Raw genomic sequence first — 244,791 nt, 5'->3', positions numbered from 1 at the left:
CTCTGGGATGTATCTTTAAGCTAAGCCATAACCACTGGTCTGTCTCCAGCTTGACAGCAACAAACTGTGGCAGTGTGGCTGATAGGGAATCAGTGTGGTGACAAATTTCTCATTGTGTTGGTTTTATACCCACTGGCCTTGTCTATAATCTCTCCCCCAGAGGAGGGTCCATCCTGTCTCTTTAATCCACCTCTGACTGTGACAGACAGACACCAGCTCGGCCCCTGATCTTTTTTGTACACCCACTTGTCTTCTCTTTCTAAAAGATATTCAACCTGCAGCTTCTCCTCTGTACATTTTTATCATTTAGTCTCTTTATTCACACTGGCATATTTGTCTTTTTATTCTTTTTTTTCTAAACCCCCAGATATAAACGAGTGTTTGTCTGCACATGCCTGCCAGTTGAATGAGCGCTGTGTGAACAGTGCCGGGAGTTACATCTGTCAGAGACTGATCACCTGTCCCACCGGACACCAGATCAACAACGACATCTGTGAAGGTACACCGCACCTTATCAGCCTCAAACTATTAACTTCCGCACACAGTTGCAGGAGAGCCGTTGTATTACAGCATGTTCACAATGTAAGGAAAGCACATTGTTCAGGCAAACAATCACTTTTACCAGCCTGCAGAATAAGCATTGAAAATTACAGTATTTTGTTTGTATTCATTTTCCACATCAAGTGATCATCTAATTTCACATGTGAGCACACACACAAAGAGGGATAACAAGAAATGTAACTCTAGAGAGCTATTTTGCTGGTATTTGTTCGCTGTTAACTCTCAGTATGAAGAGCGGCCCGGCCTGCAGTGTGGGTGGTGTCCAACTTTTAGACGCAGTACTAAACCTCCCAATACGTCTCATTATTTCCATGCACCATAAATTGGGCCCTTGCAGAGGTCTCGTTTATAAAGCAGCAGCAGTGTTCAGGAAGAAGGACCCCCTAAGATGACTTTAGCTTGATGTGCTGTTAGCCGCTGCAGAATAATTTCTGTGGGCTCAGTAGAGGAGACCCAGCTAATGTGCAGCGGCTCCTGATCTTAAAGAATCTTCAATCAGGCTAAATGAGAATTTAACAAGAAAGTATCTTTGACAGTTAGCCTCAGACCAGAGACTGCTTAACACCATGTTGTGCTACCTATTTCTGCTCCATGGTTTACTAAAGAACTGTGAAAATGAAATCTTCCTTCCTCTCAAATGAAGCAAAGTCCCCAAACTAAGAGAAACTACATTGTATTCCATTTCCTTCTCTAAACACAATGCTCAGTCACAGCTTTATCATGCATTAATGATGCAAACTTGCATTGATATTCATTATCTTTCTTAAAAGCTTAAGAATCAGATTAATGGTATAGAATAAGTAAATGATTGTCTGATTAGGATAGTGCAACCATAAATTGAATTCAAATTGCATTCAAACACTGATGTAAAATATTTAGCTCATAGAAAAAACTTGAAATAGGGGCAAACAAGACCAAGATTCCACCACCATGCTGGCCTTTCTGAGGCTTTACTTAGGCATAGCAGTACTTGAATTGAATTGAATTGAAGGCTAACATTAGCAGAGCAACATGCAAACAATTATAATGCTAACTTGCTGATTCTTAGTAGAGTTCAGCTGCACTAAACATAGAGTACTTCCAAGAGAGATGGGGATAGTCTGTCTTAGGTTTGCAGGAGTTGGTCATAAAGTCAAGATTGGACACTGGAAAAACTCAAATCCTTGCAAGTCTGATGGTCTCATTTTTACTCAGTTAGGTTACACATGTAATAAGTGTAATGTATATCTCATTGCACTTAATATGGGCCACATTGACCTAACAAGTCTAGTAATAGGATAACATTTCTTACAATTTAGCCAGAACATTTTAAAATAAAATAAAGTGACACTCTGCACTCTTGCTGCATTGGCAGATTTTTCTACTTATTATAAGAAATTCAGGCATTTCCTTGTAGTATATCTTGAAATAAGATGTTTATCTGGACTTGTGAGGTGAGTGTGGCTTATATTCAGTATAATGAGTCAAATTTGTGACCCAGAGTTAGACAAAAAAGACATGCCTAAGATTTGTGTTTCTGCGGTGGATAGAACATTTGACTCGATGATAGTGTGCATTATTTGATGGAAAAACCACTTGTTGAGTTCTGTTTCACTAAAAAGTACAAATCTTGACCTCATGGTGTGCTGCACAGAAAAAGTCAACAAATCATTGTGAATAATCAGCTTGGATTCACAAATTCCTATAATTTATTATGAGTCATTGTTGAGTCATTTCTATCAGAAACAAATTGTTATAAGACCTGGAAATATAACAAAGAGTATCATGCTCCATAGAGCGATGACATCAGCATTGCTAAATGACCTAAAAATGCACAATTTCAATGGCATTTCTGCCAAATGTATCCTGGAAATTACAAGATGTAACAATATAATTTAGAATATGAAGTGTCAGTGAATTGTGGAAAAAGAAAAACCGGCACAGGGGTTCATTGGGTTAAACATACAGCAGGTGGACTCTTTGACCTTTGGAGGTTCCTTGAGCCAGTTGCCTTCACTGCTGATCTCTCATATATTCATCCTTCTTCCTGGCTTTCCTCTCTCTCTCTCTCTCTCTCTCTCTCTCTCTCTCTCTCTCTCTGACTCTGTTGGTGTCAAGCTCACTCAGCTCCTGCGACTCTGCCAGGCTTGTGTCAGGAGCAAGACTCTCAATCACTATCTGCTGTTTAGAGACCTATACATATCAGCAGGGCAGCCTGCCAGTGCTTGTTTAGGCTTCTACACAGCAATTACAGTAGTGATACTTTCATCCATTATGCTCACACACATACACATGCACTCATATGTGCACTGCATTTTGTGTGTTTTTGAGGTTGTGATTTCCCTCCAGCTTTGGTTCATACAACACAGCAGATGTGGAAGCCTGATTGACAGGAGGAAAATCCTTAAGTAGACAGGTGTTAGAGGACTCAGGGGGGGGGGGATATGTGGAAATGTTAATTCTCACACGGCACGAGAGGACTGCTGCATCGACTTCTGTGGCTTTGACTCATTAGATGTATTCATCAAGTTGAAATAATAATCTGTCATTCAGGCTGCTCTCATTAAAAAAGAGCAGAGATATAATTCCTCTGCTGTGAAACAATTGTTTTATTCCTGATGAACCTCTATGGAGGATTGACTGGAGAAGCTTTGTGATGGATAAATACCGCCAGTGAAAGTTAGTACCTGTGCAATCTGCCCTTTAACCACAGTGCCATCCAGTGGTAAAGGATGGCATTGCATGAATGTATTTTGTTATCTGCACTGTGAGCATGCACGGATGTTACAAGTTATTAGACTGATATTATTAAGGTTTGAGTTGTGCTTTATTTGCAATTAATAATTTTGAAGTCCTCATCAGCTCATTTTGTCTTCTTTTTTTCCTTCTTTAGACATCAATGAGTGCGTGCAACAGAGCCATAACTGTGGACCTGGCTTTGAGTGTGTGAATACCGAGGGTGCGTTCAGGTGCAACCCTAAACCTCAGTGTCCTGTGGGTTTTAACCGAGACACGCAGGGAATCTGTAAGGGTAAGAGAAATTAACTCTTGTACTAAAACAGAGACAGGATTTGAAATTGTTTCAAATGTAATCCGGTCACTTTTCTTCACCTTTCTTGTTTTATGCTGCATCTAGAAGAAATAATCAGATGAAATGTGTTTGGTGTTCAGTGAGCAATAAGCAAGAAAAGTCTCTCCTGCTTTCTTTTCATTAACAACAAGTATTATTTTATGAATTAAGAGATATCCAATCTTATTCAAAGCGCAAAGGGTGAACCAAATTTCCCCACTTCTGAATCATAGTCCATGTAGACGCACGGTTGAATGTACTGCAGGTGAATGAGCGCGGCTGCAGTGACAGAGGGGTTAAATGCCACACAGACAGGAGATCAGAGAGGCTTGCTGTTAGGGGCTGCAGAGGGGTGGATAAAAGCCAATCCTTCGTCCTCCTCCAGTACAAACTGATGCTGTGGAATTAGGCCCCAGGGGCAGGAACTGGGGCATGTCGAGGCAGCTGATGCTCCTGTAAAAAGAACTGTAAAAGAATTGCTCTGAGAAATGAGAAAATCGGGAAAATGTCAGACACACACACACAACAAAGTTATACAAGAGAATGTGAGTGTGTGATGTGTATTTGCTTTGATACCACAGTGTGGCTAAAGAGCTGCCCTAAGGTCTCTTATGCCCTGTGACTTTGGGTCTTATGTGTTCCTCAGTCCTCATCTCTCTCTCTGTCTCTCTCTGTTTCTCTGGAGCAGACATTGATGAGTGTGGCGCTTTGGCCCAGGCGTGCAGTCTGGGGTTTAACTGCATCAACACGGTGGGATCGTTCATGTGCCAAAGGAAGATCATATGCAGCCGTGGCTATCATGCCAGTCCTGATGGATCCAGATGTATTGGTATGATTTATAATTGTCAAGCATGAACAAGAGTGTCAAGTGATGAATTAACGTGCAGATGCAAAGATACGACCAAGCGGCAAACCTCTAGAGCTGGAAAAATGAAGGAAATGAGGAAGTGCAAAAAACTACACTTTCCAGAGTGTCCACTTGAGGCTGGCTGCATAATCGAAGGAGTCCCCGTAAGATCCAATTTAAAAATGCCCACAGATACATTTACAGCGTGGTGCAAAACACGGGATTGTCTAATAAGATTTTCATTGGTAAGAACTGAAAAGAGGATGTTTTATGTTATAATCCGATTACAGTTAAGAGTTCTGCATGCATTTGCATAATAAGGGGTGGGCTTGGTTAACTGACAGGTACTATAAGCACTTTGTAACTGTTTAACAGGAGGCCTAAGGCACACCTTAGCTTTACCTCTCTGCCTGTTTCTTGATTGATAAGATATATTGATTGGTTAGGTAGAGATAGCAATTTAAATATGGTGACCTCAATGGTTTGGCTTTAAAATCCTTCTTCAGAAACCAATGCTTGACGTCACTGAGACTACATCTATGTTTAATACTGTCTATGGTTATGACACTTGTGTTTGTATTTAAATGTATTTCAAATGTAATATTAGGGATAACATACTCAATAAATCTTTAAAAATAATTAAAATTGACAGGGTTAAATGTCACAGGGTTTCCTGCCCGATCTTTGGTTTATTGATCATTATTAACTTTATTCAATTCAGAAACTCCATGTAGGTTCCTCTGAAATGTATTTACTTTATTCAGATAGGACAGTTGATATAGTTGGAAACTGGGAAGAGAGAGAGAGAGAGAGAGAGAGTGTGGGAAATGAAATGTAGGAAAGGGGCCCCAGGTCGAACTTGAACCAGGGCCACCCACAGCCGAGGACTACAGCCTCTGTACATGGGGCGTGCAAACTTGACCACTGGTCCACCAGCATTCCAATCATTGTCAATGTATTTTTCTCTTTCTCAATCATGTGTGGTCCAGACGTGGACGAGTGTCAGAGCAGTCTGCATCGCTGTGGAGAGGGCCAGCTGTGCCACAATCTGCCTGGTTCCTATCGTTGTGAATGTCAGACTGGCTATCAGTACGATTCATTCAGGAGGATGTGTGTAGGTATGTGTGACATTATACACATTAGTTTTCAGACCAAAAAAGTGCAGCTGTTTATACACATGTGTATTAGTTTTCTGCTTATTCCTTCTCTGCCCTATATTTCTTTCTTTTGCTCCTTTGCACTACTGTACAGTCTCCCCTCTTCTCCGCTTGACTACTCTGCTGCTCCTGTTTATTATTCTGCGGCGGGAGAGCTGCTGCTGCTGCTGCTACTTCCCCGGCTTTGCTTTGCAGTAAATCCACTGGGCCGATCACGTCTCCTGCCGCAGAGGATTGGGCTCTGTCCCTGCTGCTGCTGCTGCTGCTGCTCCCTCTGTTTGTGATTCACTGTGTTGTGACTCTCATGATAATGGACTCCACTCAAGTGTTTAGACTATCAGCAGGCAGCTGGTCCCTTCACATCGCACTCTCCTTGACATGCACCAAGACACGCACAGGCATGCACACGTACACGACCCGCTCACGCCTGGTTGGTTGTACTTGCACACATGGGTGCAAACACATAAACGCAACACACACTTACACAGGGATGATGACACGGCTTCTTCTTCCTCTCAGATGTGAACGAGTGCTGGCGCTACCCAGGCCGCCTGTGTGCCCAGACCTGCGAGAACACCCCAGGCTCATATGAATGCACTTGTACCACTGGTTTCCGCTTATCCGGGGATGGCAAGAACTGCGAAGGTGTGTGTGTGTGTGTGTGTGTGTATTAATGGGTGTGAGAGTATGTGTGCATCCATGTGTACATGTTGGTGCATGTGCTTGTATGTTTTTTTGCGATTCTGGGGTGTGTTATGCCCGTGTGTGTCTGAGGAGTGGAGATTTCGAGACAAAGCTGATAATAACGTCCACCGTGCAGCATGTTGCAGAACAGGGTTTCTAGTTAGTATTAGTGCATTATAACTCTACGTCACCCAATGCCTTCCAGCACAAACCAGTAAAAACATAATTGGCTTAATAGCATCATCTTGTTTATATGTTCGGATAAAAACATCGAAAATCCTTTGATCAAGTAAAAGTGACAGTAATGAGCTCTAACCTCTAATCTGCAGACGTGGATGAATGCTTGGCCAGCCCATGCAGTCAGGAGTGTGCCAACATGTACGGTTCCTACCAGTGCTACTGCCGACAGGGCTACTACCTGAGGGAGGATGGGCACACCTGTGAGGGTGAGGCGCGCTCTATCACACATCACAAACAGCAATCTTATACCGCACTTATATTTGGGCAAATTTGAATGAATCAGTTTCACATGATTTACTCCCTCCATGCCACCCAGACATCGACGAGTGTTCCCAGAGCATCGGCCATCTTTGCACCTATAAGTGTGTGAATGTCCCCGGCAGCTACCAGTGTGCATGTCCTGAATATGGATATACAATGTCTCCAAATGGACGCTCTTGCAGAGGTAACCCCCCCACCCCCCCTCCACCCCCCCTCCACCCCCCTCAAATGAAAGACAGAAATAATTGTTCTGTAGCTGTTTCATTACAAGTGTGCCAAATTGAATACTGCTCTGAAATAGATTCTGTAAAATTATCTGCATCCATTGAGCTCTACATAAAGTGCAAAGTACTGGTTATGCTCAGATAAATATAATTGGTCCTTTTACAGAGGCTCAGTGATTACACAGGCGATAAAACTTTATTGGCTTAAAAATCTTGTCTTGCTAATTTGAATTTTTACTGGATCAGTTTCTCTCCCCTCCACAAGGACTACTTTTTTTTGTCTTACAAGTTCCAGCGATGAGGAGGTCTCCTGTGAATAACACATATTTCCTCAGCTCCAGGCAGTAAACCAGCCACTTGTGCATTAATGTGTGTTTTAGATGTTGACGAGTGCACCACGGGGGCCCATAACTGCTCTCTAGCTGAGACCTGCTACAACATCCAAGGAGGGTACCGCTGCCTTTCCCTCGACTGTCCTCCAAACTACCGCAAAGTGTCCGACACGTAAGTCATACGATCAGTGTCTGAATGTTCAAACATGATGCCTCACTGAGCTCTTGGCAAAGGCTGACTTGCTTTTGTGATTTTGGAAGTCATACAAAGTTGAATAGATCTATGAAGGAGTTTGCTTTTACACTTTTTTGAAGATACTTTATTTGATTATATTTAAGTCTCTCAGATTATCCTAATGAGACAATAAATCCTGTCTTAAAGCCTTTTACTTCTTATGTTAAGCACTTTGGGGCACAGGTTCATCTCAGCTGATAGGGTAGGCGCCCCATGTATAGAGGCTGTTGTCCTTAACGCAGCAGCCTCGGGCTAGACTGCAACCCCACGCCCTTTTCCTGCACGCTTACCCTATTCATCAGCTGTCATATCAGTAAAGACAGAAGGCCTAAATAATGTATTTTTTTGAAGAAGACCCTTTTAACATCAAATACATAAAATGATCTCGCCTTCCCTGTGTCCCCCCCGTACTGTAGTCGCTGTGAGCGGATCAGCTGTCCAGACCACATGGAATGTCAAAACTCTCCTCTGAGAATCACCTACTACTACCTCAGCTTTCAGTCCAACATCGTCATCCCTGCACAGATATTCCGTATTGGGCCTTCCCCCGCCTACTCAGGAGACAACGTCATCGTCAGCATCACGCAGGGAAACGAGGAGAACTACTTCAGCACCAGGAAGCTGAACACCTACACGGGCGCCGTTTACCTGCATCGACAGGTTGAGGGTTCGAGGGATTTCTTAATCAATGTGGAGATGAAGCTTTGGAGACAGGGGACGTTTACCACGTTCCAGGCCAGGATCTACGTCTTCATCACAGCCAGCTCACTCTAACAGTTAAGAGATGGACCTTTATCCAGTGGATGAGGATTTTTGATGTCACTATTTAACTGTGTCATAAAGTATACCACTGTCTGCAAGGATCTGTTTGAGTTGTTCATTTTGCTCGAGTTCTGTTTTAAGTCCATATAGAAACACAACAGTATGAGTGGTGGAATATTCAGAAGGAACCTGTTTTCAATGCAATTTCATGAAAACTCTACGATGTCAAACTTAATATACATGTTTCATCTCTGACTTGAATTACTAATGTATGTATCATTCATTTCATTGCTGCAAAAAATGGAAAAGCAAGAAGAAGAAGATCCGTCTTTTCAAAAACTCTTTAAAATCTGAATCCAAAGTATTGTCTTTGGAGATACAAAGATATTTATTATGCCTCCAGAATGAACAATTTACCATTGTTATGTTTTCTAAGAAGATGTGAGTGAAGCATAAAGATAGCCTGTAGCTTCTGCCCAGATTTTCTTTTCTCACTGAGGGCCTTGTATCCCACTCCTCTCCTAATATCATCCTGTTATCAGGTGATATGTAATTTGATCTCACTGTGGTGAAAGCAGAAGAAAATGCTATGTGGGACTCTCAATTATGGTGCCGGAACAACTTTGTTTCCTTTCCTCTATACTCTGCTGCTGGTCTTTTTTAGTCTATGAAGTATTTTGTATTATGTAATTATATACAGTATTACTCTATATGGGGTATTTTTTTGTATCAGATATGTTATGGATGGATGTATCATATTCTTTATACTAGACTCCTATGCTTTAAAATATTTTAGTAAAATATTTTTTAAAATCCCAATGAGTGTTTCCTTTATCACGAGAAGTGTGAGATGTGTGTGTTTCTTGTTTCTTAAGTGTTTCTTGTTTCTTAATCGTTCAACAAAAATGTCTACTTGTATAAATATGCCCCGATTATTGCTTTAATACAGTCAGTGGAAAGAAATATTCCCAAAGGAAGTTTTTAGTATACATAATCCCTTCCTGTCGAGGCATGTCACAGTAAATATCCATACAGATTTACATACCTGATCGCACCTCGCTAAAGGCTCAACATGTGCATCTTCCATCAACACAAACACACACTCACACACACATTTTAATGATGTCTAATAATAGTGTTTGATCTCTTTAATAATTGCTTATTATCTTGTTTTTACGCGTAGTGTTTTGAAAACTTTATTTTTCACCTCCTATCGGCAGTAGGTTGTATCATAGGGTTACACTCCCATCTATAGGATGAAAGCAGTACTACACCATGAGTGTCTTATACAACAGAACAGAAACACATTCCCTCATTTCCCATTATTTGAGAAGAAATTAAAATAAAATAGGTATATACTCATAAACATAGATGTTTAGATGAAAAATGTTCTGCTTAAATTTGAGCTGTAGGCTAAGGTAATCGTTTTCCTCTGGTCAGAGTTCAGTGAACTTCCTGGACCTGCTCTAATCATCGGAAAGGGTGTGTGCATCCCTGTGACAGCTTTATTAATGCATGCTGCACATCCCACCAGAGCTGCTTGCCAGTTTTTTTTCGATTCTCCAAGATGAGTGATAATGTCATAGTTCATTTTAACAAAAGAGACTGATATCTGCGATTCTGCTTGAGTTATACAAAAAAATAAGGGTTAGTCCCAAAAGATTCAAGGAAGCGTTCAATAAACCTTTCTCACCCTTCAAGTCGAAGTCGTTCCTCCTGACATAACTCATAATAATAGCTGTGTGTGTGTGTGTGACTGACTCAAACACACCCAGTGACTGAGATGCCACTGGTGGTATGTACAGTACATTACGAGCCCTGCAGCTGTGATTGATGTCTCTTTCCCCTAATTAGCTTTATCTGCTCTTCATGATTAGGTGGTGCTGAGTGTCAGGGACAGTGAATCACGCATGTCAGACAAGGGGAAGATACACACATCTATTATGGGTTAAAAGACACGAACAGGAAGTTTCCAAATCAACTGGACAAATGGAGAAAGACTGTAAGAGAACTGTCCTAAAGAGCCAAACAAATACACAATCTCATTCATCTCTATGATATTAGAGAGGCAACAGATATCTGGGGAAGTGGATGATGAACATTTTAATTTGCTATTTGAATGAACTCAAACGATAGAACAATAAACGCCTCAACCGTTTTCTGTATAACTACATAAGCTGCACTGACAGATATGTTTTATAGAATAATAACGATCATTATAATAGTGGTAGGGATGATGATTGTAGTTATGATGATGTCATACAAGTTTTAATTATCACTAAAAGGCTGCTTTTGGAGGGAAAACAAATACAATCTGGTGTGCGAGAGACAGTTCAGCAGCATGCATCTGAGTGGAGGTCGGAGCAGAGGCGGGGTGTGGATGAAGTGTGATGAGAGGGAGGGGGGGGGGGGGGTGAGAGGGGGGGAAGAGGGGGGAGGCTGCTGTTACAGACACGCTTGTCTTTGATAGCTCAGGTGGTCATCACCTGAGGGCGAAAATAGCGTTAATGGGCATTCTCAGCAGAAGACAAGCACAGGCTAGCGCTCTCTCTTCTCCGGCTGCCATAAACAGGGGGAAGTATGCATCATTAGATTAGACTGAGGCTAACTACCTGCAGTCAGGCCCACTTCATACAGTAGCTACCAGAGTGCAGAGAGCACAGAGTCAACCTCAGGATCCCCACTGCAATGTGTGATTGGCTGGGTCCTGGAATACAGTAGCGTGATTGGTCAATTTTTGGATTGATTGCCTGCACCACAAAAAGAGGTTTTATGTGAGATATGTTATTTTTTTTTACATTTGTATAATAAGCAGTTTTAATGATATAGAACGTAATAAATGACTTTTGATGGATCAACTTCACTATAGGAGACAATAGAAAAGCATATGAGAGCCCATCTGTTATCTTTAAAAACATTTCCATGATTGGGGTCGCAAACATTTTGCCTGGAGAATTGGGATGAAAAGAAAAGAAAAAAAAATGTTTTTCTTAACTCCATTGACAAAAGAAGAGAGCAAAGAAGAAGAGTTGAGAAACATAGACAGAATGATAGAGAGATAGGAATTTGCCTGAGAGGAGAATGAAGGAAGGTATGTAAGGTTGCTGTCACTCTGAGGCGCCTGATAGCTCAACTGAGGTGTCATCTCATCATACTTCACCCGACATTGCACCACATCCCCAATGATAAATCCACCTTATTGACTAAACTGCATCTGATTGTGTGCTCAGTTAGATCTAACAAGGCCTGTTAAACTACAATATTTCCAGTCTGACCAGTGAGAAGGCCAGTTTAAAGATCAACCTTAGTGTATGGGAATTCGCCAGAAATTGCAGAACCAAGAAATCAAAAGAGAGCAAGGCTCATCCAAGCAGGAGAGGATAGTCCTGAGGGGAAGATCTTCTCAAAGGCTCCCTGGGCGGGAAGATTTACTGGAGTCTTAATCACAGGTCGACACATTGAGTGCAAGTTCTCTGACCAATGGGAGAGGAGCCACAGATGATGCGCTGCCTTGTTAACTGCCATTTTTGACAGAGTGTAATGCCAGACATCTTTGGCATGTGTGACTTTTGACACCACAAACCATGTTTTGTTTTTTTTACCTTCTGGATGTGCAGTATGAGCTCAAACTAAATCAGGGTCACAATTGGATGACTGTATGCATACGAAAGCTTTCAGTACAGAAAAGTAAAACATATATATCTTTCGTAATGTGTTGCAAAGCTGATAGTAAATATTTGACATGCTTTGTTTAAAATATATCATTCTGTAATATTCTGCTACCAATAAATGAAAAAGGAAGTGGAGTTAAATCTAAAATGAATATTATTTAAAAAATATAAAATATATTATTAGGCTTAGGCTATATTTATGAATGAGGTAATGACATTCCAGTAAAGCAAGTGATGACTGATGATTCTGTACGGTTTCCAGTCTGTAAAAGCTCAAAACCAGCCTGATTGAATGTGTACACATAAACACAAGTTACTCTAACAGACTGTTGTCAATACATTACTATAAGTGTTTAATGTGATTAATCAAATCAAAGATTGTGTTGCCTTATTATTTCTCAGGGACCAGGACAATGGGCAGATGTTGGCTACGATACAGTAGAATGCCAGTTCAACAATTTAGGATGCTAAAGGCTGAAGTAGGGGAGGCATTGTGTCAAACATGGAGGACATTGAGGATGATGAGGTGGGCAGGGAAGAAAAAGACGATGTAAGAAATGTAGGTAAGCATTTTAGGTTGAAAATAAGCCCTCTTTTGTCATCTACTGTGGTTGATGGCTAATAATTGCTACAGCTAGCAGGTATCTGCTAGCCAGAGGTGGGAACAGCACAGTCATTAAAAATGTTTACATTGTTAGTCGTTAATACATTAACAAAGCTTTTAACTGTTAATAGTTAATCAGTAAATTCAGTATAATGAGTAATTCAATAATAAAATGAAGTTAATATTTATGTTAACCAGAATTATCAAAAAAACAACAAAAACATTGGCTTTTTGCTATGTCAATATATTTGTAGTTCTTAAGAGGTCATGATGACTTTAACCACTCATATCTACACACATGTATCTGTTTTTTACATTTGGGCCGAGTGAGACCTCAGCTGAATTTTTTTTTTTTATAAAAGATTGTTTGTTCAGAAATGTGCTATAATTGTCCTTTTATTGATGGGTATTTTAATTGTATTATTTTTTTTTATTTTGTCAAAAATCCTAAGCAAAGGTTTGTACAAGGAGCAAGAGGATGGATAGTGCAAACATTTTACAATATGAAAACGTTTTAAAATATTTAAAGAAGTTTAAAAAAAACCTGTGTTGATAATAGAATATAAAAAAAAGCACTGTAAAGTTTGTACAAGGTGGAAACTTTAGTTCAAACTTGTTGCCCCTCCAGATATTACTGTTTGAGCTGACCTCAACATCGATACAAGATAATAATATATTTATGATGTCTCTTTAGTGATGATGCTACAGATGAAGCTGATGAGGAATCAGAAGACCACTGTCTAACAGCAGATCATCAGCAAAGCAAAACATTAGTGTTTATCTAACCGTACCTCACATTACTTCAGGTGTGATAAAATAGGGGCCTCCCCAATTTAAGTGGTGAAATTTCACAATATTCAGTAAATGAATTTGCAAGATGCAACAGGTACTGCACTGCTTTCATGACTGTCTGCATACCAATGTGACCACAGTCTAACTATTACTCTCTTTATCTCGGGCCCCTCCGGCAGCAGGGTAGAAAGCCCTGTGTTCTCTTTCCAAAAAAAAGTCTTCTTTAAAACTTCTGTGGGATATGTGTACATTTGTTTGTGTTTACCCCTACAGCAAAGTCTGCTTCATGACAGTTCTGTCATTTATAAAAAGCAAAGAGAGTACAGAATTCTGATACAACACATTAACACAGTTCTTAATGGGACTAGATGTAAAACAGGAATATGAGGTGTTGTGCTTAAAACAACTTTCTCACTCTGTAGCCATCATTTGCAGCCCACATGTTATGTTAGACGGAGTGATGTGTGTGTGTGTGTGTGTGTGTGTGTGTGTGTGTGTGTGTGTGTGTGTGTGTTTGTCTGGTGTTAATTCTGTTGTATGTGGCACTTAGCAGCCTCATTGTGACTGACAGCTGCTCAATATTCTTATTCATAAACACAAGCAGCAATCAGCATAAATCATGTCATTCACTGCTCTTCATACGCTTCAAGAAAGGTTTTTTTTTTAACGACAGCTTGATTTGTTGTTATTTCTGTCTAATTGTCTAACTTGTCACTGATGCACACGCTTATGACTCACAAGCAACACGCCCACTTAATGGTCTTGTTGCAGTGGGAAATTTCCCTAACTCTTCACAATAACTTGTCATAAGCATGTATAGGGGGCTGTAAGGAGTGCCGTTTACTCACATCAGATATTTCCAGATCTACTCTGGAAAACAACTTCACCTGACATGTAGACATTTTTCTGAAATAAAACAAAAGCTGCAGAACCTCTGTTGAAAGTCTCATTATGCCGCTGATGTATCAGTGTAAAAGAAAGCGAATGACCTTAAGTTCTGCTAGATCTGCTTTTCTCCATGCAGGGTGCATGACACCAGAAGTTTTTTGTGATTACCACTGAATAAAAATGATGGCCAATGTAAACCACAAAACCATCAACGCACATATTCACCAAGCACCAACCCAAATAGAAGCATTTAGCCATGCAGTTTGCTTTGCTGTTATGTGGCAAGATTTTTACAAATCTGTCTTTTTCAACAACCACTAAATGTGCTTTCTTCGGCAGAAAACAGAAAGCATCAAACAGGTTAGATGTGAGATTGGAGATTGAGTTTTGTTGTTGAAGAGGAAAAGTGAGCTAGAATAACAAACTCTACAGCCATTACTGTGTTGTGTCAGCTGGATAATATTTCTAACCATATGGTGTTGCACCAGCTGAGATAGCTCCTACATAGGCATAAGTTATAACTTCAATCTTACACCTAGTTCCGGTGTAAAGTCCTCTGTAAAATACAGATCTATTTTGACCTCACTCAGACCATCATCGTTTGGTCTCACTGATCCATAGTTATGGACATAACTTACAGTATGTTGGCATGGTGAATTGTTTTGAAAGGTGGGATAACTTGAAGGAAGAGGAGGAGCAGAGGATTGTACAGGCTGTTTAGTGTCAGTCAGGTGTTCTCCCTGATAGAGTACATCCCTCAGAAATGTATGTTGACTTGGATTTGACATCTCGCATGACACACTCCGACTCAGATAAAGCCTATACCTACAACTCTATTTCAAAAATAGCCGACCAAACTATCCCGGTTTAAAAATGGCTTCCTTCAGCCTCCCCTCCTGATACCTATAAAGGTAACTCAGGCAGAAGAGATTAGTTCAACTCACCAAAACACAGCTAGTCTGATAAGACTGTTTTTATGGGAGACATTGGTCTATGGATTTTAATAAATTAAAGTTGTGACTGTTCTTACCTGTCTGTCTGTCTGTCTGTCTTTACTTCATTGCAGAAATAATGAGAATATTTATTTATTTGTCATGAATCAAACAATAAAAGAGGTTTTTATCAGACCTTGCAATGTTGCCAAAGGTAAATGTAAGAACACATCCAGAGATGATAACAGCACGGGCCAAGGATCCAACGGGACTAGTGTTGCAGTTTCAAGTGTGAGATGTTGTTTTGGTAAAACTAAGGGAAGACGTTGGGATGACGAACTACTGTGTAACTTAAAGTGGCTTTGCTGTTACCTTGTTTATTACAACACAAGAACTTGAATGGTAATGCTTTGGCCATTTCCCGGACAAATTATGACCATAATGGTTTAAAAAAAAGAAATAAATCTTTCCATTAGCTCAACATCTGACTTTTCTCAACTTTCAAACAAATACCGCATTGATGTGAAAATAACATAATTGCACCTGCTATTAAAACTCTAATGGTCCCATTATCAAAAAGCATGCCAATGAAGAGGCATCCTCACAAAGCATATACATGTTTGCACTTGAATAACAGGCCTTGGGACCATTGGGCAGGGTTAACTAAGTTGATGTCATTAAATGATGTAATCATAACATTAGATCTCTTCAATGTCATGGTAAACACAGAGAAGTGTACCCTCCATAGCAGATACATTTGAAAAAGAAAAATCTGCACTGTGAAAATGTACCGAATAAAAATAGGAGGGGGGAAAAAGGAGGGTAAAGTACTGCATTATTAAAGCAACATCGCATGAGAGGGAGTGATACTAGTGTGAAAATCAGCTCCGCTGTGATTTGGTCATAATCACATCACTCCATCTTGTGTGATATTGCTTTAATACAACAATTCACAATGCAGCGCTTATTTTTTAATTCCACCAACTCAACTAGTTTCACAGTTTAACTGAAACTAGACTGTTGCCAAGCAACCCAAACAAAGATAAACACTGTCAGTTGTAAATATATATTGAAAGATTCACCTCCTTGCTGAGGCGCAGTGATACATACTGTGAAAAGTCCCAGGGATGATGTTCTTCTAATGCCTCTTGTCCAATAAGTTGCTTGGTTTGTTATAACTTGTTTAATTTCAAATGTAAAGAAATGAGCCTTTCACACTCATATCAAATGAAACACAACTGTGTACATGACTACATGTATTTAAGGATGGATGCTACTGTAGATAAACTCGACCTCCACCTCAATGATGAGAATGAGGTCAACCTTTTTTTTTCCAGACAAAGCCTTCTAACAAAAGGCCCACTTTGGATAAGGTAGACACATTACGTATGAAAGGGGAAAAAAACTCAACAAATTCCTGAGATAAAAGTGGAAGAAAATGACATCTCATGAATGTGATCATTGTTTCCTTTCCTTTGGTGTTTCACATCATAAAGCTCTGGGAATGCAGCTGCATCAGCGTTTGAGCTTTGACTAAATCCATTCAGACTCTTTGTTGTGCAGTCACTCAGATCGCACAGGTACACACACACACACACGCGCGCGCGCGCACACACACACACACACACACACACACACAAAACCAGACACATACTTACACAACACTGCACCTCAGTTATCAGTCATCTACTATGGCTCTGATAACTATGATCAACACACAACACAAAGCAACCTACACCTCCATTCAGTGTCAGTGTCTGTGCCGAATTCTTTCACTGCTCTCTACTTTCTCTGTAATTTCCCACAATGCATAGAGAATACTATCAGCGAGAAGTGATCTGCAAGCTATCAGATGCCCTCACAGTAAAACTTCACGCCCTTTGCTGGCAGATGTAACGGTGACTTTGAGTAACACACTGCGGGGCAACAACATTGCTCCCATATCTACAACTGTGAGGTTTTCTGCCTTCTGAGAGAAAAATGGCGGCATTCAGAGGAAAGATTCAGCTGTGTTTATGGAAAAAGCCTGGAGTGCATTGGAGATGCGGTTTCTCCTTTGAGTTTGGATCAGACCTGCAGCTACGGTGCGACTAAGGAGCGCTGTTAGTCTGATCAAACAGCTGCCAATATGAAAGGACTGCCGTATCCTCTTGGCACCTGGGGCTGTGCGAAGTGAACACAGCCTCTCCGGTTTCCCTCTCGCAGGCTCCTCTTTGGGTTGGAAACATTTTTATATAATTACATTTAATTCTATGTTAGGTGTCCCCATGGTGCCACTGTTAAGGTTAATGCTAAGCTGGAGAAGCTTTTCAACCTTTGTCATTGAGGGCTTTCGCTCATTTAGAGGCAGTAGCATTGATCCGAGTCAAAGAACGCTGAAAAACACACAACATATTAAGTCGTATCCCTGTGATTTTCAGAGTTTCAACTATTCCCATGAATTTTAATTGACTTTATGTGTGCAACCTCCCTCTTTTTCTAAGTAGCTGATGAATCAGATGAGTTGGGAAATGGCTTATTTGAGTCATTGTTTCATTACAGTAGTCTTTCATTAGATGTTGTTTTTTGTCTGTGTGTGTGTGTGTGCGTGTGTGTGTGTGTGTGTGTGTGTGTGTGTGTGTGTGTGTGTGTGTGTGTGTGTGTGTGTGTGTACGCTCATTAAAACTGTGACAGGTTGCGTGCCTCCTCTGTTTCACTTACGGCTTTTGCAAGAGGAATCTATTGAAGTGTGAATGTTTTGGTTAGGGCTGAGTTCACCCAAAAAGGCTGTGTGAAGTATCTCAGTTATTATTATTTTGTGGGTATTCTTGGTGGGCAAGTGTTGTGGAGCTAAAGACAGAAAGAAAACCACACAGGAAATTAGACGAAGCACGACAGCAGGCCGGCATGTCGGAAAAGTTGGTGGAAGTGTACAGATGCACTCATGCCGCCACTTGCAGCCATGTGTTCTCACACACACACACCTTCAGACACACACACACACACACACACACACACACACACACACACAGACAGTCACACAGACACACACACACACACACACACACACACACCATAGGGGAATGACAGTGCTTCTTTTGACTTAAAAATTAAAGCACAGATTCATTATAGGATTATAAAGTCAGCTCTGGAAAAAAGAATGATTATTTTGTGAGATTAGTATAAAATCTTCATAAAGAATGACTAATTATGGGGTAATTTATGACAATAGTATTATAGCATTTGCAAAGTAAATTAACAGTTAAATATAGTGTCCTCTAAACCGCGTTTCAAGTTCACAGTTGGAAGACTAAGCAGGAGAAGTGTAAATAAGGAGAATCTGGTCTTTTCAGTCCTTTAATAGCACATTTCAAGTCCTTTTTTTAAAATGTGTTAATCAATTGTTCATGTTGCCATAAAAAAATCAACACTGGGTCAGATGATATGGAAGCCCCCAGTAGGTGCTATTAGTCTTCTTTTCTGTACTCCGAAAAACATGTTTGGTGTAGGCCAAGGCCCCAAGGCGAGCTGAGAGTAAATGTGCATTCCTTTCTGCCATATTTTATTTTGCACTTAGTTGATCAGAGATGAGCAGGAGGCATTCCTTGATCAAAATCACCACCATAAAAAGAAGGTAGAAGTCATGTGACCCTGCTGGAAATCTACCTTTAATGCTGACTTCTTGAAGTTCCTGATGCTCTAGGGAAAGCAAACGAGTGTTGAGAGATTGAAGATGAGAGATCATTTCAGGTGTACCCTCGGACTCAGCTCTCACTTCTCGAACACATCTCGAATGTTTGAAAATCTTATTCAGGACATGTTTGCGAAACAGAACATTGTGCAGTAATGCAAAATAAGTATGAAAGAAGTAAAAAAAAAAAAAAAAAAAAAAAGTACAAGTCTTCTTTTACTGACTAAGTTTTAAAGTCTTGGTGCAGGCAAGCAACTAACACACAAAGAGCCACACACATGCACGTAGAGACCCATGCACAAGCGCAGGTATGCACACAGAGGGCAGCTCTGAGCCAACAATTCAGTGAAAACAGAGCCCTGCACCAAGGCCAGGGCCTTCAGATGCATATCTACTCAGAACCCTGAAAACACCTGATGTACTCTGATTCAAATATTGAACATTTTAATTGGCCAGACAACAGATTGGATTCAATAGCAAAAGATAAAAAAAAAACAACACAGGAACGCTTTCCACAAGTGGCCGTGCCCAGCAAAGACATACTTCAGACAAAAATATGATGTGTTATTTATTGAGCGTGAGTATTGCTGGTAGACAGATTTTGTTACCTTTGTGTTGTTTCTGTGCTATATCTTCATATTTAACATACAGACATTAAGTGTCATCAATTTTCTCTTGTAACACTCATCAAGGATGCAAAATGCGAGTGTGAGTTTCAGCCTATAGTTCCGTGAGGGTGCTTTCCTTCTGAACACAGGACTTGTAGTCTTATTTACTTTGGCTTTGTGCTTATCTACCTTGATGACATTTGTTTGGTGAAATACACAGTTGGGTGGCCCAAGAAGGTTTCTGAGATTCAAAAACTGGAAATACAACCCTATCTATCGTCCGCTGATTCCAGGCTTTGATGTGGCAGTTCCGGAAACATTTTGTTTATTTTCTCGTGTTAAGTCCTAGCTTTTCAAATCAAGTGACCTTGTTGTGTGTGAGGTAAATCGTGATAGGATCGGATCTTTACTACTCAACGGTTCTGTAAGATGTATCACACCTGGCACAATAAGTTCTGTCTGGTCTGAATGAGTAAATGTTTTTCTGAAAAAAAAACGCTCAAGCCTGGTGGTTCAGTTGTGTTCAACGTGCAGTGACATAGACTCACACATGTGCGTTTTCTTCCTGTGCTCAGTTATTTAGCACCATAGCCTTCTCCCTTTTCGCACGGTAGTCTATTCAACCAGTTTCAAGCTTCCTCTGTACATAAAATTTTTACCTGCAGGGCTGTGTTTTCTGTGTTTTCACTCTACTCTGCCTCATTGACTCTAATATGGGCTTCCTGAATGTGTTATCTGCGGACTTGTTCCCACACGAGCTGATGACTCAAAATAATTTCAAAGATGCATGATGAGAATGCAGATCTTCGTGGTCTGAAACAACTGGATTTGTTGTGATTTCAAGACTACAAAACTTCAAAGACAGCCAAATGTTGCAAACATGGAACACAGATGCACTCAATTTAAGGACAGCTGTGTTTCACTCTTCTCAACTTTGAATAGAATTAAAAGCAACCAGGTCCTGAGGCAAGTGAGTTCCCCAGTCCACACCCAGACACTTTCCCTCCCCATCAGAAACAACAAAAACTTAAGAAGTTAACTAAATTAAATCCTCCGCTTGTATGTATCAGATACCTAAATGTAAGGCTCTTAAAATGTCATACTATACCTCAATGAATGTTGTTTTAGTAATGCTACCAGCATGGATTCGGTGAGGGTTCCTTTATTGGTCAGTCCACTACAATGACTATTTGTTGGGCTGCCTTGAAGTTGTAGATGTATTAATGGTCTCGAGAAGTAGCACAAGTACTGACCTAAGATTGCTGGATTGGTTTCGATTAAGTGTGTCACACTCACTCGTTTTCTTGTAGTCATCAGCTGTTCACGTCAGCTGGTCACATATATCCAGTAAGACTGCTCCACTCCCTCAGCCTATCATATTGCTGCTGTCTTTTTAAATATGGCTTCCACTTCCACCAGTTCATTCATGCCAACCTCCACCTCCTCATCACCACCAAGCCTTCACAGTTTCATCACCTTCTTCCTCCCATCAGCCTCAGATCACAGCATCAGCCATCCTATGGTCTACCCCAGTCTGTGCAATTTGGCAGACATTCAGCCTCAGACAACATCTTCAGCTGTTTCAGTCAACCCCATTCTTCAGTTAGTTAAGATGTTCATCCCATCAGCCTCAAACGACATAATCAACCATCTTCCCATAAACCCCAGTCTTCACAGTTCAATCAGCTTCTTCATCCCATACGCCAAGACGACATAGTTAGCAACGCCTCGAGTGGACAGATTTGCTGTCGCTCAGGCGAGACATCTTTGATTATACTATCTCCCTGTAGAGTTCAAAGTTCCAAAGATTCTCTGTCAATAATCCAACATCACATATGTAAATTCAATATTTATGTCTGATTCCTTCACTTGTCTCTCCTGATTGAATTGTTGTTAGATGAAAACCCGATGGGTCCCAGGATTGCATTATGGCTAATTGTGTCTGGCCCTCTTTTCTCTCCACACTGTTTTCCTGCATACTTCTAAAACCTTGTGAAACTCTAGTAGACAATGCTAGTTGGACTAACAAAAACCACAAAACTTACATCCACTGTTAATAAGATAAGATTAACTGAGAGCCAGCCTTGAATTGTTCACTTTTAACACAACTTAACAATAACCTGATGTTACCCAACGTAACGTAAAGTAACATTAACATGATGTTACACAATGTAGAGTTACGTAATGTTAACATAATAGTGCTGTACAATATAAAGATTTAAACAGCCAGACGTCAGCTTGTTAGCATTTTCACTGCGAGCATGCTAGCATGGTGAGATCAGCATTTAGCCCAAAGCACTGCTGCACCCAAGAACACAAGGGGCTCAGTCGAGTTCATGATAACATGCACATTAAAATGGATTTGTTAGTGTCCTTGAAAGACAGCACTAATTCATCTGCATGGTCCATTTGTAGTATTAAAAAAACACTGGACCAGAGATCTGATCAGCTTGTGAAAGTCATTCCTGTTCAAAAACAGCTTGGTCCTCACAGTTAACCAGCTATGGAATGCACACTATATAGACTATAGGGGATTTGAATGAGGCTCGTACATTTTCGGTTGCCGAGCAATGGGCCGAGCATAATGATGAAGTTGGAACATGCCTTGGAAAAATTATCATCAACCATGTAATGAGCTGGCAGAAGAAAGGAGTCTGCAGAAGAAAAGCCCAGCAACCAAAAATAGAACAGCTGGATAAAAAGTTGAAACACAATGTGATATGGGAAAGAGCTTCAGGTAGATATATCTTTATCTTCACATATATTTAAGGTTATATGAGTCCTATTAGAAATATAGGAAAATTCTGCATAATACATTTTGCACTGTGACCACCAATACATATCGCAATAGAAGAGTCCAGTTTGTTAAATTCTAGCCATTATAGTCCAGCATGATAAACTTCTAACCTGGCTAGTCAAGTAATTCACCCTCTGTTTGTTTACAACACCAGTTGTATTTTGGGTGCCTTTCAAGATTATGCATCAACTTTTAAGGCCTTGAACATATGCCCAATCCTTTTCTGGGGTTGAATAAGATGCATTGTGTCTAACCATGAATCCTTTAAAGTAAGGATGTTCCGACACACAAGAACAGGCAGGAATCCCCACTGTGTGGTGAAGTTATGACACGCACATGACAACAGGTATGCCTTAAACAAACTTGGGAACTCTGCTGATTTCACGACTGAGAAGAGGATACACAGTGATAAATTAACAAAAGTGTTTACCACATATTAATTACCAGTTGTGAATGTAATAAGTGGCTGCCATCTTTGAGTCTCCCACAGGGTGCAGGGGCGTTTATCCTTCCAATAAAGCAGAGCACAAGGCAACTTAGCTAACCCACCTGGGGCTATTTTAAAGCACCCTGCTGCATTGAGGCACGTCCCCTACACTATATGCCTGTGGACTCATTGGATTAAAGCATGTGACTCACTCCAGGGCTGTTTGTTCAATCAGAAACATGTAAAACAACATTAGCTTTTCACTTTGTTTACCTAGGCCAGAATTGTATCAAGTATCAAGTTGGCTGTTTTCCTTGCTTCTAACAGCTCCAAGCATCTGGAGTTTTGACGTTAAATCATTGTGTTCTTGGGTGTTAATGTTGGAGGATTAACCTGCCATCACAGCAGCCCTTTTATTGCAGGTCTCCTACACATGAAAAAAGGCTTCGATGTGCAAATACAGTTATGCAGGTTGGCACAGAACGCAGAAGGAATGTGCTGCTCTTTTTTTGATTATTTAATGCATAAATTCAGGAAGTCCAAACATTGGTCGACAGCGCTCACTACACCGGGAGGGTTCTCAGAAAGCATGTTACCAAACGCAAATGTGTGCAGTCAGTCAGTCCCACTCATCCATGCTGGGATGATAGCTCTGTCAGTGTGGCCCTCTCACATGGAATTACTGTCATAGTTGGCAGGATGGCTCTCTTCAGGTGATAAAAGAGGTGTTGATACAGAAGCATCTGGCAGGCCTCAGAGCTCCAGACAGATTCTGCTCGCACCCAAATTTATCAAACCATAGACAACATCTGTTTGGGCTGTAGATTAGCCTAGTTAGCTGATATTGTGCATTTCAATCAGGTTGTTTTTTGTGCAGAACAAAATATTGACTTTTTGACACAACTTAGATGAATCATGAGCTCACCCTGGAAAGGAGGGTTCTTGCACACCTAGAACTCCTTCAACATCTCCACCACCACACTGGAACAGCAGGGTTTTTCCTGAATATGTTGCCCAAGGCTTGTTTTTGAAAGGTCTTGATTGATCACCGGGATTTAGGGGAGGAATCTCGCACAATTTAACACAAATCATGAAAGACTTTTCGAATAAACTGCAAGGATGCTTGATGCCAATGACATTTAGAGTTTTACACAGTTTTAACCAGACTGCAAAAGGGCAGATGGTCTCATTGATGCTGACAGCTCCGTTAATTGAGACTGATGTCAGTTTATGAACTTGTGACTATGACTTTTTATTTCATTCAAGAGCTGATTGCCAATTTGATTTCTAAATTGGATTACACAGCTATACAGAAAAATTAGAAAGGAAATTAAAGATGACCATTGATAAATACACATGCTAACCCCTCAGTCTTTCTTTAGTGGTTTTCCTTTCTCACTCACAGATACACACACTCTCTCTCTCACACACACACACATACACACACACACACACACACACACACACACACACACACACACACACACACACAGACAAGCATGCAAAGACACTTCTTCTATCTCTATGTGGCCAAAACCCCGGAGGGACCAAAGCCATTTTTCATGTAATTACAAAAAACCTGCCTGACTGGCTCTGAGACAGCTTTTGAAAGGAGGGACCAATTCTTTCTTACACTGTACACTTCACCGAAACAGCAGTTACTTTTAGGAATAGGTAATTCCACTCGTTTCACTTTCAGTCAAAGGTCCCCTTGTGTTAGAATATCTAAGAGTTATTTCCTGGTTGAATCTTTGAAATCTCCCTGATCGAGCTGATAAAAGTTACTGATTTGCGCCTTTATTTCTCTCTTTTTTTTTTTGAGCATTTGATTTGCTAGGACTTTTTGGTACACTCTTTCATATGTAGATGAGAAATTAGTTTTAAATTACTTTCTCCGAGGCCAACACAGCGTGTAGATCATCATCTTAATCCGCACGTGTATCCAGTTGGAGCGCTCAACCTGGCTGCGCATGCACGTGTTCATGATGGTGGAATTTTTCCATTGAAGAAACACACAAATTTATCATCATATGACCCAACACTGACAACTTCAGTCTGCTACAGAGAGGGACAGTAGAAGAGAGGAATTTCCCTCAGGACAAATCAGTACAGACTCAGTGAACTGACGCTGTCTTCTGGCTGTGCGGTACGTCTGCAGCAGCAGCAGCAGAGGAGGAGGAGGAGGAGGAGGAGGAGGAGGCCGCTCTGAAGTAATGTTTGTCTCTGTCTCTCTACAAGATAAACCTGTCATTGGAGCACTGACGAACCTGTCACACTCTGACTATGACTACTCAGAGTAATAGCGCCTATCCTGGTGATAATAAAGGAACTTGTTGGGATCCAATTTTACACTCATCAGGACTCCTTTTGACACTCATCCCTGACTGTATAGGGGACGTCTGTTACTTTGCATTCTCTAATTATATATTTATATTTATATGTCCTGATTATCAATAAAAGTGAAATCCGTTTATTGACAAATACAACAGGAAATGTTGCTATTACATCAAGTCTAATTTAACCCAGATTTCATAACCTGAGTCAATTTTTCCTGAGATGTCGATGAATAAATGAGACATAGTTGTTTTAGCATGTTAGCTCCCCAAGGATGCCTCCTCTTCCTCACCTTAAAGAGTTTAATACTCCCCAGTGTAATAGATGATGTGTGTAAAACAGAGGCATGATAACTCCACTGTAAATCTTCTTGACCAACTCACCCTGTATGAGCTCATTACTGTACCATGACAGCATGCAGAGTGTCTATATGCTGCAGCACAGGGGTTTAATGTCTTAGCATGTCTCCCACTGCTGCATTTGAAGGCCTGCCACCTGCAACTAGGTTCCCCCTGACATAGGCTGCTCTGGTGTGGAGGTCTCCAACTTTCTCCTGCTAAGCTTCATCCTGCAAGAGTTGCAGCTTTCTTGCATCAGCATGTGCATCACCAGTTTGTTTTATCTTTAACAGGACCAACTCTGCCGTTCACTTTAAAGCTATACAGCTATAAGTGGGTTTTTTTGTTGCCTCTTTCAGCTCATTGTTTTGGTTTTCACAATATGCATCTATACTGTTTTGATTCACTGCACCTGCTTTTATAATTTAAGTGACAATCGTCAAGAAAATTCACAGAATGCAGACCCTCTAGTTCCAAAAAGGAGACTAGCTAGCTGCTAAAAATCAAGGAATTTTCCCTCAGAAGCAGAGGTGTCTGGTCAATAGAGGGTGCTAACCCCCCCTCAAGCTAACAATAATCTATATCCCTGTCCATCTGTTAGACGACCCTGAAGAGTAACCAGCAGCCACCTCTACTTGAAAGTAATATTCTATGCAACATTTTGACCAAAATAAAGAATAATATTATTCTAACAATGTTTCTAGTGTGCTCGATGTAGAAAATAGACAGTACAGTTTGGCAACAGTAAGCCAAATGATAACTTGTCACGGTGTTGTTTGCAACTGCCTAGATGTTGTAAAAAATAAATAAAAATTATTGTGATTTGGTTGTAAAATAAGATAACTAAACTCAACTTCCACTTAATTCGTCCCCGAAGGGCGATCGGTTTTGCAGCAAGGCAAAACAAGACAGTAAAAAGACAACAAAAAGTACACACGCAAAAACAAACAATCAGAAAACAAAGAAGCCAAACGTGACCTGCCGTCGGTCGCAGCACGAGCATGCGTCCTCAGGACTAATGAAGAACGTTGCAATAGGGAAATAAACTTGAAACTGCCGTATCTGTTTAAACAACTATGCATGTGTTCCTTTACTGGATTTATTTTGTAGTTTAAATCAACATGCATATATAAGCAAACACGCAAAATTAAAAGAAGTGGATTTTATTTGTTAACATAACTGTATGAAAATTTGAAATAGACAGGTAAATATTTTTATAAGGACTCCCAATGATCACATGAATATCATTGTTTAACTTTAGATCTGAAGAAGGCTTTTAAAGGGATGAATCCTAATTCTTGGGATTTGCTATGCTGGTTTTAAAAAAATAGGTTCAGGCAACTCTGAGGCACCACTTCCACTTCATCAGAGTTTTCTTTTGTCACAGCAGACACTGCTCCGTTCAACCCATTCATCCTGTCACCAGACACCTTTCCTTTTGAAGAGCCAAGATTTATGATGGAGGCGATCACTGTGGTATCAGTGCCAACTGACAGTGCTCCAACTGCTTTTGTTCTCGCTTCAGGAGTCGCCGGTGACATCAGATCAAAGTCCGGATCATATTTACACCTGCCCATTTACAGTAACTGTGATGATACACTTCTTCCAATGCAGTCCTCTCTACATTACCCACTAATATCACTGTCACTGCATGGAAGGGAGGGGATTTATTTTCTACTGCAAAAGAGCAAAGAATCTAAAAGCTTCCTGCCAGAAACCCTTCAGGGTGTTTGTCACTGTCTGGCACTGTATCAGGAGTCCCTACCCATCAGGCTTTCATTCTGGATTTAACTAGGCCAAGAGGAGACACTCAATAATGAATGGCCAGCAAAAAAAAAAAGCCATTTGTATTGTAAAACACAACAACAACCGCAATATAACATTACAGAAAACCATAAATCAGCAGACTGTAGGTATAAAGCCTTTGTGAAATCATTAAAGGCGAGTGAAAGTGAGATTCTCTCCCCTCTTCGCTCTCTTTATCCCGCTTCCCTTTTGTCATTCTTTATCTCATTACCATCACTGAAGCTGACCTCGGAGCGGCGCATCCAGCTGTGTTCTCCTGCCCTAGAGACAAACCTCTGACCCACGGCTGAACTGTAGGATCATCTAGCACTGTCGCTGCCTCATCTACCACTGTCACCCGATGACCTCCGTGACTCTGAGGGCGTTCGGTGCATTCGTTCCAATTCAGGTCTTTAAAGTGGATCCGGAACTTACTTGCTTATGCGAGGGGGAATAAGTGGGGAATGGAAAAACAAGGGATCTGTTTGGAGGAATGACCGGAGATACCACCTGTCACACGTCTCCACAGAGGCCTTTACCATGTTTACAGCAAACACCAGCTATTATTTACAGGGAGCCACAGACATAAAACTTCATACAAGCTGTTCTTACACTTCATGACATCAGTGACATGAACTGTGCAGGCTATTAACCACATGCTTTGTGACCCACACACACACACACACACACACACACACACACACACACACACACACAGTAATTGTGCAGAACAAGTATTTCCCTGTTGTTACAGAAACGTTTTTCAAAGTCTGTTCTGGGATGCGCATTTCAATCATGCAGCTATGAAGATAACATGATCGAAAAAAGGTCTATGGCACCGACTTCAAAACCCTTTTGTCGCCAGCATTGTGGGGTGGATATCAAAAGAAGAACTTTCCAGGTATCTCTTTACCTCTCTTGGGTTGAAGGTGAGGGTGTTTCCACGACTTGGCAGAGCATGAGTGGAGAGAGCGGGAAGATTAATGATATAATAGCTCTGACCACACGGTTTAGTTATTTAAACTGGCAGCATCAGCTCAAATTGTTTCATAGCTTTTCTGCAATGATACAATTTGGGGAGCATGTCTGGACAGGTTGCACGATGCTAGAGGAGAGAATTCATTGCAACTCCCTCTGAACTGTTCAGCCAAGAGACGGCAGCTTTGGAAGCTATGACACCATCAGAAAGAGACGCAGAATGTTTACTTCCCTGAAACGTGTTTGTGCACATTTACCTTGTTGATAATATGAGAAATGAAAATCTAGGCACCCACAACATTGACTTATTCATTGATTGCTTCATGTGCAGATGGAAGATATTCGTCTTGGCAGTTTCATTTTAGTGTTTTCTCTGGATGAGGTAAGTGCTTGTGAGACTGAACACTCACCAGATCATTGTTTGTAATGAAACCAGACTGAATCAAATCGAGGGTTGAATATGCCTGTTTCTCTTTCATAAGGGCAGGAAAGCGCTGACGAATCTGTCTGACTGATCAGTGATATTTCCCAAACGTTTCTGAGCCTTGTGGGGTTGTAGTGAGTTTGGTGTTTTTGTTCAAAACATCCCGTGTCAGGACGCCCGAGACGTCGGAGGATTACTGTAAGCTTGGCTCAGGTGACGTTTTCTGGAGGGAGGGACGGTGCAACGGTGGTAGGGGGGGAGGGGGGGGGAGGTGAGAGTAGGAGGACAGGTATGAGGGCCCTCCATAGCCCTGCTCCAAACCTCTCCAAAAAAAGACAAGAGAAAAAGTATCATATGGGGTGCTCAGATCATTTGAAGATATACCAAACACTATCAAAGGAAACGTTAAAAGGACTCACTCAAAGTTCTCATTACCCCATTTCTCAGATGCATTACTGTTACCATGATTACATATTTCCAAAGCTTTCAAAGGCGGGTTAAGTGGGCTGGTATGTTCTTTCAAATCTACCTAAATGGCTCCTTCAAAATCCCCCCAAAGAGCTCACCCAGCCTGTGCTCTTACCTTAATGCCGCCAAACAATACCTCGGAGCTATTTGACCACTGTGTTTACCTGTAAAATCAGATAGGCCATGGGAAGTCAGATAGACCCTGTGAGGGCCAAACAGTTGTGGATCTCTCTTGTGGGGAGTGGATATTGTCAGTTATCTCGGGCTTCCATCGGCGAGCGGTGGTTGTTAAGAGAGTGCATGAATGAGCTCTGCAACCCCGTACAGTATCTCTGGAATCACATAAAGACAACCTTGTGCTCTGCAATTTAGTGTGCAGCGCTCAGGTGCTTGTGCATGTCCCAACCAGAGGAAAAACAAAAGTATGACTGACATAATCATGTGTCAGAAGATTTATGGTCCAAGAGAGCGAAGGGGAGTGAAAAAAAAAAACTGGAGAGCACATTTTCTCGCTCCTCCTCTTCAAATTATTGTCTTTAGTGCTGTCCACTTGTTTGAGTGAAATGTTGGATGCTGTTGAAACAAAAACGTTCATAAAGACACTTACAAAGAGATCCTTTTGTTAATGAAAGCCCTGTTAAATGTCTGATTTAACTGCTCTTTTACTTTGAAATTGTGTGTCATTTCCGTCTACATTGGTGGTATATTTTCAGTTATCACCAAGGATATCATCAAGATTCTATGTTCCAAGTGGACTTTCTTATTCACATAAATGACCGAAACAGCCAAGGATAGATCACTAATTTTTCACATTTTGAGAAGGTAAGGTTCATTACATAAATTGGAAATAAATCTTGAACTCTTTTACTTCTGAAACAAAACGTCTGCGCCATAAATTAAGTTAAAAATCTGCCTTTAAATCACTAGTGCAGCCAATAGATCTAAAGATGAAACAGATAGCAGGATAGTTCTTGCCTAAATATGCTTTAATAGGTTCGTTATTGGCATGACGTTGAGCACTGGCTGGAGCTCGCGGCTGGGTCGTCCTGATGCAACAGGTCAAAGGAGCAGATAGGGAAGCGGTGGCAGATCTCCAGCAATAACACCGGGAGCGAGCCAGACTAGCAACCATAAATCTGCAGCTACCACCGATTTCCAACTACTGCAGGTGACGGGGTAAGAGTGTGTGTTTGTGTGTCTATGTGTAAGTGTGTGTGTGTTTTTTTATAAACAAAACTCCAAAGGGTAACGCAACCCCACTTCAGAGCAACATGGATATTACACCCCAGAACATCTTGGCACTGGCCTGGTCCTGTTTATGGGGAAACAGAGCTAAGAGTATAATTAGCATCTCGGTGATCCTGCAGGGTGTCTGACTTATAAGCTGCCATATCAAAGAAGGTGGTGTTTAGTGCTTGTGACTCAGTTTCTGTGGCCTCTGTGTGGTGGGGTTTTTGCACCTGACTGGAAAACACTGCAGGTGGATTATTTTAGCTATCTAACAGTAGCACAACTAACACCACTTTACAAAAAAAAAAAGAAGAAAGATACACTGTAGATTATTGCATCAAATGTCCAAAGTTTTAAACGTCATGCTTAATCCACATTTAAAGCACATATTGTTGTCTGAGAGTGTCCACACAAACAATACCCTTGCCCTTGTCATTCAAACGTAAAATGACTCAAGTGAAAGTAAATGAGTGAAACCTTTAATGGAGATAATGCTGTTCATGTCTAAAGACACAAAACCCCTAGTTTAGGTTTAACCAGAGCTTTTTCAAGCAGCTGTCTTTTCTTATGCGTGAGTCTTTTGTATCAATATTATGAAAGCTCAAAGCCTTTGTCAGACAGAGACAAGCCTCTGTCATTATCCCCTTCACGCCCTTTTCTCTTTATTCTGGGCAGATTATCACAGCCAAAGACACATGATACAGCTAATCTACTGTAAATTAAACCTGCATTCTCATGTGTTTCAGCTCTTTAACGTGGGAGGAGAGGGAGAGGGAGGAGTTTTACTATAGGAAAATGTCCATGTGGAAATGTTCTAAAATACAGCACAGGTGAAAACTTTACAGGCTACGTTTGTCAGTCTCGGGAGATCATTGGGAGCAGGTTTTCCATCAACACCTCGGGCCTGTCTCCCCGCCGCACTTCCCGGCCCATGAGAGTGGAATCTGTAACGACTGTGGGCTTTAGCATCGTTAACATTTCCCTGACACGTCGGCTGGCCTCTCTTGGAGACTGCCCTGCATTTTCTCCACCGCATCGCAGTTGTTGTAGCAACTAGCGGCCCAGGAGTGAATGAAGCAGATGTGCAAGTCATCTATCACTTGACAGCTCCCACTCCCCCGACTGAGCAAGTCATCTCAGTGACAGTCTGCCCGGCCAGTCTCATCAATTACATCGGTACCCTACCATTAGGAGCACAAACCCTTTTCTCCCGTGACACATTCAACGGCTTCCCAGTCAGCAGGATGGGCCCTCAATTAAGCCCGAGTAACTTTCCCCTCTCAATGGACGTCTCTTTTCTACGGCTGGCTGAGTATTGTACACATTATAGTGAAGAAAAAGCAAACTGATTTATCTCCATGGTGACCCTATGATATGTGACAAATTTATCCCTATTTCATGGCATTTCGATTGCCTCATGGTGATGCCAAACATAATGTAGCCACCACGATTAAAGATGTTTATGTACATTTGAAAAGAAAGAGATGACCCTAATGGTTAATTGATGCCCATATACTGTGCAATTTCATCACTTCATGTTGAAAAAAAGGTGGAAAACTGCACTTATAATGCAGATTGTATAAATAATGGACGTAGCCATTGTGACATCACCTGCTTGTTTCTTGACTGCATAAATTAATCCTCAAGTTCTGCATTTGGAGCAAAGAAATGTACAGACTTACAAAACTGGACTTTACAGAATTTTTCTCTCTGTTTTTTGGAGCTGGCCTCAAGTGGACACCCAAGGAACTGCATTTTTTTTTGCACTTCTGCGTTTGCTTCATTTTTAAAAACCACTTCTAAGCCATTGATTGCTACTCTGGTTTCATGGCAAGAAACTTTCAAGTTTATCTTCCTTTCTCCTCACTTTTCACTCGTTTTATAAAGTATCCCATTTTTTAAACCTTTATCTAGACATATTACAGCCTGTGTCAGTATATTTTATATTCCCATAACTAATAGGTTTTTTTCTTTATGTCGAGGAATTTCCTTTCTTTCTTCCGTAATGATCAGACAGAGACGTGATATATGAAGACGGAATAATGGCAGTCAAGTGTTGTTAGTGTTATTCCGTTGCTGTATTCCATCAGTAGTAGTCATGAAATGCAGTAAACACAGACGTTTGAACACAGACACATAGAAACAGTTCCTATCACTTACAATATACATCTATGGCAGTGACAGCAGGGGCCAACTTACATATATCAGCTTTTGTTCACAGGAGTTTAAAAACAGGTTGTCAGGGTCAGAACTTGACAATGAATATGCAAAAGATATAAATAAGACATTCATATAAAAATAGGCTTTTACAAAATATACTCTATTAACCATTATTTACCAAAAGTGGAAAATGTGCCCGTGTTTTTGATCAGTGAATAAGACCTGTTAAGCTAAGTCGGCCTAAAGTAAGCGATGCCGTTGAAGGCAGTCAGCAGAGCGTACAGCCTTCGACCTCAACAAGAGGGATTCTGGAGACTAGCAGCAAACAGAGGGAAGACAAACTCAGGAGAGGGTCAGGAGGTCAGTGTGAGTAGCCTACAGCAGTTTCATCTGGAACAACATTATTCTAAAGCCACGAGGCAGATTCAAATCCAGTGTGTTAACTGTGGACACTTTTGATCCCTTTAACAACCTAAAACCTCCCAACACTTAGTTATTTTGGATCCATAATGGACAAAATCAGTAGTTTTTTTTTTATAGAATAAATTAATATTAATTATTTTCATTCTCTAAATACAGTGTGTTAAATATTCCAAATGGATGTGTCGTGTCACCTGTGCACAGAGGGGGGACTACAGCAGTGTGTCCTGCCCAGCAATCACATCCACCATCATTCATTTGCATCAGCAAAATCCATTTCCTTAATGTCCCAACATGTGCGTGTAAGTCTCCACACTTCGCTTCAGTCCAACATGCCAGGACGCACCTTTTCCGTTTAGTCAGGCTTCTTTTTGAACATTTCATCCCACAGAAGACAACAGTCCGCGAGGAGTTTGAAGAGCTTTGTGTGCAAAAAAAAAAAAAAGGATTCTTGACGGACCATCTTCAGCTTAGTGTACACACAATACAGTAGTTCCACATTGTGTATGAAAAGACTGTAATAGCAGCCTTCCTGTAGAGTCGAACAGTTCCAGTTTGTCCATGAAAACACTAAGACATGAACCCACAGGCTTTCAGACATCACACACACACACACATACCGTCCAATAAATATCCTCATTTGCATGTGTACACCTCTGTCCTCTCACTGCACGTGTTGCATTTCACGTAGCAGCACCACAAGAACTTACAGTTGCATTGCCACACGCGCGAGTACTGGTGTGTGTTGTATCCTCGTCCGCAGCACATCAGGTCACAGCCGCTGATGTGCTGCATCATGGTCTTGTTACACACCCTGCCCTGCGTCCCCAGACTCCCTGTCACAGGGTCCACCTCGCAGTAGTTAGGCGACTTGTCTATGTACACCAGGTCCGTATCCATAGGCTTACGGTAAGAGTAAGGCTTCTTGATCTTGAGGAATTTGGGGCGCTTGTTGCGGCTGGCTTTGACCGGTTCCACGTGCACCGCATGGGCATACTTCTCCCTGAGAATGTAGCCGAGCTCGCGGAACTTGGGAAGTGTAGTCCAGCAGGTTTTGGTGGTGCAGGAGCCCGAGACGCCATGACACTTGCATTCCAGCCGCATGTTCTTCTCCAAGACCTAGATGCACACAAACAAATGAGTAACCCAGTTACAACCAGCAACTTTCAAACACAACAGTGATGAGTGACAATAATACTCTCATGCAGTTTACTACAATGATGATTTGAGTGTTTTCATTTTAAATTAAATTGATTTTTACAGTCGGCTCATGTAACGTCATCGTTCTGTTTAACAATGCTAGTTTTCAAACTGTCTCAATTTACATTTCTGCTCTTGCACTTCCAGGCAAATGGAAAAACATGCAACTTAATGACAATGTAATCGACCAATACAATACAGTTAGGGATTACATGGCTGTGTGATACCATACACACAGAAGCCAAAATAATGTATCAGGTTTCAGGCTGTGTGTGTGTAGTTACCACACACAACACACAAATGTCAAGAGTGACTGTACAAGGCGCCGAGTGACTGGGATTACTGCTAAACCCTCAACTGATGACAATGAGAAGTGCCAGTGACTCAAACTGTAATTTTCTTCAGCAACAAGTCGGTTGCGATTTCCTTTAGCTAAAATGCTCAGAGTTTGATACGCAACATAGTCTCCCAAAGCCTTTGACAAGATATTTATGCCTCGATGTTCTTGGCAAGTAAACTAAAACACTAAAACCCAAACACAGACGTGTGAACAACAACCCAAAAGAGAGAAGAAGAAAAAAAACAACTTTCCCTGAGCAAACCACTTCATAAAACCCTTGGCTTCAACTCCCTAATCCATCAGTTGTTCTGTGACCAACACTTGTGACAGCCTTTGTGTGGACGTCTCCGACCAGGGAGCTCCTTCTCAATGTCACTGATTTTGATTAGCATAAATAAAGAATAGGAGGGGGGCTAGTGATCAAAACAGAGAGGCCATTTATTGTCAGACAGAGGAGAAAATACAAAAACAGTGCAAAGTTTGAATCCACAAGTGCAGTGCTTTTCCCTGGGAGGCAATTTAGCTGTCCAGATAAGCCAGTTTTAAAACATTATCCTTAAACACACGTAGAAAATGATCTACTGGGTACATTTGTATACAAGGAGGCTTTTCAGTGTTGGGATGGGCGTGCTGTTTGTGGGAATCAGGCTTCTTTGGCACAGTGAGGCAGGTTGAGCGAGGGAGAAGGAACAGGAGACAAAGAGGGGATATGAGTTAACTTGGGCAAAGCTACTTCTTTATTCTTCACTAAGTCTAACCGTACTTTAGCTGTTTGGCACATCATGCCACTCAATCTCTGACCTCTAGACTTACTGGAGTCTCTTTGTCTCGTTGCAGGGTGCTGCAGCCGTGCATGCAGAAGAGCCTTTAAAATGAGGCAGGGCATTGCAACGTGGAAAGCATCCTTTGCTCCACAGATTGTGTTTTTGGATTGACATCTAAACACTGCTGTCGCCTATATGTTAATGTTGAAGTGGAAAGTGTTACTTCTTTGTCAATCAAAACAATCCCCACCCCTCCCCCGTTGTGGATGTACAAGTAGATGTCACCTGATGTGGGTTTATGATGTTAGAGAAGGAATATTGGGTGGGGTTTGTAAAAAGGTAACTGTATACTGTCCCAGTGGTGCAAAGCATGGAGGGACAGGGCTGATGCCTTTTTGTACAGTGCCAATCTGTTTTCAGTGCAGAGATCTGAGCTGTAATCAAACCCTGCCACTTAGTCAACTCTTCCTTTGAAAGAAACCTATTATTCTGCTGCTTGTTAAGTCTTGGCACAAATGCCACAAATGGTCAGATCTTTGGCAAGGTGCACCATCACCACATCATGCCAGGGACTGACCACCCAAATAAGTAAATATTCAAAGTAAATCTTTACTTTTATATCAAATGCGAAGTAGAGAGGGGAGGACATCTTTTGAAACAATTTATATGTTCTATAAAACGTAATCCTGTGCCACATCACTTACCTTGCGTCCCACCTCATTATTATGGAGGTTCATTAGTGTCCTTGCATTCTGTTTGACCTCCCGAGCGTCGATAAATACTTTGGAGAATCCCAAGCCGTAACTGATGTCCGCTGAGCAGCCTCCCCACTTCCAGCCCTGATCTTTGCTGTAGAAACCCTGCTTCTCCTTGTCACAGCTACAGTCACTCAGGTTTCCCTGAGTACAGGCCGCCGTGATGGCGTGGGCCACCCCGGCTGCAATAATGGCGTAGGTGAACGCAGCTTCTTTACTGCCTGGGGGAGCAGAAAAAGAAAAGGGGGATTAATAAAGGGAATTTAGGTGTTTTAAAATACAGAACATCATGGTGTATTTCTGAATAGGAAAAGAAGATTAATCATTAACAGCATGTGCTTGCATCGCAGTCTTTCTGACATATAGCTCAAGGGCTGCGGTGTTTTGAAACTTGACCTGGAAACTGTCCTGCCCGTGAACCAAAATGGCCACTGTCGGTATAGTCAACAAAGCAGGATGAATAAGAGGGTTGTCGTCAAGGAAGGGCTATTGATCCGCTCAGAAACTGTCACATTCTGTGTAAACTCATAAGGCAATGACATCACAATCTTCATCCTGCCGTTATCTCGCCAAAGTCTGGCTTACAAATCATTTACAGTCAAGGAAAAATATCGACGAATAACTAGTTAATCGGTAAAGGTAAATCGGACAGGATTCTTACAGACAGATCCCGAGTTCAAGTTCTAATAAGCACAAAGAGAAAGTCTCTTAAATCTTATTCAAAGCGTTAGACAATAATCAAATAGTCGTTTGGTAGTTTTTGTTTGTAATACAATATGAAACAGCCGTAAGGACATGAACATATTCATAAACATGATAAAAAAGCAGCATGTTTTTTTTTAATTTTCAGACCTGTGATTCGTTTCATGCAAACAGGAAACCCTCGGTTATACCATCCATCATATCTATGTGTAAATAAACTTCTAGTCTGTGTTTGTTCAAAACAAACATGACACCGTGTTTGTGCTTCCTCCTGCCACTCGGTTCACTATGTGAGGCTGCCGTGTTTTTTTGATAAACATCTTGGATGTGTGCCCATGCCATTGAAAAAAAAAAAAAACTCATATTGAGGCATCAATTATGTGGACATTTTTATAGACTCGATGGGCTCCGAGCCAAAAAAGAAGGTGTGTTGGTGCAGGCAGCCGGTTCAGACTGCACCGTTGTTAATTCTTCCCCCTGCAGATGTGAGTGCACGGGTTCATCACAAGAAGAGATGGTATGAATACTTCACAAGCGTGTAATGAGAGGTGGAAGATATTAAAAAGAGAGTAGACTGAATACCTAAATAACCTGTAAGCTGAACCAGAAGTGCCTGTTGGCTGCTTTCTTTCATCTCTGCAGAGTCATGCGTGAACCTCGTCTCATAAAGCTCCGTGTACAGAGCAAACACGGCTAAGGCCCAAAGTGGCTCATGCTTATGCACCGTGCATCAGCCAGAAGCATTATGTCAGTCATTCTTCCTTTGCTTTCAGAACAATCGCAAGCAACACAGCTCGCCTCAGCCTGGGCATCAACAATGGCGTTCATTTACAACCAACAGCCTCCTGTGTTAATCTGATCAGTGAAACCAATCTATTTGGTACGGCTGTCCAAGCTGTAGACTTAAACTCTTGCTTGGATACACAGAGCGAGACTCTTGATGAGCTAAAAGTGCTCATTCATAAAGGAACAGATTGTCAAACAGCACTGTTTTCACCTCAACAGCATGAAGAGAGATAATCCGTTCTTTCCAACAGCAGTAGGCCTCAAACAGCTGGTCCAGGCTTCTTTGTTACGTCTTTTTTTTTAATGTTTTTATCAAAATATCTTCACAAAGCTACCTCTGTGCTATCAACCCCCCCAACATATTATCAGACTAAATAGACTAAATCTTTCATTAAACCTGGGTAGGCCTTCCTGGCATTGATATCTTCCATATCTTCCAGTCTTTGATCCATCGTATCTGTTCAGAGCAGCCAACAAATAAGTACAGACGTAATTTCAGCATCCCTGAAGCTCATCCACTCTTCAGACGAGACTATTGTCTCAGCAGTAGGATCATTGATTTACGCCAATTTGTTTCTCTAATTTAGTACTTTCAGGCCTTGTTTTCCTCTTGGCTATGCCCCACACTGTAACTTATACCCGTGGTAAGAGCTATGTCTCTACAGTGGGAGCCACAGCACCCATCACTAGACAGGATAAAGACCAGTGAAAATGTGTCTCCAGAGACTCTGCCGGCCTGAAAAGAAAGGCTACAAACAGTCACAAGAGCTTTGTTACTGTTCTGGCTTCGGATGCCTTTTATACATGCTCAGAAAAGCCCAGTTCAATGAGAAGTCTGGAGTAAAAAGGCCTGAGGTAAATGACACTGCTGGCACCTTACGGGATGCTCCTCATGCTATGAATGCAGTACTACAAGAAAGATGATCATGTATGTTGTTTGTCTGCAGCACGTTAGAACTGAGGATCCTAAAATGTTTGGAAACATGTCAAGGACTAGAAATTGACTTTTTTTTCCCCCAATGCATCAGTTTATAATTGAACTCCTTGATCTTACTTATTCGTGCATTTCAATTGTAGTACTCAACATTTTTGAGAGAATTCACAAAGAGCCAGAAATAAAGTATCCGCGCATTTTACGCATTAGGCACAACAAATCCAAAATGACAATCTGAGTTTACAGTTGTATTACACACAAAAAAAACGTGTCAAATTATGAACAAGCATTAACAGACTGCAACATACCCACTTTCAACTCTTTTCCGAAGACTGTCCTCTCCCCCAGTGCAGAGCAGTTCCAGCGCCCGTTTTTGAACTGAAACTGACACTCGTTGATGCCCATTTGGGCTCCCTCTCCGATGACGATAATGGCATCGGGGCGACTCTGGCAGATAATCCGCTGTCTGGGGGCCAAACCGGGGATCTTGTTACAGATTATGCTCGCACCTAGGGCCACCACTGACGAGAAGCCACTGTGGATGGAAGATGGACATGACTGAGAATATACATTTACAGTTTATTTATTTGTATTGTAACATTGTCGGTTATTAATTTTAGGTTATTTAAGTTTTTTTTTTTTGTAACCTTCTAAAATCAAATATATTCCCACTGTTTGTTTTATTGAACACTAGCTGATGTTCATATTGGAATAATGATCACATCCCTGAGGGGAGAAAAAAAGGGAATTTTACAGAAACTATTGCATATAAGATTATAATATTTTTTACTTTTTTCGTTTTTTCTACTTTAAAAGGTGATTTTTGTTTGGCTTCTTGGCACAACTCGACGTATTCTGTGAATAAAGGCTAAAGAAACACTGTCTAAAAACTTCAATTATTACACCACTATGAGCTTGACCCATCTTTTCAATTAAAACCAAATTATGAATTATGTGATACAGACGCAGTTGTCATGAGTCTGACTGAGATAAGAAAATCTCTTTCCTTAGTGTTTTATATATCGCTCATAGAATCACAAACTATCTGATTTTCAGTAAATATGAGATACAATATGAGATTTTAAGGGATAAACATCAGATAAGTCTTGTAATACTAGTTATACTTCAAAGTATCCTTCAACTAACTAATGATAAGTCAAACAAGCGCAGCTCACCCAATTTTTAAATAAACAATTCCCAGACAAAGTAAAACTCTTAAAATCCAGCGTCTCGTTCTCCGACTCATTGCGGCCTGGCTCTCAGTTTCATGCACTGATCTGTGGAGCTGATGAGTAACTCGGCTCGCTTATTCTCCGATCGATCACAGCACAGGTAACTCCAAGGGAACTCCAAAATGACGACAAGCAAAAAAAAAAAAAAAAAAAAACAGTTAAAAGCTCAGGAACTTTTTTTTCTCTCTCTTTCAAATTGCCGGCTATGGTAAGGTATCCAAACTCCCTTTACGTGGTCCCCTTCCGCTGGGCCCTCTTGTCATTGCGAGGGTGTCACAGGTAACCCTTGGGGTGAACAAGTGCGGTTATCTCTTTCTCACAGTTCCTCTGCTACCCGCAGGTCTTGGCTATATATCTGGCTCATCTATCATGGGGCGTGTTCACAGGATGGGGCCCTGCTGAAGAATCCCGCCAGGGCTGAATCTCAACAGACACACACACACACACACACACACACACACACACACACACACACACACACACACACACACACACACACACAGATTCATGCACACATAGGCCTACACACACACACACACACACACACACACACACACACACACACACACACACTCCTGTGCTGTGGATTCACCTTGACTGATTGGAAAAGCTTGTATTTGGTTGTTAAGTGGGTCAGGGCGCGGAGATATGTCTCAATTGGCTTATTTTAACTCGGAAGTTTTTTTTGCTTCACTTAAATTAACAATATTTTGTGTCACTTGCCAAAGACAAGCATAGCCCAAAAAGCTTCTGAGATATTATTGAAAAAATTATAAATCAGATTATTTTTGTGACGAAGGCCTAGATGAGATTAAGAGGCTACCAGATAAATTAAAAAAAGAAGTTCATGATTCTCTCTCAACTTTGACATAATTTGTTTCGGACATGTAGCATAGAAATACTTGCATTTAAATAGCCTATATCTTTCTTTTTTAATTCAATTCAAAGTAGTCTATAATTACTTATATGGTAGCCTTTATAATAAAGTGTCTGTCTTCATACGTTATTGACGCTTTATACCTGTAGTGCGCCTCTGTCTCCAAAAAAATCAAGACGCCCTACCTTTTACAATGGCAACATCTAGTGGTGTAAGTAAGACATTGCAGGCCAAAAAGTAAACACACTTTTCCGTAGGGTCCCTGTGTTGTTCCCGTAGTTTGCCAAAACACTAACCTGCCGCAGCTCTGACGTCCTGTAATGTTCAGCTGGAGCAGTGAGGGGTAGATGATATGTCAGAATGGACCTTCAGCAGCCGTATCTGATCGGTGATTGCCTTATTCACATCTTTACATTCCTGACCGAGGAAGATTTAATCAGTGCCTCAAGTGTTTGTAAGGTAGGCCTTAAAGGAGGGAGTGTCCAACACGCGGAAGTAACTCGTGTATGTGTTTATTGTGATTTCCCAAACTGTTTTTGATTTGTGATCGCATTATGTTCCCCTCAGGATTGGCACGAAGCTGCAAAAACGCCTTGGTTATGGAGGTGAGCATTGTCTGAACTGTTATTACTTCCTTTTATTTTCCGTCGATAAGGTAAGAGGAAGATCCCGCGGTAAGGAAAAAAGCAATGGAAATGTATTCAAGTACTGTGCTAATGGTCTGATTAAAAAGACAAATCATACAATCATGTAAAATGTGAGGAATCGTTATGAATCAAGATGACACTCTTTGACCCCCTGGTTAATATCTACTTTTAAAGCCCATACAAAAAAAAATGCCCTACCTTTACAAGCTGCAACATGAAAGTGATGTACACATAATGCATACAGAGTCATCATCCAACTGGAGCCTATAATATAGATTTTTTCGCATTGCTATGCCAGATCATTAACTTATTTTTACACTAATTTTATTGTGTTGCTTAAACTTTTGTAGCTAGTGTAAGATAAGACATGCTGTGTTTTTCTTTTTGTATTTCCAGTATGTTCACACTACATGTAAGCTCAGCAAACACCAAATCAAGACGTACCATATGTTAGCGTTCATGTCTGCTTTCCCCTCAGGCGGATGTGTCTGCAGCGCTGGACTTTCTGCAACTTTTCTGTCTTCAGGAGTGAACAGGTGAATCACTCATGGAAGAGATACTTTCTTCGGCGCTGCCACTTAGAGGATAAGATGACCAAAGGCCGATCAGGAGGTTACACCTGCAAGAGCCTCAGAGGGCACACAGGTATGCTGCCTGTCAAGAATGGTCTCCCCATCACTTCGTTAGGCCTCTCATCTCATATTTGTATTGGACATGCTGTCTTGTCAGGCAGGGTGGTGGGGTTGGTGTACCTGCAGGGGAATTCAGATCAGCGTCCTGATCTCTGGAACAGCAGTGCCACAGTCTGCAGCGCCTCCACTGATGGTACAGTCCGATCATGGAACATCCAGAATGTCAGTTTGACAAAATCCGTATATTTCCATTTATTCACAGTGACATCACATTTAAATACAAGTACCAGTGCCTTATGTTGACTTTTTATGTGAGGCACACATATTGAGAAAATATTATTCTAGATTTTTTAAATTGTGGGTTGTTTTATGCACATGGATTGGATTGGATTGAGTTATATTGTATCTGACCTGATACATTTTATATTATATATTATTATATAGTATATTGATGATGGATAAAGACAAAAAAAACATGCAAAACTCTCAGTCACTAAACCAGTATTGTGTACTGCAATAACTTTCCAATTAAAACCTTGCAAGCTAATCAGTGCTAATCAATCATATCCAATCATTGGTATAAAATGTAATGCCACAGAAATAAAGCCCCCCACCCCCTGAGAGATGTATCTGATTTTGGACCTTTTCTTCTGCCAGGGTGACCTCCTGTGGTGCAGTCCTGTACAGAGTCCCTTGACAGCAATTATCACTGATGAGCAACATGAAGCCGTGATCACAGCAGACTCCACAGGGCTCATAAAGAGCTGGCAGGGTCAGACTGGAGAGGAGGTGGCCTCTTTCAATGCTGCATCTCCACACTGTACATTACTGCAGTACAATATAAACACCAGTTGGTTTCTGTCTGTGAGTAACAACTGCATTTTTGGGTTTGTATATCTAAAAAAAAACATTTACAGTACATTTTGGTAGTAAAGAATATGCAGCATATTATATTATCTTTCAGGTTGGAACCAGTCAAGGGTATGTTTGCACACTTGCAGATACAGCTTTGACCATAAAGTCCAGGGTAACGGTGTGCGACACCTTTAAAGTCAACACCCTGCTTGTGTCACCTGACAAGAAATGGGTCACAGCTGGAACCAAGGACAATGATGATTTAAGCCCAAAGGTATTTCTTGCTGTCTTTGTGTTTCCTGCTTTGCTCTGTTCTTGTCTGTTTTCTTTTACCACATTGCCTCTGTACAAATAATACAGTGGTTAAAAAAAAAAAGAGGTGTGTTAATATATATTCTGCAGAGCTCTGCTGTTTGGTTTGCTGGCAGGTAATTTCCACAGAGAGTCTGACCTCACCGACTGAGGACGAAGATCCTCTGTGCCAGTCGGTGCCAGTCACTGGGTGCCAGGCTGCTGTCTTCATACCCACCCAGCCTGCCAGACTGGCCATCATCCATCACAACCAGCGCCCAAACAACAAAGCCCTCACTGTGTTCGATGTCACCATAAAAAAGACTAAGTATAAGTCAGAGATCCAGGGTGAGAACCAAGATATGTGCAGATTGACTTTGTTATACAACCTCCTAATACTGGCCCTTACATAGATTGTTGGGTGATAAGTTAGGGAATCATTGTCAGTAATCCACTTTAAACTACAGATATTGTTATACTGCTAAAGCATATTTAGCTTTTTTTTTTTGATTTTTTCTTATTTCAAGTGGTTGCTGGTATGTCAATGCTGAATTTTTTTTCAGTAACACTACAATGGAATTTAGTATTGTAAAAATCTCGAAATTGTGACAGATGGTGAAATGCTCTTATATAAGAATTACTAAAGAGAAGATGGTGCCCAAGAATGTCGCATATGCCAGTTCCATCATCTCAGACTACATCCTGAAAACTACATAAATTATGTATTTCTGTTTTTATTTTTTTTAATACAGGCTGTATTTGGCCTGTGCTTGCTGTCCTAATTTTGCACCTCTTCTCATCACAGTCCAGCAGGTGGAGTCCTTTCCCCTGACTCTGAACACCAGGTCGTCAGAATTCCTTCTGGAGGCCAAGGACAGCAACTGCTTAGTGCTGGCAGCTGGCCAGGAGCTAATGGTCTACTCACTCAAAGGAGCGCTGGTTGCTAGCTTTAAAGACCACACTAGGCCAATCACTTCTATATGTGTGGTAGGCTGTTGATTTAGGTTTTTTTTCATACTGCACTGTAAGCCCTCACAGTGAAACGAGTCTTACAATGATCAATTTGTGCTTTGTTTTTTCACACCTATAGGATAGCTTTCGTGCCGTGACAGCATCTCAGGACCTCTCCTTACGAGTATTAACTTGGAGAAATGACAGAGACCGCTGTTTGAGTCTGGAGAGCAGATACCACTTACTGGGAGGCTCTCACACAATGTCCAGGTACTGACTGCTTAAGGTTGGGTTGGGTCTGCAGCTAAGTTTGCTGCACAATTTAATAGTAATGCTTTAGCCTGAATACAGGTGTGCAGTCACTTCCTAATCCTATTACTTTGTGCTGTGTGCCCTGTGTTCTAGAGGGTTCACCCACGTCATCAGTGACTACTCCAGCATTGTGGCCTCTGCAGAAGGGAATGATGGGAAAGATGTCTTAAAGGTGTATTCTTTCACCTCCTGAGCATCACTGCTCAACAAAAAGGTGCCTTCATGAAGTTTGTACAGCCAGATGGAAGGAGAAACATTTACTTTTATTATAAACTGTTCATCACATAAGCTTACAGTACATTGGGATATTCTTTGGTAACAGAAAGAGAATGAGACAATTTTTCACACTGTAGTTTTTTGGGGGGTTTTTTGTCTTTGTGTTTCCCTCTATCTCCTGTGCTCTCCAAGTTCTGCTCTCCTCCTTATGTAACGTGTGTTATTAAGCTCACCTGTGTCCAATTAACAATCAAGGCCAGAGAACAAAGAGCAGGGGAGAGGGCAGCCAATGCCAGTGGGCCATCCGGCTGAGTGCACTTAGTGACGTGCACTAGTGCTTAGTCCGGTGCTTAGTCCAGTGCTTAGTCCGGTGCTAAGTCCTGTGCTTAGGGTGTCTTTTTTTTCTGTGCTCTAGTGTTTCTCATTTGTTTATAATTTTGGGAAATAATAGTTTAACTGAGTGCTTGAAACAGCCTCTTTTAAATAAAGGCTTGTTTTTTTTAAGTGAATATATAATGTTTACCATTGTTAATTTCTCTCTCTATTTTCTCACTCACAGCTGCAAACTTTTTAGTTAACCATGAAGTATATGAAAAGTTTAGTTTCTACTATCTGATTAACTGTTGTCTCAGGAGAGTCTTCGTGCTACCCGACACAGTCGATCATACGATCTTGTCACGTTTAGAAAATGTGTATTGTTTAGGGGGAAAAATGCTGCACTCAATCAGTTTCAGTCCTGACTGGAAGATAGGACTTTGTCTGTCCACCTCGGTGATAACTCTTCTGAGATGGCCCCACTTACTAGAGGTGTCCCTCAGGGTTCTGTTTTGGACTCCATCCTATTTTCTTTAAATATTCTTTTCCTGGGTCTTTGTTGAAAAATATGATGTCTTGTTCCACTGTTTTGCAGATGGTGTAAAGGTTTACTTGCCATTGAAACCCGTGGCCGCCCACTTTGAGGACTAGCCTCCGAACGTGGGGCCCAGGACTTATATCTGGGATAAAAACCGTTCTCGTCATGAAAAATAGAGGGTTATCAATGTGTTATAAAGTTTAATTGTCCTTTTTTGTACCTTTAATTACTCCTTAAAGCACTTTGGTCAGCCTTGGTTGTTTTTAAATGTGATGTAAAAAATAAAGTAGACTTAGCTTTTACTTTGTTTCCTCCTTTTTTCCCTGGTTTGAATTGTTTCTTACTCTCTTCATCCCATCCCATAGCCATTTTCTGGGAATGTCTTAATTGTTTCATTCACCAAATAAGGTTTTTCTACACTTTGGACTTGATTGGTAAATTGAACACGGGTGTGCTTAATCACAGGGTAGCGAAGCACCTGGAGAGCATGAGACAGAAAGATAAAACACAACACAAAAGAGAGAAAATTGAGAGTTCCACAGCATGCATCAGACACTTATTACAGATAAAGAATACTATATTAGTAGAAAGGCAGGGATACACTGTATGTAAAACATGCTGGTTAAGAAAAGAGTCTGTATAGATATAACAATTCATAACTATACTTTTGTAGCTGAGGTATGTCTGTGATGACTCTTACTGATTTTAAGGCATACTGTTTTGTAAAATACTGTTAGATCAACTGTTCTTCAATATGTTACTTCCACTAGGTACTGAGGTAATATAATATGCAAATGTGTTAGATGTGTATTAGTGATAAAATATCAACATGATTAATTACAGCCAATAAAAATATAACATGAAATAGTTTTTTATAAGGCACAAAATAATTATTTTCTGTTTCATGGCCCCGCACAAGAGTTCAGACTTTTTCTTGTATAAAAAATGACTGATAGTTCCTATGTTAAAGAACAACTGGACATATTTGACTCATCTGCTTCAATGGCCATACACCGCAAGTCCCCAAGGACACAACGTAGGACAGTAGTCATGGACGCGTACACTTTTCTTCCATCTTCTGAGTCACTTTCCAACTGTTCAAAGGCAAACCACACTCAAGTTGTTGAAACAAAACACAGACTAGGAAATAAGTCAATTAAACCAAAACCACAGGTTTTTGTCTTACCCAGGTGAATGCTTTGATAGTACGATTCAGGAATGCATCTTCAACATCTTCTGATATGGTCAACATTTGAGCCATGCAGTCTAGTATGCACATTAATGTTTCTTTGTTGGCCTGGAAAAACATAAAAAGGAAAGTTACCTTTGGAGTTTGCCACATGTAAACTTGTGAGCTTAAATGTATATCCAGGTTATTCATTGCTGTATTCCTTTAGTTTTAAGTGTTAGTCAGTAAAGCGTGCACTGACCTGGTCGAGTGTGTTGAGGATGGTTTGAGAATCCGTGCTGTAAGGGTTCAGGGCTTTGGCTTTCTGGATGCTGATGACAGGCTCTTTAAGCTGCTCCAGCCATGACCACATGAGCCCAGTAAGGATAAAGGGATCCCGCTCGGAGCACAGTCTTTCCCAGCCACCACCTTGGTTTAGTTCTGCCTGCATACATTTGTACAGTCATGTTAGAAACTGTCTCCCTGTAGGACCCTTTGTGTGACTTAAGCAAGGCATTTACAATCTGCATTCTGCTTTTGTTAAATCTTAAAGTATCTTTGGAAATATGTAAGACATTAGGTGAGTGGGCGTGATTTTGAATCAAGGACTCAAGGATGTTAGAGCACAGTTACATTTAAATTGGTCATTTTTTATGCAATCGAATTATTCATCATTGTGTGTGGGTTTGGCTCCATTCCTTCCCTTTAAATATAAATATAGAATTTCATACCAGAAGGAAGCTATAAAAAGTCATGATGGAAAAAATGTAAGAATTTTTGAAGAACAGTTACAGTTGATGTTTTTTTTGGCCGTCAATTTCTGCAAATACCACCGCATCACTGGTGTGGATTAGTTACCTGCCACGCTAAGACTTTGCTCTTGTGCTCTTCTTCCCCATCGAGAAAAAGGTCCACTGCCAGGGCCTGTGCCACTAACAGCCTCTTGCTTTCCAGGGACAACTCTGTCTGCAGGGTGATGTATGGAACCTCTGAGTGTTCCTCTTGTCCTACATTAGGCTTCCTCCCGTTCATTTTTAACTCTTCCCTCTGCTCTGCCTTCCACCTAGCCAGCATGCTGCCCGTCTTGGTAGGTTCACTGTTCCCCACAGACTCACTTCGTTGGATGTTTGCCTGGGTCACTTTTCTCAGCAGAATGGAGCCATCTTTTTGGGTTTCTACATTTTTTAATTGCCACAGTGAGCCTGCTGAGACCTCAGACGGGTTGCTGTTCCAACGCTGAATCTCAGTTTGAGAGTGAGCTTTCTCCGAGGGGTAAACGGACGTATCGATAGCACTCTGTGACAAGGAGCCGAGTGGTTGTGTGGGGAGGTTGAGCTGGGGGCCCAGTCGTCTCAAATCGGACTCACTGTAGCTAAGACTTTTGCGATGGTAAAAGATGGGTGGCTCGTTGAAATGTCTGGGTAAGGTTGGTGTACCTGGTAAGCGGGGCTCCTTTGCAAACACATCTGGACCCATCTGCTCAATAATGCTGAGAGTCATCTCTAAGTCATGAATATCTGGGGCCTCCAGAATGTCTTCCTCAATCACCTGCCGATTCTCTGCAATGTCCAGCAGCAGCCTAGACACCAGCTGGACAATCTTTGGTAGATTCCATAGCTCCTTTCTTTCATAGCCATGTAGTATGTGTCTCTGGCGGTTTAGGTACTGGGATAGAGTCACTGAGTTAGATCGGGGCTCAGCACAGGAAAAGACACTCCGCAAAGGTGCAAGGAATTGAACAAACTCTCTGACACAGTGCAGCTGACCTCGTGTCTGGATGGAACTGGGGCGTTTAGCACGTACGTATAGAATAGCCTGGTTAGCAGTCATCCTGGTAGCATAGGCCAAGAAACATGCTAACAGCACACCTGGAGGGCGGAAACAATGCTTCATTTTATAACAAATTGATCAAACGACAAATCAGACTGCCCTGAAAAGTGAAAACACTTTATACAATGTTCTTAGCAAAGCTACCTGTTCGTCCGAGACCAGCGTGACAGTGGACCGCTATCTTTCCTTCCTGTAGAGCGAAGGCCATGACCTTCACCATGTCTAGCATGTGGGTGAGGTTGGCCACTCCGTAGTCATTCCAGCCAAAATTGTAGAAATAAACTGAAACATGAAGCAGCAACGTGAGCAGCAATACACACATATAAACAATTAAACAACAGTTAGCTAAGACCAAATATCTAATTGGGCAGGATGCATTACACGAGTACTGATATTGAGTGAGAACATCACTGGGACTTTTCACTATACGTATCACTCCACCTCAGCGTTCTCAATAGAGTTAATTCACGCCATGGAGGTACTTCTAAATCATACAGGCAGTCAAAGCCTGTTTCAACACACTCTTATTTCACTGGTTGTGTGATAATTGAGAATACAGATAAATGCACAAAGTAGCTGGTCTACTGATTTATGTAGAAACATACACACAAGCAAGAGTGCAGGCAAATGATTAGGTTTGATTACGGTCCAGCTCAAGTGAAGTTTTGGAACTAATTGTGTAAGAGCCGTATGGATGATGAAAGTAAAAAAAAAAAAACATATCTGTTTATGCTTATTACATTTCCTACTATATGTTACAGTTGTTTAAAGCGGCACTGCAGACTAAATCACTGCCATGCTTATATACAGTTCAACATAACTTACTCTTGTTTGCATAGAGCACTTACTGTCGTTTGCCATGAAGATCTCTGGGCGGTAAGAAAAGCCGCTCTCCGGCTCCAGAGGATTTCCGCAGCTGGCATGTTCACCAGGTATCTGTAGGTTGATCACTGTTTTAATACCATTCCTTGAAGCAAACACAGAGAGAGAGAGAGACATGAACACTTCTCATCTCCTCAGGTGTTGTGTCCTCTTGGTCGAGGAAGCTGGTGAAACACTGAGGAAAGAAGAACAACGTTATGTTTACCTTTTGAATTGATCAATGATTTTGTATTTCTCAATAGTTTCTGTTGACGGTCTGGACATAGCAAGAAGATAATCACTAACCCTAAAACAAGAGGAAAAAAAGAGAGTGGGGTTAATACTGTATCACACAGTAATCTACACCCATCTAAGTCTTATTAACATGGCTGAAGAGATTTCATAAACATGAACTCGATATATGTTTCATCATATCATTGCAACTACAAAGGTAGAAAAACCATGTGTACCATGATGAGTAGAGGCCTTTAATGGCCTGTTGGTCATCTTTCCAGTAACTTGGGTTGTCATACTTGCAGGATTGTCCTCCACAGCCCATTGAGCATTGCAAACCTGCAGGGATGACATGACGTATAGCTTCTCCAAATAGCGTATACTTTGCCCTGGGGGCTCTGACTGGAGTCATCGGGGGGGGGGGGGGGAGAGAAAATATTGTTTTTAAAATTTAGTTAGATGTTTTTATCATCATAGCAGTGTGTGTGTGTCTTAGCAGAGTCAATGTTTTAAACCCCTTCTTATTAGATGTCATATCAGAAGTTATTACATCCTCGTAAATTGTGGAGCAGCATCAAAGTTCAATCAAGTTTAAATTGTGCCGTAGCACCTTTATAATTGAGATCATCAAGTGCTCACTTAGAGGTGTCTAATCCTTATCTGCCATTGTAAATCTGTTATCAGATCATCACAGTAAAAATAGTCCTGTGTGGTGCATTTGAATGTAGAATTTTTGTGACATAACCACCAGTATATTACGTAGTTGATCCCTCGTCATTAACAGATAGGTGTTTAATGATAACTAAATGCTATTGTTACTTACTGTATTCCATCAGAGTTCCCCCTCTGGTATTTGCAATGCCTGCCATATGAACAGCGTCTCAGGCTGACATCCACAGTCATAGCAGGGCCTGCACACACAAATACCTACTTTGTTACACTACATACCACTTTATATCATGCATTCTGTAAATAGCTGATGCTGGAGGCCTTATCTTAATCCTAGATAGAGAAATATAACCAGTGTCCAAACAGAACCTGAGAGGGATCTCATAAGAAATCAGGGCTCTGGGGTTTATTATTCTGAACTGCAAAAAAAAAAACTCTCTGTCTGAGAGTGAGCGATCAGTTTATTGCCATTTGAAGCATCAAAAACCACATTGGAAAACATGTGCAAGAGGTAGACAGTACAATTGGACAAAGACACAGGACAGTAAGTTAAAGTTTGTAAACATGAATAAACAAGTTAAAGAGGAACACTAGTAAATACACATTTTTTTATCAAAGATCAGCGTCATCTATCACACTCAGTCACGTGTAAAGTAAACATAATCCATGAGGCGATATGCTCACCTTAGCTTTGCCTATGCGGCTCATTACATTAATAAATACATCTTCACTCCTCAAGACCAAAGTGCTAAATCAACAATTTGGAAATAGCTAACTTTGAGAAGAACTTTAACCAAATTAAAGAATAATAGAATAAAATGAAATAAGATACAAAATTAATAACCACTAACATCAACCTCCACAGCTCTGACGTTGTCGTTCCCTCCCCAGCTCTGTGGAAAGTCAATCCTGTGGTCTCACTTGACTTGATTGGTCTCAGATTATCTCTGTTGTGGCCAGGTGGGGCAGATCAAGCACCCGCAGGATCCTTTGCCATCCTTTGTAGAAAGCCATCTATCTCACCAGCATAACGGATCGAGTGTGGAAATAAAACAACCTCCAAATATTTGGAAAAGGAGCGGAGATTCTGTCCTCAGTAGCCTCCTCCATGCACAGGTTTCTTGTCAATGCCTGAAGAGGGGAGTGTAGGCTATTCTTGACTCCTCCTGGATTAGACTGCTAATCTTATTATGGGAGAGGAATAAATTAGAGCACCCACTACTCAACCAAAACTCATACTTAAGCCCCATTACTATTGCCTTTGACTAGTCTACTATTAGAAAGAGTGAACTGCATTATGTGAGCTATTGCACATTGTGTCATAACTAAACATGTAGCCAATGTCTACAATATAATAACTTATAGTTAGAGTTAGATTGTTTTTATGAAAGTGTTCCGAGGATTTCTGACATCAGCACTCTTAAATGCTCTCACCTTGCTATCATAGTGGGACTTTAGTGACATAGCCAGTAGATACAATCTGATTGGCTTACCTTGCAAATGGGTAAAGCTAATTACATTTAGGTTACTGGGAAGGGCTCAGTTTAGCATTTGGGCATACTCCAGAGTTAACAGGTGCTCTGTAACCCTTATTTCAAAGTTCCTGCACATACTATAGTGAAAACTATAAAGATTTCTTCCTTTGTTTTTGTTTCTACATCTAAATACTCATTTTAATGAGAGAGGAACCAGCTATTCATTCAACATTTTCATCACCTGTTTTATTTCAATCTCAAGAGTTCTATCTGCTCCAAACATTTTCTTACCTCCAAGTTCATGGTCATATAGCCACTAATCTCATTAATAATTTCAAATGTTAAGTATAAAGACAGTGTATATTTTCACTAAATGATATATCATTAACTCTTTTTAAAAAAAAATCTAATCAAGATATTTAAAGTTTTGATCATGTAGCTTATAGTATTCTGAGTAATATAAATACTCACAGCTTTGAAGATCTTTAATTGTGCTGTATGAATCCAAGAAATAGTCTCTGTCATCTAAATCCACAGGCAGCACCGCACTGTTGGGCTCCTAAGAGGAAAAAATGAGACCAGCATCATGAGAGATAAGGAAGAAGAGGGGCGAAGCAGTCTGGAGTACACAAAACTACCAAGCTAAATGAATGGCATGTAGTGTAAAGGGTCAGATAAAGACATGAGTAAATCACCGGCATGACTGATTCCAGGCATATCTCACCAGTCTGTGACAAATACATTATAGTGCAAAGCCAGGAGCTAACATGTGTAAGGACTCTTGAAATCTCCAACTTAAGTAAAAAAAAAAAATACTAAAACCAAAGTATGATATAGGCTAAAATGACAAATCAACTTGCAGCATTCAAATATAAAATAAGTGAAACTAGAAAAGTGGCCTTGAATTTGCAAAATAGGCTTACATAAAAATTAGGAAAGTAGCCTAGTGCAACTTGTAATAGGCCTACAGAAAAAGATAACACATATAAGCCTTGTATTAACTGTTAACAAACTTATTATACAGCCTAAATTAGTCCTGGATTGTTAATAAAATTATGTTTTAAAGATATCAACCTGATGTGGATTATCAACAAACAAACAAACAAGTTCACTTGATTGTAATGTAAAAAGGATATTAATATACTTTTCCAACAGATGGCAGCAGATATACACGTGACGGCTTCTGGAGCGTGGCTGTTGATGGTCTGTTCGTTCCATTGCTATGGCAACAAAAGGCTCGGAGAAGGATTTCCGTGCTCCACATAAGCAAATGAACAAAGGCTTAAGGGAAAATGAGTTCAATTCGTGGTGTTGGCAGACTCCTTTGGTTTGCTTCATGTACTGAAAGTACTACATTTCCCGGCATTCCTTGCCGCCTTGTAGCAGCTTACCCAGCTGATTGGGTAGATGTTACGCACTTGGTACGTTCAGCTGTTTCAAAAAAGCCGGTGTTGATGTCAAATATTCCTTCAAAATAAAAAACAGAGCGCTTTGACATGACAATAAATAATCAATGTGTCCTTACCAATTATAGTTTGTTTTTCCAAAATATTGTATTTTCATTTCAGTATACAAAAAGTGCAAAATAAACCCACAACCAAAGGTGGTTTGAGGACTATTTTGAGTTTTATTTTGAAACTAAGTACCGGAAGTCGATCGTTTTTTTTTTCTCCCTTTTGGCAGTTTTACTCCGGCTTCAGCTCTATCTCTCAAACAAGCCGGGGGAGAGGTGAAGGAAACGCAAGACCTCAACGATGGAGCAATTCTAGGAATAACGGCGAGCTCCCCCCGTAGGAGATACATCAACATCGTCATCTACATGACCAAAGAAAAAGGGCCGGCTACGAGACAAGCAACCGTAACAATCATGCAATTTAAATACAGACGAATTTAAGCAACCGCTTCAAGGTTACGCCGCCTGAAGACGCCCCATCATCCCCCTTGTCGCAGATCGGCTGGCGTAGGTTGGTTGGATCATCACCGGTAACCGACCATGTCCGTGGAAGAGCAGAGCTATCCCGACGCGATGGTGTTGCGTGAGGCAGGTCCGGAATGGATGCGGTCCGAGATCGAGCGTCTCGCCCGGGAGCTGGGTGAGACCACAAACGAGAAGATCCAGGCGGCGGAGTACGGGCTGGCGGTGCTGGAGGAGAAGCAGCAGCTCAAACAGCAGTACGATGACCTGGAGGTTGAGTACGAGGCCGTCAGGCAAGAGCTAGACCAACTGAAAGAGGTAGGCTTTATTTTTATTTCACAGAAAACCTCTGATGAATGATTATAATATCATTTTACATTGGACCTAGTGTTAACGTAAATCATAAATACACACCATACACTGTTTAACCATTTATCCATTAATGTGATTGGGGGGGGGAAACGTTTCTCTGTATCATCTTTTATTGGATTTGCTGTGTCATATATGCTGTGCTATAGCAGTAGGTTATGGGAATTGATTTACATTTGGGCAAGCATCAGAAATTACCTTTCATACCACAAGGTCAAAACAGCAAGATGAGGAGGGGATGCTTCCTCTGTAGCCTGCTCCACTCCCCACCCCCTCCTTCATCAGGGGGTTCCCCCATTGCATTTCTACCTTTCATTTATTTATGCAGCTCTTCCAAGCCCTACTTCAAGACATTCCTGTCTGACTCACAGCTAGTCAAGGCCTGGCATGTTTCAATCCAGTCTCGTAATGTCCTATACTCTTGAGTAGATTTGCAGTCTGTACAGATATGGCCATTATTGCAGGGCATGATCAGCAGTACTTTACAGTAGTTACTTGAAATGGGCAAAAGCTATATTAATCTATAAATTGGGTCCTGGTTTAAGCCGAAACTAGTGTAAACAGGCTTGATAAGATATTAATGTTCCTTGATAGTTGCATGCTAAGTTTACATTCAAAACCAACACCTTTATTTGTATGATGGACTTTAGATATCTTGTCACACTGTTACTGCTCAAACGGGCCCCTCCTCTGTGAGCAAGAATGACCAGTTTAGTTGGAAGGGGCGGGAGTAGGTTTGAATTTTGAAACTTCCCGCTCAGAGAGAGAGAGAGAGAGAGAGAGAGAGAGAGAGAGATGAAAACCAAAGAAGTCACAACCCTTTGGGAATGGAAGGAATGTCGAGTGACGGTTCAAGCTGGGCTGGAGAGTCAGATAAAGGATGTGTCTGTTTTTTTCTGAACAGTGGCCAGAGTTATTCTCTACTGCTTATCACACTGTGTTCGATTTTTCTCCGCTGGAGCAGAGCAGCAGTTTTTCACTGGCTTGTGATTTAGAAAGAGTAAAGTATGACCTTAAAGTGACACTAGGCACAAAGTTCAGTTATGAATGCCTGCAATACGGCAATATATTTTGCCCTCTTTTCACTGAGGATAGGCATGGCAGGTTTATTTATAGAGCAAGTTTCAAATACGGCAATTTCTATGGAAAGGCAACCAATGGCTGAGACAGTTGAGCTCATGGAAAACCCCCTTAGTTTGTGCTAGAAATCCACTCATCCCTCCGGTGAGTGTTTGTGCATTTCAGTAGGAAGTCTCAAAAGAGATTTTTTCAGCTCTCTCCTTCTCCATCCTCCCCGTCCATCTTCTAGTGGCCCCTCTCTTGTTGTTATTTTTGCTCAGAAGAGGAGGTCTCACGGCTGTCTAAGCAACTCCTGCTCAGTTTCCCATGCATGCTGTCTTTGGCAAGAAGGCAGAGTATACTTCTACAGAGGAATGACAGCAAAAAGCCCTGAATAGAAGAGACGGACTAGAGTTCTAAAAGAGTAACCATGGCTGCAAACCAAAGGGAGTGAACCCCAGTGGGGACATTTGGACATTTGCTGAGATTTTCTTTTTAATTTTGCCAGTTAAAGACGCTCTCATTGTGAGCGTTGGACTCCACACACACCTATTCGTGTCTTTGTTTCTGTCTGCTGATGGAACACAAACCTCCATCTGTGTGGGCAATAAACTCAGTTGTTTGCTCAAAGCTGCAGCAGAAGCTCGTACTCTTGCCTTAGGGTTGGTTTGTAATGGTTGTTGATCACTAGTCAGATGTTAACCCTTGAAAGAACAAGAGCTATTTTTCCTCTATCCCTCTCAACCCCCAAGTCATGCTCCGTTTAAAGGGAAGAAGTGATGTTATCACACATACAAACACAATTCCCCTGACATCCCTATCCACTTCCTCTTCATTATCAGTGGAAAAACAGCCCTGCGTGGGAAACAAACATAAGATAAGCTACTGTTAGAAGAGGGGCTAAATGTAGGCTCATCTCCCCCTCAGAATATGTATAGTTTAAGCAATCATTCTGACTGGAAACATGTAAATGTTGCAGCCTCACAATCTTCCTTTGTTGGTCTGAATTGTGCTTATGAAGCAGGCAGGTCAAATGGATTGGCGTGGCATTGTCTGTAGCTGTTATAAAAGCACATGCGGCAGTTATTCCTCCTGTCAGGTAAATGTCACGTTCTCTTTGGTGATGAATGACTGCTATTCACACACAAATGTTTGCGTGTCCCCGGCCTTCTTGAGGAGTTAGACAGAATAGGATAGATTGTGTGGAGAAGATTTGCACAGTACGCTGGCTCCTCTCCGGCGACCTTTAACCTCTTCTCACACCTTCGGCTCTGCACAAACACAACACAGTGGAAAGCAGCTCAAATTGATGTGTATTCACAGGGACTTAAGTGCACACATAGCACTTTCCCATTTTTTCTCCTGCTGGAGTGGTAGGACAGATCAGAAATCATCGTGACAGTGAGCAAATTCCCCACTTGCCTTTCAAGCAATCCTCACCATCTCACCTACCCTCGGACAAGGCACTAATGTCCATGCTCAAACACACCCCCACATACACGCTTCTCCCGAGGCAGGAAGATGGAGGAATTCTCTACACCACTGTTGCTTAGTAACGGCACAGCTCCGTGCCTTAATGTAAGCGGGCCGGATTGCTCTCCAAGCAGGTGCTGCTTTCTGGGTGAGTTTGCCGGCTGACTGCCGAGGGAGCATCGCACAACAACGTACAGCTAGCTACATATTCACATGCCCACTGGCTGAAGGAAGCCACCCAATGGTTCATGGTATTCATATGATGTTCAGATTATGCATTAATACATCCTTTTGGCATTTTTCTGCTGCTGGGGAAATGACAATCCCCCCCCCTTCCCCACTTTTTCTATTCAACTCTCTGCCCTTTAGCTTTACAGAAATCATTCTGTATCTATTATTTGCTTGGGCAATAGGGATAGACTGATTTGTGTGTGTTTAGATTTTCCTTTTTGCTGGTACTTTATGGTGAATTTGAGACACCGCCTATTGCCCCTGTGCTTTTTCTCCTAACACTGCAAAGACAAGATCCAATCATACACTGCTTTGTGAGTATGCAGATTTTCTTCAGTGGAGTGTTTGACACATTATATCTTTAATCAAAAGGAAAACGTCAGCTGCTCACTCTCTGCTGTGATGAAGGCAATCAATCACGTCAGACTGCTGTGAAGATTTTGAGAAAGCCGTGTGGACTTTTACCCTGTTATCACTCAGATAGCAGAGTACAGTCATAGTCACGAGTCGAAAGCAGCTATAATGACATTAAAGTTCAGTCTAGCAGAGTGAGAGCGTGTGGTGGTGGTGGTGGTGGGGCCTTAGCGGCTGTTGATAATCTTAAAGTAAGCCACTCACAGGTGACATCACATGCCATACCTCCAACTGTAAATGCACTTCTGAGGGACGTGCTATAGCTCAGTCTGTGCCTGTGTGGAGAACTAGATCAGCTTTCCTTATGTTTATGTTGAATGACATGAGATAGAACATAGTGGCTACGAATCATCATCGTCTTCATTAGGACAAGAGATTCATAGAACACTCATCAGTTCTTTTATTCATTTGTTTCTGATAGTGGTTCTTTCTTTTCTGAGAGCGGATACAATAGCCCCTTTTTTTTCCTGCTTTTTCCGCAAAACGGTCGTAACTAGACCATCATCACGTCCTTTAAAATTCACACTGATTCCGAGATAGCGTAGTACTGGTGAATTCACGTTTCGTTCTGGCTTTGCGGAAACATTGCGCCTCCCCCCGACTGGCTCAGCTGATACCGTCTCGTCTCCAAAGCGTGCAGCGTAATGCAACTCACAGAGGTGAGATCATTTCGTCCCACCATTACGCCTCTGCAACATTCAGATTGAAGGTGCAACACCACAGGGGCATAAATATCACGGCTTAAAACAGTAGTCTGAATCGGGGCTAATGGAACTTTACTCAAGGCCCATGGAGCTCTTTAGATCCCTGTTTCACTGCTGAGAATTTCAGCGACCCCTTTAAAGGCTTTCGTTTTCACCTGTTCCTCTGGCTACTGTCCTGTCACCGGCGCGGCAGCTGTGAACTGCTCTCTGGAATTCAACCAGACAATCACGAACCTAAATATTGTTAAGCTCGGTAAAACCTGGCCTCTGTGTGTTCTGCCCGCTGGCCCTTTGTGTGAATGAGCCAACTGGGGTTAACAGGTCTTGGGTGTCACAGACCAAGAGAGGTATAAATGGGAGCAGAACACAGTGTATGACAAAGGAGAGATTGAGAGAGGCGTCCCATTGTGGTTACCTTTTTGAAAGGATTGGTCACTTTTGTCCATTTTAAAATGGCAGATCACTAAAGGATATATCCCAATGTCCTTACACAAAGATATCTGGTGTGACTAAGCCCTTTCTTTGGTGGAAAATGGGTTGAATGCGGATTGGATGTCAGTAGAAAATACGAGGGGACATAAAAACCCATCTGGTCACTCATATGAAGAGTCATAAATAAAGTCGATCTTATATTTTTGGTTTGCTACACCATGCTACGTTTCGTCAACAGCTGCTGTTCTCTCACTGCCATCTTTGTTCTTTTTTGTTGCTCCCTTAGTTCAGCCATTCTCATGGCTTGTCACAAACTCCGAAACATAGCTCATTCAAGACACCATATTCAGTTATTAATTTATAAATTCACTTGGCTTTCAGACGGATTTTAGTTGTTGCCTCTATCTGTGACCCAGCATATGCTGAAGCTTTCAGCATTGTTTGGGGTCTTTCCATAATGTTTTTGCTGGACAGCAAGCCTGCAATTAAGGCGTAATCTTTTCTAAATGGCACTAAATAAAGTCCCAAATCCCCTACCCTCTGGGCGTAAGAGGATGAATCACAGTCGCTGTGCACAGAGCTTACGGAGGTCTGGGAGTCTGCCAGGCTCGGCCATACTTGGCCAGAGCCGGTGCGGGGTAGGCAGGACAAGACTTCCAAAAGGCTGCCAGGTGCTCTTGGGAAAATGACCTGACCTGCCCTGACCTGCCCTGTCCTGGCCCAGTAGCCCACAGTGGCTGCTGAATCGAGAAGTCTGTTTTCTGGATTCTGTCAGGCCTGCTACTCAATTTGATGACTCCTGTGCCTTAATGAGAATGCTCAATTAATGTTAAGTCCACCAACATAATCATTTTGTGAATAAAACTGCGTGGTCCATCCACAAAATCCCTCACAACGGCTAATGTTACCTTCTGTGTCACATACGGACGACCATATGGTATCGCAATGTAATGGGAGACTCATTCGTCCAGTTTTAGGTAGAATGCCTCCTGCTAATCCGGAATGATTTCAAGGGCTTTGTCCTTAAGTCTGATGAAAAAGCCACCAGCACTCGTCCACAGTTCAAGTACACGCCACATTTACTCTGGAGCCTTAGTATGAGGCTGTTTGAGTGATTCATTTGGCTCGGAATGCCTTTTGTCTCAAGTAAGATAGTTGATTATTTGACGCAGTTGTTAGTTCCTGCGTTAAGCAGAGCCAGGATGGAAAAGTGAAATGATTATAAATGCTAAGGTAGTCTCTTTTTTTTAATTTTTTTTTTAACTGCTCTGAATTCAACACCCATAAAGTTTCTCTCCACACTTTGCGAAATGTTTTGATGCTTTCTGATAGAGGACATTGTGACTGTTCATGGGAAGTTTATATCTCCTGCATTGTAAAACATACAATTAAAGTCATATAATTCAATGTATTTCATTTAACGTAAATGCAGTGTATATGGATATTAAAAATAAATATATCAGCTAAGGTTATAGCGCATATAGAAACTGTTGGGTAGCCTGGCCGGGTCATGATTCCAACCATTTTAATTGAATTACTTAAGGCCGGGGCCAGATCAGGCAGGCGTCCAGGCTAAAAACGGAGGATGAGGTCATAGTAATGCCTCTGACAAGACCAAATGCTTCATTCAGGTTAAAGGCCGTTCTCCAGTTTTTTTTCTCCCTTTAAAGACAACAAAGAAACCAGAGTGAATCTTCCTGGTGTGAGTGTAGTGTGTAAATATGTCAAATGTTTTACCCCCCCCCCCCCCCCCAATTAAAACACATTGTCACGTTTGCTCCATTAGCTGCTTTCCAGTAAAGTTGTCTAAAACTTGTCCAGTGTATGGTAGGGTCATGTGAATTTGTATTCCGAACAGGTTTCTTATACAAACTGATGAATCAGCAAGACATGTAAGTGTGTGTCTTTTAAACCTTTTATAGCTCTGTGTTTTGATGATAAATCTTGTCAATGGTTTCTGCTAACTATAAAGACCCTTGCTGAGTCCAAGCAAAGCTCTGCTCAATCAAATCATCCTCCTTTATTCTATTGAATTAAACCACCCCCCCCCCCCCCCCCACCCCCCCCCCCCCCCCTGTTCCCCCGCTCCATATCCTGTTTACTTGAGTTGAGTTTGCTTTTTATAGCAGATAGGAAGCAGATGAAATATGGTTCTGTTTGCTTCTGGGTGCCTTTTAGTGGATTGGAGGAAATGACCACGTGGAGTCCATCAGTAGAGTCACTTCCATCACCTGTCTTCAACAAGGAACAACAAGAAATACATCATGGCTTTCCAGATTTCTCATGAGAGGAATGTGCTTATCCTTCCCTTGTTATCATCACCACTCACAATGCTGCATTTCCTCACAATGTTCAAGCCAATGCCGTAGCAACAGAGACAGGAACTGACATTCAGTAGCTTTAGAGCCATGTGGTACTGTAGCAGTGAGATAGATGCAAACTGTGCATTAGAGGAAGCCCTCCAGTCTGCTGAGAGAGTTGCTCTCACCTGTGATGGGTGGAGTTCTACTGATAATTACTGCCTCAGCATGAATCAATATCAGAGGCTATCAATATTCCCTGTCAAATAGTGTTCCCAGTACAGAATGACTTTATAGCACCGCACTACCCACTCCATTTGCACTGTAATTAAAGGGGAACATGTTCTGATACTCTACAACAAAATCTTTCTTCAATATGGAGGTGTTGGTGGAATGTCAAGAACCCTGGGTTGTTGCTCTTCAGATGCTCTGATAGACACAGAGCTGCTTAGTAGCACATCTCGTTGCATAGATCCAATTTCCTGGACAGTGGACACCTTTTAGTAGTTACAGAAAACATGTTGAATATGACTGTAGCTGTTTCAGGTCAGTTATATATTACACAGGTTCGATAGACTCAAGCCCTACCAAATGTGTTTCATCTCAGTTTCGTCAACTGCAGTGAATAAATACCCTCAATCCTTCACTCTGCCCTTTTTTTAGGGCATTTTGTATTCTTCAGTTTATCAGATATTATGATGTAAAGTAAAACAATTGTCCTACAACATGTTGATATTGCAGAATCACTTTATAATGATGTATTTCAAATAGTATTGTATTGTAATGGGAGCTACCCTGTGATTCCCACCCCTACTTATTATATACCGTGAAGAGCAGGAATTCATTTGCAGTGACTAGAAGTGGACAGATGGTGGTTACCCCGACCTGATCCCTCTTTCTACACACACACACACACACACACACACACACACACACATGCACACATGCACACATATACGAAAGGGTATTACCACCCTTCAACTACAGGGAAGTTTTGTTGTGCAGTTCCTTCTCTGCAGGTTCTCTCGGGGCTGTCTGTGGTTTGCTTCAGTTCATGAAGAGATCACGGATGAGACGTGGACAGATAATGTTCTGTTTACATGAGCACATTGTGGCAACACCCCTCATGGTTCCTCTGAAACTTAACAGTCATTCAGGAAATAATTGTTGATGAGTTGAGTGGGTAGTGTTGATCATTTAGCCTACATTCATCAAACTGGAGGTTATATTTTGGGAACATCTGTATATCCTTGGTTGTATGGGCAATTTATCCAAACATAGGCAAACCCAATCTCAAAGGTTGTCCCTCGCAGCCATGGGGTAGGGGTGAGGGGTGTAGGGGTGAGGGGCGTTTTCAAATTCAACACCACAGTGCAATCAGAGAACAACAGTCTAGTCTCTCCCCACGCTCCATACCAACTCCCTGCCACCGTCCTTCTCGCCTCCTCCTTCCCCAGGCTCCCATTGTAAATAGGCTAGTGGGTCTGGGTCCCCCTGTCGCTCAGTGTGCCATACCCAATTCTCTTGGAACCCACGCTTTCAAACCCTCAGGCCTATTGAACAGGGGAGAGGAGAGGGAGGAGTGAGGAGTAGAAATTGTGTTAAAGGGACGGGAGATAATAAGACACAGCTGCAAAGTTTGGGGGGGGGGGGGGGGGGGTTGCCTTGCCTGTGTAGAAATAAAAAAAAAACATTGGAGTTTTGGGCTCAGAGGGAACCCGCAGAGGAGGGGTTTTAATTGGATGTGTGCCAGTGTCTCAGGGGTCCTTGAGGGATAGGGAAAGCAGCCAGAGAAGGGGAGCGAGGTTTGGATGGGAGGGGCCCGCGGGCAACGCTGGGTTTCCTGTGGGAACCAGCTCACCCTGTTATAGATGGGAGGAGAATTTTGGTTTCTTCATCAGCTGGCATCATGAGTTTTAAACTGCTGGAGCTTGAAATGGACAATAACAAGCTGTCTCAACGTGAACAAAACAACGCCTCTCAAAGCAGCAGGCTTGGTTCCAGCATTTTTTCTGCATTGACTTTTGGGTATTGTGTTTTGGCTTATCTTTCATCTTGAATTCATTATTCAATTTGAATGCTCTGTGGTTACAGAGATGTAAAGGTACTGTAGAGCTGATGGTTTGTTTTGGGTCATTAGTCTCTGTCTGGTCGGGAGGCAGGGCAGGACCTACCTGGGTTAGGGAGGGTGAATGGATGAAGAGGAGAGGGGTGATAACGGAGAATACATAGAAATGGATGGCGGGGGGGGGGGGGGGGGGGGGCTTTGTTGAACAATTCGACAGAAGTCATCAGGAGTAAGATCTCTGATGCGTTTCATTTCTGACATTTGAAGCAGCTTCGATTGAAAACCTCAGGAGAAGGCATATTGAGTTCCAGTCGCCCCCATATCCTGTCGATGCGTCATTCTGATTGATTAGTCATGTCTCAACCCTGATGGGGTCTTAGATGATGAGGGGAATTACATTAGAGTACCATAACAGTATTAATCTAACAAATGACTATTATTGGTGAGGTTAAATGGTAGCAGGCTACGGGGTTTGACTTGAAAACTGTCTATAAAACCATAAACAAATGGATTTAACTCCATCCCTCCCCCTTCTCCCTGTAACCATGGACTTTAGGAATCACTTGCATGTTGTGTGTGTCTGAGTTATGCATGTGTGTGTTTACGTGTGTGGCCCCAGCTGTGGCCCCAGCTGCTCCCCTCCTCTGTTTTATACGTCGGTTTGAGCAAGAGGCTGTTCCTGCAGTGGAGGTCACGTGTGGCGTCTCCTCGGGGAGCAGTAGTCTTTTGGGAAATATTCTGAAATGCGCACTAAAACAGAGACTCAATCTGATTCACTGCTCGTTCACCGTGATCTCGGCTCGGTCGTATAGCGAAGAGCAAAAACAAAACGACTTTCCAAAGCAACCTCAGACCAGCATGGCTCTATGTTCAAACAAATCTAAAATGTGAGTGGGATGGGAGGACGCTGTTGGGTGAGGACAGTTGCCCGAGAGAAATCGGGAGGGGGGCAATCTGTGCGAGGCTGGGCTTTGAAACAGCCATCTGTGTCAGTGGCATCCCCCTGCTCTGCCTCGACTGACCGCCCGCCTCTCCCTCACTGTAATTGGCATTGTAACCATAACAACGGCGGTTCCCCTGGGGTGCCGGCGCGTGGACCTGGGAGATCTCATTCAGGCGCAGAGTGTTAGGCGGAGAGGGGAAGGGACAGCATGGCTACAGGCAGGCACAGATAAGGCTGCCTTTGCATTGCAAATGTGAATGCCCTGTGCTGGTACGGAAAACCGCTGTGATATAAAGGATGATAAAGAACCCCAGTCTCCTAGCCTAGGCTGCTGATATGGAGGCGCGATATATCAGACCTATTGAATCCCCGCTCTCCCTTGAGAGGCAGGCTTTTTTCCTCTATTCTGTGGCAGATTTAGCAGTCAAACAATGGACCCAAATAAACAGCCGGGGATAAACAGATGCTTACTTATCATTAATCGACTGCTAAGATTGAAATTCTGAGGACAAAAGAATTTGAGTTTAAAGCCTTGTTGTTCTTCTCCCTCAATTTACAAGACATTGTTTATTTTTTCATTCGGTGTAAAAGAGAGAAACAAAAACAGTTACTCAAGGCAAAACAACCCATCTCAGAGAATATCACCCCACACAAATCTGCCATTTCTGTCGATGTTGATAGTGGAACATGGCTTGTTTTAAAGCTTCATCATGAGGGTTGGGAAAGTCATAGTTCCCCATCACACTGCCTGATTAGTGACACATGTACAAGCCGCCCTCATTTTTATATATCATAATTGAAGGCTAAATAAACCGTTTGGAGAGCCTTGCTTTTTAGCTGCCTGCCTGTTTCCACTTGTGTTAACACAGGAGCCCGTTGTTGAACACATATAGAGTCTAATGTGTAATGGAAGTGTGGGGCTTGACTGTCTTCCTTTTGCAGGTGTTTGACCTTTTATAGAGGGGATGATATATTTTCTCTGAAGTCCTGCCTGCGCACACGTAAGATGAATATAGATTAGGTGAACGTGAGCTCTGATCGGACCAAAGACTTCACACAGAATCTCTAATGCTGACTTCAGATTAGTGTCCTGTGTGAAGTGGGAATAAAATATGAAACACAGTTTCCCCAAGACACATCTGATGAAAGCTTTAACTAGCTCTTAATCATCACACACAGATTTATACTGGGAGAATTTGTGTAAAGTATCACTGATCTGCGGCAGCCCAATTAGGCGATTCTGATATTTTTTTACGCGTAAGGACTTCAGTGAGGCATGTAAAGGGCCTCATGAGTCTGATTAGTACATTGCCCCGTACTCAGAGAAGTCTGAGTGTGTGTGTGTGACTGTGTGTGCACACATACATGTTAGCTGTAAGTGCATATAGCGAACACCTTCTCCCAGTGGCTCCATCCCCACTGGTGTTTCTCTCTCTCTCTCCTCGCCTGAAGTTCAGGAGAACCACAACCTGGCACAGCTCTGTGCTTGTATTTTGCAGGTTTACGCCCTTCAAGAGAGAATCGTGTTCAGCCAGTTTACTTGAGGCTAAATCTAGGAAATATGTGTGTCTTCCAAGTCTCTGTGGGCATGTTCCTCTAGCCCCAGCATTTTTTTTTTTTTTTTTATATATTCTCTGTAGTGTATTCCTTGCCTTTGGCATGCAGTGCATCCCCCTGTATGTGTTGAAAACATGAGTCGCATGCAGAGTTGCCGGAACCCCTGCATGCCTTTGAACACGCCCCTCTTCCTCTATCTCATAGGGTGGAACAAGCCGAAACACGGCTGGAACACCAGTGTGCTGCAGTATGGCTCACTGCGGGGCACACTGTGAAAAATTTGGAACTGGGATGTGTGTTAAGTGTGAAATCGGCCAGGCCTGTGTATGAATACTAACCCAACGGCTCTATGCAGTAAATCAATGCGGCTCTGTGCCAGGCAACGGCTCAAATCTGTGCCTCCCCCATCCGCATTTCTCTCACCTTCTTCTTTCTCCTCTCTCATCTTTCTCCCTTGACGTATCACACTTTGTATTCATCTCACCAGGAAAAATGGCAGTTTTTTTCTGCATATTATGCTAAATTACTCCTTTTTTAAAAATAATTTTGCTGTAATTCTGGCTTTAAAGGTTTAAACTGTCAGTAAAACCAGGTGGATATATTTTAAAGTGCTGGAGAGTTAATCATAACCAACACCGATAGTTAAAGGCTTAAAACGCATCCCTGTATTTCTGCATGAATCAATCTCTTTCCCACTGAAGAGTAAATATTTTTCCTCTCTGTTACTCATTAAAAAAAAAAAGTGTCATTTGCTTCAGCTTTTTCACTTGCTCCAATCAGCAACACTGTCTCAGTAAATCGAGTCACCTAAAACAAGAAATCACTGCCACGTGACATGGGTTTGCATTCCTCACAAAACCATGTCGCACAGCCTTTTCAATAACACGGAGAGCTATAAAGTCTTAAAGAAATAAACAGTGTGCACTGAGGCTCTGAAGCAGAGAATAGTCAGCGGGTAAATGTGCCGTTCTAGGTCACACGCATGCGTGCTGCATGAAGCCACTGGTTCGTCAAATGCTTTTGAAAAAAAAAACATGCCCAAAGAGTTGATAGTGGACAGCTAAATATAGAGTGAACACACAGCTGAAGGCAAATCCAAGTCTCTGGCTGTGCTGTGGCCTGTGAACAGAGAGATGACGATGAAGAGAGGGAAAGGCATGATGTCTCTGTTTATCAGCGCTTAAAACTGAAGCTCCACGTGAGCAGTGTTTCACGAGGCCGGAGAATCTATTCTCTGTGGGGGTATTTTTTTTTTTTTTTTTCCTTCTTCTTCCAGCTCCACCTCTCCTCCTCCTCCTCCTCCACAGTCGCCTACAATGACTAACAGTGACTAGCCTTCTCTGTTGCTCAAACACTGCTTTGGCATTCAGGGCCGACCTCAACTCTCACACTAAAAGTCATCTGAATGACACAGCGTGATATTGTTCAGCGCTGGACACAGACCCTCTCGGGTCATAGCGCAGGAATGTAGATACCAACATCAGCCCACTCTGGTCCACAAGTCTCGCCTGATGTATTCTCAAATTTCAATCCTGCACTTGTGAGGTTGTGTAGTCTGGTGTTGCACAGACAGCGTGCCCTGATGTGCCCTATCTGGCATCGTGCAGACAGATTATCAAGTCAGCATTATGTCGCAAAATCAGGGTTAGGATGATAACGGATTTTAAACGTGCGGGCTTTCTCCTCAACAGTACGCTCTACGCAGCTGATTTTTTGTTTTTCATTTTTTTAAGGGCTATTGTTATCTTACTAGGTATCTCCACTTGAACACATTGTAGGCACAGCCTCACTCAATATGGCGCAACAGAAAGAAAAAAAAAAAAGCAGCTTTCTGCTCCTCTACTTTGTCTTTTTTCTGTTTCTCCCGTTAGTGTCTCCAGCAAGCTGTACCTTCCTATCAGATCCAGCCTGTGAGACCACAGGGGGGTTAATGGAAACTTGGAAACATGAGATGATTATAGCTGGACCAGAGATAAAAGAATCAGATCCAAATCCAAAGAGTTTTCTAATTGGGTTTTATTCCTAAGGCAGGGTTGTCTAATGGGACCTGCTTATATCGACTGAAATACTCCAGGCCCTTTTCTTTAATCCAGCCCTGTGTGTAGATTTTGTGTGTGTGTGTATGTGTGTGTGTGTGTGTGTGTGTGTGTGTGTGTTAGCTTGATGGTACCCATTGGGTTTATACTCCATTCCAGAGTGTCTTCAGTAATGATTTCTTTTGGAGACATTTCTCCCTTCCTCACTATTCTCACTACCAGCTCACCCATTCTCATGCCATAGAAACACACATAAAGACAGTTTTCTTCCTTTGAGACCGAAACTGAAAATCTAATTTTAGATGTACTTTACTCCAGCTCCACAGGGCCTCTGATGAGACGGGCAGTATCGATCTGTTTGTTACCTGTCAGAGACCCTAAGCCCCTTCTCCCCCGTGCTCTTGACTCACCAGATCAGAGAAACACACACAGGAGGATTCTGAGCAGAGAAAGCGCGAGTGAACTCTGTGACCTATGTTCTCTCTGCTTTACATTCCTGAACCATGTATAGTGTTGAACAGAAGCGGCAGAGGTCCCTCTCAAAACCCAGTGTTTAGCTTTTCCGCCCCTCTCTCACAGGAAAAACAGCGGATTGACTGCGTCCTCATTTGTCTCGCCTTCTAATCAGTAGACTTTGTGCCTTTGGTAAGATTAGAGGACAATGTAGTGATAACCCCCCAACATGCTTTGAACACAAACAACCAGGTTGACCGACCTGTCATGGACACGCTTGTTGTAGCAACTTTTGTTTTGCTTAGAGATCAACTATTTTAATTGACACCCCTGGTGTAAATTGAGCCTCATTGCCAGAGCAAACCAGGGTTTGAAAAAAAAAAAGGAGTTGTTGGTGTCCTTCCTCAAATTTGATGCATTCATGCACCCACACATAAAGTCTTTATTTAAACCTTTTGAGAGTTTCCATGTGTTAATCTCATGACTCGTGTTTGAAAATGAGCAATGTTTGGGGAAGTAATGAAATGAACCTGACATTTCAGAAAAGAAGAAGTGAGATCAGAGGTGACTCGTCTCATTATATCCGCTCCTCGGTCACATGGCGCTTTTTAACTCGGTGAATTTGTACTTTGATCTCTGCCTGGCTGCCTCAGGCATAAAGACCGGCTCAGCAGGGCATCTAACCTCAGCCCATAATGTGTGTACTCATCTGGAATCAGATATTTAGTTTTGTTGAGGGATAAATCCTGTGAATTATCGACTTTCCCTCATAGTGTCATAGAGCAAAATCTATGATGAAATCCAGTCCATACACCATGCTAATGACTAAAGACCTGCCTTTGATTAGCTTGACAAGAGATTCATAATCCATGCTCAACTGTCCAATGCTTTAAAAAAACAAAAAACAAAACGCAGCATATGGCAAGTTGAAGATGAATTATAAATTGGGCGGGCAGCTTACTGTGGGATTGTAGGCTTGGTCGCGTGTGTGCCCCCGCTTACCCTCCCTAAAAGTAGCCTAAACCCACGCGCGGGGAGTCCAGATTAAAGGCGTTGGGGGTCAGCGGGTTTTGTTTTAGGAGCTCTACTTTATGTTTGAAGGAAGGCCTCGTAGATTGGATTGATTGGAGCCCCCCTCAATATCCACAGTGCCCCCAGATTATAATGATGGGATCCCCCTGGTTTCTGATTGGGTTAATCCCGGCTTCTGTAATGATGTTCTCATTACCGTCTCCTGCTGATTGACCTTCAGTCTTGAAGAGGTGGGAAGGGGTTTGAGGAGAGATATTTAACACTAACTGAAACTTTGATTTAAAGTTACTGATATTAGATGTTTTTTTCTGAGAGATTGGCTTTCAGTTAACAGCCACGGGACTTTTGGTTAAAAAGATCACTGAAGCACCTCCCAATGGCTTACTGGCAGTGATCATTGCTTTTATTATTCAACTAGAAGATAACTTATTGTGTAACAGTTCTAAACTCTGCGCATGTGCACCAGTCAATGTTTGTTGTAGGCGAGCAACTTTTATTATTTTCATTTTATGAGAGTTCTGCAGAGCAGGATATCTGCCAGGAACACAGTAAAAAAAAAAAGTCGGTCAGAGTTTCCTTAAACACAGAGTGAAGTCTTCAGCAGTTCACAAGCTTAAAATAGACACACAATTAATAAATGTTTGCGCAAAAAAACTTCTTGGGTGATGCGTAAAGAAAGAGTTATTTCCTATCACTCAACTGATGCACTCATTTTATCTCGAGTGAGTTTGCTCAGTTGGTACTTCATCTTTGCCTTCTGAAAATCTAAATCTACACTCTACAAGCTTCTCATGTTACTGACATAAAGTAAGCAAGCACCATGTCAAACTGCTGTTGCTTCTAAATAAGGCATACCGTCTCTCAGCATGAGAGTGTATCTGTTCACCATCACTATCTCCCAGTCTGGGTCGTCATCTTTCCTGGAACGTGATAGATATTAAAGCCAGCCTGCACGAGACATGATGTCACACATTCCTGCAACCCATTAAACTAGTTTTTTACATATTCAACCAAGTCCTGCAAGTAGGTCAGTGCGACCACTGCAAATTTTCCAGATTTTCCTTTCTCTAAAGGAATTACTGGGATTAATACGGTACGCCGTCAAAGAGAGAAAATCCCGCAGCAGCCAGTCACGTGCAGATGGAAGGGGGTAGCAGGTCAGAGAGAAGGGAGAGTGCGCTGCAGCTGCAAACAAGGTCAGGTTCAGTGCCTCAGGTGATTTCAGATTACAGGCCTGCGCTCAAACTGTGAGGCGAGATGCGATTGGCTCGCTGGTCGTTACAGGATGGGAAATGAAATCTGTAAACACGGGGAGGATTTTTGAGCGATGGGAGATTGTAGACTAACCTAGATTCGGCTGCAGTTAAAGGACTGACTCTCTATCGCTCCATTTTGCTCTCTTTTTTTTTTTTTTGCAGGCCATTAAGAAATTAAGGTCAAATTAAGGCAGCACAATGAGCAGCACTATTAATTGTGAAACTGTTTTTACATCTCTCTGTCAAACCGCATAACTGTTCTCAGCATTTCAACAGAGAAAATCCCCCAAAAGAAGGCAGAAGTCTGGCCTGTATGGCTTCCATAATTATTTAATCTCCATAAACCTTATCCTTCTCAGGAAATCCATAAAATCAAATCATATCTGCTGACCTCCTCCAACTCTGCTATGATCCCCTGAAGTATTAAGAGCATTAGAAACACAGGCGTCTCATGATCTCAGACACTCACTCCATTTGCTCCACTTCTCCTGCTTGGTTTTTGCCATCTGTGGAGTCACTACTGAGCACGTGCGAGGGAGGCCAACATCCTGCAGGAAGGGGAGGGAGGAGGCGGACCAAGGGGGGAAGACAGGAATCAGGATGATGCAGCCCAGATGGAGCCTAACTGATTATCTCTACGGGGCAGTCCCCAGTTGAACCTCAGTAGTAATCACAGAGCAAACCTGTGCCTCTACTATTAAAATATCAAAAATGTAAAAAGCTATAAATCACTCCATTCCTTGATTAAAATATATCCATATTTTTGGTTTTAAAAAGGGGTTATGATTTTTTTTAAAACCAAACCTCCTATATGTTTCAATGCTAAAGCTCCAATATTAAAATCATGTTGCTCTTTTATTGTCTCTCCAGGCCTTCGGACAAGCCTACTCCAACCACAGGAAGGTGGCAGCTGATGGGGAGAGCCGCGAGGAGTCTCTGATCCAGGAGTCGGCCTGTAAGGAGGCCTACTACGAACAGAGGGTCCTCGAGCTGCAGAACGAACTCCGCCAGACACGCAACATCCTCACCAATACCCAGTCTGAGAATGAACGCCTGAACACCATCTCCCAAGAGATGAGAGAGGTAAGATTAGGGAATTCCCAAACCAGGAATAGTAATAGGAATAATATTAGCTTTTTTTTTTTCTTTCTTTTTTTAAGGTTTATTTTTGGGCGTTTAATGCCTTTATTTAGAGAGAGGATGGTGGATAAAGTCAGAAATCTGGATAAGAGAGAGAGAGAGAGAGAGAGAGGGAGTGGATTGACATGTGGAAAAGGAGCCACAGGTCGGATTCAAACCTCGGCCGCCCGCTTGAAGGACCAAAGCCTCTGTGCATGGGGAGTGCGCACTTTTAAAAGAGGGTTAAAAACTAATCTGCATTCACTTCTCATATTATGTTTGAGAAATGCCTGAGTAAAGTGTGAGTGTAACATCAGAGGACTGTTTGTTCTGTAATAGATATTTCCCTACGTCAATACTTAATGTATACTCTGAAGGTCTGAACTTTCTTGAAGCAGAGAGCTGTGTCTGCTCCTTTTTGCCTGCAGCTGTTCAGAACAATGGGTGGGTTTGTTTACATTATCGTCTCATGTAATTCATCCCTCTGAATCTGCAGAAATTCATCACTTTTCAATCTCTTTTTCTTCAATGCCGGGGGGCCCGGTGGGGGCAATGTGACGCTCGGCATTCCACTTTGAATGCGTCGTGTGATGTGCAAACAAAACAGCTAAACTATGAGGACATGAGTTCTCATCGATAACCAGTCAGCCAGGTGTACGGAAAGAAGAAGTGCTGCTTAATTAATGCACTGACATTCACTGGCTTGTGAGACTTTCAATACAGCTGTCCCAACCTGTATAACTTTAAGGTTTGATTAAAGATCCGACAGCTGTTGTGTCTTTTTGACATGCTAAGACAAGACTAATCATCGTGTAACTGCTGAAGGAGACACACCTGGCTGATAGACGCAACACCCTGCCTTCAAGCTTAAAGTGATGTCCTCCACCCTTGTTGTGAAGCAAGGTGGAGTTATAATTACAGACAACAGAAAAACACATGGGGCCAAGGGAAACATACACATGGTGCCAAGGGAAACATGCATGATCGTACTTGAATTATTAACCGATTTAATATCTCAAAATTCTTTGAACAGTTTGATGACAATAATACTGAACCTGTTGCTCAAACTGCGGCATAAGTGACATGCCACTTTGCAGCTCAAACAAGCCTTTTACTCAACCGAAACGTGACCATCACCATGTAGAATATGCCCTCCGCACATTCCAGCAGGCGTTTCCTTACACCTCTCTCTAAATCTCCCCTACTATCATAATGCCAACCTTTATAGTCTGCGCCCCACTTTAAACAATGTCTGACCTCTCCACTGCTTCTATTTGCATCTACAGTCACAGCTAGTTGACCTCATTAGGGGAGACAAGAGTGCCGTGCAGAGCGTGGGTTGAATGTCTGCCAATGGGCATGCCTGTGTGATGGAGCTGGTGATGAGGAGATTGAATTAACAGGAGAGCTCTACAGGCTGAGATCCCACTGACTGAGAGATGTGCAGAGCTTCCAGGAAGCCCTTTTGACACAGAGGCAGGGAGACAGAACGGGTGGAAGGGAGATGAACAGATACTGACAGGAGGCCAGAGGGAGCCCCTCGCTAGAATAATGAAGAGGGGGGGGGGGCTCTGAAGTTGCAACTAGTTTCAGGAGTTTGGTTTTATGAGGAGAGAAGCACCAGACTACTAATTGCTTGTTTTGACCCTTCCTGCATACCTCCGCCGTGCAGCCACCCTCTTCACTGTGCATTAACTCTTAGTCCTCCCATTTTCTCCTCTTCTTAATGCTTTTTAAATGATTGGTCAAAAGAAATCCAGTATTCCAAAGTCTTCCTGTGTTTATGCACAACAGATCCGGGCCTACCGCTGGTTTTCAGGTCAAGTTGGTGAGCGTTTTGAAAGAGGCTCCCCCCCCCGCCCCCTTTCCAGCGGGGGTCTAATGTCTTTGGCAGAAAATTACAGGACTCAGCTTGTTTTCCGTGTGTCACTGCTTGAAACAGATGTCGGCAGCATTTCTTACTGCGATTAGTGGAAACGACTTAAAAATGGCATGTCCACCACATCATCGACTTAAGTTCCAGAAAGCTCCGAATTCAGCTATAATTAGGTCAGCTGCTGCTCAGCTCTGCATCTCTGGTTTGTTTGGCATTATTGAAGCCAGATGTGCCTCAGTAGACATGTTTTGAATCCGAGCTCTCCTGTAGAACAGTGTGCTGCTCGCTGTGCAGGGTAAACATTTCTATATTGTCTTAAATGACCTCAGTTTTTTTTTACTTCTAAGAGCTTTATTTTACGTTCGTTAGTGAAAGCATTACTTTTTCTCCTGCACATATAATCTACAGAATTAGTGAGACTGGTGTTGCACTGGTGGAACTGACATGAATGTCTTTCTGAAGGTGCCATTCCTATAATAAACACCCTGATGCAGCGTCATGGGCCCCTGCCAGCTCTAATTGGCTGCATAAAAGGTCCGAGAGTGAAAATCGCCCCATGTATGGGATATAATGACACCCTTCTGATGGTAATTCTGTGGGTGCTAGGAGGAGTGTGTGTGGCAGGCAAATGGAGGGAGCCTGGGCTCTGAGGCTGGCATTGTCACCAGACTGACAAGACTGAAAGACGCTCCTTGTCTCCTGGGTTTTCAAATTAGCCCATAAGCTGAGGCAGGGAGGACCAGAGGGAGGGGGGGGGGGGTGGCTCTAAAGAAAGAGAAGGAGGCCTGAAATCCATGAGAGAGAAAGAAAAGGTCTTAATGAGAGCATATTCAGCAGAAGTGGTGAACGTTGCTGCTTTTCTGGGACAGCATGGCTAATCATATCGAGTCAGGAGTTTGAATGAATGACTCGGTTTCATCAACTGATTGTCAACTGATACTTGGGCAGCCCCTGTTGCCGTGTGTATTAGTGTGAAGGTGAGTTGTGAGATGCATTTAGGCTGAGAGCTTTCATGGCATGAACACAGCAGAAAGGAAGGGAAGGAGAAGTCGTGAAAGGCTTACAAAATGTAATTTCACTGCCTGTTGTTCACATATCAATGACTAGATAGTGTCATCCTCCACAGACCTGGAAGCTTCACTAAGTGTAAAACGGATTGAATGTCTGAACAGGCCAGTTCATTCACAACCGTTTAGTAACAGCATTTCATCTGGATGCTTCCGTCACATTTTCTTTTAAAAAAAAAAAAAACCTCCCAGGCAGGCTCTGATGCCAAAGACTCGAATGTTAGCCCCAAGCACTGATAAGACATATTTCACTGCTACGGTGTCGTCTACAGGATTAGACGTCCACAAAGAGCCAGTAACATTGTAAGGAGGCGCTCTCTAATAGGCATGACTTCATTAAATTCAATCTCTTGGCTGGAGGAGAACGAGCCCACAGTGATGGCTGCCATTATCCTCACAGAATGAAGATCCCCGTAGCCTGAGGAAATAATCGCGCACCGCTCAAGATAAAAAAAAGTGCTGAGAAATTGTTTTCAACGTAGTTCACTCTATCTGTACTCTCTTTATTCACACTCTTGGAATTGCTGGCAGCACTTCCTCTCTAAATATACATCACTTAAGATGCTGTGTTAAATGGTCCTATCCAGTCATTAAAGATCATCTTTCAAACTGAAATGATTCACCTATTTCCCCTCACCGACACGTTCATTATGATGCCGTGCTCTTTGTCAATCGCCTTAATGTGGAAGCCATTCAAATGGTAAACATGATTGCTTTTTCCACCTCATTGACGCGGTGGACGGAGCCGTCCAGACATCATACTCCCTCTTAAATTAAGTGCCGTTTGGTTCAGCTGGATTAAACACCTGAAAAAGGAGAGTGGAGGATTGAATGAGGGAGGTTTCTGCATTGATTGCGAGAGGTTTCAGAAGTGTGCGCTTGTTAAGAGAAGAACCATTGTCGCCGCAGTCACAGAAATTGGGACTAAGACGCTGTGAGTTTCTCGGGAACAGATGGAGCTTGGGAGCTGTCATGGCAGTGCTGAACCTTTACCGTAGGATTTTTGAAGGTCAGAGTTGCGTGGTAAAAAGATCAGAGGAGGGTTGCTCTTCGTTTCGTCTTATTATCTTCTGACATGAGGCAAATGTGAGAAGACTCCCAGAGCCCTTTTTGGTATCGATGTCGTCTGCACTATTATTTATTTTGACATCAATGCCAAGACAGATTGCGTCTGTCTAGTTAAAGCCAGAAGAAGAAGCGGGGGGGGGGGGGGGGGAGAGTATAGAAAGGGGAACAGAGAAAGAGCTGGAACATTGGGCTCTCTAGAGTCTAGAATAACTGTGCTGCAGAGGGATATGAGTAGATGTAGGGAGTTGGTTCTCCATTTCCATTTTTCACCAGCCATTTCTCCTTCTGAGTGGCCTACAACTTAAAAGCCTCTGGATGTTATCTGGGCTCTCTGGCCACAGCACCCAACATCACCCCGTCTTGCTGTCACTTCAGCCAACTGAGCTACATGTCTCACAAATTGATGTCTATTTTTAACCCATAGGAAGGGTCATCTAAAATGCATGTAGAAGACTTGCTATTGATCCGGGATAAGGTTTGTCTTTTGATATCAGCTTTTAGGAAGCTCTTAAAGTGTGTTGTTATTGATTTGCGTCCCTGGCATCACAGCACCATGGAGGCTTTCAACACCAGATCGATAGAGCCTAATAAATCAACAACACATACAAACAGGTCACACATTCACTCAGACTAATGATGTGTACACGCTCCCCGTGCACATTTCTCTTCTCTCAACCAAATGACCTGAAGAGCACAGATTCACAGTGAAGTGCATGCTGGCACACTGTGACCCTGTGGGCTCAGCATTCATACAGAGGGCATCAGCCACACACTCCAAAGGTTCCTTTCACTTTTTAGCTTTTAATTGTCTCATTTGAAAAGTGTGACCTTGAGTGTGTTTTTTTTTTTTCTCTCCTCCATAATGGAACCTGATAAGGCTGAATAGAAGGACAACAGCTCCCAGCACAGAGGAGGATGAAAGCAGATCTGCTTTCACCGACTTTGTCGACTCTTGACAGAAGCAATGGGCCCCTGAGCTTCATTATTCCTTTGCTCTGTCTAAAGCTATATCGGGGGGGGGTGGGCTGCACTGCATCTGTGATTCATGCCTCGTCTCTCCCGAAGGTAATCCCGTGATGAGCACGACTCTGTAGAGTTAGATTTAACTGGGGTTGTCATGACCTTGGCGTGCTGCAGAGTCTACAGGTATTATTCCATCAACAAGTCCAAAACTTTTCTGTGGAGCACAATTTTACATTTAAACAGAAGTGAACATGGCTGTCCCTTTCTACATCTCTTTAATTGATAGATACTTATGACGGAAATACAGCTCAGAACGAGGAATGAGTTTAATCGTGACTGGTGCATGGCTTCTGAAGCACTCTGACACCTTCACAGGGGAGAGGGGATGTGGGGTTGGAGGAAAAAAATGGCGCAAAAGAGGTCAGTGCATTAGAAAGAGAAGCAGTGGGAGGAATATCGACCTTCACTTGGTTTCGTCATGGCATCTGGGAATCTTCTGCACTGTGTTGGAACAGAAATAGGGGGAAAATCTAGTGCATGTGCATTTTACTGAAGTGCTAAGTGAGCAGGATGGAGGGTTACAGGGAGGTTAGTGGAGTGAGGGAAATAGTGGCTTGAAGGAAAAAAAAAACTATATATTTAATTTGAGCTTGTCTATACTAACATATCAATAATACAGGCATGTGCCATCTGGCTGTCTGGGCATTACTTTCAAGGGAGCCAAACCAGGGGATAAGTGCCAGTAAATATGGATTTTGTAAAAAAAAAAAAAAAAAAAAAAAGAAGCAAGCTGGACTCCCTGAAGTTTTGAAAAAAAAAAGAGCAGAGCCTTCAATAAAGTATTAAAACATTCCTAATCTACACTTGTGTTAAGCCTGAAACTTTGCTGCCGTGGCTTAGCCACCGAGTAGAGGTTATAGTCGCTCAGAAACACTGAGAAATTACTCCGAGCTTTAGTGAGATTTAAGCTGGCTCAGCCACACTGTGCTGTCAAAAGCAGTTTAACAGTGAAAAGAAAGCTTAAGAGTTGAAAGTGAGAGTTCATAAACATCACGGTACAGCGAGAAAGAGCTGACCATCACAAATGTGTGCTTCAGTGATATTTTGCGGTATTGCATGAACCAGAGCCAGAGGAGAAAACTTCATCCTCTCTATGTTTTTTAATCCATAACATATCAATCCTATCAGTCAGGTTTACGGTATGAAGGTTTGAACTGCCACCCACTTTGCATGGAAGTGACACATTTGTCTGTGTGTGTGTGTGTGTGTGGGTGGTGAGTGTGTGTTTTTAAGCAGCTGTCCAGACACTCCCTGTAGTGACAGCAGGCAGGGGGTCATTATGAGCCACACACAGGCCTGTGGTCATCAAAGGTTTCACAATGACTAGATCTCTTTTGGTGGCACCTCAGGTGGCCTTCGCCCTACAAACACACACACACACACACACACACACACACACACAATTAACACAAACATTACCATGAGACGTGTTCTACTCGTGTAATTAAATGCTGTGTCGTAGGTTCACAAAAAACCCTAATGAGTTACTCAAATCAACTTCCACCCCCCACCCCCCAGTCTCTGAGGGGTTCAGTGTAGCACAGGATGTGGAAGCAATGTGAAAGGTCAAAGCCGTGTTATGCATTGTAATCAGATTGGAGGCGGGTCTTAATCGGGTTCAGAGGTGGCCTGTATTCATCAGGACCAAGCAGCACTGACCCTCCAGCTGAGCCTCATAACCCCCAGACAGGAAGAGACCTGAACACCCAGCTGGTGCAGCTCTGTTGAGTTCAAAGTAAAAAAAAAAAGAAAAAAAAAGATGACTCCAGTGATGGCGTAATTATCATGAAAGTCTCTATAAAAATATTGTCTTTATGATGTTTGATACTCCAAAGCTGATGAGTAAAGTATCCGAATCTATTAATGGTTTAAGGTCTTTATTCATTTTTGCCTGTTTTTTTTTTTTTTTTTTTCATTTCTCTCTTAACATTCAGGCCCACTGTGTGGAGGCTTAGTATCAGGACTGATCAGTATTGTAAGCTCATGCATTATGCAGTAATGCACTAACATCGGCGCTCTTGCACGCCCACGCTCATTAGACATGTGCAAAGCTCTGCTGAATATTAATGCACCTTCAAACGTCAGCCAGCTCAAATCAGCTCTACACACAGCGATTTATTCTTATCATCAGAGAGAGGAAACGAGGAGCATGTACTCCTTATCGTTCTGGATTTAGCAACATAATTGCTATCAGTGGATCCCCTCTCAGTAAGCCAAACTAATAAACTCAAATTATAGAGATAGTAAGAAGTACAAATTGTTTTTTGTTATGCCCTCGTCTCCTGGGTAACAATAATTAGCTCTTTTGGTGAATGATTTGTAGTTTATTACGGGAGCTGTTTAACTGTGTAAATAAACCCTCTGTGCACAGGACTGAGGAGATCAATACAAGTGTCTTCTAGTTATTAAAAGGTGTTTAGAATACCTGTCATCACCATCATGTTACTCACTCTATTTCAATAATTATATACCTGAAGTATATTCAGTCTCAAGGCATTGTTGAGAGATTCTGCAAAGCGAAAGCCTCCCTGGATTGATTTCCTCTGGTCGCTGAAAGGATCATAGAGCAGGGATTGGGATGTGGCCCACATGGTGACAGCATGAGAGGAAGGGGCCACCTGGCAGGGGATTGGGACGCTAATTGTCCCTCTGGTTTAAGGTTATCTCCGCCAGCTCTCCTGGGAGAACGTCGCTCATCACTCAGAACACAAACGTGCAAATCCTGCAGACGGAGAGTGACGTGTAGATACAGAAACTCTCCTACATGTACATGTTTACACATTCAGCACATGTTCAACAACAGATAGCACCAACCGTGCGTTGAACCTTTGGCCTATAAGTCATGCATTAATCCTTGCGGCGCATGCGTGGAGCTTCAAGGTCAGTAGACAGTGTTTTCCTTTACGTACACACACGTGCACATTTCCTTATTTGGTTCACAAAGGGTGAGGCCCACCCTCCTTCAGCGAGTATCCCGTTACTTCGGAGCCATTATCTTTTTCTCTAGAAGCTGCCGGCTAACATGTACACCCTCCTTATCCATCTATCTTCTTCATGTCCTGTGGGGCTACTATGTTAGGGATGAGCCAAACAGCAGGGGTGGGAGGGCGGTGACAGAAATTTAGGAGGGCACAGAGCAGAGGTTTAAACAGGGTGATTTTCAAGGTAGTGAGAGACAGGTGGCCTAGCAGGGCTGATCGTTCAATCCTTCTGGCTTTCAGTTTGTTTCTATCTCCAGGTTGGGGGAGGAGCATCTCTCTTACAACTCTAACCTTTTACATGATTAATAATGCCTTTACAAATCAGCAAAATGTTAACATCATTTTTGGGAGTTTCATTTAGCTTCACACTCAACTTCTGACTTCCTCAGTCGTTCTCCTTGTTCATAGTAATGAGCGAAGTGTATTCACTCCTCTTCACAAAAAGAGACCATTACAGTTCTTCCCAGCCATTGAATGCCTGTCACCATTAGCACGATAAGTAGGCTCCAGTCTCTTTTGGTGCTATCGGAGCTGGCAGACCAGCACACTTGTGGCCCACTGCCCAGAGAGCCACCTGGTCCTTCCCTCTCAAACATGGACAAGCACACACACACACACGTACACACACACACTGGGTTTGGCCATATGGGAGCCCTCTCTTATCTCGCAGGATTTAGAGTGTTTAAGGGCCAACCTGACACAAACAGTTACACCAAAGCAACAATATCCAATCAATCGCGATCTCTCCCACACTCGCTCAAATGGGATTGTAAAAGTCAGCGTCACTGACTCCTCTTCCTCCTCTCTCCCTCTGTCCACCTGGTTTTGTCCCCACAGAACAGCCAGATGGTGGAGCTCCAGAGGAATCAGCTGCGCGATGACATCAAGGAGTACAAGTTCCTCGAGGCCCGTCTGCTGCAGGACTACACCGAGCTGGAGGAGGAGAACATCTCGCTGCAGAAGCAGGTGTCCGTGCTGAAGCAGAGCCAGGTGAGGTTTGCTGCAGCTCCGCAAGCATCGAGCATGAATAGATTTAACGGATAAGGAGTGATAGAGTTGCAGGCAGAAGTAAGATGGGATTGGTGAAAGGGAGGAGAATAACGGCAGAACATCATACATTACTCTTCTCTACTTATCCATATACAGTTGCCTTCATTTGGAGTAACTAAGCTGGTAGTTTTAGTTTAATTTAGTTGAAATACACTGTCTTACAACATCTTGGACCCTACAGACCCTTTCCATCCCACGCATCAGATGTCCCTCTACTTCTTTTCTGAATCCTTGGAGCGGCTGACTGGTTGTAGAAGTGTGTTACAGATTCTTAGACAGCCCTCATTCTTCACACCAGAGATTTTAACACTTGATTATTTAAAAAAAGGAAGGAAAAAAAAAAGGCTTAATGGGTTTAGTCAAATGAGTGACAGGGGAAGAAAAACCTTTGCACATAAAACAGAGCTGGATTGCTAAATAGAATTTGTACATTTGATGCTGGCTTTCATGCCTGAGCTGTTAATTCTCCATAGAGACCTTTGTCGTCTTGGATTTGGGTTTTTATATTTTTCAAAGGGGCATGAAATAAACAAAAGTCCCTTTCACATTTAGACATCCTCTTAAAAAAAGGGAATTTCCAAATCCAATTAACTTATTTAAGAATAAAAGTGAAAGGATTATGATTCTAATGAACATTGTATTAAGTAGCGTCATTCATTTTGATCCAGCTGGTTTGTTGAACATGAAGACATCAGACACACAGCTCAGTTTTGTTGAAGGTGCATGTAGTGGTACTCACTCCTCTGTAAATCCTAAATAAAGACGTTCCCTCTCCCCCCTTGCTCAGGTTGAGTTTGAGGGTCTGAAGCACGAGATCCGTCGTCTTGAGGAGGACACTCAGTTCCTAAACAGCCAGCTGGAGGATGCCATCCGTCTGAAGGAGATCTCTGAGCGTCAGCTGAGCGAGGCACTGGAGACCATCAAGACTGAGCGTGAGCTGAAAGCTTCCCTGAGGAAAGAGCTCTCCCACTACATGAACATCGGAGACAGTCTGTATCACAGGTAAAAGAACGTGAAGGTGCTCACAGGCTTCAGCATAGATACTCTATAAGAACAGTAAATGACACACCTTTCCCCCCCTCCCCCCCATTAGCCCTCTTAGCATTTCTCTGGATGGTCTCAAGTTCAGCGACGATGCCTCCACCGAGCCTAACAACGACGAGGCTCTGCAAGGTTACGAGAACGGCTTCACCAAACTGGCCAACGCCATCAACTATGACAACTGTGTATCCACGCCCAAGAAGGAAGACCTGTTTAATCCTGCACCCAGCCTGGTGGACGACCTGCTGAGCGAACTCAACATCTCAGAGATCCAGAAGCTCAAACAGCAGCTGATGCAGGTTTGTTGTTGTTGTCGTTGTTTCTTCTTGTACAGTTGAAAAAACATCTCTGACTTCTGCCAGTTTCAGTGAATGATAAACATTCTATAGACACGCAACTTTGTATATAAAAGTATATAGTAACCATGAGTGCTGAAGAGCAGGTTGCCCTTATAGATTGCCATGTCAACAGCTTTTTAGCACCGTGTATACACACTTCAGTTATTTCAATTTGCAACAAAAAGTCGAAACAGTAGGACTCTGTGTTTGAATAGTTTTGAGGTGCTTTTAAACGCACCTCAAAACTATTCACGTAAGAGAGAAGGTGATATGTTTGCACCCTGACCAAAGCCGCTGCAGGAATCTAAATGCTGTTCTAGCAAAGTTAATCCAGAGAGACGCGCACACCCTTCAGGCTCCGCTGGGCCGCGAGGCAGCGGGTGGTGGCACCAGTGGACTTGCCATCTGCTTGATCATCACCCCACGAGTCCAGGGCCACGCCTGATTGGGCACCATGGTTACCAGAAAGCTCTTGGAACCTGTGGATAATGATTGTTTTGAGGTCTAAGGGATTAAGGTTTCCCCCCCCCCCCCCCCCCCCCCAACCTTCATCAGTATAAACACAGTTTCTGGATTTACGAGGGATCTACAAATTACCTCAATGCCTTCATGCTCTAGTTACCAGTCAGGTGTCAAACAACACCAGTGTGGTGAATTCAAACAAGCTCTATGAATTCAACATTTATCTGACCTCCTCTTCCCTATCTTATTTCATTTTATTGATCTACTGATCTAGACCTTCATTTTTTGGGTTTAACTCTATTAGTCCCTGTCTATGACATCATCTTAATGTTTTGCAGGAGATGCATGCATGTGGGATAGCTGCTCACACGCCTTCGTCCAAATGAAGTTAATGATGACCGAGCCTTTCAAAGCTCCATCATCTTTTTTTTAAAACTCGCCATCATTATTTATTCCACACTAATAAAAAATGCATGCATGCATGCATGAGAGTGTGACTGTGAGACTTTCATGTTATTTACAGATCATCCTATGAAATAGCTCGGTGCTTAACTCAGCACAACTGTGTGCATGTGTGTAAGACGACCCACTCTGGATCTCCGCCAGCGCTGAGCTGAGTCCAATCCAGCAAACTGTCAAGGTCATCCCGACTCTGATGCTGCACTACTGGGCAATGAGCCTCACATACCGCCCGACACAAGCCTGATAGTGTGTCCAGTTACTACATGACAGTTAATCCACTGATTTAATTTGATCTGTTCCGCAGCACTCCTTCACTTCATCAAGTTACAAAGATATTCAAATGTGAGATGAGATGTGGGCCGTAAGGCAGGAGGACAGCAGATAGAGGCATACAGTATGATGTTCTCGCTTCTTATTGCTCTTTGCGTCTCTGCCTCTCCCCTCAGATGGAGCGTGAGAAGGTCAACCTGCTGTCCACCCTGCAGGACTCCCAGAAACAGCTAGAGCAGGCGAACGGTGCTCTGTCAGAGCACCAGGAGAAGGTCAACCGCCTCACAGAGAACCTCAACGCCATCCGCAAACTGCAGGCCAGCAAGGAGCGCCAGTCTGCCCTGGACAACGAGAAAGAGCGTGATAGCCATGAAGACGGAGACTACTACGAGGTGGATATCAACGGACCTGAGATTCTGGAGTGCAAGTACAAGGTACTGAAGTCATGCAGCTGAGGGTTGAAAAGACGATATGTAAATGTAATAGTCTCCATTTTTGAGTGGTGTTAAAATCAGTTCTCCTGGAATACATTTCTCTATACTTTGTATTTGTATGCTGAAACACACTTTTTTTTGTCCAGGTTGCTGTGTCTGAGGCAGGAGAGCTGAAGGAGGAACTGAAGACTCTGAAGACAGAATACCAGGCCTGTCAGTCACGCTACGAAGAGGAGCGCACCCGTCTAGAGATTGATGTCACAACGCTGGGAGCGAAGCTGTCTACTCTGGAGAGGACGAGTCACGCAGAGAGAGAAGCGAAGAACAAGCTTGAGAAGGAGCTGCGCAAGGTGAGATGTTGCTCCTGATGTATGTGGACAAAAAAAAAAAACCTTTGTAAATGTTGTAGGAAGAGGATGTGCCCCCATGACACTTTTTCTTTGTGTCCTCAGTTGAGCGATGTCGCAGGCGAGTCTCAGGGTAGTCTGAGCGTGGCGCAGGACGAGCTGGTCACCTTCAGTGAAGAACTGGCCACCCTCTACAACCACGTCTGCATGTGCAACAACGAGACACCTAACCGCGTCATGCTCGACTTCTACAAAGAGGGTAAGGGTGGCCGGAGCAGCCCAGAGGGCCGCGGCCGCCGCTCTCCCATTCTGCTCACCAAGGGCCTTTTCCCTGAGCCTGGTAGGACCGACCTGAGCGACGGTGCGCCTTCACCCGTCTCCTCTTTGCCTTCTCCCGTGTCCGGCCGCGAGCCCATGAACATCTACAACCTGGTGGCCATCATCAGAGACCAGATCAAGCACCTGCAGCTAGCTGTGGACCGCACCACAGAGCTGTCCCGCCAGAGAGTAGCCTCCCTGGAGTACGGCACCGTTGCTGACAAAGACAAAGAAGCCTGCATGGAGGAAATCCTTAAACTGAAATCCCTGCTCAGCACCAAGAGGGAACAGATCGCAACCCTGAGGACTGTCCTCAAGGCCAACAAGCAGGTGAGTTTTATCAGATTTATCTAAAGAATTTTTAGAGTGCATGTTTGAGTTGTTCAGCTTCACTCCGTAACATTTGTCAGTCTCTGCTGACAGACGTAAGCAGAAGAGAAGGGTGTGAGCTATTTCAGGTCTAGTCAGCTGTTCCAGCAAATGTGTTGCAGACTATAAGATTTCTCACAAACACTGGAGGAGACAGCGGCCTTATGATGCCAGCTGTCCTAAGTGTCAGTGTGCTTAGGATGAGAGAACAGCCTCCAAAGCAAAAGGACCCATAGCCCAGAGATACTCTGTGTGTGTGTGTGTGTGTGTGTGTACAGTTGCTGTTTCAGCCCCTTTCAAGCCTGTGTGTGGTAACCCTAGTGAACATTAGAACACAAACATGAAAGCCTCTCATAAACCACACACAGTAGCAACTTCAGTCTACAGGCCTACTTTAGTGACATGGGGGGTAAAAAAAAAAAAAAAAAAAAAGTCATATGCTCCTTATTAACAGACTTGTTGCGACACCCCCAATGCCATCCAGCCGCTCTGACCCTTTTGTTCTTGTCTTCCAAACCGCAGACAGCTGAGGTTGCTCTGGCCAATCTGAAGAGCAAGTACGAGAACGAAAAGGCCATGGTGACCGAGACCATGATGAAACTGAGGAATGAGCTCAAAGCCCTGAAAGAAGATGCTGCCACCTTTTCTTCCCTCAGAGCCATGTTCGCCACACGGTAAGAAACGAGCTGACCGTTCACCGAACCACGCTGGTATGTTATCTTCACAAAGATTAGTGTGACGAGTAACCCAGCAGACTTTGTGCTATTGTTGTAAATACTGCACATGCGCCATACAAAGACCATACACAATAAAAGCAAGGTCATCTTCAAACAAGATTATCATCATAATGTAATCCATGTTTACCACATGGGCTGTGCTTTGTCTCTGTGCTATTTTTGTAACATGACATGTTTAAAGAGGATATTGTTTGTTTTGGAGAATCAGTCAGAAAAGGATACCAGCAGTGATACCAGCTAAAGAGCACAGAAGGTATCTAATCTGGGTGTCAGAAATATGTCACTTCAGTCATGTTTTTAACCAGTGATTTAGTGTGTGTGTGTGTGTGTGTGTGTGTGTGTACGTACGTATCAGATGAGCTGACACGCTCGCTAATCTTTCCTGATTCCGAAGAGAAGCCGGTCAAAGGTTCTGTGCATAATCCCACCTCATCTTGGTCTGGATTACACATTTTACTCCATAACACATAGTGGACTAAGTGCTCACACACCCGGTGTTTACTTGTGTGTGTGCATGCATGTGGAAAACAAAGGAAATGATTGCAAGAACACTTGTGAAGGAACTTAAACATATTTTTCAGATAACAGTAGTGATTCCATGTGAGAACAAGTCACTTTTTGAGTTAGCTTTTCTTTATTTCAATTTTGGTGCAAACTTGTACCGTAAATATCAACTCTGGTCCAGATGGCTGCCCTGAGATGCTGAGACAGTCTTCCTTTCGGCAATTTTAGAATCCCCCACAATCCACAGCAGAACTCAAGCTGTGCAGAGTGAGGAGAGGTAGAAGAGAGGAGGGTCGGTACAACGATTATAGAACCAAGGTTACAGAGGCTGCAGGGAATGTGTGGGCAGCTCAGCTGCCCTCATCTTGCCCACACAGTAATTCAATAGCTATCCCTGAAGCGGGCATGCTGAAGTAACTTCATATACCCGCAGCCTCTAATCAATTAGTAACAGGAGGAAAACTCCTCTGTCTGCAGATATGAGAGAGTGTGTTGTCATGGTTTTTTTGGCGCAGTGCAGAGACAGATGGTAGGGGGACGTAGGTGTTATACTAAATTGGACCAAAGGGAACCAGGGCTAAGAGAGAACCAGATCATGATCCTAATAATGTCATTATTTTTACCTCCTAGGGCGCGTAAGTCATTTTTCTTTGTTACAGCAGAAGGCATGAGACCATATTTTCAGTAAAAAAAAGAAGTGGAGCCATCGTGAGGTGTATCTTTCTTAAATCCTCAGTTTCCTGCCACACATGACATGTGTGTTTTCTTCCTCTGATGACGATGTTTTTGAGACTTCCAAGCTCAGTAGTCTGTCCCTGTTTTGGTGTTCATGCATGATTTACATTCTGTCTGCTTTCTGGGATTCTTGCATTGGTATGTAAATTCAGTCCTACACGGCACAAAGTTGGGTCAGGGGACTCTTTGATGGGCTGGGGGACTCGGCTGAGCAAAGTTTCCCACACTCCCTCCCCCCTTTTGTAGCCCAGTCCCCCTTCCATCCTTCCTCACCGCCAAACACCCGGGTCTCTAGTCATCTGGAAAAGAAAGAGAGGAAGGGGGAAGGCTTTCAGTTAAAGCCCACTACAGGAGCCTAATTTGACAGACTTGTTTTTTTTTTCTTTCTTATGGTAATTAGCACTCTGACAAAGTCTGTAAAGGTGGACCTTTGATATGTGGAAACTCTCCGATAAAAATGTGCAGTCTTTGTCAACGAGGAAGAAAGATACGGTGGAATTAAAAGAATTTGCAGTTCTTTGTGTGATCTCCAGCTGAGGTCTCGTCGCCTCTAATAGACGAGAGCTTCTCCAGATTCTTAAAGTGTATTTCGTTCTGTGGGAATTTAATGGGAGAAACACATCCTTGAACACTTTCCAAGTGTCGGTACGTGCCTGTCTCTTTGTCTGTGTGTGTGTGTGTATCTTGCAGCTGCAGTCTCTGGTGTCATGTTAACAGTGGGCTCCTGCCTTTGACATTCCTGAGACATGCCTCAACATGCTCCTGCTCACACTGATCAACAGTCAAATCATAAGCCAGAGTCACGTTTTCTCCTCAAACACAGGCCCTCCATCATCCTGCTGTTCTCTCCTCAGTTGTATTCCCTCTCCATCACTCTTTCTTGCTGTGTGTTTACCACCACACCCCACCCCTATATGAAATCCCTCCCACCATGACCAATCAAGCTCCAGACAAGACAACAGCTGATTGTGTTTTTGTTTGAGATATAGTTATAGTTGATATGTGAACCATGTCTACATGAATGTTTTCAATGTCAGAGCGCTCCATAAGCAGCCAAAAATCTTTTAGGCTACTGTTAATAATTGCATCAAAAGGCAGATTATCGGTTTTGTAAATATGACTGTTCATCCTCTAAAGGCCAGCAGCAGCCGACCCCCATCAGCCATTGTGCCCTCACATCTCGTCAGCAGGCCGAAAAAAGCCCCCATTGTGTCCCTCCAGTCCCCAGAATAGACTCCTCTGTTTTTTCCCGGGAAAAATGCACGCCCCCTCACCCTCGCTCACAAGAGTGACTGAACTGTCTGAAGGCGCACCGGCCCCCCCCCCCTCGGTCCCTCCCGGGTCGTTCCCCCATCTCATACTGGCTTTAATGAAGCAGCACTGATCCCTTTTGTCTGCGTGTGTGTCCCACTGGGAATCAAACTGCATACACAATAGGGGAGGGTATAGTTTATGTTTGGATGGTGGTCTGGCAGGGCCAAAGTTCACGTGGTGCCTCTCCACGTGCAGCACCATACATATTAAAAACATCTGCAGTCGTCTGTGCTCTCTGGACTCTCTGATTTGGTCTCAGGGTCTTTGAATAAACACAGAAGAAATTACAATTAGAAAACTTTTTCCTATACTTAGTGCAGCTTCTGAAATTAGAGTCCTTGTCTAGAGATGAACAGTGAGTGCAACTATCGTTATCAACTGTCTCAAAACACTTTAGGATGTGCAAAATAATAATCAATTTATTTTTCAGAAAATATGATGACTGATAAAATAAAATAATTATTCACTTTGACGTATCTTTCTTACTGAAGGTAACTGATTGATGGAAATGAATGTTGTCAACAGTTTTCATACTTTGATACTTTTTGGTACCCTGTAATTTAAAACACAGGGTATACAATCTCTGTGATTCCAATGATCAGTAGTTTGGAAAAGTACCGCAGTTCACCGAAAAGAGAGAGAACACTGTCTAAATCGCACAAATACGTTTGCACAATGTGCGTTTTTTGTGCCATTTAGACAGTGTACAGGAATGTACCTGCAATTTTTGGGAATTAAAGTACTAATATTGGGTGCCTGGGACTTGTATTTTTGTTGCCATGGTATTGAACCAGTATCTTTTACTAGTATCATATCAGAGTTTAAAATTCTGGTGCTATGACTGCCCTAGAAGGGACACAGCAAAATGAGTAGAAATTCTGCTTTGTTGTTTGTAACCATCAACAAGAGTTTGTGCAGAGGTTTGTGTGTTCCCTTATAAGTTGATACTAAAATATCTGACAGTGAAAGGGACTATGGGGCGAGGCTGCCTCCCAGTTGAATTATGTCTGAACGGTTTTGATGTGGCATAGAAGGAGGGTGAGGCGCTGCTTACCAAAATAACCCCCCCCCCCCCCCCCTTCACAGAGGTGTGTCAGTCATTTCTGGAGAATGCCTCTCACATTGCTTTGTCAGCAACTCAGAAAGTAGGTTGGTAGACCAAGATGGGGAGAGAGAGAGAGAGAGAAAGAAAGTGACTGGTGCAGAAAGAGAGATGGGGAGAGTAGCCAGGAAGCAACAAGAGAGAGAGACAAGATAAGAGGCAGGAGGAGGAAGTGATTGAGAAGGAGATTAATGAGAGCAAAAAGGTTTGGTGAAGGAGAACGCTTGAAAATGGAGAGAAGGCCAAGGACAGCAGATGGAGAGTGCAGATATGGACAGCAGAATCTCGATGGTTGACCTAGTTTTTATACCTGTCCGGTCACACACACACACACACACACACACACACACACACACACACACACACACACACACAATGGTACAGAGAGAGAGAGAGAGGTGATAATGCCGCAGTGCAGTACCCACTGATATTGAGCAGCGGGTATGTGTTGTCATATTTTGTGCCGTACTTTGTACTCAGATGGGAGATGATGATAGGAAGGGACGGAGTTGATGCTCTCTCCCCCCCCCCCCCCCCCCCCCCCCCCCCCAAATGGAAAAGTGGAGATAAGGTGTCAATTGCTCCAGCTCTGCTTCCCCATCTTAATTTTTCTCACCTTCCTCAGTCTGTTCCTCATGTGACGCAGGAACGATCATCTCAGTGACCCTGAGGTTAACGCTCTCATCCTCTGTTTATGTGATCTATTCTTACCTTCGTCACACACATTCCACTTATCACTGGGAGTAGCTGTGAGCCACGCCCACGCTCACATGTCTCACCTGTTAATGAATGTTAATCACAGCAGGTTGCAGTGGCCATTTAATCCCTTACACATGCATTTGCATACAATTTGTAAAAAAAAAAAAAAAAAAAATACAGACATTTAGATTTTTTTTTTATAGGAATCGAGGGAATCTGTTTTAATGTAGATATTGAAATGTGAATGTATGTTTTAAGGAAGTAAGAAAAAAGATGACTGCTTCAGAACTCAGTTAAGTGGCGGTTGAGGACAGAGAGGTTGTTGCTGTCTTGTTGAAAAATATCTCCTTGAGATAAGCAGAGAATATTTCAGGGAAATAAAAAGGGCTGATGTAGTCAGAATTAAATAATTCAAGAGCACTGCTGCTGTTAGCTGAGCTGTGCCGTGTGGCTCACTGGCTCCACCTGGTGGTGACAAAAAAATCTGTGACTCCAGGTTAAAGTTCAAGTGCTTCGGTCTCAGTTCTTTTACTGACTTGGTGACTGTTGGTGTGATCATCTGGAATCTGCAGCTCAGCTGTGCACATGTTGTGAGTTATTTGCAGAACATTTCATGCAAGCATAAGAAAAAAAAAAACATTCTTTGATCATTTGAGGAAAAAAGATGTTTGATCTTATTGGAACAGCCAGTGCCCCCTAGTGGTATAACACAGGAAAGTTTAAATGGTCCTGCTGATATTCCTAAATACCAGCTGTACATGAATATACATAAAAATACACACCTGACTCTAACCTTGTCTCTCTTACAGGTGTGATGAGTACGTCACTCAGTTGGATGAGATGCAGAGGCAACTGGCTGCAGCAGAGGACGAGAAGAAGACCCTCAACTCCTTGCTGCGGATGGCCATCCAGCAGAAACTGGCCCTGACTCAGCGCCTTGAGGACCTGGAGTTCGACCACGAGCAGACCCGCCGGGGAGGCAGCGGCACCCGCAAGACCCGCAGCAAGGCCGCCAACGGCACCGCCAACAACCCCCACGTAAGTCAGAGTCTCACCTGCTCTGGCTCCGGCCGCCCGGAGCACATCAATGCCGTGCCCAACGGCATTCTTGGAGGCCCCGGGGTCTTTTGCAGCGAGAAGTACAAGATCTACTGCGACTGAGGCTGCTGAGAAGTGTACAAGGGACTGCTGTGTACAGAGGGGAGGGGGCCTTCAGGCCGAACCCTCCCTGCCTTAGTGTTTAAGAGCCCCACTTGCTCGCTTAGCTCCTTGGCTGGCCTGCGCTCCTCTAGGGACTGCTGTGTGACTAACCAGCTGCTCGTGTGTGCTAGTGTAAACGCTTAGGGGAATGCAGGTGTATGTACAGTGTGCACTAGACGTCCGGACTGTAGTAGACATACTTGGCATGTGGAGTATAGGGCCTGGCTATATTGGGGGTTTTGTGGATATTATGGAGTGTCTATTCTTTCCGCTGTCATAGTGCTGTACATGTAAAAGGTGGCATATTTTGTGCTTGTGTGTTCTGGCCCCCTGAGTGTATTGCCTGGTAACAGTAACACATTGTGGGCGTGGGGACTTTGTAAAGAGGATGTCAGTCTGACGGTCATGTGACCAAATATGACATCCTCTGCTCTCCAGCCTGTCTGTCGGCATCGGTGCTCCTTTAAAGACCCCAGGACTGACCTGTGTCCAGCAGCTATCTGTCCAATCGGGTCATCGTTTAGGAAAAAAAAAAAAAAAAAAGGATCTAAAATATGCAATCTCCCTCGGCTTTGTTGCCATGGGAGCACAGTGTGATTTTTACAAAGACGTACACAAAAACTCAAAAGTGGATCGGCTGCTATTTTTCTGAATGAAAAGTTCGGGCAGAAAAAAAGGAGCACCTGTGACCGCAGGTGGTTTATTTCAGGATCATTTTATAAGCTGTGATGCTAGCACACCAATACTATAGGGTCGGTAGAATCGCATGGCTTTGCAGCTGAAAACGCTTTTTTGAGCTTTGAAACCTGTGTTTCTTTTTTCTTTTTCTTTTCTTTCGTCAGGTGTGTGGTACAAGAGGATGTATAACAGGGCTCTACATTGTGTTAAGAGAAGTCATTTGGTGTCTGGTGAAACACAGGAGGGCTATTCCATGTGACCCATTAAGTCGCGATGGGATTCTTTCAGAGCCATATTCTAATCGAGAAAGAAAGTTCGACAAATCGATCTCCACACGCAAATTAAGTGCACTTCAGCAAAAGGTGCCTCAGGTTCCTCCTTCTCTTAAAATGGATACCACAATTACTACTGTGAACAGAGATACAATATAGTTTTGATCAAAGATGATAACACTTTTTTTTTTTTTTTTTTTTTTTTTTTATAAATATGGAGCAAATCCTAGAAGAGCACAAATCAAATCGGCACCCACATGTGTGGATTATTATTCTGCTCAAGAAACAAAACCGACCACTCGGCAAAAGTGCCTGTCGACCCAAACACTTGATATATGAATCTGTTGATGTAAAGCCCTGTCCTTGTGTCTCAACTTGATCTGTCTCTCATTTTATTCCTTCTACCCTCCATCCTCTATTTCTGAGAGATCTGAAATCTTTTTTCTTTTTTTCTGTGGTATTATGGATGAAAACCCTTTTCCTCATGTCTCTAATCTGTGTCTTGTCGCTCTGTTGCCACTACGACCTTCTCTCTTTTTTTTAGGTTGTCAGCAGCTTGCTCCCCCCAGCATCAACACTCACCCTTTAACTAGAAAGAGGAATTGTGGGGGAAATGCCCCCCCCCCACAAATATATATTTTTGTCAGGTAATGTCCTCACTTATGTTGTGCTCTTGGTATTTTTCTGTTTGTTTATGAGCGTTGAAATGAGCGGCCCTCATGTTTGTGTCATGTTATTAACATGGAGGGTCGCTGATTTTTGGATTATTTTTTTTTTGGTGTGTGAGGACAAAACCATGTACTGTAGTTTCCACAATAGCTTTAAACCCTTTGCAAACTAGTATTACGCAAATAGGAAAAGATAAGTGGGGCTTGTATTGATAAATCCATGTACGGCTTGTGGATCATAGACACACTAGCTTCATGATGCTAGAAGCAGGGTTGATGTGAGGAAATCCTGCAAGGTTTATTATGAAGTGATGCATTTTCTACTACTCCTAAACGATATATGAAACTATATTCTTGATATGATTATGTTCAGGTTATAATCTTGCAGGATGCTACTACAGTATTCCTTCCTCTCAAATGTAAAAGAGAGGGAGCTTAACGATTCCTCGAAAAAAGAAAAAAGGAACAATGTCAGCAGTCAACCCTGCTTGAGTGTGCATCCATAAGCCTCAGCACACAGCATGGAGACAACGCTATTGTACAAAGTAGAGCAAAAAAAAAAAAAAGAAAAGAAAAGCAACCTCCTTAGAGGTCAATCACTCTTAAGTTTGAGATTCACCTGACTTACTAGTGTGACATGTTCTGTTTCTATCAGTTAGCGCTGACTGAGGAAAAAAAGGGGGTTAGGGAGTAGAGGTGGGAGAACTACTCATGTTGTAAACCAGCTCATGAGAGATAAGAGACCCAGAGACACTGGTGAAGAGAAGAAAAAAAAAAACAGACGTCTGGCTAAGAGCTGACTCTGTAGAGAAAACGAGGCCGGGGGTTCCCTGTGGGAGAAACTCCGGTTTGTGTTGGAGGCAAAATGAACTATAAAAAAAAAGTGAAACCTGGCTGCCTGATCGACCAGAGGACATTGATTCAAATTAGTCGAGCTCCTTACCTTTTCTCTTGTATAGGCTCTGTGGACTCACTGAGCAGTAGGTAGACACCCAGGATGTGATCGTGACTCTAGATAGATGAATTCCCACTTTTGCTCCATCTACTTTGAAATCAATGTCGGACTTGCGTGGCGTCATAACAGCATGCCACCTAAAATACTCCTCCTACCTCTGCTTGCAGGCTCCTCCCACTACACCTTTAAGTTGAACTCCACTCGAGTCATCCAGTTTCTCATTTTATCGTAAGCCTGCATGTCAAAAACATGACCCATTTTTCATTCACTCGCATGGCATACATGAGAAACGCCGATCTCCTTTGACCTGGGTGGTGGTGGCACTCGGCTTTAACTCCGTCCTTGGTTCAAGTGAGTCACTGGCCTCCTAACAGCAGCAGCAACATCCGCCTCGTTGATAAGACCTAAAAATAACACTGGCTGTTTCAGGTTCTCCTAACATGGCTTCTGTTGCTTTGACTAACCTTCGGCCGCCTTCTGCTTCGTCTGTGTGGACTCAGCCGCTGATTAAACAACGGTCACTCTAAGTTGACAAATAATGCTAACGCTGATCATGTGTCTGTTTCTCCATTTTGCAGTAATTACAGTAGTTCTGCGCGGAAGACGAAGTACCAACACAAGGTCCATTCTCAATGCTGATTGAGCTCGCCGAATAAAAGATTAAGCATTAATATATGTCATTTGGACTTTAAGATAAAGGCTCAATGAAAACACTGATCTTAAGTCAATCCAACTGTCAGTTTAAACTCTATGCTTATCAGGATGACACTCGTTTCTTCGTGCTGCTGCTTTTGGAAGCAGGTTTCTCACTGGTCCAATGAACTGGATTTGTGATTGGCTAATATAACCCTCCAATGAGAAGCCAGGGGACAAGGAGTTATTTCTCAATGCAAATCAACAAGCTGTTTGGTCTGGTTTCATCTTTGTTTTTATTTTTTGTTAATTTGTGTTTTGTATCTGTGCACTTTCATTATATAGGATTATAATAGACTATTTTTAACATTGGAAAGCGTGGTAGTACTTTGGTTTGTGAGTAACTCAGTTTAGATTCTAAGATAATAGGATAATACGTCCTCCTGATTCATCTTAAGTAACAATATCTACTCTTGTAACTGCTCCACAAACCACAAACCTACTATAATGATCTCCACATTTTATCCATCAAATAATCATTCTTCGATTGTTTTGTTACATAATATGTTATGCTGTTGGTTTTCTTTTATGTTTGTTCTACTGCCATGTTCTATTCAAAAAAAAAAATCCAGGGTGATCAAATTCTGGGGTTTTTTCATGTATTTATTATTCCTAGGAATAGTTCAAAATAACACAATGAAACTTGACGACGCTCTGACTCAAATAGGTAAGTGGTGTTATGGGAAAACTTTGAGTGATATGATATGCTTTTTTTTTTCCCCTAACTTCTTACCGAGGGCGTTCCACTGAACGGGATCACTGGCTTACAGAATTCTCTGCAAGTGCGACAATTAAATTCCAAATTGGAATTGTTTCATTCTCTCTTTGTTTATCGTGCCATATCTTGGTACACCATTTAGGTTGAAAAGAATCGAGACTGGGAAATAAGACAAGCCGCCACTGACTGTGGCTGCCCGAGCTAGCGCCGGGGTTTTGTTTTTGGTTTGATTAATTCTTTGTTTCCGACCAGTAGTGCCTTTCATTGTTTCAAGGGAGAATCTTAGACTAGCATTTTATGTTTTCTTTTTTTTATATATATATATATATATAGGTGAGGACTTTGGGTTCAAAATGACTGTGAGCAGCAATAAATGCAAAGGGAAATGTCCCCTGTCTGCATGAGTGAGATGATAGTTTGAAAATTAGCTCAATAAAACTGAAATTGTTTTGAATTCTGCAGGTCAGTGATCCATTCAATAAATTCAGGGGTATTATAAAAAGGTTGTTTTTTTTATCAAACTTTGGGAACCAAAAGAAAATCCCTTTGGCCTCCTGTTATTGAACAAAATGCTCCAAACATCTGGAACGTGTTGGGGTGTTGGGGTGCATCAGTGTACTATTGGAAACATCGACGTATCTCTAACTTTGTTTGGTGAAGGTAATGTGATATCAATAGTATTGTTGAAAAATGTGCAGAGAGCGCATTTTATCTTTCTTTTGTCCAATTTGAGTTCTGTTTGTTGTTTTTTATATTCTTTTTTTTTTTTACTTCATCTTTAAGCATTGTGTTTTCAGTAAACAGAAAACAGAAATGAGCATCAACAAGCTTGAATAGTGCCATTAAAGCCAATGCTTGTTTGTTGAGGCGTTAAAGTTACAAATACGGATGAGAAGCTAAAAGACAAAAGTGCAATTCAGATGCTGTTTTACGTGAAAAAAAAAACCAAGGTTTTCTGTTTGCTGGAAGCTATAGCATTGTGATAATACAATTTAGCTGTGCAAACTTTATATTGTCATATTGTGTTCCAGTATTGATCCATAATGAGAGTTTGATATCTTTATATGAAATAACGACTTCACCTGTATGTTGGTATTTATTTGAATTGTAATGCAGTACTGTATTATCAATAATGTGCATTATGATTAGTGGCATATTGATTACGGCTAAATGTCATATGCATGTTCCTCAGTCATGGGACCTTTACACAGAATTGAAAAACAAACATGTTAACTTTTGTCAGGATGTTACAAATTATGGAGAGAAAAAAAAAGAAGAAGAAGAAGTTTGAGTCTGATGTATTACTGCTGAACTAATCCTAACAAAGTGTTTTGTTTGTTTTCCAGTAGAGAGGGGGGTTTCTCTGTGTAAAGGTAGTCATACTGGCTAAAATCAATAAATGTGACTTAAGTTCCAAATGCGTGTCAGTGTTTTCATTTATTTGGAGCTCCTTCACAGCCTCGGCAGATGAAGGGTTAACTAGGGAAGTGTACGGCCTTGTGTCTCCTCCAAACGATCCCAGCTCAAAGTAAACGGCAGGGGAACTTCCCAGCTGTCTGAGCAGCAGCTCCAGGACATGATCACATTTCACACAATGCACAAAAACACTTCCACCACCTACTCGCCCTCCACCCTAGCAGCCCCTCTCGCTCGCTCTCTCTCTCTCTCTCTCTCTTTCCTCTGTTGTCTCACTTAAACCTCCCTCCCTCTCTTCCTTCTAAGCATTTTCTCCTTTTCTGGTCCTCCCCACCCCTCTCTCTGCCTTCTGGAGATACACCCACACACTGATCACAGCCAGTTTTCTTCTGACCTCTTGGTACTCCCCTCACTTCCTGTCTAGGCTCTTGAGGCCAGCGCTCTCCCCAATTAATGCTGCATTGAGATTTTTGTATAGAGGAAAGATACTTTCAAGCTTTTTAAAAATAATCCATCCTGAATTCAAAAGAGATGCATAGATTTAAAATGCTGTTTACTTAAAAGTGAGTTAATACACATGTGGTCAAACTAATGATATCGTCTCCAGTTGAGTGAACGTCTTTAACATCATATATCTTTTCAATAAGTGTTTGATGCATTTGAGGGATCAACACAATGAATCTATATCTTCTCTACAGATTGAAAAAAATGGATCTCAAAAAGATATCGGTCAATATATCGGTATCTGATTTTTTTTCTCTCCCTAATATCAATATCCGTATTGGCCCCAAAATCCAATATCGGTAGGGCCCTACAAATAATCACCCAGACATCTTTTATAGTCCCAGCTATATTCAATTTAAGTTTTGGTTATGCATTTGTATGTAGAATTTTCTCATGCAGAGAACACACACCAACACTTACAGTAGCCTTTAGGTTTAAAAGTATTTTGATTTTTGAATCCTGGATGCTTAAAAAGATGACAAATGATGTGACTGTCAAAATGATCAATGGATGCCTCGACGTGGGATCAAGCCCCCCCGCCCCCCCCCCCCCCCCCCCCCCCCGTCATCAACATGACTCACTGTGTGTCATCAAACTGTCATTTCAGACCTACGTATGTTACTTTCTGGTGTGAATATATAATCTTGATTCAAATATTGAAACAAAATTCAGCTGAATTGCTCTTAAAGTTCCTAACATTTCTCTTTTGAAGAAAGAAAAGTGTTATTCTGAGTCCAACATTTCAACAGTGTGTAGCTTATTAAAGAAACGGTGTGACTTAGTCCTCAACCTGAACACCACCAGCTGTGAGTCCCAAAGGTTTCCAAGGGTAAGAATTCTGATCGAGTATAATGCACCTTTGGAAAGATTGAATAGAGACTTGCATGAAAAATAAAGCAAACAAATTGAGCAGCTTTCATCTTTGTTGAGCTTTATCAGTGAAATGGCAAGACGCATGCACTTGTTTATTTCACTCCAATAAAGCTGGAGGGGAATTAGCTACACGTAGCAAATAAAGAAAGGAAGGTCAAAATGGATGCAGTAGACTTAGAATTGGAAAACCTGATTTATCCCCTAGGGCAGTTCAGTTCCACAGTCCACCCAGACCAAGCATACATTAACAAATAAAAACAGATGGAGAATGTCAGAGATAACAAACCAGTCCGTAGAGGTTGAGACCGTGTTGTCAGGCTCCATAACAATACGGTTACAACATTTTCAATAATCCAATAAAAGGTAGGGTGTATTTTTTTGTGTGAAAGTTTTACAGTTCTCTCCAGAGGCAGAGAAGACCCAGGCACTAGTACTCCCATCAAAGAGTAAAAATCCAAAAGCTTTTTTGTAGGTGAAAGTCAAGTAAAAAAAAACCTCATCCATGAAAAAGTGTTTCAGATGTTTTAACACGTGGTACAGATTAATTTTTCCGTTCTTTAAACGCCTTCAAGCCCAAAATAACATCCTATCAATAGCATTAATTACTATGACACCCACTCACAGAATGCTGTTTTTTATCTAAATGAAACCAGTCACAGTCATTAACCATCTGCCTCTCTGAATTCAAATGACAGAGTCTTTTAATGGGAGCCAGAGGGGAGAGGTCATCTCAGTGACATCACTGTAGTAACAGTGGAGCCTTTGTTGGTGCCCGTCTCCTCTTATAGCCTCGGCACAGGGCTCATGTGGCAGAGGAAATGTGGGTCAGTGGGCCCCGTTCCATCAGAGCTGCTTTATTAATATGCAGGTGCTGTGATTAAACAGCAGAACAGATGTTTCACGTCTAAGCTGGTGCACTGCTAAATTCAACCACTTGGGGTCACTATAATACAGCTCATGAGCAGCCTTGAATCCTAAAAAAAAAAAAAAAAAAGTAATTTGAAGGTCTGCTGCAGGCCATGAAAGAGAGTTAGAGTTGTGTGTTTGCACGTACAAAGACCCTTCTCTCTGTGTATCAGGCCGAGCTGTCATGTGATGAGTCCATGTGGAGCCTGAAGGGACTCAAAGACGGGATCAGATGATTTAACAACACATACCTCACATGGCTTTGCGTCAAAGACGTACACAAATACACAAGTTACCAAAAAAAAAAGAAGTTTCCACTAAAACAGGAATAATTACCACAGAGGATGGTAAGAAATGTATGACCTGTGGAGTGTGAGCTCTGCCTGATGATGCGCTCAAACATTCCTGAGTACTGACACTGGACGCAGGGTGTGAGTGTCCTCCCTCCTGTGTGTGACTCATGTAGTGTCTCCCTGAAACTGTTGGTGTGGTCCTTCAAAAAGGCAGGCTGCAGCGGTATCGTCTGCGTCAACACATGAGGTGATAATTCAATCAGTGTGAGGCTTTAATTTGCACCTGAAAAGGAGGCTAGGATGAAGACTGGCACCCTTTTCTAGAGTCTGATGAGTCATGATTGGAGCATTTACACTGTGAGAGTTTTTGAAGCTCATCTCACACTTGTCTGTGTCAACTCTCACACCTTTACTTCAGCTCGGATGCTAACCTGACACTCTCTTAATTGTCTTTCCTCGCATATCCCCCCCCACCCCCACCCCCTTCTTCCTTAAATCCCTCCTTCTCTTCTTTTTCCCTCCTTCCTTCCTCTCTTTGAATGCTTGTTTCACAGTTTTTCTGTGCCCATGAGTGGAGAGAGACCCCAGGGAGGCCGAGTAGAGGATGTATCCCAGGGGGCTGTTTGGTGTTCTGCTTTCTGTGGACCAGCATGCTCCCAGACGGGCTGACAGGCAGCTCCATGCACTTGGAGGCACTAACAGGGGCTCCGGGGGCCCTGGTCTATTCAGAACATGAGTTCAGTCATCCAAAAAGAACTTGGCTTTTCAAACTCTGAACAGTATTATTCTGTTAAGCAAAGAAATGAAAAATCTAGCAAAATGGAGGGGCGTTTTTATTATTTTTGGTTAATTTTTACATCTGCAAAATCAAAGTAATGTTTGTTAGTTTATGTGATTAATGCACAGCTGATATAAGTAAGGGAGGAGGTGATTGATAGACGTGGTTTATTAGAGAGCAGCACAGGTCACTGAGGTGGCCGGCAGCCAACACAGGGAGCCATTATCATCAGAGACCCTGCTGTTGTCTGTGTTGGTCTGGGACAGATGAAAAGCGTGCAGCCACAAAAGGGGTTAATGATGTGTGGCTGAGTCGACACGTGTTTCAAAAAAATGGGGGAGGGCAAAGAGACACAATGCACAGAGAGTGGTAAGGAGGATTGGACACAACCACACAGTCATGCTCCTGGAGATGGATTGTAATGACATAATCAAGGAAATAAATCGACATAAGCAATGCTGAAATCCTACCCATCCCACACAAAGAAATCCTCAAAAAGTTCTACATTCAAAACTTTGAATACTGAAGGGGTTTGGCACATTTTTTGGGGGCGCTACCCACAGGTTTAGCTCTGTTGCTCATTCCACGAATGCACGATCCTTATAAGTTATACCTCGTTGTAAAGGTGACTAGTCAGGCTTTCCAACAATTAATAATACAACACCAATTCAAATTATTAAAGGGGCAAAATAATTGACCGAAATAACTTTTCCAAACTTTTTTTTGAGGAGTTTACAGTATATGGCATCCGACTGTTACTGATGGATCATTTTGAAGAATGTTACTATCTTAGCTGTATGGCTGAGTAAGAGATTGTCAGGTCATTTAGTTCAGTGCTTCCCAGCCAGTGAATGGGTCTAATATTAAGAGATAAGATAAATCTGTGATGTCATAAGATGATTAATCAAGGGTTGGAAGGCATACAAACAAAATGATGCTACACACTTTTGTGGTCATGTGGTCTTCTCTCTAATCTGGGTGATTGTGGTAATATTTGGATAATTTGGCTCACCGAGTATCAAATGCATATTTTTAATGAAGTATAGCGAAGTCTGAATTTGAAGGGAAAATCACATTTTGGTGGTTTTCGAAATCTCAAGCTTGTATAGCGCTTATCTCGTCTTCTAACTACTCAAGTGCTTTTACACTGCAGGTCACATCTACCCATTCACACGCAGAGGCTGCTATGTAAAGTGTCCATCAGTATTAGCTAAATCCCATTCATACACATGTATACGCCACCTAGAAGCAAGCATGAGCAACTTGGGGTTAAGTGTCGTCATGCCCAAGGACCCATTGGACATGTGCCTGCCAGAGCTGGGGATCGAACACCCAACATTCCGATTGAAAGACAACCAACTCTACCGCCAAGCCACCGGCGCTCAAACAGTGCAAGGGGCTCAAACTGCATTTTCTTGTTGAGTTATTAACCAGAAAGATTAGAAATAACTTTATTCTATAATGATACAATACAATTAAGAAACCTACTATCTGCTTTAAATGTAAAATAATAACCTGAGAAGTATGTTACCCATTGAAACACAGTTAATATAACTATATGCCTCAATGAAATGTAAAATGGTATTTAAAAAAACTAACAACACACATTTTTGTGGTTCATTTTGTATGTGTGTACATTTTTCATTCTTGCCACCACTGCAGACAAGAAAGTTTAAAGATCAAACACTTGACCACAATGGCTGCAGCATGTGAAATAGAAACTATACTGCATACAAAGAGAAATTTGATATAGCCTACTAATATAATATCAGACTTTGGATGAGCAGAACATGCACAAACAAAAGAAGCTGCATTTTATGACTCGACCAATCTGCAAATCCAAGACCTGTTTTCCCAATCTGCCTGGTCCTTATTGCTGTTTACAATGATTCACAGAGGCAGCTGACAGCAGCTGACTTAAGACTCAAGATAATCAATCAAAAGTCTGAGCGCTTACATGGAAACGCAGTGTGCCAATAGTCTTCCTTTTCCACACTAATAGGCAGCTGTGGAGTTTTCAAAGCAGAGAGATGTCTTAAAATAGACCTCATCCTTTTCCATGGCCACACGTGACAATCCGTGTCATGCCAGTGTGCCGAGAGGCATGTCATGGCTGAAAATGCAACTTCACTGACAAACAGTGAACTAAAGCAAAAGTAGGAAACATAAAGTTAAATACACCTGTGTTAAAGTCAAGCAGTGAGCCACAGGATAGATTAAACCGGTTATAATCTTTCTATCTGGCATTCACGCTCAATGAATGGGGCTCTCGTGCGCGCGCCTCGTGGCAGGAGCGCGCGTTTTCTTTTCTTCCAGCGGCTCAGACAGAGAGAGGAAAGAGTTTGTGAAGAGGGAGTAGTAAGAGAGGAGGTCTACATGACCGACTACACTGCCTTTATTCAGCCCATTAAAATGACCCGGGTTGAAAACTCTCGCGCCCTTTAGGAAACCATGAAGTTTCTTTAAGCGTCTCTTTATTTTTCTTGTTGCCTAACGGGGGAGAAAATGAGGCTGTGAAGAAGTAGTGGAGTATTAACCGACGTTGTTGCCAGTTTCTCCCGAGGAAAGGACGGACTCAGCGGAGAAAGACCGGGGAAGAAGTTTGTGCAAGATGCAGGGGGTTTCAGCTACTGGTGAGTGAATCTCTCTCAGAAACGAAGCCTTCATAGTCGTCTCTCTGTCTTCTTTATATTTGCGGTTTTCCTCAAGTGGTTTTCAAACGGCCACGGTTTGCATTGCGTACAGGAGTTGCATTCCAAAACGCTTCAGCCAGCTGTCAACAGGACAGCTGCAGGACGGGCCTGCATCAACTCCAAAACAAGGGGAAGAGTTATTTGCTTTCTGCTTGTTGAGGCTGCTCCACACAAAAACACACTGAGAGGAGCATTAATGGTCTGTTTGGGAGGCTTGAGCTGACACGGCAAGAATAGGAGCCAAGCCGTGCCAAACCCGGAGAGAGAGAGAGAGAGGGAGAGGGAGAGGGAGAGGGAGAGCTGTGACCTCACAATTGCCCCAATCTGACGCAGGCCCCCTCTCACACACACACACACACACACACACACACACACACACACACACACACACTAAAACACACTAAAACACACACACATTGTTGTAAGTACATGACTGGAAATCAAACAGTAACTAAAAAAAGAATGCGAATTGTGATAATCAGGAATGGGAGATGTGGTTTTTAAATGTCCCTGTGTGGTATTGTGTTTCAGAGCAGGAGAGTGTGTGTGTGATGCAGAGCTCATGAGATTACAGATGTATTGAAAGTGTCTGTGTGTGTGTCCATCTGTCTGCCAGGATCTAGGTGTTTGAAGAAGAGTGTGTGTGTGTGTGTGTGTGTGTCTCTGTGTGGTTTCCTCTTGCAGAGATATTTTTAATCGTGAGATGCATTTCTTGACTACAGTTTTTTTTTTTTTCAACCACAGTCACAAAGGAGGGGCTCTTCTTGTTTTCTTTCTTTTTTAATCCCACTATGCATTCCTTATTAGCCATGTCCACATTATTGTTCCTGTGTTGTGTGTTTGAGGAGATGACAGATCTGGGGCGTTCGGCTTAATAGTCCTTCCATTAATAACCATAATGAGTTGCAGTGTGAACCAAACTCCATTGAAAAAACGTCTTAGGTTCTGGACGTCTTTTACAGCTGAGGCCCGTGGAATAAAGTACTATAGCATGCAGACAAAGAAGGGGGAGGGGGGTTGTTATACGTAGAGTTATAGAGATGGAGTGCTGATGGGACGATATCAGGCTGCAGCAGAGGTGAGCTATGCAGGGAGAAGAGAAAAAAAAAGGGGGAGAGAGAGAGAGAGTGTTTGTTGTGAGACTCGGGGGAGGAATTGATCTACCGTTCTTCTGGCTGGGTTTCCTTTTCCGGCAGTCCAGCGGTGTATAGTTTCTCCCCCCCCCCCCCCCCCCCCCACACACACACACATTCGTTCCCAAGGCCTTGCTCTTATTTTGCAGTTCTCTCTTTTTCTCCCACACTGTCCACGATCAATCTCTGCCCCCTCCCAAACACACACAGACACACACACACACACACACACACACACACACACACACACACACACACACATACGGCTCTAGTGCTCCCTGCAACTGCCATCAGATGAAATATAAATGTCTTTTCCCCATTTCTGAACTCTATTCCTTCCACGTGGGAATCCAAGCAGCCCTCTGTGCGCTCTAGTGCTTATTTTGGTGTTTATGATGGGAGGGTCGAAAAGGGTTTAATGCAGCTTACATCCAATCATTGGAGGATCTATTAAAAACAAACCACATCACAAATAAACTGGGTTGGACTAGATGGCATTCCTCTTAAGTTTGAATTCCACCTCAATCCTCATAATTTGTTTCCAAACTCTGTGAACCATCTCTGTGACCTGAAGTGGGTGAATGTGTCCTAGGAGAACAATGGTGGTCCACGCGTGCCAACTCCATGCTCCAGTATGGACGTCCTTGCGGGCTGTTTAGGTTATTTATTATTAACAAAAGCTATTGGGCCTGTCTGTGTTTAACCAGGCCAATGTAAACATCTCCCCTCGGTGTTAGATAAACACAGAGCCTGGGGAGTCAGGGAGGAGGACGGGGAGAATGTTATCTGCCCGGCTCCCCTCGTTCCCACTCTTTTGAGCTGCTGTTACTCTCTCTCTCGTTTTTATGAACAATTTTGACTGCCATAGTCTCATTTGTCAGTTTACCTGTCACCTAGTGAGGGGCGAAATATGAAAAGTGTCCTTTATAATGCAGACCCCATGCTGCTCTGTGTTAACTGTTGGCTTGGTGGGAAATATTAGGTGCACATAATGTATAAATTTAGGTTAACCTCAATCATCTGAATCATGAAATAGTTAGCGTTATCCTACCCTAAGGTAAATCCAGTTCTAGTTAAATATATCCTTAAGTGAGTGATACGATATTTGTCATGGTGATGCACCGATCAGGTACTGATATCCAGTGTTAATCTGATTCTATATACTAGATCAGGTATTATTGACAGTTTGGCTAATCTTGGGTCGTTTTTTTTCCCCCAACTCAAATAGTTTAGTCGATATTTGTATGCTAAGATCTGAGGCTGTCGGAAATCACCCACTACTGACTTTATAGTACACTTACTACTGAAATCACATCATGTAGTGGTGTCCGAGTTATAAGTGACAATTATTATCACACAATGGGGTGCAAAGTGAAACTGCAGAGCGACGAGGGGGTTCAACTACGTGACAGCAAGGACATCATAAGCGCCAGGCAAGACGGCGAGTAGTGTCCGACAGTGGTTTTTTTGCCGATCATCTCACTGTAATATACTAGGTCATGTGTAAATGACTTGACCAGCGGCCATGTTGCTTTGGGACTTCTTGCTTGCTATGCCAACAAGTTCAACCATTATTTAATATCTCCACAGTTTCTAAGTTTTGTTTTACAAAGTTAGAAGAGAAATGTAAAGTCTGTTGTTACCTTACACATGAAAGAATAATCATTAAGGCTTACAGTTTATAATTAAAACACTGGTATTGTTTCTCTATGGGCTGATACCTCAAGCCTGAGTGTCTGTATGTGGACTAAAAAAAGATATCGATACATCTCAGATTACCAATGCTGTTGTTGTTGTATTGGTTCCATACAGAAATAAGCTTGGGGGCTTAGTATTTCAGTATGTAAGCAAATTTTTGGTGTACATCTTCAGGCTTTTGAAAACTATTTCTGTGGCATGACAACAGCTAAATGTAATGACTGTGCACGGCATGTTAAAGCCTTGTGGTCACAGTCTTGATGCTTTCATTTGTTTGGTGCTCATGGAGAGTGTCTTCCTGTACTGCAGTCAGAGCTGTGCGCTCAGTGAGACTTCAACACTGCTGTTTGTATAAAAAAAAAAAAAGCTCCAATATACCCTAATATACAATCACAAAGTGTCTTTTTTGCACAGGTTAAAACATGAAATATAATGAATTAAGTCTTCATGCTAAGCCTCGATAAACATGTCTCCAGACAATGATCCTGCAACAGTATCATTCTAATCCCCAGACTTAGAGTTTGATGTTTACTTTCTCAAGGTGACCAACAGACAAGTCACCCAACATCTTGAGTATTCCTGTAAGCACCCATCTCTAACATCCCGTACATCTCTCTCCTCCTGCATCGCTCCGTCTCATCCTGTTACTCTGCCTGTGTGTGTGTGTGTGTGTGTGTGTGTGTGTGTGTGTGTGTGAGAGAGACAGCATGACTCAGTTCCAGGCCATTCAGGAGCTTCAGGCTTGTTCCCGGCCTGCCAGAGTGTCACATTGATTTTCCTAATGGTGGTCATGTGTGGGTCCTGCTGCTGCGAAGGCTTCAGCTAAGGCGGCACTGCAGTTGTGTGTGTCTGTGTGTAGATGTGTGTAACATGACTGTGATGTGATTGACCCCCTTTACTGTCGGGCCAAGTTTTGTGTCTTTTTCTTCACTTTCAGGCCTGAAGAAACTCGATCATAAAGTCTTTATCTGAGCGCTGTAAGAGATTGTAAAAGTCACTTATCATCAAGTGTTTGTGTTAAATGACTTCAAGTCTACCTTTGCAGTAGATAAGATCGTGTTTTATTAGCTTAGCTTGTTTAACTCAACACTGCAGCAGCCCAGAAATCACACATGAGACATGCATATAGGACGATGTGTTGACACAGCGTTGCATTTAACCGTCACTGTGTGGAATAAGAAAATGTGTTGTTATACTAACACTCCTGCTTAACAGGTTTTTGAGTCACTTGCAGGCACGTTGCTCTATGAGGTGTGTTTTGAAGTGTGCTGTACAGTTGTTGTTCCATCAGAATGCAATTGTAAAGCAATTGTTAATGCTTACTACATGAAACTGAGAAATCATTTTGTCACACTGAGAGTACGTATCACCACACCTTAATGTTTCCATCCAGTAGAAACTAGACAGATGGTCCTGACCTTTTCTAGTTTTGACTCCTACATATGAAGTTAGAGTTGTTTTCACTTACGCACTCCTGAAAATGTATTTTTAAAAATTTCACACTTTTTTTAATGTATTTTGGATCTTTTGTCATTTATTTAGATAGGACAGTGGATAGAGTAGGGAAACAGGGAGAGAGAGTGGGGAAAGGGAGAGAGCAGCCACAGGCTGAGCCTGAACCCAGGCTGCGGCTCCCCGAGGACCATGACCTCCACAGGGTGCGACCTAACCACCAGGCCATCTGCGACCCCGATCTTTTACAACTTAAGTGTGGAAAAGTTCAATTGAGTGGTAGTTTATTTCAGAAGGCCAAAGTAGATTTCACAAATTACAGATAGTTCATCTCAGTTTTTGACACAGCATGTATAACTAAGGATCTCTCAATCAAAACAATAACACAAGTTGTATTTTAATGATGTTATGAAATGGTTTCATGGGAGTTGTTGTCTTCATTATTCAATAACCATCGTCAAACCCGACATGACTGAGATGAAAATAATGTTCATGGATGAGATCATGAATTTCACATGAAGTGTTTTTTAATCATGTTCCCTGAATTGTCATTTCATTCTAAGGAAATGCCACAAACTATTGTAAGCGAACTAAACTGTTGCAGACTTCCCTCTTCCTCTGATGTATCATCAGGTTTCCTGTATTATCCAGGAAGATATGAGTGCAAATGTACACATGTTGACCTCAATATAACTATGGATTTCTCTTAAATTGAGCATTCTTGGATACATTCGGGATCATGTGTAAATACACAGCTAAGGTTACTCATACTCAGTCTGTCTGCGTACTGTTTGATAGACTGGCTGAGTGTGAATTCCATCACACTGAGGCTAAGAGGAAAGGGGACGTGATGGATGAAGCAAGAAAAGAAAATTAAAGAAAATTAGTCAGAACAGATTTAGTGTCATTGTAGTCTCATGTTCAGCAGCTTTACCGGCGCAGATTCTCATCAAACTAATTTATGTCTCAGGATTGCATACAAATATATCAATAAATCCATCTGCATAGACACTAGCAGGGACATATTTGCGCAAAATACGGTAATATACTGTATCTTGTCAATCAGCATGGTTCCTCGGCTTCTCTCAACACCACACTCTGCTTGTTATCAAACGCCTGTTGTCCTGTTCTTTGAGGGGGAGGTGTAACAGCACTGTCACTGTGTGTGTGTTTTACAGCAGTGAAGTTTCACTCAGAGACCTTCTGTGGCTGTCAAAGTGCCCCAAACTGATCTAAAAAGTATGCAATTACATTGTTTGATATTGAGATAATGATAAGAAGCACAAGAGTGTAAACATTAAAGAGTGCATATATTAGCTATTGCTTTGTTTGTGTCCATCGCCTGTGTTTGCAATATGTTTCTGCAAATACCTTTTTTTTTTTTTTTTCACTGCTAAATTGTTGACAATAGATATGAGGTTAGCTGATAGTTAGCATGTCTAGTTTCATCTGACTGCATCAGAATGGAGTGAAAGCATGTCTAATGTACCCAGGCCTCCATTCAATGGGCAGATAGTAAGGACCTTCATCTAGTTTCCACATACGAGTTTGTAGTTTATATTGTTTATTTCCTCAACACAGGACTCATAAATGATCTTTATTGCCATCTGTATGAAATCAAAGCCACAGTTGGGTGGACTTCTAATAGCTGTGCATGAATTCCTGTGATGCAACGAACAAGTTGGCATTCATAACAACTAATTCACAGATCAACAGCAGCTGACTTTGACACCTCTCACAGAACAGTCCGACTCGTGGAGCTGAGCTGAATATGCTATGAGGAAAAGATATGAACACATGAATTTAAATTTGTAAACTGGCGCGTGAAAGCAAAGATATCTGAAGAGTAAAACACTGCTTAATTTTAGGATGTTTCTATTGAGAGTAGCAGTCCTTCCTGCACAATTTGTTTATATTGGAGGTCTTTTGGCTTATAGTAGGGTCTGGCTGACACACACACAAACATACTTACACACACACACAGAAGGCGGAAATGACCTAGTTTTTCTAAATGGTACCAACTGTTGAGGACTTCAAGAAATGGACAGAATTACTTTCGTGTCCCCCAATGCACGACTGACTAGTTCGATTTTAAGCATTACCCCCGAGACTAAATTAATATCATCCCCTTTGCAAGCAGTATGTGAGCCAGATGCTAGTCTGGAGAACTTGAAAGTTTCTGAGAGTGGGAGTTCTCATTGAGGATCTTTGACTCTGTAGGCTGTCCAAAAGAAAAAAAAAAAAAAAAAAAAACGGGGGAAAAAAGTTTCAAATCAGAAAAGTTGGCCTAGTTCAGATGCCTTTCACACCCTAAAAGTCTTTGTTTGTGTCTCAGGTCAGTTTCTCCGCAGCCGTGTGTGTGTGTGTGTGTGTGTGTGTGTGTGTGTGTTACTGTATCTGCGTCTCTTCTCCGCTCTGCTGTCTGTCTGGATCGGACCTACCCTGATGAGGGGGATTTTCCTGGGAAAGTCATATGGAAAGAAAAAAACTGAGCCTTAATAGTAAAAGCATGTTCCATTCTATTTCTCTCCCTTTGTGTGTGTGTGTGTGTGTGTGTGTGTGTGTGTGTGTGTGTGTGTGTGTGTGTGTGTGTGTGTGTGTGTGTGTGTGTGTGTGTGTGTGTGTGTGTGTGTGTGTGTGTGTGTGTGTGTGTGTGTGTGTGTCTGTGTCTGTGTGTCTGTGTGTGCATTTTATTAGTGGAGCTCTTTTCTAGCACACTGAAGGCATTGTGTTTTTCCTCTCTGTTCATCAGAGGAGCAGGATCGCTGGAATCACAGCTTCCTGTACACACTGGGGTGAGGCAGGGGGAATCTGGGAAGGGGAGACGAGGATGGAGGAGGAAGAGGGGGAGGGGGAGGGGGGGCCAGGTAGAGGTCACCTCTAGGTTAGACGTGAGCGTCGGCACTCTGGTTCACAGCTTTAATGGCCAACACTGAATGTGAAGTTTTACCCTCAAAAGAAAGTTTAACTTAAGTGTCGACTAGTGCAAAATGAAGGGATCGTGTAGAAACTGTGTTTTTTAAATATCCTGCCCTGTTAGTGTCTTATATAAACAAATATAAAAGGACCAATCCAGTGGTAGATATTTCCCCATTGTCATCAAATCCTGTGAACAAAAAACAAATCTAGTATTGTCTGTACATCCAAAACCTGATATTATATATATTTATTTGCCTTAGACCTCCATTGTTGTCTTAAGCATCAATAAGGCGACACTATTGTAATGGATGGTGTGCTCATTTATAACAAAGAACATTGTCACTGTAGTTTATTGTTACTCAGCTTCTCTTAATATTCTCTTTTGCACTAAATCTTCAGCTGAAAACAGACCCAATCAAATACACTATTTCCCCTGCTATATATGTGTTTACTTAAATCAACAGTGCCCAGCTTAAAGTTCCTTTTCTTTTATATCATTCTTTAATCAATTTAGGATTTTTGAGGTCACCTTGCGGAAAAATATCTGCGTTACAAAAAAACATAAACAGTCTACATGAACAATGCTTTGCACCAAAAAGCTATTTTTTTAAACACTTCCTTCTCAATTTTCCGGTTATATTTAATCAATAGGCATCTATTTGAATGCTCAGTAATGATAAACATTCTGAAAAGATAGATGTTCCTACTTTTAAAATGTTATGAGACCGTTCAGTAAGTTATTCCAAAGCAGAGAATTAAAAAGGGAGAAAGAAAACAGGAAACTACTCAGTATGAAAGACACAAACTCATGTCCGGGCTAATACTTATATACATGCAAACGTTCATGCTCCCACACATATTTGCTTGGAGGACCAGCAACTCAATCTTTAGACAGTATAAAGCTGTGGTTGAAATTAGTTCATGCCCTTCAAGATTGACTTCTTGGATTTGATCAAACTTGTGCAGATTAAACATTATCACCGGCCTTTAAAGGGTCACCAATGATCACCAAGTGTGCATATGCTTCTAAGTTTGTAAGTAACCCGGTCATAATCTGAACTAGAAACATCGTCAAGAATCTAAAAGCAGTCTGAATGGTTACAGGGCATGCCACATGGCCACATGGTCACAACTGTTCAACTCCAGATGGTAACCTTTGTCATATGTCCCCCCCCTCTTGACTCTCCCATCCTGTTTCCTGTCTGCCTCTTCCCTGTCCCTTTCCATTAATGGGAAAAAAAATAATAATATATTGCCTCAAAAATCCTGAATGAGTCTATAGGGTTGAATTTATCCCACAGTATATAGGATGTTCTTAGATGTATTATTTATTTGGTCCCAGACAGTCACTATAGATTTCTCGGTGGTAGCAAAATCTTCCGGAAAACACTTATTATTTTCTGTCAAGGTTGCATTAATCAATCTGGCCTTTTGTTTATGAGCAGAAGCTGATACAAGGACAGAGACTTTCAAGGACAGACACTCATCTGAGATTTGAGAGTCGGCTGCTGAGGATGGACAAGCCTGCCAATAACCAAACACTGCCACTTTGAAATGATGGTTTCTGTGTGTCAATCAAAGCGCCCTTGAACACACCAGCAGTGCTAGTTGAAAAATCTGTCCTCGCTTGCAGCTGTGTTTCCACATGCTGGTGATGTAACTCTGATAATCAAATCGATTAGCCATGTCAAATTCCTAGAATAGAATATGCTACCAGCGTGAAATGAAACCAGCCACTGCCCGGAATGTAAAAAAAAAATCAATCTTAACATCTGATCCTGTCAGTATGATCAGGGCCAGCACTAGTCTGCATGCTTTTTTAATTTTTTATGTTCCTTTTAAACTTTTCATCCTGGACCTCTCTCAGCTATATTTAGCCTCTCTCTCCCCCTTCCTGCCCTCCTCACCACCACACCACACCACACACACACACACACCCCTCCTTCGTTCACATTCACTCACCTGATGAAGCCATAAACCAGGTTGTAAATGTCTTCCTAGTCTGGCTGATTGCAGCTAACAAAGGCAGCCTGTGTTGAATTCTCCATGCTCTCCCTCCCCTGGGTGCTCTCACACACCCCCGACCTCACCTCCTCCTCCCCTCTGCTTCACCCTTTCTGTTGTCTTGACCATTGTCTCTCATATTGCTCTCTTTAAGTCTCTTAATTATTGACAAGAATGCATTTACACAGAGCACTTAATGCTGCTACTGAAACACAACAGCCTATATGGCCTGCGGAACATTTTAAGCATTCTTCTTTTAGACTTCTACTCTTCATGGTGGGTTAAACACAGACTCTGGGTCTGTCGGTCAGCAGGAAACCTTTCCTTTTTTCTATTCTCCTCAGCTCTATCATCACACTGTCCGTCTTAGCCCGACACAGATTAGCCCCGCGGCTGGTTGAACACTCATTCATAAAGCAGTAACAAAGAGGAAACTCACTCTGTGTGCAGCTTTTTCTGTATTTACTGCATGCTATTCATAGTCCCCAAGTCCCCTCTGCTGTAAGTATGTTTTTCGTTGTTGCTTAGCCTGAGTTAGCATGTGGTATTACTTCTGTAATATGACACATGCTGCTGTCAGTGGAAAAAATCTTTGTGTTCTGATTTATACTGACTGCAGACTTCTCTCTGCTTCAGCCTCATCCTGTCATCTTAAATCTCAGCTCTTTTTATAGTCACTCATAAAAAGCTGACTCATGAAATAAAGCAAGAGAAACAGCTTTCTCTACACTGCCCATCTTTGATTTATTGTTAAGATAGGATTTAATAATGTCAGTGATTTTTTTTATTGCCCATGTATTTTCCTAGAACTCTCCACACTTAGCTGCTGCTATGCAGAGTGTGACGTCATTATTCCACCACTAGATGGCACTGTTATGCTTTGTAGTTCCTAATTTCAAGCCAACCGAGACAAGAAACTGTAACCTTGTCTTGTCTTTTGTGTGTTAAAAAAAAAAAGATTTATAGTAGGAGTGAAATTTAAATCAGTTGTTTCTTTTCTTGGGTTTGCATAGTAAATCTAAAGTGGCTGTAAAAAGAATATGAGATTCAAAAGCAGGGGAAATGTATTTCTGCAACAGAGGATTATGTGTATTTTACCTTCCCCTTGGATTATTTAACCTCTTGTAGGCCTTGAACGAGTCCTCAAAATATCATGAAAAGGAAAACCATTTCTATTTGGTTTACATGGTGAAGTATTGTGCTGAAATGATAGGTCAAGAGCATTGTTGAAGTAGTCAAAAGCCACATGTTTATCTTCCATACAACTTATTTCAAATGTCTGAAGAATAATGTTATTTTTATTTTGAGATCACATCATTCTTATCGCACTCTATGTCTGCTTAAAGCCTCGCTATCTCTGTGCTCCCAGACATATCAGGCCGAGCTGCTCTCATTCTGGGTGACATCGGGGTGCTTCACACTGAAGGTCACCCTGGCAACAGCAGGCTGACTCTCCACTGTCTCCTCTCCTTTCTCCCATTATAGCCTGCACCATTGAATGTCGCTCGTTTATCATGCTATGCTGCTCTGTCTCTGTAACGACTCTGTGAAACAGGATAGCACATTTTTATGGGAGCGAGATGTCTGCCTCTGACTTAGAGCTTTAATAGCTGCAGAGCAAACAACACAATAAGATGACTTGCATTTTTGACAGAAGTTGATGTTGAGATCATTCACTCAGGAATTAGAACTTTTACAAAGTCTCTTTGCACGTTTTGCCCTCTCCCACCATGCCTTGCGGCCACCCCCAGCTCTCATCACAGGACAGTCATAACGCCCTGTGCCTAATGAGGAGATGAGAGCTACATCCAAACAGATGGATCCTGTTCCTGTGGCCCCGTTGTGGATTATCTTCCCCAAACATTTATCTCGGGCTTTCAGCTTTTTCATTCCTTCCCGCCGAGGACTTAAGCCACTAACAAGCACTTCATTAGATTTACATCGATCCTGAAAGGTCAGAATGTAATAAAACAACAAACTGCCTTCGGCCACTTGGCATCTGTGTTTGAGTGCATGCATGTGTGTGTGCGTTCTGTTTGTGTGTGCGCACACAAGCGTGTCGGCTGAGTGCATGAAAAGCTTGCTCACTGTTTGCTTCTTTAAATGCCTGAAGCTAAGTCGTTGTTTCCAAAATCATCATTGAAAGAAATATGGAACACATGTTGCGCAGGGTGTTAAACTGCCATCAATCACAGGGCAGCTCTTCAAGGCTGAATGATGAGTCTCATTAAGCTGGAACACAAACACACACAAGCACACACACACACACACACACACACACACACACACACACACACACACACACACACACACACACACACACATACACAAGCTGTCCTTCTTCTACAGCATGACTCTGCTGCAATGTCTGTTTGTATTCAGTGATGACAAACAAAAACAAGAAAGCTAGACGAGCATCATCCTCCTCTAATCTATTTGACAGCTGGGAGAGTTTCCAGCAATACACTTATAGGTAAATCACTCATACCCACAACAAGCTTCCATGCTTTTACCATAAGTAGCCTGTGGGCTTTCTTCTCTAAACGACGCTCAGTGATGGATTGCATTATTGTTGTGTCCTATGGAAGAAATATGAGTGGAGAAAGTAGTTTCAGTCTGACGTCGAGTGTTTGTGTTTGGCGGCAGTAGCTCAGTCTGTAGGGACTTGGGTTGGGAACCGCAGGGTCGCTGATTTGAGTCCCGGTGCGGACCAAATATGGAAGTTGGTCTGGTAGCTGGAGAGGTGCCAGATCACCTCCTGAGCACTGCCGAGGTGCCCTTGAGCAAGGCACCAAACCCCCTCCCCACCATCAGCTCAGGAGCGCCCGCTGTGGGCCGCTCCGTCACTCTGACATCTCTCCCTTAGTGCATGTCCATAGGATCCTGTTTGTGTGCATGTGTGTATATACTTCAGCCTATGTGTGTGTTGCATGACTACAGAGTGTAAAAACTGAAATTTCCCCTTGCGGGGATCAATAAAGGTTAATCTCTCTAATCTCTTTGCCAAGCTGTCGGAGGTATCAATGTGTTGACTCGTTCTCAACTTCGAGCTTAGGGTGTTTGACATTCTTTCCATTTCTCCTTTGTTGTTTTTTTGTGTGTGTAAATCTAGAGATGCTCTGAAAGCATATTTTTCCTTTCCAATACTGATTGTGATTAAAGTTGTCCAGAAACGATAAGCAGTATCTGTATCATCCTCTGATACCAGTGTTTCCCCTAGGTTTACATAAGGTATACCAATACAGATAAAGATTCTGATATTTCTTTTCATGATAATTTATATTGTACTGGTTGATTTCTGTATTATGTGTAAGGATACACATAGCGTTAGTAAACACATTTCTTATTCAGAGAATAAAATACAATTTTATAATGTAAAATTATTCCAACAAATTGTATTTGAACCCTGTGCCTGCTGCACAGACAAACAGGAAGCAGCAACAACTGCCAGGTTTTCAAATTAAATGTTTTAAACCGACTTGTAAGAATTGCACTTTTGATCATATAGCAGTTGTTCCATGTTGTCTGAACGTCGTCATGGAGATGATTTGTGGGCACTTTTTACAGTTCCGTCTGTACGTCTTCAAAGCAAGACTGGGCGAGCGGAGAATGTTTAAAGTGCCCAATGATCTATCTTGATCGGTGACGTTGATCAGCGCCGTCAGTCCGATATCCGATCTGTAAATTACGTCAATGTCAGACCCGATAGTACTGATATTAGATCGGTCCCATCTCTATTTTTAATTGCACCATAGCATCAGATAAGTATTTGGTATCAGACATTACTCAGGTCTGTTGGGTGCAATATTGAGAAGGAATGTACTGTAATAAAACAAACCGAATTCTGATACCAGACAGCTTGAGGCTAAATGGCAAACCCCTGTTTGTAAGAAACATGATTGATATCATTGTTGTAGCTCCTGGGTTGGTACACTGAAGGAATCCTGAACTCGAACTGCAATGGATTAGAAAACAATGTGCTCACATTTGTTGGATTCGACAAGATTCACTTTTAGCTAGCAGTGTCTGTTCTTCGGGTCATAAACAGTAGCTATAAAAGGGGCAGCCATTCCATGTTTTTGTTAAGGATACTATGGAGAAGAAGAAACAAGTCGTTATGGAGGGCAATAAATGTTATCTGATCAGGGCTTTGACTAGCATTCTTGTTAATTGCCCTGTACCTGATATGAGGCAATATTGGAAGCGTTTTAAATGCTGTTATGGGAACAACATAATTAAAATCACAAGTAGGTCACTGCTCTGCCCTTACAGATGACTGCAGTACAGATGAAAGTAGGCAAAGAAAGAACATGTTGCCACATTTTTCAATAATTAACCAGTGCTACATCGTGTACATTTAGGCGTTTGAACTATACAATTCAAACTGATTTTAAATCAGTCATCCATCCAGAGACAGCCCTGCTAGTAAACTCATTGAGAGCTAACTGGTGTTGGTTCAGTAAAGCGCTGCTCATTTTTCACGATGCTCTTTTGGGTGTGCTGTTAGTGCGATCCATCATGTCACAACGCTGCTGGTGACAAATGCCCTCGTGTGTATTCCTTGCAAGACACACACACACACACACACACACACACACACACACACACACACTCAAACCCAGGCAGACCATCCATCATCTGCTAACCCCTGCACACCTTCTTAATCATGACACAACACATTTAACCTGAGTTTATTATTTTGCTTGTTCAGCATCTAAGCTTAAGTTTGAAGAAAAAAAAAGAAATGATATGCAGTAGAGGTTTTTAATGTTTCTTTGCAGATGAACATGTTAAGAAGGTTTCTCTGTGAGTGGATGCTGCTAACTCAGGTGAAGCTATCATCTCACTCTTATTTCTTTGACCCCACATACCTCCTGTTTCCATGTCATTCTGTGACAACTTTTCCTCATCTGAACTATTTATTTTTACTCTCTGTTTCTCTTTCTATCTCTCTGCACAGTAATCTCTACTGAGCTGTGTGTAATCACAGGCCATCTGGGCGCTGTAGGGAGAGATGAGCATGCAGCTCATCAGATGACTGAACCCTCCGTGGGTGGACACATACTCACACTCACACTCACACTCACACATATATATATACACACACAATATACACGCAGTCACACCTTCTATAGTAAACCATCATGGGGATGATCACTACCATCACACCTTCCAAGCCCAAACTCAAAGATGTGAACCCCATCCAAGCAGAGAACCATGCAGTAGTACGGTGGGGATAAACTGTACACATTTAGACACATATAATACCTCTGCACTCAGCTGGTCCAGCACATAAGTGCTGCATCAAATAAACCCAGTCTCTAAACCTAAAAAATGTAATGTGCAGGGTTTATCATTTTAGCATCTTCCATTCAATCTCTGCTTTACACACAATATTGTAATCTGTCCCCATTGCAGGGATAAAATCCAAATAACATGCCCAGCGTATTGTCTGCTGTTTTTTTAATATTTCTTCACTGTCGGCTGAACTCCCTGCTTGCTCATCCTGCCACAGAGCTCATAGAGTCCATTACTGAAGTGCTGACTGCAGATTCATTCTGAAGCATTCCCCTCTGGTCTTATAGACACAGCAATGTGAGAAACACATCCTACAGTGGAGAGATGTTTGAGACCCTTATAATTGTATTAGAAATATTCTGCTGAGTTTTATTTATTTTTTGAGCTGAAGGACATCATGGAAGCCACTTTCTGGGAGGATGTAATGAAATAAAAAAAAAAGTTTATTGTCAAATATGAGCAGCGTAAGCAGCATCCACAGCATCAAATCTGCAGTATTGTTAGTGGTCTGTTGGATATCCTCGTTGTTTTGAGTATTGGACAGATTGAGGAAAAGTATGTGTTACCCTGGTAATCTGAATAGAAAAAACCTTCGCTCATCTACTTCACAAGACAGGTGTGTAGTAGAGCAATGTGTCCATCAAAAACACAAAAGATTAACTCCCGCACACTTTCTAACTTGCAAACAAATATTTAATGGCAACGTTTTGTTACTAGACCTTCATCAGGCAAACCGGACATCAGTCAGCTTCTATTATTTTTGGCAGCTATAGCCACTACATTGTTTGTCATACTTGACTTTTAAAGGACCAACTGGACTTGCTGGGATCATTCGATAATGACAAAATCCTCCTCAAGGATATCTACAATTTTATGTTCAAAAAGCAAAGAAGCAAAAAAATTGAAGTGAGATTTAAATTCAGATGACTTATCACTTATCTGCCAATAAAGTAGTAATGTTGACAGAGTATAGATCTTATTGATGTTATTATTAAAAAGAATGCCCTTGCCTTTGCTCCTTTCTCCTTGCCTCATTTTCTCCTCCCCAACTTAATCTCTCGTCCTTCTCCTCTCTGCGGTGCCCCTGGGCCAGGCACCGTCAGACAGCATGGGATCAGATCAGTGTAGAAACACAATTTCCAGATCAAACCAGCAGCAACCAACACTCATCTAAACGAGTGGGAGAGCAGATGTAGAGCATCTCTTTTCTATTGCTTGTGTGTGAGGGGGTGGGTGGGTGTGGGTTGGGGGGGGGGGGGGTAACATAGATACATGGATTATGCTCGACTCCAGCCTCTTTGTAATTCAGATAAGACCTCAGCAGATAGGTTTAAATATTAATAATGAATTAAAAGATTCTCCTCTGGGTGAAATATTAATGACTCTATCTTTAAAGAGAGGCTTTGACTCGTGAGAGAGGAAGGACGGCAGTGGGCTTGTTAGAGGAATTTAAATCGTCTCTTTGATTTTTAGCAGCCGAATGTGTGAGGACTTCTGGTAAAGGTGGATGTCAGGGTCAATATTTGAGCAGCATGATTTTTGGGTATGGCCATTAAAGAAACTTTTCTGCAAGAACAAAAGAGTCAAAGCAATTATATCTGACACATGAGCTCACCTGTCCTCATTCATAACTGTAATCTTACCTTATTTCCGTCTGAAAGCTCTAATTGATCCCTCTATTGAATCTCTGAGAGTGCAATTCCCCGCAGAGAAAGCTGATCTGCGGGCTCAGTGAGTCAACATTAATGTGTGTCAGTAACAGTGGAAAACTACAGCTGCGTTCAGTGCGTCCTTCCTCGACCTCTGTGTGCGGAGGTTTTGTCTGGATGTTGTGTCTCGGTGGTACTCCGGGACCTTCAGAAGCGTTCATTTTCTCAGCTCAGGCTTTTTATTTATGTGTGTGCATGTGTTAATGTGTTAAAGTATATGTGTGTGTGTGTGTGTGTGTGTGTGTGTGTGTGTGTGTGTGTGTGTGTGTGTGTGTGTGTGTGTGTGTGTGTGTGTGTGTGTGTGTGTGTGTGTGTGTGTGTGTCTGTAAGCCCCCAGCGCTAGCCAGTGAGTAGCTTTATTTATATGCATGCATGCCTTGGGTTGTCTTTCTGTGTGAGGGCTTTTTGTAAAAATCCTGGAGTTGGGTCAACATGCTGAGGAATGTGGATTGTCTCCATGAAAACAGCACAGTGTCCTCCTTCCGGCTTTATTTCCAGGGTGCACAGAGGCAGCCAAAACCAAGTGTGCCATGGCATCAGAAGCCTGCTGATTGATCTAAATAAAACGTATTAATCTATGCAGACTTCTGTAGCAAGTCCCCTCTGATGCTAACTGGGCTAAGTCCTCAGTGTCCAGGAACACACATGTCATGTATAACTTTCTGTGTGAGAGCACATCAAATTTGGCACAAGCCTGTTGGAAGAAATTTGGCAGGAAACGGCTTTGATGTAGAGATTTGCATAGTGTTAACACATTTTTTTTGGTGGCATTTGTTAATTTCTTCACTTTAAATCCATAATCACAACAGTTAGCAACATTTAATAAATGTCTGTCCTGTCCCCTTTTCCTGAATTTCTGCACTAAACGTGCGCCGATGACTTGTCATTTCCAAACCCCTTGTGTACGTCTGAGTTGCACGTGGATGGAATTGTGTGGGTGTGTGTGGTTGGTGATCCCATCAGGCAGATGTGTGACAGATGCCCGCCTGAGGTCAGTAGAGCGAGAATGATTTAGACCAAGTGTTAGTCGTCAATATTGCCTTGGAGGTTGTGTGTGAGGGACTCTGGGAATAATCGCACAAAGTTTCCTCTGTGTGGACAGATGGACGGAGATCATTCTTGTAATTAGAGAGAGTGATCAAGGGTGACAGAAGGGCAGAAAAACTGTGCCAGCGTGGAGCATTTTCCTTTCTTCTCTGTCAGTGAATGTATCTCTATCTTTTGGTCTTGTTTTAGGCTGTACCGCTTAATCTTACAGAAACACATTTTCAACCAGATTTTGAGCAGTGTTGTCAACCTAATGTAAGCTCAGAAGAGGTGAAAAAGTTGGTGAGAGATTTTTACATTCCTCTCTGACGCACAGCTCACATTCCTCCCTTTAGTGTGAAGAGGGGGCATGAGCACCATGGCTCATTAGATAACTCACAAAGGCGAAGTTCTTTACCGATCCTGAAATTGCTTTTCCCCCTCTTTTGGATTGCCCTGCAGGGATGCTGCAGCGCTGAATTTTCCTCTTCGTCCTCCCTTGATGTACGAATATTTCCCCCCAGCAGGTCTGATGGCTTGCTTGAGCAGCCAGATTTATTGCCTTGGAGAGAGGCACCTGTTCCCCTCGTCCAGTGTGATGCATAATTCACTGTGTTGACACTGACAATGGGGTCAGAAGGAGGTGGCCTACAAAGATCTGCTGGAGGTGGACTTTGCTGTTAAATGTAAAGACAAGAGGATCGAAAGAGGCCCATTTTTAACCAGCTCCCAACTCCTCCAAATTTAAAGCTCCTGCGTTTCCTGAATCTAAATCAAAACACCAGCACCCATCCCCCCCTTTACATTCTCCCTCTCTTCCGCTCCTCTCCTCACACCCAGCTTTAAAGCCTCGTTTCCTTTAGGAATCGAGGATATTCCTGCAGCGTTTCCATGGTTATCAGTGGCATTCATTTTTGGTTTCAGAGATGGTGTCGGGCAATGTCACCGTGTCTTTCAGGCTGATGTCAGTCCAACTATAGAGTTGAAACAGGGGGGGCACAGAAAGATATGAAGAAAGAAGGGGGGTCTGTTGTAATTATATGTGCATATGAAGAGGGTCTGAACAGCTTGGGCGCGTCATGCTGCAGCTTTTGTGATCCAAATGTCTGTGGGGGGAAGTGGCACAGAGACACGGATGTACTCCACGGAGACTTGTAGTAATGTGGCTCACCCAAGGGAAACATCAACATGTATTATTCACTCTGTAGAAATACAAATTATTTTTATTTCATCTAAAGGTGAATGATGAATGGAGACCAACATTGACAGAAATAATTGAGCAGCAATTCAGTGCAAACAAACATTTTTGAGTAATCTAATCCATCAACAAAATACCAATAATTTGCCATTTTGGAATAAAAAAATCAATCATTCATTTTATTTTGAAAATGGACCATTTATGCTATACTGTACTTAAATGTATTGTACTAGATGTATCTTAAAGGTAACCACAGTTCCAACCGCAAATACCGTTATTATAACATCATAAATCCCTTTTTTTTGTTTTTTAAAGGAAAACTATTTGGACACATTTGGTTAAAAACTGACAATCAATTGAAAAATGACAAAAAAATAATTAAATAAAGTCATTTAAAAGAAAATAAATCTGAAAATTTGCTTGTTTCAGCTTCCTTCTGTTAATGTTTGATCATTTTCTGTCTTAAATCAGTCTTGGTTACAACATTTTTTGAAATTTGGATTTGTGTCTTGACCAGAAGATCAAATCAAATTGAAGGAAATTGGAGCTTGTTAAAATTATTTATACATGTATTTTTTTTAAACAAATTTGAGATGTTTTTCCAACCAGACAACTATTGAACTATCAGAAAATCTTGTAAAAGGGCTTAAATAGACTACTTTATCTTAAAAGTGTGCCATGTTCTAATGAATACTTGAAGAATTTACTCAAGTCCCCCCTCTATACTTCAATCATATCCTCTCTCCCTCTCTCTCTCCCTCCCTCTCTCTCTTTCTATCTCTCTCTCTCTGTCTGTCTCATGCACACACACACAAACACACACACACACACACACACACACACACACACACACACACACACACACACACACACATGCAACAACTGTGCAGGCACACTCACTGATCCTTACACACTTCCCCCATCTTTCATTCAGCCTTCTCTATCCCTCCTCCTCTCTTCTCTCTCTCTCTCCCACTTAACTCTCCCCTCCCTCTCCATCTCCCAATTTTTTACTCCCCCCCCCCCCCAAACTGGTCGTCATTAGTTTCCATGGTGACAGTTGGAGCGGCATTATTGCCGGCTGAGAACTGCTCCTGGGTTCCTTTCAGAGCAGCGGCGACAGAGGCATTGTTTAGTCGGCTGCTCTGAATGGTGCGGGGATCAGGACGGGGAGAGAGAGCCGACGAGGAGGAGCTCTCCCTTTTTTTTTGGGGCAGGGAGAGTGCGTTTGTAGAGGGTGAGGGGAGGAGGAAGAGGAGGAGGGAGGAGAGTGAGAGAGGGAAACAGCGTGGTTAGAGAGAGTCGATGAGGGAACAGGAGTAGTAGCAGAAGCATGCCGTCTCTCTGCGAGCGCTGCTAAGACATGGACTAGATCAGACTATTTTTATTTTTCCTGCCAGAGACGAAGGATCTACACACATTTCAGGCAGAGAGTGAAAACACTGAAGGCAGATGGCAGACTGAGTTTAGCTGGTGAGTTACAAATGGCGCTAAATCCATCATAAATCATTGATGTAAATGCATTATGAATGTGGAAATTCAAATGGGAACATTAAATCCCTGCAAAAAAAAAATGTGTTCTACCTTTATTACTGTGTATTTGTATGTTGTGTAAATTAGTCTGAAGCAGGTGCTGCTGCTTTACAAAATGAATGTGTTTTCAACTGAACCAAACCTCTGTCTGGGTTATGTTTGGGTGTGTGGGCTCGCAGCTGTCTGCTGAATGTGGGCTAATTCTCGATGCCCGTTGAAATATACATGTCTGTCTGCATGTTTTATAAAGCACGTACATTGGGGGTGATGTTCTGCTGCCTTCAATCGTGCATTCCCTGTGGTGTTTTTTCAGGGAATCTCTAAAGCGGGGATAGCGAACGTCTGTGTTGGTTCTAGTTTGTTTAGTTTTTCTCTTTCATCTTTACTACAGTTGGTAATTAGGAGTGAGAGCTGAGCCCCTCTGGCTTCTTGAACAAGTGATGTGTGGTGAGTGATTTGGAGAGCAGTGAACAGTGCCGGTGTTTCTTTTTTTTCCAGTTCATTGCTTCTGTGCTGTTTGATTAAGAAAACAGCGCTCAGGCTGTTTTACTCTGACAATGTTACAACTTTGGATCGATACACACTGAGAGGAGCAGCTGAAGTGGTATTAAACATCAGTGACACATTGATGACCAGTTCAAGCTCAATGAAGTCACTACATGATGATGGAATCCAGGATGAGTTAAAGTTAAACAGATGGCAAAAAACACTACTTTTCTCATTCGTCATTACCAAGTACTTGTGTGTTTCTGTTTGTATTCGGTCTCTTAGGATTTTTTTCAGCACACTATAATTTAGCTGACTCGGGAGTTGTCTCAACGAGCGGGGAGTCTGAGTGTTTCCATGACGACCAGCAGCAGCTGTGTGAGCCGAGCTGAAGCTGAGTGTGTGGCAGACACTGTGGCATTGCCTAGAGACTGCAAGACCCGGACTAATCAACGACCTTTTGACCCGGATCAATGTGATGGTGCTGAGCCAAGCAGCCATGGGGTCCGCCTGACACATATACTGTAGTACGACGCCCGTGTGGTGCAGCTGCACAGCTGCTTACATTTCCTGGATCATGCAGGCTTCACTGGCGTCAGAGCGGCCTGATCCTCTTAGATTGGTGGGAGTATTAGTGTAGAAACAGGCTTCTCAAATATCCACGTAATCATGACCATTAGATGGATTTATTTTAAGTGTAATTAAAGTCTGACCTCTGAAAATCCAAGCGTTTGCTGGTACTGGATACCTAATCTTGCTGTCCTTGAAGTGGGGTAATTTTACAGAGAAATACGATGGACACATCAAGGGCAACCACATGAAATAGAACAAATAGCCAGTACTCAAATGACTGATGCTTATCAACAAGGACAACATTTGTACTTTTAGTAAAGGTGAACAGACCTAAAATAGACAATTACATCAATAAAGAAGTGAAATCTTTAAATGATCCAGAACCTCTGTGGCAGTCTCCACAAAACCAGTTCATTGTGAGCTGTCATTCAAGAAATAAACACCATAGTCTGGTATTTATGCTAAAGCTAACATAAAAACCACCTAGCCCAAGGCCAACACAAAGACTCACACTGTAACCTCGTGTGAAAGGCAAAAATCCTAGAACCCCTGGGCAGTGGAAAAAAGTAGTGAGTCATGTTTCACCCTATTTTCCAAAGTCTGGACAGGTTTCCTTTCAGAGAAAAACCAAAGGAAAGGATGTCTTTAAGCCACAGTGTCCACAAGTATTTAATAGAGGGGTGTGTCTGTGAGGGTGAGGGTGGCAGTTCTCTGCGAATCATTAGTTTAACATTGGGCACTTCCTTTAAACAAGAGACTATTACCATTATATTTCTATTACTCTGTCCACCTCCTGTATTTGCGTCCTCATCAAAGTCCTGCTTGTGGTTTTCTCTTCATTCCTCGGTTGAATCAAGAGGAAGTAAGTGCTCTATATCGGATAGAGATGATGGAGAACTTGCGGTGACGCTGACCAAGCCACACACTTACAGTAAAACACACACACACAAATATGCAGATACCATGTTTAACAGTCACCCCAATTAATGCTCTCCGTCGCCGGGGTAATTATATCGAATACTGCCTCTTTACTCAGGGCTCCTGGGGTCTTCCTCCACTTTAAGCTGGCATTATAAGGAATAAGCTGAAATTAAAATGTCAAGTGATTAGATAGAGATGGAGGAGGAGACACAGCTGCCAGCGGAAGAGACGGTGTGTGTGTTTTTGTTTCTTATCTCACAGTCGTCTAAATACAGCACACGTTCTGTCTGACATTACACTTCTGGTTTGAACTTTTGCTGGCTTTGTTCAGGTCGGGGCGATTAGAGGACGCAAGTGTGTTGTTTTCTGGTGTCATCATGTTTGTGTTTGCGTGCATAGGCCTGTGTTTGTGTGTGTGCGTGTGTCCTTTAACTTCCCCATTCGCTCTGTGCATGCAGTCGGAAAGTGTTAAGCGCTCTCTTGTCTCCAGTGAAGCATGTGTGTTGTCTTTGTAAGAGACTTTGGCACCAGACAGGAGGAATAGAAGGATGGCACGCATATGCACGTTCACAAACAACTCTTCCCCTCCTGGCAAATTCAAACCAGAGTAACATTTTACATATTTTTCATTGGACCTCCTTCAGGTCCTACTAGTTGTCGTCTCCTGCTTTAAAAACCGCTGCTCACTTCAAAAGCTTACAAGGTTTCAGTGTGAAGGCTGCTAGTGTCTTTGTAGTTGTGTCCTACCGCTCTGGAGAGGATGAGGGATGGTTTCCAGAGGCCAGTAACAAGGTATTTAATGAATTTCTGCTGGAGGACATAGTGTGAGTGCATGTGTGGTGTGTGCATGTTTTATGTCTCTGTGCTTGTTTGCATGCATTTGTTCATGTGAGCGAACAGACATTTTTTTTAGAAATATATTTTCCTGCAGTGATGTTTGACTGGATAATCCTTTATTGACACTTTCACTTCAGGGGAGAACTTTCATGTCTCCTCGTAAAGAGGGACGTTAGTACCTTTGCACACATTGAGCTGCTTGCAGTGACTGGGGAGCTACCATAAATGGTCAATTTCAGGACAGAGAGCTGTGCTTTGTGATCTTCCTGTTATAGTTCACAATGCTACACTGGTTTTTCTGAGAAACATGGAAAAGGGAGGGATAATTTTTTGGTATTTCAGTGTTGTTTCTCGTACTGAAATCAATCTCACTGGGGCTCATCAGCACTCTAAAGAAGTGTGTTTGATGCACCACATATCTTCGCCTATGTATAGAAACAGCTCTCGCCGGAGGCTGTTTCTGTAAATCCCTGGTGGATCCTTGATGCTGACCAAGTAGCAGCAATATCAGCAGACGTGTAATTGGGCCCTCTTCCATAATTCCCTGCCTCGCCCTTGAGAGACAAGCTGTTGCAGGTAGCTCAGGTGATAGATGACAGGTGGGCAGAACTGCCTGCTGCAGGCAATTGTAGGTCTCTGAAGCTCATTGTATACAAAAATCAACCAGGGCTTTGATTTAGCTGTTCTCTCTAAAACAGTATGGCTGCCACAAGTGTAAATTACTCTATTAATTTCATAACAGATTTGTGTTCTTGTTGTTGTTCTATGGCTTTTTTTGTCATTTCCCTGGAATCTGGAAATAGCCAATCACACAGCGGCTATTTCCCTGTGACAGGGCAGCTATTTCAAATCTGCTGTCACAGGATAATGTTATGATACTGTTTTCTAAGTTGCAAATGATACATTCTATTGTAGGCTATGTTTTTTTTATAGCAGTAAAGACTTAGATAACATTGTCATTATGTTACATGACTCCTTGCTAATGTTAACGTTAGCCAACACAAACATTGGCATTGGCTAACTCCTAGCTAAAGTTTAAGTTAGCTAGTGAGTGGCTAAAAGCTAATGTTAGCTTTTTTGACTTATGGAAAGGTCTACAGCGATAGCTTAAATGCAGTGGTTAAGTTAGATGAATTGGTATTGATAAGGACTTTGTCTTATAGGTTAGGTATGAGTTAGGCTATTATTGGTAGCCATGTAATGTTAACTTAGTCACTGACTAAAGTTAGCTACCTGGTGACTGAAGATCTTAAGGACGGTATTATTTTCCTGTTGCTTGTTGATGTTGTACCAAAAAAAATCTGTCATAGATTTATGGATCAAATGGATTCTTTTTTTTTTTTTTTTGCATTTCTAATTGAATCTACCATTGGCTTAATACTGACCTATTGACAATACAAAATAATCTTTTTTGTCTTGTGGGAGCCTGAGATGCATTTTGAAGTTTATAATGGGTTTTAATATTTGCAGATTTAATCCCTAGAGAGAAAATCTGTTTTATGTAAATTGATGTAGACTTAGAGGGTCAATAGGATAATAGCCCAGCCATGGGTCTTCAGTAAATACTTAAGCTCTGAAGACAGTTTGCATTCATCAGTAGTTTGGCATCTCTGTTAAAGGTTTGGATGCAGCGAACGGCTTCCTAACTTATGTCTTGAGAAAAACGCTGGTGCTGGGCAGTCTCCTGTGGTTACGCGAACATGTCTCCGAGTACTGCGCTGAGCTGCTGTAAGGGGAAATGCTGGAGCCATTAGAGAGGAAATAGGAGCCTTTATTAGTCTGTCTAGTGTACACCTGGCTTTTATAACCAACCTCTCCTTGTACAGTGATGAGTGTGTGTTTTCATGGGTCCTGGTATATCTTGGCGTCTTGCTCTCATGTCTTAGCTAATTGTGCCATCCGCAAACCTCAGCTTGAAAAGTTTTCAGTGATTTTATTTTTCCGTTAAAGTTTCTTTCTGCTCAAAATATATATTAAGGTTTCTCTGTCATATGGGCACTGAAAGGGATTCTTAGCTTTTAAGCCGAAGTGACTCATTTTGTAGCCCAGTAGATGAATGTCAAACATTTTGGGGATAAACTTTGACACACTGACAGGAGCTGCTCAGATGCTCCTTGCTGGAGAGCTCCAATTGCTGACACTGCCATTCAGGAGCCAAGTGACATTTTGAAAATTATTCTGACGTCAAAGAAAACTTGTCGGCGTTGAGTGCACAGTGACCTTTTTGTCTGAGTGTGTATGTCGGTGTGGGTTCTGTGTGTATTAGCACGCAGAAGAGCAGCGACAGGACAGGAGACTCCCCTGGTTCCTCAACCTTTGCTTTTCACCAACCTGACCCTTGAAATCCACACACCCTCTCTGGATTAGACCAACCTAGCTGGACTGAACTGGACTGGGCTGCATGTTGACCCAGTGAGGCAGGACTGTCTCGCTGTGGGACACATTAACTGTCAGCAGCCTCTTATAGACACTCCCCTCCACATGCTGACATCCATCCTGCCTGGAAAACAGATGCAGGGGTGTGATGGGCACACTGTCACTTACCTTGTTAATACCACACACCTCGAGAATAGAGAGGCTACAGGACAGAAAAAAAGATTGTGTCATACTGTGGATCAAGTATTTTAAAAAAGTTAATTCATGTGGTGCAAGGTGTAGAGAAGATCACAGAGCATCGTGGTTTGACATTCAGTAATTTTTAACTCAAAATACAATAAATAGATAATAAAATGACATACTCAAATATAGATAGAAACTGATAATTTTCTGATAATTTGTAAAGTCAAGATGGTCACCAACACAATTGATAACCACTTCTTTCTATACCTGTTTTTAAAGAGTGTAGCTTTGCATGATTACATGTAAGCCTCTTTTTTCAATATGTCGACATTAATTGGAGTCCTCCTGATTTCCCCAAAACAATATTGTATCATTGCTATTAGTGACCTATATTTACAATAGGGCGCTGTAAAGGCAAGTATACAGCCATATAATATGGATCATGATATAGGTGTTACAACTTAATGTAAAACCTAAGTCCTACAAAACCTTATTTTGATTCTCAAATGCATCAATATTGACTTTCATCCCTAATTTACAAGGATGTCCACATAATACTGTAAAAATATAATTTAAGCAGTGTTAACATTGTAAATTACAGGATGCTTCATATTTTGCGAAAGACAAGATAATTATTCGTTGTATCGCCTACACACACACACACACACACACACACATTCACTCAAACTAAGCTTACATTAAGTAAAACCTACACTCCCTCCAATTTTCCTATTTTTCTCTAATGGCAAAAACGCCCCATTTTCCAATAAAACACATGTGTACTCTGGAAAAGCTGGATCCAGTAACCATACTCTGCACGAACCACTTCCTTTTGTTGTTCTGTTGGGGGAGGCTGGCTGTTCCAGAGGTGTAATTCTGTGGCTGTGAGAGGTGTGATTTGGTGTGTCTGTGAAATGTTCCCTTAGTATGGGTTGCTTTTTTATTTGGGAAAGGCAATAATTTGGTCGGCAGTGTTTTATGGTAGCTGCTCAATGTTTTTCTTTACCATGATCATAGCGGTATGGTTACAGTGTTGACATGAGTCAAGTGTAAAAGTAATACTGTGGTGTGTACTGCAGATGGGTTACTGTAAAGTTAAGTGGCAGAGCAATGCATGCATATTGTTTATGTGCATGCACAAGTTATGCATGTGGAGGTTAGGGGTATGTTAAACACCTGAAAACACTGTAACCACCATATCTTCATGTCTAGTCATCAATCAGTCTGCAATATATCAATCATGCTGTCTTCAGCATGACTGGTTTTTAACTGGTCCTGTCCTCCACAGTATGGATTAACTAATCCCACCAGTCAATATATGGTAAAGTGATCAATACATTCACACCTCGGAGACCCTTAGTCAGAACCAAGAGTGATCAGGCCTTTATCCAGGAGATTGAATTGTGCACAGGCCTTGTTACAATACAGCCTACTTAGGAAGGGAATGATCTATATTAGTTTTGAAAATGCTATTTCAGCCTTCGGGTGCCTGTGACTCATGGAGCAGTCGACCTGTGTTTGTTTGGATCTCCCCCACAGCCAGTGGGAATGGAAAGAGGTGGAGTTTTCTTTTTCCCAGCACCAACAGTTAGAAATCCCTTTGCTGGTGATGGTGTGTTTAGTAAAAGTGGACTGAGAGGAAATATAGGCTCTCCTGCTCTGCTTTAGCCCTGATTGATGTGCAAAAACTGGCCAGTTGGGTTTTAACGTTGCACAGTGAAGGCAGCCATTGAAAGCTGCTACAGTCAGCCTCAGTAGTTTCTGGGACACATGGGCAGTCATCTGCACAGGCAGGTTTGTAAACCCCCTTGTTCTCCTCTATGTGTGTGTGTGTGTGTGTGTGTGTGTGTGTGTGTGTGTGTGTGTGTGTGTGTGTGTGTGTGTTGCCCTAATTGCCAATCTGCGGCTGCTTCTTTTACAGTGAGTAATGCTCTGGGCTACTGTGCTGCACTGCATCCACACAGAACAGAGGCTTGTTTGTCTGCGCTGTGCCTCATAAAAATCTTCTTGAAGCGTCTGTGTCGATAGAGGGAGGATGTGAATTAGAGAGGCCTGTGTACAGCTATCCAACCACGTGTCTGATGACGAAGTACACATTTTAATCATCCCCTTGTCATGTCCTCACATCATTGTGTTACTTACTGTAAATTCTGAGTGTTGTTTTTGAGCAATGGCCTTGAGTCACACTGCTAGAAAGGTTTTAGGTTTTTTCATGTGTCAAAACTAACCCAGTTTCTATTTTTCTGGGAAAATGTGTTTTTATAGCTGCTACTGTAGAACTATGTCATCTGCTTGTTCCCAGTATATTTCATGTTGCTTGAATATGAAATGCTGCATTTTGTTTCTTATTCCACACATTAAAGACAACAGCCAGGATGGTTTCTGATTTATTAATACTAAGACATTAGTAAGTCTGTTTTTGTCCGAAATGTGCATCTACTGATAGAAGATGCAGCTCTTTATAGCTCACTGTGACCTATATTAGCAGTATAGATCATTGCTGTTGCCATAGCAATAGCCTCTTCTTTGGTTCTCTCAGGGCACAGGGAAAAATACATTTCTCAAGGACTTGATTCAGTTAAGGACTCCACACGGATGATTCCACTCCGATATGAACTCGTCAGTCTTTGTTTATGTTTAGCTCTCTGCACTTGTTGACAGTCCAAGTGTGTCATTTCAGGAACTGAAAGCACATGTGTCTGTGTCATTTTTGCACTATAGCTCAGCCCACTATTCTTCAGCCTGTCGTGCCTCAGACTTTCTAGTAAAATCACTCAACTGTACTTATCCCATTCACCCATTCGTTCTAACTTGCATCCCCTGTGTCATGCTTCTACGAGAGCCAGAAATCTCTTTATTTGACAACTGATGGCAATCTGTTGCCTCCTTATTGTCTGTTAGTGCCTCCTCTCAGTGTCTCCCTTGAGTTATCTCCCATTAAATTGTGTGGCTTCACTTATAGCTCAACCGATATATCTATCAGCCAAGATATTATTGGCTGATAATGGCCAATCATGTGTAGATAAAAGGCCCATTTGGAGTCATTATTTTTAAAGGAGCAGAAGACTGTGCTGTGGGTGGTTTAGAAATACTGTACAGTATTCTTGTTAATTGTCCAGCAATGTTGATAGTTTATTCTCAGCACTGACTCTGGTGGTCTTTGATAATCCCACAGGTTTTTAGCTGTTTACAAAGCAGTCTGATGAGTACGTTTGCATGGCAATATCTGTGCATAATAGTTGCAAAATCCATGTGGAAAGACCCTTTTCATTCTAGAGAAAATACTCTGTATAGCTGCCACATCTGCAATCAGTGAATTCTCCTCAAAAGTCTGAATCAGTATGTGTTTAAACATACCATGTCTGTCTGGCTCTAGTCTTCATCTGTGAGAGTTGATCAAATCCTCCCACTTAGTTTGGGAGACATGTCAGTGAGCATGCTGTGCCCACTGACCTGATTTACAGGGAGAGGACAGGCCCTAACAAGATGACTTGCCTCTACCTCCTCTTGCCCTGTTAAATTATGCTTGTAAAACTTCAGGAACCATTCAATCCTTAAACAAGGCAACAAACAGTCTACAGAAAGTCACACACTAATAGTTTGACAATGTAAACAGGACTTGATGTCATGTGTTTAGTTAAAGATGTGTATAAATTTATAATCTGGGGCCAGATGCTACTGTACTGGATTGTATTGCTGTTGATCCTTCTACATATGTGTTTGTACAAGATTACAAAGTGAGTGTTAATAAAGCCGGTGGGAGTTAGAGCCTCGGCCCCCTATGAGGGAAATCTGATTGTCAGAGATCGAGGATCATTTCTACTGTATAGATTCTGGAGAAGCTGCTGTTGAACTGATAACAGACTTCCTTTTATGACTCCCCTTCATCACCATGATGTAGGATAGATTCTCTTAAAGTGGAGCTCCCCTGTAACCCAAATTCTGTTTATTCTTATTTATCAGATTTTCAAACACACACCCCTGTTGGTCAGAATTGGAGTTCTTGTAAGGCACTATTATTGGTGGGACAAAAGTACCATACATTTACAGAAACTTTTCAAACTATTTTTTAACCAATCAGATTTGTTCAATGAAAAACGGTGCGGTTTGGACCTCAGAGGGTACAAAAAGTGACAGAACAAAGACCTAAAAAATAGACAAACATGTTTTAAAGGCGCTGACAAGACTTTTTGGCACAATATTTTTTCCAGGCGAACATTCACGATCCACTGGAAATGACTCCGCGACCCATTTTTGGGTTTCGACCCACCAGTTGAGAAACACTGCTTTATTTCAGGGTTAAAGGTCACCGTATCCAGTTCAATATGGTTCTGTGTGGAGATACTGTGAAGGACACAGACAGAAATAGAGGAGCAGAGTAGGCATAACATGGCAGAGACATTGTTAAATCGTGGTGGTGATGTAGGAATAATGAGATGCCATCCTCAGAAAGAGTGTCGCTGGGATTCAGCGAGATCTTGGTGGTTGAAGTGTTGGATGCAGGGTTGTCATCTCAGCATCACCGGAGGTCGGATAAGGGGTAGGAGACCTGATTGACTGGCTGTCTGAGTGTGGAGACCCTGCTGAATCAAAGTGATCTGTCTCCCAGACAGCACTGGGGCATGAGGAGTGTACCCAAGGGATGATGGGTAATAAATGACTGTGAGGAGGTCGCCTGAGGGCCGACAGTGACTGACAGCCACCTGGCTGTGTGCCTTTTTTTTGTTTAGTTGTGTGTTTAAATCTGTGTGTAGCTTAGGTGTTTTGGTCATATGAAATGTGGAGAACCTGTTCAAAAAGGAGAATTTTCCTTTTTTACATTTTTTTTATTTCATAATCGCTTTAATTGAGATATTTCTCAAATTTGTTCAGCAATCAATTTTCCAAAATGGCCTGCCAGGAATCCTATGTTCGATTAGTTGCACTTTGCTATAAGTCTGGCTAGTCATCAAAGTGAATAACTGTTTAAATTCTGGAATTTTTGCTTTGCCTTAAACAAATGAATTGACGTATACTGAAAGCTAGCATTGATTATTTTTGTGTACAGGTAAGATGATCAGGTTAACCTGATTATAATCAGTGTTTAGAAAATGGACATTTTATTAAGTAAAGATTCTTGAGAAGTTGATTGTTTTTGTATTATCTAAAATCTTTTGTTTATTAAATTAAAAAAGCAAGGCTAAGAAGGCACCAATTTTACCCAAGTAAAGCACACTGACAATGAAAATGCTAACATGGTTGCTATGGTTGCGAACATGGCCATAGATGCTATGGTTTAACATGTATGGTCTGATATAAATTGAGCTAGCTTCCTTAGCTTAGCATATTACTTTGCTAGCATTTCCCTGCACAAGCGGGCTGATGCTTGTGGAAGTTTTGTGACAAATGGCAATGTTTATAGTAAGGTTTCTCGAAATTGAATTACATTTGAAGTTCTTCCTGGGGTGTGAGAGGGGCTCTTTAAAGGTGCAGTTCAACAAATGTCCTAATCCTTAAAGTAGGGTGTAGAAAAAACAACTGTTTTGGTATTTGTGCTGAAACTCAGGTGTGGCATCAGCATCTGAAAAATGTGAATGATACCTGGCCCAACAGGGAAGAAATTATGTTGGTAATGTTGTCGTCCCATAAAAAGTTGTTTTCAGGGAAGATATTTCTGTTACCAGGTGGAAACAGTGAAATGAGGCTCAAACGTTCCTGATAAATGTGACATAAGAGGGACAATGACAATTGTGACAGCATCACAGCTACATAGATGTTTGTTCATGCCATGTGCTTTTCACTCTGACAGAGTGAGAGAGAGAGAGTGTACGTATAGAGATTCTTCTATGAGTTAGGCACGCAGAATCTCTTCACTATGTTCAGAAATTCACTGTAATGCAGTCTTTCAGGTTACCTGGCAACAAAACAGTTCTCTGTGAGTATGTTACATCACGGCCATGAACTTACAGGAAAGGCTATTTATTACCTGGTTTAATTAAAGCGATGTATAGTGACTAATAGTGTCTCAGCTGTTTCAACAGTAAATGGTAGCTGATTATTGTAAGCCTTGTGATAATGCCCTCGGACGTGTAATTCCTGTTTAATTGTCCCATTCACTCGCCCCACAGTAACTGGAACTGAGGAGAGGAAATTAATGAGCTCAGATCAGTGCTCTCATGTGTGTGTTTTTTAACAAAAGCCTTTTTCTTTTAAAATTACACAAAGACAATATTTTCTGCTCATCTCCTCGATCCCTCAGAGTCCAAATCAATTACAGGCTTGTTACCAACGCTTTGAAGCAAGCGTGTAAAAAAAAAAAAAATGGAGGAACAGAGTAAAATGAGTCATGTGTTGTCTGCAGAGTTATATCCTGTGGCGTTGTAAAAGTAACACCAGGATCACCTAGCCCTACAGTGACACACACACACGCCGTCACTTTGGCCCCAGGAGGAGGTGCTTGGATCAGGTTTGGCAGGTGAAAAAGACAGGTGCAGCTCCTCAAACACACCTGGGAAAGGAGCGATGAATGCGTGTTAGTGTGGCTATAATGCAGGGCTGAGCTTTGAAGGATCTTTTTGTGTAAGTGTATGTTTTATTACAACAAAGACTCGGTTTCTCCACATGCGCATTTTGGCAAACTGGGAGGGCAGGATTTGTTTTGATATGAACTGGGTTGTGTGGGAGATTTTTTTCTGTTCAGTTGCTCTTTGGACTTTGGATATGTGAAACTGAACAGTTGGAGGCAAGGTAAAGCTCTTTAACCCACTCGTTTCTTTGAATAAAATGTTCAACTGACATGTTTAATTTATGTTTTTTTATTTTAATGCCTACTTTTGATTAGAAACCCTGTACAGACCGCTGTGCTGTTTTATGCTTGGTCAGTGAGATTTTAATTAAGAAAAACTGGAAGTGTCAGCTCCGCTCTCTGCTGTGTCGACAAGTCTCTGTTTGGTGTGAGGCCGTTTCATATGGGGGCCTCTTTTTGCTCTCAGGTAACCATGACTGCACAGAGTTTCCATAGGTACCACCAGCCCCTATATTGTCTCCCTCTTCCACCCCTGTTTGTTTTTCCCAGGAATGACCCGGCCAGTCTTGGGTCAAGGAGTTCTCCACTCGGCAGTCATTTGGCTAAAAGATGTGCCAGCTCAGTTTATCATAGCTCACGCTTTTCCTCAGTCATCTCCGATTTAGAGATTGTATTAGCAGAAACCCAGCAGCCATAATATCTGTTGCCAGGGACCAGAATTCAAACCCAAACTACTGCAGAATTTTTGACTCCTGACGGGATGACATCATTTAAAAAAAATGTCATTTTCAGAGCTGCTTTTTGCTCTTATTCTTCTGTGGTGCAGAGATGGTGGGAAAGCTTGCAGTGTGCCACATGGGGCACACAGCTGAACAGGACTCATTACTGGTTCTCCTCTCGCTGCCTGCAGCATGGCTGAAAAAAACACCAAATTAGATGTTCCAGGGCTCAGTGCAATTTCAGGCTGTAATGCAGTTTAGCATTACAGCCTGAGAGTTGGGATGGCTGGAGTTCAATTCATGAGCCTGAAGGGAGAGATATGTGTTGTTGCATTTTGCATATTTATTCACATAATCTAGTCAGGGATGACGCTGTCTTTTAAGAAAGACACGCTTCAGATAAGAAGTATAACTACAGAAACACTGGCTGCCACGGGTCTGTGGTTCTGCGGCACATACAGCAGACAAAAACAGCCACACTCAAACACAAAGTATTGATATTGTTGCAAAAGATTGGTTTCCTTTCCATTCCCTGGACTTTAAAGTTGTACTGAAAGACATTCAGTTACTACCTTCTGCATTTTGTGTCTCTGTGTTTATGATAGTTGGCTGTGTAAACCGTAGAAGTTATCGTTTTCACTTTTGGTTACTCCCATAAAAAACTTGGTATTCATCGGTGATAACTTCACACATAAAACTGGTTGGCAATGAAGAAGAATGCCTATCAGCTGCTTTTGAACTGCTTGTGCTGTTTCATACTTTAGATCATTTTTGATGCATATAAACAGCAGCACCTCATTTTCTGACCACTTTCTCATCACTTCCTCTGGTCGAGCTCGGCTCATCACATTTAGGTGCATGGGAGACATAAACCACTATTGAAAACCAGCAAACTCTAAGTATAGAGCTGGTAATACATCGTAATTTCCTACTACACATGAATAAGCTTGTTCTTTATACAGCTTGTTTACTTCCACGTACCTCTAATGTTTTGGAGAAGAAATTCCCTGTATTAACATAAAAATGGGCACTGTACATTACATGATTACATTAATCACAGTTTGAGTTACTAAATATTACCTTACTATATGCTAAATTTGGCCTTCTTAAATTACTGCGATATAGATTTATCTATCTATGGCCAGTGTCCAGAGAAGATGAGCTGTAGATGATCAGATATAAATGTACCTATCACAGAACAATACACAGCCTCTGTAGCTCTCTGCCTGCTGCCTCAGGCCTTGAATTTCACTTTATTCTGCAGAGGGGTTTTGTCCTCCTCTCTGGTCATCCTGCTCTCTGGCTGAGGGTGACATCCTGGAACACACACTGAGCTCAAGGTCATTCACCTACATCACTGCACACCGCTGCATCCCTGTTGCAGGATTACTCTGTATTTATGGAGGTGTCTTTTAGATGAATATTATTAAATACTATACTAAATACAGTCTTTTCTTCGTGTCTCTGTCTTGCAGATCTCCCTGCCTCCACTCTGCAGTACCAGTGTGGATCAGTGGACTATCTGTGTTCCCCACGGCTGGTGAAGAAAATCCCGACCCCTAGACAATGTCACGACAGGCCCGCCATCAAACCCCGACCCCAGCCCTCCACCTCACCCAGACCTCCGACTGCACAGAAACCACAAGGTAAAAAAATCGGGTGTGGCCCCTTTAAGGCTGTTATGGACTTTGAGCCTGTCATTGTAATTGAAAGGTGCAGCAGGATCAAAACCCTGCCATTTAACTGCCATTTCTTCTTCACTGACAAGCCGTCCTCTATGACTTGCTGTGTGTCAGCTGTGCGGCCTCACTCTGTCACTCACAGCTGAGTGGGTCACTTGTGCAGGAGCTGCTGCTGTAAAGAGGGCCAGTGGTTCCCCTGAGTTCATGTCTGGGCATCATTTGAAGAGTGCGACATATAAATAACGTGCTCTGATAGTGGCTCACAACTGTTCATGTTTCAGAGCATGAATGATAAGCTTATGATTTTGGTTCAGTATTCAGAAACATTATTATTTGATAAAGATCAGCATATTAACATATAGTTGAGGAGGTAACATGTTAAAGTAAAAAATAAAAAATGCTCCAAGCTAGATTTGATTGATGGACAGTTTATAACCCAAATGCATTCAGTTTAAAACATAGTACAAATTAAATCATCACATCGGAAAGAGAATGTTTGAACATTTTTCCTTGAAAAACCCTGAAACAGTTAACAGAATGTCAAAATGCTTTATGAATAATCAACCCATTGTTTCATCCCTAGATAACATAATGTCTTACCAAACCATTTTCTCATGCCTGGTATCAGATGACAATCTTATCTTATCTTTTCTACTTGTTTATTCAGACTTTTGTCCTATGATTCATCTCTCGTCTCTCGTTTTAATGACTGTAATGTCCATTGTTCGTATCAGATAGGTCCAGAGGTAATAAAATTTTGGTCGCCCTCCTGTCCAGTAGAGAAAAAGTTCTCTTTCCAAAACTCTGATGACACGACCAGCAGAAAACCTATCCTTTTAAAAATGAAAATGAAAGCTGTCAAGCAGGAACTAGCTTTACAAAAATAAACAACTGGTAGTAATAATAAGTAACTGCCAACAAGGAAACTCCTTATCCAACGTGTTTACAGTATGAGCTAAGCATAAGCACAATCTTATGATGGCAGTATTCTTTAAAACGTGTTTCTCACCTGATGAAAGTCTCTTTAATACCTTTCTGTTCCTCGTGTTGCTCATCATTTATCTTACAGCATGGATTACTCAAATTTAACCAAATATTAAATTAAAGTATTCCTTTTCTATACATTTTAATATTGTACTTTTTTTATTGTTGGACTTTTAAGTCTATTTTTTCAGATGGAAATGTTGTTTCCATGGAGACTTAAGAGTTAGTCAACTAATCAATACCTGTGTGAAGCACCACTTACTTTGCTCCTCTCTATTCAACTAGGAATAGACATGCTAAGACTTTCTTAATGGAACCACTGAAAATAAGTCTTGCTGATTATAATATATTTTAAACAAAGAAATTATTATTAAAAGATGAAGGTGATTTTCGTTTTTATTTCTGTACAGTCAAAATTGATTATATAAATGTGCAAGTTATACATTAAATCCTGACCATTACCCTTACTGCCCGTATGCTATATAATGTATAAGAAAAATGTAATATGGTTCTAACACAACCCTGACACAGAATCTCAATTAAATAACTGAGGAAATTTAATAAAGCTAAACTTTTCTCCCCTCTCTCATTCTCAGGAGTAAATGTGACCAGTCTAAAAAACGTGCTGACAGTAGTCCACTGACTGCTCAAATCTATTTCTATAAGTGACACACACACACAGACAGAGGAACTGCTTAAATTAACTGTGCTGTATTTCATTTCTTGCTTTCAGACATTTGGGTTTCTGCAAATGAGATAAATGCAAATGTACAGGCTTGACTGTGAAAGAATCGTTACGCCATACAGTGCACGCATGTGTGAGTTGCCGGCTGCATTTACGAGATGAGCTTGGTGATTTCTCTGTCTGTGCTTCTTTGTTTTTGTTTTTTTTATCTAACTGTAACTGTGGTGACATGCGCACACACTCATCTCAGCATCCTGTTCTGAAATAAGGAAGTAGCTGATAAGTGAGGCTCAGTGTCGGTCTCACTCTGCACCTCTACTACATGTTTTTATCTTCTTGTATTTTTCTTCTCTTTGGAGTCTTGTCTTGAACTTGTTTTTCACAAGGATACTAGATCTTCAAACATGGTCTTAACAATGGAGGTTTTCTCACTTGGATTTATACATGGCACCTGAAGGTTTTTTTTTTTTTTTCAATCCGCCACCTCATGCTTTATTTTGCTCTGCTGATTTTGCCTTGTCTGGATTTCTGCATCGGTAGTGCCCCCTAAACCTACACACCTGCTCGCCCTCGGGCAAGATAAGAAACCGAAGAGGATCCCTCCGGCGCCGTCCAGACCTCTGCCAGCTCCCCCTCCTCCACCCAAACCAAAGCCCAGCGTGACTCCTCCTGGCCTGGTCACACAGCCACAGAGAGAGGCCCAGAAGGTGGGGCTGCTCATCGAGAGGTTCGAGAATTCAAGGTAAAGCCTTTGGAGTGATTGTCGTGGTATTAGATCTGTGTTCTCGTGTTCTAGTTGTGTGACATTGTTTTTTTATTTTCCCAGGGTGCCCATCATAGGGGTGCTCCCACGCTCCCAGCTGCACCTTTGTCTGAGAATGGACACTGCATCTGACATCACGTCCTCCTGCGGCCAGGACACCAACACGGCGAGGGTCGCAGGAGACTGCTCCCCTGTGGACAAACTTGCACTTGGCACCTCGGAACGGACTGACGAGGTATCTGAACTTTCCCACCTGGCCTCTGTGCACCTTGACGGCACAGATGACGCCCCGCTGAACGACTCCGCGGAGTTTGACATCACGCACGACAGCATAAGTTGCCTTGACGTTGTGGAGCGGGAGGAGGGCTCCTCCCGCGAGCTCTTGGACAATCCGGACTCCTCGGAGCAAAACGGGAAGATTCCTAACCGGGACAGTGGCATCGACAGCCCGTCCTGCACCGCAGAGGGCGAGGTGTTCCCCAACGAGGATGCCATCGACGAGGAGGATCATTACGACAGCGTCACAGAAACTGAGAGTGTGTCCTGCTGTGTTACCCTGAGCAACAAGAGAGACTCAACACAGGATGAGGACAGTGACTTGGATGAGGGCAGTAGTGGAGAAATACACTCTCTGACGGATACACAGACTGGCTATCTGACAGACCCACAACCGGAGGTGCACAAAGTGAGTACCTTGCATGCTTCGGCCTCATCATGTCGTAAAACTGACAGTCATAATTTAAATCTTAATTGGGCTTCACTGTTTAAAGCACTCTGGCACTTTTTAATTAATTTAAAATGTTACATCAGGATTTGTCAGGAATGTGAAACTGAGCATAACCTGCCAAGTTAAAAGCTTAATCTCAGAGAGTCAGTCTGCTTTTCATGATGTGGAAAAAAGTAGCTTGTGTCTATTATTATCTCAGGCTGAGTGAACAGTTTCAAAGAACGCTTCTACTTGAAACGTTAGACTCTGTTACAGTCTCAGTCACAAGTGAATGACTTTATCTACAACCACTTCTGCTGTTACATAAAAGGACAAATACCTGCTTAAAAGCTGTAACAGGAGCTTGTGCTGGCTGTTAGATAAAAGCATCCAGAGACTGATATCTTCCCTACAGCTGAGCTCACGTTTCACTTTCCTCTCGTCCTTCAATTCGACCCTTGATTGTAAACAACACTGATTACTTAAAAAAGTAGACAAAATCTTTCTGATGGCCTTTATGTGCTGTCAGTGATTCCTTAGGAAAGGTAATGTTTCTGAAAAGCACGAGGGCTTAATCTTGAAATGTTTTGGCTTACAACATAAAGAAGAACTCTGGAGGTCATGACAGAAAGATGAAAAAGTGTTGAAAAGAATTTCAAGTAGGAGGGAATCTGAATACATAATGTTAGACATCAGAAACTCAAGGCAGTTGCGAGTTATATAAAAATCAACCTGTGATGGAGCTTTAATGCTACTACACACATCCAAATGTCACATCAGTACTCAAAGTGCAAACTACCGCGGCCTCTTCTGACCGCACACACCCACAGTCTTCTGGGTAAAGGTATCAGTTCTCTGCAGTGTTTCCTGATCCAGACGCTGGCGTGCAGAGGAAGGGTGTGAAATGTGTTTTGTGACTGCTTCTATGAATGTGAATATTGGTGACACAGCTGACGTGTTGATGGCTAAATGATGACATTTTTATCACTGAGGATGTGGATTTTCAGTGATGTGCACTGCAAGAGGATAAGAGAGTGAACTTTCTGTGTTTGTGCTGACTTTATCTGTCATCCACTTTGCAAACAATGGAAAATCTTTGAGTTCCACCTTTGTTAGCATGCTAAGATTTGGTAATGCTAGCTTTTTGGTGTAAGTACAAAAATATGTGGTGTGTGTGCGTGCTTGCCTGTGATGAGAGACAACTCTTGTGAAACCAACATTGTTGCAATAGCCTTCATGTTTAGTGATTCTGATGTGTTCTGTGTTTTTTAACTTCACCATTATTATTTGATATTTAACTTCACATGTTTTTTAACCATAGCTCACAAAAAGCAAACAAAAAAAACATCTTAATTTCCACCTCGTCAGTTTTAACCCTTCTCAGCAATTTCACAAGTGACTACTGCTGCTGAACTAAACCAGTGACTAATGAACATCTTGGTGAAAGTCAGTTTAGTCTGCACAGATGCTGAACTTGCCGTCTTAGTCAGCAGCTTCTGTTGTTTGATTCAGCTGTCAAAACTGCTTATTCTTTATATTTATCTCTTTGTCTTTCTTCTTCAAAAAATCTATTTATTCTTCTTGTCCCAAGTATTGTCTTTGTAGCTAAAATCTGACAGCATATTTCTCTACACCTCCGAGCTTTATTTAGCAATAAATATAAAAAACGTATCAGTGACTCACACAGTTCTGCTGGATGACTTCTACCTTCATAACAATGACCCTTAAGAAATAACTGGGTGACACACCGTAGCTGCTTTTATTTTTTGTTCATTTTCAAGGATTGGTTGACAACAACAAAAAATATATTTTATATTTCCAGCCTTATCTGAAAACTTCTGGCAGTATAGCATTGTTCATCCATCAGAAAATGAAGTTTTTGTAGCGTATGAATGTCAAAAAAAACCTTCACAAGTATTACCTGGAGACATGATCAAAGTGACCGTTTAATAATCAGTTTATTTTAATCCATACCATATAAAAAGTATTAGCAGTACAAGCATCAATGTTGACAGAGGGAATAAAACATGTACATTTATATAACATATAATCTCTTTGTTTAGAATATGTAATGTATTTGTCAAGATAAGCAAATCATAATTGCAGTTGGTGCTTTTTCAAACAAATACATACTGTAGGTGTCAGTGTTAAGTGCAAATGATTCCAGGATCAATACTGTGAAGAAAAAAAAACAAGCAAAACAGAAAACTGTTACAGAAATATAAGAAGAAGAAAATAACAACATATTGTTTTGCACTCAGAACAAACAGGTCCCCACAAATGACTTCATAAATACATTTATATATCATCTCTGTCATCCATTATGGGATCTTTACTTGAAGGCACATCATGACCTTCTTAAGAGGGCAGCCTTCCAGCCAATGAGGATTAATAGTTGAGCTAACAACAAAAACAACAGCTATAGCATTTGACCGATATGGAGTGTTGTTTTGCACAAATATGTCTATAAATAGATTCCACACAACAGCTTTGAAATAGGCCACAGCATACACAGGCTGTGCAGCTGAAAGAAATATATGTTAAAAGAATGTCTACGAGACAAGCTATAACGTATATACATTTTTTTTTACCCTGATCACAGTTGACTAGTAAGATGAACTTTTTTGTCTTAAGGATATTGTTTTTTCAAGGAGTGATTTGTGGCTATCATCAATAAAACTTGTCTGCCTTGATATCCTTGCATGCAGAAAAAAATCCCATTCCTTTGTAATATGATGGAGTGTCTGTTTACATGTTTAATTACATGTTATTATATGCATTAGCAAATTCTTGACGTCTGTCTGTTTCCCTCAGTGCTCAGAGGCTCAGAGGCTCCTCAACATCTCCAAAGAGCTTCTCCAGACTGAAGAGGCCTATGTAAAAAGACTCAACCTCCTCGACCAGGTAACATTTTTCAAATCTCTGTTTTTACTTTTTGAGAGTGTGACACTGTGTTTGAATGACTCAGGGTCCAATTTCAATCTGATATGTGTGCCAGTGGTCTTAGTGATTAAGATCAGGGCTGAGCTGGATTTAAAGTGTGGCTCTGTTATCTACCGGACAACGAGCTTCCTCCGTCGACAGGATTACTCAGAAAAGTGTGAGGGAGTGTGCCGGTGCATTTTAGATTCATACACAAAGAGAATACACACAGCTTTGTCTGCAGCACATATTAATGAGTGTCTGTGTGTGTGTGTGTGTGTGTGTGTGTGTGTGTGTGTGTGTGTGTGTGTGTGTGTGTGTGTGTGTGTGTCTCATGGCCTCACAGTTAAACTACTTGTATATAAATCCTGTGGATTAAAGATCTGTGTGTTTTCTCTCAGCTGGGTTTATAATTAGAACGCTCTCTCCGGGCTCAATGATGCGCCCTCTTCTCCTCATAGATCCTGCATCATACATTCAAAGCATACTATAACCAATATACTAATCAAAGACAAGATTCTTAGAGTTATTAATCATTTATAAAATATGAAGAAATATTCTTTGTTTAGTGAGAAGAACGGTGAAAAACCCAAAGATATTCATTAAGTATAAAATAAAGAGAATTTATTTTCAAAATGGATTCAAAAATGTTCTTGATTATCAAACTGTTCTGCATTTGCATTGCTGTACGAATAGATTAACCAGTTTAACTCATCTCTTGATAATGCGTTACACCCTGATTGAGCTCTCACTTCCTAACCTTTTCCTCTATCCTGCTTAGTCGGCTGATTATCTCTTTTATGTAAATGGGTTATTGTCGTTATTTCAGTCCGTCCCTTTGTTCACTTGTGTCTGAGATGAGAATTGACTCCTGCTGGTTCAGTCGTATCCTTCTTTGTTAAGATTGTGTGGTATATGAAAGATGCAGAGCTGCCCTATCACAAAGCAGCTATGGTTTATATGCTACAAAAGCCTAAAAACCCTCACAGCTCACTTCCTGTTTTTGTTTCACCGTTCTCGCACGATATGGGTTACCTTGGAAACAATCGTGCCAGTCTGTTGCAGTGACTGACAGAAAGCCAGAGATAAAAGAAGTGATGAGTGAAGCAAGTTATTACAGAAGTTATGACGCAGTATTGATGTCAAAGCTGAACCATGTCAGTGTTAATATCATAATATCAGATTAAATACAATTCCCCATTCTTACTTACTTGTGAGTTCTGACTAAAAAAGCTGGTGTAAGTGAAATGTTTGTTTCCATGTAATTTTCTGTGTTCATGTTTACTTGCCTGCATCATGAATTAGACAAACATTTTTGAGGGGTTTTGGAAACAGAGTCAGGATTTTATTTGTCTAAAGATATTCTGGTTTTTCTCTGCAGGTATTTTGCACTAAGCTCACAGAAGCTGGAATCCCTCAGGACGTCATTACAGGGATCTTCTCCAACATCTCCTCCATCTACTGCTTCCACGACAAGTTTCTGCTCCCTGAGCTCAAGACGCGAATTACTGGAGAATGGTGAGAAACAAACACTCTGCAGCTGAACAGTTTACCAAAGCATCAGTGTGACGTCATTACAGAGATGGTTTGAGGTCTGTTGGTGGTGGCTGTAAGGCTGAGAAAGCAAAGTGACATTGGAGTAGATTATTTTCTGTTTTCAGAGTTTGTGAACTTGTTTTACCCACATCAGCCACCATTGGTGCAATAACTCATCTAGAGATGTGTTTTGGTAAATCACCTGTCATAAAATTGTTAGACATTTTTTTGCAAATATTATAAAAACCTTCAACGTGTATTTGCTGGGGTAGAAAGACTATAAACAGGTCCACACGCAAAACGTGAAGTTCATTGCATTTGGGACTTAATTACTTTATCTTACTCCATGGGTTTTGTTTTACATTTGTTTTTTTTTTAGCTCCAGAACTAAAACAACTTTATGCATGACATCACAAAATGTTTTTAAAGAGCCGTCTCCATAAAACAACAAACACTGTACACAGTCAAATAGTTATACATGACGTACATGTCATAATAATGGAGGATTTAAAAGCATCATACATTTCAGCTACAGTTATAAAATGCAACACATGAGCCAATTATGTACAAGACACTGGTTTTTCTTTTATTGATTTAAGATAAAAATTTAAGATTTAAATTAAAGTTACATCCTTAAGTGCTTCAAGTGCTCCTATCCAAAAAGTGACTAAACTTAAAATTCTGCTACCTCCATCATTTGTTACTAGTTCCTTACTTGCTTTCCTTAATTTGTTATCACACACAGCTCATACCTTAGGTAACATTACTAGCATTGTTTTTCACGGCTAACGACAAAGAGAGACTCTTCCTGCCAAATATTGTGAAGCAGTCCCTTAAGGCCATCAACATAAAACCAAAACAAACTGTTATAATCATACTTTTGTCACATACCTGATTTTGACCTCTGCCTCAGAGAAACTCACCATCACAATGGTGGACTGCCAGATTCTCGTTTGCACAAGGGTGCATGCGCTCACAGCTAAAGCAGAGGAGGGTTGAGGAGTGAGCACCACGCTGGCCTTTATCACATATCACCCAACCTGATATTCTTACTAAACCAAATACAGTTGAACTGTTCGGCAGGCCAGGTTGTGTGCAAAATTGAAAGTATCTATTCAAAAAAAGGGGGAGAACTTTCTCTGAAGAGGGTAAAATGGCAGGTGCTTAAACCCCTTTTTTGTGTGCAGTTGCCTGGCCCAAAGATTACTTTGTTTCATCAGTGAATATTGGTCCTCAACAAATAGTCCCTAAGTTATGAGTACTTTTTTCTTAGAAGGTTTTGTGAATTGGGCCGTTTGTATTAATCTGTTTGTTTTGTGTGTGTGTTCGTGTAGGGACTCGACCCCTCGTATTGGAGACATCCTCCAGAAACTGGCTCCGTTTATGAAGATGTATGGAGAATATGTGAAGAACTTTGACCGAGCCATGGACTTGGTCAACACCTGGACACAGCGGTCGTCACAGTTTAAGAGTGTCGTTCAGAATATACAGGTGCATCTTTAACTGTGTTTTAATGCTCCACAGCTTTACTACTTTCATACTAAAAAAAATCTCATCACATGCATTCAATGACTGATTACTCCTTGTTTACTCTGATACAATACCATTTGAAATGCAGGTTTTCCATCAAGTTTATGCACTCTCTAAACTTGACACTACAGAAACTGTTCTTTAATCTTTGTTTTTTTGTGTTTGCACCAACAGAAACAGGATGTTTGTGGGAACCTGACGTTGCAGCACCACATGCTTGAGCCGGTCCAAAGGATTCCTCGCTATGAGCTGTTGCTCAAAGACTACCTGAAGAAGCTGCCTGAAGACGCTCTGGACCGAAAAGATGCAGAGAGTGAGACATTAACCCAGTTCTTAATTTCTGCTGTTACACTCAAACACTGTATATTCACAGCAGGCTCACTTCAGGTTCAAATTAAATCTGCAGTTACACTGCTTCCTTCTTGCTTCCTGTCGACCTGTTTATACTTCTGCTTCCCCCATGCCTCTCAACTTTCACCTGTCATGAGTTTGATCACGAAGGTGCTCGCAGTATTTTGCACTGTTCAGTACGGAGTTAATGGTTTTATGCACTTAGAGAGAATATCATTTATGTCATCATTTGGTTTTACAAGTCTGTTGCCATTTATGTCGAACTAAAACAGGTTTTAAAAATGCTAAGATGACAGCTCCTTAATGTCTGAACCTGGGTTGACTAAATTTCCATTACAAAGGTGAGTGCTACCAACAATGAAACCCTGAAAGGGGGTAAGATTGTACAGACTCACATTCTTTAAAGGTCTGGCTATGCAAAGACAGGCCGCATCAAATTGATAACACACAAATTCACACCCAAGTTCCATATCTCCATGACCTACAAAAACAGGAGGAGAGGAAGTGACAAGAAGCAAATCTTTAGATAAATGGTGTAACTGGAGCACTGGGTAACCTTTCAAAACTGACTTTCTGTGCTGTTGCACACACTGCACAAACATCCATTTATGAAGGCTGGATGTGAGTTGCCAAAAGGCACAAGTGGAAAACCACGGCAAAGGTTAGAAGGAGCTAAAAAAAAAAGACATTTTACCTTGTTGAATGAAAACACATTTGCTCGAAAACACTTAGCTTCTGTGGGTTTGGCTTCTTGCTGCTCTTTACTTTTACATGACACAGCTAAAATCTCATTCCGGTCCAGGTTGATGTGATTTATGCCACATGATACCGTGATTCTTTACCTCTAGGATGCTTTGTCAGATTTTAGAATTTGTGAAGGTTCGTAAAACACAATGTCATTTCACACTTGAATACTATTAAGAGAAACTTCACATACTTGTAAAGAGAGAAGAGATGGGATACCAGAAACCAATTTTCTTACAATGGCTTTAATTTCATAATGCTTGGTAGGTTATTAGGCCATTAGCTGGATTCTACTCGACAGAAGATTTAACAAAATGTCATGTGAGGAGTCAGGGAGAGTGGGGAACAAACAGCTGTTCATTCTCGGCAGTGCTGTGTGTGTGATCGGGGGCTTAGCTGACCTTTAAAATCCAGGGAGCTTTATACAAGCTAATGAATGTGTTTTTGGGCCAAATATACCTGTACTGTTGAAAAGAAAAGACCTTAAATGACATAATACACCTTACAGAATCTATAGCTTTATATACAGAGATGATTCATTTTTTAAAAACAGAATTTCTTCAGACAATCTTGTGGGGAGACTTTTTTCCCCCTTTAGTTTGGTCCCAACTAGGATAACCAGTTTAGGAAATCTGTTACTGGTATAATGGCAGGACTTTCAGCAGCTCCAGGACGTCTTGTTATACAGTTGTTGGTATGCCACCCTCATATTACTGCTGCCTTGTTGAGGCAGATAGCACACTTGACTTCAGTGCATGAGTCTTCAGGACCACATATTAAATTTTACATGATGATCATTTCCTCCCACTTCCTTGTGTCCGTTTCCTGGAGATTGTAACCTCACCACACTGTGTTGTTGGGGTCCATGGGAGGACTTTCTCTCCTCCCTTTCCAGCTGACATGCAGTTAATCACAGTTATTTTGACCTCATTTCCTGTGGCTGTGTGTCTCTTCTGTTTATGTAGGTCATGATTAAGATGGCTGACTCAGGTGCTCCCAGGCATTAGTACAAGACTCAATTGGCTAGCAGCCAGCCTAATGCAGTCAGTGTGCTCAATGATGAGACAGTGCATTTTTGTATATTTGTATCATACAGCTTGTGTTAAAATCTTGGAAATGTTCCTATGTGTAAAAGAAAGAAAGATTAACACAAGTATACAGTCTGACTCTGATATTACAATACAATGCTATAGGATAACATATGATACACTTTATTGTAAAATCATAGTCAGGCTGAAGTCCTGTTTCACTCAAACTTGATGTTCAGCTAAAATGTTAACATTTATATTTTTGAATTCTTTTTACAGAGGCACTGGAACTCATTTCTACTGCAGCTAACCATTCCAACGCAGCAATCAGGAAAATGGTAAGACCTAACAAGATTAAAAATGTAATTCACTCATCCATTTTTTTAATTTTTGTCGTCACCTCTTTCCGACACTCTTTTTCTTTCTCACCAAGCTGTACAAGAAGTGGCTAATGCATTACCCAATAAAAGAGTTTGTGATGCAGTTCTGTCAGTCAGCAACATTGCAAAAGTTTGTCTGAAGGAGTTGACATGTTGAATTAGTACAGACAGGATGTTGCTGTTTCCTGCCTTGGGTTTCGCAGCTTGAGGAAGCCTGACTGACTCTTTTTTAACAATCATCCTCTACATCTCTTTCCTGTGTCTGGCCATGCTACTTGCATTTCTCACAACCTTGAAACAACATTAGCAGACAAATGTGTTTCTGAATCAATGACGAAAGATGATATCTGCTCTCTCCCTTGGTTGAAAACCTATGGCTGGATGAATGAGTGGCTTAAGAAGCCGATAATAAAACCACCACCTCTAATGGAGTTTGGTTCCTAGCCTCATCTTTTTAGTGTATTTTCTCATATTTTCTACGTCTTGTTTTCTCATCTGTCTGTTGTGCGTTTGTGTGCAGGAGAAGATGCACAAACTGCTGGAGGTTTATGAGAGGCTCGGAGGAGAAGAAGACATTGTAAACCCAGCAAATGAGCTCATCAAAGAAGGCCATATCAAGAAGATGTCAGCCAAAAACGGAACAGCACAAGACCGATACCTCTACTTGGTAAGAGCATGAAGGTGTTCAATTAGCTAATTACAAGATCACTCTTCTGGAGGGGATTTTTATGTGTGATAATATTTTGTTTCTGTCTTTGATCTAGTTCAACAATATGGTGCTATACTGTGTGCCTAAACTCAGACTGATGGGACAGAAGTTCAGTGTAAGAGAGAGGATTGACATCGCCGGCATGGAGGTACACATCTGCTTCTCCTTTCGTTCTTTTGTTGACTCCTCTGCCTTCTTTATTGTTGGGTACACATGTACAATTCTCTGTTTCTTGACCTTAGGTGCAGGAAAATGTGAAGCAGAACCTTCCTCACACGTTTGCCATCATTGGCAAGCAGCGTTCCCTGGAGCTGCAGGCTAGGTAAATACCTTTAAATGAAATGACAGGGGAAATTTGACAACTATTGTGTATATTAAGCTAGTTTTTAATGATTTCAGTAATAAGTAAATAAATAGGTTGAAATAGCCATAGAATTGATAAAATGTGTTGGGAAATTGCTTAAGGAATCAAGCTAAGTAGCCTATAGGCTAATTAATGTTGTAACTTTTTTCAAAGTAGATTTTTTTCTTATTCAAGAAATGTTTTTATCCTTGATAAACATTTTTTTTATTGTAACTTTTGGCAGTGATATTTTAATTTTAAGTTACATGTTCTTAAACAAGGTAATTTTCCTTCACAGACACTGCAAGCTAGCCAATGAACTAGCAAAGACATAACTACTTACTAGCTCCAGTTAGCTAGTGACACTGCAGCGTATTTGTGCTCTTCACAGGTGTCTGTCTTTCCACATATCTGGAAATGTGCACACTGTACAAATTACTCTTAATACAACAAAGTATACACAACCATTAACCAGCACTTAAGAAAAAGCTTAGCTTGCTAGCTTGTTAGATTCTGAGCATGTCAGGCAAACAACTGCTATCACAGCAAGCTTGCTCCTGTTAGCTATTACACATTTTGATGTGATTATTTGAAACTATTTTATTTATTTATTTATTTGTTAATATTGTACTTAAGGTAACAATTCATGTAACATAATAGTTTTTTATGTGTGGCTGTTTTACAGGACGGCTGAGGAGAAGGAAGACTGGATACAGGCAAGTACTAAGCACCGACACACACATACACACACAAACATGCAGTCACCTTCTCTCGAGCATGCAGCATTATTAGCCTGAGCCTTTGGTAGTTCTGCTTCATCAGAAAATTAAATTAACAAAGATTTCCTCCCCACATTCATTCAGAGTGTTTGGGAATTAAATTCTCTAATAAAGCCCCTCATTATTGCTCATTTAGTCCATTACAGCAGAGAAAAGCTGATTAAAACATTTTGCAGGATTGAGAAGAGGGTGGGGCGGTGTTTGGTAGGTGTTATGTTTGTGTTTTGACACTATAAGCGTGAGGGAAGGGCTGAATTGAAAAAAAAGGCAGCATTAAAAAGAAGCAAAGGGACAGGTCTACAGCTATAAAACTTTCACCTCGGTTTAATTTTAGCAATTTTATTCTTTGAAGCTAAGTAACAGACTCTGGATAACACAAGAGGAGATCGTTTAAAATCAGGCTGTAAGAATGCAGTGTAGAATCAAAACAAAAAATAATAAATGTATTTAAATGCTGATGTGTCTAATCAATAATCGATCTATTTCGTTCTGTTTGTCCCTCGTCTTCTGCCATGATGGCTTCCTCCCTCCCCCCCTCTCTCTTCTTTTTCTTCTTTGACTCTTAGGTGATCCTGGCCACTATTGAACGGCACAAACAAAACAGTGAAACATTCAATAAAGCTTTCAACAGCTCCTTCTCCCGGGAAGATGACCACATCCCTGAGTCTCCGGTAAGTCTAAATCTCCCTTAATCAGTCTCGTCATTGATCATTCAATTAGGAAGTCATCCGCTGCAATGAATCATGGGAGAATTGTGGTAGACCAAACAAGTCTGTCATAGTCTGGTCTTTGTCTGCGCGAACTGCTCTCCCATCTATGGATGTTGTAGTATCAGACACATAAAGAAGCTCTTTCTTTCTTTCCCTGACAGTTGAAACACGTAGCGCCTGTAAGTCTCTTATCCCAGAACCCTCTCATGACCTAATAGGGAAAGCCTGAGTCAAAGTGTATACAAAACTCTTATGGATCAGCTTTGACCCACTTTGGGCTGGCTGGAGTTGGACACAGCCCAAATGTCACTTCACACAAGCCAGAAGATCAGATTTAGACTGACACCTAGTGGTAGAGATATGTAACTGCAAGCAGAAGCTGTTGGTGCTCATGAAGTTTTTGTTTCTTCCACAGGGTCCCTGGTGCAACACATCTATCGACTCAGACGGCGAAAGACTGCATGAAAGAGTAAGATAGTTATATATTACTAAGACACTACAACTAAAATGAGTGATTCAATTATGTGGATCATTTAAATGCAACATAGATGGAATAAATCAAAAACTTCAAAGGTCTGTGCTTCAGGATTATGTTGTAATGTAACTTGTCAACTTGAGACCCCTTATTAGTTTTGGTATTTAGTGCACTTTAATTGTGCTAAGCAAAACCAACAAACACTGTATACACATATTAGGAACTCCATTGCACTATTAACAGCTTTGGTTTTTTCTGTTAAATTTTCTTCTGCCAGAAAAAATGCAAGCTTAAATAAAACTTTTAATAACTTTTTTTAACAGAAGAGAAACAACTTATTTTAGGTCTGAATACAAGTGCAATAAGTTTGGCTTACCAGCATCAACAGGAACAATATTTGTTTAATTGCTGTATAATGATACATGAACTGCTGTTTTTTGTATGATTGCTATGCTATTACCTTGAAGGTCCAATACACTAGCACCTCAGCACTTAATGTCCCATGTCTTGATGGAAATTAGCATTTGGCTATAATCTGGCATATTAACATTTCAATGTTCATGTGCACTGACCCTATTTTAAATAAATAAGATAATGAACCGATAATATATCCTGTCACATCACAAGAAATATGAAACTTTCTGTCTGTACTGTGAGATTAGCATTAAGCTGATGAAGTGAAAACAACTTTATGAGTGAAGCTTGGGTTGGTAGAGGTTTTAAATAAATCAGACAGCTGAAACTGCAAGAATCTGCAGAAATTCAGAGCACCATACTCTGACTTAAATAAAACAGCTGCGAATGAAAAGTCTTGAAGAATTCTGCACCTACAGTATAGAAATGAATTTTCCATTGTTTCAGTGTCCCTGTTCAAATTCATGGAAACAGATTGAGCTGTTTCAGTGGTTTACTGTGTGACAGATGTTCTTGTAGTTATTCTTATAGGTAAAGTGGTCTGCAGGTTGGATCTCTGTGGGGATATTAGTGGTTCACAATAGTAATGGATCCATCTGCTTCTCTCATCCTCAAAAGGAAAGCCAGAAGCTCTCATGTTAATGTTTAAAAAAAGAAATACATTTCACTCTATGTCCCAGGATGCATCTAAAATAACAATCAGACAGCTGTGGATACCATTGTCTTTTAGAGAAGTAAAGTGTGTCTGTGTGGGTGTCTCTCCATCTTTGTCATTGTTATTGGAAAGTCGAAATGGAAGACAGACAGTCAGACAAACAAAGGATAAAGAAAGATGAGCCCTCAGACATTCCTTTGGTTTATTTGTGCTGAAACTGAACAGCCCATAGACCTTGACACGTGACTGTTTTCTTACATGTGTATTTTGCAGAAAAGTTCCAGGAAAAAGGAGAAAGAGAAGCAAACGTGTAAAGGCTGCAGTGAGAGCTTCAACTTCACCAAGCGCAAACACCACTGCAAGTCCTGTGGAGCGGTGAGCACAGATGGAACAGGGCAAATCTGGAAACTGTTTGGTTGCATGTAGAAATGATGAAGGGGTGGCGGGAGAAGTCTGGGAATAAGTGGAACATTTACTTCAGACAATTAACAGATAACAACCTCGCAGCCTTTCATCACATTTTCTGATTTTCTCTATGTGTCCCTCTGCAGGCCATCTGTGCAAAGTGTTCGAAGACCTTGGACAACAAAACAAGCCGAGTGTGTCCGGAGTGTTTCGAAGCCAGCCTCAGCCTGGAGAATCTGGGCGTTAGTGAACCGAAAAAGAAAGCTGTGCCTGAGGTGAGACGGACAAAACAAAACACACATGAAAACAGTAATAGAAAAAAATGCTGCATGTGCATTATAGTTCAGTTTCTGCTTGATTCCTGAATTCCCCCTTTGGGTATCAATAAAATATTATCTTATCTTATGGCAGTTCAATCAGAGCCATATCTCCTAGTATACCAAAAATCAATGCCAACAAAGACTGCAACACAAAGAAACAAAGAAATAAAACAGTAGTGCACTTATTAACTCCAGTACAAAATACCTGCTGAGTACTAATGTCAATCTTTGTGACATCATTGCACGCAGACATAACACACATTAAACAGCACGTGTTCATTAAGGTATTAACATGGTTATACCTCGAGACATTTCCCTCTCTGATGACTTGCAGTAAAATTACACCCTGCAACTGAAGGAGGAACAGTCGTCCAAGTTCAGGCTGTTTTTCACGGCGATGAGCTTCCTCGCAGGAAAGATAGAAAAAGCTCAGTTGCATTTAGCTTTGTCACCACATGGGGGCGGTGTAGGCCACACATGGTTGACACAAAGGGCAGTAGAGGCTTGGACACCTGTCCATGGACAAATCTCATTGTGCCCTACTTTGCGGTTATGTAATCTTTCATCGGTAGAAGATCAGTATTGATTACAAGCTACTTCAACTAAATCATTACTATGATAAACTGTGTTATACAGACCTGTTGAAACAGGTTGAGACAAAGTGATTTACATGGGAACAGATTCAACTATGCTATTGAGTTCAATAATCAGTTCTCAGTCAGGTGCTTTCTGTTATCTCAGCCCTACACTGCATCTTCATATTCATAAATACCTTATTTATGACAATAGTCTGCCTATTTACAAATATTGACATGTGATTCTATCATTTTAGAGACAGACATCTCTAACAGGGGAGAACTGCCTGCTATGTGGCCACCTTCAAGTGCAGGAGAAAGGGAAGAGCTGGACCAAGATGTGGGTGGCTGTCACCAAGGCAGAGCCACTGGTGCTGTACATGCAGAGCAATGGACAGGTAAGAGTTCTACACAACACACACATACAGACTGTAAAAAGGTGTGTGTGTTAATGTGTTATGATCCAGCTGTTGATTATTACTAAATGTATTTCCTCTCCTCGTATAGTCAACAAGTAAAATACACACTTCTATTGTAACTCCTTGCCCCCCTGTTAACCAAAGCGTTTGATAAATAAAGCACAATAGACTTTGTACAAGTCGCTCCATGTGGACACTTAGTCAGTCGTGTATATCAGTGAATCCTCTTGCTCCACACGTCTGGCTACTCTTCATGCCCTGTGTACCGTACTTCCTCTTTTTAAAGCATGCCCTCTGTACAGTGCTGAGCCTGTGCACATCAGTGAGTATGTGTTAGTCATATCCATCTGACCCTGCTGTGCCTGGCTGCCTGTGCTCTGTAGACATGGGCCAGGAGGATTTGTTTGTCCTGAATGCGACCTCAGGTAGAGCCGCCCCCTGCTGCTGTTGCTGCATTCAGGAACACTGCCTGGCTGTGTGACTACGTCCTCGTTTGCACTGATCAGACTAAAGCATTATGGATTTCCAGTAGTTCCTTGAAACCTTGGCTCTGAATGTAGGATTTAATCGACTAAGAACATCATTCAGAGATACATTTTCACCAGTTGTTTACATGCTTGTCTAAAATAAAAATAAAAAGCTTTGGACAGCTTTCTGCTGCGATTCATCGTGGATGGCGTGGTGAAGGAAAGTCAGCCTGATAAAGCCTCTCCGGGTTTCATTTCCAAGACTAATATCCCAATCCTGCTGCAGAAAGCTGCCATTCCAAAGATTAGGATTAAAAGGGAGTTGGATGAGCTTTTCCTGATTATACAGAGGAAAGAGGGGGAAGGGAGAGAGGAGGGCCGGGTTTACTATATATACAGCTGAAAAGACAAGCTGTTACATACTGCTATTGACAGTATTATTTCCCTCTACTACTTTATCTGTTCCTGTTATTGATGGTTTTACATATTTCTGTAGGACTCCAAGGGTGCGCGGGCGGTGCCACTTCCTGGTTTCGAGGTGGCCGTGGCGCCGTCATCAGCAGGTGACAAGTCGGAGCTCAAACACGCAGTGCGGCTCAGCCACACCCAGCAAACTTTGCTCCTAAGTGCCCAGGATGCCGAACTCCAGGCCAAGTGGGTGGACGTCCTCTCCAAGGCTGCCCGCGGAGAGACGCCAACAGAGGCATCGAACAGCCTGAGTGAACACAGGAAGAGCCAGTAGTAATGGCCATGTTGGAGCTACAGGACTCCCTTTCTCCCTCTTTCCCTCTCTCTCCTGTGTACAAAGCACACATTACTTGAATTCACTTTACCTTGGCACTTTTTTTGTTTAGTTTAGTATTGTTTTGTCCCTTCAAAAGGACCACTCAATCCTTCTTATGCCACTTCAATCTTCTCGCCATGACCACACAGATACTTCTTCTTCTTCTTCTTCTTCATTTTCATCTTTCTTTCTTTCACAAACACACAAAAACAAGAAGGACTTTACTATCAAACAACCACTGTATGTTTGTGTGGTTAGGATGATTTTATTACTCTCAGTGTTTTCCAACAACTGGAGAGGGCTTAATGTTTTATTTGTAATATAGTAAAGACTTTTTTTTTTTTAAAAGATGAAGTTTCCTGTACATGATGAGGCTGTGTTGTGAAGCATTAAATCTTATGTGTCTGTTTTTTTTCCATTTGTGCGAAAGTGAGTGAGTGTGTGTGTGTGTGTGTGTGTGTGTGTGTGTTTGAGCGTGAGTCCCCTCCTGTGTTTATTAAGTATTGAATGTTAGTGTAAGAAAAACCTGCGCCACCTCTTTGTTCTCTCTCCTCCTGCTGGGAACACAGTGGCCGTTCGGTGGGTATTGTACAGTATGTATACAATAGTGTGATGTAAGGAAAAAAAGACATTTTAACTTAAGAAGACACAGATGTGTAAGCTTGTGGCTGGCCACCTGATGCTCCCACTGTCAGCTCCCATATTATTCCTCTTTATCGGTAATAACTCGCTTCCATCCTTGTCTTTGGACTCGTGAGACCTTTAATCTGAGACTGATCCAGCACAGTTCCTCTCTTTCATTATTGTGATTCATCCACAGACGGGACGGGATCAAGTGGTCTCAACTGTGACCTAGGTTCAGTTGCTCAATATTTCCACTTGTACACAAGCTGAATAAATCCCTTTCATGTTATTCGCTCTCTCTATTTCTGCATAGCAACTGATTCCCTGCTTCTCTCCCCATGGTGATGTGATGGAAACCAAGTACTGTACTGTAAAACTGTTTTTTTCTGCCTTGCCCCCCCCCCCCCCCCCCCCGTGCCCTGCTCCTATCAGCACCAGCCTTTAAGCAAAAGTAGCAAAAAAAGGAAGTTGTCATTGGATCATTTGTGCATGTAAACGCTCATATTTATGTACCTGTGCTATGAAATCTTTCCCCTGTCCCCCATTTTTATGCTCCAGGATTCATTCTTGTTGTACTGTAAGTGAGCAGAGTCAGCATTGAGTGTTTTTTTTAAACATGGATTGTGCACAGTGGAAACACAGTCAAGCATATCATCAATAAAACAGATGTTGTGATTCATACAGTACCATGCTGTTGAACAAGAAGCGCCTGAGTTTCTGTCTGCATTTATTTCTCCTTTATTGTCCTTCATGAAAAACTTTCAGACTACAGATACATTCTTTGAGAAGAAGTGAAAGTACTATCACAAACAGAGCCGTACATCACTCCAGCCTTTCATGTATAATATCAATACAGCTGAAAAATAATGCCAGCAGTTATTGGATCTAATAAGCTGATGGAATGAAAGAGGATTACAAATCCTGTAGAATATACTGTGTATGTGTGCAACTAGGTCCCTGTCTGCATTTCTGAACGTCATCTAGGGTCACAGTATTGTAGTGGTGGATCCTCTCTTTATTTCCTGTTCCCTTTCAGTTTTCTTTATAGTTTGGATTATTCAACATGTGTGAATATTCTTTTGGCATGAGTTTGGTATTCAGCATTTTCAGCTGAATTTCTACACACAATTTTGTAGACACCTTTAGAAACCAAACTAGAGTATACAGTCATGCTGAAATTTTGGTGCAATACAATAAATGGTAACACCAGAACTCTAACATGCATATACTGTACATACATATTTAACAGGTATGACTATGGCAAACTTCCTTTCTTTGCTGCAAACATCTATGAATAAGCATTGATCTCAGAGTTATAGCGAAGGCTTATTCAAATGTTTATCTTGCTAAAGAATCTGTGAGGAGTTTATGTTTGTTGAGAAACAGACTGAAAGTGATACTGGGACCTCTTTTTGAAATACTAAAGAGATACAATTTTTTACATTTTCCAAATTGATAAGTTTGACTGTTGAAGGTCAGCAGGGTGACATTTTGTGTTAAAAAAAATCGTTACACATGTACACACACACTAAATTGTCCATAGGGGGCGCTAAAATTGTCACAAACAGAAGGTTCCTTGCAGGAACTTTAACATGCTTAGAAATTCTGACATAAATTATCAAAAAGTTTCAAAGAGTGCAATATATAATGTGGATAGTGCAATGTGCTTCACCAGTGCAATATTAATATTTGTGCAATACAAGGCTGAATAAATACAATACATCACACCACTTTCATTTCTCCGTTGGTGTGCATACACTGTGTGAGTACATCTGTTTGTGATTCCTGTTATATTGTTGTTGCTCTGATATTTTCCTGTAACTGCAGCTGGATGTAGTCTAGGAAAAAATCCCCATGTTGACAATCTTATCTTAAAAAATCACACTTTTAACAGTATTTGAAAATGAATTTGTCCTGAAAAGGAGCTTATTGTTTGTGACACATTTTTTTTGGAAATCAATATTGCAGAACTCAGGATATTTTACTGAGTCATTTGAGATTTTTTTTTCTGATGTTGATGTTGATAATCCCCAGGATTTCATTCTGTCAAATTAAATGTCATGTCAAGTTGTTGGAGTCAAAAAGTGACGGGCAGACCAACACTGCAAACATCATAGATAATGACATAATATTTGTTTCTGATAATGAAGACTTTTCACTCTGATATGCTGTCTTCTTGTCAGCATTGATTTAATTGATTTGGCTCTGTCATTTTTCTTGTCGGCATGCGAGTGTTCTGCATGATAACATTTCTATAGCAAGTCAATTGGATCTTTAACCACTGTACCTTAAAAGAAGTCCTCTGTGTGCAGCAACATAGACATGTGCAACTCTGAAAACAGCACTGAAACTAGATACACTACGATGCCTGCTGACGAGATTCTTAACTTAAAGCAGATCACTAGATGGTCGACTCATTACTGCTGTTTCAAAGTGACAGCACTACGTAGTAGTGTCATAATTAATTCTATATGCATATGGACTACTTTACTGTACATATTTATACACATTCTCACATATAGTATATACTCTTACCCACAACACCCAACTCTCTAAGCATCAATCAAACAAAGAAAACCCTTGGATCAATGTTGTTAAAGAAAAAGGCTAGCATTTCCAGACTTGCCTTATCAGAAAATTGGATCGTATGGGCCAGAAAGTAGATTTTGAGTAGATACCTCTCCAGGTATTTAACACGATTCTGCAGCAATCAGTGTCTCCACTTTAATTCTAAGCTTTGAAGCTATATTTAAACTTACTTTAAGTATTTTAAGACAGACAGCTGGTTAGTGATGTTGTTCTAAATGTAGCTGACTGATTTTGTCAAATAAAGCTGATTCCACAGCAGGGGTATGGCTGACAGATGACATGCATATATATTTATATTATATATATTATTTTATAATATAAATATTAAATATGCAGAAGACCTAGGACATTTCCCTGGGACACCCCACATTTAATTTCACTTGCAACAGAAAAATTGCTGTTTATACAACGCCATAACTCCAAATAGTCATGTATATCCCTTTTAAAGCTATACTAATGGTTGCAATGCTTATTGTTCAATAAGAAGAATCTGAAGATCAAATGTGTCAATTTGTCTCCCAAGAAAAGTACCATATCAAAGAATATAGCATGAATTGCATCAATTGTCTTATAGAAAATAATAATAAAGTTTCGGTCCCATGCGATGGTCTTAAACCAGATAGCATTTCATGTAAATGTAAATCAATTCTGCAAGTGTAGCTGTTCACTTGCTTGTTTCTTTTCTTCTACAAAGTGTTTGATTCAAATACAGAAAAGAAAAGTAACATCTCCCAACTGGATCCCTTTGATATATAATGGGATGACTCTGGCAAGTTTCAAATGTTTTGGAACTCCATCAAACTCAAAACAGGGATTCGATGGTGTGCAACATGTTTAGGAGCGACCAAAAAATGGCAGGAATTTAATAAAGTATAATCTTTCACTGTTTCTGCTCTTTGCGAGACAAACAGACCGAAAGCATCTGTCACCACACCCTTGCGTGAACAGTTTCTGGACAATGTGTCTCCATCATACAGCCAAGGTTCTGGCAGTTTTTCTGCTGAAAGGGTTGGGTACTTTAAATGAGTCTGATTTCAACTCTTAGATATTTGTGTGTGCATAAAAGAAGGTGTGAAATGATTAGAAAAAAATGTGTAGCTGCCTTAGGTCCATTTCTCCACATCTTGATTAAATTCAGTTTCATTTAGCCTCTCACTGTTGTGTCTGTGGTCCTCATGCTTGTTTCTGCAGTTTTGTCTGCATTTACTGAGGTCAATTCACCAAAAAAATAGAGAAAGGACAGTTATTAATGGATGATATGAAAAACAACTTCTTTATTTCGCAAGTCAACACCAAATGTCAAAATGATGAATATGAATGTGTGTCTCTGAGGAGCCGTGAGCTGCGATGTAGATACGGATAGCAAACTGCTGACTGCCTCCTTCTGTCACACTTTTAAATGCTGTACATCTCAAACAGAGTAAAACACGGCGGGTACTATGTCTATTTCTAGAAAGACACCATGCTCAGTCTTCTCAGAAAACTAAGGACAGTAACATGTCTGACTGACCTCTATCAGAGGCCTGGAGGCTCCCCTTAATGGCCCTATTAATCAAGGACATAGACCTCTTTCAATGAGCACAAAGAGCAAGGGCGGCTGAACATTATTAAAGTCAGAAATGTAATGCAGGAAAACTTGTATGAGGATTTTTGTTTGAGGTTTTTGGGTTGTGGTCACAATTCTATGAGGCCTGTTTCTCTCCAACAACAGATGAGGAGAATGGTTTTAATGGGAAAGCTGTTGCACTGGAGCATAAGCCGCTTACCAGCTGTGTGTGTGTGTGTGTGTGTGTGTGTGTGTGTGTGTGTGTGTGTGTGTGTGTGTGTGTGTGTGTGTGTGTCTATGCATCTGTGTGCCCCAGAAACATTTGCATTTTGCTTTCCTAATTCTCTGACTACATACCCCTGCTGACTGACCTATTTGGGGGAGGTTGGAAAGACAATTTATCTCGTGTCTCTCCTCTCCCTCCTCTCCACTCTCCTCTCCCCTCCTCTCTCCTCTCCTCTCCCCTCCCCTCCTCTCCTCTCCTCTCCTCTCCTCTCCTCTCCTCTCCTCGCCTCTCCTCTCCTCTCCTCTCCTCTACTCGCCTCTCCTCTCCTCTCCTCGCCTCTCCTCTCCTCTCCTCGCCTCTCCCCTCCCCTCCTCTCCTCTCCTCTCCTTTCCTGTCTCCTCCTCTCCATTTGGATTGTTGATCAATCTAACAGCTTTAGAGTTAATTTTCAACTTGTAACTTTCACTTATAGTTAAAAAATAAGAGGTAAAATACAAAGGGGCATACATACATACATACATACATACATACATATACACATATACATATCAGGATATGTTGCATCATGCTGCCCTAAGCCATCCTATCTGCAGCAAAACCCACATGCAAATACACAAGCTAAAACCGTTCCATAACCTTTTGTAGAGAAGCGAAAAGACAGTTCTCCATTCTGGTAAAGGAAGTGGTCTCAACTATTTCCTGACATGCATGGTGTCTTAAAGTCTGCACGAGTCCTGGTCGTCTACCACCCAGTTTCATTGCCTGTATGTGATGATTTAAGCTTGACTGTTGTCTGTTTCACTGTTCTCTGGAAGTGAGATTTGAGACAAAGCTGAATTGTATATGACCTTTGTTGTTGGGACGTATCTGAACACGTCACACCCTGGCTCCTGCTGCACTACAACTAAAAATCCCCCCAGACACCTTTGGGAATATTTACCACAGAATCTGTAGGTGCATGACAAAGATCTACTAGAAGATGATGATGAATTTCTGTACCGATACAGAAAATGTTCCCTTTGTTTCCATCAAAGCAAAAAAAAAAAAGGACTCTCACTCAGATTCAAAGTCACTTGAGAGCGTTGATTGTCCTTTCATTATGAGCTAATGAGAAACCTTTAAGCAGTATTTAATGATAGTGATATGAGGTCTATTAAAGTGAGCAGAATGGCCTCAGAGATGTATTATTTGTGGTCTCATTGAGGAAAACCCCTAACTTTTCCCTCTCCCCGCATCCTGCAAGTTACACCCTCCAACAAGACAAAACAGAATTATATCATGGAACTATGGGAGCAGAGGGTGGCCATGCTTTTATTACTTAATGAACCTAAAGACGTATTTATTCCATAAAATATTACTTATTCTTTTTATCATATTATGTCATCAAGGGTCATGAGTTCTGAGCCAGCTTGATGCTGTTAAGTTACTAGTTATCAAAAGAATGTGCTTAGATGTCTGCTTTGTAAAGTGACTTTGAGTGCTTTGAAAGGTGCCTTTAAATAAAAGTTTGACAGACTGTTCGGTACAAATCCTCAAAGACAGTCATCATGCATGATCACATGAACCAGGCGCATACTTTCAAATTTCAAATAATGATCCTGTGATCTTCAGATATTGTCCCTTTGTTTTCACTGGATAACGTGATGTATCAACATATGTCACAAGAAAACAAGCTTTGTTATCTCAAAAATAATAATTAACTTGTAATGTCAAGATAAAGACACAATGAACCAACTGTGACAACAACTGTTCTTGTTTTCTGTTTATTGAAAATACATTTTCTTTCAATTACAGTAATTGCTTAAAGCTCCTGTGAGAAACATTTGCTCTGTGTTGGTTTTGGCACCCCCTGTGGGCAAAGCAGTGTATCTTATCTCTTCGCTTATCTTGTTCTGTACATGTGTAGGTTGTGTTTTCTGTCAAAATATCTCATACTGCTATTTTCAAACAATGAAATGTATGACTCATTGTGAATCTTTGCTGTAGAAAATGTGAAAGAAGGCCTGTTTCTTCAGCGTGCTTTTACCCTGTAGCAGTCATTACAGAACTAAAATCAACTTCATAGAAGAAAGTCAGTGTTGTCACCAGAGGTCAGGTTTGCTTTTGTAGGTCACTTATTTGTTTCCCAGCCTACTTTACTTGTCCCCCTATTTCTATTTAAGAATACCTGAGCTCCCCTAGTCCCACACTGGAAAAAAGTGATACATAGCTTTCAAATATTAACATCAGTAAAGGCCTAGACACACTTGTTCTTACCAAAAGTCCTCTGTATAAACTATCCAGTAAATCTTTTTAACATGGTTTGGGTTAAAATGTGAAAATCTAATGCTGACAACCTCAGAGCTGAGAAAGCATTGTGGCCTCCTATGGGAGCCAGGACCCTAGATTGGTAACCAATGGCAATGAGGTATCACATTTAATTCCAGTCAGTTTAACCAGATTAAAAACTTTAATGAACCTATATACTAATTTATTCCCAAGAGTTTCACACCTTTTTTTATTTGGAAAGGTATGTAAATGTACCTGGATTTGTACATATTTACACCAAATTAAATCATGCTGTAGCCTAATGAGCACAACTCATGATGAAAAGCACCACCAAGGTCTGAACAATGCCTTCTCTGGACACTTGAAGAGATGATATTGTAGAGCACCAGACCTGAATATGTTATAAAACAAAACATCTAACATCACATCGCCTTGAATACGACATTGTGAAAGCTTACCGAAATAAACAATGAGTGATTTGGAGAACAGAATGAGTCAGTTGGCAGGAGTGTAGAATAAAAAGTCAAGTGGGATGTAGCAAAACAAAATCCTAACATGTGCAAACATAACCTAGAAAGGTACTGTTTATCGAAGATGCACAAAATGTTTATTGTAGGATTGCATCCAGTCACTACTCGAGCTGTTACGTACCCTGGAACAGACACTCTGTCAGTACAAGGTGGGTTAGTCAGTTCTCTTCTGCACCTCAACACAATGTTTGTTATGTTTTGATAAGAACTTTGCTTAGGCCATGTTCTTCAAATGTCCTCAATGATGATGTGGAGATTATACAGTTTGTCCTGTGAATGGAGAAAGATGAACAAAGAGACAGAAACAGATACAAGATAAGAAGTGGTTGAACCACCAGACTGTGGCAGCTGATATCAAAAGCAGATTTCTATGTTCTCTGCTATCAGCACCTTGTCGTTTCTTTTGCGGGTGTGTCAATTCTTTGGAAAAATATTGCGAAGTGGTACTGCTTTCTGAGATTAACACTTTGACCCACTACACTCAAATTTAACCAAAGATAAGTCAGTCTCTTTCTCAGCCCTTATGTTTCCCACCTTTTATGTTAAGCCTTACTCCATTTCTAACTTGTTTTATTTTACGTCTTTCTTTCCTCACACCCTCATCTTCCCTTTGTCTTCATCCCAATCTGGCTGCCCTGCTGTTAGCTCTCTGTAGGCACCTCAGGAAGAGTTGTCTCTGTTGCAGCAGTCTTACTGGCAAACGTTGATGCCTGTGCTCTTAAGGAACTTGCCGGGAAGCTGTGAGAATCTGATGCAATTCCCCCTTTGCTTTAGTTCACTATCTCTTTTTCTCCCTTGTTTTGTACATTTCTATTTCTTCCTGGTGACAGAGGAGGTGAAATGTTGTGGGCCTCGGGTGGAGGGCTGGAGGAAATTGTGAAAATATTGCAACAATGTGATTGAACAGCTGGTCACTCTAACCTTTCTGTAGAGTGTGTAGATTCATTTGAAAAAGTCTCCTCAGGGGCTGAGGAGTAATAGATTAATTACAATATGTACATAGCTGCTAGCAGTGTGGCATGAATAAACTTTGATAAACTTTGGTAATTAGGTTGGCAAGGTAGGGTCAGTCAACAGCTTTGGTTTGAACTAAAAAATCTCAAGAAACATTGGGGGTAATGTCAAAAATTCTTGTACAGATATTCCTAACATGCAGATTATGACTCTGATTTCAGTGATCCCATGATTATTTCTTTTGCCAAATCCTGAGGTTACCATGTGTGATTTTGAGTTCATTTGCTCTACTTGTTTGGTGGATGGCTTTGTTATTTGCTAAAAGCATTACATAATGTCAAGATGTTCCAACAAGCCATTAGCTTTCAAACTCATCTTATCGACCGAAGGCTCCACGGCCTGGAAACTTTCCATGTGTAAATTTCTATTCACAGCTGGATCCAGTTTGTCAAATAATGCTACATGACAAAATGGCCTACCTTCAAACTAATGACATTTCCATTTGTCTCAGTAGCTCAAAACAACTATAGCATTAACAAACATCAACTAAACAAAAAGTGGTGAGCATTACTTTCAGCTATAGTTAGCATATGAGCTAGCTAACGCCATTAACTGTCATCAACATTCTAGTTTACAAAATATTTGAAATAAACACAAGCTGTGTCATATGAAATAATAGGACTACTAGTTTACAAAAAATAACAGACTTAAAGTGGGGAACATTACTTAGCCTGCTTTACATTAGCATGTTAACATTATAATTAGTAGCATATTTGCATGCTGTTTTTAGCTGCAAGTAAGTACAGTTAGCTTACAGTTTACAGAGCTGCTAGCATGGCTGCATCTGTCTTTGTGTTTCCGTTTCAAGAGCTGAAGGGACTTTAACCACAAAGGGTATTTATTTTAGTCCCTTTTTACATTTAATGCATATGATGTACATAATACAAAGGCCCTATCCAACCTGCTTCACTACATAAGAAAAAAAGTGGCAGAAAAGTAAAGTTTTCAGAACTGACTCACTTTCTCTCCAGTCCTCTGAGGTGTCTGAGAAATGCTGTGCATTTGAAACACTATGCCCTGCAAGCTGTGCACGTCGGAGGAAACACATTGGCAAAGAAATGCTTGATCAACTCAATTTCCTGCTAAAGTCTCATTCTTCTCACCTGCCACTTGTTTCCCATCTCCTTTCTATGTCTGCGTGTGTGTGTGCGCGTGAAGCAGATTTATGGAGCGGCCCAGACGCTGGTGGCCACAATCCAGCCTGAACAAGTAATTTGTTCTGAGTTTTCAGACACAGGAGACAGAGCATTAATGGTGTTATGAACCCATCACCAGGTGTGTGTTTGTGCAACCAGAGAGAGAGAGAATGTGGGTGGAAGCCAGAGGTTGTCTCTACTTTACTTGAACATGTGGTTTGTCAACCACATGCATATCTTAGCTGTAATGAAACGTCATCACTCTTACATCAACATTACATTGTTCATTATTTTTGACTCTTAAACACTCTTTGTTTGTATTTGTTTTTTGAGAATAGTTTCATGTTTCAGTTGTCCACAATGGAGCTCTTGTAGTCTTTATATCACCCATGTAACTGTACTCCTCATTGGGCTTTCGAAAAAATATTTCAAATAATAACCTCCTGGCTTGTGCTGCATCAAACAACTAGCATTAACATTTTACTCAACGCTTGTTTTTATCACATCAGGAACTTACCAAGGACGCTTCAGAGAGGGCACCTTCAGTCTCCTCCACCCAGACCTGCAGCCATATGTGGCCTGGTTGGAGCAGCAGTGTTGATGGGGCCCTCCTGCTCTACTTAATTACCTGTGTGATGGAGTGGTCCCCCCCAGCAGAGCTGCTGTGTCACAATGTGTCAGGGGCAGCACAGACACACTGAAGCTGACCAGTCTCACCTGCCTCACCTTTCTCTGTTTCTCTTGTCAGGTCAGAATAATAATAAAACCCCACGGCCTGCAATCTTTTTATCACCTCGTTTTTGGTGAAGATGCCCGACCCTAACCCGAACCATCAGGAAGCAAAAATCTCACTTTTATTCCTTTTTATTGAGGAGGCATTATCGACATTCCAGGCTTTCATTATCGAGCCTCTGGATTGTTTATTGGCTTACACAGCGTACAGAGCAATGAAGCCTGGGCAGGGAATAAGTGGAGGGAACTGAGAGTCCTAGACGAAGCCAGGCCATATTAACTGTTGCTGTAGCAACCGAGTCCAAATCAAATGAAAATCTGAAAACTTTAAGTGAACTCATTTCTCAAAAATACCATTACCAACTGTGTCTCTTCCCCTGCTCTTTCTTAAAGTTCTGCATTTAAAGGTAAGGAATGATGTTCTTTAACGGCGTAATGATAGAATGAGGTATTACGGTTGACATTTGGCTTTTCATTCAATTTGAACAAGAAAATGTCCCTGGGAGGTGTGCACATTCTGAGGCAGGCTTTAAACTAGATCTTTATTGAATTCTACACATTCAAATGCAATAACACACTGTACCCAGTGCTAAATATTTAAGGTTTTAAGTTTTCTCAACACTTAATCCCCTTATCTGAAAAAAAAAAAGAATAGGTGATAAATTGTGTCAACTAGAATTTAAAAAATGCTCATTTTAAAAGTTATTTAAGCTGTCAGACAAATGTTGTGAATAATATACTTGACTCTGAGAGTAGTGGAAGCATACAGCTACAGTAAATGGACATACTCAAGTGAATTATAGAGACTGAATTTATACTTTGGTTGAGTAAAAGAAACAACGTATAGTGAAATGTTCTAGAAACACACACTGCTAGATAACTTGACAGGTTTTCTTTTGAGAAGGGTCTCCTAAAAATAACCGTGTTTACGTCATGAGTGCACACCAGGACAGATCTGAATAGCTTTTTTTGAGCACTGACATATTATGTGAACGCTTTTAATCAGCTATGCTAATATATTCAAGCATCTCAAGGGGAACTGCTGTCTGAACAGAGGCTCAGGCACAGTGTCTGAGGTGGTGTGTGGAGGTGTGTTCAGGTGAACAGGGCTGAGCACTATGGAGACACTTATCACCCACAGCAGAATCAATCTCACGCATGCTCAGAATCCTAAATGACAATGGACCAGTATAATGTTTGAAGAAGACGAAGGTGACGCTGTCAGATGGGAGTAACAAGCAAATAAGGAATCTTCAGGAAACTATTATGTAGCCTGGTTTTTTTTGTGTTCTTGTATGCTGATCTTCTCCAGATTAAGGTAATACATCAGTTCATTTCCCTATTAAATTATTACTATGAAATGTACAAAAAGTTCTAATTATTTTATAGAGCTGAAGGTAAAGCTATCTGGTAAAACAAGCTGATGTTGCCTGCTTTACTTTACTAAGAAACCTGTCAGAAAAGGGGAAAAAAACAGTCCGAATCAGTGTAATGAATCATATCAACCAGGTCGATATTCTGCACCTCCATCACATCTGTGACAAAGCAAGACACAGGAGGGAAGTGGAAAAAAACACGTTAGAGGCAATGAGACTGCAGACACAGCAAAGTGAAATCTAATGTTGTACTTACACACCACCAAGGAGTTATGTAACACATAAACACCACTTTAATAAGACCCTTCCTTTTATATTATCACTATGACATTCTACATCCTCTGACATAAGCAACACATGTCTTTATAATCCAGTCCTCCATGATAAACCCACTCTATGAACCACTTTAGCCAGACTTATATGCACACATTAACCGTCAACATGTAGCAGACTGAGCCAGACTGCTTTTATTTTCTTTTAACTTTGAGTTGAACGTCACTGATTGTGTTTTGCATATTTTTTTTTTCACCCTATCAGAAACACTACATCCTGATAGGCGCATACAGAGCAGCGCTGTGACATCCTTCCACACTGTGTTTCCCTGCTGCTGAAGTTTCACCCGTCCTGCTCACCGACTGTGGTACGCAACTTGACCTGACCTGGTGTAATCCTCAAAGTCATTTCTGCTTTGGTCGACAAGGTCTCGACCGATCACTTTATCTCTCGCCGTCCTCTCGAGGGCTCATCCGCCTCTCACGCCTGGAGTAGCCACCACAGCGCGCTGTCCAAACCATGCAGTGGAAGAAGTAAATGATGCAGTGAAAAAAGCACCGTGGGAGGATTCTGTGGACGTAAAGCTGCTCTTTGAGAGGTACGGAGTCGGAATTCTGGAGTTTACGGAATCCCGACGTGTGTATTCTGTACCGGGCACAGAGGGACACCGTTGCGCAGTCTTTACGCACAGCCAAAAGAGCGGACTAAGAGGGGGGGACCTGTCAATCAACACCATGTCGGCGGCAACAGCCTCAATAACAGATGTGTCCAGGACCAATTTTATTAACGGACGTGACCTAAGTAGCTCAGGTAAGACCAAGGTGTCCAGTTTATAGCCTACTCGAGTTCAAAGTGTGGAAGTGCTTGCACGGGAATTTGTTTTGCACTTTGCATTTCTTTCATCACTATTCTTAACATTTTTTTTCTTCAGATTTTACATTGTATGTTTTACAAGTGACCTGCGTCTGATTCAAACATCCAATCACTGATTAGTCATATATCATAGTATACAGTATGCATCTGTAACGTGCGTGACCCAATGCTTTTATCCTGTGCAATACCCGTTAAGGGTCTTACAGTCGCCTGCTTGCTGTAATTGCAGTTCGCAAAGAATTGCTGCAGGAATAATGGCCATGGTGGGCTATATTAATATGATGCATTTTCAGATGATCCTCTTAATTACAGGCGTGTAAAACATATTTGAGAATTTAAATCACATAAACTATAATAAATATAGTTTACATCCTGCATCATGTGTCATCTGGGGTTTTCGAGGGGAAACATGCGAGACCTGCCTATCATTTTTACAGATCTCGTTGGTTGATTTAAAACGCAAACAAAAGAGGAAGTGAAAAAGGGAGGCAACTGTTTGTGGGTTTATCACCAGAAAGTCCTTGCGCCAATGCACAGCTGGGCGTCAGCAGCCACTCACATAACGCATAGGCTACAGGCACGTTCCATAAAAGTGATGATGTTTACTCATCGGCAGTGAGGTTCGTCCTTGTGTTATATAAACTTGAATAAAGTGACGCAAATGTCCTTCAGAGCAGAATTTATACCAGCTGTGACTCGCCCACTGTAATTGACAAATTTGTCCAGAAGCGTGTGCAATGCTTCTCAAGAAAATAAGACACTTAACATCATCTCTCATTTTGTCAATAAGCCTTTGGTGGAACTTGATGCCCCTTGTGGCTGCCCCACATGTTTTTCTAGAAGTGCACAGCCAATGTCACATTCTTGGATGTTTTCCTTCATTTAATTGAAACAAAGAGGAGTATTGCAAAATCTCTCTTTTATCACATTGTTTGGCATGGACATCAGAATCAGGTTTCCCTTAGCAAACAAGCTGCATCTGACACTTCCTTGGACGGATCACATGATAAGTCTTGTAGGAAATCACTGATTTGATGTCATTGCTTTTATTTGCATTCCAGAAGCTTGTGTCGTGTTGATCTCTGATATTGTATGTTCATAGTGACAGACTGCTGGCAGACAGTGAGAGACCCCCCCCCCCCCCCCCCCCCCCTGTAATATGCTGTGCAGCATGCTGCTCTGTATGATAAAGGAATGATTAGCACGGCTCCAGATGGCCTGTGTGTTTCCACCAGTCATTTGGTTGAATGGTTTATCACATTTCCTGTTTCGATACTGTAAGAATTTGTTACAGCACGGTACAGTGCTTTTTAGAAGGTCGTGTTTTTGTCACGCAAAGTTGTGCAGCCCTACAGGAGTTCAGTGCTGATAGCTGTGGAATGAATCACAAATCATCCTGCTGTGTTACTGTGTCAACCCTGAGTTGTACAATCGTCTTTGTGAAAACCGATCTCTTTGCTTTTCAGTTCAGTCCCAGGCTCAGTGCACACCTATGCCCTTACCTGCCCTGGGCACTCAAAGGATCATCCAGGGAAATGGTACCAATGTGGGCACAGTCATTTCCCTGCAGTGCCCAGCCAAACACAAACTGATGGGAGGGGAACTAACATGTGTACTAGGCCCAAACAGCACCCAGTGGGTGGGCCAGACCTACTGTAAACGTGAGTAAGGCCTTTACTTGAGGGTTAACATAAAAACAAATGACAGTCATTGTGTTTTACCGAATGCATCTAGCTGTTTATACATTTAATAACCAGATGTGTATATGCGCAGGTCGAATGTTTTTATGCTTGGAGGACAATTTGCAGCAGCTGCAAAACGTCTCCTAAGCTCTCCCTCAGCTCATTTTTATGAAGACATTGCATTTATAAGAACCATTATGTGATAGACATTGTGGCTACAAGTAATGAAGACACTTCAGGTATTATTTGGCTCAGAATAATGAATGCTTAAAGACGCTTTCAAGAGAGATTTTATTTTTGCTAGAGCTAGTTAAAGGAGAATATTGATAGGAATGCATGAGGAGAGGAGTAATCTCAAGAGGGTGCACAGTTAGTTGTCCTTTTGGTTAGTGACTGGATAAGGTGACAGCAGAATCTTGATTATGTTGCCTTCTTTTGTGTGATGCTTGAATGTTATAGTTCACTTCTGCAGCATGACGAAGGCAGCTGTGTGTAACATTTGTGCATGCCTTTGAATTAAAGCTGAACAAAAGCAGTCAGCAGTCTTCTTCTCTGACACCGCAGCTCTATCTGCGTTTGAGGACTATGGTTTCCGAGTAGCCGTGCTGGCATCTATTGTGAGCTCAGCCATTATCTTCTTCATGTCCATGGCCTTCATCACCTGCTGTTTGCTCGACTGCATCAAAGAGGACAAAAGGAAACAGCATGAGAGGTGAGTGAGAAGTAAACTGTGTGACTAAGTGCTCAGATGATGTACTTTTAAATGAACTACCCCATTATAGAAATATACTTCACCACAAGTTAAGCTACTTTATTTAAAGAAATACTTTAGTTGCATCCAGTTTTCTTGTAAACCTTGATGATGTCTACATTCAGCACACTAAAAAGGCTGTGTGTATCTTTTAGCTTGTACTAATGCTGAATGAAAGCAAACGTTTGGAAGTTTTAAGTATTTTAAATCATAAAGCATTGTGCACTAGCAGGCAGATGTTTTCTTCTTCATGTCCCTCCGCTTCCTTCATGTCTTGGCCTGTTTCCTTGTGTATCATTCAAAGATTGTGAAACCATTGGCGGGAGTGTGCTCTGTGTCACTCTATGTGTCATCGGGTGTGCTGCAAAATGAAACCAACAATGAAAGTGATCATGTATGTCAGTAATCCCTGTGATGCTTAAGAAATACATTGTTTGCTTTTTCCAACAATTTCTTAATTGTGGGTTTTTTTTTTTGTCTGATTATATCTTTTTTCTCTTATTGCAAGAATTTACTTTATACAACTATCTTGGAACAAACGTCTCTTCAAATAGAACTAAAAACTTGACATCTGAAACATAATGAAGAGGCTCCAAGCTGACTTTTTTTTTTACAAGTTTAATCTGTTTTATTGTAAAGTCATAATCTGTAAAATTATCCTCTGAAATTAAGCAAACTATTGGCCTAATTTAACACAAGTTGTTTATTGTGAGTACCTTAAGTAGTACCTTAATTTTGCACTTGAGTAAAAATAGTTTCTAACTTTTTTAAATGGGATGTATAGATAGATAGATAGACACTTTATTGATCCCGAGGGAAATTCAAAAGATGGAGAAATAAAAGAGGATAGTGTTACTCATATTCAAACTGAAAGATTGACCTGCTGGTTTGAATTGACATTTTTTAATAGTGATCCAGAGATGTGGCAGTGGGAGGAGCAGGCCCAACAACAAGAGGACAGGCGGTCTCGCTACAGTCATAAAAGCAGGAACAACAACAACAACAATACCCAGGAGAAGCTGAGTTCACTGTGGGACACCAGTATCTCAGCCTCGTGTGAAAACATGAGGGCCTCCAGGTGAGAAATGGCAACTTCTTTTCTAAAGGGGAAACATTTACAAAGTCCTGTAAGGCAAGAGGTAAATGACCAACTTCCTGTCTTTTCCTCCACAGATATCATCAACAGTACACCCATCAACCTGTCTGCACGTGTGGCCCAGTTCCTCTGCTATCTGCTCTCCCTGGCTGTGACTATGACCAGCCTCTATTACCCAGAAACCCACAGTATGCACAGATTTCCAGTGAACCACCTCAATGCAGCAGACCTCCTCAGTCAACCATTCAAAGTGCAAGTCCAGGCCCTGACCAGGTCCCAGCAGTAGGTTCTGGTAGGATGTGGCAGTATGGAGGACATCAGATCAGTTTGTCCGGAGGGAACCCATCAAACACAGATGAGACCAACATGAGGAATTTAAAGAAGGAATTTTCTATTCGGATTATATCGGTGTGAGGAAACATCCCACAGAAGTGTTCTAATCCATAAAGAGCTTGTTTACAGACCACGATTGTCAACTTTATCATTGAGATCAAAAAGAAGTGAAAACCAAACGTTGTTGAAATGACCATGGTGCAGCTCTGATCAGTACTGACGGACTCATGTGCCTTCTGTAAACTGTGATGGCACACTGCCCTCTGTCTGAGAAAGGACGCCATTGAACATCCAGGACTCCAGCCTTGTTTGATTATAGGCTTCCTGTAATTGAAAGAGACTTCCACGCCTGTAATTGAGCTTTTCAAAAAACCAATTACATTGTTATGTTGAGATACGTGTTAACCATTGTTGGAACTATATCACAAGATTTGTGACAAAAAGTCCTCTCCTGAGCCGGAAGAGTCTGGCTTATTGGATGAGGAGAGCGAATGAGAAACCTGTGGCCAGTACAGTATGTAAATATAATTTGAAAGAATGTAAAAAGTTATAATTATTAAAGAGATACTGTTTTGCAATGGAGAGACTGCAGTGTTTGGTATACATTTCTCCCTAGGGGTGGATGAAAATGTGTGAAAGTCTTAATGTTGATGCAGCAGACGGACGATATATCTTACAAAATAAGTAATATGGTAATGAAGGGTGTTTCTAATGAGAAAAAATGCAACAAATTGTCTTCTTTTTATAATTATAATCATATTTATGATTATTATTATTAATTATGATTATTATGATTATTATGATTATGATTATTATTAATTGAACTAGTGCAGTCATTAGTATTAATGGACGAAGGAAGTGAATTAAAGTGATTACGGACAATGGGTGCACCTGAGAGCAGATCTTGTTAATCCGCCTGTCAGGTCAGCCTGATGTCGCAGTCTGCGGACTGATACTGATGATGTGGTGCTCAGGTCAATTATTTGGCCTCGGGCAGGCGCAGCGCAGGGCGGCGCCGTGTGGGTGCTGATCACACGTACTGATGTTGTTGAACAAAAGAGAGACACAGCGGAGGGAACAGGAAGTTTACGGAGAAGCCGTCGGTCGGAAGGGGCGCCCAACATTTGTGTGTCAGTATGACAGGTGTGTGAATCCAGGGTAAGGTGTTTTGTCTTGTTTTGGATCTTTTACAGTAATCCCTTCGCGCTAACTTGTGGGTGACAGGACTGGCTGCCCGCCCACTTGTTGCCCTCATTTTACTCTACAGCTTCAAGTTAGGTTGTTGTTTTGAATTAAATGAATTCATTTTGGCTTTATTAAAGCAAGTTGGACGTTTCTTTACAAGACTTGACGTAGCCTGAACTGCAATCATTTAAAGAGCAAAAAGGTGTGTCTAAATTCGTTATGTAAATAAAGTCATTTCTATTCGTGATAGACAGTCATTGTCAGAGCTATCCAAACTTATACATTTAAATGATCCTATGTGTATGATGAAACTATTTTATTAATATACTGATAAAAGTAATTATTTTCATATTTTGTTATTGTATGTGTCCGGGTAGTTTGCCTCACTTTGTTCAAATATTTCCAATTGAATTAATCTAGGAATTATTAAGTTCAGACAAGGTCTCTGCAAATGAATGATTATGGTCTCTATAGTCTTTTTTATTTCTGAGTTATTCAACTTAGGTTTTGCTACAATTTTCCTTATTTAGAAAGTGCAGCCTATTCGACCTTATAAACAAGAGAATAAACCTCTTAGACTTTTATTTTCAGGACTGGACGAATGCCAAGACCAGCTTACTGAAAAACTACTTAAGACTAGACATCAAATCTGCAAGCGTTTAATTAGGCCCAGAGCTTTTCTAGTGAGCTGTACTTGTGCAAGAGAGTATGGCCTGTTGCTGACCTGACCTTCACACTAGAGCAGATACAACTTTTTAGATCCCTGATGCCTCCTATAATTCCAAGTCAGCAATTACAGCGTGTTTGTTGTAGTGTAAAATGCATTGATTTAACACTACTTCTTGCTTGTCCTTGACAAGACATTTACGATTGCCATGAGAAGCTCCAGAGGGATGCCCAGTTCCTGTGCTCACATCAGAGGATGGACACTGAACTCGTTGACAGACTGGTGCTGCAGCTGAACAGGATCTACCCCCAGATACTCAGCGACAAGGAGGCACGCAGGGTCAATACAGATAATATTGCATATAATACTATAAAACATATACAACTGTTTAGACAGTCATGGAGTCCTGTCACTATATAAATTCAATTCAATTAGAATGATGGTATACCAGTATGTGCAGTGATTAGATTCAGCATGCCTCTCCCTGCAGTTCAGGAACCTGAGCGTGCCCACCAAGGTGCGCTTACCAGAGCTCTTGATGCATCTGTATATGAAGGGAGAGGAGGCCTGTCATGAATTCTACAGAGGACTTCACATTCACGCTGAAGATGTCTACACCAGCTTGCCCACCAGAGTCACACAGAGAGGTAAATCCACTGTGCAGGGTTTCAGAAAGATTTTAGTAGCTGAATATTGCCAAGTTTTGTAACTTCTAGCAGAAATTAAAAAATAAATATACAGCGGAATCAGAGAAGCTTTTGTTTTGAAAACTACCTAAGTTTGATAAGTAGATCCTTAAAGATGAAATGGATATGTGTCTTTCTTAATTCAGCTTCTATATTGCTGCAATATAATGCAAGTTAAATACACTGATCAGCTGGCATTCACCTAAAAGTTTTCCCTTCCTGCTTTCTCCAGTTCTTTATGATCTGTATAGTACATATATTCATATAAGTGCACCTTTTCCTTTTTCTTACATGTTCTAAAGTAATGCTGTCCAATATGCCAGGTGAGATGATGACACAAATCTCCTAACCAACTGTCCAATAATGGTGCACCCCCTGCTGTGTAATAGCCTTTTGGAGGCTTATCCTTATAAAATTAGAGAGACGAGCAGTAGCGCTGCCTGCATGCCATGTAGTGGATTTCACATTACAAATGCTATTGCTTTAAAAAGCGCAGCGTTTACCCCTTTAATCACTCAACTTTTCTTTTTGTTCCAGATATTGCAGATCCAAAATGGACTCTCAATGTGACCAGCTCCGCAGAGCGATTTGTTCTTAATGACAGAGGTAAATCTACTAAACATTGGAAAAAGGAGCACATTCAAACAATCAAAACTCGTCAGGTGCACGACCACAAAAAGACTTACAAGAAAGCAGAAAAGTTAGCACATTCAGTGTCCTTTAACGTCTTTTAATCTGGGTAGAGCAGCAGCATACAGGGTAGCAACGGACGCGTTTCAGCAAAGAGCCTAAAGGACGTTGAGTGTGCTGACTTTTAGTTTCTTGTAAATCTAATAACGTCACTCCACAGGAACAATATGTATAATGTTCTTTCTGGGGGGTTTTCTTCAACTTTATAATCGTGTCTGTAAATAATGATCAAACTGAATGAGTGTGGGTGAAATGTTTCCTGTAATGCTAAAAAGATCCCTGCTGTTTTCTATGTTTTGGTCAAGTACAGACAATATATGCGTACTTTGAGTAAGAATCAAAAGCTGTTCAAAGCACACCACATTATAAAGGAACTGATGACCTGTTTTTCCAGGCAGAGTTTGTTTTGAGAACAATAGGGAAATCACTTTACAGAGTTTGAGAAGTTATTTGAGATACAACATTGGTACAGTAATCCATCGCAGTAAGCCCTGCAGTCAGTCAAGTTTTGTTTTGATCAACTGTATGTTACCAATTTAAAACAGACGCTGCTGTAACAAAGAGCTTTTATGAAACTGTCTTCTTTCGTATGCGTGCTACCGATTTTACATTTTAAATTGATGACGAAAAACGACAACATTATTCCAAGAACTAACTCAATCATCAATTATTAAAGGTCATGATTATTTCAATATAGTCTGATTTCATTCCAGGACAACAGGGCTCAGAAGTGCACAGCTGTTAGCTGCCTTTGAAAATTAAATTACATTATAATGATAACACAACTTTTAGAATGTGGGTGTTTGAATTCACAGAGCCTTTCATAACGACATTGAACGTTTTACCCACACTTGTGTATATATTACCACCTTGGTCATCTAATCTTTTCTTATCCTTTTTTTCTATTTCCTGTTTTTGTTGCTTCTGTTTTACTGCATACTTACCTTGTACTTGCATGAGCAGTGCATACTAATTTGTGGTTAACGGACCTAAAACACATTCAATTTGATATGTGACAGCAACAGTTTTTTTTTCTCTTTTGTGTGTTTTTTAAACATGGCGGTCTTCCAGTTTATGTGTGTCAGGGTGCCTCTGCACCCCTCACTGATCCTCAGATAAGCCCCTTAAGCCAAACTAAGCTTTGTTCTTCAGCGCATGTAGTTGTCTGCTGAACCTTTTAACCCTGAGCCTCACTATGTGGGCCCCTCTGCTCCACCATCTATCATCCCATTGCATCCAGGGCTTTGGTTTTGTGGGTCAGTTAAGCTCACGTGTAAACCCCTCTGTCCAAAGCAGCCTCCTCTGGCCTGCATTCCTTTTGAACAGTCAGGGCCGCATCCTCGGGTCAAAGGTGTGTCAGCAGGAAAATGGGTCATCAATGAAGTAGTGAAACAGTGACACCCATTCATAATGAAGACAAAGAAATGTGGCACATATTGACTGTGAACAAGAAAACTGTCTTTTTACAGAGCTGATGTGTACTTTTCGGTCTTACCATACTCTCTGATGTACGTCGCTTTGGATAAAAGCGTCTGCTAAGTGAATTGAATTGTAACCATATCCTATTGTAACTTTTAGTTTGCTTTTATTTTTTAACTATTCAATCTTTTAGACAACACTGTTCCACTATGCACAATACATACGCCCACCTGCTCATCACTCATATGTTTATAGCTGTTGTTTGTCTATAAAAGTCCCCGATGAGAACCTTTTCTTTCTCTCTGCAGGTCCGATGTTCTTCCTGAGCTGTTTCAGCTTTTTAGGTGGTGTTGCACTACTCTACTATTATGGAGGTGAGTCATGCAGAATGATGGTTTATACATCAAATGATGTAAGTGTAGACCGGTATCCAAGGCATCTCCATAGTTTTTAGTTTTTATTTTGATGAAAACATACCACTCTATTGATTTTTAAACCAGTTTTTCCTTAAAAACTAAACTCTTTGTTGCGGGTCTTTCTCTCCACAGAGGGTAAGACATTGAGCTCTACTGGTCCGTTTCTTCACTGCTCTGCAGCAGCACTTGGGAAAGGTACTAAAGATGTTTTAATTTCATATGCTGAGGTTTGAAAACGGAACAGAAGACGCCATTAAGGTGCTGCTGAAATGCTGAAGAAATGGTCCCTTCAGAAGAACAAGCCATTTACTGTGCCACTTTGCAGTGCCAAACTCATATCCACTTAAAGAGCTATTGAAGCTTTTGCAAAAATCTCACTTTTTTTCTAAGCAGTACTGACTTACTTTGGGAAAGGGAAACAATGACGCATATCATTCTGCCATGGATTCCCACAGCTGAAATCTTTTATAAAAACATGTAATGTTCTACCCTAACACTTGTGTATATATAAAGGTTATTTTGTGTATATAATGATTCTGATCACATTTTCTTTCTGACTAATAAAAGGTTAAGTTTCCCCACCTGAAAAATGTTTAATTCCATTATAATTTGACCTTTGATTCTCCGTAATGCAAAAATTAGATTTATCTCTCTGTGCCTTCTTAGTGGGGCTGTTGGTGAAACATGCACAGAGGATTTTGGGACATAATAGCCAAAAATGCATGATGTAGTAGGGCATCCTGGTATTTTTCTACAAACTACCTTTGACATGCGTGTATCGGGACATCGCGCTCCATGCCTCTGTATCTTTAATACAGCAAACAAAATGTAATCAAACATGTTTGTCAAACGCGGTCTGCAAATGATCCTGGGAGTAAAGGTGTTGAAATGTAATGTCCTAAGAAGAAGCCTTTAGGTAACAGAAGTGACTAAGGCTGTGATCGTGAGTGGACTATTAGAATGTTGAATTTTGTTTTTGTTCAAATAAAGCACAAAACATGTCCGACACAACCTGAAGTTCTATCTTGTTTTTTAAATTTAGAATAACAAAGAATTGACAAAGATGTACATTACACAAACCAATGTTCGCTCTGTGAACATGAAATAGAGTTTGGATTGAATGGCATCAATAAAAACACTAGAGGGCGCTGCCTCATTCAGTTCACCAAAATTAGAAACAAGGGAAGAAGGCGTTGTGGTGTACTATAACAATGACAATCCAGGGCTACAGACAACCAACATAAATGAATAATTAATCAAACTGATCGATGAATAAAGCCGTCTTAATTAAATGCACACCATTGACTGCTCAAGATAGGCCTTTGTACAGAGTGCGTAAATGTCATACTCACTTGAAGCCCTTTAAAGTATTACTGATTATGACAACTCAGTGGGGAAATGGCCACATCATAGATGGTTTATATACAGTTCTGCTCTTCTGGAGAGCTCAGGTGTCTGAACCCTGGAGATTTGAGCTGCACTTTTCCTCCTCTGACATCTCTGCAGAGACAGAGCAGTGAATATGAAGAGGGGACTCAGAGAGGAAGTGGAGGGCAGGGGAGGGGGGGTTGAAGTGTCACCAGGGTGATTGTCCAGTTTGAATGCTGGTATCCATCATTCCCAAGAGGGATCCGTATTGCTTCAACCAAGCTAAAACTCCTCCTTGATCATCAGCATCCTCTGAAAGTGAGACCCCTACTGAGCCAGGACTGAGATGGAGCCAGAAGTGTGGGAGCCGCAGACATACATTATGTATCTATATCAGTCTACAGATCTGCTCTGAGTGGAGCTGTGTGTGTCATCAATCTAGCTCTCTGCAAGTCGTCCTGTTTCCAAGGTAACCAATGATAGTTGTGGAGGAGGAAGAGGATCAGATTGTGACGTTGGTTTGTCATCTCAAAGGTGCTTTGTCACGATCCTATAGAAGAAATTCTACATACCAGTCTTAATAATCTTCACGTGTTTTGCAGATTTTATAAAACGGACTAAACTGGTTTTGTTTAAAAAGTCGAGTGTGTAAATTGAGCATTTGCTTTTGCTCTAATTTGGGGTTTAGGTGACATTGCTGAAACACTGTCTAATTAAGGCTTACAGTTTAACAAGCGGTTCAGCTGGGCTCTGTGCTGTGTTGATGAATTCACCAGCTGCCGGTCCAGAGAACCACAGACACACTCCAGCTTTGCTCAGAGAGTCGAGGCACAACCAAACATTGTTTTAATGTCATGTTAGGCTTGTGGCCTGTGGTTGTGGACAGCTGTGCTGAAGGGTTAACCTGCAGAGGTTGGACAGCTCTTTGACTCACATGAGGCACACCCTGTTCTGTGTACATTCCCTCAGTTGCCCCATGACACCAGTCCAAGCAATCCAGACAGAAACCATGACATCTTGCACGAACGTCATTGATATCATTAAAAATTGAAGCCTGTTTTTCCATTTTTATGCATGTGTAACTGTGCATTTGTAGTCTGGCAGGGCTTTAGTTCACTCCCGCAGCAAAGGAGACAGACAGCATGAGGTCACATGTGCCGGACTGCTGCTGTCTCCACTTTCCTGTTTGTCCACCAGAAACAAATGTTGGGTTGTTTATGCACCAGACCCCATTGTAATTTCTGCTGTTTCTCTCTTGTTCGCTCCGCCTGCAGCGGTGTGCAGTACAATGATTTTCTGGTAAATGAGCCAGCTGTTGGATTTTTGTTTTTGTGTTGTTTTCCGGTGGAAAATTCTCTGAGAGCCTGGAGAGGTCAGTGTGTTTTTAGGTCAGGTAGGGGGATTGTGAAGGTCGGGTCAGGGGAGGTGAGGACCAAAAATATGCTGACTGCATGCATGTCTTTAAGGCAAATTGCTTGTAGAGAGAACAAGGAGCAGCAAAGGAGATGGGATACTGTGATCCGAAGAGAAACACCTGTGTGTTGTTGTTCATTCACATTAGTTTGGCTTGTTGACTCCAAATGCTGTAATAAAGACATTCACGACCACTATGATAAAAACCAGACATGTAGCCAAGTCCTCCAAAATGTCTAACCTCCAATGTTTTTGTTCATCATTCAGGTCCCATCGAACTGTAGACAAAAAAGGAAACACACACTCAATCAATGAATGCCAAATCAAACATAAGCAGCCTACTTTAAACTTGGACTCCAGCCAACTCAATATACACTGATTTACTGACAACCATAAATCCATACACAGATCATTCTGGCGATCACACAAACATTGCAGAGGAACAAATATTACATTCTGACAAGGATGTATAAGAGTAATGAACAACATAATTCAGTTTTTAGTGTTAAGAAACTTTCATTTCATGAACACTCGTACCTAAGGTCCCCATGAAGCTGAACTTTGAGAGTATCTAACTGCCTTGTCTTGACGTATTTTCAGTTCAAATGGGAAAGAACCAATCACAAGATAGAAGACGGGACATAACATTGGGGTGAACGTGATTGGATCGTTAGCTTCAGGAAAGCTTTTTAATAGGTTGAAAACATTTTACAAAATCCCCTTGAGTGCAGGATGAGTCATCATCTGACATTTGAGGCGCTTTAAAGGAAGAGAAAATACAGTTATTTTGGCGTTAAAGTACTCAGAGATAATGCTTTATTGAAGAAGATTTGGCAGATAAATTAACACTGGTACAACTTATTAAAGACTACAAAAAAATTCCAGCAAATGTAAAAAAAAACAAAAAAAACAACTCATGTTCATCTGCTGCTATAGTGATACAATGCTTACGCAATAAATCTCAAATCTTCCTTCCAAATCCCCCAAAAACCCTTTTTATACTTTTTTTATTAGAATTTTATATTGGTTAAGAGGTCAAACCCCCCTAGGGCCTATTTTAAGAATAAGAAATGTCCCTATGTTGTTGAACATAGTGTTCTGTGCATTTTTCTTTGTCTGTGGCAAACAACGTAGTATTTAGTCCAAGCATGAACCTGTACATGAAGTAATTCATTATTTATGTTGTCAAATTCATCCCTTACTCAGCAATTCAAAAGAGTAGAAAAAATGTGAAGGAATAATTTTTTTTCGAAGCATACAGAAAGGACAATGCAGGGAAGAGAGGGCTGATGGAGGGAAGTTCATAGTTACTGTATGACAGAAATGTGTCATTTAATGTCTACTTTGAAGTTGAAAACACAATGAGGACACAGCAGTACATGTGATAATGATTTATTGGGATCTTCATCATCACAGGGACTGGCCGGGGAATAACATTGGGTGTGATCAGGAAAAATTGTGTTGTGTGTGTTTATGTGTGCGTGTGTTGGGGTTGGGGATGTCAGCTGATAGGACTCTACAGGAATATGATCTGTGTACATATGTGTGTATATGTGTGTGTGTTCATGGGAGATAACCAAAGGTTAAATGGTGTATAAGGACCCCGCCTGTGTGTGTCTGATCTGCCTGGATGGGATGGGTAAGGGTGGACAGGGGTTGGGGGTGGTGATGGAATGTAGGCCACTCGCATCACGCACCACTGGCTCCATTAGACAGAGCTGGATCCACAGGCGTGTGGAGGGGAGGGTTTAGGGAAGAGGGTGGTGGGGGCAGTGGGGTTCAGAGAAAATGAAGGAAGAGGAATGAAAAGAGATGTGTTTGAATATCTGGGGGTGGGGGGTGGCAGAAGAGTCACTTGATTTGGTGGAAGGAGGGGTTCAGGTCTTCATGAATGTGTGATGACTAACAGGCTGACGGACCTTTTTACTGACGCATGATTCTTTAGAAAACAAACGAGAAAAAAAAACAAGTGCAGGAATCTTTTTTTAGACTTGATTATAAATTATGATGATGACTATAATTTGACTATTTAATGACTTTTTAGTAATTCACATCTGTATTATAGTAATATATTAAGGTTACAGTAGGAATTCAATTAAAACAAGCACTCATAAGAGATACTGCCAAGAATACTTTTAATTCAAAATAGACTACTTTTGCATCACAGATTACTAATACGGGTGGGGTGGGGGGCGTGTTCTATAATAGGGTGGTTACATCTTAAAAGACTTCAAAGGCAGATACTGACAAAACTCTATTTACTCCTCCTGCTCAAGTTAAAATGAGTCAGTGTGACCTCGCTAAAGTTCACTGATCTGCTTTATGTCAGAGCACATTGAACCACAGTGTAACGTGTACGGTTATATCTTATCTGAAGTTCGTCTTTCCATCTTAATCGAGCTATTTTTCTCCAAGCGTGGCTTATAAATGCAGAAATCCTAAAAATCACTGGGCGTATCACTAAATGGCTAATTGCATCATTTGTTTTCTTCCTTACTTCTAGACATTTATAGCATGTACACTCACATATTGACAATCTTCCCTTGACACCCAGCAGTACGAAAACATATTGACCTTTAACCTGGTGTCTGGAGGGTTGCCACGGTTACAACTAGCCAGTAATGAGTTGTTTATGAGAAATCGGTGGACTTGACGTTGCAGAGGGGACAGGTATGGAGGGGAGGAAACTCAAAGGGCAAGCAAAGGTTGTGATGCTCAGCAGACAACAAAGACACCAAAAGGTCTCAGGGGGACTCTGTTTAGTTTCTCACCTATGAAGATAAGCAGGACCCCAACTGTGACCTGCAGACAGAGGGAGATGCTGATTAGGGTGACAATTGGGGTGTAAAAGGAGAAGTCAGGCCCCTGGTCGAGCACTGCCTTCAGCTGGGAAGCATTAGCCATCAGCAGAGCCACATCCAGCATGCTCTCTGCTGCACTCTTCTTGTTGGTGTAGTGGTTCATGTTCAGAGGGGCGGGGCTGCTGGGCAGAGCATCTGGATGGGAGGCCTGGGGATAGAAGAAAGTATCTGGCATGGAGATAAAATGTTTATTGCTTTCAGATAATGCCTGAAAGAAGAATTCCTGAAATTAAACAGAAAGACGTGCAGGCTCTGTGCTACTGTTTTGTTGTCCCTGCAGAGCAACAAGCACGGCAGCATGCTGATGATGATAGCAGTCATTTTTGTGCTTCCTGTGCATTCATTCTGAGGATCTGGTTATCATGCTGACCTGATTAGCACAACAAGAAGTCAGTAGTGCAGCAAATATATACTTACGCACCAGTTACATGCCCTAGTGGACAAAAGAAACACAGCTGCATGTGTCGTGTTAATGGCTTTCAAGTGACTGTGGCTTTAAATGGACACATTCAGTCTGCAACTTTCCTTGTTCCGTGTCAACATATTTTAACCTTCCTGTTGCTGTGAGACCTCTGTTCTAGATTTTGTTTGAGTGTTTAAAACGGAGCAGTGATTTTTACTGTTTAAGTTTGTAGTATGGGGTGATGCTGCTAACTTTTGGTTGTATCCTTTCCCATCTGCCCTTGTGTCTAGTAGCAGCATCAGAGAGTAAATCATATAAATAACAAAGTAGGCCCCGAACAACTGTTCTGAGACAACTAGAGCGGACTTTATTAATCCTGCTTTTTGATGAGGCTCTATAAAAAGGAGAATCATTTAGGCAGTATCTCTTCAATAAGTGCTCAACAGGTGATAGCTGAAAGCATCAACAAAAATCAACTTTTGGTTTTGTGTTAAATTCTACAACCTATTGATCCTTGTGTGGGCGATTATGTAACAGGCGCGTAGCCAGGATTTGTGTGTGTGTGTGTGTATGTGTGTACTCCAGCCAAGTGGACTCTGCCTGGCATAGAAAAAATATAATGGGTCAGCAAGAGATGACCCATCTCGTTGCAATAAGAAATAACTCTCTTTTTGAAATCATGTAGAAAAAAAAAACCTCTTCTATCATGGGCGCTGCTGCTGAATGAACATCCACTTGCATTCACTATTCAGTGTTGCCTGACCCACACCTGAGCACTATCATACACACACACACACACACACACACACACACACAAATGCTCACACACATGCTCACACATACACGCACACACACACTACTCTTCGAAACACTGAAACCTTCCTCTTTTTTTTCTCACAACACACCCTGCTGCTGCTGCAGGGAGCACAGTTTGTCAGGGATTAACCAAACCACAGAGCTGGTACGAACTGTCCCCCCTCTGAGCTGAGACAAAAAGAGGAAAAATAAGAGCTGCACCCTCTAATTTGCTACAGCTGAATTACAATGTCTTTAGGAGATTCACAACAATCACATGGCATGGTTTTGTTGATGTACGAGGGGGGAAGTACAAACTGCACAGAAGGTGTGGTTGAGGGAGTTGTACTTAGTAATTACTGTGATGGTTTTGTTTTTAAAGCCCTATTAAAAAAAAACCGAGCCATGTCTAATTCTTCAAGTAAGACATAAGTCATGGTTACATGTATCACAGGCCCAGTTCTACATTTAGGGGCGTACCTATAATTGTAGATTTGATCATTTGGCATAGCCTCATGAGAGCATCGCAGAGACATCCCAACAACAACCAGCAAACCTTCAAAAAAAATTATTACCGGGGAGCAATAATGTCCCATGACTAGAGTCATAACAATATGTCATACAGCTCTTAAAAAACATGTTTCCCTACATTCTTCAGGAATAGCGATGTAGTTTTGTGTTGTGTGTAGTCCCCTCCCGTGTGACTGTGATTTGTGCCAAATGCTACAAATGGCGCCGTGTCATGACGTGTTAGGGTCACACATGCTGCTCTCATACACTGACACAGGTTTTTTTTTTTTAAGAACAGCCCTTTATCCCCGAGTCAACAGACCACAGTGAGATAATGTTGCTGTGAGATCACAGGATGGAGTCAGAATGTCTAGAAAGTACAGCACATGATATTTCTCCAGAATTCGTCAGCAAATATGAAGACCTCTTTTAGAGTCTGAGCATTGTGTACACACAAGGCAAAGACTAAGGCCCACCTACCTAGTCACACCAAGTTGTCATACTGCTGAGAATATAGGATAACCACTAATCAGAGCAGATAAGACCGTGTGAGACAAAAAGACAGTAAATGGGGCGCTGGTGGTGCAGTGGTTAGTTCGTGCGCCCCATGTATGGAGGCTATAGTCCTCAAAGCGGGCAGCCCAGGTTTGAATCCAGCCTGTGGCTCCTTTCCCGCATGTCATTGCCCACTCTCTCTCCCTGATTTCCAGCTCTATCCACTGTCCTATCTCTACATTAAAGGCAAAAAACCCCAAAAATAAATCTTTAAAAAAAATGTATATCACGCTGTGCTTTTTGCACTGTTTGGGTGGGAGTGTGGAGCAAACTGCACGTGCAAAAAACAAACAAAATAACAGGATGCACCTGGACAAGGCTGACATTTTGACTACACTTAGTAAAAGAAAAACTTAAAACAAACTACATTTGCACTATCTTTTGCATTTCAATATGTGAAACATTGCTCTTGTCAGTCACCCAGCTATTTACCTTTAGTTATTTTGCACAATCTAAAACAAGGGGTCCTCATTAAGTCAGTCACTCTGCACGTTGCCAAGGTTTCAATGCTTATTATTACTATGAATTATTCACACTGTGTTCCTTGTCTAAAATAACACACAGCGGAGGATGTAGATGGGAAAGAGGACAGGGAGTAAAAGAAAAGTGTGAATATTTATTAACTCTCAGTGATGCATCACTTGGAATAGCAGAATCATGCAGAAGTATTTCAAGAAGACTTCTTTCTGTAAATGTAATGACATGTATACTGGGTATAAGATCAATGAAATCAGATGGTTACATTATTTATTTATTAAATGATCCCTCTAAATGATTGATGTAGACTAAAATGGGGGGTAAAAAACATGGGGGGGGGGGGGGACAATGGCGACATCCTGGACTACCTGTTGTATTACCATAAAAAAGATTTGTTTTTGTTTTTTTAAATCAAAGTTTGAAAATTAAATTTACAAATATACGTGTGTGTGTACAAAATCACACATAAAACACAAATAAAACAGATAAATGATTGACAATTAAAATCACTTAACATTTACATAATCAATAATCCAAATTGGAAAGCAAATTTAAAACGGAATTGTCAAAGTGGCTATTATTAGTGTTTGTTTATGAGCTCTTTACACTCACTTATTCACTCATTTGTATTCCATAGAGTCATAGATTACCTTTATGTCTGCCTTGTAAAACGTCACATACTTTGAACGCTCTGGAAAGGCTTCAGATTGTAAATTCTTGAGACTTGAGCCAAAAAAGATGCTTTCATTCCAAAAGCCTTGGCTTTCTGCCAACAGAAAGAAATGAACTCATTCAACCCTTAGCCCATATGATCAAACTACCCAGCTAAACTAAGAACCTCATCAGATACTGTGAGAATATGCCAACCACCTTATTTTTCTGTTTAACAAAATTCTGTTTCTGTATGTAGAGAGATCCATGCAACACTAAAAGACACCACTTACAACCCTGCATGTATTATTTAGTTAACTGGACCTGCTTCTGTTCAGTGCCATGATGAAAGAGCAAATGAACGTGCATCTGTAACTGCATGGGTGTGTGTTTCCCATCCCTTTTTTTTTTCTTATACATCAGCACTTCTCTGCTCTCTCCATCCATCATGTCCTATCAGCAGCCTGCCTCTCTCACTCACCTCAAACTCTGGCTCTCCTCCAGAAGAGGATCGACCCAACTGTAAATCTAATTTCTATGATTCTCTGTTGGGCTTTTAGCTTTACAGCCTTACACAGTGCAAAGCAAACATAACTTCTCTATCTCACCATGGCACTCACAAGATGAAACACTTTCTCATTCTCGAAAAAGTTGCAGTGATAATCAAAGACAAAAGGAGGTGCTCAAGATGAACTGAAATCTGACACAGGATGAGATTTCAATGCAACACAGGCACATATATTAAAAGCCTGTGGAAGGTCAGCATAAAAGATCTTGCTTCTTGCAACAAAACAAACCGATTGATTCCATTCGTATTGACTCTCACTAGAGGAAGACACATCGTATATGAGACCAGTTGCTCGTTTTATTGAGCGTGAGGGTATTACATTCTGCATTTGTTGGCTGAGCTTTGACTATCACAAGGAAGTATCTCTGGCTGCCATTAAGGGTCCCCCTCTCTCTCTTCCTCCTCGCTTCTTCCTAAAACACACACACACACACACACACACACACACACACACACACACACACACACGCACATCTAACTGAATGTAAATGACACTGTTAAAGCAATGACTATGGAGATGACATAGTGAAGCCCATTTCCTTGCCTTGTAAAACTTGATGGATCTCCATACAACCGTATATTTTAATTACTTATCAAATGGCAACGTCTATCGCCACATAAAACACAACATAGACTTTTTGTCCTGCAACAATCTCATCGTGGCACAAAAGTACAGTGACATTATGTAAAAGTAAAACAGCCTGTGCAAGTGTTTTTTGTGTTCATTTTGGCTACTGAAGTGGAAACAAAGGGGTGTATTCATTATTTATAAGGTCACTCAGGTGCCAACAATGCCTCACTCCTCAAATGAGCCAGACTGTCATCTGACCCTGCAGCATGCCTGAACCAAACATGAAGAAATGTTTTTCCTTGTGGATCTGCAATCTTACATCATTTGTAGGTAGTTTGTTAGTTGTAACGTGCGAAGTGACCAAAAGAGACATAACAATGAGTCTTTTTTTCCCCATTAACCCTTCACATGAAATGCAGCAGCAATGGCTAAAGAAATGACCACTTCAGCAGAGGAGAGGAATTCGGCATCCAGAGTTCTTCTATTAGGCTATTTTTTTTTTCCCACTACAATTCTACTTCAGAAAGTCAAACAGGCCTTCGCACCCTTTTAGGCTATTGCACTATGCAGAATTTGCTTGCTGTCTTCATAAAATGTTTTCAAATTCCTTACCTCAGTCCCACTCCCCCTGTTGCTGCTGCTCATCATTTCCCCATGTGTCAATGAACGCCTCTGCTGCAGGCTGCGGCTCCGTCAAATTGAGATTCAGAGTGTCTGTTTGGGGGGGGGGGATAGGCTGCGGGACCTGCAGTCATAGAGCCTAATTAACAGAGCTGCGTCTGTAAAATAAGTTCGGCCTATTATAATGTTTTAAGCCACAACAACAAAAAAATAGCCTACATACCGGTAGGCTACATTTTCTTATTTATAAAATTCCATTGTCGGCTATAGCAAGCTGTTGAGCTGAGGGAGAGGGGGAGCCACGTGATTTGATGAGTCGTTAAAAGGGCGTGAAAGAGATTTGACACAGACGTTTACTGGCTTTATGCAGGGAATACTCTTTTCATGCGCCCTTTTCGTTTCCGTCCTCTGATTCTATTTTGGTCTTTTGTTTCTTTTCAGGTGAGATTATGTGTCTCTCTCGCCGTTGAACGGCGGCACGATGAGGGTCTCTGTGGTGCCCTCCCAGCGTGTCGTGTTATTGGCCGGTCCCTCCAGTCGTTACCAGGGGCGTGGAGCCAAGCGAGCTGAATGGGAAACACATTTGTGCGGCTCGCCGTTGTGTTAACTGCAAATGTGGAGGAGAGACAATGACAAGCGAGAACAGTTGTCCGCGTAAATTAATTGCCGGGGAGACGACCGGGGCAAACTAACATTTCTCGTGGTGTTTGAAGCAGTGGTCTTTAACTACACGCTCCGCATTCAGCAGCAGCAGCAGCAGCAGCGGAGAGACTTGGCACCGTGAGCTGCAGTCGAAGAAGAGAGGGATGCGGGTACTTCAGAGGAGATAAATTCAATTTATTGGTCTTTTTCTTGTCAATATGGGGCTCCTTTTAGAAAGAAAAAACTTAAGTTAATCCTGCATTCGTTTTCGGCCGTTCTGTTGTCTCTTGTGTGTAAAAAAAATGAGGATAATAAACAGATAGGGCGTTTAATGGTCCACCTTTTTTTTTCCTTGGACAAAACGGCGAACGTTAGCGAGTTTTTTTTTTTTCTTTCTTCATTTTTTCCACCCAACACTGGACCTGGCAGGGGTTTTTCTGTGTCGTGTATCGGCAGTGTGAGTTTTTGCCGAGCTCTTCTTTGGATTTGGACCAAGGTAAGTCGTTGTCCCATAGGTTTCAATAAAATGTGACTAAATGTTTGAACACTATCTACGCAATATGTGAAGGCAAATCAGCACCTTCTTTTTTTTTTTTTTTTTTAAACAACCGCTGCTTCTAGGATATCGAGCTTAATGTTAACTTTGTGTCGTCAAAAGCAGGTTGCTAGTTTTTCGTCCACCTGGTCAGTGATGGCTTCTGGTGACAGTATGAAACTGTGAGCTTGCCTTCATCCACCTGCTTTTTTTTTTTACTTATTTAAACTCTTTTATAACTGAAACCCATGAGTACAATACATATTTACCGTAGCTTGAGTATTGCCTTACACTCCTGCAGATGTTGGGTTGTGTTTCACTAACTTGCTAATTTTTCTTTCTTTTTTTTTGCAGCTCTTGACATCGAATGAAATCTCCTCTGTGCCATCCCACCCAGTGTTGTTAGGGGCCTCTGCTGGCAAACTGCGTCACCGAGTGGGCGCTGCAGGTACTCATCTCTAAACCTGCAGTTTGGCAAGTCTAGCCATGGCAAGAATGAACTGGAAACCAAAGCAACTGAACTTTTAAATCACCATGGAGCCGGAGCCTAATTCCAACTCCATAGAACTGAAATGTCCATCTGTACCCAACCCTGATTGTGAACTCGCCACAAACATGTATGAGTCCATGGGTGATGGAAATGTCAATCATGTGGATTCATTAGTGAGAGGGGGAAGTGACCCCAGTGCATATCCTTCTTCCAGTTATCAGAGAAGTGTTCACCAGAGATTCATCAGGAGGAGCCTATGGTTTTCTGACACAGATGAGCAGGCCTTCGAAGCACCTGAATGCGACAACAGAAGCAAGATCTTGCACATAAACCTGAGAACTATAGTAGACAGGTCGCGGGGGACTGGCTGCGGAATACAAGAAGGTTCAAGCACTGAAAGTCAAGGGGGGCGTAAGGACAGTGCAACAGAGAGCACCAGTGCTGACGAGGAGAAAGAGAAAAGTGGAAATGCATTAAACATTACATGCAATGATGGGGGTAAAGCTGCTATCAAGTCTGCCAGTGAGGAGAATGAGGAGGAGGCTGAGATGAAAGCGGTCTCCACGTCCCCAGGAGGGAGATTCCTCAAATTTGATATAGAGCTCGGGAGAGGGTCCTTCAAGACGGTCTACAAGGGTCTGGATACGGAGACCTGGGTGGAGGTTGCCTGGTGTGAGCTGCAGGTAAAATATGTTACTGTCTTTCTAATTAACAAACTATCCCCCCCCCCCCTCCCCAAGCATCCACACCCCAACTTTTTTGTTCTTCTTATACTTGAAGGTGGGCATGGGAGACAGTTTACCTTAGTGAATTGATGCCTGACTCTTACAGGAAGCCCCCTCAGGGTGGTTCCCTCTCTGTAGAAGATTCTGCACACATGGTGTTAACATGATGGTGATGTCTTCAGGGAGCTGTCAATCAGCCTGAGTGGAGTAAAGGAATCCACTAAATTGCAAATGGGTTACCACTAAATTTTAAATGGTTTACACAGTGATTGACACGGTTTGGCTGCGGATGTTGAGATGCATATCGAAGCTGAAGTGTAGTGATCAGCAGTTTTGAAAATGCACAAGGAGAGCCTATCGTGTCTTGCATTACACAGACACAGGAGAATCACCAGCTTAGACTGTGCAAAGGTATTAACTAATTATTTCCGTCCTTTGGAGACTACAGCGAGGATAATCTCTCTCTCTCTCCCTCTCTCTCCCAGGAGGCTTAAGGGGGACTACAGTAAGCATGACTGGCCCCTCTAAGAAAGAGAACCTTTGCTGTGTTGTGTTAGTCTTTCACCATTTAGATTTGAATTGCTAAGGAGTCATTCCCAGTGGTGTACTTCCACCAGCCTTCATTTTTACTGTTGTAATTTCCCAGCTGATGACGTAATGACACTGAGCACAGTAATTAGATCAGACAGTGCATGGGATGCTTATGTGTGCTCTGTCCCAGCAGTGTGTCTGCATGTAGCACTAGCAATCCTGCTTCCTACCTCCCTCCGTCTGTGCAACAGGAGGTAGGCAGACAGGAAGCAGCTGATGTGTGCTGTAGCTTGCTGGGAACCCTGTGGCGGTCCTGTGGCCTCAGTGAATACTTGCTATGCTATGGCCACTAAAAACAAGCAGCATCACTTACTTGAGACACTAAAAAGTTTGTACTTAAAGAAAGAACTAAGGAAATGTAGAACTAACCATTCTCTGTATGACTAACATCACACAGGTAGTGATGCATCTCAGCCCTAGAAAGAACTCTGAAGATAACATGCCATTGGCTGGGAATGAGTAACAATACTGAAGCTAAGAGACACAATGACTTCATTTAGATGCTGATGTCATGCTGGCTGATAGTAGCAGTGAGCAATCCCACAACCTCACAGCACTGAGCGGCTATGGACTAAGGATGTGGAACAGGAAGCAATTTACTGTGTTTTATTCGCCCCTAGTGAAACATTAAAACTCCCTCTAGTGGACAGACAGTCAATAATGGATGTAAATCACAGTTCAAATGGTCCTTTCCTCACAATCATGTTCTCATGTTGTCACTCTGGCATACTTTGCATTTTAAACAGACAGTCTCGTTTGGATAAACCAAATACTAACATAATCTATGTGTTTTATCTGAGCACTCTCTGGTTTGTTAATTCACTGAGCAGATCTGAACCATTTGGTGAGACTTTGTGTGCCCAAGTCAATAAGGTGGAATGTGGTGCTTTAGTCAGTTAATCAGAACTGATGGTGATCTCATCTGGATTAATCCTGCCTTCATACTCAGATGAGCTTTAATACAGAAGTTGCCTTTTACGCAAAAATCACGCCAACCTGACTGCATTTTGCATCTGATTTTATTATGGAGACATTTCTCCTTGTTAATATACATGGCAACAGAACTGTGAAAAAACAAACTTCTTTGATCCATAGATTTATTTCTTTATTATTTTTTGGACATTAAAAGTGTCATCAAATTGTTTGACAGCACTTTCACAATTCTTAAGATTGTATATCTTCAAGTAACAACGACAACTCTTAAAATAGCTGATAAAAAATGGTCTCTTGTTATATTATTATTATATTTTTATACTGTAGTACATAACATAGTCCTCTGAAGCTATACTGAAGTCGGACAAAACATGACCTGTTATTATAACACACTATTTCCACTGCTCTCTTTGTTGAACAAATAAGTTCCCGCCCCCCAACGCAAGCCAAGGTCAAGCAACAAAAAAAAAATGTTGTTTTTTTTTGTTGTTGTTTTTAAAGATTTATTTTTGGTCTTTTTGTGCCTTTATTGTAGGGATAGGATAGTGGATATAGTCAGAAATCAGGGAAATAAGTCATTTAAGGATACCTCTCCGATAGAAAAGGACATCTGTCATTAAAAGTAACCCATGAACACCAAGATTCCTTCAAGTGTTTGTGTCGGCATGTCATCTTGTCCCCACCCCCCCCCCAACGCTGTAAACCTAGGGGAAACACTGAGATTATAATTGTTAGATGAATCAATAATGAAAGTAAAAAACCTAGCCATATTCAGTTGTCTTTTTTTGCTATCTTGGGGTTGAGCTTTGCCTCATTATGTGGTTCAGTACATTGAACACGTGCGTGTAATAAGCTCAGCCGGCAGACTTCTTATTTTAGTGCAGCAAATGAGATGTTTTATTGACAGGCCTAAAGAGAGATGTAGTGTTTGTAGCTCCAGTGGGATTCATCATCATGCTTAATGTTATTTAGTAGCGTGGAAGGAGATGCTCTAAAGATTGTTGGTCTAATCAAAGAACCCACGCTACCCACAAGTACACAGATTGTTTTGGTCACATTCAAGGGCATGGTGCAAGAGGAGATATCAAGTACTCTTAAGATTGAAGGGAAGATTTTATGTCTCTGTGATGCGTGTTTACTTTAAAGTCACATGTACAAACACGATGCTAGCTTTTCTATGCTCAGTTGGACAGCAAAGCTTTTTGTAGACGACAGGGAGAAGGAGATATGACTGTGATTTTCCACTGTTTTCCCCTCCTTCCAGTGGTCACATGGTGTTTTTACCCAGATATTTTAATCTGGTCCTATGTTTATTCTTTCTGCTTCTCTTCCTCTGTTTCTATCTCTCCCTATGTCCTCCCATCCCCATCTCCCCCACATCTCTGTTTCCATGCCAGGCTGCTGGCATAACACAGATGGTCCTGGCTCAGCCAAGGATGTTAATCTGAGAGAAAGATGCCTGTTGTGAGTTTTTATTGTCAGGAAGAAACATTTCTTGTGTTTCTGTTTGCTGTTCTATCACTGGAATTTATTTTTAAAAAACTTTGGACGGCCCAGGTTTCTGGCTGTGTGAATAGATTTTTATGGCAGTGGTAAAATGCCGTGTGAACACTGGTAGAGATAGAGTTTACTTCTGACCTTTTTTACAGACTTCTCTGTGGTATTTGGCAGATAGCTTGTTGTTCTGTAGATTAATCTGGTTCTCAGCTTCAGATGAAGTGCTGGCAATGATACCATGGCAGGGATGTGAAGCTGCCTGCCTGTGTGTTTGTTACAGATTTGAGCTTCTTGAACCAGCAGATGTTTGATAGCATGAGTCACTAGGTCACAACCTTGGTTTCAAATACAGGACTTTGCTTCTGTTGAAGAATAGATATGTTTCAGGATCATAATGTTTTTCCAAGCATTGTGTATGTCTGTCTCATTGGAATAACATGTTAAGCACTAAAGCAACATCACTTTCTTGACTGCTTAAAGAAAGCAAAGTTGAAGATGGCCAAGTGGGTCATTCTTTACAGCCCGTTTTGCAGGCCTAGGAAAGCAGAAACAGTCAGACCAAGTTTCTGTAGCTAACAATGCTTTGTCAGTGGCCTCATCTTCAGGCATGCCTGAGCCCCTGTGTCACTCAGCCAATAGAAGAGCCTGAGGAAAGGAGGACAAGCATGTTAGAGCCACAGCAATTTGACCTGGGGGTTAGAGCAGTATAAACAGGCTTGTTGGAAAATGGCTATTTACAGAAATCTTTAAAAGATACATAGGAGACAATAACTAACTAGCATTGTTATGTTAAGAACCATTATCAAATTGAATGATCATAAAAACTTTCCCGGAGTGTTTGATTTGTAGGGGGTGAGAATATTTGTGTTACACAAACTCGTTTTCAGAACTGAGTATAGCATTTAAGTATAAGAAGGCATTTTTTTTCTGCGTTCCTCTCAAGGGTGCAGGGAATGAAATTAGCATGCCCCCTTGCCAAATCAAAGGTGATATAACTAAATAATGTAAGATAATATGTATGTTGTGTTTGTATGTATGGTTGCTAGTTGTTTGTCTTTGTTAATCGTGCTGCTGCCTGTCTTGGCCAGGACACTTTTAGAAAATAGATTTTTAATCTCAGCGAGTTTTTTCCTGGTTAAATAACGCTTAAATAAAATAAAGAAATGTGCTGCTGTGGCAGGTTAAAATTTCAGCTCACCTGCCACCTTGACAGAAAAATAATTCATACATTGATAACTCTTATTTCTTGGAAGCATTTCTGAAGTAAAGAATAGTCGGGGATTTAAGTTTAAAGGATGTATATTTCATTCATTTTTGAGTACCAAATTTCACCATTTTTACAGCAATTAAGTATTTAAAATTGATCCAAAAAGCGCTACACAAAAAGCCAGAGTGCATCTTAGATATATCCCAATTTCTTATACATTTCAGGTGAGGAAAGGACAGAAATCCAGACCCTGCATATAGTCTGAAATAATAGCAAAACAGTACAGCTCAGAATTGTACCACTTGAGCAAGTCTTGATGTTGAAAAGGAACCTGGTAGATTTAGCTTATTAAGAGAGTACGTTTTTGTAAGATCTTTTCCTCACCAATTCAAAACACTTACCGCTATGTAAGATATTCAGTGGAGAAAGAACCTCACTTTACAGAGGTGGATACAAATAAAGAAAACACAATTACACTACATTAGAGTAGCCCAGTAGTAACCATTTGTGGAATCTTGATTTTTGTTTTGCAACTTTAAAGGTCACAGTAGTGGTATTGTTTAGGATAGGAGGACTGTGGTAGATTATGATTCTGTGAATGAACCCACTTTTATCTAAAACATAATAATGCTCAGCTAACATAATCAGATGTGATAATAGTTGCAGAGTAGATAAAAAGTATTTTAAGGAAGTAATCAATCAACAGACTGTCTCCAGATTGCCATGTCTGTTTGCCACTATTAATGCAGTCTAGCAATCTGGCTTTTTGTAACCATGGGAGATACCCGGCTTTGACTTAAAAACATCTAGCTAATAACTATGATGTGGTCTGTAATCATCATCATACCATATCAGTGAGCAACCTCCTTCACTCCTATAGTCTGACCATGAGTTGATGAAGACTGATTTAAAAGCGCCTTTGACTTACCTTATCCGTCCCGATAAAAAGGAAGTGTCACAACAGCTCATTAGGATTCGTAATCTCTTTTGGAATTTAACATGTTTATTTAAATGAAAAATCTTGAGTGCCTCTGCTTCCTCTTTAAGCCTCCTGCTTAGGCCCTGTGGTATGAAGACAAGGGTTACTTTTAATAAATACACACTCTAGTTGACCTCTGCATCACTAAGCTATTTATGTAATAACAAGTGAAAGAACAAATGGCCATACTGTAGTGCTAGTGTATTAAAAGAAACTGTAAACCCTTATTTTGACAGCTATTCATAATTATAGGTTTGTAGTGGAAATATACTTGCATTGCACAATGATGCAAGAAAGGGTTCTAAGATTGTGACCTGCACCCATACATATTTATTTTCAAGAAGAAATAATCACTTAAGTTACTGCAAAATGTGGGGCTCATTGTAAAAGCAAGGTGTTGCTACTTTGCATGACGTGTCATTTTGGAATACTAAGTGAATTGCTGATTTAACTTTGTGCTCTTTTAAGAAGATGTAATTTTTGGTGACGTTGAATCATACTAAAAGGGAAATGATTTTATGGTCACAACTTTACATGCATCTAGCTGTTCATGTATGACAATATGTATTTGCATCACCAAAATATGACCAGGAAGGCATCTTTCTATCTACATCAACCTAGTCGTTGCTGCAGGCAGTTGTCAGTCATGCAAACATTGGAACAATCTTTAAATGTTATCATTTAATAGGTTTTATTAAAGGGTCTTCAGACTTTGAGGAAGAGGGCTGCTTTACATTCTCCACGAGGGAAAGCCCTTGAGTTTTGCCTGTGTTGTGTTTAGTCTGGGTCAGGGCATTTTGCTGAATCAAGACTGTCTCTCTGGCTCTGTGCCCCCACACTGCAGTGGCTGATAAAATGGTAAAGGGAGGGGGGTTGGCCAGGCTGCCCAGTTCAGCTCAGGACACCTCTACCAAGCACGCTACACTCCTCTGCCTTGTTTCAGCTCTAACCATTATCATCAGGGGAAAGGGGCATATATGCATGACTGCTCATCTGCCACACCCCCTTTATGCTGGCTTCATCAGGGTTTAGTTATTTACAGGTACATAGTCATTGAGCACATTTTGAAATATTTGTCTCAAGTTTAGGGAAGCTGGAATAAAATTACTAAAGGATATTGTAGCACCACAGCTATTTGAGGCTGGTTGTATGAGCTTGTGTATGGTTTTTACAATGGGCAATGAGTGTGTGTTGAAGATGTCACTGCCAGTTGTCGCGCTTCAGGTTCTTCAGGACACACTGATAAGCGTTTTCGATGGTAATCTATGATTACACCTCTGTCACTACCTTCGGTGGCATATCAGGGTTGAAACGACTTCACCCAACTATTTGGAAATCTGCGCTACACATTGAAGGCGAGGCGTAACATGGAGCCAAGTATTCAGCCTTCAAGTGGCAGTCAGTAAGGGTCATTTGGTTTGCACATACAGCCTTGTCTATCCAATGGTGAGTCACTCTAAATCAGTTTAAACATCTCGTCTTGTTACAATTCAGTCAGTAGATTTAGGCCTAAACAATCACAAACCTCATTGATTAAGCTGCTGTTTGAAGTAGGCCCTTTATTTTTTCTCTCTGTGTTATGGTTAATTATTTTCTCTTCTTTACTATAGCATAAGCAAGGAGTTCATCTCTGTTTTTTTCTCTTTTTCACTGTTTCTATTCTGAGAAGTTGGAGCTAAGCTGAATCATTTGCTGTCCCGTATTATCAGCAGATATTGCTGTTGTCATGAAAACATAGGTCCATAAACAATTACACGAGTCACATTGCAGAAATGCAAAATATGCTTCTTTTTTTTTTATCTCTCCCTTGGTTTGTGTTAATCCTAATTGATTATATATGGGGGTTGTATTGTCAAAGAAAAGCTATGTGAAGACTGTAAATGAATTGTGCAAATTAGGAAGGGGAGGTGGTGAAGAGGTGAAAGGGGAAGAAGGGGGAGCTCTCAGCGTAGTTCCAAAGACTAGAGTCCAATATTTAACAGCAAACTTACCTGGATCAAATAATATTAGCAGAGGGTTTTTATGTGTTATACACCACTGAGGTGCCAGATGGAGAGGGTGCACCAGGCGGGACAACACAAGGAGGGAATAAAGTTCAGACAAATTGTGCAATTTTTCCTACAAAAGGAAACAATCAATGAAACGATGAACACATGGATCATTATTTTTAATAGTTGCCACCCTAATTGGCTAATCACAGATGCATCCATTATGTGCGTAATCATATACTGGTACATTTGTAGAAAAATAATTAGACTTTAGAATAACATCACCTCAGTTATGTTTATATATTTTTGGAACCTTTGACAATTGTCATCAATTTAGTTCAGAAGATTTGTAAACTTGTGTATGAGATATAAAATCAATATAGCCATATACTGAGCTGATCCCAAAATTCGAATACTTTTATCAGCTGCAGCCTCAAAAATCTGTCAGTCAGGCTCTAAATTGAGACGATCTGCGTCTGCAGTTGTCATGGCCACTGCATAACAGTATTAGTCTTTTGAAGAGGCAAGTGTGTAATCAGAATTTTCTTTTTCATTGTGTTGAGTCAAGAACATTTTGTTTGTCACCCTACGCATGTAGTCAATGACAGCAAAGCGGTTTATAGGAGGTTTGTATGCCTTAATCCATATTTGCTAGCTCTGTCACAATCAGCCAGACACGCTTACACTTTAACACCAGTGTTAAAATACACAAGTGCCTTTCATTGTGGTTCACTTCCAGGTCATTTTAGTCACAAGTGATTATGTGATTTACCAGTAATGCTTTTTTAGTTGTTCCTGCTTCATACTGGTTATCAAAGGCTGACGGGATGTGCTAATGTTACAAGATGATTTGATTCGAGTAGACTCTCTAGAGCTACGATCCAATTCAGGGAGGATTCATTAAAATATAGAACGATTTTGAACGATTCGATCCGATACAAATTGATCAATTGTGTGTAATTTCAAAATAATAGACAATAATAGATAAGAGACAATAGCCTTACCGTAAAATATTCTGTCATGTATAATATGTGAAGTCTTCATCACACACACCCTAGGTTTCTTACTTTGACAGGTAGTTGGGGAAAGAAAGACATTTTGTTACCAACACAGAAATCTTAGCTCTTCTCACCTTTCACACTGTGGGCTTTGTAAAGATCAAGTACTTAATTCCTTCAAGAGAAAAACATTTAAGCCAATTTATGTGAATAAGAAATGAAATAATGAAAACTCTTCAAGACGTAACTTTTCTTATTTCATAATTCTTTCATAATTTGAATTGCATGTGATGTTCAGGAATCGGTTTGACACATTCTCTGTATTACATGACAGTTCCTGAACTTCCTTCTTAAATCGATAAACATTTCTGATTCGCTCCTGTGAAAATTCTGTGTATCTTTTAATAACTAAACACAAATTGAGCATGTCACAAGAGTTGTCAATCCCAATAACGCGGTTAGGTCGTTAACTTTAGCAGGCTATAAACATGGTGACTTCGATGAGTTGTGGCCCGGAGAAAGTGTTTAATATTTGGTCTGCTTGGACTACTGCTTGCTAATGTTAGCATCATAGCACCGGTTTTGCTCAACGGGTGTGATTCTTCATTTTGTCATTGCATTTAATCACTTTTTGCAAAGTGTACAGACAGGCAGACTATTGGAAAGTTTCTCTTCCTTGATATTACATCTACATGACTTCATTTCTGAGGTGGAAAACTGTAAATTGCTTCAGAGAATTTTTTCGTTTTTGTTTTCTCCTTGTGAGCTAACGTACGCCTACTGACCAGGCCCTTCACTCTCGTGAGGGGTAAAAGGTCAAACTCAACAGTCTCGAAAGACGTCAAACACAGTATGCAATATAGGAAGCAAAACCTCAGCAAACCTTATTTGCACTTATTCACGAACACACACATAAACAGACATGAACACACATACATGTAGGGCTGCAGGATTATGGCAAAAATCATAATCACGATTATTTTGACTGATATTGAGATCACGATTATTAAACGTGTTTACTCATTGAGTCAACAACATCTGCATCACATGCACGTATCGACCATTTTTGAGCTCCATTTTTTTCGAGAAGGTGCTTTTAAAACCTCATACAACAATCTAATATATACATTGTGCATAATTTCATTAATAGCACTTGGTAATCGTTGATCTACCTCTCTTTTAACAAGAGAAAGTAGAACTCTATCTGTGAATAACACGTTTTTTTTTCTTGTGAGAGCTTTAACAAGTTTGAAAAGATGCACACCTTTCATATAACAGTTGATGTGTATCCATGCGTTGTCTGAAGCTGCAGTGTGTGTTGTGAGTACAACAAGAAAAAACAAAGAGAGAGTTTGTTTAGGGACTATATCTTCAGTTTTTGGACCGTACGCAGTGCTCTGTAATGGGGCTAAGTTTAAGGCTGTGAGATAACGTTACTTGTTAACACTCCACCAGCTGATGCATGATAAACGGACAGGTGAGAGTGAATGGAGAAAAGTTGAAGCACTGTATGATTCAAAGTAACCATGAACAATAATATCAACACTTTATGATCCACGTTTGTGTAACGGTCTGTTAAAATTATTTTAAATACTTTTTTAAAATATTTGTTCAGTGGACTTTGGTGGCGCCTACTCAAATGCTGCTTTTTCACTGAGACTCTGCAGAAAGATTAAGCGGCAGTACATTTATTTAACACCATGATCATTTCCTATTAATCCGTGGATTGCATGTGGTTGGAACCGTGAAGAGTGATCCAAACAGCGCAGGGTTATCTGAACTGTGAGGAGCTATCTGAACGGATCAGTGATCAGCTGTTATCCATCGAATTGCCAGTTGTAGAGTGCCTGCATGTTAGGCGGGGTAACCCTGAAATAGTCATAACAGAAATGACATGCAGAGCTGTGGGCATAAATGTCCTGCAGGCATGACTGAAGGGACAGAAATTCAGCTGTGGGCATTCTGCTGGCTCATGGTTCCCCTGCAGCAGCATTTGTTATGGCAGCTGAAGACCAGCAATAGTCATCTGACTATTATTAAGGATGGGTGCAGAGGGTGGCAATGTGGCCAAATGACTAAGTATACCTCCTTCTACCTAGCAACAGATATTCTTTTATAATGAGTCCCTTATTGAAATCTCTGCGTAAACTGTGGATAAGATACTGCTCGTGATTTGAGTGTGGCCAGTTGTGTGTGAGAGAGAACATCTTCAGAGATTTCTCTTGAATGTCTTGATGAATATATCTGAGTCTGTTTTTTTTCATTTGATTTACAAGTTCTTCCTGAGGAGAAATGTTTTCTTACTTAATCTCGTTAGCCAAATGTTGTCACACATAGTAAGTACCCTGTGTTTAGCTGTCTTACATAGTTGAAGTTGTTGACACGTTCTTTGAATTTTAATCCCTGTCACACTATTGCTGCTAAATCCAAATGATGCTAATCTGCTCTTTGTTAACCAAGGATCAAGATGAGGCCATTTGAATGGGGAAAGGAGTAAATTGTAATTGTAACACAAAGCTGAGAGAAAACAAAGTTAATGTTTTGAGGTTCTGGTTTAGCTTTTGTAGTTAATTCTAATGCACAAACCTGTTGCCTGTAAATTCAAAGTCTTTTGTCTCTGCTTCAGTGCTTTGCTTCTGCCCCTCCTCATTTCATCATAGAAGGAATTTTACCAGGGATGAAAATAATGATCCAGTCCCATAGTACATTTTTTCCAGGTTTTAAACATACTAACAGATGTTTCATCAATTTAATGCTCCGCCTCTCTCCCTCTCTGAGTAAAAGTCGGCAAACTGCCTGCATTACAAAATATAAACCAGTGTTTCCTGTACCATTCCGTGAATAAACCTATTTTATTATCCAGTTAAAAATCTGACATCCCGCCATTGGGCAGGAAGTGTATTCTCTAATTATTAGGATTATTAATACAGCTGCCGTTTATAGATTTTACGCATATGTTGTTAGAAAGCTACGATTAGTTTTATTCCGACGATGTTAACCAATTCAAGATTCAACCACCACAACAGCTACAATCTGTCCAACAGACCACTGGCAAACTTTTTACTGTCTTTGACTTTGCATTTGAAGATTTACCGTACTCTCCCTTTCATAATATTCCAACAAAAACGTTGGTGCTGCATGTTCTGATGTTTCTCTACCTGGCTAATTGCATGCAACTGTGCCGATGATTGGCGTTTTTTTGTAGCCAATGAAATCCTGAACATATGGATATGCTGCTTCAATGTTTTTGAAAGGATTTAACACATTTTGAAACATTGGAAAATTAGCTTTGGAAAGAAAAATTATTTGTGCTTCTCGTTCAAACAGTATTTCAGTCTAATCTGTTCTTGAACTAACAGTTCAGAAATTGAGGTGCATGCAGCCTTTTACAGGGTTTTACTTTCATCACAGTGTTGGTCAGTCTGTGGATCGACTCCCATTGTGTAAAAATAAAAAGACTGAAGTGAGATGAATATTGTTTTCTTATTTGACCAAACAGTTCTTGATTTGGTTTAATTTTATGGACATAGTTTGCAGCTAAAAAAGTTGAATCACAATTTATTTTATCGCAATACTCAGCATTTCATGTCATGTTTAAATCACAATAATATCCAATCATGACTCAAGTATTGTGATGATATCTAATCATTGGATCTCTGGTGATTCCCACCCCTAATCACAAATGTTCTGTTTGTTTTCATGTACATGTACATTGAGCAGCTGGATGTTAATAAAAACTGCCTGTGTGATCTCTGGCATTTGGCCCATGTGGATTTGATTTAGAACTGACGTTTTTTCAATTCTATATAGAAAAAATATTGTGTATCGCCATTCAACAAAAAAATAAATAGAGATATAATGTTTTGGTCCATATTGCCCAGCTCTAATCAATTTAGATTTAAATTAATAATGTATAATTTGCGGTGAGCACTTATTTTAGTTAAAACAATTTGGATGTAGTTAACCAGTGCATGCAATTTTAAAGAAATAAACAAGTAACACAGTGGTTTGTGATGTTGTACTGTGGCTTTTGGATGTGCTCTAGGCCTAACGGAAACTCTCTGTATCTTCCCCTCTTAAAGGTTTGTGTGAGATTATTCACACCCTTTATTTGGGTATCTGATTTCAGTTATGGCTGTGAAGAATCTGTCTTGGTAAATGTCATGACTAACCTTTTTTGCATTTCTAAATCAATTTGCTTGTGATGAAGTGTATGTGTGTGTGTGTGTGTGTGTATGTTGTGTTTGATGACAAATTGAAGTTAGTGTTAATAATATATTACCCATGGGTGTTTCTGCTTCCGAGTGTGTGTTTATAAAGTAAAAAATGTTCCGTACTTGAGAACATCGTCAGCCTCCATCAGTCATTCTAGTGGGTCTGTCAGGTGTCTCTTAGATTGATGTTCCTCAGAGGAGGCCTGCGTCATCACTCTTTAGCCTGACAGCTCCTCCTCCTCTACAAGGGACGATCAGGTTCCATTAGTGGATAATCAATTGAAGGCACTTATCCTGCTATAACCCTCTGTGGCAGTCAACTTTATTTTTTTATCAAGCAAAAAGTGGCACCCGGAAAATTTGGCTGAGTCATAAATTTGTCAGTAAACTATGTTTTGACTTACCTACTCAGCTGCTCGGCTGCTCCAAAAACAATTGTTGAAGGACTGTTTTACAAACAATCACTTTTTATGATGGTGTTTTTGAGCATTGTAATTTGTTTTTGTTCATTACACTTCTGTTCGTGGCAGAAATGATAATTTACTAATAAATCCATCACCAGTCTTGCAGAGCTCTCTGCTCTATAAGTTCTTGTTAGAGCGTTGGATGTTTCACAACCATTGTCCCATGACTTGTGTGTGTGTGTGTGGCTGGAGTTTGATAGACAAATAAATAGGCTTGATTAGACATACTGACTGCATCACAAAGATTTGCCTCAATGCCTTTTTCCTCAATTATCTAGAATATAATATCTTTCCTAGGTTAACCAATGGCATTGAAGTGGCTTTATCCAGGATTTGGCACTTACTAACTGAAAATGCACATTTTAACCAGTGTCCAGAGATACATGTTGCTGCTTCAAAGTAGACTCAGCTTGGTATTTTGCTGTAAGGAAGCTGGTGTGATACCATCTACCAGTGCATACCGTACATTCTGTAGCATAAGTGGCCTCACTGTAATTGAAAATTCAGACTATGTGCCAGTGTTGGTGCCATGTTCTACCTATAGACTAGAGACATTGAATGTGTTTATGAATATCTGACAAGTAGACAGTAAGAGCCTTTATTAAAAAAACAAACAAATAAGCTTCTCTAATTGGGCATTTGCAGCCCGACAGACCCATACACTTTAAGTAAAGAAGCTAAGCTGATCACCATCTCTCCATAAAGCAGCCACATTCTTCTGAAATGGACAGTATGCATCAGAGAGGGCATGTGATACAAGGCCAGGAATTTGATTTGAACACATACCTTTGGAATTACATGGTGTATTAGCCTGCAAAGTTCCCAGGACCAGTATCACAATCTGTAACCTGTTCCCTCTAGCATCCAGGGGCCCCTTGTTTGATATTTTTCAGACATTTTGTCTTAGAGTATGAGCTGCCAGAGCTGTAGGACTACAAATTCAGCACTTATGTGTAGAGGTTGACAACATAGTGGAGCACATCTTTATAGATTGTTTCTCACTAACGTTACAATATATTTAACTGTGCTGTGTAAATTGAATGGCTTTCTTTATCTGATTAACCTCTCCTGGGTGGCTCCACACTGTGCTGCAGACGGCTGAGCCGGTTCTTAATCCTGGTGTAAAGTTCAGGCTTGATAAGCATCTGAAAACATACTAACATACAGTAGAAAATCTATTTGCAGCATTGCTCCAAATTCAAATGTGAGGTTATAAAGAGTAAGACTTTCAGAAAAAAACACATCCCTAACTAAACCTTAAAAGCATCAAAAAGTTTGTTTTATATTGATGCATACGGGAGATGCACAATGTGGGTGTGTGTATGTATATATATGACTGTTTGCCCTGTCATATTCTTCTGGTGGCTCAATGCGCATGTATCTGTCTGTGTATCTCACCATGCTGTGCCCAAACACTTCTGAGCTTACATGTGGCTTCTGAATTATGCACAAGAACCAATGAGAGGAGAGGAGAGAGGAAAAACAGTAGAAGTACCAGTGGAGGTCTGCATGTGAATGTGCCAGGAGTGTGATTTGTAATCAGGGAACACGGTGTGGTGGGGGTCGAGAGGTTATTTAGAAAAACCTGCAGGATTCCTGTAAGATGAGAGTAGAGGTGCTGAGAGGAGGAAGTAAAAGCAGAAAACAATAGGAAATATGCAGTGCGTAAGGGTTAAAGTTGTTTTAAGCTCCTCCCTTTGTATCCCTGCTGTCTCTCCTTTTTTGACCTGAGCTTAAGGTAAACTTTGGGCAACGTGCTGCTTATGTGGAGCAAGGAGCACTTGGGGATAACCCAGCCCAACTTGAGCAGCCCCAGCCTTCCATTGCTGATGCAGTTCGCCTCAGTAGAAAGGGTTCTCTGCAGAACTGAATTATTCATGGGCCGTTAGAAGTGTGCAGTGAAAATCCCCACCCCCCAAACACTTGCACACAAAACCTGATATGACACGCACGCACACACACACACACACACACACACACACACAAACACACCATGCTTTATCATCTTGACTGTCCACTCCTTAACACACTGCATCACATTACACTGTGCTTCATTGTTAACTTTGTTAAGTTATATTTTCTCTGTTGTTTCATCGCTCCTGGAGTCCACTGTGGTTGAATAATTAAATGGATTAGATCCCGCTAGGATGTGTTCATTGCATTCCATCAGCTGTGTCATCCGTCTCTTTAAGGGGTGGGGTCATGCCTCCAGTCCATGCTCAGTTCTCAAGTACGTGTGTTTGTTACATAAGGCAATGCTATAGTACTGTAGATGGTAAGATGCCAAATGGCTTTAAAAGAAACACTCCGCAATACCTAGAGTCAGATGCCATCAGATTGAGTATAGCCTTTATTCGAGAATTTGAGAGGAAGCGGTTACAAAGCTGTGTTTGTGCGTGCAGGGGATGTTTGGATATAGAAGTGGGAGTGGCTGGTTAGGGGTGCAGAGAGGGAGACAGATTGCAGATATGGGGGAGGGGGGAATGGAGTAAAGGTAGTGGATGAGAGAGTGAGCAAGCAAGTGAAGGAGATGGAGAAAGATGGAGGGGATCAATGACACATAACCTTTAGCCGCAGTGTGTAGTGGGTGTGACCATGTTAACGCATGTGCTCATTCTTCCCCTATAGTCAGTGTTGTCTCGCTTTAATGTCTTCCTGCAAAACCAAACAAGTAGTTACATGAGACTGAAATTATGCTTAAAATATCAAACACATGCATGTTATCTAGGCTGAGTCTTGTTACTGCAAAAGACAGACACATATCTGAATTCTTCCCACACACAAATGCTGACAGCCATTAGCTTTACTATACATATGGTCCAATTAGAGATGAGTATATGGCTCAAAGACTGTCACTAACCCCCCTCTCACACAATGTTTCTCCAACATTCTGGATGCATGATTTAAATATACAGTGAAGTGCCTCCAAGCTGACCACCTTTTCCATCTGGCTGTGCACAAATGATAAAACAAGTATGTTATCATTAGGACTTGGTTCTAATTATAGTTTTCTCTCTACATCTGTCATCTTTTCTCTAGGATCGTAAGCTGTCAAAAGTGGAACGTCAACGCTTTAAGGAGGAAGCAGAGATGTTGAAGGGTCTTCAACATCCCAACATTGTACGTTTCTATGACTTCTGGGAGTCTCCCATGAAAGGAAAGAAGTGCATTGTATTAGTGACCGAACTCATGACATCAGGAACACTAAAAACGTGAGTATTGGTAAAGGCAGATATTGAAGACAAGAATGTCTTATCATAAGTATCAGATACACAGATTAAAAGCTATTTATGATTTCAACCTGTCAAAGAAATGTCATCCCTTCTACATCTTACTGAAACGATATATTTCAACTCATATGATTGTTAGATAATGTGCTCTCTTTCCTTCTGACAGATATCTAAAGCGTTTCAAGGTGATGAAACCCAAAGTGCTGAGGAGCTGGTGCAGACAGATACTGAAAGGCCTTCACTTTCTTCATACCAGGACCCCTCCCATCATTCATAGAGATCTCAAATGTGATAACATCTTCATCACTGGACCTACAGGCTCGGTCAAGATAGGGGATTTAGGACTGGCAACTCTTAAGGCTGCTTCCTTTGCCAAGAGTGTCATAGGTAGGAGACTTAAAAATGTTGCTCGGCTGATAAATGTTTAAAAAAAATGTTCATCCATTTGACACTCTTCATCTCTTTTTAAGGAACCCCAGAGTTTATGGCACCAGAAATGTATGAGGAACACTATGATGAGGCCGTGGATGTCTACGCCTTTGGCATGTGTATGCTAGAGATGGCAACCTCAGAGTATCCCTACTCAGAGTGTCAGAATGCTGCTCAGATATACCGCAAAGTCACTAGTGTGAGTCCTGCTCCTGTTTATTTTTTCAGATTTTGCCAGAATTGAGTTTGCAGAGAGAAGTTTTATAGGGTCAGACATCTTGTTAGCTGTCACATACAGTACACAACAACTTTATTAATTTGCTGTATGCAAATACATGTAACAATAGTTTAAAGAAAGTACAAGGAGAAAAAAAATGCAACAATCTTCTAAAACAGACAATACCTATAGGAAGCACTTTGTTGCTGTACAGGGTCACGATTGGTTATACTGGAAAATGTCAGATTATTGTTGGGAATGTTTTAAGATACGTACTTTACCTCATAATACGTCCAAGGAGTTTTACATTGTAGGGATGCAGCTATAGTGCAAGCTTTGCTGTGTTTTCAGCTCGATGTATCCTCCTCATCCTTGAATTTCTTGGGTGAAGAATCTAATGAGCCATATGGTGTCACAGAAGGAGTCCAAATCTGCTTTGTTCTTTAGACAAAGCCTTAAGGCTGTATTCAGTTCTGTATCACTGAGCTTGCCTCTGATAGCAAAGCTTTCAGCAAACTGGTTTAAGATCAGGAGGGTGTCCAAAGTCATGATAGACTTCCTGATTTGATGAAAGTATTGATTTTCCACTCCTGAGACTTGGCAGGTTTAGACTCTGGGAGATGACTGTTTCACCTGCTGTTAAAAAAGAGATGCTCAATGCTCATATCAGTGGGTTGGGCTGCATCAGTGCAGCTGCCTCTAAATACTGTTCTCTCAATTGTTACTGTATGCATATTAGATTTGCCTGCAGGGACCACTGCAGGATATTAATAGGCGATTGATCAAAGAGAAACCCTGATAGCTTTATTCTACTCCCTGAGCATATACAGTGTGCAGCTGCGTAACTGGAAGAAATGTTAAACCAGGGGATGCCTACACTTTATATCTTAGATGCATAAATTGACTCCTAAGAATTAATGATTTCAAATCCATTAAAAAAAAAAAAAAAAAAAAAATGAATACAACGTAATCTATTGAGTATCAAACTCTCCATGTTGAAAATCCCAACCAAAATGTTTAAAGAAAATGTCAATAACTCCTGCTGTCCTTTCATCACTGAGCTTTGGATGTTCTGAAAAATAAATGATCACATTACTTTAAAAACGAAATATAAGAAACCAGGGCAGACTCATTGTGTTCAATGGATGCTGTTGCACTTTTTGGAATCCACTTTGGGCCTTAACAATCTCAACAACCTACAGTATGAGATTGTGACATGTAAAAGACCAAATTTAGGGTGGAATACCTTTACAACATCCCTTCTCTTTTGTCTTTGTTTTTCCTGTATCCTTTTTTGTCTTCAACACAGTATTGTTTCATGTTGTGGCCTCAGCATTTTGTTTAATATTTCCCTTTCCTCAGGGAGTGAAGCCAGCCAGCTACAACAAGGTCATGGATCCTGAAATCAAGGAGATTATAGGAGAGTGTATCTGCCAAAAGAAAGAGGAGCGGTGAGTGACTTTTGCCATCATTGTCCAGTTTCCGGCCAACTATGCCCACAAGAAGCCCTCTCATCTTTCAAGCCTTGTCTCACCTCCCACGCTTCATTGCGATGGTGCTGACAGTTTGGCTCTTAGCAGCATTGCAGTCTCCCACCATATCTGCAGTGTGTCATTCATTTCTTTTACACAATGAGTTTGTGTACAGAGGGGAAAATAACCCTTGTTTAGCGTTCAGTGGCTTTTTTTATTGAAGCGTCATCGGGTTCAGTGAGTGACTTTGTTTGTGCAGCAAAGGTTTTCAATGTATTATGTGATAACTTTAATACTTGGCAAAGATGTCCTTGTAGCATAGCTAATCATATCATTCCTTATATACAAATATGGTACACTACAGATAAGTGACATCAGTTCATGGAAATGTATTTATTTTTCCAGAGTCTAAAGCGTTGCTGTTAAATTTTTCCAGGTACACAATTAAGGACCTGTTAAACCACGCTTTCTTTGCTGAGGACACAGGGGTACGGGTGGAGCTAGCTGAAGAGGATGATTGCAAAAAGGCCTCAATAGCCCTAAAACTTTGGGTGGAAGACCATAAGAAGTTAAAAGGCAAATACAAGGAGAGCGGAGCCATAGAGTTCACATTTGACTTGGAGAAGGAGGTTCCTGAAGTTGTGGCACAAGAGATGGTGAGTTAGTAATTTAAGGTGCAGTCATGCAAATGTTTGAAATGTAAAAAAGACAAGGAGATAAATGTGGAATCCTGGGCCTGGGCTTCTGCACATGTTTTATTAAACTGGGATGTCTACCTTAAAGAAACGGTCATCTTATTTGCAACTTTAAGTTCAAAGTTCATTTCAATCATTTTTAAAAGTGGCTTGGTGTGTTGTAGCAGCTCCCAGTACTCGTATCTCTTCATCAAGGAATGCAGATCGCTGATAATAACTCACTCTGCTTTTCCAGGAATAAAGAGATTGTGGTTGGATTTTTTTCCTACATGTTTACATAGTTTTCTCCATTTTTTTCCTGGGCTAGTTTTGTTGCTGGTCCTGTGGGTGTCTTGGTGTCTTATCTGATGGTTTTCACAGAAGATTTCTTTCAGGACATGATATTATCAACCTAGAGCCTTTAAATGATCATCTAATCTAACGTATCCTCTTGGCAGAACTATTCAAGAAGAGACTAAAAAGCTTTCTTTAAAATATATCTAAATAAATCTATCTTATGTTGGGCCTATGCTTTACATCAAGATCAAGTAGCATCCACACTGGTATTAAATATTGTACAGAGATGAACGTATATGTAAAGTATGTGTGAGTACATTAAGACAGTAAGGTGTGTCACCTGAGAGTCTTTTGTCTCTTGTATTCAACAGTTTCTTAATTTTTATTTGTTTCTCTCTCTCTCTCTCTCTCTCTCTCCCCCCACACATATTGTTCTCTTTTCTGTCTGCTCTCTCTCTCTCTCCATTTGTCTGTGCTGTTCTGGCCTTGACCAGGCTGTGATGTTTTGGGAAAAAAGACTTCTCTGTAACGTTCTTTGTTCTGATGAGGGCAGACACGTGGAGCATGCTCCCATGTCATGTCACTCCTTATTTACTCTAATGAGTCATTGCTCTACAGACAAAATATATCACAATTTTCACAAGTATGGAAATAGCTAAAGCTCTGTAGACAGTTTAAACTTGACTTCTTCCCCTTTTGGATTTGAGACAACACTTGAAATTCTTTATTGTACACGGAAAAAAATAGTGTACAAAATGTGTTCTCTCTGTTTTGTCTCATCTTTGTTATTTGCAGATTTAACATTTCAGACAGTTCTCTGCTTTGAACAGTGAAAGAAGCTGCTGACAAAAGAAACAGTTCCCCACAGCTTGGATCGCTCTTAAAATAGATTTTCTGTTCCTTCCTTTACTTGTTACTTTTCTCCCTCCCTTACACACTCCCCCCTTTAATGCACCCTCTTCTCTCACATGCTCCATGCTAAAAATATCCTCGAAGTTATACTCTTTCCTCTGCTTTGTCAGGTGGAGTCAGGCTTCTTCCAGGAGAGTGATGCTAAGACTGTGGGAAAGTCAATTAGGGATCGTGTGGCTCTGATCAAATGGAGAAGAGAGAGAACAGTGTCTGCTGCGGTTGCAGTAGATCAAGGTGAAGGGGGACATGGGGCCCAGATGACACCATCTCAGGGAATCCCTGCTGGGGCTGCACATGTAGGACAACCTTTGCTGGAGCCAGAAGAGCCGGAAACAGATCAGCACAACAGGCTGCGTAACCTACCAGCTAGTGCCACCTCAGTGACATGTAAGATTCTTTTCTTCTTCAGAAACAAATTTGCTAAACTTAGATTTTTTTATGAGTGCATCATTTTGTATCTCTTTGCAGCAGACAGCACACTTGACAGTGGCATGGGCTCAACTGTGTACTCAGACTCCCACAGCAGCCAACACAGTGTCCTCTACCAGTCCCTGCTGGAGCCTATTACTATGGCAACACAGCAGGTCTGTATCAGAAGCATACACACCCAGTTGGGCCATGTACATTCAGATTTACGAGATTTGAAGTCAGCCATAGCTCATGGAGCTGTGATACTAAACACAGGAACAGCATCTACACTTGGAAACAACAAGCCAACTTCGCTGTCAGCACACATGCACATCTATACACTTATGCGTATTAAATGCATATGAATGTCCATTCTCATCTCATCATATGTTTTCCTTTTAATTTTGTTATGAGACCATTTTCATTTTCAGTAATGTGTTTTGCTTTTGGGTTGCTTCTTGATCAGTGCCAGAGTGGTAACCCTTCCCTGACGGATCGACCTCACTCCTGTGAAAAGGGTGAACTTTGGGGGGCCACAATGAGCCCAGAGCTCAGGAATCGTTTTGGAGCTGCAGCTCGGAGAGGAAGTGCCCCCGTTATTGACACTCAAAGGGCAAACCGTGTTTCTCAACTCCATGCACAGTCCATTCACTCTCAGAGATCAATGAGTCTTACCCCCACAGATCCAGAGAACCAGTCATTACTTACCCCCTCTGAGCCTCATTCAGAGGCCGAGGAAGGGCTCTGCTCCCAGAGTGCTCTGCCAGTTTTGCAGGTTACCCCTGTCTGTCCACATTCCGAGTACCGCCGCCTTAGTGACACTAGCATCAGACAATCGTCTGAGAACCTAACTGCCCAAACTGGACGCAGACACTCTGACCTTAGTAGTCTTCTTAGTCTAAACTCCCATCACAACCACCATGTGGCAATGCATCAAAGCCAAATGTGTCAGGCCTGTCTCTGTTTGCTTCTTCTAAGGTCAAGAGAAGGCAGTCACTGTCGTCCTTCTGTTCTCATTCCAAAACACCTCTGTCCCTGTGACTTTAGACAACATCTTTCCTCTGCTGGTACAAAAAACGTCCCTGATTATGGACGGCTGAAAGGTCCAAGTGATAGTTCTGATTTCTCACTTCTTCAGCAGTCCCTGTTCAAAATAATAAGCCGTAAAGCAACCCCTTGTCAAACCAAAGTCACCCAAGCTTCCATGCTGAACTCCTCAGCTGTCCACAGGCCTACATGCAGTGATGGAGACAACAGTGTGAAGAGTCGTCTTCTGAGTGGCAGTTCAGTTGGGGAACATGAACCCCTCCAGGATTGCGAGGATAGATTCTGTGACGGAGAACAGCAAGTTACCAGGGCTGTAGGAGTGGTAGGTTATAATAGGAGACAAGTCACTTATAGTTACTGATTTGGAGTTAACTCCTGCTTAACCCTCTCTGCCAGACTGTAGCAGTTCCAGCATTATTCTGCATGGAGCCGGTCTGATCTCCTGTCCTCTGTCTAAATCTTTCTGCCTGCAAAGGCATACAGAGCTGACCATCCTGTTAATAATATGCTTGCTTTTGCTGAATGACAATGGCACTATCTTTAACGGATTATGTTTCCCTGCTGATTAGCCAATCCCCTCTAGAACTGACCTATGTTTTAACATTTTTCCTTTCTGCTTTACTGGCCTAATGCAACAGCTGTCTTGCTTCTTAGCCTGCCTTGGATAGCTGATCTCTGATTGAAGGAGAAGGGGCAACTGTCTAATCTCTGTCTCTCTGCCTCTTTGACCATTTTTCATTTATGTTCTTATTTTAGCATCCACCTGTCACCATCTGCTCATTGTTGAAACAGTTGTTTCATTAACTTATTTCATGGCTCATCCTGTCTTTGTATTTGCATCCTGTATGACTTCATACAATGGGCACACTTTGTGTGATTTTTATCGTTGACCAGTAAAATTAACTTGCATAAGGTTCCTATAAGTATTTCTCTTCTTTGTGTCCTCAGAATAGTTCGACAGGTCACCAAAATCAACCATCTGCCCAGGGCCTGCCCTCATCCAGCACAGCAGTGCACACAACACTACAGTATCTCCAGCCAGGACACAGCTACCCTACTGCTCCATATACTGGCCAACATAATGTTCCCACACCAGATCCAGCTAGTCTTTGCTCAGTCAACATTCAGCAAACAGCCAGTGCTGCTGGCTTCACATCTCAAAGTGTGCAACAGACCCAAGCTGCATCAGCCGTACCACAACATGTTGCACAGAGCTATCAACCACAAGGCTACCAACTGCAGCAGGCAGCAACAGCAGGCTCTTCGACTTGCCCTTTGAATGTTCAACAAACTTGTCAGAAGTGTGTGGGCCCAACTCAGCAACAGACTCAATCTGCATCAGGGTATCCTGGTCTAGTTCAGCAACAGACTGTAGCAACAGCAGCAACCACTCTGCCAACACAGCAGCCAGCACAAAGCTTTCCTGTTGCATCTGTAGCCACAGCCCAGTGTCATCCTCCACAAGCTCTCAGAGCACTGCAACAGATTCAAGCTGCAGTCAAGCTGCCAAGTCAGCAGTCTGGCCAGAGCTCTTCCACACCAGCACTTTACAACCAACAAATACCCATGCAGCCAGAGCACCAACAGCCTTTACAACAAAATACTCAGTCCAATATACGACTAACACAGCATGCTGGGCAAGCTTATATACAGCCTCAGCAGCAGCATGGTCAAGAAACTCTACACACTGTACACCAACATATGGCACAACAAACAACCCACCATCCACAAAGCCACCAGCCACCTGCTCAGCAACAAGTACACATCCCGCCTCTCCAGAAGCACAGTCAGACAACCATACAGACAGTAGTACCACAACCGATTCAGGATGTATCCCAGTCTATAGTTCAGAAACCAGTTGCTCAACCTCATCCTATATCGACCCCAGCTGTGCAGGTTGGAGTCATACACCAGAGTTTCCCTGCTCCAGGTCCACCTGATACCGCCTCTCAGAGCTATGCCCATTCAGCCCACAATGTGCTGCAGACACAGTCAGCAACATGTCAGAGCCAGTACCTGCCTGCACAGTCTACTGCTTCACAGATCTATGGCGAAGCTAACCAGGTAAGTGCACAGTGTTTACTATCACTAAACACTACACTACAGTACATTGTAGAAAGGCGGCGTAAAGAGTTGCACAGCTTTGATTCTATGTTTTTTTCCCTCTTCTTACCTCACCCTGTTTTTTATTTTTCATCAGTTTCAACCCTATCTTTGCAATGCTGCTTTCCTGAATCAGGTAGAATGCCTTTGTTTGTGCACACTATTTCACTCTGGGGAGGGAGAGGAAATAATTATTGTAAACATGCTAATCTTTTTATTAATGGAAATGCTAGGGTTGGAGCCACAGTGCCTGGTTTTGATTTGGTTCAGCTGAATTGGAAGCAGCTGTGTTGGTGGACATTAGGTGTATGAAAAAAAAAAAGGAGCAGTCAGATAAACAGGAATTTCCTCGGACAACAGCCAACAGAGAGATAATGGAAACAGTAATGAAAACAATAAGGGGTTTTACCTGCTGCATCCGCCTGCCCTCTCTGGCCTGCTCCGTTTCCGTGATGCACAGTGCTGTGCAGCAGACTCAGTCTGATTCAAAGGTTAGGGTCAGACTCGGGATAGAAGTTGTGAGCTATTTTGATCTGGGTCAATACCAGGAAAAGCAGATTTCCAAACTGAGGGATGAAACTTGAATCAATTCCATTATTGAACTCCCCCCCTTTCTTTTCTCCCGGCTCTTCTTGTTCTCCTCTAGAACATTCTAGCTAGTCAGAACATATCTCAGCTTGGACAGGACCGACAGGGCCTTGGGCAGAATCTGGGACAGTCAACTTTCAGTGTGCCAGCTCAGGCACTTCCTCCTCAACCACCTCTTGCTCAGTCTGCTGTCCACCAACAACTCCAACCTCTGCAGATTTCAAACTTTCAACCAGCAGCACATTCATCCCAGGTATGAATGTCCAACTGCTTTCTCACATTGATATTTTAGGATCATGTTGATAAAATAAAACAAAACAAGAAAATCGATATAGAATATTAATAGTAAACCACAATATTGACTGCCATGTTCAACACAAAGCAAACAGTACATGTGGAAAAGGAGTAGAATGCAGTTTACACAAACTTATCTGGAAAATACCTGCTTTTTTTTTCCTGTCCTTGCTCAGACATACAATAATTTCGTTGTTATTGTATGTCTCAGCAGTTTTCTACAGCTTTGAATATACTTGTTTATGTTTGACTTTGGTTCTTAGACTATTTGATTTTCTTCTGCTTCTTCCTTTTGTTCTCTTTTCCACGCCAGTTTCCTTCACAGTATCCCACAGTCCAGGTGATGACAGCTATGACTGACTGTGAATCCTCCTACCCTCACTCTTGCACTGTCCCTAACCCTTCAACCTCCTCTTCTCTTAATCACATCTACCTTTCTCCAGGACAGACACTCCCTTGTACCCCCTCTGTCTCCCCCCTCTCTCCACTGCACATTGAGAACACATTAGTGCCCCCCATCCCAGTGTCACTCATGCCTTCACCATCACACATAGTGGGTAAGACGGGACCCACGTCCCCACAGCACCAGTCCAGTGTTAGATCTGAAGCTTGTCAATCACAACTTGCATTTATGTCAGCTTTGGCAAGCCACCCCCCACACACACTCACAGCCACATCTCAGAACACACACCCTCCCACAAATGGCAGCACCCAACCTCTAAAACAGGTAATTATAAAGGCTTCAATAGAGAACAGATATTTACCAAGAAGGTATGAACTCTTTGGTGATGAAGTCTGTCATAATACTTTTGTATAACAATAACTTGTTTTTAGAGTCATTCTGCTTTTCTCTGTGGAGGAAGAGTAATACACTTTTATATGTTCAAGTCAAAATAAACAATGTAGCTGAAAAAATGAATCAATTTTCAACTCAGTCAACTTTGCTGATCAATACATATGTTACCCACACATACGGTAGTTTAAATAAGTTGGTAGAAAAAGGTATTTCATATAATTTCAATAGACATACTATATAACCACATCTGCAGCTATGTTGATGTGTTCTTTATTGTTGAATATCCTGTTGGATATTCTTGAATTAAAGCAAATCAAAAAACATTTAAGTCATCTCAAAATATTATTGTGTGATTCAGTGTCTTTAATAAATTTGATGATGATAATAATGTTTTATCTTGTTGTCTTTTGTAAAAGGTCCTGGTCCCCCATCCGGAGCATGCTCCCTCTGCTCAGCTCACCCAACCTGCAGTCTTCTCCCCACCTGTGCAGAATGTGTCAGACCCTGGAACAGCCACAAGCGCTGTCCAGCTAGACATCAAGAATGTACACCCACTGCCCCTGCAGGCCCAGAATCAGATTCAGAGCCAGATTCCAGTGCTGCAGCATTCTGACTCTCAAAGAGCTTCATCTGGGTCTGCCAGTCCCAGTCTGACTCAGCAGAAACAGCTCAGTTCTCTCACAGGAGCTGCAAGTCAGGTCCCAGCTGAGACCAACATGGAGGTATGTCACTGTGACTCAGTTCAACACTTTCTCTGAGATTTATCTGTGATTCAGGATTTTCTGACATGAAACGTTAACCCTGCAAGACTGAAATGATCAATGACATTGTTTCCCACACAGACGTTATTTCTCAGCTATATTTTTGTATTTAAGACCACCTAAGCGTACTTGCCGACTTTGCTAATCACATCTGTTTTCTAGCGATTTATTTTTTCTGTCCACCTTGCTTTGCAAATATATCTGTGCAAACTGATATGCGTGATCTATCTTACTTTAATTTATTCAGTCTTCTTCCTTTATGTGTCCGTGCTTGTGCTGTCTGTAGGATCAAGAGAAACCAACTGGAGGACAGAGCTATGACAGGTACTAGCTTTTTCACCTCAGCTGTCTTTACAGGAGACAACTCAGTGATTGTAAACCTGAGAAATATAAATTGGATACGAGTTATTTCTCAGGTGCTGTCAAATGGACTTTAATCCCTAGAGAAACACCTGCCCTATAAGCAGTGACGTGAAACAAAAAGTTTAATATATAACATTAAATGTCGCCCTCCGTTGTGTTGTTTTTTTTAGTTTTTTTTTTAACTCCTGAAGTTGGCATTTTTTGGACCTGGTCTAAGCAGACTTTGCAATCTTTCCTTAGCACAGTGTTTACTAAATGAAAGCTCTTCAGTTAAGTGCACTTCAATGAACACTCTGAAGCATCTGTTGATCTTTCATATCATTTTGACCTTAGACTTCTTTGGATATCAGATTGTTCAGATGTTCCTTCATAAAAGTGTAGCTCAAGTGTCACATGTCATATCAGACTTTCACCAAATCTGCTGGCATTCCCAAGCAGAGAGACACCTAATTTACCTTTGATTATTCCTTTGTGTTTATTACACTACTTTTTGTTAGTTCCCCCTTTGTTGATATACCATTTCTATTGGGGAATAAACATTTTTTTTAAGTGTATGTTTGACCTTTTAGTTCCTGTTCGGTAAACCAGCATTACTTTTTTTTATCTTGAAACCATGGTAGCCCGCCTAAGTGAAGCGCTTTGAGGTCAGTTTAAGTGAAAAAAAAAAAAAACAATACTTCTGTCCTCTCCAAAAGCAGTGTCAACTCTGATGCCACGTCAGGAAAGGAGATGAGTGACGGCTATGAGGGAACACATGGAGGTAAAGGTGAAGCGAAAGTCCGTAAACACCATCGCAAGTCTACTCGCACCCGTTCTCGGCAAGAAAAGATCAACAGGCCAAAGCTCAGCATGCTTAATGTGGGTAACCAACTGCATTCCATAAATGAACATATTTTTTAGGCCCAAGTTAAACAAATAATGTGATCACAGGCTATGTATTAATTGTGTCTGCTTTTGTCACAGGTGTGCAACACTGGCGACAAGATGGTAGAGTGTCAGCTGGAAACACATAACCATAAAATGGTCACTTTTAAGTTTGACCTGGATGGAGATGCACCAGAAGAGATTGCTACGTACATGGTATGGGATGAACACAGTTGCTGCCACTTCCACTAAAGCATAGGTTTGGAAGTGGGATGTAAGCTGGGCATAGCCTGAGATGCTTTTTTTATGGCTCAGAATTCTGAAACTCTCTGTGAAGCTCTTCTCAGCTGCAATGCAGTAAAAAGTTTGGCTGTCTCACTCTTGTGCTTTCTCTCACCTTCAGTCCCAACCAAATTTGGAATGGTTAAATCTTTGAATATTTATAGCTTATCTAGGCCTGTCCCCGATTAAGGATTTACATAGTCGAGCCTGATTCATCAGAATTTGCCTTTAGTCGACTGACAGTCGAAAGTTTTGTTGTAGTTTTTTTGCGTTATTAGTGTTGTACTTACTCTCTGATGTATGTCTCTTTGGATAAAAACGTCTGCTAAGTGAATTGTAGAATTGTAGTTGTAGAATTTGTCTTCTAGATTTGGAATAACACTTTATTTTATGATAGGACATTGTTTTTTCTTACTCATTAAAGTCTGCATTAATGTGAGCTTGTAACCATGTAACATATGTCCAAAACAGCAGACACACACACACTGATGACCCAGTGTGTTCGGGTCACAGCCACAAACAAAGTCTTTTAATTTACCATTTTAAGATTTACAGTACTCTCCTGATCATAATAATCCACCAAAATAAATCCCCACGATTTAAATCCAGTGAGAGATTTAATCCAAACACAGTACATCCATGGAACTGTTCAAAAAAACTCCACTATTCCACTGACCTTTTTTTGACACTTGATCGCAGCCTTTAACAGCCAATGAGAGCTTTTGTTGAAAGGAGGTGCCTGCCCCTGTTCTGACAGCCTTTTGTGCGTGACTGTGCCGATGATTGGCATCTCTTGTAGCCAATGAAATTCTCTCAACATGGGTATGCAGTTTCTATCAATACTTCGGGGTGATTTCTTCATGCACGCTAAGGAGATTGAGGCGAGTGGTTTTCAGAACTGCATTAAAAGTACTAATAAGGGTTAGGACATTGCATGACTATGAGTCATGAATTATTTCGAGAAAACAAGCAAATCTATGTGAACTTGTACATTGAACACACCATTCAGCTGGAATGGAATTATACTTGTGCTCGACTATGAAACTGGGAGTGAACTGAGGCTCTGACAAACCAATTGCGAGTATTTGACCATATGGGGTCAGCCCTAAGTTTATCTACTCCATCAACTTACAATGTATACAATTGGTTGTAATACCTAACTACTTGTTAAGCACCCAAAATAAATGATGAGTTAGAATTTTATGATGTGAAAGCTTGAACATTTGTTTATTTAAAAACTATTTGAATGCATTAATTTTTTCCTGAAGTTGAATGGAGACAAAAATAGTTGTATCTCTGTTTCAAACTATAAAGAATGTACTCTTTCAATAATCAGTCATGTTTGGAACATGACAACTTTTTAAAGTCTGTTCTTAGTACATTTTTTAAGCATTGCTTGATGAGCTAGCAGCTTCATTTTTCTACTGTTTTTTTCTCTCTGTGATACCCTTTCAGGTGGAGAACGATTTTATTCTGCCTTTAGAAAAAGAAATGTTCATTGAGCAGCTGAAGGACATTGTGGATAAGGCTGAGGACATGCTGAGTGAGGACACCGAGGGTGAGAGGAACTTAGACCAGGGAGGCAGTCCAAAACAGAGTGACGGTGCTAGCACACTGGGAATAGAGGTGAGAAAGGAACTGTTGACAGTTAATAGCAGCGGGTGAAGCAATCTGTCCCTGACTGCCCTCGTGTTGTTATTTATCAAGCCCTAAATGATGACTTTTGCATGCAATGATGCATTTGTTACACATGCATTCAATCTGTTTGGCTATCTTTGGTGCGGCAGTAGCTCAGTCTGTAGGGACTTGGTACATCCCACCGGTGTGGAGCACATGTGGAAATTGGTCTGGTAGAGGTGCCAGCTAACTTCCTGAGCACTGCCGAGGTGCACTGGAGCAAGGTACCGAAAAGTACCCACCAGCTCAGGAGCACTCGCTGCGGGTAGTCCCCTCAGTGTGAAATTGAATTTCCCCTCATGGGTTTAATAAAGTATATCTTCATCTTTTTTTTTGAAGGGATTGAAAACGTCCACACCCAGCAGCCCCCAGCTGGTGTACCAGCAGAATGGTAAGACCTCGAGTCACCTGGACGTTTCATATACATACTGTGTTTAAACTAAGCTAATTGAATACTTGAAAGCAACATTAAGAAAATGAGAGAACAAATGGATTCTATACTTTTAGCTCGTCTACTGAATTTATTTTACAGTAGATGTAGGTTCAAAAGTTTTTTCTCTGTCTCTCTCTCTCCTTGACAGTCCTCCATACTGGCAAGCGCTGGTTTATCATCTGCCCTGTGGCTGAGAGCCCTATGATAGACAAAGAGAAGACTGAATCTCAAGCAACTACAGCCGAGGGTATGCTGCACACTCAGAAACACAGACTAACATTGATCCTTCCTTCATGACCTCCATTTACTTTTACTAGAGAAAAATCTTTATTATGAGGATTTTCTTTCTCTGTGAGGAGGGTTTAGTCTATAATGAACTGAAAAATGGTTGGTATTTTCTTACTGTTGATAGTGAAGACGCTTTGCATGCATTAGAGTGTATCCGTGCGGTTCTTCCGTTAGGGTCAGTTATATAAGTGTGCTTCTGCAGTGGCTCTAGGCAGAAACGAAGGGCAGGATTTATACTCCAACTGACAGAGCCTGATGGGGGAAGACAAGCAGTGATGTAACACCACGGCACACACAGGACCCAGGTCCTTTTATTCATAGCTTTAGCCCTTTAACTCTCAATCTGTTCTTTTCCTAATTAACCTTTTGATTTTTACAGAATCTGAAAAGCCTTCCTCATCATCGGTCATGCCCAGCAGTAACACATCTGCAGCAACTGCCCAAGCCGCATCTCTATCATCCCAGACATGCTCCTCTTCTCTGCCCCCTTCAGCTCAGACCTCAGTTACCCCTCAAAACCAAACTGTTGACAAAGCCCGGATCCAGCAGCCTCAGCCCTGTCTTACCAAACATGGCTCTACTGTTGGTGGTGCCTCTGGCCAACACAGTTCTCTTCCTATGGAAGAGCCTTGCATCTCTTCTGTCTCTATAGTAACGGATATGCCATGCTGCGCTATTGTGCCACCTGTCTCTCTGGATGTAAATGCTATAGGAAAAAAAGCAGCTGGGGGTATTGTCTCTTCTCAAACTACTCAACCGAATCAGACGTCCAGTCCTACTGAAGAACTACCCCCTCAGCATTCTTCCCATCAGTCTGTGGTCCTGCAGCAACCTTATGCCACACCCATGCAGCCTGGGACGGTTACCTCCCAGCCCCAGAGTCCAGCACATCAGAACTCCCAGTCGTCTAGCCACCAGCAGTCAGCAAGTGCAGGGCCAGTAGAGTCGGACAGCGAGGGACCTAAAAGGGTGGAGTTTGCAGATCGCACCATCAAGACTTTGGATGAGAAGCTGAGAAACTTGTTGTACCAGGAGCATACTCCCACCCAGCCCTCCAGCAATGCGTCCGAACCGCAGGCCTCCAGTACAGAGGGAGTCACTACACCACCAGTGTCAGAGGGCCAGAGCACTGAGGGGGCACTTACAACACAGAAAGGGGAGCCACTGGTAAAATATGCATGTGTGAGTGTATGAGAGAGTATGGGAGACAAATCTGAGCAATCTGTCTTTAGTAATGAACTCAGTTAATGGGTGCATCATTCAATTGTTCCCCTGCACTGTGATTTTGATTTAACTATTGGATGAAAAGAACAAGACCGATACTGTGTATAGAATAAGGGGAGGATAACAAAATTGCTACTGTCAGCACAGTGAGTCATCAAGATCTCTTGATGCCTTATTTGGTTTTGTGCAAGTTTGTTTTCTTCAGTCCATGCATGCTACCTCAAATAAATCCATGTCTGACTCAATCAGACAAAACTGAGGCCAAGAGAGTATGACTGCTAGCCTTGCCTGATGGCTAATCCAGCAATTCCATGTTTTCCATGACTCAAATGACTGTGACTTCTCTCACACACACACCTTTCTCTTTTCCTCTTCTAGCCTCAGATTCCTGAGCGCACAGATAGTCTGAGTGACTCTGCAGTTGCAGGTAGGTAGCATTTGTTATGTCATGTCCAAAAAACAAAATTATGTATGATAGTTTGTGAATAATGTGTTTGAAAAAAAACCAAAAACCTTCTTCCTTGTTGTTCAGCCTCAAACAGTGTTTTGAACAGACATGATGGGACCACTGGCGCTGGCTCGTGTAGCTCCAAAAGCCGATTTCAAGTAAATTACACAATTTTCCCTCTTACTCAGCACATCTACTCAACATAAATGTCATTTAAACCAAATGAATTATACAATATATAACCATACAATTATATTTTAGGTCATGTTTGTTCTTTCTTCTCAGAAAATTGCTGAAACATTGCATTGCATTTTACAGACCCTAATTATGTTATTAACTTGGGCTTCTCTTCCTTCCAGATCATCCCTACTCCGCCGGAGGTCATTTATCGTTTAGAGAAAAGAAAGACAAGCCACAGCACCTGCAGTTCCCCAGCACCCTCTAGTGGTTCTGGAGGATCTCACAGCCAGTTCCTGGGCCAAGGAAAGAAAGAGAAGGGCTATATGGCTGTGGGCGGGTCCTCTGTGATAGCTGCAACTAACGACAATGCTGGAAATTCCAAACCTCAGTGTAGTAACCGTCTCTCTGCTCCACCAAACTTCTACCAGACCACCTCCACCTCTAGCCCTGATATCACCCCAGACCACATCCCCCGGGCCCAGACAATCGACACTCCGAACCATTACCAACAGTCCTCTAACCTCCACTCTGACTCAGCAGACGAGGACAGCAGCAGCATAGTCCTCCACCCAGCCCACCCCAATCCCCCAGCTCATGCCCTGTCCGAGCACAGTGGAAGTGACCTCATGAAGAGGGCAGTGGCCTTCCTGCGACGTTCTGGTCGGAGCAAAAGTGAACAGAGCTCTGACTCACCGAGCCGACCTCCCATGGCGATGAACGGTCATGCTCACTCGCCTCCTGCAGGACATGCCCACTCATCCTACATGAGCAGTGACAACGACTCCGAGTTCGAGGATGCAGATATGAAGAAAGAACTACAGAAGCTGCGAGAAAAGTAAAGAAACATACACACATGCTCTCAATCCCTTCTGAACAAATGTATCACAACCAGCAATTTACCATTTTACACCACGCAAAAGTAACCTTAGGCTGATGTGATGTGAAGGATGTGATATTTTTTTGAGTGGCCCTTGCTTGCTCCATTCGGGTAGGTAGCTTTATTCATGAGGCGGGGCAGATAGCTTGAGCAGATGATGGGCAATTTTTTGATCTATTAAGTGGACGCAATCCATTCTTAATGAATCAGGCCCAAAATCTGTGTATTTCAGCAAACATTTCATTGCATTGTGTGCCCTGCATTTGAAATCGCTGTACCATGACGTAAGGCTGCAAGTAGAATTGTTTACTGTGCCTTCAGAGAAATCAAAAAGCAACAGTTTGAAACAGAATGACAAATGTTTTTGAATATACTCACAGAAATAGCCAAATCAAGCAGACAGGCAATAACGGCATTCATGTTTACAGAAGTAAAAATGCTGTTGACTGTTTTAAATGATGCTAACACTTTATCTTTCCTGGAATTTAAAAAATACTATCTCTACTGTGCGTATGTATTTTTAATTAGTAATTAATAATCACATAGAAATAATTTTTTAGAATGAATATAAGATATGCTACATGCTTTGGGAGAGGATGCCCCTTGAAGGCAGAAGATTAGGTAATTGACTAGCAGCCTGTCAGAAACATTTTTAGTTCATTTCATGTTGTCCTCTTCTTCTACCTTCTCCACTAGACACATGAAGGAGATCTCTGAGCTGCAGGCTTTCCAGAGGAATGAGATTGAGCATCTATACAAGGAGCTGGGCAAAACGCTGCCCCCCAACGTTGGCCTCCTTCATGCTGCACCCCCATGTGGCCGCAGGCGCAGGACCAGTAAACACAAGCTCAAGGCTGGAAAACTACTCAATCCGATGGTGCAGCAGCTCAAAAACAATCTTAACACCTCCACAGAGAGGAAAGGTGTGTGGGTTGGGATGGTTGACTGTTAAGTGGTTCATGATTTGTGTGTATGAGAGAGCTTTTTTTGGTCTGAAGCACACAAGTAGAAAACACAGGAATGGCGTCAGGTTCAGAAAACTGTAGGAGTGTGATTCACACACAGTGAATCACTCTGACTCACACAATCCTCCTCTTTATTTATTTATTTTTTAATCCAGGTGAGAGTGGTGCGAGTTCATCCAGCTCCCCAGCTAAAAGTTCAATTCTGTCAGACGGCTCTGCCCATTCCAGTGGCAGCTCCAGCTCAAGCACCCAGCCACATGCCACTCCAGAGCAGGTCCAGACCCAGCAGCCCTGTTCCTTGAAGGGCTCTTTCTCCTCAGACAACATCTATACTGGACGTCACGCTGATGGAACAGCCAACCAAGCAGGCCCAGGACAAGGTACACATTAAAGGTTCATGTGCATGCTGATGTGTGTTTGTGTGTGTGGATGGGACACGTTACTGTCAGAACAGCTGCAAGGAGGAAGGTAAATGGTAAACAGTATAGATGTTGTCTATTCTGTGGATGGACAACAGTTTGATTGTAGCTGGATCAAGAGCGTCACCCTGAAGGATAACAAACACAGACAGGTCCGCTTCATTTAAACTCAACCTTCAATGTAAAGTGTTGTGTCCTAATATAAAAATACACATCAGTTCCAAATGTTGAACATACCCATTACTAAATCAATCAGCTGACACTGCTTAAATTGAATAAAGGAAATGTGTGGTATATACTACTCATCTTATCTGTGTATCAACTAATACTGAGGCACGGATTGGGAATTTCTGAGCCAATAACGATAAGAGATTTTTCAGACATTTTAAACAAGTTTACTTCCTGTCGGTGATTTTAATAACATTTGGAAAGAGAAACAGACAAAGACACTTTGCTATTATTCACTTTAGACCAAGAATCTGTTGTAGCTCTACATGGATACTATAAATCAAGCATCAAATGAGAGAAAACATGAAAATAATTGAAAGTGAATCTAATGTAACCCAACGTAGTGAACATTAGAATTTCATGATGAATAATAGATCACACTCAAGAGACACATGGTATGTTGTTTTTCAGATGCACAAAGTAAGATTCACTTTTGTCTGCTGCAGGATAGTCCAATATAAAAACAGATTAATTTAGATGCCAGCGGGTTGGTCACTGTACTCTTGAAGTTACATAAAACCAAGAGCTTTGTGTCCTAGGTTCTCAGTCATCCATGAATCTAGAAAACTACATTCATCAGCTACACAAAGCTGTTAAGTTCTTGACTTTCTCAAACCTTTTATTTTTAGAATCATTTCCTGTTTGAAACCAGTCCCAGATCTTTTCTCTGTTTAACTGGCTGATTGCTTCATCAATAATACTGTGGTTCAAATTGATTTAGTTAGTACTGATAGCTAAAAACACGACCCATCAAATAATAAATGTATTCATTTATTAATAGACAAATAAATACCATGGTGAAAACAGTCGTAATACCCCAATGTGTTTGTTCTCAGCTCCTGTGATAAAGTTTGTTTTATCAGTTGTAATTATTGGCTTTACTTTCCCATGATTAAACAAATGTTAAAATGGGATCCTGCATATTGTGCACTTCTACTTCTTAGTATCCTTTTCTGGTTGCTTTTGATTGTGGGGATTTCTCATCCCAGTCTGTGTGCACTTTTACAAAGTGTCTCTCTTGTTTCTTCTCTTTTCCCTCTTATATTCATTTTTGCAGGCTGGACGGTTTACCACCAAACGTCAGAGAGAGTCACCTATAAATCTAGTAGCAAACCACGCACTAGATTCCTCAGTGGACCTGTGTCTCTGTCCATCTGTTTGTATTTGTTCTTTTCTATTTCCCCTCACTCATTTCCATCTTTTCTTTATTTACCTGGCTCTCTCTTCTATCGACCACATGTTTTTTATTTATATGCAATACAGTGGATCTTGTATTCAACTCTCCTCACAGGCCTCCTCACCTGACATACATGACCCATTTTCTTTTCCTTTCACTCGCACTCAACGACCTCTAAGCTTGTGTTCTTCATGACTTTTCTTATTTCCATCACATGCATTTACAACGTTGGCATTAAAAACGGATTTCTTCAAGTCAACTGAGCATCAAGGTAACATGGGCAGCGCCACCACAATCAAATCCGTACCCAGACGGGATGTGTTTCCTTCTCATCTTCTAGCACTCAGTGAGAACTTCTGTGTAGTGTGTTTATTTGCTCCTGAGTTCACTGAGTACCCAGAGTTCACTATCTATCTGTTCTTCAAGAGTCACAAGTTCTTCTACTGGACTCATGATAGGACAGATGTTGTTCTGTAACACACCACTTTATATAAACCAGGCTTTAAGTTTTACATAATCTTTCTTTAAGTGTCTGCAATAACAAAAACTGCATGAATTATTCATTCTACTCCTCTGATAAAATGTCTCTACGCAGTTGTCGCCTCTAGCTTGATGCAAGTAAAGCCAGTAGTTGTAGGATTTGAATATTTCTGTATTCGGTGGCTTGTTGTTATGCTAAAATTAGAGCTCATGCCATATCAAAGAGAGGCCTTTTTTTTTCATTGATTAAAATGTCTATAATTAATACAGGTTCAGTGTAATTTCTGTGCCTCTGCTTATGCTTTGTGCGTGCAACAGTTGTACAACTGTTAGTGTTTCCCCCTCTTGGTCTGCATTGCTCTGTAGTCCATTAGATAGTTATCCAGCAGCGAGTATCTTACAGATACCCTCACAGTATTCTGTGAGTAATGATCTCTGTGAATATTTTTGCACTAGGCGTGTCCAGGTAGGGAGAGCTGTATCTGGGCAGAAAGTATGAAGCTGACCTAAAAGAGTTACCGTAGTTGTACAAATTAGACCGGCCCAGTCTGGCCACCATTCCCTTTCTTAGCATGAAGATTGAAAAGGAAACATTTCCAGAGTGGGCAAGCCTCTTACTCATCCACATGTGTGGCCTCCAATACCCAGGATGCAAGTGACTTAATCTAGCTTTTCCTCTGACATCAACTCACAGAATCTCAGTAACATTCATGACCATCATCATGGGTACAGTGCCCAATCCGCTTTATACAAATGCTTTGTGCAGTGCTGCTGGCTTTTAAAACATACCCCGTTAGCACACTGGGGCTAGTTCTGTTCAAACATGGGCCTGAGGTCAGATTTTTAAAAAGACTGTGTGTGTATGTTTGTGTCTTTGTGTTGACATGTGTGAGAGAAATAGTACTCCATTTATTTGTTGTGAGTTTCCATCCACCCTTAATTTTAATCCTATAACATCTCCCATGTAAGGCCACTTCCCCAATTTAGTAAACCTCTGTATACTAACACAGAGACCCCAACACACACCCCCCACCCCAGCCCTCTTGTGATAGGCAGGGCCCTATGCTGAGGTAGAGGAGAACTCTTTCTGTCCCTCATGTTTGGACCGAGAAGACGTGCATGGTGCAGGCGCCAGGCAGGGCACTGATGGAGACTTACTCCGCCATATGAAGGGCTGTATCATCAATATTACTACTTTTGTTTTGTATTTCCTTCCACCTCTCCTGATTATCTGCATGTGTCTGACCAGTGCTGACTCTGATGAATTCCACCTAGTATTCATGTGCTTTTCTTTATTTTGGTTTCACCTTTTGTTTCACAGGCATTCTCACATCGACAAAGGGATCTCTCTTTTTAATCCAGGCTCCAGTCTTCCTCACTTAGCAAACACTCATATTTGTCATGGTCTCTCCTCAAACGAATGGACCAATAACTGCTAAATCTTAAGAGCTAATTATTAGACTCTTTTGTTTGTTTAAGTTAATTCATAAGGCAACATAAAATATATTGGTCTGGCTAGAAATAGGAGGTAATTAACTAGCAGCGTCACAACTCAGGGCTCTATTTCTTAATCTCATCAGGGACACTTCCTGATTGTTTAGCTTTCAGACGTTGTCCATTTTAAAGAGAACACGTAGGCTCTTTCTTCCAGCCCTCACTGATTTTTACACCCCTTGTCCTTCTTTTCCTCTTTCTCTCTCTCCCTGATTGTTTAAATAGCTGATTGTGCTTTTGAAGCAGCTTGTCCACATACTTGTGGTGTGCAGTGTGTCCTGGCCTAACTGTTTCTGTCTTGTGCTGTTCTACCTTCTTATAGGGTCCACTCTGAAACGACTATGTCTAGGCAAAGATCGCAGTAGTAGTAACTATCTCATTTACTTTCTTACTCTGTCTTTCTTACCTCTGTCCACACTATTTTTTTTTTAGTCCTCCTTATGTTTGTGTGTGCATTTATTTTTCTACTTTTTATGAAAATGTTGTTTTTATAAATATGGAATCACCACAGATATTTTGGTGTTTTGTTTGGTTTGCATGGCACTGTCGATGTCTTAAATGCAGAATAATTTCATTGCTTGCATATCAAACATTTCATTTGTCTAAAATTCACAAAAGTCATTTATGTTGCAATCCTTTGGCTGTTTTGTTGGCAGAATACAACATGTGCAACAGTCGACAAGTTGTAAACACGTTGACTCTGACCCTGACAAAACCATCAGTAATATAAAAACTGCCTTTCATGAATATTCTATAATATAGGTTCATGGTGTCTTAAACTACTGCCAAACATCAGCCAATTGATTTTACTGTATTTTTTTGAATTATGTTAAAGGTCAGATTTTTAACATCTTTGTATCTTCTCAGGGTCGCCTCTCAACACCGCCGCAGCTCAGACAGCCGCCAGCCAGACACAGCCGACACTTACAACAACCACACCCTCCCCGTCTCCTCAGCCAATCACACGACTCGCTCAGGTCCAGACCAACAACAGCAACAACAAGAGAGGCACGTTTACTGATGATCTTCACAAACTGGTGGATGACTGGACGAAGGAAACTATAGCAGCAGCCAATCAGACGCGGCCCTCCCTTAACCAGATCAAACAGCAGAGACGAAAGCAGGACCTCGAAGGCAAAGCGCTCCCCAGGGGAGGAGCTACACATGAGGTAGGTGCTCTTGGTATGAATAATTATGGACCATTTCTTTAGGGTGTAAAATAATCCACAGCTGTGTTTCAACGCCTGGAACTGTTTGAGTACAGGGACTTTAGGGTGGGGCATTGCACCATTTATAGAACATTACATTTCAACAAGTTTGATTTTTTTCTGAATGTCATTAACTGTAAACAACACTGAGAAAGTAGTGGTTTCAAATGACAGTTATAAAACGGCATACTCTGTGTGAAACATTGAAGGGTACATTAAATAATTGCAGGTGATTTGTTAAGTTGAATTGAGATTTGCAGCTGTGAAAATGTGTATAAAAAAGTTTGCATGGGTGTAATCTTTATTGACCTGTGTGAAACAGGTGTGGCTTTTCTTAAGTCAGCAGGCTAATTTGCCTAACCTTCTCTGTGAAAATGCAGGCAGTAACAGGCCGGAGGAACCTTTAGTCCCTTGAAGAGAAGGGACTTAAAGTCAGGGGTAATTTTTGGGAAAATGCAGCTTTTTGTAATTTGGTACAGTGAGACCGTCTGTGTAGTACTTTGTATAAGAACTCACTTCTTTTTCAGATGAAGTGCCATGTTGGTCCCAGCAAGTTCCAGTTGCCTCTCTCCTGCCCCCTGACTGCTGCTTTAGGCCCGGGGATGCCCACAACCCTAGCACCAAACTCCTCAGCAATGCGCCCTCCTGGGTACCTTTCACCAGCAGGCTCCTATGGCGGGATGGTTCCTGGTCCTCTATACCCCCCGCAGTGGCCTGGCCTGCCTAGTCCTGTGGGGACAGTGGGCCCTGTAGGCTTGCTCGGTGCTGGAGGAAATATGCCCTTTGGCACAATGGCAAACCCAGGGATCCAAGCCTACCCTCTGGTCATGCATGACTCTGAGACTGGCCCCTGTCTCAAAACCACTAGGACTACTTAATCTCCAAATCTGCTCTGCAGTGTTTCACCAGAGCGACTCCTGTACATAATGTGACCTTGTAAAAAACATAAGAGTGTTGTTATTCTTAATACAACACCTATATATGTAGTTTATTGTGTTTGAGTGTGTGTGTTGAAAGTATGTGTGTTTACTTTGTAGTACATGTTTGTCTAAATACCTAATGCTTTTTGGCTGTGGTCTTGACTAAACTTAGCCATACAAGTCTCTTTTTTTAGGTCACAGAAACATGTTTCACTTTATTCTTTAATACTGTACTACTGTAGTTGTCACAATGATTTTGCCTTTTTGTGTTACGTCCGCATTAAACACTACACTACATTTGGAATCCAAAAACCAGTGGTTTGAGATATTGTAACAGGACAGTATTTATGATAAAGATACCTGAAGGAATGTAGTGCCTTGAGCATTGATTTATAGATTGTTTTCTTCTGTGAAACAACTGCATGTCTGCATCCAACTTATTTTATTTGAGTGCAGTCTCTTTTTTCTTTTCTTTTTTTTTTTATGCATTACAGACACTTTTGTTTTTTGTTTACATATGAATGCCCTTGTAGTACTGCACTATTAACACAGTATATGCTCTTATTTAAATAATAAAATCATGTTTTAACCCTTGTTTACTTTCTACCATGTGACAGATGGCATGCCATAGAGGTGGGATGTGCCATTGCCTTGCAGAAAGAAATGGTTAATGTGAGACTGATGGGTGAAGAAGAAAAAAAAAAGCCAGCAGCCAAAATCAACATTTTCAGGTCAAATGGTTAGTTGGACACGGTCTCTTTTGATGTGTTGGATAGCACAAGAGTTGGCATTGTTGTGTCCTTGTGCTCAGAGAAAAGGCAGTGTCCAGAGCCATATATACTGTACATAGTTCTTTCTACAGTGTATGCCTCTGGTAGTGATCAGAATGTAGCAATTAATATGTGAAGGCTTGAGGCTTTAAAGTGCAATTTAACCCCTCCACAAAGCTTTGATCGTGGCCTTGCCACAAGCCTTATCTCTGATGATGTGTGCAACAGGAGCAAGCTGATAAGTTGAACAAAGTTACAAAACACAAAGCAAACAATAGAAGCTACTTGCAAAATAATAAACAATACACACCACTTATCAAACTCTGAAGTCACTACTGCTAAATGTTTTTCTCAACTTGGCTGTCCTATTACTCAGCATACAGTGTATGTAACAATGTTTTGTGCAATCACCACTGAAGTCTGACTTTTTAAATTATTTGATGTATAAAGCTTAATTTTGTTTTGATGCTGCTATTGTCTTAGGTTCACTATACATTTTTGCATTGTATTCACAGAAGATGGTACTTAAAAATAAAAACAAGAACTCCTCTTAAGTAGATGAATAAATGAGACTCAGAGCAGTGTTATTGCCTTGGAGTTTTAATGTTGACTTTCCCAGGTTGATTTTGCCTTTTTTTTTTTTTTGTTAGGTGAAATATTGCAAGAATCAAATGATTCTTGATGCTGAAGATTTGCACAACATATAGTTTCTCTTAAGATATGGTCAGTTTCCTAAACTGTATATAATAGATTTCACAGCCTGTACTTTTTTAAATCACAGATTAGCATGGCCAACTCTAATATTCCACAACGCAAAGATAAATAAAACGGCTACTATGGTCAGAAATTTCACATCTCCACAACACATTTAAAAAGATTTTTGCATCCCAATCCTGCCAAGCTGTGAATTGTACAGTTGTCTTGTACTATATATTTGTACATTTTGTTTGTTTGATGGTAAAACTTGTGTATGGGGTGGTGGAGGTGGAGGGGTTGTTTGATGTATATTAATCCATCAATTCGGTTTGAATTGGACTTTTATAGGATATTATGCAGAGTCTTCTGCTTTGGTGAAATATTTCCAGTAGTAAGAGATTTCTGTTCTCTGTCATTGTATCTGGTATGTTTTATCCCAACTCCCTCGCTGTTAACTCACTGTGAGCAGAGAAGGGAATAACTATTGTTTGCATATTCATCAGGGTGCAATGATCAAAAGAGGAGCTGAAATGCACAGAGGAGGAGCTTTTCTTCTGCCTTTGCACATCTCACTTCTCTCTGGAAGACAACATTGCCCCCTGGTGAATGGGCTCCGATTGTCAAAGGCTTGTATTTTAAATGTGTGGGATTGCTTCTGCCTGCTGATTGTCCCACTGCATTACCCCACCTACCCTGCTGCACTGTAACCACGGACTGTATGTTGAGAGAGAAATAAATATTATTTTGTGCTTGATTGTCTGTGTCATAGTTGTTTTTCCCCCTTCCAAAGCCACATCAATCAAAAACATGATTAATTTAGCAAGCAGGTAAAGAACCCATGAATCATTCCACTCTTTTAATAATTCCTTTATTAGTTGTACTTAATTGATTATTATCAGTAGAGTTATTTGAACGTATGACATGAACTGAGGCCAGGATTGATGTATTCATACTAAGTCCTGCCAACTGCTTTGAAACACAGTCACAGATTCGCGACATATAAGAAAAAAAATATCCATGAAATTAACGACCGAGAAGAAGGGGAAAATAAATTACTAAACACACAATAAATGTATATATCCAGATATATAGTGTAAAAAAAACCAAATATGAGCCTTATTTTACCTCCTCCAAGCCGAGAAATAGGCCCTCTGTCGTGTGGCGAATGTGTCATGCGCTGTTTAGCGGCGCAACGTTTCAGCAACGGTTACCCCCCTTTTGTTCCAAGCGAGTTCCTGAATATTTCCCCCAACACAATGAAATGATCAGGGTATTAAATCATTCTTTTGGAAGCAAAAAAAAACACTGCACTTGCGTTACCCCCTCCCCGGATCCATATATATGGGGACTATCTAATGAATTACAAAAAAAAAATCGATCTGCTGCAACCCGTCCGCGCTGCTGTGAAGGTTTCCCCGAAGAAGGCAGCAGCTTTGAGGAACGTGGAGTAGTAAGTGCTTAAAGATCAGCAGCGTTTTCACGGCTTTTTGTGACAAACTGGGCTCACATTAAGAACCTTAACTGTACGTGATTTTACTTAAATGTTAGGGTTTAATCCGAACCTCTTCGTACCATGAATGCATGAAGTAGTAAAGTCCGCTTTGCAATACAAGGATGCCAGACTGCCTAACCACGTAATGCTCAACATTTCACCCGTAGAAGATGGAGAACAAACAAGTCCCCTTTACATGTTCACTTATTTCTTATTTACAGACTGATCTCACTGTTCTGTTGTATCATCTTAACCTCTTAATGTTAAACAATCTCTGCTGCATAGTATGTGGGGATTCACTAGGGTGAGGTCATTGTGGAGGGAAATACTACAGGGGGCTGAGATGGGCAACCAAGTTACTGACTGGCACTACTTTATATTTCTCAAATCAATCCTCTTGTAATGCACAATTCGTTAAAGTGTCTTCTCTTTGTGTGGCTAATGTGTGCCCCGATGTACGCGAGTTGCTCCCACCTAGTTAACATTCAGCAGCTTTAATGAAAAGACTGTGCAGACTAACGTTGTTATCTATTGTAAATAACAGAGCTAGTCTTGTCATTTTAACTTGTAAACAACGAGATAGCGCATTTTAGCTCCGCGGGTTATGTTTCACCAAAGTCTACATGTTGTTGTTTGCTAGCTGTGTTATTAGCTTGCTTGCTAGCTAACACCGCCAGGCTGCAGTTTTTTTTTTGTATTGTTTGAGCAGATTTGGAAAAGTGACATAGCCGACATTAACTGGGTTTAAATACGTCAACAACAAAAAAAAACCCACGGTTACCTCTTGGATATTCAAACTTGTGCACTGCCATGTTAAGCTGTTTCTCTCCCAACTTGTGGAATGTAAACAAGCTTATTAAAATACTGTCAGCTGGACTTACTGTTCTGCTTTTTCACTGCACGTCAACTCAATATAACTGTAGTTAGTTTGGAGCAAACTGCAAACATGTTTACTTAATTTGCACCTGTTATTTGGGGGGGTCTGAACCTAAATGTGTGTTTGTTGCAACTGGGAACGAGGGACATCCTCACGTGACTGCACTGTAACAGGTGCTTAAAGTCTTTGCACAGGTTTGACTCTTACTGCTTTAGTTGAGTGATTTTAGTTGTTAAAACCGTTATAACACATGATGTGCAAGCGGAAAGTAACCCATGGAATAGATGCTCCAATGCTCCTCCTTTGTGTCCCCCCCTCTTTTTAGATGTAAACTTGAACAGCATCTGTCCCAGCACAATGGGGCTGGACTTCGATGTGAAGACCTTCTGTCACAATCTACGGGCCACCAAGCCCCCTTACGAGTGTCCTGTTGAGACTTGTCGTAAGGTCTACAAAAGCTACAGTGGAATCGAGTACCACCTCTACCACTACGACCATGACAACCCGACTCCTGCGCAGACTGTGCCCCAGAAGAAGAGGAAGGGACGACCTCCTCGCGCCTCGTTGGCCGGGTCGGGGGATACAGACGAGGGAGAACGTAACGTAAGTGGCGGTCCGGGGCAGGGAGGGAACACACCTGGAAGCCCCAACCACTCGGAACACTCTCACTCCCCGGGCAGAGAGACAATGACCTATGCCCAGGCGCAGCGTATGGTGGAGCTGGAGCTGCAGGGGCGTATCCACCGCATTAGCATCTTCGAGAACATCGACGTGGTGTCAGAGGAAGACAGTGACGCGGACGACGCTCCTCCATCTGGTACCGGAGGGAGCGGTGGAGGAGTGTGTAACGGTAGTGATGGAGGAGGTAGCGAGGTAGGAGGTAGTGGCAAGGACCGCCAGGATATGCCGTCTTCTAATGGGGGGAAATCCACCCCAAAGTCTGGGAAGCATAAAAGTAAAGAGAAGAAGAAGGACGGCTCGTCTCATCATCACAGCTCTCAGTCCGGGCCTGCAGTCAAGCTGCCTGAGGCGGTCTTCAGAGAGCTGGACCAAGAGAGACCGGATGCACCTCCTCGGCCTTTATCCTACTACAGGTATGATTTAGAGTTCTAATACCTTTTATTCACAATTTACACCAGCTATAAGAATTACAGACAGGACAATTGCCTTTGTATGTCTTAGGAAATATATTTCACCTAAGATTCCTTGTTTTTATTTTGTCATTAATTTCTCATTTAACACAAAGATTAAGTTGGTGCCAGCCCTGTACTCCCAACTGCTAACATTTCTTTGCCACCCATGCACTATTACATAATAATATAAACATATTTTTGCTGTTCAGGTATATTGATAAGTCCGTCGAGGAGCTGGATGAGGAGGTAGAGTATGACATCGATGAAGAGGACTACATTTGGCTTGACATCATGAATGACAAGCGGCGGCGGGACGGTGTGACACCCATCCCTCAGGAGGTCTTTGAGTACCTCATGGACCGATTGGAGAAGGAGTCCTACTTTGAGAGCCATAACAAGGTACCTGAGCTTGGACATTTTGGGGAAAATGTTTTTTTTGACCACTTAAAGATACTGGAATGCATCCAACGTCGCATCTCTCCTTTCCGTCTCTCCCCCAGGCGGACCCCAGCACCCTAATCGACGAAGATGCTGTCTGCTGCATCTGCAACGATGGAGAATGTCAGAACAGCAATGTGATCCTGTTCTGTGACATGTGTAACCTCGCCGTGCATCAGGAGTGTTACGGTGTGCCCTACATCCCAGAGGGCCAGTGGTTGTGTCGGCGCTGCCTGCAGTCGCCTAGTCGAGCTGTGGACTGTGCTCTGTGTCCCAACAAGGGAGGCGCTTTCAAACAGACAGACGACGCACGCTGGGCCCATGTGGTGTGTGCCCTCTGGATCCCAGAGGTAAGCCCATTCCCTACTGCAGTCCTTATGGGAGCTACATAAACCTCCAGATTGAGTTGTGTTCGCCTGAGTCATTTACAGTTTTGCAATCAATACCTTATGTCAATACTTTCCAAGCACTATGATTAGAAGTAAATATACTTATGAATTGTTTTCTGCTTTTTCTCAGGTCTGCTTTGCTAACACAGTCTTCCTGGAGCCGATTGATAGCATCGAACACATTCCTCCTGCTCGCTGGAAGCTCACCTGCTACATCTGCAAGCAGCGCGGGTCGGGTGCCTGCATCCAGTGTCACAAAGCCAACTGTTACACCGCCTTCCACGTCACGTGTGCCCAGCAGGCGGGCCTCTATATGAAAATGGAGCCCGTCAGAGAAACCGGGGCCAACGGCACCTCGTTCAGCGTCCGCAAGACGGCGTACTGTGACATCCACACGCCTCCGGGATCAGCGCGACCCCTGGGAGGCGTTGGCGGCGCGAGCATGGGTTCTTCTCACAGCGAGGGCGAGCTGGAGGAGGACGACGAGCCCAGCATCGGCCATGACGACGATTCAAAGGGCTGGAGCTCTGAGCGAGCCAAGAGGGCGAAGGCCAAGTCGAGGCTGAAGATGAAAAGAGCGAGGAAGATCTTAGCTGAGAGGAGAGCTGCCGCACCGGTTGTGTCTGTGCCCTGCATCCCTCCCCACAGGTACAGTGGACAAGAAGTTTGTATTTTAACTGCACTGTAGGGGCTTCACAAGTCCAAGATTCACAAAACCATGTCTATCTTTTTGTGGAGAACTGCATGTGGAGTAGGAGGACCAAACACATCGTCACATTGTTTTTTTTCCCCCACCAGGCTGAGTAAAATCACCAGTAACTTGACAGTACCCAGGAAGAGCCAGTTCATGCAGCGACTGCACAGCTACTGGACGTTAAAGAGGCAAAGTCGTAACGGCGTTCCTCTGCTACGCCGGCTCCAAACGCATCTACAGTCGCAGCGGCATATTGACCCTGTCCCTCCTCAACCTCCTTCACAGCTCCCTCCGGTGACTTGTGTTATTGTGTAGCTACTCATTTAGAAGTGTAGTTGATTTCTATCATTTTCTGTTATTGCGTCATTCAGTCTTCTAACATGATTTTTTATTTTATTTTTTTTTTTTTGCAAGTTGCCGCCTCAGAGGGACAGTGAGGAGAAACAATCGGCACTGAAGGAGCAGCTGAAGGCGTGGCAGAGACTGAGACACGACTTGGAGAGGGCCAGGCTACTGGTGGAGCTCATCCGGAAGAGAGAGAAACTCAAGAGGGAGACGGTGAGACACACTTTTTTTTTTTTTTATAACCATTTAAAATCCATTAACCTGGGATTTTTTTTTTTTTTTTGGGACAAGATTCTAACACAAGTCTTGCTTAGGATTCATCTTGCGTCAATGCAGACACATCAAAAATGTGTTCCAAATAAAAGATGGACTTGTATATATCAATCAAGCTATTTAAATCTAGGGCACATGTTTTCCGTTCTTCATTTTCGACACAATCTTTTAGTGATTTAAATTCCTGGTAGAGGTGAACAGTTCAGTACTTTCTCGTGTGTAAGGTGCCATTCAGAAGTGCTGCTGGACGCTCTGACACATTTAACATTTGAGAACTGGCTGTTAGACAGCATCACGTGCACTAGCTTTAATTAGCCAATCTACATGATCTCGTCTCAGTCACAACAAGCCAAGTAGAAATGTGAACATGAAAAACAAAAACAAAAACCTCCTTCACTAGCAGCAGCTTTGTAAAATGTGTGGGTCGGACCTGAATTTGAATTTACTTTGTGTCCGCACACAGTACACGCACAGTACACGCACAGACACACACACACTTCAGGTCCCAGACTTGTCTCTCTATGTTGATTTATTCAGCAGGTGTATATTGTTCACACTGTGTTTCAGATTAAAGTGCAGCAGATGGTGCTGGAGATGCAGCTGACTCCCCTCCTGGTGCTGTTGAGGAGCACGCTGGAACAGTTGCAGGAGAGAGACACAAACAACTTCTTCACTGAGCCTGTACCGCTGGCAGAGGTAAATGCACAAATACACGTTCAGAAAGTCTGCAAACTCACTTTGATAGCAGCTGCCACAGTGAGTGTTTGTCATGCTCTTATCCTGACCTTTACTTTAATATCTGAAGAAAAGAAACAACAACTACTGCTGGCTCTACACACTCATATCGGCACTAAAAATAATTACAGAATAATAAAGCTAATCCAGATCTCTACTTCCTCCCTTCTCCACTATCAAGGTGCCTGACTACCTGGACCACATTGACACTCCAATGGACTTCCAGACTATGTGGAACCTGCTGGAGTCCCATCGCTACCTCACTTTTGAGGCGTTTGAGGCTGACTTTGGCCTCATTGTTAACAACTGCCTCAAGTACAACGCTAAGGACACGGTCTTCTACCGCGCTGCCCTGCGGCTCAGAGAAATGGGCGGGGCTGTCATTAGGACTGCCAGGCGGCAAGCTGAACGGATAGGCTTCGACTACGAGACCGGCATGCATCTCCAGCGAGAGCCGAGCCCAGAAAGTCAGCGCGAGCAGGAGAGAGACCGAGAGAGGGAGCGGGAACGAGACAGAGAGCGGGACAGGGATCGAGAAAGAGAACGACTGATGTCGTCCAACGAAGATGGTAAGTTGGCCTATTTTGCTGTAGTTCTTAAGTTAAGGTATATGATTGTGTTTCTCTCAAGTGTCTTGAGAGGGTTATCTATACTGAGAGGCATTCAATAATAATACAAGAAAGAACTGGGGCATATTTTGATGGCCTTGCATTTGGAGTTGATACAGGACTGTCTGAGATGACACACTCTTACATTTGTCAGTGTAGATGCTCGATGAAAATAAACATTTGTGTGTCATTTCACTGAACCAAAAATGAAGAGACGTAGAAAGAGCTTTGGCCTATTGACCAGTAGGTGGCGCCAAACATGATCACAAATCCTCTTTGCTTGTATTAACTGTATTTCTTCATTAGCTGCTGTTGCTTTGTCAAGTGATGGAGAATCTAAGAAAAAAAAAATGAAACCCTCATCCACACAGCAGGCTGAATGTTTTTATGAGACTGTCTGCTTTTACAATCATTTGTCTTGATTATAACTGATTTTTAAAACATTTGTCAGAGCATTCTTTTTGTTATATTCTTGTTTAAGCTTTAAAAAAAAAAAAAAAAAAAGTGTAAACAAAACTTTGCCTGGACCTCTCACGTTTACAATTTGATGAAACTTAGAGACATGCTTAGCTTTGGTAGAGCATGTTAGCGCCATGACCAAAAATCGCTCAATGTTGTCATCTTTTTGGTGTCACAGGAAACAGCCCACATCTTTCCGTTTATTAGTTTCCACAGAGGCGGCTGTGGCTCAGTGGAAGAGTCAGTCGTCTCTCAACCAGAAGGTTGGGCGGTTCGACTCCCTCCCCCTGCAGTTACATGTGGAAGTGTCCTTGGGCAAGACACTAAACCCTAAATTTCACTACCCTAAATCTTTCAGCGTCCTGTGAATGTGTGTGAATGGGATAAGTTAATACTGATATACTCTAAATAGCAACATCTGCCGTCAGTGTGTAAATGTGGTGTGAACGGGTAGGTGTCTTGAGTGACTACTCAAAAGTGCTTTGAGTAGTCAGGGGACTAGAAAAGGATGATACAAGCTCAACTCCATTTACCATTATCAAATTTGATAGCTTTTAAATAGTCTGTCTTGCTGCATATTTAGCAGCCTCTATCTCTCCCCCGCCCCTCTCAGAGCTCCTCCTGATGGAGAACAGGCGACGGCTGCCGCTGGAGGAGCAGCTGCATTACCTGCAGACGCGTCTCGATGAGGTCAGCTCGGGAAAGCACAGCATTGGTCAGTCGCGTAGAGCCAAAGCTCTGAGGAAAGAAATCAGTGTCATCAAAAGGAAGCTCGCACACCAGAGGGAGGGAGGCTCAGGACTGGGGGGCAGGGAGTCTGTGGGAGGAGGCGACCGCGGCTCTTCTCTCCCCCATCACCCATCTTCTGCAGGACACCTTGACGAAGGGGGAGAAAGCAGCAGCCAGGAGATCGGAGGAAAAGGTAAATGTGGGAATATTTCTAATGTTATTTACGTGTGGTAGATAAAATCGATTAAAGATTAATCAGTTGGATATTTTCTTACATTTTATCGCCCCTCACTGTAGACCTAAATGTGTCTGCCCTGGCTCCCGAGGTGGGCCGGCGGACATCTGTCCTCTTCTCCAAGAAGAACCAAAAAATGGCTGGACCCCCCAAAAGGCCAGGACGCCCTCCCAAGAACAGGGATGCTGGGTACGCCGGGGCAGGTGTGAGTCAAAGCCCCATTGGTCCCCCTCAGCTTCCCCTTTTGTCCTCGACCAGGCAGAGGAAGAGGCCGCGCAGCCCCCGCAGCAGCTCCAGCTCTGACAGCGACAGTGACAATGACGACCTGCTCCCCGGTACCGAAGACAAATACCAAGGGAACTTATGACGACTGTTTTATCTTTCATCGTGCACACTCACTTTACCGCTCCTATCGCTCTCCCTTTACTCAGGTTTGCCCAGTAACGGTTTTGATGGCGGTAACCAGCCTGTGACAGAGAGCTTCCGTGTGTACAGAAACGACACCCGTCTCCCTCGTTCCAGCTCGGACTCTGAGTCCACAACCAGCAGCAGCAGCAGTGCAGCTTCTGACAGAACCAGGTGATTGTTGCGTAATCGAACCTGGAGCTGTTTTGAGTAAATAAGCTACGATTCAGCCTACTCCTTACCGATTGACTAGATCTCTCCGTATTTTATTATGCACAGATTTATGAATTTAACTTATCCTTTCTTTAATCTGTCAGTAAGAAAATAAATAGATGTCCTCGACTGTGAAACTGTACATATATATGAAACAAGTGTAACCAACCAGGCTGACATTGAAGGGATAAAATTTCCGCAAGGCAATGGTTAATTTTTAGAAGCATAAAAGTATGTAACTAAAAGAATAGTGAACTAATCACTGGTAACCTCTTGTTCACCAGAAAAGTTATTGTACAAATGAGGAAACTGTGCAGAGCTGTATTTACAGATGAGGTCATCAGTAGTTCATAAAATCCTTGACCTGTCAGATTGTAGACGGTTGTTCTTAAAATGTCCTCCGTCTTGTCTGTACTCTCTGTCAGTACGACTCCCTCTAAGCAGGGCAGAGGAAAGGCCTCGTTCTCTCGCTCCGCCTTCCAGGAGGACAGCAGTGAGGAGACGTCGGGCACTGAAAATGATTCCTACTCAGTCGGGGGATCGCGGAGCGTTTCACATTGTAAGCACATCTCGACCATACATGCACACTCCTCCCTGTGTCACGCAAACACAGTTTTTTCAATCCAAGAAGGTGGGTGTCTTCTCTGGAAAGATTTGAATCTTGATGAGGTTGGTAAATTCAGTTTATCTTTGTATCTTTGACCTTTGTTGATTTATTTGGACTTGGGTGACTCAACTCATGATGTAGTCATGCCACTAGTTTGATGCTCTGGTGCAATCAAAATGTTCCACTTCTCGCTCTGAGATTTGTCTTCTGTGTTATCAAGAAGTCAGTAACTTCTATGGAAGCATAGACCATTCATTAAGCACACCTATCCCAGCTCTCGTCCAACTTCCTATTTCAAATCCAAACCAGTCCCAGGAACAAATAATCTTAACCAGTTTTCGGGGCAAGGTTTATTTCCTAACAGATAAAGACATAAGGTTTGTATAAACAACCTAGTCACCTAGTTAGAAGTGATGACTGTCTTTCCTGTTCCTGTGCTCCTTACCGTCAGTGGTGCGCGGTCGAGACAGGTCAGGATGCTGGATGACTTCTGATGACTATTCTTCTCTTGAAGCTCTGGATCTGGTGTGGGCCAAATGCAGAGGCTATCCTTCATATCCTGCACTGGTGAGACACAAATCCCCTCTGCAAATAGCATACATTCAAGTTTGCCGGGCACTGTAGGAATGTCCTTCAGGTTATTGAGCACATCTAATCCTCTTTTCGCCCCCTCTCTGCCTGCAGATAATTGACCCGAAGATGCCGAGGGAGGGAGTGTTCCACCGTGGTGTCCCAATCCCCGTCCCCCCTTTGGATGTGCTGAAACTAGGAGAGCAGATGACCCAGGAGGCGAGGGAGCACTTGTTCCTGGTCCTTTTCTTTGACAACAAGAGAACCTGGTCAGTCCTCTGGGGTGTTTTGACTTGTGGTTTTATATTTTCTAAATGTAATCATTCTCAAAGTTAGTCTCTTCTGTTTTTAAACTGTTACACTTTTTCTGCCCCCCCCCCCTCCCTCCAAATGATACCTTTTTTAACGACAAAAAACAAAACAAGACGCAAGCAGTACAAGCTTCCGATGTTACTGGATGTGTGCACACAAGTCAAAGTGTAAAAAGAAGTTCAAAAGAAACCCCCATTCCTATTACTGAAGTGCAAGACGGCAGAACCTTTAGTAGAAGTAGGGCAAATGTGGTTTTGCGATATAGAAGAGGAGGAAAAAAACATGTTGTGTTTGAGGTCATAGTGTGCTGCAATCACCTCAGAAACATGCACCATTGTCGTTCTTTTCTGCCTTGTTGATGCCCTTAAGAGCGTTCAGGAGTAGAAATCAGGTCAAGTCAAATCCCCGGAAACAGGTAGAAAGAATCATATAAAGAGTTCTAATAAGCAGCCGGAGGGAAGAGTTTTTTCTAATAATAATCTAAAGTAATAGGTAAATGGTTGCCATGGTAAGCATAAGGAATTGAGTCGTGATTGAAATAGCTTTTGTAATGAATAAACTGAAATGATTAGGTTAGATAATACACATGTAGTTAAGCAATTAAATAAAAGCAATGACTAAATAGTTGTGTAATTTAAAAGTAGTAAAGTAACTAACAGATACACAGTGAGAGTAAGCTAAAAGTATCTGGTTAAAACATGAAGCTTAAGTAGTGGGTGAATTGTAAGCACCGTTCTGTAAAATCAGGAACGATACTGATGTCTGATATAACAATTTAGCCGATTCCCATACTGATGTTTGTTCCATGACTTCTTTTGGTGCAATACTCCCACAATGCCACCATTTTCTCCCAGGTTTGATAATGAAGACAAGTTAGTTTGTTTAACAGTTGACTTACCGATGCATCGGTGCATCCCTGGTTAATTGTTAAAATACTTAATTTATAGTAAACCTTTAACAGTTGAAATGGTTTTCTGAAGTAATACATTCATTGTCAATATAATCAACTTAAGGTAATGGATAAACAGTGAAAACGATTAGCTAAAGTACATCTTTATGGTTGAAATTATTAGTAAGGAAATTGATTTATGGTTGAAATTGTAAGCTTAAGTAATGGATACATGGTTAAACTATGAGCAAAAATAATGGATTAAAGGTCAAATTCAACCAAATTAAAATTAATAGATAAAGGGAACCCAGTTGGCTTAGGTCATGGATAAATGGCTGATATAAAGGTATGAAAACATTTTATTACAATATCCACTGTTGTACATTCAATCATTATAAATGTATTTTATTTAGGAAGTGTAATTGGATTGGGAGTTAAAGTTGCTGTTGGTTTCAAAATGTATGGACTCTGGACTGGATGAGCTGGACTTACCAACTGATGTGTCTATGTTGATGCAACTTTGTGTGTATCCAGGCAGTGGCTGCCGCGCTCGAAGCTCGTGCCGCTAGGTGTGGACCAGGAGCTGGACAAGGAGAAGATGCTGGAGGGCAGAAAATCAAACATCCGCAAGTCAGTGCAGGTGGCCTACCACCGCGCCATGCAGCACCGCAGCAAGGTGCAGGGAGACCCCAGCAGTGAGACCAGTGACAGTGACTGAACACATACACATACACACACACACACACACACAAATGTAACGTATCCTTGCAGGTGTTGTAGAGCATATGTTTCACTATCAAGAGCCTGAGCCTCCATCACAGAACACAAAAACCAGTGCCAGTAGCAGAGAGTGGGGGAACAAATCCTCTACAGCGGCCCTAAGACACAAACACTCATGCACACTTAGCCGTATTTAATCTGACATGTAAAATATTGTATTTAAGAGAATGGAAAAGAAGGTTATTAATAATGTCGTTTTGGAAAATATGCTATGTTCAGAATCAGAAATGGAAATATTCTTGGTAAGTGGTCAATATGTTGAACACCAGATGAGATAATGGTTTACAGACTCTTAAAGTGAGCGTAGTATCGCATAGACAAACCACATCTCCCGTTGATTCTTGCACATGTGGTTTTACATTTGAACAGGGCATGTAGTGACCATTCAAATGCACACAGTTGGTATGGCTGTTCATTCCAACAATCAAGCACATCATCCCCCCCCCCCCCAAAAAAAAAAAAAGCCCTGTCATTTGCCAGTGGGGCACCAAGAGAGACAGTTTGAACCCGTTTCAATGTTATTTATTCTGCGGACTCCTTATTAACAAGGTCAACGAGCCTGTTTTATCATGGACTACTTCTAATCACTCCGACAACACAAGACATTTCTTGTGTGATCCTTTGTTCTGTTGTTGTCTGTATTCATCATGTCTCCTGTTTATATGATTTTTGTAAACTGCGTCAGTGTCACACAGGCCTCTGGTCAACCAATAATGAGGACTTAAACTGAAACACATGATCGCCTCACTGTCTGTTTTAGTCTCAGGCTGATGGCTTTAGAACTTTTATATATACAGATTGCATAAAGATAGAAGTTTAATAAAAAAAAGAATTGAGTTTTTTAAACTTGTGGGTGGTCTTGTGGTCACTGCGTGTCTGTGAGAGTGGACCGTGTTTGTTCATCCTGGTTTCTTGAATCATATCTAGAGATCTCTATTTGGTGGAATATCTCTGTTTGTTCAGCAGAATGTAATGACTTGATATGCTGCAATCTTTTGATCCTGATTCAAACAGCGTGAATGCACTATACTTCAGTTTTGGTAATGGATTTGAAAAAACACCAAACGTCACTCTACACTGGGAGGGGTTTTCTATCTTCTGGGGATAATTTGTATTTAAACATGTCTTAAAATGTTGTAGGTGTATAATAAACCCGGGTACGCCCTCAGGAATTCCTCATCATAAGTGATGGTGTTGAATCATGGGAAAAGATGTTTGTAGATAACTTTTTTTTCTGTGGGGGTGTTAGATAGTTCATAACCAGGGTTTGTAAGTGCTTCACACTGCTTTTTCCTCGGGCAGTATGTTATTGTATATAAGACGCAGACTTAGTGTTCACCGGTTCTACTGGTTGGACAACCTTGGATAAAAACAAGTAAGTCTTACCGAACATGCTCGTTAAGAATCTTAATTTTTACACGCCTAGAAGTCAAGTTGAAAAATGCACTTGTCAGTAATATCAATACACACATGACAGCACGCTTTCATTACTTTCATTACTTTGATCAACATTACATTTCCCAAAAGTTGACTACTTGTTCACATCATCATTGGCTGTATTAGCTCAAGTGCATTTGATGACAAATATCTCCCCTGACAACCACTTTTAAATTTCC

At 41.6% G+C, this 244,791-nt stretch overlaps 11 protein-coding genes across 19 annotated transcripts in view; 8 read left to right on the top strand and 3 right to left on the bottom strand.

The window, feature by feature from the left end:
• LOC132989631 (fibulin-2-like) overlaps positions 1 to 9,171 on the top strand; it is a 23,628-nt gene extending 14,457 nt beyond the window's left edge. Inside the window, exons 8-16 of the mRNA XM_061057353.1 lie at positions 368 to 499; positions 3,434 to 3,571; positions 4,299 to 4,439; positions 5,447 to 5,575; positions 6,134 to 6,259; positions 6,628 to 6,744; positions 6,855 to 6,983; positions 7,404 to 7,527; positions 8,007 to 9,171. Coding sequence (XP_060913336.1) covers positions 368 to 499; positions 3,434 to 3,571; positions 4,299 to 4,439; positions 5,447 to 5,575; positions 6,134 to 6,259; positions 6,628 to 6,744; positions 6,855 to 6,983; positions 7,404 to 7,527; positions 8,007 to 8,364 — 1,394 coding nt within the window. The 3' untranslated portion in view covers positions 8,365 to 9,171. The remainder of the gene's footprint in view (positions 1 to 367; positions 500 to 3,433; positions 3,572 to 4,298; positions 4,440 to 5,446; positions 5,576 to 6,133; positions 6,260 to 6,627; positions 6,745 to 6,854; positions 6,984 to 7,403; positions 7,528 to 8,006) is intronic.
• A 23,149-nt stretch (positions 9,172 to 32,320) lies between these two features.
• LOC132989853 (protein Wnt-7a) lies at positions 32,321 to 39,925 on the bottom strand. The gene is made up of 4 exons (XM_061057756.1): positions 39,535 to 39,925; positions 38,668 to 38,894; positions 35,887 to 36,158; positions 32,321 to 33,997 (listed from the first exon to the last, which is right to left on the bottom strand). Exons 1-4 carry the CDS (start codon positions 39,603 to 39,605, stop codon positions 33,515 to 33,517), a joined length of 1,053 nt encoding a protein of 350 aa, XP_060913739.1. The 5' UTR covers positions 39,606 to 39,925; the 3' UTR covers positions 32,321 to 33,514.
• An 824-nt stretch (positions 39,926 to 40,749) lies between these two features.
• Positions 40,750 to 45,527, top strand: fbxw12 (F-box and WD repeat domain containing 12). 2 transcript variants are annotated; one of them, XM_061056914.1, is made up of 11 exons: positions 40,750 to 40,927; positions 41,036 to 41,073; positions 41,594 to 41,760; positions 41,845 to 41,969; positions 42,405 to 42,611; positions 42,712 to 42,876; positions 43,031 to 43,241; positions 43,699 to 43,880; positions 43,984 to 44,114; positions 44,250 to 44,725; positions 44,763 to 45,527. In XM_061056914.1, the coding sequence occupies exons 1-10, from the start codon at positions 40,829 to 40,831 to the stop codon at positions 44,347 to 44,349; spliced, it is 1,425 nt and encodes a 474-aa protein (XP_060912897.1). In that variant the 5' UTR covers positions 40,750 to 40,828; the 3' UTR covers positions 44,350 to 44,725; positions 44,763 to 45,527. The 2 variants fall into 2 exon arrangements, with proteins under 2 accessions (XP_060912897.1, XP_060912898.1); XM_061056915.1 differs by having other exon boundaries at positions 40,774 to 40,856.
• ptpdc1b (protein tyrosine phosphatase domain containing 1b) lies at positions 44,409 to 51,091 on the bottom strand. The gene is made up of 11 exons (XM_061056913.1): positions 50,839 to 51,091; positions 50,142 to 50,229; positions 49,555 to 49,720; positions 49,311 to 49,391; positions 49,072 to 49,190; positions 48,368 to 48,505; positions 47,252 to 48,261; positions 46,656 to 46,838; positions 46,412 to 46,522; positions 46,240 to 46,319; positions 44,409 to 45,703 (listed from the first exon to the last, which is right to left on the bottom strand). The coding sequence occupies exons 2-11, from the start codon at positions 50,185 to 50,187 to the stop codon at positions 45,685 to 45,687; spliced, it is 1,953 nt and encodes a 650-aa protein (XP_060912896.1). The 5' UTR covers positions 50,188 to 50,229; positions 50,839 to 51,091; the 3' UTR covers positions 44,409 to 45,684.
• A 2,074-nt stretch (positions 51,092 to 53,165) lies between these two features.
• Positions 53,166 to 95,622, top strand: LOC132989341 (protein bicaudal D homolog 2-like). Its single transcript, XM_061056912.1, has 10 exons — positions 53,166 to 53,695; positions 70,575 to 70,787; positions 79,676 to 79,828; positions 80,676 to 80,890; positions 80,982 to 81,228; positions 82,638 to 82,895; positions 83,042 to 83,245; positions 83,348 to 83,890; positions 84,452 to 84,603; positions 89,830 to 95,622. Exons 1-10 carry the CDS (start codon positions 53,456 to 53,458, stop codon positions 90,179 to 90,181), a joined length of 2,577 nt encoding a protein of 858 aa, XP_060912895.1. The 5' UTR covers positions 53,166 to 53,455; the 3' UTR covers positions 90,182 to 95,622.
• Positions 95,623 to 101,457: 5,835 nt separating this feature from the next.
• Positions 101,458 to 155,933, top strand: fgd (faciogenital dysplasia). Its single transcript, XM_061056911.1, has 19 exons — positions 101,458 to 101,607; positions 135,713 to 135,883; positions 138,129 to 138,330; positions 138,415 to 139,036; positions 141,872 to 141,961; positions 143,361 to 143,497; positions 144,850 to 145,006; positions 145,220 to 145,358; positions 147,448 to 147,506; positions 148,069 to 148,215; positions 148,313 to 148,405; positions 148,500 to 148,579; positions 149,286 to 149,316; positions 149,946 to 150,050; positions 150,505 to 150,558; positions 151,907 to 152,008; positions 152,185 to 152,313; positions 153,191 to 153,331; positions 154,316 to 155,933. The coding sequence occupies exons 1-19, from the start codon at positions 101,586 to 101,588 to the stop codon at positions 154,559 to 154,561; spliced, it is 2,727 nt and encodes a 908-aa protein (XP_060912894.1). The 5' UTR covers positions 101,458 to 101,585; the 3' UTR covers positions 154,562 to 155,933.
• Positions 155,934 to 166,443: 10,510 nt separating this feature from the next.
• On the top strand, positions 166,444 to 172,234 carry LOC132989475 (sushi domain-containing protein 3). Of its 2 annotated transcripts, XM_061057133.1 has the most exons (6): positions 166,444 to 166,586; positions 167,182 to 167,727; positions 169,257 to 169,451; positions 170,037 to 170,184; positions 171,134 to 171,301; positions 171,397 to 172,234. In XM_061057133.1, the coding sequence occupies exons 2-6, from the start codon at positions 167,652 to 167,654 to the stop codon at positions 171,731 to 171,733; spliced, it is 924 nt and encodes a 307-aa protein (XP_060913116.1). In that variant the 5' UTR covers positions 166,444 to 166,586; positions 167,182 to 167,651; the 3' UTR covers positions 171,734 to 172,234. The 2 variants fall into 2 exon arrangements, with proteins under 2 accessions (XP_060913116.1, XP_060913117.1); XM_061057134.1 differs by lacking the exon at positions 166,444 to 166,586 and having other exon boundaries at positions 167,052 to 167,727.
• A 119-nt stretch (positions 172,235 to 172,353) lies between these two features.
• Positions 172,354 to 177,716, top strand: LOC132989476 (caspase recruitment domain-containing protein 19-like). Of its 2 annotated transcripts, XM_061057136.1 has the most exons (7): positions 172,354 to 172,810; positions 173,698 to 173,843; positions 173,995 to 174,151; positions 174,493 to 174,513; positions 174,728 to 174,796; positions 176,608 to 176,673; positions 176,848 to 177,716. In XM_061057136.1, exons 2-7 carry the CDS (start codon positions 173,760 to 173,762, stop codon positions 176,946 to 176,948), a joined length of 498 nt encoding a protein of 165 aa, XP_060913119.1. In that variant the 5' UTR covers positions 172,354 to 172,810; positions 173,698 to 173,759; the 3' UTR covers positions 176,949 to 177,716. The 2 variants fall into 2 exon arrangements, with proteins under 2 accessions (XP_060913119.1, XP_060913120.1); XM_061057137.1 differs by lacking the exon at positions 174,493 to 174,513.
• On the bottom strand, positions 177,710 to 187,589 carry LOC132989477 (ninjurin-1-like). Its single transcript, XM_061057138.1, has 3 exons — positions 187,500 to 187,589; positions 182,268 to 182,505; positions 177,710 to 179,774 (listed from the first exon to the last, which is right to left on the bottom strand). Exons 1-3 carry the CDS (start codon positions 187,533 to 187,535, stop codon positions 179,641 to 179,643), a joined length of 408 nt encoding a protein of 135 aa, XP_060913121.1. The 5' UTR covers positions 187,536 to 187,589; the 3' UTR covers positions 177,710 to 179,640.
• Positions 187,590 to 187,934: 345 nt separating this feature from the next.
• LOC132989387 (serine/threonine-protein kinase WNK2) lies at positions 187,935 to 231,746 on the top strand. 4 transcript variants are annotated; one of them, XM_061056989.1, is made up of 31 exons: positions 187,935 to 188,646; positions 189,040 to 189,858; positions 205,811 to 205,983; positions 206,168 to 206,388; positions 206,472 to 206,629; positions 208,010 to 208,098; positions 208,556 to 208,775; positions 210,113 to 210,389; positions 210,471 to 210,586; positions 210,877 to 211,779; positions 212,406 to 213,521; positions 213,658 to 213,696; positions 214,207 to 214,401; positions 214,756 to 215,169; positions 215,655 to 215,960; positions 216,286 to 216,323; positions 217,058 to 217,220; positions 217,326 to 217,442; positions 218,964 to 219,134; positions 219,525 to 219,576; positions 219,767 to 219,865; positions 220,286 to 221,073; positions 221,509 to 221,557; positions 221,663 to 221,736; positions 221,938 to 222,593; positions 223,332 to 223,558; positions 223,756 to 223,980; positions 225,305 to 225,403; positions 227,721 to 227,765; positions 228,266 to 228,567; positions 229,134 to 231,746. In XM_061056989.1, the coding sequence occupies exons 2-31, from the start codon at positions 189,220 to 189,222 to the stop codon at positions 229,482 to 229,484; spliced, it is 8,322 nt and encodes a 2,773-aa protein (XP_060912972.1). In that variant the 5' UTR covers positions 187,935 to 188,646; positions 189,040 to 189,219; the 3' UTR covers positions 229,485 to 231,746. The 4 variants fall into 4 exon arrangements, with proteins under 4 accessions (XP_060912972.1, XP_060912973.1, XP_060912974.1 ...); XM_061056990.1 differs by lacking the exon at positions 214,756 to 215,169 and having other exon boundaries at positions 187,936 to 188,646; XM_061056992.1 differs by lacking the exon at positions 210,877 to 211,779 and having other exon boundaries at positions 187,938 to 188,646.
• Positions 231,747 to 233,694: 1,948 nt separating this feature from the next.
• Positions 233,695 to 243,911, top strand: brpf1 (bromodomain and PHD finger containing, 1). 3 transcript variants are annotated; one of them, XM_061056902.1, is made up of 15 exons: positions 233,695 to 234,455; positions 234,704 to 234,893; positions 234,995 to 235,282; positions 235,452 to 235,969; positions 236,120 to 236,309; positions 236,430 to 236,573; positions 237,201 to 237,329; positions 237,550 to 237,937; positions 239,049 to 239,357; positions 239,462 to 239,734; positions 239,831 to 239,978; positions 240,443 to 240,576; positions 241,076 to 241,191; positions 241,309 to 241,463; positions 242,930 to 243,911. In XM_061056902.1, exons 1-15 carry the CDS (start codon positions 233,719 to 233,721, stop codon positions 243,111 to 243,113), a joined length of 3,903 nt encoding a protein of 1,300 aa, XP_060912885.1. In that variant the 5' UTR covers positions 233,695 to 233,718; the 3' UTR covers positions 243,114 to 243,911. The 3 variants fall into 3 exon arrangements, with proteins under 3 accessions (XP_060912885.1, XP_060912886.1, XP_060912884.1); XM_061056903.1 differs by having other exon boundaries at positions 239,019 to 239,357; positions 241,139 to 241,191; XM_061056901.1 differs by having other exon boundaries at positions 239,019 to 239,357.
• The last annotated feature ends 880 nt before the right edge of the window (positions 243,912 to 244,791 follow it).

Source organism: Labrus mixtus, chromosome 15 (genome assembly GCF_963584025.1).
Source record: "Labrus mixtus chromosome 15, fLabMix1.1, whole genome shotgun sequence".
Lineage (NCBI taxonomy): Eukaryota > Metazoa > Chordata > Actinopteri > Labriformes > Labridae > Labrus > Labrus mixtus.
The sequence above is the reverse complement of the archived record's forward strand: the minus strand, read 5'-3'. Positions and strand labels throughout refer to the sequence as shown.

Excerpts from the sequence above, each read along its gene's own strand:
- LOC132989341 (XM_061056912.1), top strand. The coding sequence starts at position 53,456 with ATGTCCGTGGAAGAGCAGAGCTATCCCGACGCGATGGTGTTGCGTGAG. Across the intron at positions 70,788-79,675 it reads TCTCCCAAGAGATGAGAGAG|AACAGCCAGATGGTGGAGCT; the intron begins GTAAGATTAGGG and ends TTGTCCCCACAG. Across the intron at positions 80,891-80,981 it reads GGAGACAGTCTGTATCACAG|CCCTCTTAGCATTTCTCTGG; the intron begins GTAAAAGAACGT and ends CCCCCCCATTAG.
- LOC132989477 (XM_061057138.1), bottom strand. The coding sequence starts at position 187,535 with ATGATGAGCAGCAGCAACAGGGGGAGTGGGACTGAG. Across the intron at positions 182,506-187,499 it reads ACAGGGGGAGTGGGACTGAG|GCCTCCCATCCAGATGCTCT; the intron begins GTAAGGAATTTG and ends TTCTATCCCCAG. Across the intron at positions 179,775-182,267 it reads GGTCCTGCTTATCTTCATAG|TTCGATGGGACCTGAATGAT; the intron begins GTGAGAAACTAA and ends TTTTGTCTACAG.
- brpf1 (XM_061056901.1), top strand. The coding sequence starts at position 233,719 with ATGGGGCTGGACTTCGATGTGAAGACCTTCTGTCACAATCTACGGGCC. Across the intron at positions 235,283-235,451 it reads GTGCCCTCTGGATCCCAGAG|GTCTGCTTTGCTAACACAGT; the intron begins GTAAGCCCATTC and ends GCTTTTTCTCAG. Across the intron at positions 239,358-239,461 it reads CCAGGAGATCGGAGGAAAAG|ACCTAAATGTGTCTGCCCTG; the intron begins GTAAATGTGGGA and ends CCCTCACTGTAG.
- LOC132989853 (XM_061057756.1), bottom strand. The coding sequence starts at position 39,605 with ATGAGTCGGAGAACGAGACGCTGGATTTTAAGAGTTTTACTTTGTCTG. Across the intron at positions 38,895-39,534 it reads ATTGTTTATTTAAAAATTGG|TGGCTTCTCGTCAGTGGTGG; the intron begins GTGAGCTGCGCT and ends TTCCATCCACAG. Across the intron at positions 36,159-38,667 it reads CGGAAAAGAGTTGAAAGTGG|GCAGTAAAGAAGCTGCGTTC; the intron begins GTATGTTGCAGT and ends CTGCTCCCCCAG.
- fgd (XM_061056911.1), top strand. The coding sequence starts at position 101,586 with ATGCAGGGGGTTTCAGCTACTG. Across the intron at positions 141,962-143,360 it reads GACTCAACCTCCTCGACCAG|GTATTTTGCACTAAGCTCAC; the intron begins GTAACATTTTTC and ends TTTTCTCTGCAG. Across the intron at positions 148,216-148,312 it reads AAGACCGATACCTCTACTTG|TTCAACAATATGGTGCTATA; the intron begins GTAAGAGCATGA and ends TCTTTGATCTAG.
- ptpdc1b (XM_061056913.1), bottom strand. The coding sequence starts at position 50,187 with ATGGCAGGCATTGCAAATACCAGAGGGGGAACTCTGATGGAATACA. Across the intron at positions 49,191-49,310 it reads ATCATTGATCAATTCAAAAG|GAATGGTATTAAAACAGTGA; the intron begins GTAAACATAACG and ends GTTTGCTTCAAG. Across the intron at positions 48,262-48,367 it reads CGCTGGTCTCGGACGAACAG|GTGTGCTGTTAGCATGTTTC; the intron begins GTAGCTTTGCTA and ends TCCGCCCTCCAG.
- LOC132989475 (XM_061057133.1), top strand. The coding sequence starts at position 167,652 with ATGTCGGCGGCAACAGCCTCAATAACAGATGTGTCCAGGACCAATTTT. Across the intron at positions 169,452-170,036 it reads GGGCCAGACCTACTGTAAAC|CTCTATCTGCGTTTGAGGAC; the intron begins GTGAGTAAGGCC and ends CTGACACCGCAG. Across the intron at positions 171,302-171,396 it reads GAAAACATGAGGGCCTCCAG|ATATCATCAACAGTACACCC; the intron begins GTGAGAAATGGC and ends TTTCCTCCACAG.
- LOC132989387 (XM_061056989.1), top strand. The coding sequence starts at position 189,220 with ATGGAGCCGGAGCCTAATTCCAACTCCATAGAACTGAAATGTCCATCT. Across the intron at positions 208,099-208,555 it reads TGCCAAAAGAAAGAGGAGCG|GTACACAATTAAGGACCTGT; the intron begins GTGAGTGACTTT and ends AAATTTTTCCAG. Across the intron at positions 210,587-210,876 it reads TTACTATGGCAACACAGCAG|TGCCAGAGTGGTAACCCTTC; the intron begins GTCTGTATCAGA and ends CTTCTTGATCAG.
- LOC132989476 (XM_061057136.1), top strand. The coding sequence starts at position 173,760 with ATGGACACTGAACTCGTTGACAGACTGGTGCTGCAGCTGAACAGGATC. Across the intron at positions 174,152-174,492 it reads CACCAGAGTCACACAGAGAG|TAATGCTGTCCAATATGCCA; the intron begins GTAAATCCACTG and ends CATGTTCTAAAG. Across the intron at positions 174,514-174,727 it reads AATGCTGTCCAATATGCCAG|ATATTGCAGATCCAAAATGG; the intron begins GTGAGATGATGA and ends TTTTTGTTCCAG.
- fbxw12 (XM_061056914.1), top strand. The coding sequence starts at position 40,829 with ATGGACCTTCAGCAGCCGTATCTGATCGGTGATTGCCTTATTCACATC. Across the intron at positions 42,877-43,030 it reads ATGATGATTTAAGCCCAAAG|GTAATTTCCACAGAGAGTCT; the intron begins GTATTTCTTGCT and ends GTTTGCTGGCAG. Across the intron at positions 43,881-43,983 it reads CAATCACTTCTATATGTGTG|GATAGCTTTCGTGCCGTGAC; the intron begins GTAGGCTGTTGA and ends TCACACCTATAG.